Source organism: Trachypithecus francoisi, unplaced genomic scaffold (assembly GCF_009764315.1).
Source record: "Trachypithecus francoisi isolate TF-2019V2 unplaced genomic scaffold, Tfra_2.0 Lachesis_group12, whole genome shotgun sequence".
NCBI lineage: Eukaryota > Metazoa > Chordata > Mammalia > Primates > Cercopithecidae > Trachypithecus > Trachypithecus francoisi.
The window spans coordinates 86,384,598-86,640,850 of NW_022681457.1; the positions used below are offsets into that span (position 1 = coordinate 86,384,598).

The 256,253-nt window shown below is 49.0% G+C and overlaps 1 protein-coding gene and 3 long non-coding RNA genes across 4 annotated transcripts; 3 read left to right on the plus strand and 1 right to left on the minus strand.

The window, feature by feature from the left end:
• The first annotated feature begins 67,896 nt into the window (after positions 1 to 67,896).
• Positions 67,897 to 71,291, plus strand: LOC117093910. The gene is made up of 3 exons (XR_004441294.1): positions 67,897 to 68,253; positions 68,512 to 68,600; positions 69,506 to 71,291. It is a non-coding gene; the product is annotated as an uncharacterized LOC117093910 (long non-coding RNA).
• A 14,326-nt stretch (positions 71,292 to 85,617) lies between these two features.
• LOC117092838 lies at positions 85,618 to 233,929 on the minus strand. Its single transcript, XR_004440934.1, has 3 exons — positions 233,639 to 233,929; positions 87,015 to 87,092; positions 85,618 to 85,728 (listed from the first exon to the last, which is right to left on the minus strand). It is a non-coding gene; the product is annotated as an uncharacterized LOC117092838 (long non-coding RNA).
• Positions 137,620 to 142,590, plus strand: LOC117092839. The gene is made up of 3 exons (XR_004440935.1): positions 137,620 to 137,703; positions 141,630 to 141,762; positions 142,406 to 142,590. It is a non-coding gene; the product is annotated as an uncharacterized LOC117092839 (long non-coding RNA).
• A 534-nt stretch (positions 233,930 to 234,463) lies between the features above and the next one.
• On the plus strand, positions 234,464 to 236,657 carry POU3F1 (POU class 3 homeobox 1). The gene has a single exon (XM_033227040.1). The coding sequence runs from the start codon at positions 234,508 to 234,510 to the stop codon at positions 235,861 to 235,863; it is 1,356 nt and encodes a 451-aa protein (XP_033082931.1). The 5' UTR covers positions 234,464 to 234,507; the 3' UTR covers positions 235,864 to 236,657.
• The last annotated feature ends 19,596 nt before the right edge of the window (positions 236,658 to 256,253 follow it).

Genomic DNA, 256,253 nt, shown 5'->3' on the forward strand with positions numbered 1-256,253 from the left:
TGAGGTGTTAGATAATGGATTTCATGGGGAGACACTGGAGGCAGGGTGCGCAGCTAGGAGAATGAGGCACAGGGACGGACGGGAGATGGTGGAGGCCTGAATTGGATATGAAGGAGGAGAGGGGGTGGATTGAAACAGATCTGTGATATGAAAACTAGTAAGATAATAATGATAGGATGAGGGAGAGGGAAGACTCTGGACAATCCACAGGATTCTGGTTTGGATGAGCGGTGGCATGTCACTTACTGAGAGAAGTGACCAGGAGGAGAATTGGGTTTGCAGAGGAATATGGTGAGCCTGGTCTTGAATCTGTTGACTTGGAGTCAGGAAATGAAAAAGGCTGGAGGGTTGTTATATGAGTCTAGATCTCAAGGAGCAATCTGGACTAGAAAAAGGAATTTGAGCATCCACATTTCTACCCCCATCTTCTTGTAAAACCCAGAACTCCTGTGTGACCCTTGCCATCTGGTTATACGGCCCTCTCTTGTTCCAATTCTCTACTGACCACTCTTCCTCACTCACTGCAGCCCAGTTCGGCTTTGAGCAGCTCAGTTAAAAATACTGACTTCCTTACATGCCTTTTCACTTAGAGTGGCCAACTACCCCAGCTCCTTCTTGGTGTCCTGACTTAAGATAGGGAATCCCTCCACACACTGGCTTTTTAGTTCTTGGCCTCTCCATCTCCCCTTTCCCTCCTCTACATTTTTCACACCTTGTCACCCCCAGAAACTGTCCCACCTCTGAAATAATCATTAAAAATACCCACTCTCCAATCAAAATCTATTATCATTCTTGTTTCTTTCTTACAAGTTCCTGAGACTCCTCCAAGTCATTGGTCCTTCCACTTTCTATCCCTTTTTTTTTTTTGGAGACAGAGTCTCGCTCTGTCACCCAGGCTGGAGTACAGTGGAGTGATTTCTGCTCACTACAGCCTCTGCTTCCTGGGTTCAAGTGATTCTCGTGCCTCAGCCTCCCCAGTAGCTACGATTACAGGCTCATGCCACTACACCTGGCTAATTTTTTGCATTTTTAGTAGAGATGGGGTTTCGCCATGTTGCCCAGGCTGGTCTCAAATTCCTGAGGTCAAGCAATCCACCTGCCTTGGCCTCCCAAAGTGCTAGGATTACAGGCATGAGCCACCACACTCAGCCTCCACTTTCTATCCTTAAACTCCCTATGTAGCTTTGAAATTGTCTTTTACTGGAAATCCAACTATGGCAGCTTAACCAAAAAGGAGCCTATTGTTCCTCCCTGAACAAGATGTAGACAGACAACAGCTGCTTAAGGAAGTCATCAAACTCCACTGGCTTCCCGGTCTGCCATGTTTTGAGGGTGGCTTTCGTGCCCCTTGTAGTCCCTTGCATTACCAACCCCAGTGCTTGACCCCTCCCTGCGGCCCACGTGTTATCAGGTGACTCTGCAGTTCTTCCCACTAAAGGAGACAAATAAATGTCTCCACATCCTGGCTTTGGGTTTCACCATGCTTCGGCCAACAGGATGAGACAGAAAATGACTGCGTACCAGTTCTAAGCTTAGGCCTTAAGAGACTCTGCATTTCCACTTGTTCTCTTGGGCTTCTTCCATTGCCCACGAGAAGAACATACCCCAGAAGGAGGATGAGAGATGCCTGGAGCAGCGCCTCCCCAGCTGCCACAGTCTGAAGCAAAGCTGAACAACCCAGCCTGGCCTAGAGCAGTCAAATCACAGCCAACCAGGAGATTCATGGGAAGCTGAGTTTGGGGGTAGTTTGTTTGGCAGCATTATTGTGGCAAGAGTTAACAGATACATGCATGATCTCAAGATGGAAGGTTCTCCTCCAAGCCTTTCATCTCATTCTAGAATAAAGAAGGACAAAAAGAAGAAGGCACATCCCAGATGAGTTTTTCCACTTTAAATAGCCTTCATAGAAGTCTCACTCAGCAGCTTCTGCTGACATCTCATTGGAACTGTTTCTAATGGCCACTCTAAGTGGAAGGGCAAATAGGGAAGTGAGTATTTGTAACCGAGCTATCTCCAGCCAAGCAAACGTCTTTTTTTTTTTTTTTTTTTTTTTTTTTTTGCCTGTCACTCTCCCCCATGACTTAATTTTCCTCCTTATCTGGCTTAGATTTTAGAGTTTGTCATTATAGTCCCTCCTTTCAAATCTCCTCAATTCTCTTGCCCATCCTTCTGGCCATAACTGACATAATAAGAACCCAACTTTGAATAAAACCAACTATCTGTCTTCTCAGCAGCTTGACCCAAGAGACTGAATGTGTTGAAGAAATCACACCACTGGGCAACCTGAAGCCATCATGAATCGATGATCACCTACCTCCAAAAGAAAATCTTACTACATTTAAATTCACCCTACATGTTCCACACTCTATACATTTGCCTCTGTTTTCAAACCTCTAATGTCCCCTTCACCCCCTCATTCTCAGCACACAGTTCACAGAGAGACAGAAAGCATCAGATTGGGAATGTCCTCCACTTCTCGCCACCAGATCTTCTAATCTGCCAGTAGTCGCGCTGGACTTACCAACTCCTCCCATCCTCATGACTAAGCCTATATGTCTCTGTACTGAGATCTCCCGTCTCCCAACCGCAATTAGACTAGGTTTCCTAGCTTACACACACCTAGTACTACCCAGTACTTCCCCAATATAGCACTTATTATCATAATTATACATATTTGTATAGTTCTTGCTTATTGTCTCTTTATTCCATTTATGCACTGACAACACATATGTGTTGCATGTTTACCATTATTTTAGTTGCTGAGGAAGCAGTAATGAACAAAACAAAGTCTCCAGTCTCACGATGTTTACTAATCTGTGAGCTCCAAGAGGGCAAGTACTGTGCTTGTCTTTCTCATCTATATTTTCCCAGTACCCAGTTCAGGGTCTGGCATCTCCTGGGAGCCCCATAAATAGTTTTTGAATCAAGGGCTTTGCAGGAAGCTGAGAGGTTAGATGAGCAGATAGTGAGCCCATGCTATAACTCTAGGGAGCACTAACATTTAAGGATAGGAACAAGAAACAATACTCTACCAATGATAGTAAAAAGGAACAGTCAGAAAGATAGAAGAACTAGTAATATGCAATGTCCAGAAGCCAAGGGGGAAACGAGTTTATGAGAGAAGGAGTCTATTGCAGCAAAAGCAACAGCTATCTCCAGTAGTATAAAACTGGGCTTGTCATAAGGAGAACATTTATTACCTTTACCAAAGAAAAGTGATGGCAGCCAAAGGCAAATTGTAGTCAGGTAGGGAGTGCCTGGGAGTTCAAGAGGTAGACTCAACCTCTTAAACTCCCAGTTCAACTCCCACAGCATGGTGGTGCACACCTGTAATCCCAGCACTTTGGGAGGCTGCGGTGGGCAGATTACTTGAGCCCAGGAGTTTGAGACCAACCTGGGCAACATGGCGAAACCTTGTGTCTACAAAAAATACAAAAATTAGCTGGGCATGATGGCATGCACCTGTAGTCCCAGCTATTCAGGAGGCTGAGGTAGGGGGACTGCTTGAGCTCAGGAGGCGGAGGTTGCAATGAGCTGAGATTGCACCACTGCACTCCAGCCTGGGTGACAGAGCGAGACTGTATCTCTAAATAAATACATAAATAAACAAACAGGTATGAAACAAGAACTCTTTCAAGAAGCTCGTCTGGTTGTTCAGGGTTACTTTGGGAAGAGTATCTCACTCAGACTCATAGGATCATAGGGCTGGAAGAAGTTGGTCAGCAAACAATGAGAAACTACTACATACTAGACATTAATCTCGTACATAACGTAGATAGAACCCCTGCCTATTCGTGGGGGAGAGACAGAAAATAAATACGTAAGTAAAAAAGATAATTTTAGACACCCATAAGTGCTGTGAAGAAGATAAAATAGGAATAATAAGTTAGAGGGTAACTGGCAGGTCTGCATTAGCTCAGAGGGTCAGCGAAGGCCTCCATGACAGGGTGGCATATGAGGTAAAACTGGAACAAGACAAAGGAAGCAGACAGTCAGACAGAGGAAAAGCAAATGTAAAGGTCCCAAGGTAGGAATGCATTCAGCATGTTTGAGAAACAGCAGGAAGACTACCATGGCCGAGGTGCAGCAAGTGAGGGGAATGAGGTCAGAGAGGAGGGCAGGGGCCACTTCTTGTAGAAGACTGTGATTACCCCCAAGACTGTGATTAGATGTTTGGATTTTGTTCTAATTGAAATAGAAAGATGACTTCAGCTGCTCTGTGGAGGAGGGACCATAGGGACAAAAGCAGAATCAGGGACACCATTGAGGAGGTGGTGGTTGTATCCAGGCAAGAAAGCTGTGACAAACAAAGTTGTAGGAAGTGCTCATATTCTTGATATATTTTGTAGGTTTAATCACCAAGGTTGATAGATTAGACGGAGTTGGGGGCAAAAGAAAAAGATAGGAATCAAGAAATGATTTCTATTCAATATTGTATTGGAAATCCTAGCCAATGCAATTAGGCAAGAAAAAGAAATAAAAAGCACACAGTTAGAAACAAAGAAATATATCTGTCTCTACCTGTGGATGACATGATGGTCTACATAGAAAATCATACAAATTGTAGATTGTCTACACATAATCTCTACAAAAGTTATTAAAACAGATAAGATTAGCAAGGTCATAGTATACAGAGTCATATACAAAAATTAAATGGCACAATCAGTTAGCATGTGGTACTTATACAAAGTCATATATAAAAATCAATTCTTGTTCTAGATGTGAGCAATGAACAACTGGAAATTAGAAACTTAAAGGTATCACTTATAATAATACCAAAAAATTTAAAATGTTATTATAACTCTAGCAAAATATTTATGTAAAAATCTACCAAAACTGATTAAATAATTCAAATATAACTGAAAGAAATTGAGAGATATATTGTTTACATGAATTAGAAGAATACTTTTAAGATGTCAATCCTCCCCAAACTGATCTATTGATTCAGTTCAGTACCTATCAAAACCCCAGAAGAAACTTTTGTAGAAATCAACAAGCAGATTCTAAACTTTGTATGGAAAAACAAACAAATTATAGTACCCAAAAGAGCTTTGAAAAAGAAGAACAAAGTCAGAGAAATCACACTATCTGATGTTAAGACTTACTACAAAGCAAGAGTAATCAAGATGTGGTGTTGGCAAAAAGATAGAGAGATCAATACAATAGAATAGTGTCCAGCAATAGACTCCTATATACATGGTTAACTGATTTTTGACAAAGGTGAGAAGGCAATTCAATGACAAAAGAACAGTCTTTTAAACAATAGTTCTGGAACAATTGTACATAAATATGCAAAAAATAGAAAAGAAAATTTAAAAATAAAATTGACCCACACCATGTACCATATATAAAAAGTAACACAAAATGGCCAGGCACAGTGACTCATGCCTGTCATCCCAGCACTTTGGGAGGCCAAGGCGGGTGAATCACCTGAGGTCAGGAGTTCAAGACCAGCCTGACCAACATGGAGAAACGCTGTCTCTACTAAAAATACAAAATCAGCTGGGTGTGATGGCACATGCCTGTAATCCCAGCTACTCAGGAGGCTGAGGCAGGAGAATCACTTGAACCCAGGAGGTGGAGGTTGCGGTGAGCCGAGATGGTGCCATTGCACTCCAGCCTGGGTAACAAGAGTGAAACTCCATCCAGAAAAAAAAAAAAAAATTAACACAAAATGGATCATAGGCCTCATAAAACTTTTAGAAAATAAGAAGGGGGGTGGAGCTTTGGACTAGGAAAAGATTTCATAGATATGACACTAAAAATATGATCCATAAAAGAAAAAATTGATAACTGAACTTCAATAAAATTTGAAAGACACTGCTAAGAATGAAAAGGTAAACCATAGATGGAGGGGAAAATATTTGCAAAGCAGACATCTGATAAAGAATATGTCAAGAATTCTTAAAACTCAGTAATAAAAAAAGAAAACAATCCGACTTAAAAATGGGTAAAAGTTTTGAACAGACGCTTCTCCAAATAATACATAGATGCCAAAAACAACAACAGCAACATATAAAAAGATGTTCAACATTATTAATCATTAGGGAAATGTAAATTAAAACCACAAGGAAATACTATCACACACCCATTGGAATGGCTAAAAAGTTTTTTAAAATAGGCAGTACCAAGTGCTGACAAGAATACAGAGCAACTGGAACTCACATACATTGCTGATGGAATGCAAAATGGTATAGTTGGAAAACAGTTTGGGGCTTTCTTATAAATTTAAACATCATTTTCCTTATGAAGAGCAATCTCACTCAGGAAAAATGAAAACACATTCACTCAAAAACATCTCTACACAAATGTTTATAGCAGCTTTGGTCATAACTGCCAAAAAATGGAAACAATTCAGGTGTCCTTCAGTGAGTGAATGGATAAACAATGGTACATCCATAAGATGGGATACTATTTAGCGATAAAAAATAAACCTACTGCTGATACATGTAATCCCCAAGGGTGAATCTCCAGTGCATTAACCCCAGTGAAAGAAGCCAGATTCAAGAGGCTACATATTGTTTTTATTCAATTTATATTGCATTCTGGAGAAGGCAAAACTGTAAGGGAAAAACAGATCAGTAGCTACTAAGGGTCTGGGGATAAGGGAAGTGAGTGACTATAAAGAGGCTCAAGGGAAGTGGGGGAGATGCTGGAAATGTTCTGCCTCTTGTCTATAGTGGCCACATCGATACATACGGGATATGTATGAGACAGATACAATTCACCCAAATGTATCCCTTGGGTAAACTAAGCCAATAAACCTGACTTTTAAGAGATATTTCTAGGTTTCTAGATCATCTCAACCAAGTTCAAACATCCAACAGAAGTTAGTTTTATGAAGCATGGAGGAAGGAAAGGAGATGTGTACATACATGGGAGAATCGATAGGTGAGTCAACTAGATCTGACTAGCTAACCAGCTGGCTGGACAGACAGTTGGACCATCATCAGAGTGGACATATAGACTGGGCTGGACATGGCAGGAGGCTGCAGGGAACAAGCAGGCAGAGCAACAGCAAAAGCACTCACTGGTCTCAGGGCTATACTATCCCCAGGTGTGTGACCTGGACAAATTCCTTATTTTCTCTCTTGTAAATGGAATAAGAATCATCCCCTATCAGCTAACCACATTTATCCATTTAGCAAACATTCACTTGGCACCAGCTCTGTGCCAGGTATCCTTCTAAGTGCTTCACCTATGTGATCCACACAACAACACATCCATATTCCTGTTTTACAGAGGAGAAAATAGATGTACAAACAGGGTGAGTGACTAGCTCAAGGTCACCCAGAGAGTGAGTTGTGGAACTGGGACTGGGGCCAAACAGTATGACTCTAGAGCCTGAGCTCTCAATCCCACACCATAGCCCCAGCCCAATGCAGGGGTCATCATACCCATCAATATCAGGTTGGACCAGATGAAATTGCTGATATGTGATCACTTCTGACTTACAAAAATGGCATTTTTATCTGGTTCCGTCTAATAATAATACTATTAGTAAGCACTGTTTATTGAGTACTTCCTGTGGCCAACATTGTTTCTAGCACTTTGCATACATTATCTTATTTAATGTTCCCCAAAACATTCTGAGATAGGCATTAGCATTCCCATCTTATAGATGGGAGGGCACTGAGCCTCAGAGAAGCAAGCATCCTGGACACATTCAAACAGCAATTGGCAGAAGTAAGACTGAATTCCATCCGTGACTTCACAGCCTGGAGCACCTCTGTTCCCTGATGGGGAAAAGCCAGGTGCTGAGTCTTGACCCTTCCATTAAGCCCATTTCACTTCCTGGAAGCCCTGGAAACCACCCTTAGTCCTTCCAACCTTCCTCCACCACATCTCATTCCCCATAGGGCTCAGCAGATAAAGGAGAGAGACCAGCTGGCAGGGAGATGCTGTTGGGCTCCTCCTTTTCACAAATTTAGGAGTTTCTAAACTCTTTGGCACCACTAATATTTCGGGGCCTGCTCAGGTCATTTGTCTCCTTCCTTCCCACCGCTTCCTCCAGGGCTCCATAACCCCCTGCAAGGCTAGACTCCTGTGCCATCCAGGTTATGAAAGGTTTAAACATCTGGGCAGCCCTGCTTCAGCCACTGCGGTCCCAAGCCCTGGCCCAGTCCATAGCCCCTGGCTGGCCCCCAGCCCAGCTTTGAATGATGACAAGGAAGGCAGCCTTGGTGACTGCCAGCTTCTGTCCCTCTGTTGGTGCATTGCTGGGGCTTCAGTGACTCAGACCTCCCACATCCAAAGTTGACCTCTGCTCCTGGCCTCTCCGGGCCTGAGCCCAGGCCCAGCTGAGCTTCTGCCCTAGATCAGAGCTGAAGGAAATGGTTGTTGCTGCTATGGCAACGAGGCTTTGTACTGTCTGTCCAGACAAAGAGGGTTTTCTTGTCCCTCTTTGGGTCCCAGGGTGGGGGAGCAGCTGCTGTTGGGCAGAGGCCAGGAGGATGCTCTGTGGTAGCTGACAAACCCTGTGCCCAGCATTCTGTAAGCATCAACCAGCTAAGAAAAGCGCACTCCATCCTAGCCACTTTGGATGCTCAGGAGCCAGGAAAGACACATTTCCAGTCCTCTACTCTGTCCTATGGCAGATCTCTGAGTAGCATTTTCCATCCAGGACAGAGGGATGCCCCCCTTTCCTAAGGTAGATACATAAAAAAGAATGCGGAGGCTATAGAATGTGGCCTCTTTCCCCAGTTCAGAGAATCAAACATGTGTTTGCTTGAAAGTATCCCAGCCCCTTCCATTCACCATTCAGATAGACACCCTGAGACAGGCGGAGATCTAGGTCACATAGCCGATTTTCATCAGACTAGACCTGGCAACCAATTCTCCCAGCTCTCAGGGCAGCCCCCAGCCCCAGCTCCTCACCACCTCCTGCCGATACGGTTTGGCTGTGGCCCCACCCAAATCTCACCTTGAATTCCCATGTGTTGTGGGAGGGACCCAGTGGGAGGTAATTGAATCATGGGAGCAAGTCCTTCCCCTGCTATTCTCATGATAGTGAATAAGTCTCACGAGATGTGATGGTTTTAAAAAGAGGAGTCCCCCTGCACAAGTTCTCTCTTTGTCTGCTGCCATCCACGTAAGACATGACTTACTCCTCCTTCCTTGCCTTCCGCCATGATTGTGAGGCCTCCCCAGCGACATGGAACTGTAAGTCCAATTAAATCTCTTTCTTTTGTAAACTGCCCAGTCTCAGGTATGTCTTTATCAGCAGCGTGAAAACAGACTAATACACCTGCTATGCACAGAAGCCTGTGATTCAGGCTTGCATGCCCTTCCTTTAACTGTAACAGCAGCCAGGTGGCTCCTGGACTCCCATCCTGACACCAAGGGTCCCTGAGAGGCACACAGTCTGGATTTGTAGCTGGATGATGCTTGGCTGAGCTTTGGAAGATCATCAGAGTTAGGTAGTAGTGATCCCCAGAGCAGGATAGCCAAGAAGTTCTTAGGTACAAAACAGTCACTGAGGCAGAAGCATCAAAGATATGAGTCAAACTTAGAACGGAGGACGGATGGAGGGATAAGATCCACAGATGGAGTACAAGAGCAACAGGCTTGGCAGAACCAATTCTCCTGGCTCTCAGGGCAGCCCCCAGCCCAAGCTGTCAATCTGTACTGTTTGGCAGCCAGTAAATAACAGAATGTGACAATTAACATATGTTGAATATATGAATGAATGAATGAATGAATGAGGAAACTGTGAGGTGTGGGGTGCTTAGCTTCTAACTCTTGGCACCAGCAGCAGGCCAAGAGCATCGGGCCTGAGGAGGCTCCTGCCCTGCTCCAGGCCTTACCTGGTGGCACCAGCCACCCCCAGGCACTGACGGGTGATGCTGCTTCCACTGAGCCCCAGTGGAGAGCACTCTGCAGGGAACGCCTGTAAGTGTCTAATTTCAAATGCATGGTCAGGAATTGATCCTCTTCTATGATGTTTCTCTGTTGTTTTTAAGCAAATTGCACAGTCAGAAGTTTCCCCAAGCTCTCCTGAAAAGAGCAGACCGCTGTGAAGCAGGAGAACGTGGCTTCTGCAGAATCTTGTGTGCGCCTCATTGCGGCAGCACTTCCACTCCCTTGCTCCAGGACTTCGGACGATCCTCTGTACTTCCTTTTGCCATCTGTTAACTGCAGGGGTTAGCCAGGAGATCGCTTCACTTTCTCCCAACTCTGAAATTCCATGGGACCAGGATTCCAGCTGCTTTATTTGTCTTAAAATCTAAATGATTTGGGATTGGGGATCCTTAAATTGTTAGTATCAACTAAGCTTTGGGGGTTATAGGTAGATATGATTGATAGATAAAGGGTGGGGAGGGGATTCTCCATGCCTTTTCCCTTAGAGTCAACAGCCCACTGGATCTGAGATCATATCCTGACTCCACCACTCGGAATGACCTAAGGCAACTTATTTTTTGAACCTCTCTGTGCCTCAGTTTCCTCATCTTATAGAATGATGCTAATAAAAGTATCTGTGCCACTGGGAGGTTGTGTTTTCAAAGTAATAAAGTGTATAAAGTTCCCAGCACAGAGCACGAGGGTGCCCCCTTTTCCTAAGGTAGATACATGAAAAAGGATGTAGAGGCTACAGAATACAGCCGCTTTCTCCAATCCAGGGAATCAACAATGTGTTCGCCTGAGAGTATCCCAGCCCCTTCCATTCAACAGTCAGATAGACACCCTGAGACAGGCAGGAATTCTCCTAGGTCACACAACCGTCTTTCATCAGGTTAGATCTGGCAACAAATTCTCTCGGCTCTCAGGGCAGCCCCCAGCCCAAGCTATCTATCTGTACTGTTTGGCAGACAGTAAATAACAGAATGTGACAATTAACATATGTTGAATATATGAATGAATGAATGAATGAAGAAACTGCAAGATGGGGGGTGCTTTGCTTCTAACTCCCTGCACCTGCAGCTTGCCTCGGGTGTGATTCAGGGCCATGACTTCCACTCCAGACTCCCCTGCACGATCAGACTAAAGCTCCTCTCTGTGGATTTTGTCTGAAATCCCACTCTCGGTGGCTTTCTCTTCTTCCTTGCTCTGTGTCTGTCTTTTCCTTACTGGCTTCCCCGGGAGCACTCTGTCTCAGGGCCTGCTTTGGGATACCCTAAGACTTGTCTCGGCCAGGGGGATTGCCCACACCTGTAACCCCAGCACTTTGGGAGGCCAAGGTGGGAGGATCATGAGGTCAGGAGTTCAAGACTAGCCTGACCAACATGGTGAAACCTTATCTCTACTAAAAATACAAAAATTGGCCGGGCAAGGTGGCTCAAGCGTGTAATCCCAGCACTTTGGGAGGCCGAGACGGGCGGATCACGAGGTCAGGAGATCGAGACCATCCTGGCTAACATGGTGAAACCCCGTCTCTACTAAAAATACAAAAAAAAAAACTAGCCAGGCGAGGTGGCGGGTGCCTGTAGTCCCAGCTACTCGGGAGGCTGAGGCAGGAGAATGGCGGGAACCCGGGAGGCGGAGCTTGCAGTGAGCTGAGATCTAGCCACTGCACTCCAGCCGGGCGACAGAGCGAGACTCCGTCTCAAAAAAAAAAAAAAAAAAATACAAAAATTAGACTGGCGTGGTGGCACACACCTGTAATCCCAGCTGCTCAGAAGGCTGAGGTAGGAGAATCGCTTGAACCCGGGAGGCAGAGGTTGCAGTGAGCTGAGATGGCGCCACTGCAGACTGGGTGACAGAGCGAGACTCCATCTCAAAAAAAAAAGAAAAAAAAAAAGACTGTCTCAAGGAACTTAGTTGGGAAGGGCATCCTAATGCTATGGCAGAGCAGGGAGAGAGTAGCGCAGAAGCCAGCCCTGGGAAGGAGGAAGACGTTGGTGCGTGGGTAGAATGTGTGGGGTTGAAGTTACTGAAGTCCAAGTAGAAAAATGTAAGCCCTATACTCTGGCAGCTGTTCATCACCCCATGGGTGAGCCACACCCAGTGACCTTAAGGGCAGTCACATTACCCAAGCTCAGCCAATCATATTCTCTCTCCTGAGAATTGGGACCTGGAGGTAAAGGGCAACTAATTAGTCTCCTCACGTGTCTGTAACTATAACGTGGGCAAATAAACATCAGACAGGGCTACAGAGGTAGTCAGCCAGAGGCCAGAGCACTGGAGCAGGGGGTTCTCAGCAGAAAGCGGATGGAGGCTCAGGTGGCAGGTAAGGGCCTAAATATGTGGACAAGGGCATGTGGGCAGGATGCTGGGCCAGAGAGGGAGGGATGAGCAGCAGACAGGGAGGCCAGGGAGGACACCCCTGGGATAGGACTGGGAGAAATGCCCGCCTTGTTCAAGAGCCCAGTGACTTGGGTGGGGACACAGGAGCGCTTGGGCAGACCCACAGCCATGAGACCATGCAAAGGTCCTGGTGCCCAACCTCTGGATTCTTATAGGCCCCATCCTGGGGCAGAGCCAGGAGCAGAGCTGAGCCTGGGAGTGAGGGCAGAGCAGCCTGTGGGGATGGGGCTCTGGAGCCAGAGCAGGAGGGGAGACTGAGGACCGCCCCACCCCATCCGGGTGAGACAACCTGGCTCTCCAGGGTCCTCAGTCCAACAGCCTCGAATTATCCTGCCATTAGTGGTGATCCATCCCTTCTGAGCACTGTGCCATTTCATCACACCATCTCAGCATCCAACATTAGGAGATAAGTGCGCTCACAACATATGTCATTACTCATTAAGGGATTTTTTCTGGATTATGGCTGGGGCTTAATGACTTGTTAAAGATGTTTAACACTTACAATTTTGTTTTTAATTTAGGAAGCAGCATGATCAAACTGCGCCCTGAGACTCTCTCCTCGATTTGGTGAAATCTGGAGATGGGCCGGCTCAGAGGCTGTCTGTGCAGGGGAGGTGATCCTTAAATTGAATTGCAGCCCTCCAAGGGGTGTTTGCCCCGTCAGCGGCTGCCAGGATCTGACATGTTAATGGGGCTGAGGAAACAATGGGTTTCAGAGGTAATTGCTGAAGCAATGACTTCCAGGCAACATTTGACTTAAAAAAGGAGGGTTGCTGCTGCTATTGCTGCTGCTGCCGCCGCTGGGAAGGGGCGGGCGGGGGCTCTGCTCCAGGCCTGTCTCCAGAATCCCAGCCAGGATTGCCTACCTCCAGAGCTCAGGTGGGTCTGCGCTCCACAGCAGCCCCAGGTGCTGACAGACCACTTCCTTTCCTGCCTGCCCTTTGTTTTGCCCATTGTCTACACTGGGAGTTGTTTCTCAGGGGGACTGCCAGGCAGAGAGATTGGAATAGCAAGTTCCTGATTACGAGTTTCATAAGAAGATGGACATGAGTCAGAAGGGGCTGTTCACACTTGCCCCCACTGTGCAGGAGCCAACTCTGTGGGTTGGGGTAAGGCACATTGTCGTGAGGATTCCATGAGTTGCTCCCTTCAACTCTTTGAGATGGGAAATATGATGTCCATTTTACAGATGAGGAAATTGAGGCCCTGAGAACTGAAGTGCCAGAGCCAGAATCCAAATTTAGGCAACTGATTGCCACTTTCTCTTACCTCCACATTAGATCCATTGTTAGGCAGTCACTGCTTGCTGGTTATGTGGCTCGGGACAAGTCACTTCATCTTCATATTAGGACAAAGTTTATACCACAAGCTGGTTCTCCTCACTGTCGGGCTGCATTTGGGCTTCTTGGAGAGTCTCCAGCCTGCCAGGAATGCTGGACTCTCTGATACAGAAGGAGAATCTGAGATCTCTCAAGTGTCTTTGCTCAAGAAGGAAACATCGGGGAAATCACATAAGAAACTTTAGTAGGCTGGGCGCGGTGGCTCACACCTGTAATCCCAGCACTTTGGGAGGCTGAGGCGGGTGGATCATGAGGTCAGGAGATCAAGACCATCCTGGCTAACACAGTGAAACCCCATCTATACTAAAAATACAAAAAAATTAGCCAGGCGTGGTGGTGGGCACCTGTAGTCCCAGCTACTCAGGAGGCTGAGGCAGGAGAATGGCGTGAACCTGGGAGGCAGAGCTAGAAGTGAACAGAGATGGCGCCACTGCACTCCGGCCTGGGCGATAGAGCAAGACTTGGTCTCAAAAAAAAAAAAAAAGAAAAGAAAAAGAAACTTTAGTAAATGTGCAGCTGCCTGCATTAGGAAATAGGTCTGAGGCATGTTGTGGGCATGAGCGAGTTTAATATCAGCCTTGGATGAGGAGGTGAGAAAGAAGAATGGACCCTAAGCCTGGCTCCCTGGAAAGGACATACCAGATGCAGGTAAAGAGAAGCAATAACCAGATGGAGGTCCTGAGTGGAAACAGAGGCTCCTTGGAGGAGCTGGAGGAAAGGTTACTAGATCATCCACGCATACATTCATCCACTCAACAAATATTCACCCAAGTACCTGTCGTGCACGTGGCTCTGCACTGGGCAATGGTAAAAAGACAGAGGCCCTTGAACTTCTGCAGCTCACAGCCACCATCGACCAGTGCTTATTGAGTGTTAACCTCCACCTCAGTCTCCTTCCGGCCCTTGATCCTGAGCCTGCCGGATTCCTCAGCTCTTGTTGCCATGGCCATGAGTCTCACTGGTCACACATACCCTCTCCACCCAGCAAAGAAGAAAGTCACTCTCCATCATATGACTTCCAGGACTTTTAAGGGACTTGTTCTGGATTTTGGCTGGGGCCTCATGACTTTTTAAAGATATTTAACACTTACAGTTTTGAGCTACACTCTGTACCCTGGCAGCAACTTCCCAGGGCTCAAGACCAGGCCTCAGGAGAAGGGAGGTTGGCTGTTCAGGGCCCTTCACTACAGAGGAGTGCCTGGGAGTGTGCAAGTTTGGGAACCAGTTCCAGAAGCCTCTGAGCGTACTAGGTCTCTGCCCTGAGCCCTTCTGTGGATTGGGCTTGGAAGGAGGCCCTGGTGGGCAGACAAGCCTTTACCCACTGAGGATCAGGGTCTAATAAGATGGCCTAGCTCCCTCACTGTGGAAGCTGCCAGCCCAGCCAGTGTTTGATGAAGCCTTCGGATTTCTCAGGAGACTACTGCTAAAGGAGACTTTCTATGTCAAGAAGCCCAGACAGTGTTCTCATGTGGCCCGAAAGTCCTGAGCACCTAGCATGGGTATACAGCAGCCCCAAGGTAGGAAAATCCCAGCAGGGGGTGGGTAGTAGGGGGAAGCCCGGCTCACCCTTGTCTGGCTTAGGGACAGAAAAGGCCTTGGAGCCATGGCTACTGTCCTTCAAATCCTACACCAATGCCTGCAAAAAGGAGGGCTCCCTCCACCTCAATGGCTTCATGTGAGTCATAGAGAAGCCACCACAGGGAACCAAACAGACCAGAGCTTCCTGAGGCAAAGGCAGGGCTGTCCTCATCAGTATGTCACCTCTTCATGCTGATGAGGTGACTTGCTGACCCCGTCCCCAACAACACACAGAGCCACAGGCATGAGCTTAGCCCCCAGGCCAGTGTGCCTGCTTTGCTTTTTTCCTAGAAAGCTTCCCACACACCCCCAACCACTTATCCCTCCAAACTAGGATGCCGCCTCCTCCATGAAGCCTTCCCAGATGCCCTTTCCTCTGGGTTCTCATAGTACTTTGCCCAAACATCTATTATAGGATATAACTGTCAGTTCACACATATGTCCCATCTGCAAGACTAAAACTCTTTGACAGCAGAGCTCTCATGTTGCTCATCTTTTGTCCCAAGCATCAAGCACAAAGTAGTACATCACAAGCATTCAAACATATTTGAAGCAGAGAGAGGGAGGGAGGGAGGGAAGAAGAAAGAGAAGGAGGGAGGGAGGGAAGAGAGAAAGAAGGAGGGAGGGATGGAGAGAGGCAGAGAGGGGGAAGAAGGGAGGGAGGAAGGAAGGGAGGGAGCGAGAGAGGGAGGGAGGGAAGAGAGAAAGAAGGAGGGAGGGAGGAAGACAGAGAAGGAGGGAGGGATGGAGAGAGGCAGAGGGGGGAAGAAGGGATGGAGGGAGGAAGGGAGGGAGGGGGAAGCAGATAGATGGAAGGAGAGAGGAAGACAGAAGGATTGAGGGAGGGAGAGAGGCAGAGAGAGGGAAGGAGGGCGGGAAGGAAAGAATGAAATAGAAGGAGGAAGGGAGGGAGGAAGGAGGGAAGGAGGAAGAGAGAAGAGGAGGGAGGGAGGGAGAGAAGGAGGGAAGGAGGGAGGAAGGAAGGAAGGAGAGGAGAGGAGAGGAGAGGAGAGGAGAGGAGAGACAGGAAGGGAAGGGAAACACAAGCAGTGAATTGTAGCCATCTCCTGCTGTGGAGGTCTGCATTCCATCAGCTCAGGATATAGTCATAACTCGACTAAATTATTTTTTTCATAGAGAGGGAGGGAAAAGCCAGGCACATTTGTCACGTTCATGGTTTCTATTCTAGTTCATGGGTGACTCCCATTCAGCCACTGACAGTTTTGCCCAGTTTTTCTTTGTTTTTACTTTCCATCTTGATGGAAAAAGAGTAACATTTATACCTTCGTAGAGCAAATAGAACTATGACTTCTGTTTTGGTGGTTTTTTGCATGTGTTGCAATTTAGAGGGGAAAGGTTTATTTAAACTTGCTGTGTTACAACAATAAAGTACCCTCAGAGAAGAACACTGTCAGGATGCACGCCTTCATTAGGAAAACATCACATCAGCAGTGCCGTTGCAAGCTTTTGGATAAGAGTGATTGTGTGTGTTTATATATACACACACACACACACATAAAATTGCCCTTTCCTCATTCTTCCTTACTAACTGTTAAAATCATCTGTTTCACTGTTTATGAAGCAAGTTTCTTCTTTTAGTCTATGACTTTCTCTATCATCAGAGTTTTTCCTCTCCAGGAATCATCAGGGCAGGCATGGACCTGAGCTTCCTCACACCCCAGTCTAAAGCTATGTTTACGGCTAACGGGACGTAGGAAACAAATACTCCCTGGAGAGCCTTCCCACTGGGCGTATGATGGGCAAGAGTGAGGTTCCAGAGGAGGGACATGGAGGCCCCACATACTCTCTTCCTTCCCAACACCATCCCCTTTCCCACAGGGAGCCACAGGTGCTACAACATCAGCAGTGTCTGAAATGGGGCCAGGATCTCTAAAAGCCACTGCAGAAAGGGAGTAGACAGCATTGAAACCTACATGTGCTGGCACTAGAGTGGGATAACAAGACTCATTATTTAATCCTCAAAATAACCCAGTTTTACAGATGAAGACGCCAAGGTCATAGAGGTTAAGAAATAAGAACCATTCAGCAAATATGTGACGATATCCACTGTGGACAGGTAGTGCTGCAGGCCTTGGGGATGTCAAAGAAGGAAACAGACAGGCCTCTGCTCCTATTGAGCAGGCATCCTAGCTAGAGGTGAGGGACTACAAAACAATAAACATAATCAATACATAAAACAAAGCAAGTTGGAAGGTGATTCATACAGAGCGTGTACACACACAAGGGAAGGAGCCAGGAAGGGAATGCCTGTCATGGGGTGGGGGAGGGGCATTTGAAGTCCAGGGATCAGGGTGGATCTCACTGGAAAGGTGACATGGTGGAGGTAAGCATGCGGGCCCCATGGATAGCTGGGGAACAGCATCCTAGGCAATGGAGCATGGAGTGCAAAGGCCCTGGGACTGGGGCGGTGAATGATACCGAGAGTCTCTAGAGAGGTGGTGGGGAGATCAAGGGGGGATACCAATCCCGGGGTGGGTGGGGTGACCATGGAAGCCTCCACAGCCATTTCAGACTTTGTTACTCTGAGTGAAGCCCAGGAGCCACTGCAAGGTTTTGAGCACAGGAGAGTTATGGTGTGAGTCGCATTTTACAGGCTGTCTCTGGCTATTGGTTGAAATACTGTAGGGGGCAAGGGTGGAAGAAACACCATCAGTTAAGAATGCTGTTGCAATAACTAGGTGAGAGGTGACGGTGGCTTGGACCAAGGTGCAACTCGTGATATATAGGCGGAGGGTGTTCCAGGCAGCAGATATGGTGAGAAGTGGTCAGATCCTGAAGATATCAGGAAGGAGAAGCCACTAAGGCTTCCTGGTTGATTGGATGTGGCAGATGAGAGAAAGAGGGGGGTCAGGAGGTCCCCAAGCCTTCTTGGCCTGGGCAACTGGAAGGACATGTTCATTTTAGGTGGCTACAAGATATCTAAGTGGAGACGTTGAGGGGCAGTGAGATATATAAATTAGGGGTTAGGGGAGAGCACTAGGATGGAGATATACATTTGCAAGTCATAAACCCAAGGCCGTATGTAAAGCCACGAGACTGGATGCAATTATGAGCAGTGAGGTTAATCAGAGACTCAAGGAGGAGCTGGGACTGTGGCCACTCCACGGGTAAGAGGCTGGAGAGAATAAGATGAATCAGTAAAGAAGACCCAGAAGGTGTAGCCAGGGAGGTGGGAGAAAAGCCAGAAAACTACAGCGTCCAGGAAGCAAAGTGGAAGAAAATGTTTCTAGAAGGAAGAGAAAGTGGTTCACTATGTGCAGTGCTGTGGGTAAGACCTAGCAAGAGAGGAGCTGGCCATTGGATTTATGAGTCCTGGGTCCCAGCTGGTAGATGGCAGCTGGGATTCAAATCCAGGTCTCCCCCACAATCAAGCTGCAGGTTTTGCCTATTTCACAGCCTTCAGAAGGGAAACATGCAGAGGACCCTCCATTTTCACTTATTGGATACCCTCGCTGGTGTCTGGAGAGGAGTCTCCCACAGCTTAGCCAGAACCCCAGAAGGCAATTGAATATAAAGAGCAGGCTTTGGAATCAAGTGTGCTCCATCCACGTCCTGGCCCTACTACTCACTGGGGCGAGGCCTCAGGCAGGTCTCTGAGTGAAGGCCCCAGTCTCCTCACTGGGAAATAGGAGTGGGTGAGACAGTAGTGCAGAATACTTAATGCAGTGTCCAGGCACATGGTCAACATTTTTTTTAAAGTAGCCATTACAACGATGAGAGAATCAGAGCAAGAACAATGGAGGAGACACAGGCATCCCACATCATCACTAGGCCTGGGTGACCCCCTCCCTTCTCTCCCTCCCACTTGCTTCCTTCCTCAGCCACAAGTCACTCTTCAGAGCGTGTTGGTCGTGAGATGTTTCCTGAGGGCCTGTTCTGAACAAAGCATCTACCGCTGAGGCCAGTGGGCAGCAGCACACCAGACCCAGAGGCACACCAGGGCCGTAGGCAGCACTGCGAGAATTTCTGTTCATAACCATGCCCAGGCTGTTGCTTTAGGAAGGGTAGCAATGAGTGGCACTAGTGTGCATTTCTGGAGGGGATGAAGGCAAAGAGGGGCTTGGGCTCCTGCCCCGCAGAGGTATGACACATTGAGGTCTCCCCCCAGGATTACCTGGGGCTGTGGGTTAATGGTCTGTGTTTCTGGGGAATGACAACAAGTGGTATTTCCAGCCTCTGGAAATGGTGCTGTGGACAGGGGTGAATGAAGACGTATGTGTGAGTGCGTGTTCATGCATGCGTGTCTTTACATATACATGGTGGCGGGTATAGAGGTGAGTGGCCGCACACACATGTGGCTGTGTACACTCAGGGGTGAGCACACATGTGAGCTATGGCTGCACTATGCCAGGCTACTCCTTGCCCAGTGTGGAATCTCACAGAAGTGGTGGGCAAAGGCCCACAGTCTGAGGGTGCCCTTCCAGGGAGGGCAAACTGGAGCATTGGGGTGAAGTGGAGAACGTGCCCCAGGGATCCCACTGGCTGGGCTGTCTCTCCACGTCACACTCAGGCATGTGCTGCCACCTCCCCTGGCCTGGGCAGGATTGTCCCACTAGGACAGCCACAAATTGGTAGGAGAGTCCCACCGTGGTTTATATGGCCAAGTCCCTAGAAGCCTTTCCTGGGAAAAGTCTCTTAGACCTGGTGATGGCCTCTCAGTCTTCATACTGAGGACTCAGGGTTGGAGGATTGGGAAGTACTGGGCCACACTCTGATGTCAACTAAGGCCCCTGAGCAAGGACTCCACCCATCCTGACAAGGCTGGGGCTCTCTGCACTTCCCTATGCAATCGACCAAAGTCGCAGCTGCCCACCTTCTGCCCTTGAAATGAATCATTTAACATTCCCCTTTCATTCTGGAACCTCTCAAACAGCCTCATGAGCTGTGAGCATGTCTCCCTAGGTAGAATTTAAGGCAGCTGCAAAATGCCTCGATATTTTCAGAGGCCTTATTGTGCTTAAACTCGTTAGAGAGGCCATGGAGTTAATTAGTATATAGATTTTCCCATAGAAAGCTAATTTTCAGAATGATTTGCAGCCACCGGATCTGTAACAGACTGCAATCCATTTTCTTCTCAACTTTCTGTTTTTCAAAAGAAAAGTCCAAATTGTGGTGACCAGACGACTTCTTCCATGCCTCAGTCCCAGCTCACCCACCCCTTTAGTGGTCTGGAGCCCCTCCAAGGCTGGCTGCTTCCCCATCATCCTGCCCAACTCACTGGCTCTCAGCCGTTCATCTGCCTTTCCATAAGCACCAATGCAGGCTGCCTGAGACTGGCTTGAGCAAGGGGAGCAGAGTGAGTAAGCTGAGGGTGCACCTTTCAGTGGTGCAGGGTGCAAGGGTTAAGTGCACGAAACTGGGTCAAACAGGGACAAACCCAAGCGCTCCCTTTCTGGCAAGTTACTTCCCCTCTCTGTGCTTCATTTCACTCACCGGTAAGATCAGGAGAGTAGTGATGACCTCATAAGAAGTGTTATAAGAATCATTATTAATATTGTTTTTTTTAAATGGTAACAGGGGCTGGACACGATGGCTTACGCCTGTAATCCCAGCACTTTGGGAGGCTGAGGCAGGAGGATCACTTGAGCCCAGGCACTGGAGGCCAGCCTGGGCAACATGGTGAAAACCTCTCTGTACAAAAAATTAGCTGGTGTGGTGGTGTGCACCTATAGTCCCGGCTTTCTGGGAGGCTAAGGTGGGAGGATCACCTGAGCCTGGGGAAATCAAGGCTGCAGTGAGGTGTGATCATGCCACTGCACTCCAGCCTGGGCAACAGAGCAAGATTCTGTCTCAAAAAAAAAAAGGGGGGGGGGCAACATGTTTTGGTGCTCGCAGTTTTCTAACTGGACTTCCATTCCGCTGAAATTCCATTCAGCAAACACTTCCTGAGCACGCAAGAGCTTCCCTTCCCTGGGCAAGCTCCCACTGTGCGCCAAGCCCCATGAGTGCTTCCTTTGTGCCACGCCCTAGGCTGGGTGTCACCACATACACCAGCACCTATGCTAGGTAGACACCAACTGTGTGCCAGACCCCAGAATGGCAGGGCTTCTGCCTATTTCATGGGAGGAAACTGAAGCTCAGATAGGTTAGATAACCTGCCCAACATCACACAGCTGGTGGGTGACACAACAGGGCTTTGAATCCAGGTCTGCCTAATTCTAGAGCTCTAAAGAGATGAAGTAACTTATGGGAAGGGGTAGTTACTATTATTATTATTATGAATACAGCTACTACTGTTACATTTTCCCCAGAATTCTAAGCCTTCCCTTACATTTCATGGGATTCTGCCCTCCTGTGCTCCTAATGGTGGAAAAGTAAGAAAATCAGACTTTCAGCACTGGAAAGTCCCCTAGAGATCATGAAATCCATCTCTCCCCCTTGGACAGGTGGGAAAGTTGAGGCACAGAGAGGTTCATAGAGAGACCAAGGGCACGCAAGGAGAGCAGGCCGGGCGCAAGGACTATTGACCGCTGGCCAACCATCTTCCTCCGCAGGGAGCCCGCCGCTTTGCTGTATCAGGAATTCGAGCTCCTCAGAGGGCCTCTCAACATGCGAAGCCAGGGGAAGAGCTGACACCTGACAGCCTAGTGATGGTTTGGATGGTTTCTGAAGCCCTCTGCTGAGTGAAGGCAATATTAGTCATCAGAGATCTGCATGCGCCTGAGCATCCTTGTCAGAAAATGTGATGACTTAGTGGACTGAAAATGTATTTCCCTGCCTTATCACACATCTGGAGTTCCAGCAGAGCAGCCTCTGGGCTGGGGAGGCAGTCAGCCTCAAGAATTTGCACAGATATTGGTGTTTATCAGAAAAAGTCCAAATAGAGGCTGAGTCGGGAAGGTGACGGGAGTAATAGCTTGAGAACATGCTGATGGTGATAAGGAAACAGTATCTGCTCATTACCTCAGAGACCTCTCCCATCACCCCCCAACCTGCAGCCCTGTCTGCTCCTGGCTTTGAGAAGGGATCACATTTGCTTTTTCCACCAGGGGTGAAGGGAGGGAAAATACCGCCTACTCTGACTGGGGAGAAGCCAGCTGCTCTCCCAGAACTGGGCTTCCATTCCACTAAAATTCCATTCAGCAAACCATTTCCTGAGCACCCAAGGGCCAGGCCCTGCTCTGGGCAAGCTCTCACTGTGTGCCATGCCCTATGCTGGGTGTCACCTGCATACATCAGCACCTATGCTAGGTAGACACCGATTGTGTACCAGATCCCAGAATGGCAGGGCTTCCGAGGTGCACCAGGTCCTATGTCGTGTGGGCACCTCCCAGCAGGTGCTGTTAATGCTAAGTCCTGGGCATAAAGCTCAATCAGGTGCCCATAAGGCACTTGTAGTTTGTCCAGGAAGAAAGACATGTGACTCATTAGCTAAAATACCCTCTGAGCTATCTATTGCCAGTTGGTTAATAAAGTTCCGTAGGGGCCAAGATGGGTGAGAGATTGTTCTGCATAGGGCTCTCGGGTGAGACTTCCTAAGAAGTCAGCTTTAAGGTATAAGCTGGAGTCTTCCAGTCACAGAAAAAGGCAAGAGCATCCCAGGAAGAGGGCACAGCTTCAGCAAGGCAGAGAAGAGTGACAGGACTTGGCACAGTTGGGAAATGGCAGGTTGGCCAGTGTTAGGGAGGAGAACGGCAAGAGGACACAGCAGGAGATGAGACCTCAAAGGAAGGACAGAGCCACCTCATGAGGGGTCAGCCATGCTCTGAGGAGCCTTGTGGGTCTGTAGAGAAACCTTAGAGGGAAGCTGCGTGGGTAGACTCTGGGAACTCCACCACATTTCAAGCAGAAGAGCTCCATCTGTATTTCATATATTTGGCACCTGTGTAAGATGACTCTTGAAAATTGGGTTTGGAAGGTAGGAAGGAAGCGGGGAAGGAGGGAAAAAAAGACAAAGGAAAGAAAGAGCGGGAGGGAAAAGAGAGGAGGGGAAGAAGGGGAGAGAAAAGGAGTGGAGGGAAAGAAGGGAGAAGGAAAGGAAGAGAAAGGGACAGGAGGAGAGGGAGGAAGGAAAAGATAAACAAGGTTAAGTCCGAATTCCATAGGTTGCAAAGGTAAGGAAACTGAAGTCCCAAGAGATTAGTTGACCAAACTTGGAGTAGAACCCAGATCTGCCCAGGCACTGTTTCAGTGTTTGGCCCCAAGCCTGTTCACAAGTAGAGCCCAAGATAAAGTTCTGCTAAGCACAGATGCCCCACAACCTACTAGAGTGCAACAGTGGCTGCATCTCCCAAGCCACAGAAAGCACCAAACCAATAGACAGAATGTGTCTTATTTACAATATTTCACCAAAAAACTCTCCTAAGCCTTTGTCTTGGCTTTCATCTGCTCTTAGGTAGGCTTGAGGGAGAATACACCCTGCTGGTTTAAATTTTCCTGGTGTCTGAAGTAGTGACTTCCAGCTGCTCTGTCGTTTCCAGATAAGGAATCTGAGATGTAGAGGGAAGAGGCATTGTGTCCAAGGTCACATGGTGGGCAGTGGCAGGGACAAGGCTAGATGCCAGGTCTGTTGGCCTGGCACCAGGCTGCTCCACTGTGTCTGCCACTGCCAAAAAGCCCCAGGAGACACTGTTAAAACCTACTGGATGCTAGTCACTCAACGTGACTTAGTGTGAATTCTGTGTGGGTACCTTCTTGGTACAATCAGGCCTAGACCAGACACATGAGTGCTCCAGGAAGGTTCTATTTTGAACCACCTTCAATCTGATAGACTTAAAGGATTTGCTCATCATTTATTTTGAGGATAAATTGAACCCTGCCTGATGAAAGGTAGAGAAAGCAGACATGTGGCCTCTCCTAATTTGTGTCATGTTCATTATCCCAGCAATTACACTCCACCCCAAACTTGCATGCCCTCATGTAGCAAAGCAAAAGCCCTGGATTCAGCTAACCCACTCTCCTTAGAGGGCAATTTAGAAGCCACCTATTTTTCCTTTGGTTTCAGGCAGGGGGAGTGGCAGTGCAAGGAGATACCTTATCCCTGCCCCTCACTCCCAAGCAGCTCCTGTTCAGCCATACCCAGTGTCCTCCCTGAGACAAGTTCTAGAAAACATAACTGACCCCATATTATTACATTTCCAGCATTGTGGGTGCCCTAGCCTTGGTCAGTGGGAACTACCATGGTGAGGTGGATCAAGTCCCTGACCTCAGGAATGAACATTCATTGAGCACCTACTGTGTGCCAGGCACTGGCTAGTGGCTTTCATGTCGTTCATCTCATCAAACTCTCACCATGGCCCCAACATGTAGGAATTGTCATCCTCATTTCACAGATAAGAAACTGAGGCTCAGAGAGAGGCAGTCACTTGCCTGGGGTCCCACAGCACAGGACCAGGGTTTATTCCCAGTTCTGCATGTCTGTAGCCTACCCTATCTCAGGGCACAGGATTTCTTTCTCCCTCCTCATATGGGCCCCACTTCCTAGATGGTGCAAACAACTCCACAGGAATAAACTGTCTGAGCCTGGTTACTCAGGAAGCCAATCCTTTCTCCCATGGTCATTTGGAAACCCTGGGGTAGAGGGACAGTTCTCATGCTTACAGTCCAGGTGGGCTTTCTGTGACCTCTGCCCTGCAAACCCCAACTGCTTAAATAGTACCTTCATTCGCAGAGATTGGCCCCCTTACTCCCTGACTGCTATTTAGCACCAGTTCCCCAAAGGGTTAAAAATGGGAACCAAATAATTTATTTCAAGATCTTCAAAAACAGATTCAAATTTTTTTTAATTATGTCAAATTAAGGCCATTAAAAGTTAAGCTGTGTACCCAGAGCATTTTCCTGGGAAAGGTGCTGTAACATCATTATTTCTCCCCAAAACGCACTTACTGTACATTTCTCAAAGCCATCAGCCTTGATTGAAGGCTAATGAAAAAGCTGTCCTGCGTCAGTTTATTCCTTGTATCCATTAAGAATAATTACGGCTGAACAATTTTTGATGCCTGTAACCTTCGAAAGCGTTGCTAATGGCATTATAAATTGCTCCTTGTCCAATGACTATGGCAAGATGCTTAATTCAAAGGCGCTCTGTCAACAGGACTGATTTGTGTGGCTAATGAGTGCGTTTAAAACAACAGCCTCGGCTCATGCATCCGAATGTCAATAAGAGGACGAGGTTCAATAAGGAGGCTTGTCCGTAATAATTAGCAGAGACAAGCGCTCCAGATCAGGCCCATTGTGGCTTTCACAGCACTGTTCTCAAGACAGCGCTAGCATCCCTGAGGCCTGCCCGGACACAACTCTTCACTCTTAGACTGGAGTTGGAACCAGGACCCAGAAGACCAGGGCAAGGGACAATGACAGAGGAGGACATGGTGACCACGGTGTTCAAGATGATGATAAGAAGAAGCCTAGAAGCATTTATTAAGCACTTCATCATTAATTCTGCAGACATTTATGGAGCACCTACTGTGTGTAGGTGCTGGGGGAGACAGTGGTGGGATAAACACAGATCCTGGCCTCCCCATGTTCACCAACTAGTGGGGCCAATGAACTAAGCCATCACTGGTGAGGCTGGCAAGTGTCATGCTGGGAAAGCAGAAGATGCAGCGAAAACAACACGCAGGGTGCCCAGACAACCTAGTACCAGGGGAAGTGGTGTTTAAGATGAGACGGAAGCATCACTGGGAGCCAGCCAGGCAAGAGAGCTGCCATCGAGGGAACAAGACAGGATGAGGAAACTAAAGGAAGGCTCACCTGTTGGAATGGTGGGAGGTGACACTGCTGGGGTTGGCAGAGTTGGTGGGGGGATATGGAGCCGTGGCTGCCATGCACATGAGATGTGGGTGAGGAGATACCTAGGGGAGACTGAAGCACTTTAATGTACGCCTCTCTCCCCTGTCTCAGAATGCCCTCTCCTATCCCAGCCCTCTAAATCTCAGTGCCAATGCCATCTCCCCCAGGAAGTCTGCCCTGATTTCTCCTTGCTTTCTTGTTTGGCTACAACACCCGCTAGCATCAAGGCTGCGCTTGTCAGCACCTCCTTGTGTCCTGCGTGTCATGTAGACAGTCATCTCCTTAAGAATAGAGACTGATGCCTTAGTTTGCTGTTGCCCCATAGGGCCAACCACAAAGTCAGACACATAGCTGGCCCTCAGTTGGGGTTTGTGATCTGCCCTGTTTAACTTTTCCTGGTATTCCCACTGCTATTGCTGTTCCTGTGGTTAGCTTTTCATTGCACAAACATTCGTCACAAATTAGGATAGGGGAAGGAGCAGGAGTAGAAGAGGAGATGCAGGAGTTGGAGGAGGTGCTCAGAGATGAGAATGTGGGCCCTGGCCTCCAGGATCCCCCACCTTTGTCCTAGATGTGAACACACACAGCATGTTTGCTGAACAGTACAGCTGGCCAGGGGCTAGGGTCTGAGACCCGTTTGAGGGAGGATTACAAGTGAGGCCTCGAAGGTCCAGTGAAGGCATTTGGCTTTTGATGTACAGCTAAGGAAAGCCAATGCTTGCTTTAGGCTGGGGAGTAACATAGGCAGACATAGGCAATATAAGGAGATAACTCTGACTGTATGTGAGGACTGGATTAGAAAGAAAAAATCAGAGGGAAAGAAAGGGCTAAGAACTCAGGATCCAACTGCCTGGGTTCAAATCCCTGCTCTGCCATTTACAAGCCATGAGATTTTCAGCAAAAGTTACTTGCCCTCTGCAGACTCAGTTTCCCTCTATTTAAGACAGCAATAATAAGAGAACCTACCTTACAGAGTTATGGAGAAGGTAAGGTGAGAAAATGTGTGTAAAGGATTTTGCATAGTCCCTAGCACTTAGTAAGTACTGTTACTGCTATGGTCATTGTATATCAAGAACTCCAAAAAAAAAATGGAACCTTGTTTTACCAAATGAGGAAACAAAGATGCAAAGAGGTGAAGTAACTGGCACAAGGTCACTTAGCTGGTATGAAGCATGAGAGGTGGCTCCAACCCAGTACACTTTCCTCTACTCCAGGGGCCTCCCCAGCACAGTGAGTGATGGTTTACAGCAGTCGGGCTGTGTGTGCATGTGTATGCATATGTGTGTGTGTGTGTATGCATGTGACATGGGTATTTGCAGGAGGAACAGGGCATAGCATCAGAACTGTATACGGTGCAGTCACACAGCCCTGCTTCAGACTGGGGCTCTGTCCCAGGACAACCCTGGGCCTGCTAGGAGGGCTCCAGGTGTTTGCCTGCAGGAGCTGAGGGGAGCAGTCACGTGGGGGCCACTCCCCCGCCCACCCACTGGTGCCCCCTGCCTCCGGGGGTTCTCCAGGTGTGAAGGCAGCAGACAGGTTTCAGAGGATAAGCTGTCATGATCTGTCTCCCCTCTTTGGATGACAAGTCTCAGATTCCTATCTCAGCAGAGAGGTGCTAGTGAAATCCCGGAGGAAATGATAAACGGGGTGCTTGCTCCAATCAGTCTCCAAGGAGAGATTTTGTTTGAATGCTTTCCACTTCCACTCCTACCAAGAGAGTGAGGAAGCTGCTGTTGAGATCCTGTGCTTCAGTCTTTTGTTTTCTCCAGGACGGCGGGTGTTTGAGGCAGCCCAGTCTCTGCCTCAGTAAATGGAGCAGTTTTTAGTCCTTATCATAGAGGACCCGCCTGCAGCCTCTGATGCTTCTCACCTTCTGAAAGCATTCTCCTCCTCTGGCTTCCATGACAACTCTTCCGAGTTTCTTCCAAAATCTCTGGCTGGTCCCTCTTGGTTTCCTAGACAGATATTTCTTCCTTTGTCTTTCTTGGAACTATCCACATTCCTCTTATTTCCAACCTGTGTTCTCTTCCCACTCCAAGCCTTCTCCCTGAGTGAGTTCAGCTTCATTTGTCACCTAAAGGCTATGGCCCCTAATCTCTCACTCTGGCCAGTGCTCTGCTGACTTAGACCTAATGTTGCCAATTGCCCTTTGAACATCTCTATTCAGGTGACTTACAGCGATCGCAGCAAATGTCATCATTCACCATAGTCCTCCCCAGCCAGGTCTCTTCCTGTGTCCTTCAACTCATTAAAATAGTACCATCATCCATCTGATTGACAGATAGATGATGTCCGTCTCCTAGAAACTTGACCTAAAGAAGCTTCCCAAAATGCCCCTCCTCCCACAGAAAACTGGGGAGCAAGAATGTTTGGGTTAAGATCCAGGCTCTACCATTTACCGGTTGTGTGACCATAGCATGTCACTTAACTTCTCTGAGCCTGTTTCCTCATCTACAAAATGAAGCTAATAGGCCCCACCTCAGGAGATGTTGTGAACCATAACTGAGTTAATATGTGCAGAGTTAAAAGAGATACCCCTATATCTAATTAGTCACTAATTGGATCAGTTCTAACCCCTAAATGTTCCTAATCCTCTACTTCTTTCCACCATGTTGTAAATACTTATAGTAAGTTCAGGACTTACTGCAAAACCTGCCTAATGATCCTCCCCTCCATCTGTCTTGCTCCCTTCATGAACGGCCAGAGCGAGTCTAGAGGACATATCAGAGCATATCCCTTCTGAGGCTCCTCATCACCGTGTGACAAAGTTGAAGATTCTGACCCGGTTTTGTCAAATGGGGCCCTTCAGGGGTTTTTCCCCCTGTTTACTTACCCAGCCCCTTCTTTTGCCACCCTCCTCTGAGCTCTGGGCTTGAGCCACATTAAATTACTTGCTCTTTTCCCAAAACATAAGGCCTCTGAGCCTTGCATATGCTGTTCCCACTACCACCACCACCACCACGAACAACAATTTCATCAGAAGCAGTCTTGCTCCTTCTTCAAGCCTGGGTGGAGGCCTTGCCCTCTGGGAGGCCGTCTGTAGTGGATACTGTAGTGTGCTACCCAGGTCTCCTCTCAGGACCAAGGTGCTCATTCCCCAGCTGCTGGGAGCAGGAGCACTGGCTGCCTCCCTCATGGTTATGCCTCATCCCTGGGGCACCCACATCCAGTGACTGGTTGGTCTAGAGTATAGGCCTAGCCCCTTGCCTCAATTCTGGACAACTCTGTCCTTCCCAGCTCCAGGACTCCCTGTGAGACTGGCTGAGGCCTCTGGTGCAACTGCTTAGCAATTAAACCTCTCCCAGGCCAGGGTGCTTCCCTCATCTCCTTATGGGCGTGACTTCCGAGAACCCTCTCCTGTAAACTTCCCCCATACAAATCTTCATCTCAGAGTCTGTCTCCAGGAAACCTGACCTAAGATCCTTCTTAAAATGCCCCTCCTCCCTAGGCTGGACTGGGTTCTCTTACTTACTGTGGCTCCCCACAGAGCAGTCTCCCTCTGCTACCTTTATTAAACTCCTGCAACACTGGATAAAATCAGTGGTTTCCTTGTCATCCCCCTCATTAAGTGGAAGCTACCTGAGAGGAACCACACTCATTCCTCTCTGTGTCTGCAGTGCCTGGCTTGGTGTCTAGAATGGTTTCATGACACTTAGACTCAGAGGTTTGTTTTGTTTTGTTTTGACACGGGGTGTTGCTCTGTCACCCCGGCTGGAGTGCAGTGGCGAGATCTCAGCTCACTGCAACAGACTCAGAGATTTTTATGGAGCCATCTCCAGAAAGGATTTTTGATGTGGCTTATAAAACAAATCATTTAACATTTTGTTCTTGGTGGTTATCAAATAATAGGTATGATAGCCATCTCAGAGCATCATTCCATCCTTGGACCTGAAGGATGTAGGAGGCTTGAGGATGCTATAAGAGATGGTAAGAGGCTGGTGGCTCAGGCCTGTAATCCCAACACTTTGGGAGGCTGAGGTGGGCAGATCACCTGAGGTTGGGAGTTCGAGATCAGACTGGCCAACATGGTGAAACTCATCTTTACTAAAAATACAAAACATACATATATAGGACTCAAGGCTCAAGTTTCTTCATCTGTATATATATAAAAAGAGACTTGAGAAAAGATGGTAGAGACCAGAGAGAGTGAGGGACCAGGAAAGAGATGAGGATTAGTGGAGCATGCCTGACAGTCATGTGACTTGGTAATGGAAAACAGCATCTTTCACACTTTGATGCAGCCAGTAGGGTAGCAAAAGAGCCATATAAAATATGCCTCATGCCCTAGCGTGGCATATACTGGGTGCTCTCTAAAAGTCTATTCAATGGCTGCAGTTGCCCCCCTGATAACGCCTAGACTGCTTAGCAAGTCTCATCATGGCCCTACGTCAGCTAACCCTTGCCCACTTTTCTGGTCTCATTTCTTGCCCTGCCTCCTCACATAACCTCCTGTTCACATGCTCCTGCCTATGCACAGGCAGCTCCTGCCTTTCCCCATTTTTGCCACTCAGGGAATTCCTATGCAACTGAAGCCCTCCCTGATTGCTCCAGGAGGCCATTTCCTTTCCTTCTCTGATTGGTTTTGTATCACTCTGCATTGGGATCACCTATAATCTTGTCTGTCTCCCCAAGCAAACTGTGAGCTTCATGCAGGCAGGGAATATGACAAATCTGTCTCTATCTCTAGCACAGCGCTTAACCTAACCCAAAGCATAAGATCACACATTGTTGGCTAAGGAGACGGATGAAGTTTCTCTGCATCTGAGTTGGTTCAGGGCATGCCTTTGGGCATGCCAGCTCCCTGAGACATAGATTGAGAAGAAGCTTAGAGCACTCTGGCACCTCTGCAAAGCATGTAGTTAGAGACCCAGCCACAGTCTCCAGAGAAGGTGCCATGGGCTTGGTGAGTAGAGCCACAGGTTTCATCTAGATCTCACTTGGGGGCAGTGGGGGCCAACAGCCCTGACACTGCCTTTTAGAGCACCTGCCCCAGCACCATCCCAGCCCATAGTATCTCTACTCCACAGCAACCCTGCAGTCAGGTGTGATGCTAGCCCTATTTGACAGATGGTAACTAAGGCTCCTAAACTCCTTACAGCTCCACCATTCCTTGATTCAATGACTGTTCCCAGATCTTGTCCATCTGTGACTCTGGCCAAGGAGAGCCATGGAACCCAGTGCTGGCCCTAGCTCTAGAGCCCTTTGCTAAGAGCCAACTCCTGCCCAAAGAGCAGCAACAGGACTGGGGAACAGAGGAGGCATCTCTTTCCTTTAGAAGGGCTTACCCTGACCCTCCAAAGTTGGCTAGAATTTAAAGACCCTGCCAGCTTACCCTTCAGTTTGGGCAGGACTTAATCCACACTTGGTCTCATAAACTTCCCATGGATTCTGAGGCCAACCTTGAGATGCCATTTACAGGACAACTGATATAGCATGCATGATTGGGCTTTTGGAATTGCAGAGTGTCACAAGGAAGTTATTATTATTATTGCTGCATTGTTATTTTCATATATTTTATTTTGGGGGAAGAGGGTTCCTGGCATCCCTTTGTTCATAGAAATATATTCAAGAGCCATCCTGAATATGGAACATTTCAAATAAACCATTGAATAGAATCTGTGATTACTTTTTAAAATACAGTTTTTTATTCTAGAAATATCTCAGCTGGGTGCAGTAGCTCATGCCTATAGTCCCAGCACTTTGAGAGGCCAAGGAGAACAGATTCCTTGAGCCCAGGAGTTTGAGACCACCTAGGTGATATGGTGAGACCCCATCTCTAAAAACAAAGGAAAACGAAAAATCTCAAACTTGTTAGAGACTAAATAGAAAGATAAATGATCAGGATGATTTTGAAGGTTTTTTTTTTTTTAGTTTGCAAATGTATTTATATATTTTAACTCACAAATCATCTGTGGGGGCTGGGAGTATTGTATGTGTGTATATGTGCACACGTGCACACACAGCCATCTGAATACACATGTATGTAGATACACCTTGGCTGTAATGTCTAAATTTTGAGTTCCCCAAGGGCAGAGACTGTGTCTTCTTCCCTGTCCCTCACACAGAGCCTGGCACATGACTGATGCTCAATAATTACTTGTTGAGTGAAAGAAAGTGAAGACAGTCTGGTCAATAAGAAAGAGCTGATGTAGCAACCTTCCCCTGGGCAGCATCTTGATGGGCCGTGACCTTCTGTCAGTTACCAGCAGAGGAATGGGGCAGGAGAAAGGGACTGAATTGCTAATGCTATGAATCTGCAAAGTACCAGGAACTATTTCCCAAGGTTGTCACTGCGCCCACCCCTGCACCCTCATCAGAGGTTGGCTTTCTTCTTCATCTACCACACATCAACATGCGCACACACATGCATGCACACACACAAACAAACACACACTGTCTCCTCTAAGGGCCCAAATGGCCTCTACCATTCCTGATATTGTTGTCTTCAGTTCTCTGTGTCACCTCTCCTCCCTCTTTGAAGACCTTAGCACCTGGATCTCAGTCTACATCCTAGAGGACCTGTGTTGGGGCTGATGGTCTCTCCAATCCCCTGGACTCTTAGGTGGCCTTAACTGCAGTAGACTGGAAAATACCTCTTCCTTGTGGCTTCTCCCATAAAGATGAGGAGACTAGTTCTTGTCCCCTTGATTTTGGACAGGACTCCATGCTCCCTTTGGCCAATGGAAAGAGAGGCAGAAGTGATGTTGTGCACATTCTCAATCTGGGCCTAGGCTGCATGACGAGACAGACACACAATGCCTGGTCATCTCTAACACCCAGCCAATGGCCACTCAACCAACCCCTAGCCATGTGAGTGAGGCCATCTGAGACCAACCATGCCAGCTGACCTCAGACACATGAGCCAGCCCAGCCAAGATCAGCCAAGCCTGGCCAAGATCAGCAGGACCTCCCAGCTGACTCTAGACATGGGAGCAATAACAAATGGTTGTTTCCAACCACTAGGTCTCTGGGTGGTTTGTCCCCCTTTAGTGATATCCCTGCACGGTGTCTCAGCTGCCACTCCATGACCCTTTTACAGTCCCTTTTACCTAGAGCCACAATACCCCTGAAATGGATGACCTATCTACCTACTCTTGGACCTGAGCCCCTGGGCCCTCCAGCCCCTCCACCCTCTTATTTTCACTGCACCTGTCCTTTGATCTCCACAAAACCGCCAACTTTTTCTTCCCCTCTGAGTTTTCCCAATCTGCCCTTCCAGGCTTTCCTTTCTTCCCAATTCCACCGAGGTCCCATGGTCTATCCCATCATCCATGCTTTGCCAGTGGCTTTTGTTCCTTTGTCCGATGTCTCTCCATCACACCCTTAGAAAAATCCCACTCCTGGGTCAATCCACTGGTCCCCTTGTGTGCTGCAGCATCTGTGCTGCTGAAGGAACTCACCCACCCGCAAGTTCATGCTTATCAACAAGGGTCCTCTGCTGCCCACCAGGTCCTCAGAGTTTTCTTGTCACATGACCCTCTGAGACCTGTCCAGGCCCTCACCTCTCCTCCCTCCTTACTGAATGCCCTGCACATCCCACAAGCAGGCGACCTCCCTTCCTACTTCACAGAGACACAGGGCCATCGACATCCTGCAGCCACCTGTAAATGTGTCTGCCTCCCTATGCCCCCGTTTTCCTCCCACTTTCTACAATCAGAAAGTCATCCTTCTTTTTGCCCAAGACTTCATCCTACCTGGACTTCCTACTCCAGAACAGTCAGGCTGCCGTGGTGGTTAGAAGCACAGGATTCAGTGTCAGACGATCTGGGTAGGTAGAAAGTACCCTGCACACATGACCTGGCCTTGCCATGGAAGGGTGACCTGGAGAGCTGAGAGCTGAAGGACCCATTTCTCTTCTAGCATAAGATCTCCTCCTGTCTCTCTGTCTCTTTCTCTCCCTCTCTGTCTCACTTCTCTCTCTCCCTATCTCCCTTATCTATATGTCTCTGTATGTATCTCTCCCTCCAGATGCTCATCGTGTGTGTGTGTGTGTGTGTATATGTGTGTAGAGAAAGAGAAACACACACACACACACACAGTAGAGTGGAGCCCGGAGGATGAAGAGGGATGATCCTGGAGAGGTGGGGAGGAATCCCGCCAGGGTCTGGTGGGGAGCCTTGAAGGATTTTAAGCCAGGGAAAGACATGGTTCAATTTGCATTTTAGATAAATCGCTGTGAGAGGAGAGTAGAGAATGGGGTGAGCTGGAGACAAAGAAGCCAGCACAGAGCTGTCAGGGGAACCCGCCTGGCCGGAACCCAGGGAGCCTCACTGGAGAGGGGCAGGGGGAGGCAGAGAGAGACAGACATGGAGGGACGGGAAAGACCCACAAAAGAAAGAAAACAGAAAGAGATGGAGGTACAAACCAAGAGAGCATCTCAGAGACACGATGAGAACACAGAGAAGCAGAAACAGAAACAAAATGGGGAGGGGAAGAGAAAGACAGAAATTCCATCCATCCAAGGAAAGTGTGGCAGAGAAACCAGACAGGAGATGCAAGAAGGTGCTGGTGATCTGTGCAGGACCGGCCCTCATGGGACCCCCTCCCTCCATCCTCTCTGCCACCCCTACTGAGCCTGAGAGAGAGAGGCAGAGGAGAGAAAAATTTAAAACAGAAAATAGAGAAGAGGATGGGGTTGGATGGAGGAAGGGTGAGGGAGGGCGACCTCCATGCAGGCCAGGCCCAAGAAGCCCAGTGGCCATAGCCCCAGCCAAGCTCCTTAACAGGCTGGCCCCTGCAGTTCCAGCCTTTACACATCCTGAGACAGATTTATAACTGGAAGTCTATCTGAGTTTATCAAGCAGGGGAGCAAGGCAGAGTTGGATATTTCTCATTTTGGTGGTCCCCAGAGGCCCATGTCTGCATTAGCGAACTGGAGACATCATCGGCGATTCATTCCCCTGCCCTTCCTTATAAAGAAATGGGAAGAAAAAGCTAAAGGAGAGAAATGCTTGCCTCAAAGAACAACACAAAAAGCCAACTAGAATTGGGAGGCCCCATTCGGAACAGGGAGGCCATCTACTCCAGCTGGGGCCAGTGACACGGATACCTGCCCCCAACTCCCACATGTCCTCCCCAGCATGGCTTTACCTCCTCTGCTCTCCTCCTGCCCAAGAGAGGATAAAGACTCCAGTCTAGGCTCTCACAGACTCTCTTTGCTCCTCAGAGAGAAGCCATGGAACATTGGGACCTCTCCCAGATGTGCGGAAAATCTGTGCCTCAGAGTGAGGCCAAGTCTGCAGGCCCACCCCACCTTCCAATCACTGGGTGACCCGAGACAGATCACTTAGCCTCTCTGAGTTTACCTTTCTTCACCTCTAAGATTGAACCCCAACCAGGTGCCAGGTGCCAGACTTGAGTGGATCTGGTGAAATCATCTACGTGAAAAAGCCTTCTGTAAACTGAAGAGGGCAGTGCCCGTGTGATCTGTCCAGGCAACGGAGAAGACCATGTAGCACTTCCTCCAGCATAGTGCCTGTCTCCTCTCCAGAAATGTGCCAGGGCATCAGATCTCACACCCTGGCCCCTGGCTCACATCCCCCTTACTCTCTTTGTGCAAGTCTTATCTTTCCACACGGTCAGATTGATGGAGGCTCAAGGCTCAGGAGGCATGCCCAGGGCCAAGGGAGGAAACATCCACTCCAGCTGCCTCTCATGGAGCTGCTCAAAGAGCTGCCAGGCCAATGCCAGGGCTGGGTCAGGGCAGCTCTGGAGAGAACAGAAAGGGGCTCCTGGGAAGAAACCAAGGGATGGGTGGCTGCCCAGGGCAAGCCTGGGCCATTTCACAAAGGAGAACAAGGCTTGAGACCATCCGCATTTAACTGAGGGTCTCTGGCCAGACCCCAGGCAGAATAGTAGCCAAGGAGAAGAAGGCTGATGATTGGAGGCCCTAGGAGGGGACCCCCGTCAGCTGGAAAGACAGCCTACCCACTTCCAGGGCCGCACCCACCGCACCAGATTCAACAAAAGGAACCAACCAGCCACGCTTGGGTTGGTGGGGGCGGGGGTGGGACACAAGGCCTGAGACAAGTGTGAGGAGGAGCGGGATTCTGTCCATAAACATCTCAATAGCGTGATTAACTGAGCATCGCAAATTGTAACCCTTTCCTTTAATGCACTTTCCCTGAATTACCGCAGGAGCCTGTGGCCGAGGAGCCCGTACAAATTGCTGGAATGGGCAGTTAAGCGGGGAGGTCGGAGGTTAAATGAACACGGTTGTTTATGAAGACACAGCCCGAATCCATTTGCATTTTAATATTCTCTCAGTGAGACGGAAAGCCACTTTGAGGACAGCTTGTTTGGAAATCCCATTAACGGGTTATTTATGGGGCTCGTGGCTGCGTGACCCTTGCCCTTGTTTTGTTAAACATGAACCAGACATGAATCAGACGGGCAGCGGGCTAGCTGCTATTGTTTCCTGTAGCACAAAATGTCATCGGATTCAATTATTCTGAGGCTGACACTTTCTGAATTATCACCCTCATAATGCTCAATTTTCCCTTTTTTCCCCTTTGGTCAACCTGATTATTTCTGTCTTTGTAGAAAGCTGAAATCTTGAAGCAGCCATTTCACCACCACTGGCTGTCAAGGGGGCTGGAGGCGCCACCGTTTGGGGCTGGATGAGGCCCCCGAGAGGCTGCCAGCCTGGGGGGATGGATGGCGCAGGTGGTGTTGGGGAGAAATCCACCCCCTGAACAGCTGGCAGCCTCTCCACCCCACTTTTAGGTGTGGGGACAAGCTCCGGGGCCCTGTGTTTCCTTGAGAACTGAATTCGTGGGCTCTGTCACCTGGATCTCTGAAAAAGCCTTTTGATCAACACTGAAATTGACTTCTCTGAAAAAATGAACGGGAAACTTATCATAAAGAGGGAGGTGGGCGTGGAAAGTCCAGGGATATTCTGGCATGAAAAGTTCAGTGGATTAAAAAGTCTTATTTTAACTCAAATGATTAAACAGAGGCAGGGAATACTCCAAAGTGAGGAAACAGCCCAGAGTTTAGTCTCACGCTCAGATGTTTGCCATGTGGAGTCAATTCACTAGTTCTCAGATGGATTTGCCTTAAAATGGATGTCATTTTAAAAGTAAAAAAAAATACAAAAAAACTAGCCGGGCGAGGTGGCAGGCGCCTGTAGTCCCAGTTACTCGGGAGGCTGAGGCAGGAGGATGGCAAAAACCCGGGAGGCGGAGCTTGCAGTGAGCTGAGATCCGGCCACTACACTCCAGCCTGGGCGACAGAGCGAGACTCCATCTCAAAATAAATAAATAAATAAATAAAAGTAAAAAGGAATCCTGATGTCCTGGACCCCAAGTTTGGGCCATGGCCTGGGGCCATCTCTCCTCAGCACATTCTGGCTCCCAGCCTGGGCACATCCAGGGCTAGGAGGGCCAGTTCATGGGTGTGGTGTCCATGGCTCCTCTCTGGCTCAGGAGATCAGGAGGTGGTCAGTCTGTCTGGTCAGAGCTCGGCCCTGCAGCCCCACAGTCCAGCTCCATTCAGCAAAGTGTCACTGGCCTACTAGGCCCAAGAGCCAGATCTGGGTGCTGGGAGAGGTGACAGAATCAGACTGACATTATCACCTTCCCCCTGCCATATAAGCCATTATTTCAGAGCAAGGAAAAGCTTTGAAGGGCATCCCCAAATACCTGGGGATATTGTAACCCAGAGAGAGGGCAGGAGGAGCTCAGCTTGACAATTTGCCAGGCAAAGAACTGGGACTAGAACATAGGGCTTATCTCTTTGGCATGGCCCCTTCTGTGACACAGAAAGCTGACATGGCACCTGCCTGTCTGGAATAAAAGAAGAGCTTGATGGCCTGTAATCCCAGAATTTTGGGAGGCTAAGGTGGGGTGATCACTTGAGACCAGGAGTTCAAGACCAGCCTGGCCAACACGGCAAAACCCCCTCTCTACTAAAAATACAAAAACTAGCCAGTGGCACATGCCTGTAGCCCCAGCTACTCGGGAGGCTGAGGCAGGGAATCTCTTGAAACTGGGAGGGGGAGGTTGCAGTGAGCCGAGTTTGTACCACTGCGCTCCAGCCTGGGGAACAAAGCAAGGCTTTGTCTCAAAAAAAAAGATGTGCTAGAACCCAAGGAAGTGCCCTGGGATGGAGTTTGGGAATGAAAATACCAGTAGCCAGGTAGGACGCGCTAGATCCCGTCACACTGACCACTCCAGGCTGTACCTGCCTGGCTCCCTACAGCCTCGCAGAGGGCTATCTCTGGCTGCTGGAGCCCACGTTGCCACCTTCAGGGTAGAGATGAGAAAAGCCAAGAAATGAAAACCAGTACATTTATGGAGCAGCCCTCCATGATGCCTTTTAGGATTGGGCGTGATCAACAGCCCAGCTCCCCAGCCCTCGTGGAGGCTAACTCTAAGGAGCATGGTCTCCTCTGCCTCTGGTTGCCCACAGGGGTGGCTGACTGGATGCAGGACTCTTTACTGGCCCCCCTAGTCCCCCAGCCCTGACATCTCACTTCCCTGCTCCCCTCCCTCACTCCCAAATAAGCAATTTGTACTTAAATCACTGTCTAGGGGACATCTGACCTCAGCATTTACACCACTCAAGGCTGTACCCAAAGGGGGCCAACCTGGGGTGGGCATGAGAGGGTGCAGGCCTGAGCGCCCTGCTCCCCCTGCCCAGGTGCAGGGACTGCTGCGAGAGCACCTGCATCTTCTCAGGAACTCTCTTCCTAACACTTGCCGCAAAAGCCTTTCCACCAAGTTTAAAATAGATTTCTCCTTATGAATGGGCCGTCTGAGGAATTCTCCTCCAGTGGTTAATTCAATCTTAATAGAAGCTGATTTTTTTTTTTTTTCCCAGAAGAGAAGGGAACAATACATCTTTAGAACGGGGTTTATAAGTGTCATGATTTTTCTACTAATTTACGCTGCATTCTCTGCTTTAAAATGTGAAATTACCTCATTGTGTCTCTGAATATCCTCTGTGCTTGGGCCTGAAATTAAGCTTGCCGGAGAGAGGCCTAAATGACCACAATTTGCTGTGTGAAACGTCCTGATTGCAAGAGCAATCCCCAGCAATCCCCAGCTCCAGCGCAGCCCAGCTCACTCAGGCTGATTGGCCTTCCCCATGCACGAGGCTTTGCCAAATACACCTGGTGCTACCTGCTGCGTGGGGGAGGGGTGGTGGCGGGGAAGTCGCCCGCCTGGGCCGATCCTTCTCCAGTCCCCACACAAGCCACCTCCCAGGAACCAAAGAGGATATGCTCCCTGCTCAGCCACCAGGTAAACAGGGTGGCCCCACAGATAAACACGGCCCACGGCCCACCAGTCCTCCCCCGACCAACATCTCACCTCCAGCACAAGTGTTTCTAACCGTCCACAGCCTCTGGATTGCTCCTCATTCTTCATCAATTGCTCTGCGGTCCCCAGCTTTTTCCACTTCTCCCAGGGCTTAGCCTCTCATGAGAAGATTCTGTGTCGCTGGGTGCCAGGCCCAGCCTGGGGTGGGGGTGAGGAGGTCAGACTCCTTGAGTTCGAATCCAATCGCTTACTATGTGACTGTGAGTCACACATCACTTCCCCGTGTCTCAGTTTCCTCCTCTGTAAAATGGAGACAGTAATATGTGCAAAAATAGTGTTGTCAGTAGGATGAAGAGAACGCAGTGAAAGTGTCTGGCTGTGCTGGGTACTCAGTCAGTATTAATGGGTCTGTTTCAGGCCACAAACTCAGGTGTGCATAAATTTGAACTTTATTTTTCTATAACGCACACTAATGTCTCCTTTTTCTATAACACACACTAAGTGGATTCATTTCCATGCAATGAAAAACACTTTCATTTGGGAGAAAAGCAAGTTGACCTGGGAGAGTCTAGAAGCTGAAATTGGCTCAACACGTGCATCTTCTCTCATGTGCCCAGAGGCAGACGTCCCTGCTTTCTGCTCCGGGTTTCCAGGTGGGGGTTCAAGACCCCCCAAACCTGAGTAATGAGTGGCCCTCAACCCAGCACCAGAGCTCCGCCTGGGCTCATATACTTGGGACCAGCCCCCTCCTCCACCCAACTGTCCCCAAAGGACCAGCAGTTCCTCCTGGGCTCCTGGGCCTTTTTAACCATTGTGGTTTGGGAACAAAGACAGCCAGTGGCTTCAGCTCCAAGGTCGTACCTGCTTGGCTCCCACCCTCCAAGGTTTCCTGGAGCAGCGGAGAACAGATTCACTCATTCCAGCTGGTCCCTCAGGCTGAATTTTAGCTTCATAGACTCAGGGAGTGTCCGAGTGGGCGGGGCTCCAGCTAGCATATTCATTTCCTGGGAGTGCCTTAACAAAGCACCACAAACTGAGTGGCTTAAACAACAGAAACATAGGGTCTCACGGTTCTGCAGGCTGGAAACTTGAGATCAAGGCACTGCCAGCGTTGGTTCCTCCTGAGGGCTGTGAGGAAGACTCCGTTCCTTGCCCCTTTCCTAGCTTTAGGTGGTTTGCTGGCAATCTTTCGTAATCCTTGGCTTGTAGACACATCACCACAATCCCTGCCTTTATCTTCACGTAGGGTTCTCCATGTGGTGTGTGTCTACAGGGTGTGCGTGTCTATCTCCAAATTTCCCCTTTTTATAAGGATGCCAATTACACTGGATTAGGGCCCACCCTAATGACCTCATTTTAACTTGATCACCTCTGTAAGACCCTATTTACAAAAAAGGTCACATTCTGAGATGGGGAGAGAGGTTGGACTTCAACATATGAATTTTAGGGGGACACCATTTAACCCCTAACAGCTAGCCATTCCCTTATTTCATGGATGGGGATGCTGATAGCCAACAGGGAAAGGGTTTGCCCCCCTCCATCAGCAACCTAGTTTCAGAGATGGGATTCCAACTCAGGACTCTCTTAGCCATGACACATCTCTGACCTCTTGACATTATAGCCTGGGGGAGGTGGGAGAGGCCTGAAGGAAAAGACTTGGCTGTGACCCAATAGAGCTAACAGTGACAGCAGCTCTGACCGGTCCCGTCCAGGCCCAGAAGCTGGGCCCACGCACCCCGCTCCAAGCTGAGTGTTCCTAATGGTCAATCAGGCTGTACCAAAGAGCTTTTTAATAAACATCATTCATCTTATTCCGGTGCCAGCAATGGGACTGGCTCGCACACAGGGAACGCAAATCCTAAATGCAGCATTAAAATGATTTTAATGTTCACCATCAAGTGCCAAAGCTTGGGGCTCCCATCTCCACCATAGCCCATCTTGACGTGGAAGTTGGGATCCTGAAAGGCAATTTTGTTAATGCTACTGGGAGGAGCATTCAGGTCTGGAAACTCATCCATCATCTTAACACACTTCAGGATGGACTGGGATGATAAAGCTTTCATTTTCTCTGCCAGGCGAAGTCTCTTCAATTAGGCTCTGAGGGATGCAGGGGAGGGTGGGAGCAGGGATGGGCACCCTGAGGGTGGAGGGAAGGGGTGGAAATTCCTTGTGTACAGAACAGCCTGGGGTCAGGGGAGTGGCACAGACCCTTCCTCCTGTAAAATAAGGAAGCAGGCTGGGTGTAGTGGCTAATGCCTGTAATCCCAACACTTTGAAAGGTTGAAGTAGGAGAATTGCTTGAGGCTGGGAGTTTGTGATCAGCCTGGGCAACATGGCAAGACCCCATCTCTACAAAAAATTTGTTTTTAAAATTAGCCAGGCATGGTGGTATACATCTATAGTCCCAGGTACTCAGGAAGCTGAGGTGGGAGGATCGCTCGCGCCCAAGAGTTCAAGGTCACAGTGAGCTATGATCATGCCACTGCACTCCAGCCTAGGTAACAGAGTGAGACCCTGTGCCCTAAAAAAACAAAATAAGCACAGTATAGAAAATGAAGGGCAGGGTCTGCCCCAGCTCTGGTAGGGGAAGCTCAAGGTCTGAGTCTCAAAGCAGCCCCTGGGAGAGTGAGTAGAGGTGTCAGAAAATAGCAACCTCAGAAGGGGTCCCGGCTGACCCCTCCATCTGCAGCTAGGAGGGGAAAGGGGACAGCTCCAGGATATAGACAAGAGGCCATGGCTGTGCCACAAAGAGAAGTCACCAGATTCAGAGGCTAACATAAGTAGACTGCTGGTGGGCCTGGAGCAAGCCAGGAGGACTTCCCCAGAGGAGGGGCTAAGTAAAATGCAAAGTTTGCCTGAGTTTGGACTTGGGGTAGGGTATTTGCACTGCCACTTATATCTTCATCCTGATTTATTGTCACTTGCCACGGCTAGACTTTCCCAGAGTCAATTGATTATTGATCAGGCTGCCAATAAGTCAACTAGGAATTTACTGAGCAATATCCACTAGGTGCTTAATGGGCCTTGCCCTCTACCGATCAGCCAAGAAACATTTATTGAAACTCTGCAGTAACAACAACAACAATAATAATATGACAGCTGCAGCTTATTGAGCACTTACTATTCATTTTAACTGCTTTACGTGTACCATTCATTGCTTTTCTTGCCTGCTTCACTTTCCGTCTCTCCCTGCCTCCTGCTTTATGCCCCAGTAATACCTGTCTGCCCACATGGTGGTTCATATCTGACACCCATGCTATTTCCCTGTCCAGAGCACTTTGCCCATCCTTCTTCAACTGACCATCCTCTTACTCATTCTACAGATGTCTGCTTAGAGATCACCTCCCTAGGAAGCCCCCCTGAGCTCCAGCTGGAGCTCAGAGTCCTTCCTACATGTTCCGAACTGCTCCTAGCTGAGAAGGCAAATGGAATCATGATATTCCCATAGCTTCATCCATGACAGACATCACTAATAGATCAGAACTTCTCAGGGCTCGGCTAGAATTACCTGCCATGAATGCACAAAACGGGTGATTAAATCAGAGAGTTGACCTGCAGAGCTTAGCATAACACCTGGGTCATAGTGGCACATGTTCAGTGACACAATGTTGCATCATTGTGTCCCAACACTGCCCCCCACCCCACCAAGGACCCATATCTTGTCACCTTGGTGGGGTAGTGGAGGGGAGAGGAGGCCTAATAGACAAAGAACAGAACAAGAAGAGAAGGGCCCTTTCTAAGGAAGAATGTGAACTAATAAAAGCAGGGGAACAAATGGCCTGTGACTTCTGCCCACAGCTATAGGTGGGTATCTATCTGAGCCTGGGTCAGATCAAACGGTAGAGTCTCTTGGAAGGATGGGAGAGAAGGCCAGACTGGGGCATGTGGTTGAGTTTTTGCTTCCTAAACCTAAATAATAACTACCACTCGCAGATCCCTTACCTACCCAGCACTGCACAAAGCACTTTGCATACACACACTTCATCTCTTCATCCCCAAAACCACTCCACAGAGTTGATGTGATTATCCCTATTCTACTAGTAAGGGAAACTAAGGCCTCAATGGATTCCTTGTCAAATGTCAGTATGTCCTGCATCAGCAGCTCATGGAGGGTGGCGCTAGGATTCAATATGGGGCTTTTGACTCCAAAGCTCTTCTACAGCACACCTTACCTTTCTGTCCCATGACTGCTCACCTTTGAAATAAAAATTCTGCATGTGTGTGTGTCTGTGTGTGTGTGTGTGTGTGTGTGTGTGTGATGGGAGTAACAGGGCTGGCGAGGCTTCGCAGAATTTAAAAACAGACCCTAAAAGTTCACAAGGGCATATGTAAATAAGGAATAAAATTGCTCTAAGAACAAATACAGAAACTAAATAGCATGTGCCTGCCCAACACCTCATTTCTTCCCTTTGTTCAGCCTGCTTTCCTCCCCCAGCCACCTACTGGGTCTGATGGCCCCTTCAGAGTTGCCTAGAAAATGGTAGGAAGGGCAGGAGGCTCCCGCATGCCGGATCCACGCTGTTTCAAGTGACCAGTAACCAGGAGTCTCCTTTTTTCTGAAAATGGAGCCGTTTCCTTGTGTTCTATGTAAATCAGCTGTTTGTAAATGTGCATCATTAATGGAGGAGCTTTCAGGTTGGGCTGGAGGATGGCTGGGATGGAAGAGGACAATAGATTCCACGCTCTGGGGTCAGGCCTGTAGGGAGGGGACTGTGGGGCTCAGGAGGCTGGGAGAACAGGAGCCAGATGCAGGGGTCGGACAGCAGGAGTGACAAGGCTCAGGGCTGAGCCTTGCTGAGACCTGGAGCCTCAGGCATCAAGGTGGCAAGGAGCAGGGAGCCTGTAGTGACAGCTGGGCTGGGGGAGTGCCATGTGCTGGGGTGAGGAGGAGAGGCCTCAGGCTCTGGGGCAGCTGGGCCACCCCCTGGGTGCCAGGAAAAGGCCTCAGGGCAGCCTGAGAGCTCTTTCAGCCAGGGTTGTGTGCTAACGGAGGAACTGCAAGTGAGTGAGGGGCCCCATGTGGCCTGCACTGCAGGAAGTGACCTGCTTAGGTTCCACAAAGCAGGATAAGGCTCCACACAGCCCCTGATGGATACAGTGGCGCTCAGTAAATGGTAGTGTTGATATTTAAGACTTTAACTGCAAGTAAAAATAAGGCCATTCTCATTAGCTTAAACAGAAAGGAGGACTTTATCATAAGGTCCTGGGGTGTCTCCTGGATCCCAGGGGGAGGATGAAGCTGGGGCTGGCCTCTCTCCGTCCCCTGCAATGCCTCTCAAGTCTCCTCTCCCTGCAAACCAGCTCCTTCCACCTTAGCGTGGGGTGAAGTGCCACCCCACCACCCCTGAATTCACATGTCTGAATTTCTGCCCCTCCAGAACCTCATCAGCTCTCAAGCCCAGTTCCAAATTCCCTGGAGAGAAAATCTCGTTGGCCCAGCTTGGGCCAGGGGTCTAATCAGTCTAATCCCAGCTAGGGAAGCGGGCATTGCATTGCCGTCATTCATTTACTTAATCGTTTGTTCATTTAACAAAGATTGATGGAGAACCAGCAATGTGCCGTGTCTGCTACAGACACAGGCAGCCAACAGAAAAAGCCTCTGCCCTCAGGGAGCTTACGTTCTAGTTCAGAGAAGACAGAAAAGAAACAGCTGACAAAATGCACAGGATGTCAGGACAGCAATATGGCAGGGCAAAGAGAGAGCTGGGTGGGGACAGGGATGAAATTCCGTAAGGTGGACAAAGAAGGCCTCATAGACAAAGTGACATTTCACAAGAGGCCTGAAGGAAATGAAGGAGACAGGCAGTCCAGATTGTGAGGGAAGAGCCCTCTAGGCACAGAAAAGCAGGTGTCAAGGCCCTGGGGCAGGAGGCTTGAGAAGGGCCAAGGACAGGCAGGGCTTTCAGTGCTGCTGGAGTAAAGCTCACCATGAGGGAGAGGAAGGAGCAGAGCTCAGAGAGTGGCAGGGCCCAGATAGGGCAAGGTCTGTGGGACAGTATGGGGTGAGACATCATGAAAGTTCTGAATGGCAAAATCTGATTTTTGTTTCACAAGGCGTCTCAGAACCTCCTATGCACGGCCTCAAGTCCTCTGGGCCTCACTCACCATCACTAATGAGCTTGACCTCTTGTTGTGCCCCAGCTGCTGCTACAGGGACCAGCTCCCCAAGTGAGCCGCATCCCAGCCTCAGCTACAGGGACCCTACAATTCTGTAGCCTGGGGCCACCTTTAGGTCCGCAGGATCCTCCCTCCGCTTCTGCACCCAGAAAAATGTTACACCAAAAGGCATGTTTTCTGATTTCTTCAGGGTCACTGAAGGGGTGGGTGACACCACCCAGGAGTGCAGGAGAGTTGGTGCTCCATGGGGCAAACCTTTGTAGGAGATGGAAGGAAATCTGAAGATAAATTATCTTTACAACCCACTTCCATCACCACATTTTCAGGTCTGTTCACATACAGCATGGATGGCACAGTCCAGTTTCATGCTGCTGATAAAGACATACCTGAGACTGGGTAATTTACAAAGGAAAGAGGTTTAATTGACTCACAGTTCAGCATGGCTGGAGAGGCCTCAGGAAACTTACAATCATGGCAGGAGGGGAAGCAAACACATCCTTCTTCACATGGCAGCAGCGAGGAGAACTGCCGAGCAAAAAGGGGAAAAACCCTTATAAAACCATCAGATCTCATTAGAACTCACTCACTATCATGTGAACAGCAGCATGGGGGTAACAGCCCCCATGATTCAATTACCTCCCACCAGGTTCCTCCCATGACATGTGGGAATTATGGGAACTACAATTCAAAATGAGATTTTGGTGGGAACACAGCCAAACCATATCAGATGGTCCTGAAAGCAAGAAGATATACCTGGGACCAAGCGATCAGCTACACTTGTTACAAAACTGTGTATCAACAAAGCTCAGCATTACGGTTCCTTTGGTTCGCTCTCCTTCTCTCCCTGCCTCACTCCCCACTGCCCTCAATCTTGCAACCAAGAGTCTGCACTTCTCATTAATGTGATTACATGAGTTTCTGCCTCAGGCTCTGTCTTCTGGGAGAACTAAGGCGGTTGGTACTAGGCATGGCCCTCAGGATGGCATTTAGGAATCAGATTGCCCACCCATCTGAAGACAGTAGGGACTCCATTGTTGCTGGTAAATAGAGTGGTGACCTCTGGTATGCAGGGCTTCACCAATGTTAAACTTTCACCTATAGTTAGTGAGATGCGGTACAAGGAAGAAGGCGAGAAGCTTCGGTGCTTGATCAGTCTGGAGGAAATTATAAGGACTGTGGTGGGGGTTGGCTGTTTTTGACAGCCTCGAAAGCCTTGCAAAATAAAATGGTGGGTCCAGGGAGGCTAATTGCCAGCTGAAGGCGTGCCTTGGAAGGCAGAGGATCCCATGGCATCTTTAAAGGAGACTCATCTCCTCCTACCACAAAGCAGACTCTGCTGAAAATTGGGCTCAGGATTTGATTATTAAGGGAGAGACCTGCAAAGGAGATGAATGCATAGTCTCACCGGTGACCTTAAGGTCTGTAACAGGTAAGGCGTGGAACCCTGACAGAATGGAGGAGAATATTTGTATAGATAAGCCTGAAAATCTTGAACCGCAAATTCCCCTGGAGTCCTCTGTACCAGAAGAAGCAACCTCTCCCCTTTGCTGGTAGAAAACAGCCTGCTCTCACCTGGAGACCATGCAATGCCACCACCCACAGCAGAGTAAGCTGGAAAGGTAAGGTGGTGTTCCGAAAGTGGGATGCTTGAGATTGTGGAGGGGATACAGTTATTGTTAGTGATAAGCACTGGTGTGTGACCTTAAGAGTGACAAGTGGAACTAGGTGGAATGAAGGGGGCCAGGGAAGTGAGAAGCAAGGCTCGGAGAAGGATCGTCTCTATGTATGATCACCAAGAAAGATCGTCTCTATGCATGATCACCAAGAAGGATCGTCTCTATGGAAATCACCAAGAACTGAGACACGGCGGTGTTGCAGAAAGAGTGCTCAGCATTTAAATATCTTCAGGGAACAGTAGAAGGGAGTGAATAGGGCTCTATATATGACTGCAACAAGGAGTATCAAAGAGGTGTGGTCTGCTGGCACTACTTCAAAGCCACAGTTTCGCGGGGATGCGCAGCAACAAATGATCTGACAGTGGCAACAAGGAGCAGGGAGGACACCTCCTCCACCTGCCAGTGGTTCAGGGGCTGTGGGAATATGAACAGTCACCACTTGAGAGGGATTCAGGAAAGGCAGCATCCTTGAAGGGGAGCTAAGTTTTCTCTAGAGTAAGAAGGAGAAGGGGAACGTTCAGGGACAAGGATGAGGTTACAGGATAGTTTTCTGGTAACTAACCATAGGAAGCCCAGTGGAAGGATTTGGGGAGTAGGAAAACAAGAGAGTTAGGTCATGTTAGGGGATGTACAGAGCCAAATGAAGATCAGAGGGCAGGGGATGAGGAGTAAGCTAGGAGTGTGAGGATTTCACAATGACTAATTTCAAAAAGGGTAAAAGGCATAACGAGATTTGTCTGAGCAGCCTCCAAGGCGGATGGTGTGGTGAGGCTGTAAGTGTTGGGAAAAGAAAGAAGGGGACCTTGAGGAACATGGAGTTCTGGGGTCCCCCCATTTTTGAGACAGGGTCTTGCTCTGTCATTCAGGCGGGAGTGCAGTGGTACAGTCATGGCTCACTGCAGCCTCGGCCCCATGGTCTCCAGTGATCCTCCCGCCTTAGTCTCCCTGGTAGCTGGGACCACAGGTGTGCACCGCCACACTCAGCTACTTTTCTTTTTTTTGTAGAGATGGGGTCTCTCTATGTTGCCCAGGCTGGTCTCAAACTCCTGGGCTCAAGCGATCCTCCCACCTCGCCTCCCAAAGTGCTGGGATTACAGGTGTGAGCCACTGCACTTAGCCTGGGGGCCTCCTTTTTACTCTTGCCAAATGCATACAGACCTGACTGCTGGGGCCCAACCCTGAGGATCAGAAAGAAGAGAGGTCAGATTCTAGAGAAGGCATGGATAGTCATTGACTGGAGAGACACTCCAAAACGTTGAAATCTGAGTCCAATTCCTCACTCTGCCTTAGCTGAGTGATCTTGGGCAAGTCCCTGAGCCTCTCTGAGCCTGTTTCCTCATCTATAAAATGAAGAGGTAATACTTCCATCATGGGATTATTGGGAGGAGTCTATGAGATGGGCAGTGAAGAGTACTGAGCACAGAGCCTAGCTCATCCCAAGCCCTTAGGAGGAGGTCACTCTTTGTTTGAAGAGACTGTGCACTTAAACCATGCAATCTGGTGTGGAATCTTGACGGCAAATCTCAGAAGGTCTCCCCAGTTCTGATCCCTCTTTCCTCAGCAATGTCTCTTGGAGCTCTCTGGACTGAGTATTTATTTTTTAAATGGCTAGACTGGGAATGCATGAAACCATCATGGAATGAACCACATAGTTTTCTAAAATGTTAACTTTAGTATACACATAGACATGGCACACTCCAAATACCCTACAGAATGGGTCTGATGTCTATACCTGGGCTGCCACACTGAGGTTGTTGTAAACCTCCAAGATAGAAGTGACTGAGGTCCCTGCCCCAGCACCTTAGAGCGCTCCTTTTTGCTTAGCATGGATTCATTATAGACCCATCACTTCCTTCTATCAAGACATGTTTAATCATTTAATAATTTTTTGAGTGCCTATTGTGTGCCATGACTTGTATCAGACAGTTCATTCAAGAAATAGAAACTGGAATTCCTAGGAGACAAGTACTTAACAAAAGCTTTGAAAGGGCTGGAAGGACATACGTTAATGAAACTCACCGCTATATCTTAAGAAGTTGCATGAAATAAGGAAAATGGCCAAAATGGTTGTTCCTACTTCCAGGGCTAAGAAGGATACTTTCAGGGAAACCCCCAGAGCCCACTGCAAACGTCTCATATTTACCAAAACCCATGCATCAGTCCATTACCTCTGGAAGAACAGTAATATAGATTCTGTTTCTCTTCCACCTTCCAAATCTTATGTGTGCCATCAGCAGAATCAAAATAAGGATTCTGGAAAACGTAATTTCCAAGTGTCTAGCCCTTATGACACAAGAATGTGCAAAGAAGAGGGGAAATGGTGCTGAGCTGCTGCCTGACAGTCCAGCATAAGTCTATGCAAGGTGTGGGGCTATGATGGAAAACAGACAAAGCTCTCACCCTCTTAGAGCTTATATTCCATGAGGAAGCCAGATGAGAAAATGAATTTAGCACAAGTAATGTCATTAAATGAATGTTATGAAGACAAATCTGGGTAAGGAAAGAAAGGGACAGATCAGGATGTCCTTTTAGTCAGGGTGGTCAGAGACTTGAATAAAGTAAGGAAGTCATGTGGACATACAGGGGCATAATGTTCCCCTTCCGAGGGGACAGCAGGTTCAAAAGCACTGAGTCAGGAGGATGCTTGACCTGTTCAAGTAACAGCAAGACCACTGTGGACAGAGCAGAGGAAGAGAGGGGCACAGTGGTGAGAACTGAGATCAGAGAAGTGGGCAGAGTGGGATGGCACAGGGCCTTGTGGGCACTTTTCTCAAAGTGTGATATGAAAGCATTTGAGCAAAAGAGTAATATGATCTAAGTTTGTTTTTTGTTTTGGGGGTTTTTTTAAGGCAGAGTCTTGCTCTATTGCCAGGCTGGAGTGCAGTGGTGCAATCTCAGCCCATTGCAACCTCCACCTCCCGGGTTCAAGCGATTCTCCTGCCTCAGCCTCCCGAGTAGCTGGGACTACAGGAGCGCACCATCCCCAGCTAATGTTTGTATTTTCAGTAGAAACAGGGTCACCATGTTGGCCAGGATGGTCTGAATCTCTTGACCTCATGATCCACCTGCCTTGGCCTCCCAAAGTGCTGGGATTACAGACATGAGCCACCGCGCCCAGCCCTGACTTAAGTTTTAACAGAATCACTCTGCTGTGTGACAACTGGGGAGGGTGAAATGGGAGAATTGGAGCATGGGGCCCGACGAGAAGGCTACTGCAATAGTCCAGAAGAGAAATGTTGGGCACGGCTGGTGGGAGCGGGGTAGACCAAGGTGGTGGTAGAAGAAGTGGTGAGGAAAGGTCAGATTCAGAATCTATTTCAAAACAGAACTGGCAGGACTTGATGAATGGGAGGTGGACTGTGAAAGAATCATGGGAGTCAAGGATGACTCCAAAATTTTTGGCCTGAGCAACCAAGAGGTTGATGATACCATTGACTGAGGTGGGAAGAAACAATGGGGGACAAGGGAGACAAATTAAATATTTGACTCCTGACATGTTCAGTTTAATATCATTTTTATATATCCAAGTGGAGATATGAGGTAGAAAATTAGATATACAGGTACATAATTCAGGGAATAATTCAGATCCAAGGACAGACATTTGGAAACCATCAGCCAGCAAATGATGTCTAAAGCCATGGGACAGGAGGAAATCACCCAGGGAGAGAATGCCAACAGGAGAGAGTTCTGGAGGCCAGATGTCTGAAATGAGTTTTCCAGAGCTAAAATCCAGGTATCAGCAAGGTTCCCTCGGCAGACTCCAGAGGAAAAGCCACTCCCTGCCTTTTCCAGTCTCCAGTGGTTGCTGGCATCTCCTGCCATTCCTTGGCTTGTGGCTGCATCGTTACAATTTCTGCTGCTGTCATCACGTGGACTTCTCTTCCATAGTCAAATCTCCCTCTGCCTCCCTCTTATAAGGATGCTTGTGTTGATGTTGGGCCCTCCCAGATAATCTAGGATAATCTCCCCATCTCGAGACCCTTATCTGCAAAATCCCTTCCGCCTTATAAGGGAACATTCACAGTTTCCAAAGTGACGGAGGTTAGAGCCGGTAAGACCTTAGCCTTGGTCAGTGTTAACACTAGCTGCTGCATCACTAAGTCCTCCAAAATCACAGAGGCTTAACAGGGAATCTCTGCTCACTTCCCAGCTTAGAAACTCTCAGATCCTCTAGGCCTCAAAGTGCTTCGTGGGGTCTCTCATATTCATTTGACAAATAGAGGAAAGAAACAGCAGGGATCTCTCCAGAAATTTTAGGCCCCAGGCCTGGAAGGCTTGGACATCATTTCTATCTACTTTCCAGTACCCCGAGCTAGTCATACGCCCCCTCATAGATACAAGAACGAAAAGAAATATAGTCTTCCTTTGTGCCCATGAGAAAAATGACCTGGCTTGGTAAACCTATAGCCTTTTCTTTGCCATAGCCCTGTAGGACATTGTAAGAATTTCAACTTTTACTTAAGGGAAATGGGAACCCTCAGAAAATGTTGCGCAGAGGAGTGACACGCTTTGACTTAGTTTTTTGAAAAAACACACTGCCATGGAAATGTTCCCTATCTTGATTGTGGTGGTGTGAACTTGACGGTTTACATTTGTCAAAAGTCATTAAATTGTATACTTCAAACTGGTGAATTTTATTGTATGTAAATTACACCTCAATACAGCTGATTTTTTAAGAAAAGGACCACACAGACTGCTATTTTGAGAATAAATGGGGTTGGGGTGCAAGAATAAAATCAATGGGACTAGTTGGCAGGCTATCGCAATAATCTTGGCCCAAGGTGGTAGCCGTGGGGGTGGCAGGAAGTTGGGTTTGGAGTATGGTTTGCAGGTAGAAGCAAACAGGATTTGCTGACATACAGATATAGGGAAGAGGGTTAAGGCACAGGCTGTAGGCTCAGGCTTCCCAGGACTGAATTGTGGCTCCACCACTTATGATCTTGGGCAAATGGCTTAATATCACTAAGCCTATCTAGTACCCCAAGCTAGTCATATGCCCCGTCTAGATACATAGATACTGTGAAATAGGGATAATAGAAACAACTCCATAGCATTGTTGGGAGGTTAAAATGAGATAATGTATGAAAAATACTGAGCACAGGCTCCAGCATAAAATGAGGACTTGGTACATTTCAGTAGAGGCAATAGTGACCCTGGACTGAGTGATTACAACAAGCCAAGCCATGTGTACATTCTTTACATTTCTCTTCCCATGATGTGATGGCCAAAGAGCTGGTCTCCATGTTTTTCTGGTCCTGAACTGCAGTGACCACAGCTGGAGACTTTAGTGACCAGAACCTGTGGTCAGAGTTCCCAGCTCAGACCTCACAAGGTCCCTTTCAGAGAAAGCAGCCCCAGAGAGCAGACCTGCTAAAATGAGAGGCAGAATTCAGGCCTGCCACCCCGCAGTGAGGGCCAGAGCACTTCCTTGTAGGAAAAACACAAGTTTACAACAAACTCTTACAGATTTTCTTTTGTTTTGTTTTTGAGACAGAGTCTTGCTCTGTCGACCAGGTTGGAGTGCAATGGTGCGATCTCGGCTCACTGCAACCTCTGCCTCCCAAGTTCAAGTCATCCTCCTGCCTCAGCCTCCTGAGGTGCCACCAATCCAGCTAATTGTTGTATTTTTAGTAGAGACAGGGTTTCACCATGTTGGTCAGGCTGGTCTTGAACTCCTGACCTCGTGATCTGCTCACCTCGGCCTCCCAAAGTACTGGGATTATAGGGAGAGCCACCGCGCCTGGCCAATGTTCTTTTAAAAAAAGAAACAAACTACAGGAGGCAGTGGGAACTTGTCACTTCAATTGCTTGAACAAGACCCTCTCTCTCTCTGTTTCTTAGCAATTCTTAGATTCTCCGGAAATCGCTAAGGGAGAGGCAGGAATTAGCATTCTCTGAGCGCCAGCTAAGTTCCAGAACCTAAATAAGATGCTTTCACAAATCACAGGCAACCTCAGAAGAGCCCTACGTGATAAATAATCACAATTCCCATTGTCTGGCAAGGAAGCCAAAGTTCAGAGAGGGCAGGTGACTTGCCCAAGATCACACAGCTGGTAGGCTGCAAGGGTGGAATTTGCCATTTTACGGGGAGCCGTGATTTACTCAAAGTGATGCAATAAAGTGGCAAGTCAGGACAGGGGTTGGGAGCACAGACCCTGGAACCACATTGCCTAGGTTTGCAGCCCAGCTCCACCTCTGACTGATTGCAGGGACCTGTGCAAGTTACTTAACCCTCATGTGTCTCAGTTCCTTCATATGTAAAATGGGAATAATAATATTGGTTCCTAATTGTTATGGAGTAATTTTATGTGTCAGCTTGACTGGGTTAAGGAAGAACCGGACAGCTGGTAGAACCTTCTTTCTGGGTGTGTCTGTGAGGGTGTTGCTGGAACAGATTAGATTTGAATCAATGGTCTGAGTATAGAAGATCCACCCTCACCAATGTGGGTGGACAGCCCAATGAGGGCTGAATAGAACACAAATGGGCAGAGGAAGGGCAAATTTGCTCTCTCACTTTACATTCTCCTGCCTTTGGATGTCAGAACTGCAGTTTCTCAGGCCTTCAGGCTGCGGGACTTACACAAGCATGCGCATGAACACACACACACACACACATATACACATACACACACACAGACACAGACACACACATATACACACACACAGACATACACACACAGACACATACACACACACGTACACAGACACACAGACACGCACACATATACACACATACACACACACAGACACATACACACACGTATACACACACACATACACAGACACACGCATATATACACACACAGACACACACACATACACAGACACACACATACATATACATACACACACACAGACACACACACATACACAGCCCCACATACACACACACACATATACACACATACACACACACAGACATACACACCCACATACACACACCCACATACACACACACACATATACACACATACACACCCCCACATACACACACACACATATACACACATACACACACAGACATACACACACACATACACACCCCCACATACACACACACACATATACACACATACACACACAGACAGACACACACACATACACACCCCCACATACACACACACACACATATACACACATACACACACAGACAGACACACACACATACACACCCCCACATACACACACACACATATACACACATACACACACAGACAGACACACACACATACACACCCCCACATACACACACACACATATACACACATACACACACAGACAGACACACACATACACACCCCCACATACACACACACACACATACACATACACACACAGACATACACACACACATACACACCCCCACATACACACACACACATATACACATACACACACAGACATACACACACACACACCCACATACACACACACACATATACACACATACACACACACAGACATACATATACATACACATAAACACATACACACATACACACACACATATACACACATACACACACACAGACATACATATACATACACATAAACACATACACACATACACACACCCACATACACACACACACATATACACACATACACACACACAGACATACATATACATACACATAAACACATACACACATACACAGACACATACATACATACATATACATACATACACACACACATACACACATATACACACACACATACATACATATACATATACACACACACACACAAACACATACACACAGACACACACACACAGACACACACATACATACATATACATATATACACACAGACACACACACACACACATACACACAGACACACACATACATACATATACATATATACACACAGACACACACAGACATACACACACAGACACACATATACATATACATACACATACACACATACACACACATACATATACATACACACACATATACACACATATATATATACACACAGACACATACACACAGACACACACATATATATACACACACAGACACACACACATACACGCACAGACACATACACACACAGACACACACACATACACGCACAGACACATACACACACATCATACAAACACACACATACATATACACACACACAGACACATACACACACGGACACATACACACACACACACATCATATACACACACACATACACACACACACACACACTTGTGGTTCTCGGGCATTCAGCCTCAGACTGAGAATTATATTGAAACCGCCTTTGCAAAATTATGACCAAGACAGTGAAAGAGATCTGACCTAACCGACTTCATCTTGGTTCTAACCTTTAAGCTGTCCTTGTTCCTTCCTGGGCGTAGGCTGAACTAACTTTGGGAGGAACTTAGTTTATAATTTAAAACAAAGATGATAACAGCCCTTTTCCAAAACAAACCTCCTTGCCTGGGGACTAGACTGCCTTTGTAGGACTAACAAATTAGCCACAAGATTAGAAATTATGGTTTAGGAGTCATGCAGCTGGAGGCCAAGATTCTGACCCTCCCTAAACTGCTCCCAAGACCAGTGCTTGAGATATTTTGCAGACCCTGCACTTGATGGAGCAGCTGGCACCACCCAGATTGATAAGCTGGCTCATCTGCTCCTGTGGTCTACACCCAGGAACCAACTCAATGCAAGAGGACAGCTTCCATTCCCTATAATTTCATCTCCTACCTAACCAATCAGCACTCCTGGCTCACTGGCTTTCCCCCACCTACCAAGCTGTCCTTAAAAACTCTGATCCCTGAATGCACGAGGAGACTGATTTGAGTAATAATAAAACTCCAATCTCCTGCACAGCCAGCTCTGCGTGAATTAATCTATCTCTATTGCAATCCTGCCTTGGGAAATCGGCTGTGTCTAGGCAATGGGCAAGGTAAACCCACTGGGTGGTTACCACTGGCTCCCCTGTTTCTCAGGCCTTCCGACTTGGACTGAAGGCACCACCAGCTTTCCTGGTACTCCAGCTTGCAGACAGCAGATCATGGGATCTCTTGGCCTCCATAATCATGTGAGGCAACACCCATAATAAATCTCCTCTTATACACCTCTGTATATGGCCTATTGATCCTGTTTCTCTGGAGAACCCTAACTAGTACACTACTTGTATTAGATCGTTCTCACGCTCCTGATAAAGACATAGCAGAGACTGGGTAATTTATAAGGAAAAGGAGGTCTAATGGACTTACAGTTCCACATGGCTGGGGAGGCCTCACAATCATGGTGGAAGGTAAAAGGCACATCTCACATGGCAGCAGACAAGAGAAGAGAGCCTATGCAGGGAAACGTCCTTTTATAAAATCATCAGATGTCATGAAACTTATTCACTATCATAAGAACAGCATGGGAAAGACCCGCCCCTCCCCCTGGCCATGATTCAGTTACCTCCCACAGGGTCCCTCCCACAGGGTCCCTCCCACAACACGTGGGAATTCAAGATGAGATTTGGGTGGAGACACAGCCAAACCATATCATTACTTTTCAGCATCATTGTTAGGATTAAAGGAGTTAAAACATAAATAAAGAGCTAAGAAAGGCGTGTGGCATATAGTGAGATTTATGTAAGAGTTAACTCATTATTATTGATTATGGCAGGCCCTCGTGCCAGTGCTCAGCCCAGCACAATAACTTAAGGAACAAGAAGAGAATCATAAAATTTCTCATTGGAAGAGCCTAGAATACGGGTTAGTAAATTATGCCCCCTGCACCATATCTGGCCATTCATCTGCTTTTATAAATAAAGTTTTATTGAGACACTGCAACAGTCATTTGTTTGTGTATTGCCTGTGTCTGCTTTTGCCCTGTAACAGTAGAGTTGAGTAGCTGGGACTGAGACTGTGTGGTCTGCAAAGTCTAAAACACTTAATTTCTGGTCCTTTATAGAAGAAGTTTGCTGGTACCCCTAGGAGATAGCTAGTCCAATGCCTTATTATCTGTATCATTGCCACAGCTGGTCTTGATGGAATAACTCCAGGGATGGAGAGTGTTCTCCCTTCCAAGATAGCCCAGCCATGTTTCAGATAACTCTAACGTTTAGAAGATTCTTCTTTAAGTTGATATAATCTACCTCCCTGTAACTTAAAATCATAGGATATTACGAGATCCAACCTTTCACAACGGGAGCAGGGAAACTTGCCTAAGGCACTCAGTAACAGACTTCAGAGCTAGGATTTCAACCCACTCCTCACGGTTAGACTATAGATTCCTCACATCACAGAGGTAAGCCTGGAAGCCAATTCTCAGTCACTAAAGAAAAGTTACTCCATGTACTGCTTCCCAAGACAGAGAAGTATGTAATATATTTAAGAAAAACCTTTACCCTCCAAAACTATTTTAAGTTTACAGTTTCAGTCTTCATAGGAGTAAAACGTCTGCTATTGGTAATCTCTCAAGAATGACTCTTTTTTTTTTTTTTGTAAAATGAAAGACTTGTTTTTTAAAAGGATGGAGAGGGCAGATAATAGAGTAATTGACAGCCAGGGCTGAGAGGTCACACAGACCTGCTTTTCCATCCTGGCTCCACCACATAATAAACATGAGAAGGTAGATTCTCTGAGCCTCAGTTTTGTCATCTGCAAATGGGAGCCACAGTGGTACCGATCTTCACCGGACTATTGGGACGGTGTGACAATATAACACAGGTAACGCACCTAGCACAGTCCTGGCACTACACATCTGCTCAATAGGTATCTGCCCTTATTATAACTGAACGTGTACTACATGGCTTTCTCCTGCCTTCCTTCTCCCTTCCTTCCCTTCTCCCAAGCTGGCATAAAAATTATTTTCCGTTTCCTTGCCTCCAATTAGATATTGATTAGAGTATCTGATTGAGAATGAGCACTTAATAAAAGTAAATAAGTTCTGACATTTTATTTTTACTCTTGAATAAAAATGCTCACCATCCTCCTGAAAATGAGCCGTCACATTTTATTTAACAGCAGAAAAGATTTGTACATTTGGCCCTGCAGGAGCTGAGGAATCTATTTTCATTATAACAAACATTGATTTTGCATTAAAAAGTCTCATTATTTGAGATAATGACTGCTGGGCTCCTTAGTTATTCTTTTGGTTCCTAAATCATTAAAACTCTAACATTTAAAGAGCAAGTGGGACCACAGTGACTCCCAAATTATTGCCAACGAGTCGCTCCCTGTGTGACCTAGTCACGGACAAGATTCAGGAGCAGGGCAGGCCCCAAAGCACACGTGGTGAAGTCCAGTTCTTTCTCCTGCAGTTTCAGAATTCTGAATTCCAAATGGACTTGTTTTTTCTTTTATGACCATTTTACAAAATGAAAAGAGAAGGGAAAAAAACCTCTAGTCTCTGTGTTTACGTGCAATCAGTTCTTTGAACAAATTCTAATCTTAAAAGAACTGGAAAGGAAGAAAGCAGCGCTCATCCCCAGGACTGGGAGTTGGTGGCATATTGGGTGATCATGGCGGTGGCAGAGGTGCCTAGTAGGCCTACCTTCCACCAGCAGCAGATGAATTATTGACTTCAAGAATATTCCTCAGTGGATGGTTTTCCACTGTTACACTCTCTCTGATCCAGGGCATTTATGCTGCCTGAGACCCGCTGGACCCCTCATTGGCAAGCCATGTGTGACATAACTGAGTTTTGCAGAATTTCAACCACATGCACCAATTTGGATAATGTATTCTTTCAGATGCCAGGACTGAGCTTTAAACAAAACATAATCCTGCCTGCATATCAATTTCCCAGGACTGTGAGAAGGAAAAGCAAAAAAAATAAATAAACCCAGAACCACGATGCTTTCAGCCACAGCATTTCCATTTGGGGGTTAGCAGTGGGGACGTCCAAACAGTGTGCACGGTCTCCTGGTTCATTAGGAGGAACACAAGGAAGGAAGGGGAGAAAGGTGGGGAGTGAATCATAAAATATGAAAGGGCTTCCCTGGAAATTGGCATCAATGTGATTTATTCAATCCAGACCTATGCTCGACTATTTAAAAATAATTGAATAGTTGATACCCACTGCCACTTGCAAGTGATGGGAACACAGGCCGGGAGTGGAATGAAGGAAGGTGCTGGCAGGAATTTGAGATGTCCCATATTTCAGCCCTACCCAGCCTTCTGAAAGAGGAAAAAGAACTCTCCTCGGACCCCGCCCTAACCACCAGTCACTTCTTGTGGGATGCTCCTCATTCCATTCCTGTCCACGCAGACGCGAGTTTCTGTAGAGTTGTAACCACCATATGTAAGCAATTTTGCATCCTACCGTCTATATTTGGCATTGTGTTCGAAGCATTTTCTCTTTGTAAAAATCATTGGTTTTAAAAACATTACATAAGCAATATATGCTTATGGTAACAAATGCAAACTATGCAGAAATATATGATATAAAAAAGGGAACGTTGCCCCTCCCCAATAGACACCATTCCCTAAGATTGCCACTATTAACAGTTTAAGGCTCATCCTCCAGACATTTTTCCGTATCTATAAACACACACACACATACACATACATGTATACTTTAAGACATTTTTACAAAAAAGAAAAATTCTGTTTTGCAAGTCTTTTCTGTAAAAATGTTGTGAAAATATTTCATGTCAGTATATATAGAGACCCACTTCTACCTTTTGGTCTACTTTATACATTCCACTGCTTATTTTGCTTATACCTCCATTGCCAGGTGATTAGAATATTTCCAATGTTTATCACACCGTGCCACCACACATCCCTATACATACATCTGTGCAAATGTTTCTGTGGAATTGATTCCCAGAAGTGAGAGTGCAGATCTGAGCATGTGACCTACAAGTGTTTTCCATGTTGTTTCAGGCATCCCAATGATCACTTTTAATATCTGCAGAACCACCTTTTGAATCCAACTTAGCTGACTCGCATAGCGGAAGGGAAAACAAATATGTTTAAAGCTCTCCTCTCTGCAACTTCCTTCCTACAGAAAAAGGAAAATAACTTGGTGAGCCCTTGAGGGTGTGAAATGTAAAGTGTCCACCCCAGGACGTGGTCTGGAAAGAGATGGCACAACTAAGAGACAGTTGAATTGTGTGTAGAAGGTGGAGTTTCCCAAAAGATGTGGGAGAAATGGATGTGTGGGGAGTTTATGGAAAGAGAACACCAGCAATATGGCAGAAAACTTAGGGTCCTATGAAATAATTCCAACAGCAGGAACTTCCCCAGCACGGGTTTGGGCTGAGGGGTTTTTATATAGGCCTGGATATACAATCGTCACTTCAAAAGTGTCATTTGAACTGTGCATAATCAGTGGTATTCCGGTGGGGGATGAAGAACCAACTCTAGGGAAGGGCCTGAAAGACCTTGATGTGCAGCATTTGCTGATTTCCGTGATATAAGTACTCCTCCCGCGGCGCGAGTCTGCTGGAAGGTACAGAATGCCCCACCATTGTCCTGTAAACCATCGACAAAAGTCTACTCCACCCAACCTCCCTGGGCCAGTGGACTCCCTGAGCAGAGGAAATCAGGCAGGGTCCAGCTTGGAGTGAAGAGATCAGCAAGATCAGGAGTGAAGAGATCAGCAAGATCAGGTGCTACAGGATCCAGAGGGAGCTGGGCAGCCGGCTGCAGTGAAGACTGAGAAAAGGATGGGAAGCCTCCCTTGAGAATACTTAGGGGCTTCCACTGTGTGGAAAGGGCTTGAGTTCCTCTTTTAAACGTGAAGGAATGACCCCAAAGGCCTGGAAAATGTGGGGACCCGTGGTGCCCCGTTTGGGGTGACTCTAGTGTTACACACTTGAGCCTCTTGCACTAGTGGCTATTTCAGCTAACACTGGGATGAACTCTTTAGCATTCGTCCAAGACTCTGCAAGCTAATCCTCAGCTCCTTTTCCACCCTACCCTTCCTCTTCCCACCTGCACACTCTCTGTTCCATGACACCACAGTCCTTGCCAGTCCCCTAATACACGCTGCATGCACCCAACTGCAGTCTTTGCCCAGCCCTTCCCTCTTCCTAAACCTCCCTTTCCCTCCATTTCGGCTAACCACCACTATATCCATTCCTCAAGGCCCCATTCAAATACTCCCTCCCCTACAAGCCTTCTCAGGCAGAATCTGTCTCCCTCTCCCCTGAAGTCCCAGTCTTTTGTTTAAACGGTTTCCATACCATTAGCCCAGAGAGCTCCACTGAGGAGAAGACCCGGAATTCACTGTCTCCTGTCCTCAGACAGCACAGTGGTTTCCACAAAGCTGATCCTGAGTCACCATCTCAGAAGCTTGTTATGTACTCTGAGCCCTACCTCAGCATCTAACATCTATGTGATGGACCCCTGAAAGGTAAAAAGAATTGTTCTTATCACAGAGGGAAAGAAGCTGGGCTCAGAGAGGCTTGGCACCTTGCTTTGTCATCCAGCAGCAATGCTAGAGCTCAGGTCTTGCCCTTAAAGTTCAGCCTTGTATTCTGTCTGTCCGAAGGAGGAGGGATCTGCAAATGATCTATCCCAAGTGCTTCCCACCTGGGGCCTCAACCTCCTGGGGATTTGCAGGTTTATTTAGAGGAGACCTCGTGTTCATTCGCACACAAAGGACAGATGAGAAAATCCATGTCTCCTTGCCTCTTTTTTGTTTTGTTTTTGTAGTTTTGGGGTTTGGGGTTGTGTTGTTGTTGTTTGTTTGTTGTTTTTGTTTTTTACATTGAAAGAGGAACCACTGAGGAGTCCATCCCACATTTTGCTGATGACAAATCTGAGGCTCAGAGAGGGTCAAGGACTTGGTCCAAGTCACACAGTGAATGTGGAGGCTTTGTCCTGTGTCAACATGGCAAAGCTGGAGCTACATGTCCTAGAATTTCCTTCCCTGCACAGTTCCGGGTTAGGGGCCGCAAGAGAAATGTGTGTGAGATTTGGAAAGTGGAAGTGGAGCAGCAGCTTCGTTTGCACACAAGGTCTTTGTGGGTTTGGGCGATTCTCAGCTCATGCATGTGCAGCCCACCTGCTGGCTCACCTTATTGGCTTGGGATCTTGGGGTAGCAACCCCAGATCGATCTCCTCTTTCAGCTTCTCCAAACTCAGGGCCAGGCTTGTGTGCAGCTTTGTGGAAAAGCGGGCTAGTTCTTCTGCAGATCACCCATATAATCTGTTGGAGGCTTAGAGGCAGTGGGAGGCCACCCAGGTCCCAGTGAGAAGCAGATGCCATCCCAGCATGCCCTCGATTGGTGATGCTCCTCCTTTTGTGTTCAGGCCATTCTATTGGGTTCTGCCTTGTCCTTGCTCACCTCCTCTTCCTGTACATCTTCTCTTGCTGACCATCGGCCCTGCTGACTCCAAGTCTGGAGCAGACACGTGGATACAGGCTGACATCACTGCCTAGCAGCTCCCATGATCAGGAAAGGCCTTGCCCTGAGCATAAAGCCCTCGGATCACACACGTTCTGCTTCTCTGATAGAACTCTGATAGAACAGTGAGCTCATGCAGAATCAACAGCCTGGGGCTCCTGCCCCTGCTCCCAGACTCCTTGCCACTCTCAGGAGCTAGGATGATGGCCTGAGCCCGAGGCCCCAGGGCCCAGGCCCTCCCCAGTGAGACCACTGCCTCCATCAAAGGGCTGAGGCTCTCAGATCTCCCCCAACCCAGTGGCCAAGGGAGAGAGATGTCTGGCCTGTCCCCCAGCTCATCAACAGGGTCCTGCAGGCTCCAGGGATCCCAGTCCTTCCTCTCTTCATATAGCCCCCAGCAGACTGCGGGGCAGACATCTCATCCTGGCTCCACATCTTCCCCCACCAGACTGGGGTTTTTGAAGGCTATTTATTTCTCCTGGTCCCCAAGCCCATAACCTCAGAGCTGCCTTGGATGCCTGCTGTCCCAGGCACTCTATAAATAATCAGACAGTAAAGATGTCACACCACCAGCTTGGGCCACTGCCCAAGCAAGCCTGGGGCTGGCCCTTCCTCACGGGCACCTCCACCCGCACGCTGAGCTGGGACTTATTACCACTCACCCCATATAGGGTTCCTGCAGTCTGGGGCAGGACCATCTCTACCCTGCAGCACTGAGCAGGGATTTCAGGATCAACTGTTTTTTCCTGTCCTCACCAGGCCCTTCCTTCCTCTGGAAGGCCCCAGGTAGCCCAGGAGACTCTCCCTTTTTGGAAGCTACTTCGGAGGGAAAGGTGATGGTAACACTGTGGAAATAGATGGATCTGGATTCCAGTGTCTCGACTGCCACTTGCTAATTCTGGGACCTCGGAGAAGTCTCATAACCTCTCTGGGCTTTAGGTACCTCATTTATAAAATGCGGATATTAAGATGAACCTCATAGGAATGTTGTGAGGATTAAATAAGGTGCTAGATGAAAGCACATAGCCCAGGCTCTGGACATGTTATAATACACTTTACAAATGGGCACTATCTTGTTATTATTCTTGTTATTTGTTTTTTATCACTAGGCCACCAAATTGCATGCTCCATGAGGATGAGGACTGTGCCCGACTTGTTTTCTCACTCCCTAGAACAGTGCCTATCACATAATAGCACTCAATACCTATTTGTTAAGTGAATGAAGGACTATAATGATGCTGACTGATTAGGGCCAGTGTATGTTTAAAGTAGCCAGGACTGGAGAATATTTGGAGATTTCAGTAGGTGAGGTTGCTAGAACATTTTTTGTCAAGTGTGACCATCTGTGTTCTCTTAAAGTTTTTTTTTTTACCACCTGCCGACGACTACTCCACAGGCAGTGACTGCACTGGAATTCACCCATGGGGCAAGGACTTCCACACCCGCCAGCAGTGCAGAGCCAAGCAACATCTTGCTCCGGGTGCTGCACCTATAATTAGGGCAACTTTGACCCCCAGCCCAGCACTCCTTCACAGCAGAATGCAAACAGGGTCCAGTCCAATCAAAAGGTATGCCCTATTAATATCACCCATGTAACAGATGAGGAAACTGAGGCACAGAAGGGTTACATAAACTTGTCTAAGGTCACATGGCTAGTTAGCACTGGAAGTAGGATTCAAGCCCACCTTTTGCTTATCATATACAGATCATATGCAGACCTTATATACTCTGTAAGGTAGCTATTAATATCTTCATATACAGATAAGGAAGTTGAGGCTCAAGGAGGGTTAGTAACTTGCCCAAAGACACACAGCTACTACAGTAATCTTATATAGCATATGAGCATTTGATTCCAAAATTGGTACATCAGGCAAAAGTTGCATAGAGTTCGAATTGTTCTTCAATTCCCTGAAATTGGCTCCCTGGCTTTCTTTTTATATAGCCTAGTACAGTAATTTTTACCTAAACACACTTGCGTTTGAGAGCAGATGAGCTGAACTGAAAGAAGGACAAGAAGGAAAGTCTAGGCCAGGTGCAGTGGTTCATGCCTGTAATCCCAAGACTTTGGGAGACCGAAGCAGGCAGATCACCGAAGCAGGTCAGGAGTTCGAGACCAGTCTGACCAACGTGGAGAAACCCTGTCTCTACTAATAATACAAAATTAGCCTGGTGTGGTGCTGCATGCCTGTAATCCCAGCTACTCAGAAGGCTGAGGCAGGAGAATTGCTTGAACCCGGGAGGCGGAGGTTACGATGAGCCAAGATCATACCATTGCACTCCAGCCTGGTGACAGAGTGAGACTCCATCTCAAAAAAAAAAAAAAAGGAAAGCCTGGGAGAAGGCATCAGGATATCAGGACACATCATTCAGCTGCTTCACCCTTTCGATCGTGATTAGCCCCCTGGCACACATGAAGCAGGGGAGGAGATGTGAAGCATTCCTACCAGGCTCACTCAATTGAAATTTAATGTTAGTGCCCACTGGTCTTAATATATATGAATAGATGTCATTGTAAAGCCAATTAAATGTGTAACATATGTAAAAGCACCTGCACAGTGATGGGCCTAGAGTAGGTGCTTAATATATGTGTGCTAAATTTGAATCTACAATCATTCATTCATTCAGTATGTATCGAATTTCTACTAGGGGCCAGGCCCCAGGGGAACAGCAGAGAACAAGACGGGCAAGATACCTGTCCTTATGGAGCCAACATTCCAGTCGAGGAAACACACAATGAGCAAGGAAACTACTAGGTATACAATAAAATGTCAGGTAGTGATGGGAAGAAAAAGAAAATGGATGGGGGAAAGAGAGTAGTGGGGGCAGCTCTTAGGGCAGGGAGGGCCTCTCTGAGGAGGTGGCATCAGAGCCAAGAACTAGTCTGACCCGGACAAACCGCCCATACCATTGTCTGAAAAGTACAAAACCTGGTCACCTGCTCCCTGCCTTTCCAAATTCACATTTTATTTTGTGGCCTCCACTGAACAGCCATCACTGCCACACCCTTAGGCATTGGGCTCATGACCTCTTACAGTGGGATGGTAAGGGTAAGGAGGAGCTGCTAATGTGACTCCTCTGTAAAAGGCAAATCAAGCTCATGCCCATCCGCCTGACACCTGGGCCCCAGGTCTCTGTACCACAACACGGCTTCGGTGCTAGAAAAAAATCCAGCTGTAGCTGTGGAGACAAGACACAGCAATGACTTGAACCAGAATATTGACTCTAGAATCTCATGATGCCTCTGATCCTCAGGGTTCTGGACCCAGGAAGGGTCCTCAGACACACCTAGCACTTCACATTCACTAAGTCATGCATGATCATCACCTCATCTGATTAATTCCCTTACTCTACAGGTAGGCAGACTGAGGTCCAGAGGCCACGAGACACAAACCACAGGGCATCAGTGGTGACAGAGATAAGAACTCAGCTCTCCCAGCTCCCGGTCTGGTGCTCTTTATACCAAAAGTCCACCTTCCAGTTCACGGGTAATGCAAAACTTTTGTTTGGTCTGGGGTCGTTTCAACAGTAGATGCACTTGTCTCTGTGCAGGACCTGACTCCCAGGGGAATACGGTAGTGCGGAGAAGAGGGTGCGGACGGACCAAGGGCTGAAGATGTCCTGGGGATGGGGTGGCGATGGTGAGTGTGCCTGCCGAGCACAGGAGATGGACCACAGCACCGGGCACTCGGGTGGGGTCCAGAGGGGAGGAGCCACCTGCAGGGACAGCAAAGCTGAAGAGGGGACAACGTAAAGCCACTTCTGTCTTTACCTTGCATTGCCTTTGCACCACGTGCATTTGAGTGCGGTGCAAAGCTTCTCACGTTTTATTCCTAAGTCTGAAACTGCCTAGGGGGAGGAGGGAGAGGAGTGTTCTTTCATTCTCTAAGGGCCTCCCGTGTGCCCTATGCTGGGAACTTCTCCTTTCTCATTTTATTTCCTTCACGCAGCAACCTTGTAAGACGGCGATTCTCATGACTGTATTACAGATGGGGCCTGAAGCTCAGTGTGGGGGCAGCTTGCGTAGCAGCCCCATCCACCCTCTCGCCCCAGGCCACCACTCAGAGGTGCAAGGGAGATTCCAGCCAAGGTCTGCAGAGCGGAAGCCTGTGCTCTCTGAGGCCTGGTCTCCCACGTGGCCAGCAGGAGGGCTCCTCCGGAAGGGTTTCCAGGGAGGCCATGCGGGCTGTCTAGACTGAGAGCAAGCTCCCCATATCCTGTAACCCCCTCCCTGCCAGGCCTGTGCCCGTCGCTCTGGCTGCAGGCAGGGAGCAAGGCTGGGCGCTAATTTACACTTGTTTAACTACAGCTGCCGCCCTCCCGCCATGTGTCTATCCGCCATTTATTGCGCTTTCCAAAGCCCTGCCCGGCACTCAGGGGCATTTCCTGCCTGCGCTAATGGAGGAGAATAGACGCATTATATGTGAATAATGGATTATGATGATACAATTTGGGTCTCTTAGCTCTCACCGAGCCTAGGCTGGCCTTGCATTATTGATAACTTACACACACCTTCCCGAGCGTGTTTATGTAAATATTTAATAGGGAAAGCAAGTTAACCCATTGGTTTCAGCCATTTCCATAGCACTAGAAGTAAGGGCCATGAGGGGTGACTTGGGGGAGCCCCAGCAGGAGTTAGGTTTCTTTGGAAAAACCGGGAAGTTGCCAAGACGCTCGCTTGGTCACAAGGAGTGTATGGTCTTGAGGTTTGGGTTTTCCAAGAGCTGAAACAAAAGGGTAGGGCTGCCTCACTGTGGGAGATCACCTCCGGTCAAGAAGACGAGTTGCCCGACACAGGCAGAGCAGGGCGAGGATGCTGGGATGAGGGGTGCAGATTACTGGAACGCAGCTGTGGTGGGTGTCACCACTGAATAAATCGAACCGTTGCTTCCTATCTTACATGGCCGATTTCCTGCGCTTCCCCATGGCTTCCACATTTCACACTCCATTGCATGTTGGAAGGCAATGCTTTAGAGACTGCCTGGGTTTCACCCTGGGCTCCACCATATGCCCGCTGGATGGCAAGTTAGTTAATCTCTCTGTGCACTGGTTGTCATATCTGTAAAATGGGAAACTAATTTATTTGTCTCACAGGTACCCATTGTTGGTGCAAGAATTCAGTGAGATAATACATCTGAAGTCCTTTTACAGTGCTAGGCAATACTACCTATTACCATATAAGCTGCCACTGGAAAGATGCACACACTTTCACATGGGTCTTCATGCCACGGCACACATTAGCCGGCAGTGTTTCTGAGTGGTGTAGAAAATAGTTGTGCATCCCAAACACAGTGAAATATGGTTATTTTGCTAATATCCTGTTTCTGGCAATTAAACTACTATGTCTCCTTTGGGAAATCACGAGGGTGGGTGTGTGCCCCATCTGCTTATGCAGAGGGTGGAGGACCAGGCAGAATCGGGAGGTCTGAGCTGGCCTCCCTCTGCACCCTGCCCCAGGCACCTGCCTCCTCTCCGGCTTATCTCCCCCATCCCCTTCCCAGGTTGCCATTGACAACCTGCCATTCTCAGAGCATGCTTCCGAGCTACCAGGTCTTCACACCTGCTGGCTCCTCCACCTGAATGCCCTTCTCTTCATCCTCTTCCTGGAAACCCCAACTGATTCAGGATATGGTTCAGTCATCACCTCCTTCATCCAGCCTTCTCTACTTCTTTGTCTTAACATTGAAATGGCCAGCATGTTCTTCTACCTGCCCGCCAGACATGCAGGCCTAAGGTCCCGGGAGGCAGATGCCGACAGATGCATCTCAGTATGTCCGGCACCTCCACCACACAGGGGCTGTGCTGGTTGCTGTTGGAATGCTGCAGGGCACAAAACGGATAATGCTGGAGGGAGAAGACAGACAGCAAACACAAGGCTCAAGAAACTCTAGTATGTAAGAAGAGGACACACATGATGGAAGAGGGAAGCCGCCATGCAAAGTGCCTGGTGCACTTTTAAATGGGAGAGTCAAGGTAAGCCTCACTGCAAAGGTGACCTCTGAGCAGAGGTCTGAGGGAGGTGAGGAACGAGAAGAGTGAATAGCCAGTATGAAGATCCAAGGTGGGAGTGTACTCCCAGTGTGTTCAAGGGAAGCACCAAGATGGGCGTGGCTGGCACAGAGTAAGAGAGGGAGGTTCCGGTAGTGCAAGGCCTTGTGGCCTTGGCAAAGACTTTGCCTCTTGGAGGATTATAAGCAAGGTGTGACTGGGTCTAGTGTTTGTGTTTTAAAGGGATCATCCCGGCAGCTATGTAGAGCATTACTATAGGGGTCAAGTACCGCAGCAGGGACAGCAATTAGTAGGCTACTGCAAGAGTCCAGGTAAGACATGATGGTGCCTTATGCTAGGGTGGGAGTGGGGGAGGTGGTGGGAGATGGCCAGTTGCTGAGGTTCTAACAGAGGTGGAAGATGGAGCTGTTCGGGTTTCCTGATGGTTTAGGTATTTGAAGTGAAAGAAAGAGCAGAATCGAGGACGACTCCAAGGTGTCACCAGAAGGATGGAGCCGTCATTAACCAAGTGGGGAAGACTGTAGGGGTGGTGGGGAACAGGTTTGCAGAAGGGAAGATGAGGAATTCTGTTTGGGATGCATTATTTGACATATTAGATCTGAGATATCAAACATCCAAGGGGACAGTTCAAATGGGCAACTGCTTGTAGGAGTCTGGAATTCTGGGAAGAGGGTCGAGGCTAGCATTAGAAATGTGGAAGCCATCTGCATACAGATGGATGAGCTCAGAAGTGAGAGAGTGTAAGGAAGAAAGAGCCACTGAGGCCTGAGCCCAGTGCACTGCAAGGAGTAAGGTGGGGAGGGAGGAGAACCAGCAAAGGATGCAGGAAGAAGCGCCCATGGCAAAGGCGAAAACCCACTTGTTGAAACTTCAGTGCGTTGGCGCTGTAATAAACAATTGTAATAAAATAGCCGCCATTAGCTGATTACTTACTCTTCGTTAGACACTTTACATATAGTTTTCCCTTTGATCCTAAGATTTGGGAGTTCTCATTCCCATTTTACAGATAAGGAAACTGAGGCTCAGAAAGGTAAAGCTGCCTGACCAAGGTTTCACGGCTAGTTATGGCAGCGCAGCAAAAAACCCAAGCTTCAGGTCAGCCCAACTAACATTTTTTGACCATCTGCTGAGAGCTGAGTGCTCTTGGTAGACATTATCCTATTTAACACTCTCAATACCCTTGCAAAAATAGGTGTCATTTCTACCCATTTTACAGATGAGGAAACTGAGGCTTGGAGTCTCATTAAGCGACCTAACCAAAAGTTACCCAAAGAAAAATTGGCTGGCGGAGATTTGAATCCTGGTCTCCTGCCTTCCTTTAGACACTTGGGGTGCTCCTGAGTCTGCATTTGGAGAAGGGAATAGTATTAAGGTATCAGCTGAAGCTTCTCAGCTTGAAATTCTAGTCCTCTTCCAGAGGCCAGATGTTAGGCTGGTGTCATGGGGCTCTCCGCTGAGTCCTAGGCTGGAAACAGAGAGGGAGGGGACTCTGTTACCAAATCCCAGACCGGGCACTCCCAGGGAGTCCCTTCCTCCCCACCTGCCTGGCATCTGGCCTCCGCCAGCTCCTGCCTGGCTGCCAGATGTACCAGCTGTGGCTCCTCTCCACGGAGAGTCTCATTTATTAATTAACGTGGACGCCAAGGGGGCAACTTCTCAGACCCAGCCTCAGAGCAGATCTTGGCACATTTTTCAGACTTTGTTTAATAATTTATCATCTTTTAATCATAAAAATAATTAGCACAAGAGCGATAATCTGTGCTCTGCCGAGAGCAGACCAATGGAGGAATTTTCAGACAGTTCCAGAACCCAGAGAGCAGAGCTTTGGCAGCGAGGAGAGGAAGGTTGGCTCCAGGCCAGGTGTCCTCTCCAGGACTGGCCCCTGGGAGTCAGATGTCAAAGATGCCATCTGGCTTTTGGGGGAACTCAAGGACCACGCTGCTTTCCCAGGAATTTGTGGCTTCAGCTCCTAACTTTGACTTGGCTCACTGGATAGCTCTCTGGGAAGTTCCTTCTCTCTCTGGGTCTTAATTTTCCCACCTGTAAAATGGGAGTTCAATTAGACAATGAGCAAGGACACTTTTGTTAAAGGCGCCATGATCCAATGAGATAGCAAACGTAGAAGCAGTGGCTGTGGCAGTAAAGACAGTGAGCTGGAGTGCCCATGAGAGCCATGAAGCCTTCCACAGTCCCCGCCGCCTCCCACCCCCGTCGGCTTCTGCATCCCCAGGTGCTCAAAGAGCCCTGGGACAGACTCAGTTCTATCAGGTATAAGCCGTGTGGCCTAGGGCAAGTCCATCCCTTCTCTGAGCCTGAGTTTACTCAGCTGAAAAGAAAGAGTGATCGCTCACAGCTCTCCCAGAGAAGATCCAAGGGAGAAGATGACGGGGTTGCCCCTTGGAGACATTGATCTCATTCTGCCCCACATTTAACTGCCACTCCCTGTCCAGACTTTGGGTTCTAGAGGGTGGGGCAGGACTGCCTCATCCTCTGTGCCTAATAGCACTGGTAGTGACCAAATGAACTAAATGTTCTGCCAATTCCGGCAACCTGTCTTGAGATTGTTCAACCTGTACAGGAAGACACATCCTCCTCGCAGGGTGGCAGCAAGGTCCGGTGACTCTGGATAAAACCACAGCAGTTAAGAAAGCAACTCCTCCTCTTCTTGTGGGGTCTTGTGCAAGCTGGTTTGCCTCCAGCTGCCTCAGCCTCTTCATGTGAAATTGGGGATATCTGTCTTAGATTGGAGGTCCCCAGAAGCAGACCCAGAGACAAGAATCCAAGATCAAGTCATTTATTTAAGAAGAGATCCTAGAAGCTCCAATAGGGAGTGGAGAGGTGAGACTGGGAAGGGGAGGAGAACAATGAAAGGTGGGTGAATTAGCTGGTGACCACGCTGGACCCAGGCCCACTGGGGCTATCTCAAGGATTGGCAAACTACAGCCCACAGGCCAAATCAGGCCTGCCTCCTGATTTTGTAAATAAAGTTTTATTGGAACACAGCCATGCCCACTCATGTCTGTATTATCTATGGCTGCTTTTCTGCCGCAATGACAGAGTTAAATGCTTACAACAGACACCATATGGTCCTCCAAGCCTAAAATATTGACTCTCTGGCCCTTTGCCAACAAAATTCCTCAGTCCCTGGTCTACAACGTAGTGTAGAACTGACCTCAGAGCTGTCTCCTTTGAAGGACAGGAAGCTGGGCTCTTTATGCTTCCACCCCAGTCCATTGCTGACTGTTCCTAGGGGCCCTAACACCTACTCCCCTAAACATACACTTCCAGTGCCAAGGAAGCACACTCTGGCAGCCAGAGGAACCCCAAGGAAGAGTCATGGCAGGTACGGGGCAGTGAGTGCCCAGGAGAAGTTGGAGACCAGGGCCGCAGCTGCAAGATCTCACTAAACTGTTAGGAGGACTAGATCAGATCATGTTTGGAAGTACCAAGAACAGGGAGTGCTCCCTAATACTCCACACCTTCCATCATTACCACCAGCCCCTAACCAAAGTCATTCCTGGCTGGCTCATTCCCAAATGATCTGCGTTCCCCTTCTTGCTGGGCCTCTGCCTGCCTGTCTTTCTTAGGTGCTGCTGATTTGTGAGCTCCAGGTGACTCTGGTCCTGGGAAGAGGGTTCCTCTCCAGGCCCCAGCTCTGGTCACAACTGCACTCGCATTGTCCTCTCCCTGGCTCCGGCGGCCAGCCCTGCCTTTCCTGCTTCATTCTCAAGTGCCTCCTGCCTCCTGGGACTCCATAAGCCCACCCACCTGGGCTCTGTCCTCCTCGGCCTGAATTTTGGACCTGCTTGAGGTGGGCAGGGGACACTGCCCTCTGGTCTCCATCCCAGCAGGCAAGTCTTCTCTCCCTGGTCAGTTATGTCACCCCTCAACCCCACCATCACTCTTAGTCAATTCTGCTCTTGCTCTCCTGTGCCATCCAGAAGCTGTCAGCACCACCTGGGCCCGGCCCTCACCTTTTACCCACCCCTCCTGGTGAGTATTGCGGGCAGTGGGCTCTGGGCTGCTTTCAGAGAAGGACATAGGCAAATAGATTTGACCAGAAGGCAGTTAGCATGATCAGGGCTCAATCTGGGGTCATGGTCAGGGCTCAGTCTGTTCAGTCTAAGATCAAGGTCGGGGCTCAGTTGAGCAGAGGCCAGAGTCATGGCTCAGTCTGGGTTCCAGTTCAGGATTCAGATTGAGGCTGGAATCAAGGCAAAGCCTGAGGTCAAGGTCAGGGCTATACTTGGGCCAAGGCCCAGGGATCAGTCTAACCAAGAAGCGCAGCACACCCAACTGGTTTATCTAACCCTCAGCCCAGGCCATAGCTCCTGCCCCTTGGCTCGCCCCTCTGGCCCTCCCTGGGAACCTCCACCCCATCCCTCCCTACTGGGGTGCCTGCATTTCCATTCATGTGTGCACCCTCCTGGCCAGGCGGTGAGGATTCCCAGGTCCATCTGTCTGCTGAGCTGTCGTGGGAACCAAGCTCAGCGAATGGGCCCAAGCCTGTCTCCCTCCGGAGCCTGCCTCCAGACTGTTGGCGTTCACGGCTCTGCCTCGCAGCCTCCGAGCTGGGCTCGTGCTGCTGAGTCCAAACGCCGTCCACTGCTCAGTTCCAGCCAGCCACCAAGCACTCCCCAGATGGGCAGGGACCGCGCCATGCCTGCCTGCCTCCTGCCTCAGGCACTGCTCGCTCCCTGCCAGAGGCCCAGGGGAGGTGCCCAGTCCCCAGACTCACAGCCCCGGGGGCCATGCAGGGCTGGGGGAGGGCAGGGAACCCACCTCCACCAGCTCCAGGGCCCTGAACACCATCCAACCAATGATTGCCTCCAACCTGGCCACTGGCCCTGGTGAGGCCTGGCCTCCCTCCAAGTGCTTGTTGGCCTGTGTCCTCTAACCACAGAATTGCCCAGAGGTCTTGGGGAAGCCAAGGTGATCCATGCAATGTGAGCCCCAGGGACTCCGTCTGAGAAGCTCCAGGCAGCATAGAGTCCAGAATCAGGCAGCCCTGGGCTTGCATGCCGCTGCTGCCACTTCAAGCTGTGGGACCCTTGACGAGTTACTCTATGCCTCAGTTTCCTCATTTATAAATGGGAGCTTCTAGGTTGTAGTGAGGGCTATTAGAAGGTGTAAATCCCCTGCAGGGGCAGGACCTTACTGTCTCCATCTATTGTCTTTGTCTGCCTGGCACCCCTGCCCCCTTCTGGTTGTGACACCCCCTCCCTGTGCCAAGCTGGCCCTTCTCCACAACCTGTGGGTCTGGTGGGGCAGCCAGTCCTGGGAGCTGGCCCCCATGGCCATGGAACAGGCACAAGCTGGCTCACAGACGGAAGCAGAGCCGAGACAGAGAGAGGCTGCATGAATGGTTGGTCTATTGACATCACCTGGACCCCCAGAACCCTAGGGCTAGGCCCTCCCAAACCTCCCAAGAACAAAGCCAATACCTCCCTTTTAGCTGAAGCTGTTGGACATGGGCTCCTATCTCTGGTGACCTGGTGACAGGGCTCAGAAACAGACAGGAAGCCCATATTATGGTTAAGAGCCTAGACTGTAAGCCACAATATTGGGGTTCAAGTCCCAACTCTGCCACTTCTTAGCAGTATCACCTTAGACGAGTTACCCAAACTCATGGGATGGCAGTTTCCTCATCTGTAAAACGGGGATGACACTAGCACCCACTTCCCAGGGTGGCTATGAGGATTCTTTTAATTAATATATGGAAGACACTTAGAACAATACTTGGCTCGTAGTAAGTACAGTGTATAAGTAAGTATGGTGTTTAAGTATCTGCTAGTATTTTTATTTATTTTAATCATGCCCTGCTCAGTTGTCCAGCCTAGAGGATAAGATGGGATACTCAACAAATATTTATGGGGTCCCTACTGTGTGCTCCACTCTGTGATGCACTGGCCATAAGGCTGCTGTGGGCTCCATCCTCCAGGGGCTCACTGCTGGTGAGGCTGGGTGGCAGAGGAACTGCTGCTCCAGGGCCGCCAAGATGAAGCTGCACCCATGGCACCCACAGCACCCACTGCACAGTGAGCTACTTTCTAGTAAGCCTGTGGGGTGGCCAGCCAGGGTTTGGGCCAGGGCTCCCAGTGCTCATTTGGTCCCTGGAATCTTTATCTGATGCTGGGGAATTCTTTCTAAGTCACTGGGGCCCCCAAGACCCTGCTGACCAGTATCCTTGAGAAATCCCCTCATTTTCCCCAAAGCTGACATCCCCAGCTCTCACTCAGGACCATGGAGAACAGGGGATCGTGGACACATTGAGAAAGTCATGCAGAGATCTGGGAGAGAGGGTATGGGCTACAGCAACGAGTGGCCAGAAGAGTTTCACGGGGACCCCAAAGGACAGAAAATGACTTTGTTGTCCAAATAAGAACATTAAGAGAGGAGGAAAGAGGCAAACTAGGGCAGACTCTTAAGTTTGTGTAATTAAGCACCCCTACCCTAGGCCACATCAAGAGTGGGTTGTACCCTCTGATAGAGATTCGGCTGAACGGACAGAAAACCTGGGTCAGACAGTCAGCGGCTTCCTTGACAGCCAGATATCCCAACCTGAGCCATCTGGGAGGCAGAGGGGCTCAGACCAGTGGACAGAGAAAGGCAGGTTGAGCATGTCCAGGAAGTGTCAGGGTCTGCACGCTACTGCCAACTTAGTATGGGCACCAGTTCCAAGTTTTGGTTAATTAAACTTTGCAATATAATTTTTGCAAAATTATATGAAAATTGTGTCATAATAGTTATTAACAGTGACATTTGTATCACAGTGAGAGGCTATACGGCATGAGGGTTAAAAGTGGAGCTTCAAAATGCCTGGGTTTGATCAGTTTCACAACTTAATGGTTATTTCACCTTGAAAGAAAGCACTTCCCCTCTCTATGCAACAGTTTCCCCATCTGTCAAATGGAAATAATGAAATAACATAATAGTATTCACCTCACAGAGTTGTTAAGAGAATTACATTCTAAGACTTACATGGGAAGTCTTAGAAGAGAAACTGGCACATAGTAATAAATGTGTATTACTTGTTATTGAGCACTTACTATATATCAGGTACTGTGCTAAACACTTTATTTGCATCATTGAATTTAATCCTCACAACAATCTATGAGATCGGTGCTCTTTTAGCCCCCATTTCACTGATGAGAAAACCAAGGCACAGAGTAAGAGATTTCGCCTGGGCTCCCGTAGCTCTTAAATGGCTAACTAAAATTCAGGTTCAAGATTGTCTGAATCCAGTTTAAACTCTCAATCAGGGGTCAAATACAAAAATGGGGATGATAGAAATGAGATCCAGCAGAAAACAAAAAATCGAGCTAGTTGTGTACAGTAGAGACATGGGGGACGTGGTGAACTGAAACCCTCATGCCCTGTCTAAATGGTCTAAATGGAGCAGACCGCTCAGTGCTAGCTGACCAATGCCCGGAAGGGCTCCAAGGGCTGGCATTGTGGCTGGGCCCCAAGCTGAGTGAACCAAGTCCCCTGACCATAAAGCCTGGAGGCAATCATCTTCAAGAGACCATTGAAGCCAACCTCCCATGCCCATGACCCCACATCAATGCTCAGAGTGTGAGTCTGTGGGCCATTAGTCTTCCTCCACACCCACCAGCCTCATAATGCTGTTACATTATGCTCTTGTCCCGCTTCTCCAGTCCCTCCCTCAACCCCTAAACTCTACCTGGAGCTGGAAATCCAGAGAGCCTTCCCTAAGGGTTCCCTCCATCTCCTGCCTTAACTGGAACCAGGCTCTTCCTCGAAGACACCTCCTCCTCTGCAGTCCCCCAGAGATGTTGCTGTCTGCTCATTTACCCTGTAAGAATCAGAGGTGGGGTTGGTATCCATCTTACACTCCATTGCTCCTCTTTGGCCTAGAAAATAGTACACCTTTGAGGGTCATGCCATTTAGCTCTACCACCCTTTCCCGTTGCCTCACTGTGGTAGACGTTGTTGATATCATGATCAGCCCCCAGAAGCCTTTGGCACCTGGCTGAGGTCTTCTTTTCCACTTTAAGCTTTTATTTCATGTTTTTTGCTTTTTTACCCTGTGCCTTTATCTTGGGTGAATTTGACATCCACAGGAACTATCCATGCAGCACGCAGGCTTCTCAGGTCCTCAGTCTCATCTCCAATAATCCTCTCTCCCACATTCCCCAGTCACTCATTCCCTGTCTCATCACAAGCCTTGCCATGACCCCAAACTGTAGCCCCCAGCATAACTAACTCAAGCATCCTGCTCTCTGACTAGCCTACTCTACTTCTTTACAAGCTTGCATCATGGTCCTTCTTTAGCTTCCTCAAGACTTTCATCAACCTCTTCATCTTTCTCTCAGCCTGTCAGCTGTCTTCCTCTGCTTCTCCTTTTATCCTGGCATAGATTCTGTGGTCCATCATTTTACTAACACTCCTACAAATACTCCAAATTCTCCCCCACCACTTTCTCTTCTCTACCTGTTTATCAAAACCCCAATCTTCAATGACCCAAATCTTTGCTGTCTCATGCTGCACACAAACCTACAAAATTCATGATCACTGGCTTCCTGTGATTCTCCAACATTTTTTCATCAGCTTCCTCTTTTGCCTTCCATGACTTTCAAACATTCCCAGACTCTTCAAACCTCATATGCTTTACTCCTTCCCTCTCACTCTCATCAGGTGACCTCACCCCTTCCCAGAGAAAATGGAATTGATCAGAAAGGAACTCTCCTACAAAACTACCTACATCAGTACCTATTCTCTCTCCCACTGCTGCATGAGAAGAGGGGTCCTTCCTCCATGCTCCTCCTGTGTTTTGAACCCCATTGTTTCCCACCCCAAATTATTCATTATTTCTTCTCTCTCCTCTGTGTCCATCCACTTCATCTTAAAAGGATCTTTCTTGTTGACATTTAAACATTTATGTCTCTCCCATCTTAGGATAAACCCTCCTTGGCTACAGGTCTCTAGTTATAGGTCTCTCTCCTCTCCTCTCCCCCTCTTCTCTCCTCTCCTCTCCTTCACTGCCAAACTGCCTGAAAGAGTTGCCACTATGTAATCCCTTGGTATAAGTTATTGGCTGGGACTATGGGCCCTGGAGCCAGACTGTCTGCTTTTGAATTCCAGTTCCATTTCTCACCAGCTGTGTGACATCAGGCAAATCACCTAACCTCTCTGAGCCTCTGTTTCCTCTTGTCTATAAAATGGAAACACATGTACCTACCTCAAAGAATCATTGTGAGGGTTAAAGGAGTTAATACACATAGAGTACTTAGAACAGGACCTGCCCATAGTAAGTGTTCATTTCCTATTTGCCATTGTTTGCTATTATTATTATTGCTCTGATTGCTTCCTCTCCTCCCTGCTACTTCCTCCAACCAATAATCTGACTTCTGCCCTTTATTCTACCAAACAGCTCTGGCTAAAGGTACTAGTGTTCTTCTTATCTCTTAATCCAAAGGACACTTTCCAATCCTCTTCTTATTCGACATCTCAGCGAGTTGACCATTCTTTCCTACTTTAAACATTCTCTCCCTTCTACCTCTCTGAGAGTTCCTTTCCAGTTTCCTTTGAAGTTTCATCCTCCTGTCCCAGACATGGATTTGGGTGGCATTGCCATGAATAACTCCCTACCCTCCTTAAGACAGGGTCTCCCCAATTGATATTGACAACCCAAGGCTCTCCTCTGACCTCAAGTCAAAATCCTACTCAACACTTAGAGTTCCCAACCACCCTTGAAATCAAATACAACCAAAATGAACTCATGACCTCCCTCCCACTCCATTTTCCCAAAACAAACCTGGTCCCCTTTCAGATGTCACCACCATCTATCCAGTTTTGCAAGTCAGAAACCTAGAAGCCATCATTTTTCTCTCCTGCTTCTTCATCCCCTCCAATCATTCCCCAAGTAATTATTACCTCCTAAAGAGCCCTCACCATTTCTACTGCCTCCTCTCTAATTCAAGCCAATCTCATCTCTTCCCGCTACTTGCTGACTAACTGGTCTCAATGCCAGATCCCTCTACCAATACTAATTTCCACACAGCACCCAAACAGATCTTTTCAAAAGACAGACCCAGTTTATCTTCACCTCACAGCCCTGTTCTCTTCCAGGTTGACTTCTTGGGCTCCAGGTATTGGAAAAATGGCTGCCACAGCTCTGAGCCTCACATCCTTTGCCTTTGAGTCCAGCTGTCTCTTATCCAGAATTTCCTTCAAAGTCCCATAGCATCTCTATGGCTGTGATCAAACCATGTGCCTGTCCTCAAACCAATTATTGTGGCCCAGGGGATGCAAAGTTGTGAGTGACTTAGCATGGGTTATGTGCTCACTGCTGAAGTTGAGGAATAAACTCCCAACTACATCACATGTACTAAAAAATTGGGGAGGGCTGTTTCTGCAAGGAGAGCCAATGGCTGCCAAAAACAGATGGTGTCCACTACAGTTGCCAGTACAAACATGAGTCGTGGTATATCAGTATTTCTCTGACTGTGTTCTGCTGAATACTAAACTCTCAAAATCCTCTTGAGTGGGGACCAGAGGATAAAAAATATTTTTGGGTAAGTAAATTTGAGAAAACTTGAATTTTATTCCCCTGCCCTTACAGATACACAGTACATGTTAGCATATTAGGAGCACTGAAATCTCCTGCAGCTAAGAAACCTGTCTGGCTTTCTTTAACCCAGCATTTCCTAAACATATTTGAGTGTATATCCCTTCTATAGTTACTATGTGCCCCCCAAAGTTCATGTGTTGGAAACTTAATCTCTAATGCAACAGTGTTAGGAGGTGGGGCCTAATAAGACTTGATTAGATCATTATCATGAGAGTGGCTCTGTTATAAAAATGAGTCTGCCCCCTCTTGCTCTCTTGCTTTCAAACTCTCTGGCCCTTCCACCTTCTGCCATGGGATGACACAGCATAAAAGCCCATGCCAGATCCTGATGCCATGCTCTTGGATTTCCCAGCCTCCAGAACTGTGAGCCAAATAAACTTTTGTTGTTCATAAATAACCAGTCTCAGTCTGCTATTCTGATCCTAGTGCCATGTTCTTGGATTTCCCAGCCTCCAGAACTGTGAGCCAAATAAATTTTGTTGTTCGTAAATAACCAGTCTCAGTCTGCTATTCTGCAACACAAAGCAACCCCTTTCCCTTACATTCCCCTATAGGGATGTTTTTCAACAAACTTTGAAAAACCTCCCTGGATGAAGAGACTTCAAAAAGTTTGTGGAAACATGAAATTAAAAGATAGAAATAAAAACTATAAACTTTATTTCTCAACATAACCTTCATCAAGGTCAAGTTTCTTTTGTAAGCAATGATAGCAGTCATTTAGTCCATCTCTAAAGAACTACAGGTCCTGGGAATTTGACCATGTCAATAAAGTCTTTTTTACTTTTTTTTTTTTTTTTTTGAGACGGAGTCTGGCTCTGTCGCCCGGGCTGGAGTGCAGTGGCCGGATCTCAGCTCACTGCAAGCTCCGCCTCCCAGGTTTACAGCATTCTCCTGCCTCAGCCTCCCAAGTAGCTGGGACTACAGGCACCTGCCAACTCACCTAGCTAGATTTTTGTGTTTTTTAGTAGAGACGGGGTTTCACCATGTTAGCCAGGATGGTCTCGATCTCCTGACCTCGTGATCCGCCTGTCTCAGCCTCCCAAAGTGCTGGGATTACAGGCTTGAGCCACCATGCCCGGCCTCTTTTTTACATTATTAACTGAAGAAAAATGGGTACCCTTTATAGATTTTTTTAAGATTGGGAAACTAAAAGCAGCCAGAAGAAGCCAAATCCGGACTGTAAGGTGGAAGCCTAATGATTTCCCATTGAAACTCTTGCAAAATTGCCTCTGTTTGACAAAAGGAATGAGTAGGAATGTTCTTATGGTGGGGAAGGACTCTCTGGTGAACCTTTCCCAGGTGTTTTTCTGCTAAAGCTTTGACTGTCTTTCTCAAAACACTCTCATAATAAGCAGATGTTATCATTATTTGGCCCTTCAGAAAATCAACAAGCAAATTTGAGCATCACAAAAAAAAAGAAATGTTGCCATGACCTTACTCTTACTGGTCCACTTTTGCTTTGACTGGACCACTTCCACCTCTTGGTAGCCATTGCTTTGATTGTGCTTTGTCTTCAGGATTGTACTGATAAAGCCAAAGAAGTGCTTCAAGATCTTCATCTCATTTTTTAAAAATTCCCATTGAAAACTCTGCTCTTGTCTGCAGCTCATCTGGATACAATGGTTTTGGCACTCACCAAGTGGAATATTTGCTCAACTTAAATGTTTTAGTCAGAACTGTGTAAGCTGAACTAATTAAGATATCTATGGTGTTGGCTATTGTTTCTGCTGTTAATCACTGGTCCTCTTCAATTAGGGCATGAACAAGATTAATGTTTTCCTCACATATTGATGTGGATGGTCTGCAGCTGAGGGCTTCATCTTCAACATCATCTCATCCCTTCTTAAAACCAGTTACCCATTTGTAAGCTGTTGATTTCTCTGAGGCATTGTCTCCATAAACTTTTTGTAAAGCATTAATGATTTCACCGTTCTTCCACCCAAGCTTCACCATAAATTTGATGTTTGTTCTTGCTTCAATTTTAGCAAAATTCGTGTTGCTTTGATAGGGGCTCTTTTCAAACTGATGTCTTATCCTTCTTAGTGCCTCAAAATAGATCCTGTTCAGACATGTTATAACAAGTTAGTGCGGGTTTATTTTGGTGCAAAAAGATTTTGAAATCCATCTATAGTTTTTTCATTTTTATCCTTTTTCATTTTTTTTTTAAGATAAGGTCTCACTCTGTCACCAGACTAGAGTGTAGTGGCACAATCACGGCTCACTGCAGCCTCAACCTTCCAGACTCAGGTAATGCTCCCACCTCAGCCTCCCGAGTAACTGAAACTATAGGCTCCCGCCACCACGTTGAGCTAATTTTTCTATTTTTTGTAGAGACGGGGTTTTACCGTGTTACCCAGACTGGTCTTAAACTCCTGGGCTCAGGCGATCCACCCACCTTAGCCTCCCAAAGTGCTAGGATTAAAGGTGTGAGCTGCTGCACCTGGCCTAGTTTTTTCTTACTACATATTTTCATGAAGTTTTTGAAGACATCTCACATTGAGTTACTCTGTGTGCTTTCAGGGTTCTCTCTTCATTCACTTTCAGCTGCTGCTCTGGGTGTTTTTACTTCTAGAAGCCACTCTCCACCTCTTTTTTCTACTTCTAAATCCTCTGTAGGCTATACAAACAATAAAGAAGACTGTTAAAAACTATTCATAACGTAAGAGAAAGGGACTCTGAGCAAGGTTCTGGTGCATCCTCCTGTGAGTAAAGTGTGGAGATGCTACAGCATTTTGTCTCTGTGGTTCTAATTATTTTAGGTCTCAATCTTGGCTAGAGAGGAGTTGTCAGAGAGCTGAGTTTTGAGACATGCTATTCTATACTGACCCCTCTTTGTAAGAAAGTCTTGAGGGTCCAGGCAACAGGAGAGTGCTACAGAACAGGAGAAGGCAGGGGTAGTCTGTGTACCTCCAGGGAGTTCCTATTACGGAACACCACTAGAACAACAGCAGGACAGCCCAGGCAGGCTGAACTCTGAACTCTGAAAATGCATTTCAACAAGAGGGCCTTTAGTCACACTCAGGAGAGATTTTATATGGAAAAGTGGACACAGCAGCCAATATGAGGAACAATTGTAAAGCAGAGACCAAGCAGAGTGATTCTAGGATCGTGTGTGAGCTTGCTAGTATGCATGCGAATATATACATAGATGAAAGGTTGCCTTTCCGGAACATAGGGACACACAGAGACAGGGCTATGTGCACAAGAGAAAGGGAGAAAGAGACTTTGACCGGATCTGACCCAAGGAAAGATACTTAGATAAATCCAAGGTATAGAGCTGTAGTGATGACGTTCTCTGAAGGCTAAATCAGGAGCCGTGGACATCACTGTGGTCTGATATGTGGGTTTCTTCCCAATTTGTCTCACGAACCTCTGATACATAATCTGCCCCACGGGCTGGCCTGTGGTCTGACTTGTGGTCTGCCAGCGTGTTCTGTCACAGCTCTGCAGGGAGACTGAATGTCCAAAACTGGGCCAGGTACAGGGCACGCTATCCAGGCTGGAATGCTCAGCTCTCCTGCAGTCTGTCTAGGCCCCCTTTCAGGGGAGAGGCATTGGAGGGCCCTGTGAGTTATGACTTTTATTATGCAGAAAACAGGCACATTAACTTCAGGTCTTTGAAAAATGTGATCCTGTAATCAGAGTCTGTGTCTGTCCTGATGCACAGTGGCACCAGGCCAGAGAAGTGCAGGGATGAAATAAACATTTAGAAAGACAACTGCATTTGCAGATCTAAGAATTGAGTTATATTCATTTCTGACAGCTTCCTGAATCACAGCCCACGTCTCCGCTTGGCAAAACTGGGACCTGGCCCTTTAACTGGACTCCATTTCACATAATTAAAGACTCACAAAATTAAATGGCCTGAATGGAAAGTGGCTTTCAGTGGACTAAATGCCGGGAGCAATCTCCTCGCCAGAGTGGAGAAGTGACACTAGCTTGCAGATCAATATCATCTCTGTTATTAATATCAAAAGCACATTACTTTGTTTTTGCCTGGCTCTCCTCCAAGCCTCCGGCCCTGCCGCGGAGCAGCCATTTGCTTGGGCCATAATTTACTTTGGTGAGTTTTTAAGGTATTGTTTTGTCAGGACCAATCACCGTGACGTTATAAATGGCTGGGAGGACTTGCACTCTCCCTCAGTGACATATGCAGCGAAATTAATTTTTAAAAGTTTCACGTCAATTACTCCTGTCCTTGAGTTATGCAAGGGGACAAAGGAGCAGAGACGTAAGGACGTGAGTGATCTCAAACAGATGAGGTAACGACACACAGAAGCTGAGGCTGAAGACCAGAGCAGACATTACACTATCTTTAATTGATGCATTGAATTAAACAATGCTAAAGCCAAATAAATATTGGCCACTTAGCAAAAGAACCATTGATTTTTATGATGGACAACAATGCCATCCTCCACTTTGCTGGTGGAAGGTTTCAAGCCGGGGTCTTATCCGGTCCAAAACAGCCACTTCACTGGATTACACAGCAAGATGCCACCACTCCTTGGTGGGACTGTGCAAAGTGAGTCTAACTGTTTTCACTGTTTCTTGCTCGACCGAGCCCATGTTCCCTCTCTCATTCACTTTTTTTTTTTTTTTTTGAGACTGGGTCTCGCTCTGTCACCCAGGCTGGAGTGCCATGGCTCAATCTCAGCTCACTGCAACCTCCACCTACTGGGTTCAGGTGATTCTCCTGACTCAGTGTCCTGAGCAGCTGGGATTACAGGTGTGAGCCACAGTGCCTGGCTAATTTTTGTTTTTTTTGTTTTTTTTGTTTTTTAAGTAAAGATGAGGTTTCACCACGTTGGCCAGGCTGATCTCAAACTCCCAGTCTCAGGTAATCCGCCCGTCTCGGCCTCCCAAAGTGCTGGGATTACAGGCGTGAGCCACCGCGCCTGGTCTTTAAGGAGACCTCAGGCTGGGTCTTCCACTGGAATGCAGGTTCCATGAGGGCAGAACCTTATTTTGTTCTCCTATATTCCCAGTGCTAACGGGCACTTGCACGTGCTATGCTCTTAGTACCTATCCATGGAATGAACGGATATTACAAGAGAAGCCCTGAGATGTGAAGATTAACGTCATCAATGGAGAGGAGCAGGTTGCCATTTGGCACCTAATCACACAGAGGCACCTGCCAGGATGGCTTCAACCTGGAGGGGTAAAGGAAGGAACATGCCAAGCAGCCACTGTGCTCAGGCCAGGTACACACATTGACTATCTGTGCTGGGGTTTAAGAACAACAGAGTCCAGCATAGCCTTGAAACCTCCCATCACATCAGGCTCTGAGATGTTGGTGCAAAGCAATCATGGATTTAACCAGAGTTGGGACAAGGTCCTTTTTCTTGATTCTCTACTCTGATGTCAAAGGCCAAGATAGGATGAGGGCAGTGGGGAGTCAATAACACTTGCCTGCACTTCGGCAGTCAGATAGGGCCACTTGTCTTTGGAGAGCTTTCTTACAAAAAAATGTATTATGATACCCATTTTACAGGTGAAGAAACTGAGGCTCAAAGAAGCTAAACAACTTATCCAGGGTCTTAGTGTCTTTGCCAAACAGTCAAGTGAAAACTGCACATTTCAGTGATCCACTTGTTTCCCCTGTATCTCATCACTGGGCATCCCAGTGCCATGTTCATAGGACTGCCTGGTGTGAGGACATTCACAGCGCAGTACCCAGGCTGAGTGTGAAGTAGATCCCTCCCAGCACAGTGAAATCAACTGGCAGGCCTCAGGCCCAGCCATACACTCTCATGGTGAGAGGAGGCGCAATTGAGTTCGGTGGAGGGAATCCTGGCCTGTACATGCCAAGGTTCGCTCATGCCTCCATCAACAAGCATCTGCTGCTGCAGGCAGATCCCACGCTAGGGCAGCCTCAGCAAATGAGGATGCCATTACCCTCCTTGCCCTCACCAAGCTTACAGTTGGTAAAGAATGAGACCCCACCTTGTTTCAAAATTTTTTAATTTTTACTTGCATAGATCATGAACAAGGAAGACAGCTTTCAAATATTCCTAGCTTACTAAGAAGCTGCACAGTTCTTCTATATCGGTAGCTGAATTAGAAAAATATCAGAAAGCATACACAGCATCCTGCGACAAACACAGGTTTACAACTGCACGTGAACAAACACCAGGATTTACAGGGATACAGGAAGATTTTAACAAATGTATTGTTTCCAACATGAGTATTTATAAGAAGTATTATAACAAACGTATTCTGTTTTTCACAAGCATTCCTATTCTCAAAGTAGCAAGGGAACAGTCCTTGAGAAATAACTATTCAAATTTTGATGATCACAGGCTATTACCGCTTTTAGTAAACACTTGGAAACTCAGCATCCAGATGCCAAGATTTCTAGTAAGTATGAATTCAAACTAAATGCTATGGTAAGTAGTATGTTACCGTACTTCTAATCTTATTATTTGTTTACACAGAGGGTGCTTGCTAACCTCGTGCTTCTGTCAATGACTTGGGCACTCAGCGAGTTCGTGTCGACCTAGAAAGCATTTGTTCAGTTGGCAGGCACCCAAGCTGGGCCCAGCTGTGCGCAGGTCCTGGGCTGTCACAGCCAAGTCAACTGCAGTCCTGATGTCTGAGCAGCTCCTGGTCCAGTCGGGGCAGGGACCCAGAAACAGGCTGAGTCTGCTCACGCTGGAATTGGGTAATGGCAATGAGAACATGAACTTACCCTTACTGCGGGTGAGGGGGAGGGCCCATCAGGAAAGTGCCTGGGGGCTGGGTCCTGAAGAGTGAACAGGAATATTCTAGAAAGTAAGCAGAAAAGCATACCTGGCAGAGGGTTTTGCAGGTGCAAGGACCTAGAGGTACGGCAGGGTGCGGTGCATCTGGAGGAGAGTTTGGCATGGATTAGGATTTGTGGTTGTCAGAATTCTCGATAACCTGTTCTCAACATGGAAAGCAGAGTGATCCTTTACAGGGCAAACCAGACCACATTTCTCCCTGATCCAAGCCCCCCAGAGCTACGGTTGCACTTAGGGTAAAATCTAAAGTCTGACCATGGGCTCCAAGCCCCTGTGGGATCTGATCCCTACCCACCTCTGCCCCTGCTCTCCAAACTCCAGCCTTATTTCTCTTCCTTGAGTTGGTAAAGTCCATTCCAACCTTGAGACCTTGGAACTTATAGCTCCCTTGGTGTGGAATATTCTTCTTCTAGATCTTCCTCTGAGTGGCTTCTTCTCATTTAAATCTTGGTTCGAACATTCCCCTCTATGGAGTGGATTTCCTTACTTGCTAGCAAAACAGCCCCTCTCGCATCCCCCAGTCACTTCCAATCACACCCATTTGCTTTAGTAACATCAAAGCTCATGCCATTCCCTACAATCTTCTTGTTGATGCATTTGTCCATGATAACCTCCATGCAGACAACAACCTGCCCTGCTGTGTTCACAACCCCTACAACAAAACCCAGAACATACCAGATGCTCAGAAAGTATTTGTTGAATGAATGAGTGAAGAGCCTGGAGGTCTTTGGGCTTCTCCCAAGTCTTAGAACATTTGAGAAGTGGAGAAAGCAGAGGAGGAGGCTCCTTCACCTGCCATGCCCAGGCTGTGGAAGGAGGGAAAAAGGCCCTAACAAATGGACAGAGGGACAGAATCGAGTTTGAAAGCACTGGACCAAGTCCAAGAGGGTCAATTCATCCATCACAGGCCAGGAGCAGGCAGCACTGGGCTTCCCTGATACTCACAGGAGGTGAATGGGCCTGGGCCTGGAAAAAAGAGTGGGGAGTGAGGGCAGAGCTGATGAAAACTTAGGAAGCAGCCCAGCCCACAGCCTGTGGGTCCCTCTCCCACCTTGAGCATCTTTGCACCCCAGGGAGGTGGAGATTGAGACTAAGGCCAGAGGGAATCCAAGACTGCATCTGGCCAGGCTCAATAGTCACATCCTTCAATCAGCCTTGCTCTTTTTTTGCCTTCCTGCTGTTCCCTCTGCCTAGAACATGATCCCCTATCATTTATCTGACAAATCCCTACTCATCCTTCAAATGTCAGCTTAGAAGCCACTTTCTCTAGGAAGCCTGCCCTGACAGTTCTCCGCTCCTCGCTGCCTTTGCCAGGCTGGGTTTGGAGATCCTCCCTCATTATAGCAGTCACCACCCTTTATCATAATTACCTGTCTCTGGAATCACGTGAATCTGGGCTTAAGTTTCAGCTCATGGAATTGCTGCTCTTTGAGTCTCAGTCTCCACATCTATACAAGGGAGAAAATAATAAACATCACACAAGTACGTTGTGAGCGTGATTTGGGACAGTATGTGTAGCTGGTGAGTCATAGGTATTTAATCAATACTAGATATGGTAATGATGAAGAAGAAAAATTCCTGAATCTACCTCCAAATGCCTAACAGGTGGTCAGCTGGGCTGAGGTGGGAAAAAACCCATTGGACTTGGAATCCAAATCATGGCTCAGTCATTATAGCTGTGATTTTGGCAGACGTTATGCTCCCTCTCAGCTTCCTATTCCTCTTCCGTAAGATGGAATTCCCAAACCATCCTCACAGGATTGCTGTGAGGGTTGGATTTATTTAATCATCTTTCTTTTCTTTCCCTTTTTTTTTTTTTGAAATGGGATCTTGCTCTCTCACCCAGACTAGAGTGCAGTGGCACAATCACAGCTCACTCCAGCCTCGAACTCCTGCGCTCAAGCGATCCTCCTGCCTCAGCCTCCTGAGTAGCTGGGACTACAGGTGCACACCACCATCCCTGGGTCCAATCATTTTTCAAATATATATAGACTAATATGTGTCTAGTACTAGTTTAGACTTAAGGTGATTGAGGTCTGATTCTTGTACTCACAGGGGATGAGGGTCATAAGGCAGTGACAGCAGTGTCATTCTGGTATGCAGGCCTGCTTGCATTCAGCAGTTCCTGTTGAGTGCCTACTACGTGCCAGTGTGGAAGAAGAACAGAAAAGACTCCTGCCCTAATAATATTAATAGCAGCAGCTAATATTCACTGAACATTGACTGCATGGTTCAGTTCTTTAGGCTTCCTAAAACACAGACACAATTAACAGCTACCTCAGAGAGTGGCAGGCAAGATTATATGAATTAATGCATGTGACGCTCAGAGCAGAGGTCCTGGCACCTCGTAAGTGGTCAATAAATGGGAGCCCTAATTCTATTTATTAGCTCACTAGGTAGTAGCCTTGTGTTTAGAGCTTTACATGTTTTATCTCATTTAATCATTTAATCCAGGGTGATAAGTACTAAGATACGACACGTGAAATCGCCTATAAACTTAAAAGCCTTTCCGCATGTGAGTGCTCGTTAATGTTTCAGAGGGGACAGCAGAGGACCATAGAATGGGATGGAGCAGTCAGCATGCGGAGAGATCAGCCAGAAAAGCTTCTGGAAGGTGAGCCTGGGGATGAGGCAGGGATCTGGAGCCACCAGGGCTGAACAACAGAGGGCAGGAGGAACAGCCTCTCTCCTGCAAACCAGGGCGTTTCTGCTGCTGCAGAAGGCCAGATTCAAACAGGGCAATTTAAAAACATGTAAAAGGCATAAAGCGAGAGCAGCTGTGCACAGCTGCCGCCGAACGCTCCATCGCTGCCTCGCTGTGGACTCTAAATGACAATAAACCTTCCACCCCTTATAAATTAAGCAGACTTTCAAAAAAACCATATCTCCTCCTGCAACTTTTTATGGCTGTTTGGCAACTTTAATCATTTTGCAAAATGCAATTCCTGGCCATAAATTCTCTCCCAAGTACAGATTTAGGGAGATCTAGAGGACTGCGGCGGGTTGATAGGTAAGTTTTAATCTGACAAGGCCAAAAAGTCTATTAGATTTATGGGGAGGCAGCAGATACCTTGTAATTACACCAGGCTCGACCTCCGGGGAATCTTGAATTCAAGGCGGGTGGTGGGGAGAAAGTGGGAAGTGGCTGGGGTGGTGGCAAGGGCAGGCTGGAACCCCTCAGTCGGTCAGTCCCTGGCCCCAGCCTTTTGGTCACAGCCCACGGTGATTTCCTAGCAAAGGCTCAAAGACCTTGGGTTCCAAGTCACTGAAGCCTGTGACTGATACACATGCATACACACGCACACATCCACAGTGCCTGTCAAAAGAAGCTGAGCTCTTGTGAAGGAGGTCACATATCCCTGAGCAGGGTAAAGAGTGAGTGAGAAGGCAGTGGATTGTATTCAATTACACATCCAACAAGAATTGAGTCCACATGCATGCTGTGTCACACACTGTATGGGACACTAGGGACAGAGCCAGGGACAGTGCATGGGTTATACCCTGCACAGAGTACCCGACTAAGAGGGCATTTGGCATATGGCCCAGTACAAGCAACTTTAGCCTGGAGGCAGGAGAGCCTTTCCTGACCTGGCTGCCCAGGAATGCACCTCTGACTACCCTGCCCTAAGGTGCTAGCCTCTCTGCAACCCCAGCTTCAGCTCACAAGGTGGTCATAGTCTAACAGGATCCCGAGGAGCAAAGTGGCAGTCTGCAGGCTGAATTTGGCCAACATCATACTTTAAAATTTTTGAATGTGGAAGGGCTTTTCTTGTCACCATGCTACCACTACTTACTACCCTACACTCAGAGGATTAATTTGCATTTGCTCCTGGCCCCTAATGTGAGTTTGAAACCCCTGGAAGAGGGTTAAAGTAGTGATGGGATAAGTAAAGGATGTTGCAGAGCCCCAGACCCCCTGTGGAAGTGTGCTGGGTGGAAGAATGGCCCCTGAAGAGGTCCACATCCTAAACAGCAAAACTGAGAACATGTTATGTTATGTGGCAAATGAGAAATTAAGGTTGCAGACAGAATTAAGCATACTAATCAGCTGACTTTAAAATAGGGAGATTATCCTGGATGATCTGAGAGGTCCCAATGTAATCACATGGGTCCTTAAAAGTAGAATCAGAGGGCAGAAGAAGGGCCAGTGTCAAAGTGACGTGATGTGAGCAAGACTTGACTGGCCGTTGCTGACTGTGCAGAGGCAGGAAGGTGCCACAAGCTAAGGAATGCAGGCAGCCTCCAGAAAGTGGAGAGGCAAAAAAGGCACATTCTCCTCTCGACTTTTTTTTAATCGAAGCAGAGTCTCTCTCTGACGCCCAGGCTGAAGTACCATGGCATGATCTCAGCTCACTGCAACCTCTGCCTCCCAGGTTCAATCAATTCTCCTGCCTCAGCCTCCCAAGTAGCAGGGATTACAGGTGTGCACCACCACCCCAAGCTAATTTTCATATTTTTAGTAGAGACAGGGTTTCGCCATGTTGGACAGGCTGATCTCGAACTCCTGACCTCAGATGATCCAACACCTTGGCCTCCCAAAGTGTTGGGATTACAGGCCTGAGCTATTTTGCCTGGCAGTCCCCTAGATCTTCTAGAAGGAAACAGCCCTGCTGACACCTTGATTTTAGCCCACTGAGACCCATCTCAGACTTCTGCCTCCTGGGACTGTAAGATAATAAATTTGTACTGTCTTAAGCCACTAAATTTGTGGTGATTTGTTACAGTAGCAAGAAGAAAAAAGTGACATTTAAGTGGAGGCCAGAGAGGTGAATAGATTTGGGCTGGAGGTATTTCAGATGAGGGGAAGAACACACGACCTCATTCCTCCATGCTCCCTTTTTGCTCTCCAGTGCTCTGGGCTTGGCTTTGATGATCCTGGGGATGTGAATGGTTTGCAGATGTGGTCACAACAGGGGTACAGGGAGCGCACAGTGACTACCAAAGGAGGCCAAGTCACAAATGGGTTACTTTGGAGCAATATTTATTAGACCTTGTACCAAATCTGTACTCAGTATCTTACATGTTTTATTTTCACAAGCAGCCCTGGGAGACTGGATTGCATGGTGGCTAACAGTCTGGGCCCTGGTGCCAGAGCATCTGATTCAAGTCCAAACTCTACCTGCTACTAAGTATATGGCTGTTACTTAAGCTCTTGGGCTGCCATTTCTTCATCAGTACAGTGGCAATAATTATGGCACATCGTGGGGTTGTTTGGAAGATTAAATGAGGTAGGATGCAGCACCTAGAACACTGCCCAATGCTGAGTAGTTACAGGCTGTCATCTTCAGATATGGCAGACAGGCCTGAAGGTAAACACTATGACTCCAGCCCTCCTGGTGTTCATGCTTCTAACAGGATATGGCAAAGGTAATGGGCGGCCTCTCCCATTATTACATCCCATTCCTAAGACCATCTTAGCAGGCTGGAGATAGAGGCTCTCCCTGCTGGCTGGATGACATAAGCAGCAATGTTGGAGGAGCCCACATGGCAAGGAACTGTGGAACTAGGAGTTGCAGTCTACCTCCTGCAACCAGCAGGAGCCAGAGCCTTCAGTCCTACAACTGCAGGGAAGTGAATCCTGCCAACAATCTGAGTGAGCTTGGAAGCAGATCCTTCCCCAGTCAGTCCTCCAGATGAGAATGCATCTTGGTTGACACCTTTACTGTAGCTCTGTGAGATTGTCAGAAAAGGATCTAATCAAGCCTTGCCAAAACCCCTAACTCACAGAAACTATGAGCTGTGTGTTGTTTAAAGCCACTATGTTTGTGGCAATTTGTTCAAATTTATGTAAAAATGTACAATTAATACATCAGTTAAATACTATAATTTTTCCCATTTGACAAATGGGAACCTGGCATTTGGAAAAGGTAGGTTCCTTGCCCAAGGTCACAGAGCTAGTTAGAGGCACAGCTAAAACTCAAGTCCAGGACTGTCCAGTTCCAGGACCCTTGCTCTGAATTACCACACCAATCTGCCCTGCTCCCTCCAAGGTAGCCATCTCCTTTGGCACAAGCCCCTTCCGGCTCCTTCATCCCTTTCTTGCCTTTCTCTTCTTCCCTCTTCTTTCCATCCTCCTCCAGCCCCTTGTCCTTCTCCCTTAACTTCCTTTCTCCCCTCTCCCCTCCTCCTCCTCCCATGCCCACTTCACCACCATGGGGTAGTTGCTTTGTAACAGTCCCTACCTTCCCAAACCTCTCCCTGCAGGGTCACTAGGGCATCCCTTCCAGGCTCACCCCTGCAGACACAGTCGAGGAATTGACAGCAGCTTCAACCCAGCTGGCCAGGAACTAGGTGCCATGCTGCTCTCCCCTGACCCCTGAGCCTGAGTTCTTCTCCCAAGGAACCAGAGTCAGCATTCCCCAAGGCAGGGCTCCTAGGCTCAGGGACAGCCCACCAGCCTGGCCCCAACCCACACCTGCAGCTCAGCAGACAGACGATAAGAACCTCCAGGCCCTTCTACTCTAGCCCTTCTGCAGGTCTCTGGCCCCACCTCCCTTTGCATGAAAGAAAGAGAGGGTTCTTTAAAAATGGAACAGAATAAAATATAGATAAGCATTAGTCAAATGAAATTAATGCTTCCAATATTGTTTTAGGCTTCCACATATGCATCAAGCATTTATGAAATTGCAGTTTATCACATGAGAATATTGCAGTTATATATTAGCTTACTGTCTGGTGGCCACTCCACGGCTCTCTCTGGACCCTAGATCGCCCTTCACAGGCAAAGTCAGCCTTGCCGACGTCTACCGCCTTCCTCTGCCGACAAGTCCCCAGATGCTGATAAAAGGCCTTGCCCCCAACAACATATGAATATTTAAATGACAGTTAATTATTCAGCATATAATGATGTTATTAGCATCCACTTCATTGCTGGCTGTGGGCCCAGCCAATTCTTGTCCCACGCTGAGGGGTGCCAAGGAAAAGCCTAAATCAGGCAAGCCCTATGTCTGCTGCATCTGCAGGGACGCATTGTTATTTGGGGGAGATGTCAATTCACAAAAATGGTCACTGAGGATCTCCACTCCAGACCTGTTCCATGTCAAGCCATGTGGACACAGATCACATGAGGAGTGTTCTAAATCTTCCCCTCTGGAGAGGAGATTTAGTCAACATAGCTCCTGCACAAAGTGCTTACAGTCTCATGGGAGCTCCCATTCACCCTGCCAAGCACTTCATAGGAGCATCATTAGTTTCACAAAACAACCTTACAAAGTAAGGGCTTTTCTTGTCCCTCTTTTCTTAGATAGAAGAAAACTGAGGCCAGGTGCAGTGGCTCACACCTGTAACACAAGCACTTTGGGAGGCCGAGGTGGAGAGATCGCTTGAGCTCAGGAGTTCAAGACCAGCCTGGGCAACATGGCAAAACCCTATGTCTACAAAAAATACAAAAATGAGCCAGGTACGGTGGCACGCACCTACAGTCCCAGCTACTTGGGAGGCTGAGGAGGGAACATCGCTTGCGGCAGTGAGGCAGAGGTTACAGTGAGCCAAGATTGCCCCACTGCACTCCAGCATGGGTGACAGAGTGAGACCCTATCTCAAAAAAAAAGGAAAAGAAATAAGAAAACAGAAGCTTAGAAGTAAAGTGCTGTGCACAAGGTCATGAGGTACATGAGGGAAGTGGGATTCTAACACAGAGAGCCTTACTCAGAGCTCTTGCTCTACTAGCCACGAGCAAAGCTTGTGCTCCCAGACAATGGGAAAAAGTGCAGCAACACACATGCAAGCAAAAGGCTCTGAGATCCAGAAGTGAGGATGCATTCAGATGGAGATAAAGTGGAAAAGGCTTCTACAAAAGGTAGCATTGGAGTTGGACCTGGAAGAATAAATAAGTAAGCACAGGATGCAGGGGTGGAGAGGGCACCCCAGTCAAAGAGAACAGCTCACACAAAGGCACTGGAGAAGAACAGTGCTTTGAAAATGGTGAGATTCCAGATAAACTGCAGCACAAGTTCTGTGTGGGGTGCACAATGGGAAGATAGTTAGGGAACAGGTGACAGAGGGTATAGAGGGTACGACTGTATCCTGAGAGCACTATGGAGTCTGGAAAGATTGCGGTAGACTGCAAAATGGTTACAAATTTCCCCTTCCCATAAAGACATGGAATCTGTTTGCCCTCCCCAGTCTCCCCACTACATCTGGACATGAGCATGTCAGCCATGTGACTTGCTTTGCAGAAGGGGACATTCGCACATGCAGCACAAAGATTTGAAAAGTGTTCTTGCTGTTCTTGAAGTCTGAGACCACCGTGGAAACAAGCCTAAGAGGCCACATGGAGGAGAAATGAGGCGTCCCAGAGGAGCCCAGCCCAAATTACTGGCAACCTGCCAACAACCCAACATGTCAGTGAGTCCATCCTGGGTCATCCAGCCACCAGTGGTCCCCAGCTGAGCTGCCAGCAGACACATGATGGAGCCCAGCAGAGGTCAGTGGAGTTGGCCCAGCTGACCGAGTAGGATCGCAAGCTGAACAGAATAATGGTTGTTTTAAGGTATTCAATTTTGGAGTCATTTGTTACGTAGCAACAGCTAAGTGATACAAAGGTTTAAAGAGGAGTGGCCTGACCAGGGGTATTTTAGAAAGAGTGCTCTGGCCACGGGGTGGAAGATAGATTAGAAATGGTGAAACTGGAAGCTGGAGACCCTCGAGGAGGCTGATATCAGAGTCCCGAGTGAGAAGATAAAGGTGAAATCAAGGCGATAGGAATGGATGAAGTGAAGGTCCTCCCAGTGTCTCCCAGGGAGGCACTATGATGTCACTGAAGCAAGTCGTTGGGCCAAGACTGGTGGATCACTTGAGCCTAGGAGCTCGAGACTAGTGTGGCCAACATGGCAAAACTCCGTCTCTACCAAAATACAAAAATTAGGTGGGTGTGTTGGTGCATGCCTGTAATCCCAGCTACTTTAGTGGCTGAGGCAGGAGAATTGCTTGAACCCAGGAGGAAGAAATTGCAGAGATCGTGGCCACTACACTCCAACCTGGGCAATTGATACAGTGAGACTCTGTCTCAATGTAAAAAAAAAAAAAAGAAAGAAAGAAAGTCTTTGGGGAACTTCTACAGACCCACATGCACCCTACACCCCACGCCCTGTGTTACCTTGGGGGACCCCACACTTTGAAAGCCAGGGCCCTCCTGCCTGTGCTGTTCCCTCTCTGCCCACCTCCACCTCCATCAGCTCACTCCCGCACCCCTACACTGAGCACTCCTCTTCCAGCTTCCTTTCTACTCTGAAAAAAGATTGCCTTGTGCACAGTTTTCACTGCCTAAGGAGTCTAGGCTCTCACCTGTGTTCCACTCCCAGCTCTAACTCCACCTGTGACGTGAGGAAGGCCTCTGCTCCCTATCAGGCCCCAGTTTCCTCAGATGCCTTCTGCTTAAACACTGGGCTTGTGGCCTGGCCCTTTGGCTTCCCCAGATTAGAAGGCCTCCTCGGGTCTCACTGCCACACTGTGTTCCACCTACACTTGAATTCTTGGGAGAGGTAGAAGAGATACCCACTCACCCACTCTACTCTGGTCCTGGTGGTGTCATGGGGGACTAAAAGAGACAGCCACTCTAAAGCATCTTCTCAGATTCCAGCCCTTCAGAGTCACCACTCAGGGCCTACTGAGGACATGATCATGCCAGGCTGACCCAGCACGATGGAACCTTGGCTCCAGACTAGAGCATCCACTGGACATGCAGACCCAAAAAGGACATCCAGGGAGAGGGGCTGGCCTGGGAGAAAGATGATCTGAATACGAAGCTAGCTCTACCCCTCAACTGACCTTGGAAACTTAAGTGAGCCACCTAACTTCCCAGAGCTCCCTGTGTAATGAAAGCATCACAGCTTTCACACCTGCCCCGTCCCTGGACCCCAACAGTTACTTAACAAGTGTTCGTTTCCTTCCCTGTCCCTGCCACCTCTGTGCCTCAGCTCTTCATCTATAAACTAAGGAGGCCAATCTCCTCTTCTCCAAATTGTTTTGTAAGTCCAGATAAGAAGCTCTGCAAAGCACTTGGCATATGATAGGTGATCATCAAACCTTGTTTCATGCTTTCAAGTTGAACGCCAAGAAAAGTTCAAAGGAACTAGGATAGGTTCCTGATGTGTTACAATGTGATGTGCACAGCACTAGGGACATATTCTTGTAAACAGTTTAATTTGAATCTAATTAAGCATCTAGGATGAACACCCAGCTTACAGGAAAAAATGAAGATGGAGAAACAAGTTAAATGACATCACATAGAAACAATCAGACAAATACAGTGTGTAGAAATTTCTACTATACAAGGAAACTGGCCTAGACTCTTCAAAAAACTAATGTGATAAGAGAAAAAAAAAGTTAAAAGGGCTATTCTAGATTTTACTTACTTTTTTTTCCTCCTAGATACACAGTATCTTACTCAGTTGCCCAGTCTGGAGTGCAATGGCACAATCAGAGCTCATTGCAGCCTCTAACTCCTAGGCTCAAGCAATCCTCCTGCCTCAATCTCCTGAGTAGCTGGGACTACGAGTGTGTGCCACCACGCCTGACTTTAGAGATGGGGGTCTCACTATGTTGCCCAGGCTGGTCTCAGACTCCTGGCCTCAAGCAATCCTCCCACCTCAGCCTCCCAAAGTGCTGGGATTCTAGATTTTAAAAGACAAAATGCAAAGCATAAAAACATATGCCACAATTGAGTTCTAGTTCAATTAAAAAAAGAAAAAAGCTATAAAAAGCATTTTAGGACAATTGGGAAATATGGATACAAACTGGAAATTAACTGATATTATGGAATTACTGTTCATTTTCTCACATGCAATAATGGCATTGTGGATATGAAGAAGAATGTCTTTATTCTTAGGAGAAGCATGAGAATTATTTGGGGATAAGAATCATGATGCCTACAACCCATTTTCGAACATTATACCAAAAAAAGAGAGATAGCAAAGATGGCAAAATGTTAACAAATGCTGAATCTAGATGGAGAGCTCGTGGGTAATAATTAGACTATTCTTTCAGTTTGTCTGTAAATTTGAAAACTTCCAAAATAAAAAGTTGGGGGTCAGTGGAAAAAACCCAGGATTGAGAACTGCGGAAGCAAACTCAGCCAGCTGCAGAGACCCCGCCTGGCCCCATGCAGCCCGGCTGTCCAAGGACAAAGGCTGAGTCACTATTGGAAGTGGTCCTTCCGGCCCTGGCTCCAAGCTGGGGACGGCAGGGGGTCGGGGGCCCAGCTGCGGCCTCACCTCCCCCACCACCCTTTTCTTGGAAATGTCAGCTCCCCAGGCTTCAAGGAGGGCCCTGTCCTGGTGCAGGCTGGAGTAACGAGTGTTCTGTGAAGCTCACTGCTTCTTGGCCGGGAGGTGATCGTGGTCATCAGCCTCTGGGGACAAAAACGCTTTTGTTTGCACCAGTGTGAGCTTTTGGTCGGTGATGCAAGAGTTGACATTGGTTCCCATTTCCAAATACTCCTGTAGCAACTTCTCTCCATTTCCTTACTTCTGCTGGATGATGGGGGAACAGGTATCTGGGGTGGGGGATTGTTTGGGGCTCAGATCACTAGGATTCCCAGGCTGCATGGGCTGGGCCAGTCAGAGCAGAGCTAACTACTTGGGGACACAGCAGAGAGGGTGCCTCCAGAAGACAGAACTGGAGAGTGGCTCAGACACCCCCCACTCCCAATCCCCAAGAGTCCAGGTGGGGCCTAAATAAGCTTTGCAGGGGACAAGGGTTGTCATGGACTCTAACCTATGCAAGAGTCTCTGGGTCTTCCATGCAACCTAGATCCCTGAGATTTTGGCAAGATCTCAGAATCCACGGGAGGTAGCCGTGAAATTTACCGAGTCTGGTGGCAGGTTTCAGCCTGTTTTTTTGTTGTTGTTGTTGTTTGTTTGTTTTGAGACTGAGTCTCGCTCTGTCGCCCAGATTGGAGGGCAGTGGCACAATCTCGGCTCACTGCAACCTCTGTCTCCCGGGTTCAAGTGATTCTCCTGTCTCAACCTCCTGAATAGCTGGGACTACAGGCACGTGCCACTATGCCCAGCTAATTTTTTGCATTTTTAGTAGAGACAGGGTTTCACTGTGTTAGCCAGGATGGTCTCGATCTCCTGACCTTGTGATCTGCCCACCTCGGCCTCCCAAGGTTTTAGCCTATTTTTTAACTTGAGTGAGGATATATCGAGGGTCTGGAGCAGTGCAGGTAGAGCCCACAGCAGCCAGCATTTGTTTAATCCTTCCCAAGTGCCAAGCACTGGGCTAAGGGTGGTCTGTGGGTTACCCCATTCACTCCTACTAAAAGTCCTGTTTCAGCTCCTTAACTATAATCAGAGGATGTGGACACAGCTTTCTACTGTGGCTGAGAATGGACAAATAAACCCTAAGGAAATACTAAGGAAATAATGCCCAGCTTATGGAGCATGGTAAACCAGGACTTGAACCCAAATGTACAGTCACTCCTGTCCACAGAGAAGACAGTATTTTTCCTCTGAAAATAGCTCTAGCTTCAATCCAGTGCATAACCAAATGGGCCGTCAAAAATTCAAGTGTTTGGGAGGCCTAAGTGGGTGAATCACCTGAGATCAGGAGTTCGAGACCAACTGGCCAACATGGCGAAACCCCGTCTCTAATAAAAATACAAAAATTAGCTACAAGTGGTGGTGGGTGCCTGTAATCCCAGCTACTCAGGAGGCTGAGGCAGGAGAATCACTTGAACCCTGAGGCGGAGGTTGCAATGAACCAAGATCACACCACTGCACTCCAGCCTGGACAACAGAGCGAGACTATGTCTCAAAAAAAAAAAAAAAAAAAATCCAAGTGTAGGCCATAACGGTTTTCCAGTGGGTCTTAGTGGGCATATTTCCCATGAGATAGTCCATAAAAAGGAGGTTCTGGCCCATCATGGTGACTCACGCCTGTAATCCCAGTACTTTGGAAGGCCAAGGCTGGTGGATCACTTGAAGTCAGGAGTACAAGACCAGCCTGGCCAACATGGTGAAACCCTGTCTCTACTAAAAATACAAAAATTAGCTGGGCATGGTAGTGTGTGCCTGTAATTCCAGCTACTTGGGAGGCTGAGGCAAGAGAATCGCTTGAACCCGAGAGAAGGAGGTTGCGGTGAGCCTAGATCGTACCACTGCATCCAGCCTGGACAAAAAGAGTAAGACTCCATCTCAAAAAAAAGCGGGGAGGGGTGCAGCAGACAAGGTCAAAAGAGCCCTTCCATGACTGGATTCTAAGATGAAAGTGGGGGCAGGGCAGAGCAGGGGTGATCCAGGGTGATCTATTGGCAGTTCCGAGGAATGATTCAGTCATTAGACCGGTTGTTCTACAGACAGAGCTCAACAGATCATCCCCTGTTTAAATGAGACCTGAGCTCCACTAGAACAACAAAAATTCTCATGAGTCAGAGTTTAACCATGAAAACAGAAATCACCTTAAGAATTTACAATAGAAGGAATTTAATGCAGGGAATTGGTTACATAGGTCATAGAGAAACTGAACCCCCACCAGGTGACAGCGAGGTGACCAAAGATAAGCAGGAAGTCACTGTCACCTCTAGATTAAAGAGACAAAAGGAGGAGGTAATGTCATAGGCTAAGGCCACTCAACAGACTGGAGCCACAGAACCTAGAGGAGTTGGAGCCATGGAGGGGGATGCAGCCACACCTAGAGAAGCCACCAAGACAGAAAGGGAAAGAGACAAATATCCTAGGTTCTCCCTCTTCCTCCACCATCTCCCTCTTCCTCTACCATCAATGTTTCTTATTGGTCAAATCCAGGCAGCAGGCAGCGGACAGAGTGTATTAGCCCATTTTCATACTGCTGTGAAGAAATATCCAAGGCCAGGTAATTTATAGAGTAAAAGAGGTTTAATGGACTTCACAGTTCCATGTGGCTGGGGAGGCCTCACAATCATGGTGAAAGATGAAGGAGGAGCAAAGTCATGTCTTACATGGCAGCAGGCAAAGGAACGTGTGCAGGGGGACTGTTCTTTATAAAACCATCAGATCTCATGAGACTTATTCAGTCATAAGAACAGCACAGGAAAAACCTGCCCTCGTGATTCAATTACCTCTCACCAGGTCCCTCCCATGACACATGGAGATTATGAGAGCTATAATTCAAGATGAGATTTGGGTAGGGATACAGCCAAACCATATCACAGAGGATCCTGGACATGAAGTCAGCAGGATTAACTCCCCAAAAGGGATCTGAATGCAAACAGACTCAGGATATGCACAGTTCTCAGATCCACATTTCACATGAACTTTTGAGCTTCATGTTCTCCTTCTGAAGTCCCCCAAGGGAAGAGAAAGGGAGGAAGAAGTATTGGGGATCCTCCGGCTCCATTCTGACTGTCCCGGGTACAGGCAGGTCACTCCTTTGAGCGCAGGCAGGGATGCAGAAGTCAGACTTGCATGGGCATAAGCATGCCACTTGGCAAGCCCTGCCTACTCTGCAAAGCTTTAAGATCAGTGGAAGTCTTGGGTTGAATTTAAAATCCCACAAGCTTCAGGTAGAGAGCACCTGAGATCTTACCACATTTGACCCTGAATCCTGGCTACCCAGGACCAGCTATGGTCATGCCAGTCTTTCTCAGTGTAAAACATATGGTTTCACATGTATGCTAAAAGCATTAAGCATTGGAATGCTGCAAAGGTCCCAGGTGGCTGGTGCAAGTCAGATTCCCCAGGAAACACTCTGAGATGGAGATTTATGTAAATGGCGTTTATAAGAAACTCAATGCGTGTCAAGGGTGAAGGAAGCAGGATTGGACAGAGAGAGAAATTGAACTGTAATGCAGTCTAAATGAAGGCCTCAGCCACTCCCACAGGGAGCTCTGAGGCTTTGCTGGGACTTTAGAGAAGGTTCGATTTGAGGCCAGGGGCAGGGCCTTTGTGCCCTTGCACAGCCGGTCTTTGGATGTGGACTGCCCCCAGGGAGGAAACAGAACCTGGAGCTGGCCGGGTGTCTTCAGCCAAGAGCAGTTCCCAGAAAGGGACTCCACGGGGAGCAATGAATGCTCCAGAAGCCGGGGAATGAGTGCCTTCATCCCAAAGAAGGGATCCGGCAGTCACACACAGCATTCACTACCACTGCACAGAACCAAAGGCCCAACGCTGTGGGAGGTGTCTGGGGAGCTAACTGTGCTCTATGTTTTTATTGTTGTCGCTTTATTTATACATCCCAAGTAAACAGAAAGATGAGAGTCGGGGACACTACATGATGGCCAGTCATGAGGACTGCAGACCAGCATCTGCGCCATGGACTTTCCCACCCCCCCACGACATAGTGAGACCTGGAAGTTCATCTTGCTGGGTGAATAAATGAGGTGCCCTGATACTCGGGGTTTATAAGCCAGTTATGTGTCAGAAGTGTTAAGCCCAAAAAGGATGATGTAGGGTTTAGAGCTTTTAGCCAGAAACCCTTTTTTCTTTTCTTTTCTTTCTTTTTTTTTTTTTTTTTTGAGGCAGTATCTCACTCTGTCACCCAGGCTGGAGTGCAGTGGGGCAATTGCAGCCCACTTCAACCTCCACCTCCCAGGCTCAAGAGATCCTCCCACGTCAGCCTCCTGAGTAGCTGGGACTACAAGAGCATGCCACCATACCTGGCTAATTTTTGTACTTTTTATAGAGATGGATGACACGGGGTTTCATCATGTCACCCAGGCTGGTCTCAAACTACTGGACTCAAGAAATCTGCCTGCCTCTGTTTCCCAAAGTGCTGGGATTTACAGGTGTGAACCACCGCACCCAGCCCAGAAACCCTTCTTTTAAACAGTCATTGGCAAAACCAACTGTCTATTAAAGAAACTTATGGTTTGTTCCAATTAAACCATGCAGCATCCAGAAAACTGTATTAAATCTGCGGCATCCAGAAAACTGCAGTTCCTTCTTTTCTTTGGAGGTGAGGGGACAGGCATCTGGCCACCCAGAAGCTGGAGCAAGTGTTCTGATAGAAATTAGCATAATGAGTGGGTCAGGATTTGTCACTGCCCTAGCCCTGATCAGTCAAAAGACTACCAACCTCCCCTTCCGACTTAAAGTAAAACTGGTCAGGCATGACCCAGTGCCATTGCATATGAAGACTTCAGAGCATGGCTTTTAGAACATGCTGCTCCTGCCAAAAGAATATTTCCACATTGCCTTGTGAAAACCCAAACTGATGATGATTCCCCAAACCATCACCCACCCCACCCCCTGCAGCCCAGACAGGCCAGGAGTTCGAGACCAGCCTGGCCAACATGGTGAAACCCTGTCTCTATTAAAAATACAAAAATTAGCCAGGTGTGGTGGCAGGTGCCTGTAATCCCAGCTACTCAGGAGGCTGAGGCAGGAGAATCACTTGAATCCAGGTGGCAGAGGTTGCAGTGAGCCAAGATCGTGCCATTGCACTCCAACCTGGGCAACAAAAGCGAAATTCTGTCCCAAACAAAACAAAACAAAACAAAACAAAGAACAGGCTGCCAGCGGCACAAAGGAGAAAAAATCACCTCCTTAGAAATACAGTGAAGGCACTCATTCCCCGGCTTAGCACTGGTGTTGTATTTGAAATTTGCAGCTGGGTGTGGTGACTCACGCCTGTAATCCCAGCACTTTGGGAGGCTGAGGTCAGGAGATGGAGACCATCCTGGCTAAAACAGTGAAACCCCGTCTCTACTAAAAAATACAAAAAAATAGCCGGGCGTGGTGGCAGGCGCCTGTAGTCCCAGCTACTTGGGAGGCTGAGGCAGGAGAATGGCGTGAACCCAGGAGGTGGAGCTTGCAGTGAGCCGAGATTGTGCCACTGCACTCCAGCCTGGGTGACAGAGCGAGACTCCATCTCAAAAAAAAAAAAAAGAAAAAGAAAAAAGAAAGAAATTTGCACTTTTCGGACCAAGCCCTGGAATTCGATGCTGTTCGCATTAAAAGAAGTGACCCTCCTGGTGCCAATGTGTGCAATTGGATTGCCATGGGACACAGAAAGAAAACACAACAGAAGAAAGGGCCATGCCTTCATTCAGCCGCCTACGTACTGAGGACCTGCTGTGCGCTGGGCATTGAAATATAAAGGTAAGCAGAGAGATATGGCCCTACCCTTCTGGAGCTTACTGACCAGTGCAACACGGTGTGGAAGAGCCATTGTCACAGGTAGAGGTAGAATAACAACTGTCACAAGTGCTGTGAAGAAAAGAAACACCTGTGACTTCGCAACCTTAAAACAGCAGACCTGACCCAATCTGGGGAGCCAGGATACACGCAGCCCCACCAGTGAAAGGCCTTCATCACTCTGCAGGAGGAAGATCTAGAAGTTAGTGTGAGGTCCAATTGTGCAGCATGTGTATATTTTTGTACATTTTCTTTAACCATACATTTTTCTATTTCTATGTATACATACATGTTTGTATATGTATTTATATAACTATGCATATAGACACTATGCCTAGATGCTTGAGTTAACCATATAGTAAACTGTATGTCATTCTCGTTCCAGAGCAGATTGTGCTGGTCTCAATTAATTCTGTTGTTGACTTTCTGCATAGGAAGCCCCTTCACATGGTGTTTACAGTCATTGGTGTCCAGAGTGAGCGAAGCAGGGAAGAGCCCCCATCCAGAACCAGCCCTTAGCCAGGGAGCATCCTGTCCCCGTGGACCACATGTCTGAGTAGACTGGGGAGTGTGTATGAATCTGGACAAGGGTATGCCTACAGGCCTATGAGGGAGGCCATGAGGACACACGAGAGTCTCTGTGTGCCTGCATGTGTGGACACATGTGTCGGCACACGAAGTGAGGGCACACGTGTGTAAGTGCAAATGCTCTGTGTTCTGGCAAGAGGGGGGTGGAAGGGAGGGCCTCATTTTCCTGGGTTGGCAGTTTTGTGGCTCGATGCCTCTGGGAGTCGGGTACTTGCCGCACGTCCTGGTGTTCCTTACAGCCGTTTTGCCTGCAGCGGTCACACAGTTGAAAAATCTGGGTCCATGTGACTGCTCAGAGACTCTGCGAAGGCAAACAAGTAGGACTCGTGGCCATTTTGCAATTCCTGCTCATTAGACATGTCTGGGGCCTTGCGAGTCAGCTCTGAGGATAAATAAGTATAAATATTATATTTGCCTCCAGGTTATCTTTAAAAATGTATTTCCCTCTCCCTCTACCCTCCCCCAACCCCCACCAACAACTGTCAGTGCCTCCTGAATGCTCCTGGGTATCAGGAGTGCCGTGCTGAGAGTCTAGGGTCCTGAGCAAGTGGCCTGCTTCCCCTGGGCTGTCCCCCATCACCCAGGGCATGGGTAGCCAGAGGTGGCAGGGCACCCCAAGAGCCTCTTGATGCCCCCTAGGTGGGGAGGGGGACGCACATGACCCCTGTGGTGCAGACAGTCAGCCTCCAAACAACACCACACAAAGAGATGATGGGGGCTTCGTCCTCACCATTAGGTGTGCCTGGCATGGCCAGGGCCACAAAGTAACTGAGGTCAGAGCCAGGGGCTGGGTATATCAACTCTCAGCTGCCATGATGCCAGCTTAGGAGGGACTAAGGTCCCCATGTTGGGGCTAAGGGTGTCCAGACACCTCCAATTTGTGGGTCATTGGATTTTAAGAAAGCAAAACCTACTCAAATAACTCAAGGAAAAAGGGGGGTGGGGAAGGAGATGAGGATTTTGTGCCCCCATTAACACACACACCACTGCCGCTGTGATCTACTGAACTAGCCGTGTTTTCCTGGTGTTTGGGAACTGGCGTGTTTAGAGAGCGCCCCATGAGAGCCACCAGTGTGAAGTGAGAAGGGGATGGAGGGGTGCAGAGCCCTGCTGGGCAGGCTGTGAGCGACAGAGGCAGCACTGTCACAGGACACCTTCGGCACTTCCCTCCCTCCTCTCTGGGGCTACCGCCAGCATCTGCTCTCTGCCCATAACAGCCATTCAGTGTGTGAGGAAGAAAACAGACCCTGCATGCATCTCCAGGCTAAGCTGCCTCAGCTCTGCCTCATGGGACAATATTTGCAGTCCCCTCGCTGATCCCAGCTCCCAGCTACTGTCCTCCAAATGAGCCCCATCTGCCAGCGTTGCATAAAATACGGGTCACAGTGGGATCGGCTCAGTGTGGGACCAGAATCGCAGGTCATGGGCTGCCCCAACCATCCTGGGAGAGACTGCCTGTCCTCCCTCCCTCTCGCCTGCCCCAGACTCAGGCCAAGAGACCTTCTTGGGCTCTGTATCGGGAAAGGGGTGGCACCACCCCAACGACATGAAAAATGTCCCCAAATGGCATAACAATAATAGCTACCACATGTTTAATACTTCCTGTGTACCGGGCACTTGACTGATGACTTTGCACACATAATCTTATTTTGTCTTTACTACAATAAAGGTAGTGTTATTTTCATTTTGCAGATGAGGAAACTGAGGCCTAGAGGGGTTGGATAACCATCCTAAAGTCATATACACGGGAAGAAACAGAGACAGGCCTTGAACCTCGGTCTTTCTCAGCCCAAGGCTGTGATCTTAACCACAGCTCTACACTGCCCATAGGATTTTCATAAAGTGACAGAATCCAGCTGTCTATGTGTCACTGTCTCAGTGACACTAAGGGAATGGGAGCTCCAGAGTCACCACATGGAGACCAGATCTCCTCCAGAATCCTGTGAAGAGGTGAAGCATCCCTAATCACTGGAACATGACCAGTCTACATCTACTACCTACACCCAGGATCATGCCATTTCACTTTCTGGGCTCCCTGTGGTGTGAACAGAAACCATGGGCTATGTCAAGCCTGGAAAATGGAACTCAGGTTAGTAAGATGAGAAGAAATTCAGTGATGGAAAACCCCTAGAAGGCACCCAATCTAACCCCTTCATTACACAGAGAAACCCATAACTAGAGAAGGGAAGAGGCTTTTCGGTACCACCAAGCTACTTAGAGCTGCAAATGGAAAATGGATTTCATCTCATATACCAACTCTGACCAGTTGGCTGGCTTTGAGCATTGTATTAAGAATTCTAGGGCCATATCTGGGTTCAGTGGGAAGGAATGCTGTAGTTAACCAGCAATGTTCATCATGGTTTCTAGAAGTAACGGTAGCAAGCATGCAAACCCGAGATTAGGTCTCAGGTCTCCTGAATGCAAGTACAGTGCCACACAGGCACAAGCACTCTAGTCAATTATGAAACACTCTAGAAAAGCCTATTCAAGAAAATTATGAAACAAAAGCGTCAAGAAGTGTCTCAGTGGTTTTCTTAGGCACGACATATTTCGTTGCAAGGAACGGAAACCCACTCAAGTTAGCTTAAGTAAATGATAATTAATTGTCAGGATATCACAGGCAATTTCACAGACGCTCAAGGACAGGAAGCAGCACATCTAGCCCACAGGAGCCCAGAAGTGGAATTGAAACCTCAGGAACACGCCATTCTCTTTACCTCTTAAAGCTGCATGTGGCAGAAAATGTTGGCTAACTATTCAATAGCTATACCCCATCCTTCTTCCTTGCTAACAGAATGCAGAGTTTGCTCAGATATCAGGCTATAAAGAGATGACCCCAAGGGAGCATCATGAATCATCTAAACCAGCCTTGATAATCCTAGTCTCCTTTGTCAATGATTGGTGTATCCCAGTTCTGGGCAATGACATAGAAGGAAAAAGTCTGTATGGAGCTTAGTGGAAGAAGGAGACACATGGAGAAGCTTATCCTTCCCTCCCAGCCTTAAATGTGGCCACTTGAGGTTGTTTCCATGTGATCGGTCCAGATTGGTGGGTGCTTCCCCCTGCTCCGATCATCCATGAGTAGCTCTGAGATCACCTGCTACAGTTGGCTGACCAAGATGAGATCACTCACATTCTGAGGGTGGTAAAATGAAAAGCTGACAAGAAACTTGATGAGACTTGAACCACCAGCTACAGCTTTCCTGGATTTGCCCCATCGTCTCATGTCCCTCTTAAGTGAGAAAATAAATGGGCATATCATTGAAACCTTTTTTAGTAGCTCAGTGGTACTGAAAAGCCTCTTGCCTTCTCTAGGTATGGGTTTCCTTGCATAATGAAGGGGTTGGATTGGGCAAATTTCTAGGGGTTTTCCATCGCTGAGTTTCTTCTCATCTTACTAAACCTTTTTTAGTTTAGTCAGTTCTGCTTCTTTTTTTTTTTTTTTTTTTTTTTTTTTCTGAGACAGACTCTCACTCTGTCATCCAGGCTGGAGTACAGTGGCATAAACTCGACCCACTGCAACCTCTGCCTCCCAGGTTCAAGTGATTCTTATGCCTCAACCTCCCAAGTAGCTGTGACTACAGGCGCCTGCCACCATGCCTAGCTATTTTTTCTTTATTTTTAGTAAAGACGGGGTTTCACCATGTTGACCAGGCTGGTCTTGAACTCCTGACCTCAAGTGATCCACCTGCCTCGGCCTCCCAAAGTGCTGGGATCACAGGCGTGAGCCACCGTGCCCAGCCTAATTCGGCTCCTTGACACTACAATATCCTCCATATCTTATTTCATCCTCTCCATGCATCAAAGTCCTCAACTGTAAAATGTGTAATAATAAAATTGTTCTAAGGATTAAAGGAAATGGTGTATATAAAGCACTTAGAACAGTGCCTTGCACAATTGTTAACAAGCTTCACCAGTTACCGTTAGAAATCATTATTATTTATGCTAGCTTAGGTCCAAGACGGCCACCATTAATTCCTTCCCTGCCTGTACCACTGCCATTTTCCCCATCAAGAGGTGGAGTCTATTTTTCCCACCTCTTAAGTCTAGGGTAGACTATGACTGCTTGAACCAACAGAATAGGGTAGAACTGACATTATGTCAGTTCCAGGGCAGCCCTTAAGAAGACTGGCCATTTCTGCTCCCTTTCTCTTCAGACACTTGCTCTTAGGACACTTCCACTTAGAACCCAACTACCATGCAGTAAGAAGCCCAAGCTACATGGAGAGGCCATTTGTAGCTACTCTGGAAACAGCCCTAGCAGAGTTCCCTGTCTACAGACGGTGTCAATTGCTATGATTGGCATCCATCCCAGCTGGGCTTGCAGATGACACTAACCCCAGCCATAGTCTGATTGAAACAGTATGAGTGACCCCAAATGAGAAGGACCTAGCCAATTCTAGTCAACCCACAGAACATAAGAGATAATAATTAATTGTTGTTATAAGCCACTACGTTTTGGGCTGGTCTGTTATACAGAAAGAGACAACCAAAACATTATTAATATATTTACTATGTCTGTTTCTCTGCATTCCCCCATAACGGACTTTCGTGTGAAGGGGAGTGTGTCCCAGTAGCTGTGCATAAGCTGGAGCATCTACTTTGGCCCCAGCTCTACATGACTATTCCATTCTAGTGCCCAATACCATCTTACTGATTTAGTCCCTGTGTCTCAGTTCCAAATGTCAAAAGAATAAATCTGATTGGTCAAGTGGAGCTAGGTGCTCACCCCTGGTAAAATCATTTGTGATCAAGAAAGAAGGTCATGTGCTCCCTAGTACTGTATGGAGTGGGGGTGGGAGGGTTGTGGATACAGAAGAAATAGTATGTGTCTCTTGCAAGATATCTCTCAATTCATCTATTTTATGTTGGGTTTTTTCTCAAGCACAACCTAATTATCAAGGTGGCTTCAGGAGCTTCAGCCACTACATGCTCTCAGGTTCAAGTATATGAAAGACAACCACACTGTTTTCTGGTAGCTCCTCCCAAAGTCCTGGGATTCACCATGAACGAATTTGCAATCAAGGAGAAGAGATGCTCTGACTGGGGAGGCCTGGACTATAGACTCTACTTGTGGAATCTAGAGCTGTTTCCAGGCAAGGGTGAACGGATGTTGATATGTGCATGTTGCAGGGGAGGGTACAGGGAGCTAAATAACAAATCCCCACCCGCTCACCAAATACGAGTGAGAATTCCCAGAAACTTCAAGGGGAGGGGTGATGTTCTGAGCAATCAACACTATTCTGATCAATGGAAGGCATAGCTCATTGGTAAACAAGAGATAGCCATCTCCTTAACCTCTTAGTCTTAGGCAAGCATCACCAGTGTCTCTGAGTCTTCTCTTTTCCAGGCTAAACGGTTCTGGCTTCTTCTACCCTTCCTCATAGATCTTAACCACACAGGATCATGGTGGCCAGGCCAGTGGCCACCCCTACGAGGGGCCTTGCTGCCTGGACACCTCTTCAACACTAATTATAGCAAAATAATATCTCTAGAAATCCACACCATCACAGTCAGGCCCACTTGGGGTAAGTTGGAGGCAAGTCTCTATTTTCTTAAGCCATATCCTTAAGCCTTTGTACTTCTAGCTATTTCTCTTTACCTCGGAGTCCTGTTTCTATTAACATTTCTACTGGTTATAACTGCCCTCCAGTAAGGCCAGGTGGAAGGTTTGTCTCCTTCAGAATGACAATTATGTTGCATGAGGTGAAAAGGCATTCTCAGGCCCAGGATGGCTCTGTGTTTTTCTGCCTTGCCCGAAGCAGCCATTTGGGAGGGGGTAGGGAGAAGTGGGCATCAGAAACCCAAACTCTGGGCCTCCGAGTCATCCATCAGGGGCTGATCATCTCTTCATTGGTGGCCCACGGCCAGGGCAGTGAGTGGCTTATTTCTATTGCATTACAGTTTGAGCCCATATGCAAACCAGAGGACTCTGTCTATAAATAAGATATTATAGTTAAATCAATATTGATTATTAGGAGTTAGTGTTATTTTTAAAGCCATAAAACTGAATAAATATTATGGTGAAAGTGTCCTAAATCTCATGGGCAAAATCACTAAGCAAGAGAAAACCACAGGCCTTGGATGGATGGAGCAGTGACTCGGCCTCCCACACCCCAGAGGCGGTGTCAAGCAGACAGCTGTCCCTCGTAGGGTGGGGAGAGGGAAAGGCAATCTGGGGACAATGTAAATGTCTTTCAACCCATTTCTCAGCCACATTCTTGGTTTTGTTCAGGGTCTGTGTTACACATCACTTAGTATATGCTCAGCTGATTTTCATGACTGGTATTAAAAGACTGGTCTATTCAGACTGTCATGATGATTCTATTCATCAATGTAATGACAAATTCATTTTTCTAAGATAATCTTTTTTCTGATTGGAAAGTAACTCATGTTTATTATAGAAACTATAGAAAGGTGACCAGGTGTGGTGGCTCACGCCTGTAATCCCACCACTTTGGGAGGCCGAGGTGGTCAGATCACCTGAAGTCGGGAGTTTGAGACCAGCCTGACCAACATGGAGAAACCCCATCTCTACTAAAAATACAAAATTAGCCAGGTGTGGTGGTATATGCCTGTAATCCCAGCTACTCGGGAAGCTGAGGCAGGAGAACTGCTTGAACCCGGGAGGCAGAAGTTGCAGTGAGCCGAAATCGCTCCTTTGCACTCCAGCCTGGGCAATAAAAGCGAAACTCTGTCTCAAAAAAAAAGAACAGAAACTATAGAAAGATAAAATAAGTAAAGAGAAGAAAATAAAATTCACCCAGAATCCTACTACGCAGAGATAATCACCATTAGCATCTTGATGTACATCCTTCCAGTCATTTTTCTGAATGTGTGTGTGTGTGTGGGTGGGTGGGTGGGTGTGGTCTGTGTGTTTGATATAATTGTTTCATAGAGTTGAAATAGCCAAGCTGTTTTGCAACCTTGACAGATTAATTCTCTTATATGTACTGAAATTTATTTAATCAACCTCTTATTACTACGTATTTAGATTGTTTCCAAAACTAATTAAATTACTTTTCCGTTTTGTTCGTTCTTTTAATAAGTGGAACTAAAAGGTGCTTCTCTTTAATAAATAAGCCATTATTTCTTAGTAGTTGATAAGGAGGAATAAAACCTGAGACAGGAACAGGGTCCCTTGTCCAGTAAAACAAAGGAAGTCACTGTATTCCTGACTGTAGTGTATGCCTTAGTGTGGTTCAGAGGCAGAAGCATGCGGTGACAGGCTCCAGTGGAAACCCCAGGTCAGTAAAGCCTCCCCACTCAGCCTCTGCCACACATCTCCTCGCCTCACAGAACCTGGAGTCCTCTCGAGGCCCTGTGCTGTACCATCACAGCACTAACTGCTCCATCTGGAAAAGGAGGGGTGCCCTCCTCACTAGTGAGCACTGGTTGGGAATAACCACCGTTGCACAGAGCTTTGGCAAAAGGGTAATTCCTGTGTCTACTGCCCACTACTCTGCACCAACTATGCACATAAAGAGGGCTCTAGCCTTCACCTGTCTGCAGGGATTGGGGAAGACAGAACCTAAAGTCAGCCAGCCAGTCACTGTCTCCCGGGAAGCTGAATCCTGAGCAAAGGCGCAGAGATCACAGCCATTTGGAGGCTAACTTGAACGGTGGCAGAGCCTGATCCTGCTGAGAACCAGTTTCTCAGCTTCCTGCCTCCTGAATCCAGACTGCCAAGGCTTCCTCAATCCCAGCCTTTCACAGGTGTGAGTTCCTAGCCTCCTGTTAAGTACTGTATTAATCAGGGTTCTATGGAGGGTGAAAACCCCCCATGATCTGCCATCTGCAAACTGGAGACCCAGAAAAGCCAGCGATGTAAATTCCAGACTGAGTCCACAAGCCTGAGAACCAGGAGTGCCAATGCAAGTCCCAGTCCAACAGCATGAGAAGACTAATGTCTCCGCTCAAGCAGATGGGCAGAGAGAGCCAACTCAGCCTTCCTCTGCCTTTTCGTTCTACTCAGGCCCTCAACAGATGAGATGAGGCCCACCCACATTGGGAAGGGTGTTCTCCTCTACTCTGCCCACCAATGCAAATACTAATCTCCTCAGGAAATACTCCCTCAGACACACCCAGAAATAATGTTAACCAGATATCTGGGCATCCTGTGGCCAGTAGAGATGACACATCAAAATAACCATCACAATTGGTGGTGCTGGGTTAGTTCTGTTGCTTGCAGACAAGAATCCTAACAGAAATCTACTTCCTCCCCACTCTCCTCACTCATCTTTCAAAGCTCAAGTTAAATGTCATCTCCTCTCTGAAGCCATCCCCAAGTTCCCTAAAGGTAATCAATATTACCTTTCTGCCTCACTTCCACAGCCCTTTGCTTTATAACTCTTAGAGCACTTACTTTATCCTGCCTATCATTTCAAGTAATTTTTAACCTGACGCAGAGCCGAAGTTGTGTCTTACACTGTAATTATAGGAGCTTGTTGAAAGGAGCTTATGTGAATAAATGGATATGCATATATATATATATATATATATATGAGTAGGTATAACACACTTTGTGTTCAGCCATCAACTGATTAACCAGTGTTAACAAGGACACTGGTTATTGTTCAGTATTTAGTGAAAATGAAAAGTCACCAGCCTTTCCATCTTCTACAGATGTGAACAAAGTATTTCCGGTCAGGATACATGAACATGAAGCTGTCAATGTTTCCTAGTGCTTTATATTTGCATTCGCTGTGAGCTGGTGCACCTGGCTACTGTTAGACCCTAATTATTCCTCGGTGACTCTGTATCAGGCTTCACAAACTGGACCCTGTGGTCCAAATGCATCCTGGAACTCTTGTTTGTCCCACATTGGTATTTTTGTTTAATTTACTTAGCTGCCAACATTTAAAAATCAGGAGATCTCACATAAAATTGCAGATTTCTGACTTTTCTTGAAAACTCAGAAGACCTGGCAACACCAGGTTCAACTTCCCAAACGTCAACAATGGGCTGGAGCTAAGCAGTGGCTACTCTTCCTCCCCTGACTCCCTTGGGATGGAGCATGAACACTCATGCTGACCGCAGCCCCCACAAAGCCCACTTCACTCATGCCCTGCCTGGTCCCTGAACATATTACTACTCCTGATCTCCACTCGCAAAGGTTGATCATTAAGGGTGAAAAGACGGCTTCAGTGTTCCCAGAATATCATAATCAGGAAAAGGCATATCTAGAGAATCCTGGGAAACTGCCCTCCTCACTCCATTCCCACCTTCCCTCATGAAGGATTCACCTGCTTCTGCAAAACTAAAACAAAGTTCTTCTTTTCCCCTAAAGCCTCCAGAGACACAAATTCATCCTTCCTAACAGACCAGAGAGGAGAATTGTAGCACCCAAAGTCTCCAAAGCCCAAAATGGAGTCAGAAGTCAAGGCCAGACCTTTCCATCCTGCCATAACCCAGTGGGATAGAATTAATTTGCCCCAATATACAATGAAGAAAGTGAAGCCCAGAGAAGTGAAATGATTTACCCAAGGTCACATAGCTGAAAAGTAGCCCATGTGGGACTCGTGCCTGCTGCTCTAGCCACTGCCTGGAGGCATCTGGAGCTCGGCCAGACTAGGGAGGGGTGGAGCCTATAGGTGATCCTATGACTCTCAGCCTTCCAGGCAGTGTCAGGGAATCTGCGGCACCATGTGGGAGCATCTCCTGGCTAACACAGGGCAGCCAGGATGAGGGCTTTAGCTCTAAGGACAAAGAGCACTTGGGAGTGGGAGGATGACCCAACTGTCTCCCCAACGGCTCAGTTCATGATGCGGCCCACCCCGGGTTCAACCCCAGGCCAGGATGCCTCTGGGCAAGGCAAGTGTGGCGCCAGAACCTTTCTGTGCCAGGGTGTCAGAGCAGGAGAGGGCGAAAGAGATGGAATTCTTGTTCAGGGCTGGCTCTTTTTTCTTTTCATAGGGAGGGAGAAGGGTAAGGTCTTGAGGAGACATCCTTGCCTCCTGTTTCTCTCACACCCCACCATTCAGTCCATCCACAGACTGATGGCATCGCCTCCAAAACAAATCCCGACCCCACCACATCCCTTCCTGTCCTAGTTTCACAATTTCATTCTAGCCACACAACTACAGTGGCCCCTGTCTCCCTGCCTCCACCCTTGACCTCATGCAACCCACTCTCAGCACATAGTACAAGCTGTTTTTTGGTTTGTTTTCTTTTCTTTTTTTTTTAATTGAGATAGAGTCTCATTCTGTCACCCAAGCTGGAATGTAGTGGCAGGATCTCAGTTCACTGCAATCTCTGCCTCCTGGATTCTAGTGATTCTCCTCCCTTAGCCTCTGAGTAGCTGGCGCATGCCGCCCTCCCAGGCTAAATTTTTGTATTTTTAGTAGATACGGGATTTCACCATGTTGGCCAGCCTGGTCTCAAACTCCTGGCCTCAAGTGATCCACCCACCTTGGCCTTCCAAAGTGCTGGAATTACAGGTGTAAACCACTGTGCCCAGCCCAAGCCTTCTAAAATGTAAATCAGAACTCATCTGCTTAAAATCCTCTCAAAGGCTTCTCATTACCCTCAGAATACAATCTAAATTATCTACCATGGCTTACAGGGTCCAGTATGTTGTGGCCTTTACCTGCCTCTTGAAATGCACTTCCTGCTGGTCTTCTCCATACACACTACACCCCAGCTCCAACAGCCTTTTTCTGTTCCTTGAACCCAGCCAAGCTAATTCCCACCTCAAGTCCTCCTCACCAGCTGTTCCCTCTGCTTGGAATGCTCTTTCACCCATCTTTGCATGGGTGCTCCTTCTGGATCTCAGCTCAAACTTCACCTCTCCAGACAGCCCTTCCTGACCTTCAGTCTAGAGGAGTTTGCCTCCAGTCACTTTCACTCACATTATCCAATTTTACTTTCTTCACAGGACTAACATTATCTAACATTATCTTATTTAAGTGTTTTATCTATTAAAGCTCTCTCTGTACTAAGAATCTGAGCCCATGAGAGCTGAACCAATGTCTTGTCTTGTTCAATGCCATTTCCCCCAGAGAGTGGCACATAGTAATATGCAATAAATAGTTGTTAAATTAATTAACTATTTAATTAGCCAGGTGAGAGATGACAGGTACATAAAGTAAGGCAGTTGCATCAAGAGTGAAATGGAAAGAATAAATGTGAGAGGGATTTAAGAACCAGAATCAATAGGGCCAATTCTAAAGAGGAGCTGGGACAGCAGGAGCCTCAGGCTTGAACAGCTTGGTAGGTGATGAAATAAGTCATCAATATTGGTCACGTATGGGGAGGGGACAATAATGAATTCAGTTTTGAAAAGTTGATTTTCAAAGTACCTGAGTGACTTCCAGATGACGTCTGGTTGTACTTTGAGGAAAAGATTTAGGATGCTGGTTGAGATCTGAGGAAATCCTGGGGGAATAAGCGGTAAACGGCTGGAGCTATGGCTTGATCCTACGTGCGGTAAGAGGAGGGTCTAAGGTGCAACCCAAGACAACCCAAAATTGAACAAGACAGGTGGAGCAGAACCAGAAAAGGCTCCTGAGAAGGCATGCCTGGAGAGATGGAAGAGCAGAAGGAGTGTTGCTAGGGGGCAAACCTTTCAAGGAGAAGGGAGGGCTCAACAGTTTCAAAAGGCAGAAGAAAGTCTGAAGGTACAACTGGAAAGTACTGATCTTCCAATTTGGGGACCACTAGGGACCTCCTTGGAACAGTCTCCATGGTGGCCTCTGGATGGACACCAGATTGGAGTGGGTTGAGGAGTGAATAGGAGGGAAGGACATGGACACAGTCATGGAGTAGAAACTCATCTGGTCAGTCTGGCTGTCAATGGAAGGTCAAAGACATGGTGATAGGCAGTAAGGACAAGTGATCCAAGAGTGATTTTTTTTTAATTGGGAAAGACTGCCATCTATGTAGCCCAAACTTTTGATTGTATGCTAGTCTATAACGTGGTTTAACTTCTTTCCTAAAGGGCTGCTAATGACCATACAAATCACCATATATACTGTGTTCTAGGACCTCAGCAGCATTTATGGTATGAATGAATGTTGAAACTGCCCAAAAAAAGAAACCTTTGAGCCAGGTACCAAATTCCTCCACCAACCTAGGAGAGTAAAAGAAGAAATGACTGTGAGAAAGAGATGCATTGAGTGATGTAGTAGATAATATGTCTCTCAAATCTTTGGTGGGATGGGAGATGTGGGTGATATGGGCTCAGCTTTAACAGTCTTTGAATCCCCCTGCATGGCTCTAATAAAAAGAAGCTGAGTAAAGCAATGTAATAATAACAACAAAAAGATCTGGCCCTGGAACCTTTATCTGGATTCTACTTCCAGCTGTACCACCAGCTATGTGACCGCCCTTTGGGCCTCAGTTTCTTCCATCTGCTCTTTGGGGACACTGATTTAGACTTTCCCTGAGAACCTGCCACCTCTGACACCATCCCTGAAATCAGTCAGCCTGGATTTATATCCCAGCTCTGCTATTTTCTATCTGTGTGACCTTAGATGAGATACTTAACTTTTCTGTGCCTCAGTTTCCACATTTTTTAAATAGTGCTAATAATTGCCCTACCTCAAAGAGTTGTGAGCATAAAATGATAATTAATAAATGTAATAGTCTTCGGATAGTGCTGGGTACCTAGAAGGGCACTATGTAGACTTTGGCTACTGTTATTATAGTAGCCACTCAGTCCAGGGAGCCCCAGAGTTAGTAGATGAAGGATGCTGGCCTCATTTAAAAGGGCAAGAGAGAAGATACTCTAGAACAGAGGTGGGCAAATTTTCCTACACAGAACCAAGTAGTAGATATTTTGGCTTTGTGGACCCTATGGTTTCTGTTGCAACTACTCACTTCTGCCTTTGTACTGTAAAGTAGTTGGCCGGGTGCAGTGGCTGATGTCTGTAATCCCAGCACTTTGGGAGGCCAAGGCAGGGGATCTCCTGAGGTCAGGAGTTCAAGACCAGCCTGGTCAACATGGTGAAACCCCATCTCTACAAAAATACAAAAATTAGCTGTTCATGATGGAGGGTGCCTGTAATCCCAGATACTAGAGAGGCTAGGCAGGGAGAATTGCTTGAACCCAGGAGGCAGAGGTTTCAGTGAGCCAAGATCACACCATTGCACTCCAGCCTGGGTGACAGAGCAAGACTCCACCTCAAAAAAAAAAAGAAAAAGAAAAAGAAAAAGAAAAGAAAAGAAAAAGAAAGCAGTCACAGATGACATGCAAACGAATGGGTGTGGATGTTTTCCAATAAAACTTTATTTACAAAAATAGGCAGTGAGCTGGATTTGGTCCATAGGCCATAGTTTGCAGACCTTGTTCTAGAACAAATGTCCCTAGAAGGAGGGATAGTGAGTTTTCCTCTCTGGTGGGTAGAACTGAGAAATCCCATGCGTTCCCCATCCAAGCCAGAGCTCTGACCACTCTGGCTGCATATTCACTAAAAAGCAAAGCTCCCAACTCACAGAACAAGCAAATAATAAACGAGTTTTGAAAATAATTAAAATTGAAAATTGATTGTCTGGGCCAAAGCAGATTTATGCAAAGGGTCCCTGCTCCACTGGGAGTGGAAGGAGGGTTTCTAAGCTCTGTGTTGAACAAGCTAAGCATTTTTTCAGATTATTCCCAGCATAATATGCCAAAGGGAATAGGCCCCATTTATTATTTCCTTAAAAAAATCAATGAGCTGAAACATTCCCTCTAGACCTATAATATTTATTTCAATGTTCTGTCAATAAATATAACAAGGTTAGCTTTCTATCAGTTTAGTTGGAAGAATCATTTGAGGGAAGTTCTATTTGTTAAGCTCGATTACAGAAAGCAATCAATAGAGGAAAATTCCCTGGTCACTATAGGCAAGAATTATAGAGCTCAGAGGAGCCATCCCAGGAAGGAGATTGATGCCACTGTCCCATAATCCCTCCCTCCTTCCCCCAAAGGTAGGAGATGTGGGTGCAACCTTGAGTTATGGAGTGTCAGGCTGGAGCAGTCCCCATCTGGTGCTGACAGGGAAACTGAGGCCTGGGAGAGAAAGGGAATTATTCAGATCATAGAGTGGCAGAATCAGAACTAAAATCTAGATATTCTAATCTCAAATTTCTCCCAGGCCTTGAGCTATTCAGTTGGCTCAGGTTGGACACAGGATACAGAGACCCTTGGAAAAGGAATGCTTTTCTCTTTCATTTGAATTCAGCTTTGTTGGACAAGGCTTTTCAAAAGATGGACCTGGGTAAGATGGTCTCAGAAAGGTGTTCGAAAATATGCTCTTCTGTGAGTTGGGAATTTCTGAGGGCTTGGAGAGTTGGGGGAGATATTTCACTAATTTACCCTCACCCTCCTACACAACCACACATACCCACACATGGGACACACACTTTCCCGGCTAAGTTGGCAGGTGTGTCTGCTCTCGTAGAACTTGAATTTCACGTTTTGGCATTGCTATTGGACTTGGCTAGATAACCTACTCAATTATACCTCAGTCTTCCACAAGATGAGTCATGGGAAATACAGGATTTGGGGTCAGAAAGCTTGACTAGTTGGCTCAGCTCTGCCATATTCTTAGCTGGGTAAAGTCATTTCCTCTTCTCCAAGCTATTTTTTTTCCATCTGTAAAATGGGAATAATAATATTGACACTTTTTCATAGATCAGAAGTATAAAGAATGCATGATATTGCTGGAAAAATAAAAACAATTATTACTACGATTATTTAATGGTTAGTAGCATTATTGAATTTTTGGTAGCATTTATTGAATGCTTTCTATATGCCAACATTGAACTAAGCATCTTACTTGCTTTATCACATTTCATTCTCACAACAACATTATGAGGTGGATGATATAAATATCTTTATTTTACAAACATGGAAAATAAGGCCTGAAGCTTAAATAACTTGCCTAAGGTCACAAAGCTAGAAAATGGTGGATTGAAGACTGAACCCATGTTATCCAACTCCAAAGCTTATACTTATAACCTCTACAATCAGAAAGATTACAGTAGAATCCTGATCTGGAAGGAGGGAATTGCCTTTCCTCTCCACACCCATCTCCCAATCCACCTCACTCAAAAAAGCTAAGTCCCGGGATGCCTGTGGGTCTTCATCTTTCACCTCCTTGAATATCCAAAGGAGGTTTCAATGAGTCAAGAGCTGTATGGAGACTACCCCAAGACATGCTCATCAGCAAGAGGTCTTCAACTTTAACCAATTCACCCCTCACCTAGAGATACAATTATCCTAAACAAAAAGTTGTAACAACTCTCCTGATCTGTCACTGAGTTTGGATGTTGCTGGAGGAATTGGAAAGAAAAATTTAAGATGAACAATTATTCACTGAGTTCCTACCATGCCAGACATTATTCTAGACACTAGAAATAGAAATGCATTCCACAGCCTGATGAGCGTTACTCCCTGGATGTTCCTCAGTATATCCAAAACTAAATTCAATGTCCCACCACCCAGTCACCTAAGCTAGAATTCTGGGAATTATCAGGCTCTGCCCCACCTCTCATACCACCCAGCACACATCTACTGAGTCCCTACTAAGTCCCAAGTGGCCAATCACCAGGCCCCGGTCATTCTGAGACACCACTATCACCATCTTTAGATATTATATTCTACAGGCCATGGGGAATTCAGGCTCTAGGGAGACTGTCTGGGTAGCCAAAATCATTCCAGGAGATCCATGAAATAATAAACATTGTAATCCAAATGTATTGGGCTTGACTAGCCCCTGAACACCAAGGCAGTCTCTTTACCCTGAGAACTTGGAGCCCCCAACTAACTGATAACAAGAAATCCAGTCTTTTGAAGAGTCATCTTCAACTCTACTTCCTTGCACCTCCCCTACAAGCATATCTCTGAGAATCTCAAGGACCACCATCGTGTTTCCACAAACCAGTCCTTGACCCCCTTCATCACAGTGAAAATCAACTAAATGCCATAGCCTTGGGACTCAAAAGTTTTGCAGGGTTACCACTCTGGGTGGCTCAAACAGAACTGAAACGTGGAGTCTTTGCTATCCTAAAGAGAGAATCATCTCTCTCTGTTAGACTAAGCTAGAGAGGTCTCACTGCAAGGTTCTTGAGCATGATAGAGTTTCAACATTCAATGGTAAAATTATTTAATTCATACATATAGCCCTTCCTCCCAGGAAGCAGCTGCCAGTAAGAGACCTAAGCAGGACTTGCCCTAGAGCCACTGACTGGCCTTAGAGGGGACAAAGAGTGCTCAGACAAACGTCTGTCCATGCACTAAGGCAAAGTTCTGAACAAATTGATCCAAAACAGATCAAGGGAACTCTTGTCCTATTGATTCTGTTTGCTATAAAATATCCTGCGTCCACCAACTTCTCTCTCCATCTCTACCACAACCATCACACAAGTCCAAATCACCACCTTCTTATGTCTTAACTGCTATAACTGTCACCTAACTTCCTAAATCCATTCCAACCCTTCCAATTCACTCTCCACACAGCCACCAGGGTGATCTTTTTAAAATACAAATCTGATCATGTGCCACCCTTGCTTAAAACCCTTCAGTGAATTCTCTTGCACTTATAGTAAAAACTTAAATTTGACTGTCTTCTTATATTCTCTCAAAAGCATAGTTCTGGCCATATATTCACATGAACTTGGGTGCAAGAGATAGTTCCCAAGAGGCGCAAGTAAAGTAGGGAATGGGGAAAGTTTACAGGGAGGGTAGAAAAGTTCTAGACATATTCCTCATTGTCCCCATTATGTAACAGCAAACCTAGCTCCCCTCTCTATATGTTTGTCTACTGGCATAAAGAACCCAAAAGAACTTGGTGGGAATCTTTGTTTTAGGTTCAATATAATCCTTACTATTTCCCCTAGTGAAAGTGCCTCATCCCTTGGGACCAAGACCTCTAAATCCACAGAGCCTTAAGATTCTAGGATAAGAAGGACAAGTTCCCCCAAGTTGGTCCCTGGAAATGATGGTGAAAGGGCACAATCCTACTTTCACCCCTTGATCCCTAGATCCATATATTCTAGCCATTGTAACATGACACTACTCAATGGCCATTAGTGTAACATATACACTGCATCCTGGAGAATAGAATTCTAGACTTACAAGTACCATTCCTCAAACTGCCACCTTAACTGAGTTTTTAAGGGATGATTATAACATTCTATCAAGCCAGCAGCTTCCAAGTAATTTGGTATGTAATAGGACCAATGCATCCCAACATCATTTGTTCATTGTCATATCTCCTTTGCTGTAAAGTGGGGGGTCTCGATCTGAGAAGATGCTATGTAGAATTCCATGTCACTAATCACTCTGTAAGCCCCTGGGTAGTGGTGCTGGCATAGGTACCATGGGCAAGGAAGACAAACCCATGTCCAGAGTTTTGTCAATCTCAGTAAGGACAAATTGTTGCTTCTTCCAGAGGCAGTTGCCACTAAATTGTTGGTCATTCTCCATAAGGCTCAGTACCATGCTAAGGGTTTGATGTTGGGCCCTGCTGTTGACAAGTCACACATTTAGCAGCTGCATTGGCTAGATCTGTCTTGGTGAGAGGAAGTCCATGTTGTTGAACCTATGCAGAGCCTCCATCCCTGCCACCATACATGGGACAGCCGATGACAGAGGCTGGTTGACACTCAATGGACAAGTCTTGCCTTCTAGTTGTCTGATACCTTTTCTACATTGGATGCTTTCTGGTGAGCATTAATATCAGACACAAGAATACCAAAATTTTGTGTCTATTCCTATAGGGCCATCCATGTTCCTTTTCCCCAGATTCCTTAGCACTGATCATTTCATCTTGCTTCTTCCAGGCCCCTGACCAATTAGCCAAGCAATTCGCCATTGCCCGAAACTTTATGTATATATCCATGTCAGACCACTCCTTTCTCCACAAAAAGTTAATGATCTAACTGTACTGCCTAAAGGTCTCCTCTCAACGCTGCCCTTTAGGGTCACCACTATATTGAACTGACCCATGTTTGAATCAACCCAGGATTTTTTGTCCTCCATTAACTGGTCATGGGAATCTCCTGACAGGAGGGTATATGTGAACTGAGAGGAAGATGTTGGTTCAACAAAGATAGATGACATGGGAGTCTAACCCACCCGTTCATGCACTTACTTGAGCCTCTGAACCTGTTCAGATCTGATTCAAATGTACCATTTCCTTCATACGATGGATTGCTAATGTGTCTAGCCAACCTTGTGACTCAGATATGATAATACCTAGCTCATGATGGCCAGCTGTGGCCATACAATCACTTAATGGTCCATGGTCAGGTGCTCAGTCTCTGCTAGGGCCCAGTAACATCCCAGGAGCGGAGTTTTCAAGCATTGAGTAGTTCTCTACTGAAGAAGGCATAGCCTTGCTCTATAACTCTAAGGATTTCCCCTGTGAGTCTCCTAATAAAGCTTGTCAGACTACAGATACTTCTAACACTATTGGTTTACCAGGTCATATGACACAAGAAATAGGGAAGTTTACACTGCAGCCCAGGCTTGCTGCTGAGTCCTCTTTTGATCTAAGGCCCATTCAAAGCTGGCAGCCTCCTGGGCAACTCAATAAATGGGTTAGAACACTATTCCTAACTATAAGTATTAACTACCTCAAAACTCCAAATAGGCCTACCAAGAACTATGCCTCTTTCTTTATGGTGAGAGATTCAAGGTGCAATACCTCTAAACGCTTGATTAATGCTTCAAGCCCTGAATCTTTGTAAGCTTTGTGTCCTCTTGACATGCATGTCTCTTACTACAGCATCCAACTCCTTGCCACTTCCTTTTCGTTGGATTTGTTGAGAATGATGCCATCAGTATAGTGGACCAGCATGATGTTTTTGGAATGTCAACACAATCAAAGTCCTTTTAGACCATATTGTGACAAAGAGCAAGAAAATCAACATAGCCTTGAGGCAAGACAGTGAATATATATTGCTATCCTTCCCGTGTGAATACAAACTGCTTCTAATCCTTTTTTCTGATGTGAATTGAAAAGATCAAATACCGTGTATCAAATGCTGGAGGCTATGTTGATCTGTTCTAGTAAAGATACCATATCCAGCACAGCAACTACAATCAGAGCTACCCCTTGTTTTGGTGGTTCACTGATCGTTATCCTTGACCAATCTGGATTTTTAAGTCCCTGTCAATAAATTGAATGGGAATGTGGTGAGGAAAACCAACCCCTAAATCCTTTAAACCTTTGGTGGCAGTGCTAATTTCTACAATACCACCTAATGATACGGAATTGCTTTGGATTTAATATATTGGCCAAAGAGTTAAAGAGCATTTTTAAAGACCTCAACTTGGGCTTCAGAACCAATATGAAGGTTTTGTCAACAACTAAGTATATCCATGCTAATTACATACTCATAAATGAGGAAAATCAACAAAGCTTCAGTGTGGGCATCTACTGGACCCACTGTAAGACAAAGTTAAACCAGGGTTCCCTTATCACCTGCCCTCAATAGGCCCAATTCTAATATGGGGGCGATTGCGGCATTTGCATTCCCAGCTGACTCATACTCCACAGCTCTCAAAAAATCTTATTACTCCCTTTTTCCCTCATGTACAGGCACTCTGATAAATAGCTATAAGTCTCTTTGGAGAAGGACTGGGGAGACGTTTATTATAAACACTTGAAGTGGCTTTGCAGAGTCCTTCCTCAAGGGGACTTGGCCTCCTCCTCAATCAATGGACTCTGGGTCTGAAAAGGGACTCAGATCTGGAAAATGGCTAAAGATTCATTATTTTCTACTATGGAAGCTGCCATAGGCCTTGATCTTTTTTGCTCACCTGTTCTTGATCTTTTTTGGTTATATAAGGTAAGTAATACCTTGTGGGCTGCCCATATGTCCAGTTCCTACGAATATGGTCTGTTAGCTATCAGCACAGATACTTTGGGTGAAGACCTCTAGCTGCCACTTGACTCTACTGCCTGATGTGGCAAACAAGTCCACCTTTCCTCTATTACTCGCTGGCACCTGGCCTCTGCTATTCTAAAATTCCATCATTCCCATTGTCATTGAGGAGCCCAGTTCCAGTGCAGCATCTCTTACCATCAACCCTGCCTGAAGAAGATAGCCACTACTGAGCTCCTCAATAATATTGTGTATCCCTAACTAGTGCCTTTCTTATTGCTTTAGTGAGGGGAGTATCCTCTGGACTTTTCTAGAAAACATAGTCAGTGGGTATCATAGTCTCACATCACATCTCTAAGTCTTCTGATTCCTTCCTCAATACTCTACCAGCAATTCCAGCATCCTCCATCTAATTAACTGCAGGTCCAAGCTTCATGGAGACATCCTGGCAGCATCTTAGCAGTGATTCCAAGTGTCCTTGCCAGACATTAAATCCTTAATCCCAGGCAGGGGTTCCTAGATCAATAAACACTCCCTGATCTAGACTTATATTTTCACCCCCAACCCCGCCCCAGTCTGGGATCCACCTCTACATGGATCCCCCCTGGTTCCTCCTGGTACATGTTGGCAGCTCATTCGGCAATTTTGGTGAATGAGGTATTTCCTCCTGGAGCAGAGTCTGTACTTATCTGCTCAACCTATGCTGAGACCTGACCCCGGTTAGTTTTTCTGTTTCTAAGTGACTTTGCAACTCTCTCCATTAAGAATGGGAGAGCCACAAAATGGAAGGTGCCTGGGTCCCTGATTGCCACTTGGAAGAAAGCCACCACTTATCAGAAGATCTATTTTGGAGACAAAAAATGAACTTTTTTCTGTTAAGATACCAAGATGTTAAACATTTATCTGTTATAGCAGCTGGCCTTGCCTTAACTAATATAATGTTCTAGTTACCTCCAGGCCTCAGAATCCAGAACAAACTGAACCAAGACTCCAGAAAGAGGAGGAAAATGTCCCCTCTAGCTAAATTCCACCTCATACCTCCTCATTTTCTGCTCCAGGATTCACTTCCTCCCAGGATGACTGAAATTGGAAATGTCATTCCCTTCTAAGAGAAGTCTTACCCCCAACCCACATAAGTGCCATCAAACCCTAAAGCCTTAACAAGCAATAATCAGCATTAGCGCATTTCCTGAAGTCTGAGGTTTTCTGCCTTAATCCTACATACGGGTCCTCACCAGCCCCACAGGTGGGGCTAACTAGGCTAACTGTGCTCAATCTAGTTTCTTTGGGCTGACCACAGCCCAAACATTTCAAAAAGTCTCTCCCATGGTGATCTTATTTTACAAAATGATTTTTTAATCAAAGAAGAGGAAAAAGAAGAGAAAGATGAAAAGAAGAAAAAAGAGGAAGAGAGGCAGGAGGTCTGTTTGTAAATGATGCTACTTTGCTATCAGTACCCCACAAATCATCCACACTGGAGACCTTAGGAGGTATCTGTTTTGTCAGAGTACAGGCCAGAAAGTAGTATGGTGTCTGAGAAGGAATTCTACTCAGCACCTGGAGAGCAGATTCTGGATCTGACTCTGCCACTCACTGGCCCTGAGTCTTGTCTACTCTCTGGGTCTTGCTTTTTGCATCTGGAGATAATTCCTATTTCTCAGGCCATAGAAGCTAGAGGTGCGAATAAGAGTAAATAATAGCCCAAAACAGATGGAAATGGATCTACCATCACTGCTTCAGTGCCACAGTCACTATCACTGCCACTGAAACCACTATGGTACCATTCAATCATTCATGCAGCAAACATACATTGCATGTGCTAGGAATACAAGAATAACAAGGAAGCCGTGGCCCCTGCTCTCCTAGAGCTTACATTCTAGTGGAAGAAACAAGTGTTCATAACATAATCAAACAAATTAATATATAATTACAAACTGACATAAATATTCTGAAGGAAAGCAACACATTCTATGAGAGCAAATAAAGAATAAGTTGGCTTAAATGCTTATCCAAGGACGTAACATTTGAACTGACATCTGAAGCATACATAGGAGTTAACCAGGCAAAAATGAGAGGGTGGGGGAAGAACATTCTGAGCAGATGGTATAACAGGTGCCAAGGCTCTGCAGTGGGGGATAGGGACAGGAATGTGTCAGTGAAAGTAAAAGGCCAAAGGGGAGACTGCTGTGAAAGGAGGCTGGAGAGGCAGGCAAGGCTGAATCCTGTGGTCTTAAGAACACATTAAAGGTGTCGATCTTCTTGGTAAGCGCAATGGGAGGCCAGTGAAGAGATTCAGACAGGGGAAGGAACATGACCAGATTGGTGTTTGGAAAGGATCACGATGGCTCTGGTATGGACAATGAATTGGAGGGAAAAGGAATAGAAGCAAAAAGGCAGTTAGGAGCTCTTTACAGTAATCCAGGAAAGAGATGATGGAGGCTTAGACCATGGGTGTAAAATTAACAGGACTTGGGGGATGGGTGGATAATGGGCTGCGAGCAGCTGCTGCTGACATCTTGTGCCCTCCATGTCTCATAAAATTTGCAAGGTTCTTTTGGTTTTGAACAATGGAATCTCATCTTACACAGAGGTTATATTTTGAAGTCTGTGCATAGGACAAGAATTGCATATAGTCTAAAGTACCCTTGAAAAACTCAAACCACTCATAAAGTACAGTATACATGGGTTTGTTTATACAGCCATGAACAGAAATTTTTAGGCACACTAAAGTTAGAGAGCCACCGAACTAGAATAAAGAAAGCAACAGAAGGAAAGCCCATATGCAAATGTCTGGGCATTCAAATCACTCTGCCTTTAAGACAACTATTCAAATCCCTTGCAGTGAATGAGGGGATTTGGGGGAGGGGGAGGGGAAGGAAAGAAACATACATGTAGGAGGCAGGGGTAGGAATCTTTTTAATGGCCCCACTTTCCTGAATACTTATTCCATTCAGCGTTACTATGACGCCTTTACAACTCTAACACATGTTAATATATTAGTTGTTTATATTAGTTGGGCTGCTGATACAGTGTTGGATTCCTACCCCAGTATCTACTCCAATCTCTACTCCTTCTTCCCTGAAGGTGAGTTATTTCCCCAGAGCCCTGCCTCTATCCCACTCCAGATATATCTAAATGCTAAGATGGGCTCAAGATGAGTCAGGGCCCTTGGATCACACAGGATAGGCTCAGTCATGCCGCCATAACAAACAACCCCTTAATCTTAGCAGCTTCAAACAGCAAATACTATTTCTCACTCATGCCACTTGTGCATCATGGGTTGGTGGGGCTCTGCTCCATGTATTCTCACTCAAATGATGGAGCAGACACTACCTCGAACATTGCCAGTCTCCGAGGCAGAGGCAAAGAGCTCTGAAGGGCTTCACGCAGCAATTAAATGCCCATACATGGCACAAGTCACTTCCATTCACAACTCATTGGCCAGAATTAATCACTAGGCTTCACCCAACCACAAGAGGGCCAAGAAGTGCAATCTTTCCATGTGTTCAGCAGGTGCATCGCCAGAAATATTTGACAAACAACACTAATGACTTCCACATGCTCTAAATGTACAATGACAAGAGAGAGAAGAGACAAGCTTTAATTATTCAGCCTGTGTTTGGTTCTGGGGCCCTGGCCCTGGGTAACGATGTGGCTGAATAAAATGTGCCCCACTCATGCCCCAGGGGCAGAGTCTGTGCCCAGAAATAGACTCCAGACAGCATTTGAACTGCTATCTTGGAAATTAAAGCAATGTCCCCATAGAGGCAGCTGACAGCCTGTAGCTTGGCTTCACTACCTCTTTACCCCCTGCCCAGGATCTATGGGGACCAAACACAGAATGAGGAATATTAGGGCTGGAGCTCACTCTGTCACCAGAAATCTCTGACTGCTCCTGGAAGTGCGTGGGCTAGGGATAACACTATACAGATGAATCCCTGCCCTCAAGGAGCTCCCAGTATCACGGTGTTACATGCTGGGGTAGATAGTTTCCAATGGTCTTTAACTACTCCCTCTCATCCCTAGATGGAAGTGAGGCTCCTCCCATCAGCAGATGGAGCTTATCTCCCCCCCTTGAATCTGGCGGGCGTGTTACTTGCCTTGACCAAGAGAGTGTGACAGAAGTGAGGTTCTAAACCTTATAAGCCTAATCCCTAAGAGAAGTGGCCATTTCCACTTTCTCCCTCATGGAACCCAGCTACCATAACATAAGGAAGCCCAAGCCAAACTAGGGAATGATTAAAGGCCATGTGGACAGATGTCCTGGAGGATGAGCAGCCATCCTGGACATTCCAGCTACAGTGGAGCTCCCAGGTGAGTGCAGACACATGAGTGGCCTAAGCTACACCGGGTGATGCAGAACTGCCCGACTGAGGCCAGTCAACCCATAAAATCATGGGAAAAAAATGTAGCATTATTTTAAATCACTACATTTAGGGATGGTTTGTTACACAGCAACAGATAGCTGAAAAATACATAATATCAAATATATATGCATGATTCTGAGAGAGCCCAGAGAAAGAAAATCTACAAATGCTTAAAGAGGTATTTTCTCTGGAAATAGACTTTGAAACACAGGTGCATGAGGTTCACTGCAGCAGGAGGGTTGCTCTGGAGAGATCTGCCTATAAAGATGGAGGAAGCTAGGATTGGCCCAATAATATGGTTGCAACTTAAACCTCACCTATGAGAAGCTCTGAAGGTAGGAAGGAAATTCAAGGTTGTCCCAAACTGAGGGAAAGGAGGCAGGCGTTTGAATCCTTCTCAGCCACTGTTAGCTGTGGGCTGGTCCTGGAGGGGGCATAACCCTAGGGAAGGCAGCTTCTAAGCAGGGCAGAGATGTGGTGAGATATCTGAAAAGATCCCTGTAACAGCAACATGAAAAATAGAGCCGCAGGGTGGAAACCAGAGGTGGCAAGCCTGTCAATGATACAAGAAAGAAATGAAGTTAAACTCCCGGGTCCTGCTGGTATTCACTGGCTGCATCCTGCAGTGACTTCCTCCCTTAGCAGCCAAGTTATGTTGCAGCTTAACCCAAGTTATTGGTCTGGTTGCTGGAAGAGGAGGTGGGAGATCATATGCTGGGGCAGGAATTGGGGGAGGGTGCATGATGCATGGCATCTTGTAAGGTAGAGGCCTTTGCATCATCCTCAAGCCCGGGTGTATTAGGGTTTTCTAGAGGGACAGAACTCATAGGATAGATATAGATATAGATATAGATATAGATATAGATACAGATATAGATATATAAAGGAGAGTTTATTAAGTATTAACTTACATGATCACAAGGTCCCACAATAGGCTGTCTGCAAGCTGAGGAGCAAGGAGAACCAGTCCGAGTCCCAAACTGAACTTGGAGTCCAATGTTCTAGGGCAGAAAGCATCCAGCATGGGAGAAAGATGTAGGCTGGGAGGCTAGGCCAGTCTTTTTCATGTTTTTCTGCCTGCTTTATAATCACTGGCAGCTGATTAGATGGTGCCCACCCAATTAAAGGAGGGTCTACGTTTCCCAGCCCACTGACTCAAAAGTGAATCTCCTTTGGCAACACCCTCACAGATACACCCAGGATCAATACTTTCTAGCCTTCAATCAAGTTGACACTCAGTATTAACCATCACAAGTCCACCCCTTGTCAACTTGAACCCATACACATCTCCTGAGATCATACATAATCTTCAAATAAAGACAATAATAAGGTCATAATTATGCTTAATATAATACAACTATCCTTCTTACAACCAGAAACACAACAATCCCCAAATACTATTACATAAAGTTAACAATACTTAAATGCTGATATGAAGTCAATAAATCTTATGTCACATGATAAAGGAAAAAGGAAATAAAATGAAGATATTTTCTTAGTACAAGTGTACACATCCACAAACATGATTTTAACAAAAGAAGGAGGAAATACTCATGGCAATCACCATCCTCATTTCTGCAGCTGGTCACGTGGTTGTAGCTGGTATTGATGACTACCTTCCTCTACTACCAATTCTGTATTCCCTTTGCCTTCAGCAAGCACCTCAGCAGGTCGTGGGGGTTTTTTCCTGGTGGAGTGACCCAAACCTTCATTTCTGATGGGTCTGGGCCATTTGTAGTCCTGCCTGGATTGGGCTGTTATAGTTTTCCGTTGACCTTAATCACAGGGCATGGTAATACTAAGAGACACCCTAATGGTCTCCTGTGTTCCATGCATACTCTTCCTTACCTCCTTTGTAGAGTAGTAGACTGATTTCATCTTGATAGTCCGGGTAAATCACCCTGGCTAACACTGTAACTCCCTTCTTAGCCTGTTGACTTAAAGGTAGGAGGCGCCCAAAGTGTGCAGGTGGCGATCTTAACTTCCAGTTTAATGGGATCATTGCTATGTCTCCAGGTGGCAGCATTCCTCCCTATGGAACTAAGACCTCTAGGCTAGCAGAACATAATGTCACAGGAACAGGAAGCAAAACTTTTGCTCATGGATCTCTAGGGGTGATGGTGAGTCATGCCACTTCCACTTCCACCCCTTAATTCCTGGACCCTCCTGGCTATGGGAGAAACAGTAACATATATTGGACCCTGATTCAGAGCATACACTGCCTTCTGGAGAACTTTACTGCAGCCCTGCAAAGTATTGTCACCTAGTTGACATTGTAATTGTGACTTCAAAAGGCCATTCCACTGTTCTATTGATCCAGCTGCTTCAGGATGATGAGGAACATGGTAAGTCCAGTGAATTCCATGAGCATGAGCCCACTGCCACACTTCTTTAGCCACAAAGTGTGTGCCTTGGTCAGAGGCAATGCTATGTGGAATACCATGATAGTGGATAAGGCATTCCATGAGTCCATGGATGGTAGTCTTGGCAGAAGCATTGCATGCAGGATAGGCTAACCTATATCCTGAGTAAGTGTCTATGCCGGTGAGGACAAACCTATGCCCTTTCCATGATGGAAGAGGCCCAATATAGTCAACCTGCCACCAGGTAGCTGGCTGATCACCCTGAGGAATGGTGCTATATCGAGGGCTCAGTGTTGGTCTCTGTTGCTGGCAAATTGGGCACTCAGCAGTGGCTGTAGCCAGGTCAGCCTTGGTGAGTGGAAGTCCCTGTTGCTGAGCCCATGAATAACCTCCATCCCTGCCACCATAGCCACTTTGTTCATGGGTTCATTGGGCAATGATCGGGGTGGCTGGGGAAAGAAGCTGAGTGGTGTCCACAGAATGGGTCATCCTATCCACTTGATTATTAAAATCCTTCTCTACTGAGGTCACCCGTTGGTGAGCACTCACATGGGATACAAACATCTTCAGGGTTTTTCACCACTCAGAGAGGTCCATCCACATACCTCTTCCCCAGATTTATTTATCACCAATTTTCCAAGCATGCTTCTTCCAAGTCCCTGACCATCCAACCAAACCATTGTCTACAGTCTCCATGAATTAGCATATAATTGCACATCTGGTCATTTCTCCTTCCATGCAAAGTGTACAACCAGGTGCACTGCTCGAAGTTCTGCCCACTGAGAAGATTTCCCTTCAGCGCTGTCCTTCAGGGATGTCCTAGAAAGGGGCGAAATTGCTGCAGCTGTCCACTTTTGGGTGGTGCCTGCATATTGTGCAGAACCATCTGTTAACCAAATCCTAATCTTCTCTTCTTCTGTCAACTGATCATAGGAAACTCCCTATGAGGCCATCGGTGCAGCCTGGGGAAGAGAAGGCAGGGTGGCAGGAGTGGAGACCATGGGCATTTGAGTCACTTCCTCATGTAACTTACTTGTGCCTTCAGGAACTGCTCGAGACCGATCACATATACACCACTTCCATTTGATGATGGAATGCTGCTGTGCACGACCCATTTTATGGCTCCATGGGTCAGCACCCAGTTCATGATAGTCAGTTCAGGTCCCATGGTGACTTGATGTTCCATAGTCAAACGTTCAATTTCCATCAAAGCCCAGTAACAGGCCAAGAGCTGTCTGTCAAAAGGAGAGTAGTTATCTGAAGAAGATGGCAGGGCTTTGCTCCAAACTCCTAGAGGCTTCCTCTGTGATTCACCTATGGGGGTCTGCCAAAGGCTCCAAATAGCATCCCTATCTGCCACTGACACCTGGAGCACCATTGGATCTGCTGGGTCCTGTGGTCCGAGTGGCAGAGCAACTTGGACACCAGCCTGGAACTATTGCAGAGCCTTCTCCTGTTCTGGACCCCACTCAAAACTGGCAGCCTTTCAGGTCACTCAATAAATTGGCTGGAGTAACATACCCAAATGAGGAATGTGTTGCCTTCAAAATCCAAATAGGCCCACTAGGCATTGTGCCTCTTTCTTGGTTGTAGGAGGGGCCAAATGCAGTAACTTATCCTTCACCTTAGAAGGAATATCTCGACAGGCCCCACACTACTGGACCCCTAGAAATTTTCCTGAGGTAGAAGATCCCTGAATTTTAGTCGGATTTATTTCCCATCCTGGGGCACATAAATGTCTCACCAATAAGTCCAGTGTGTTTGCTACTTCTTGCTCACTGGATCCAATCAGCATAACGTCATCTGTGATATCTTGCAGAAGCAAAACAGCAATCAAGGTCTCTCCGAATAAGATTATGACACAAAGTGGGAACGTTGATATACCCTTGAGATAAGACAGTAAAGGCATATCCTGGCCTTGCCAGCTGAAGGCAAATTGCTTCTGTTAGGCCTTATGGACAGGAATGGAGAAAGGCGTTTGCCGAGTCAATGGCCGCATACCAGATGCCAGGAGGTGTGTTAATTTGCTCAACTGATGAAACCACATCTGGTACAAGCAGCTGCAACTGGAGTCACCACTTGGTTAAATTTAATCCACTGTCATTCTCCAAGATCCATCTGTCTTCTGCACACGTCAAATGGGAGAACTGAATGGGCATGTGTTGAAAGACACCCCTATGTCTTTCAAGTCCTTGGTGGTGGCACTAATCTCTGCAATCCCTCCAGGGATGTGATATTGTTTTCTCATTTACTATTTTTCTAGGTAGAGGCTGATCTAATGGCTTCCATTTGGCCTTTCCCACCATAATAGCCCTCACGCTACCAGACATGGAGCCAACGTGGGGATTCTGCTAGCTGCTAAGTATATCTATGCCAATTATGCATGCTGGCACTGAGGAAATGACCACAGGGTGAGTCCGGAAAACCACTGGACCCACTGTAAGTCAGACATGAGCTAAAACTCCATTAATTACCTGACCTCTACAAGCCCCTACTTGAACTGGAGGACCACAGTGATGTTTTGAGTCCCCTAGAATCAATGTCAGCTCAGAGCAGATGTCCAGTAGTTCCCAAAATGTCTGATCATTTCCCTTTCCCCAGTGCACAGTTACCCTGGTAAAAGGCTGGATATCTCCTTGGGGAAGGATGGGAAAAAGATTCACTGCATAAATTTTCAGTAATGTAGTGGGGTCCTTCCTCAAGGGGACCCTGCCTCTCCTTCATTCAACGGGTTCCGGGTCTGTAAACTGGCTCAAGTCTGGAAAATGATTGAGGGACCGTGATTCTCTGTTTTTATAATTCAAATTAGTCTTTTGTCCATTCAACAGGAAGTTTTCTGCTTGTATAAATTAAGTAGGAATGCAGTAGGCTAGTAGGCTTCCTATCAATTCCACTTATAGGAACACCATGATTAATTAGCCAATGCCAGAGCTCTACATGAGTCAGACTATTCTGATTGCCTCTTTGCCTCTGCTGCCCATTATGGTAGCTATGCCCACCTTGCCTTTGATGGCTGAGTGCTGCCACTTGGCCCATGCCACCTTGGGATCCAATTATTCCCATTGAATTTAAATTTTGTAGTTGAGTGACTGTGGTTCCCACTGTTAGATCTGACATACAGAGAAGAGAAATTACAGGGCTCTTCAAAGATGCAGGTGCTGCCCTCACAAATCTATTTCACAAGGTATTGGTCAAGGGTATATCTTCTGGACCCTCCCAGCTGGGATGAGTAGGTCTAAAGTGACTAATCCACTCCACCATCCCAATCTTCCTAAGCCTTTGGATCCCTTCCTCTACATTAAACCAAGGGAGATCAGACATTTCCAGTTCACTCACCGTGGTGAACTGGAAATCCATCTTTTAATCCATATTTCAGCTAACCAAGCAAATAAACTATTAAAACCTTTTTTAACTCCCCAAGCAGCAACATTAAAAGCAGAGTCCCTACTTAGTGGGCCCAAATCAATGAATTCAGCCTGATCCAACTCTATGTTCTTTCTGCCATTATCTCATACTCTTAATATCCATTCCCATGCCTGTTCTCCAGATTGCTGTTTATATAAATTAGAGAACTCCCCTTTTTGAGTGTAGCACACCTGCTCATGGATCATACTCTCAACTTCACCTTCAGGGGCCTTTTGGGACTTTATTCTAGTTACAGGTCTAGAAGCAAACAGGTGTGTTGGGGGTGGCTCCTGAGGAGAATCAACATTATTTTTCCTGGCAACTGCCTCAGGGGAGGCCATCACTGTTGCCTCAGGCAGTGTAGGGTTTATCTCCTCAGGCAAAGGTGGAAAGGCTGATGGCAGCAAGGGTCCAGGAGGGGATGTTGCCACTACTGGGGATGGCGAAGCTGTTCCTTCTGTCAAAAAAGGTTCATCAGAGTTTACAAACTCAGTGTCTCCAGCTTCATCAGGGAACTCCCACACATCCCCATTCCAAGTTTCAGGGTCCCATTCTTTTCCAGTCAATGCCCTCACTTTAACAGTAGATACCTGGTGAGGCTATGCATGTATCTTTGGTTGCAGGTCAGCCACTCACATGATAAGAGCTTGTGTCTCTTTTTCCACAATTTCAGCTCTTTCTCTACAGGAGATAAGACTCTCACTCAGGGCAGTCTTAGCATATTTGAGGCTCAATATCTGCTTCTGAAGTCAGGAGACAAAATTCTTGAGTTCATCATTTTCTTTCATCACTTTGTCCACTGAACTTAGGAGCAACCAACCAGCTTCATTATGTTCTTTGGTTCTCCACATATGGTCAAAGGTATTGTGTATAGAATCACTAAACTCCTTGCCTCTCATGAGCAGCAAATCAGGAGTGTCAAATGCATTTATTTGCATAACTCTCTAAACAGTTCACACCAAGGACTATCAGTGTTCTCCATACTATTATAAGTAGAGTCTTTAGCATTTTGAGGTCAAATCATATTAAGCAGCCAACTCCAGAAACCCCAAAACCAATGAAAGAACTCCATCCTTAATATTCTGTTCCTCTAGAACCCACTCCTGGTTCCAGAATCTGTATTAGTCAGTGTTCTCTAGAGGGACAGAATCAATAGTATACATACATACATGAATTTATTAAATATTAACTTACACGATCACAAGGTCCCACAATAGGCTGTCTGCAGGCTGAGGAGCAAGAAGAACCAGTCTGAGTCCCAAAACTGAAGACCTTGGAGCCTGATGTTTAAGGGCAGGAAGCATCCACCACAGGAGAAAGACACAGGCTGGGAGGCTAGGCCAGTCTCTCCTTTTCACATTTTTCTGCCCACTTTATATTTGCTAGCAGCTGATTAGATGGTGCCCACCCAATTAAGGATGGGTCTGCCTTTCCCAGCCCACTGACTCCAATGTTAATCTTCTTTGGCAACACCCTCACAGACACACCCAAGATCAATACTTTGTGTCCTTCAATCCAATCAAGTTGACACTCAGTATTAACCATCACACCGGGAAAGCGCTAACCTTTCACAGGAAGGCAAAGGACACTCTGGCCTCAAAGGGCTCAGGGTGACCTAGAGTTTCAAGGCATTCAAGGGAATCCATCCAGATGCCCCTGTCCTAAGTGTCAGAGCCCCCAGTCAAGCCCTGATTAATCAAACAGAGCTGACAGGCTATGTTGAGAATTCAGTTTTCTTTGGAAATCTGCTGATCTTACAATGCATTCCTGGGCCAAACCTCAGTTTATTCTGCCTTCCAGCTACAGGAGAAAGCCTCTTTATCTGATGGCAAGGAGGCCCTCTGGCTTTCACACTTCACCTTAAATTGGTGATTAATCACTCCCAGTATTTCATTGTCTTTTTCCAATGCCTTGCTGGCCCCCAGCAACAATCATTTAATTCCATAGATTTTATAATTATCACTCCTCTGAGCCTCTCGAATGTCTGAGAGAGTACACCAAATAGTACTTTCCCTTTCACAAGTATCCCATCCCACTTCCCCATCAGTGAAAGTTTTAACAATTGCACTGCTAGAACATGTCAGGGGCTATCAGTACCTCCACCCACCACCAGTGATGGGGTTCTTATTACCAACTGGCCGGTGGATGATCCAGCTCCAAAATCCCATTTTAGAGTCCGTTTCCTAGGAACCACTTCTAGCACCAACTGTAGTAGTAGGTCAGGTTCCCCAGAAATAGATCAAAGATGGAGATTTGCATGCAGAAGACTTATTGGAGAATGATCTTGGGCACGATACCAGCAAAGAGGAAGGGAAGCCAGGCTAGGCAGAGAGAGAAGTTGAACTCGGATGTATTGACAATGGAGGTAAATCTGGGCTGACCAAGGACTGGTAGAAAGTGCTAGAGCAACTATGACCCTTTAGAGATGTCCCAAAATGAAGCAAGAGTTATCAGTTATTGAATTTGAACTATCTCCAGGGAGGTGTTGTACCCTTTGGGAAGTGGTGTAACCCTTGGGAGGTGGCATAACACTTGGGAGAGGTAGTTCCATGTGGCCAAAGGCAGTTCTTGGGAAGAGACTCAGAATATTGTTGGCCACAGATGCTTTCATTGACTGGGAGAACAGAGTGCCTCAGTGAGTCTTTTTGCAGGAAAGCTAGGGAGACATACCATGGTATTCACTATACCCAAATCAGGGAAGTAAAGATGGAGAGTGGTGGTCAGTATTGTTGCTGAGGTCAAGTAAGCAACTACTGGACTTGACAACAAAGAAGTCACTGGATATTGGGAAGTGAGTTCATCCAGAGGAGCAATGGGGAAGAAGCCCATGCAAGAGGTAAAGAGTGAGCAGAAGATAGGAAGGAAAGATGGCTCTTTTGACCCTGCTAATGACTGGCTTCCTATATAGGCCTACTACCTAGGACCAGTTATCCTTTAGGAATGCACAGCTTTGAATTAGCTTGCATTAGCTCTATGCAATCATGTGTGCAGACACATGTACACACACAGGTACATGTTGAGCTGTCCCAAGGCAAGGATTCCAGTCAGAGGCTTGTAAGTAGACCTCTATCCTCATTAACCAATAATGACCTCTGCAGATCAGACTTCTGTACACCACCTATCCCTGTACACCTGGAAAGTCAAGATTTCCCAGCTGGAGTTTTGGCTTTGTCTTCAAGTCTGATAAGAATCCTGGCAGCAACCCAAAGCAAGGAGAGCCCAAGGTACTAACAACATTAACAACAAGTTAATATTCAGTGACTACCAGCTTTGTCCCAAGTACCTGCAAGGTGCTTTGCAAACATTAGTTCATTTCGTCCTCCTAAAACCCTGCGAGATGGGTACTTCTATTATTCCATTTTGCTGATGAAGAAGCAGAGGCTCCAAGAAGTTAGACAACTTGCCTATAGGTTGCACAACTGGTTGGTGGCCAAACTGAGATTGAGACTCCAGTGAAATTGATGACAGACACAAGCAGGACATTGAGAAATGAGCAGGTTCATTCATTCATTCAGCAAATATATATGGAAAGCCTACTATGGGCCAAAACTGGCCCATTCCAGGCACTTGAAAAACATCAGGGAGCTATAGCCACAGAGATTCCCTTCCCTCCTGGGACTTCTTTTCTAGAGGGAAAGATAGACAAACAGTACATTTTATTTTTTATTTTTATTTGTTTTGAGACAGTCTCACTGTGGCCTAGGCTAGAGTGCAGTGGCATGATCTCAGCTCACTGCAACCTCCGCCTCCCAGGTTTAAGCGACTCTCCTGCCTCAGCCTCCCATCCCAAGTACCTGAGATTATAGGCACATGCCACCATGCCTGGCTAATTTTTGTGTTTTTCCTAGAGACAGAGTTTCACCATGTTGGTCAGGCTGGTTTCTAACTCCTGACCTCAGTGATCCACCTGCTTCGGCCTCCCAAAGTGCTGGGATTACAGGCATGAGCCACTGCACCCAGCCAACAAACGATAAATTTTACATATTAATATTTACTCATTTATGTATAGTAAAAGGCAGAGTGGACGCTGTGGTGTGGCACCCAGTTCCCTACTTCTGCATGGACGCACTCACCCCCAATTGCTGGGAGCACTGGTGGCCAAAGCCATTCAGCTGAGTCCTTCCCCAAAACTGTGCTCAGAGAAGAGAGCTGCTTTACCCAAGGTCACTCCCCTTCCCTGGGGGCAGCCCACACCCAATAGTAGGTAGATGAGTGGCTATACAGGCCCCAGCCCCCTCACCTTAATGCAGAGCGACTCTGAAAGTCCCCCCAGCTCACAGCTCCCCATGGGGTCAGCTGAGGCCTTTGTTGTGACTACATCACAATTCAACTTTTCCCTCTGCCTGTTCTGCTTCCTCCACTCCCTGAAGGTCTTTCTGTTATGTGAGAGCCTTCCCCAGTAAACTTCCTGCAAGCCGAAGTCTCTATCAGGGTCTGTTTCCCAGTGCACCCAACTTGCAATAGAAGGTATATGTCCTGCTGAAAAAGAGAAAAAGAAAAAAAGGGAATAAAAGCAGAGTGAATGGGATTGGGAGGGCAGGAGCCGAAGAGGCAGCAGGTTGCAGGATTCAACAGGATATTTAAGGTGATCTCACTAAGAAGTGACATTGGAGCAGGCTTAAAGGAGGAGGAACAGGGTTATTCAAGTAGAGATCGGGTAGAAAAGCATTCTAACAGGCAAACAGCAAAGACTCTAAGGCAGGGGTGCAGCAAGGAGGTCATTGTGGCTAAAGAGGAGTGCAGGAGGGAAAATAGGGGAGAAGTCAGGAGCGGGTGGGGTTAAAGGAGCAGAACACATAGCGACTCGCAAGCCCCTGTAAGGTCCTCAACCATTTCTTCAAGAGGAGCAGAGAAGGACAGGATCTGGCTGCCACGTGGAGGGGAGGAGCAGGAGCAGGAAAGCCTGTCTGGAGGTTGCTACAGTAAACCAGGTCTTCGTGGGGTTGGTCGAGGTGGTGGCAGTGGGGGTGGTGAGAAGTGATCAGATTAGGAATATGTATTTAAAATACAGCCAGCATGATCTGCTGATGGACTAGAAGTAGGAAGTGAGAAAAAGAGAGGAGTCAAGAATGACTCCAGGGTTTTTTTGTCCTGAGCAATGGAAGCAAGGACTTGCCAAGAGCTGAGACGGGGGAGGACTGCAGGAGAAGCAGGTTTGGGGGAGACCAGAAGCTCTGCTTTGGAGTGTCGAGTTTCACATTTACAGAGTAGCATCCACAGGACTGAGCCAGCCCAAACTCTGTGACAAGGTACAATCCTACTGGGGCTCAGGAACCCAGTGGAAGTGAGTGACACTGGGAGCTCAATGGCACAGGGGTCTGAGTCTACGATCTCATCACCTGACATTCCAAGATCCACTCCAAGCTCCTCTGGCAGCCTAATTCTGTGAGCAAAAGACAAAAAGACAGACAGACAGACGGAAAAGTCTCCATTTGATGGTGGAGAAGGGTCCAACTCTGTGCGTGTTTGGGACTGAGCTGAGGGTGTGCTCACAGGTGAGAGTAGGGAGTCAGTCTATGCAAGTCAAGTGTGATTGTGCACACGGAGATGCTGATTGCGAGTGTGTGTGTGTGTGTGTGTGGCAGTGCAGGTCCAAGAGCTGGGCTCACCCTGGAGTGTACAAGTGTGTATAAGACTGATGCAGTGGCCCTAACTGCCAGGCACACTCCAGTGTGAGCGAGGAAATGAAGCCAGCCCAACGTGTGAACACACAGTAGCCTCCCATGGTAGTGGAATGTGTAGAATAAACACAGGGCTGCTATCAGCATTTGCAACAGAGCACTTGGGTCATCCGGTAGGTAGGGGCAGCATTGCCCTCTTGGCCACCCTGAGCCATACAGGTCCCCTGGGAGCCCTGCACAAATAGTCCCAGGACATGGAGGTCCCTGCAGCTCCCCCATTCCATGCCCTCCTGTTCCCCTGGGCTGCTTTCGGCTGGGCTGGGAAAAATGCCGACACAGCTCCGGGGAGGGAGGAGAGTTAACTCTCCATTTGCCATTAAACATAATCAGGGAGCAATCTGCGTGGAGCCCGCTGCTCTGGCCGATAAGTGATTCCCCAGAACAACAGATAAAAGCCTGGCACTAAAGTGCAGCCAGAAACGATGTGTAATTGGGATGAAAGAATCCTTAAATCTGCACGCTGCTTTTAACTTGGGAGGCTTAAATTACAATTAATAGTTCCCTTGAAGAAGGCAGTAGGGGAATAGAGGAATTCCAAGGCCTCGAGCTCAGAGCCCTGGGCTGCATTCTCAGCTCTCCAGTGCTGGGGGAGGACGGGGTTGCTGAGGAGTAAGGTGGAAGAAAGAAGCTGGGGGTGGGAGGGTATCCTTTTCAAGGTCTTGGGCACCCTGATGGGTTGCATTCGTTATGAGTTCCAAAGCCACCAGTTCCCAAATAAGCTCATCCATGCGCCTGGACTTATGCCCAGTTTCCCTCACAGTGTCCCTGGGATGTTGCCAACGGTAAAAACTCATCAGCCCCATTTTGCAGATGGGGAAACTAAGGAGACACACCTGCCCTGGAACCCTGAAGTGTGGCTAATCCACCTGCAGTTCCCAAACTAGGAGGAACCTGAGAGCTCATCCCTCCTTGTGATTCACTGGGGTACAGCGGTGAATCCTGAGACAGGCGAGTGTCTGCCCAACGTCGCAAAAGGCTGCAGTGTGCAGCTAGTCAGTGCTAGAACCCAGACCTCTTGACTCCAGCAGCCATTCCTTCCTCTGCACCCCATGCCAATGAGCCTGGAATTCTCTAAGGAGAGTACAGTTCTCTGGCACTAGCCATGCAGCCCCTCCCTTCCCCTACCTGCTCCCAGGGGTCCAGGCAGTGGCAGTAACATTGTCAGAGACAGAAGGTCAAGGAAAGATGGGAAAGGCTCCTCCCCAGCTTTCCCTCTGAAGACTTCTTACCCTCCCCCTCCCCTGCCAGCTCTCTCTCTCTGCCTCACCATGTGGGCCTCAGTGCCCAAGGCTTCCTGCTTTCTGCTCTAGGGTCACAACCTAGGCTCCTCCTCTGGGGTCCTGCCCTGAAGGCAAAGCTGTGGGCAGGTGTGGCAGCAAGGCACAAACCAGAATGGTGAAGTTGGCTGGCTTCAGATGACACCAAGAGACTGTCAGAGGAAGCTCTGAGAGTGGCTCGGCATTGCCAGTGCTGGCTGGATGGCTGCCCCTGCCACTCAGGCCAGAGCTAGGCTCCTGTGTTGGCGGGAATTCCAAAGCTCCCCACACATGAGCTCATGGATGGCCGGGTGCCCAGCCTTGCAGTTCATGGCTTTAGAATGCATTCTCTGAGCTGGCCTGCTTCAGTTCCCCCATCTCACCACAGCAAGTACTGCTGCCTGCTCTTGGCCCTTCAAAGACAGGCAAATCCCATAAAGGGCTTTTTTCTAAAACTGCCAAATTTTGCAAGCACATACATGCACATGCGTGTATGTGTGCAAGCAGCATGTGGACAAAGCATCCTGTGTGCATGGGTGAGTTCGTGTGCACCTGTCTCTAGCACGACCGGGCATACGTGTGCATATGTGTATGTTGTGTGTGTGTATTCTGTGCATGTGTAGTTTTAAAAGAACACAGTGGGATCCGCTTGGGGCCTTGTGTAGCTGAACCTTATTTATAGCTCTCCTCTGTCTGGTTCGTTTCCTCTAACTTCCCTGCAGAATGATATGAATGAAAATGACACTATTGACTATCTTGGTAACCATAAAAGACCTTATAGAAATAAGATTTTTATAGTTTGTGGACTGGGAAAATCAAAAGACTAAGAGTTATGGACTCGGAGGATAGGAGAGAACCAAGCCGAGCCGGTCGGAGAGGTCCCCGTGGTGGATCGTCTGTGGGTTTTTTAAACAAACTCATATAAATAAAGTGATTGTCTTGAAAGAGTTATGAGAGCCCTGAAGCTGGTGGGCAATATCTCTGTGGCCTCTGCAAAGGCGGGAGGGCGGGCGTGCTGTCTGCCTAAGAGGAAACCCACACTTTGTCTGAGTTCAGGCTCCCGGCCTCCCAAGGGAGGCTATGGAGGCAGCAGCAGAAGCAACGCTGCCCTTTGTTCTGGAGAGCCATCTATTTGGCAGCCCTGGGAGAAGAGCCCCAGGGCTCACCCCGCAACTAGCTAATGGGAATGTGAAGACCCAGTGCGGAGAGCCAGCCCCTGAGACTGAGCCTGCAGATTCTGGGGCTGCAGCTTCTCCATGCTTGAAAGGAAAGGACCCTCCCACCCAATGAAGAGTGAGCATTTGAACCCTGCACAGGGACTTGCCCAGACCCTTCATGGGAAGCCACAACAGCAACCCTGCCTAGAGGGTTCCTGACTGAACCGGTCCCTTTTAGCAAAATCCAGAACCAGTTCCACACATCTTTACCAGCTCCCACTTTGTATTTGTGCTTTCAGAGATGAAACAGAGCTCGCCCTGCCCTCAAGGAGCTCCTTGTCTGGTTTGGAGGGTGGAGAACGGAAGAGTGGGCAGAAAGACATTCCTGCAAAAGACTGATGCATGGAAACCAAGGCACACTGTCCCAGTCAGGTACACAGGTTCACAGGTAGACAGGTACACAGCTAGGCAGGTACAGACAGAGAGCGGTGTTGAAACTTGGTGATAAAACTTCTGATCCTGTTCATCCCAGTGGACTCAGTGCTGGGCCCTGGGCACATAAAGCTGAGTCAGACTCAGTCCCAACCCTAGAGGGGAGCTCTCACCCAGAGGGCAGATGGACAGATCCCCACAACATAGTATGTTAAGGGCTGAATTGCACGAGTTCCCCAGGGGCCATGGGTGACCTCAGCCTGGTCGGGTGAAGCTCCTCAGAAGAGGAGACATTTCTGCTGAGCCTGGAAGGACAGGTAGGAGCTTACCAGAAAAAGAAGGAAGAGAAGGCTTTCCTGGCAGGGAAAATGGCAAACACAAAGGCCTGGAGGTGGGAATGTACAAGGTGTATTTGGGAAACTGCTCAGGTGTCCTAAAGGTTTGCTGGCTGGCAGGAGGAGGGTATCTTTTGAAAAGGATTTTGGAAGCAGCTCTTGAGTCAGGAAGGAGGGACCATCTGGCCCAGGGGTCCAGGCAGTGGCAGTAACATTGTCAGAGACAGAAAGTCAAGGAAAGATGGGAAAAGCTCCTCCCCAGCTGTCCCGCTTAAGACTTCTTACCCTTGCTATTCCTGTTTTTACAGGTGAAGAATGGGACAGCTCCCTTAGCAGCTGACCAGCCACCAGCCCAGCTCCCCCAGTGCCTCTCCTTCACTCTCCCTTCTTATTCTAATATCCCCACCCTCCAGCCCCACCCTAGCCCACTGGGGCAACACCAGGTCCATGCCCTCTTCCACCTTCAAAGGAACAATTCTAAAAACCAGAGAGAAAGCCATCTGGTCAGGCTGCTCATCAGAAATAACTGCCAAGTCTGAGAGGTCATCCTGTCTCTGTCTCCTCTCTCCGGGTACCTGGGGACATGGTGTGAGGGCCAAGGAGTGCCCATGGCACCTGTCAATGCGTGGACTCCTTGTCTGCAGGCATTGATTTCTTTCCTTCCTGACCTTTCAGGAGAGGTGCCCTGAATTCCATGGCAGGTCATTACAGAGCCAGTGGCTGAAACTCTAGGAGACCCAGCCCCACTGGCTGCAGCCCCTTTGGATGCATCTGTGAGAGCAGCCTGGCCATCACCCGCCGGCCTGGCCTGTGCTGTCAGCCGGCCAGAGCGTGTCTGAATCGAGGAAAGCTGACTGGGGCTCAATTCACACTGACTCAAGCCGCAAGGCGAGTTTATGGTTCTTGATTACACCCAGCAGGGAGGCCTTCTTAGTGATGAGAGAGAAAATATTCAACAACCTGTCTTTGCAATGTGCTGATCTCTTGGAAAGAGAGAGAGAGAGTGTGTGTGTAGAGAAAGTGGAGGAGGGGTTTCAGAGGACAGTGATTTATGAGTGAAAAGAAGGTCTTCTAAAAAAAAAATCCAGGGCTCCCCCAAACTGCCTCAACATTTCCTCTTTCTCATCGTTGGGTTTTGCCTTGATATAACTTTGAGGCACAGTGATTGCAGCCCTGTGGGCCTCTGTAAGCTGGTGCAAAGCTCTAAAGGATGCAGGCCCGGAAGGCACTGTAGTCTGTCGAGCTTTCACTCAGCGTTGCCTTGCAGCTGGGAGAGGTCTTGGACAGCGTTGCCTGCAGAGGCCCTGTGCAGCCCAATCCCCAAGCCCCTTCTCTCCCTCACAGCCCTTTTCATGTTCTGCTTCATACTTAAACTGCATCTGCTTGCACTCGGCGCCCAAACACGGTGCCTGGCTCATGCTCGGTGTTAATAAAAGAACAAATGTGTGAACGGGTATGCATCTATTCTCCCTTCCCAGGCCATGCCTCCCAAAGCCCCCATCCAGTAACCAAAACAGCGTCAGCTCTGATGATGTGTTGGGATGAATGAGTGAGTAAGTAACACGATCCACACCCTGTAGAGCCTGGGCACTCTAACTGGGCTGCTTCACCCTGTGTGTTGTTTCTGAAGCTCACTCTGGTTTTAAACGACACATCCTAGGCTCCCAGAAAATGGGATGCTGGGGGAAGAGGGGGGACTTTTCTGAAGACAACATTTTCAGTTGCTTCTTAATAATTCATGGGAACTAGATTTTTAAACCATTGGATCTGAAAGCACCTCCCAGCAGTCACTGAGCATGTGGTGGGGGGAGGGAAAGAGGAGTCCAGGTTTCTCCGGGAACCCCAATCTCTTCCTTCCCAAAGCATCAGAAAGGAGTCTAGGGGCTGGCTGTGTTCCCTTTTCTTCTCTCCCTCACACCCTCTCTCTGCCCCCTTAGCTTCCCTGGGGCTCTCCTGTGGCCCAACTAAGTCTCCTGCCACTTCCCTTTCTGCCTCAGCCTCCCTACTTGAGGGATGGGGAAGGCATCTCAGAAGAAAGAAGGCACCCTTATCTTCATATAAACATCAGGATTCCAGCCTCCAGGATGCATCCTGGGTTCCTATCCCCAAGGCAGGAGGGAGCCAGTGAGTGGAGGGCGGTGATACCAGGCTTGCCACCACCAGCAGTAGTGAGACTAGTTTAGCCCAGATCAACCCCTGACGGGAACCTTGCAAAATCACCAAAGTGCTGCAAGCTCAGTGTCTCTGCCCCGGAGAGAAGCGTTGGCACCTGGTCCCCACCCAGGCAGGCTGGGTCAGCCAGCTGGGGGACTCTCCAGGCTGCCAGGGAGAACAGCCGCTGAACCCCCCGGCTGCTGAGAACTCAGCCAGCTCTCCTTGACTCTGGCTCTGTAAAGTTTGGTACCCACCGAAAGGGGAGGGGGCAGTGTCACGGGGACGGTGCTCGAGCTTCAAAACTTTACACTGAAAGTTAATCCACTGAAGCGGAGCCCAAAATAAGCGCACTGCCTAATGTGCCGGGAACTGCCGGTCGCAAGGCCAGGCTGCTAGCGGATGCCGGCGCATCTCCGCCCGCCCGGAGCCTGCATTTAGCGCCAGCGAGGGAGTCTGGGCTGGAGCGCTGCTTTCACACCGACTCGAGCCGCGAGTTTATGGATCTTGATTGCACCCAGCAGGAATCCTTTTTAGTGATGAGAGAAAAAATATTCAACAACCTGTCTTTGCATTGGGTGTGTTGGACACACTTCCCTGCTTCGGAATCAGACATATGTGAGTTGTGGGAGTAGAACTGCTGTCAGCAGGCCAGAACGCGCCTCTCCTCTCTTCTCCTCTCCTCTCCTCTCTTCTCTTCTCTCCTTTCCTCTCCTCTCTCCTCTCCTCTCCTATCTCCTCTCCTCTCCTATCTCCTCTCCTCTCCTCTCTCCACTCCTCCCCGCGTCCCCATGCAGGGGGGCAGGGGAGCCGTGAGGGGGTTCTGTGTGGCCGGCCCCAGCTGATCCGGGAGAAGACAGGCAGTCCCCCCAACCCCGCGAGTACCCCACCCGGGCCCTGGGCCCTCCGCCTGCTCCGCCGCCCCGGCCGCCGCCTCCCTCCTCGGCCTGCGCTGCGCGGCTGGGCCGTCCTCGGGGAGCCGGCTCCCGCGTGGGGCCCGCTGACAGCGCGCCCAGTAGAATATTGTATTAGTTGGTTGTGAGCTGTGTTCTCGTCAGGGTATCTGAGTTTCACAGAACAGACGGGGTGAGAGTTTTTGTGCTATATCCAGATTGGCTTAAAATAATGTCGTTTTTGTAGCTTATTAAACCACAGAAACTACACCAAAGTCATCCAGGCTGCTGCCAGCAAACTCTCTGAGTTGGGGTTGAGGTAACAGGCGAGTTCAGCCCAGGGGTCAGGTCCCTGGCTCCCGGAGCTGGAGCCAGGGGGAGAGGGGAGTGACCATCCTCTGCGCCTTCCTTATGGGCTCTGACTGTGGGCTCTGACCTTGGAAGGATGTAGATGGCTCTGTGGCAAGGCTGGGTCCTGCCCTGACCTCAGAATGCCCTCCGGGTCCTCTGAGAGCTGGAGGACCACTTGCCCTGGCTTCCGGTTGGGGCTTGCAGGCCGCTGGCAGCTGGAGTTGAGGCATTGCCCTGGCAGGAGAAGGTGGGCTGAGCTGGACACTGTCTGCAGCCAGGGGGAAAGGCTGAGGCGTGGCAGGTCCAGATCCTATCTGGAGAGGCCCATGTCTAGGTAGGGGAGATGCAGAGTTGGGGGGTTGCCATTTTTTTTCCAGGATTGTAAGAAAGAGGCAGGGCCTGGAATTGCCAGGCAGTAAAGACCTACAGGCACCCCTCCCCTTCTTCCGAATCCCCAGTCCCAAAAGAGTAGCCTTGTCCCCTCCCTGTGGATGGGGGGAAGCCTCCTAGGAGACACCTCATAGCAGCCCTGTTCCCTGTCACCCGGCACAGATCTGAGCATCATAACAAGTTGCCGTGGAGGTCCTTCACTACCTTAGACTTCACAACAAGCCTATGAGGTATGTGTTAGAATGAGCCCTAACTGCCAGATGAGGAAACTAAGGCTCAGAGAGGTAGAGTGGTTTGCCCAAGAACACCCAGCTACAAAGTGATAACTTTGGAATGTGAAGCCCAGCTAACCACAGAACGAGAGTTCTAACCACTGTAGCACAGGGCTTCTCTGGAATTTCAGACTTAAGAATGAATGATGAGGCCGGGTGCGGTGGCTCATGTCTATAATCCCAGCACTTTGGGAGGCCAAGGCAGGCCGATCACTTGAGGTCAGGAGTTCGAAACCAGTCAGGAGTTGAAATACCATGTCTAGAAAAATACAAAAATTAGCAAGGCATGGTGGCACATGCCTGTATTCCCAGCTATTCACGAGGCCAGGGCAAGGGGATCGCTTGAGCTCAGAATGCGGAGGTTGTAGTGAGATGAGACCGTGCCACTGCACTCCAGCCTGGATGACAGGGTGAGACTCCGTCTCAAAAAAAAAAAAAAAAAAAGAATGAATGATACAGAGTTTTCCTTCTCTGCCATCTCCTGTTCGAGTCTTTTAGAAACAGAGGAGTCAAAGGAAAGTGAAAATGATTCCAAAGGAAACCAATCCCTGCCCCCCATTTCCTGATTTGTCCTGATTTGTCCACTGCCATGCCTCTGACCTCCTGCCTCCCAGTCCTCTGGTGTCCCAGCAGGAAAGAATCCAGGGCTGATCCAAATCTCTCCAGGGTCATGTGATACCTGGCCTAGGGGAAGATGCCCTGGTCACTTTTCCTGGGCTCCTCCAGGTAGCTGAGCCTCAGCCACCAGGGCCACAGACTTCCCTGCTGCCTTGAGGGACCTACAGGACTAGCAGGAGCTGCTCTTCCTCGTACGACTCTACCCCCGCAGGTACCCAAAAACCTAGGTGTCCTTCTCAGCGACTCCCTTCCCCCACCCCATCGTGTCCAGTCTATCCCCAACACTGAGGCTTCTACCTCTTAAGAACGTCTCCCCATTTTCACCTCCTGACCCAGCCCTTATCACCTTTTGCCTGGGGGTTTTGGCATTACTCAGCTCATCAACTGCTCAGTCTCCAGTCTCTCCTGCTCCAGTCCACAGTGCACCAGAATGAGCCTTCTAGGATGACCATGCCACTCTCCTGTGTGAAACCCTTATCAAGGGCTCCTGCCCCCATGCCATAGGATAGAGGTGTCATGACTTAGTCTGGCCGACAAAGTCCCTTTACACATCACCCCTGCTCACTTCTCTGCCTCATCCCCCTACACCCCCTGCATCCTGCCATCCAGGATGAATGGCTCCCCCAAACCCAAGCTTCTTTGATACCTCCTTGTTTTGGCTCAGTTAGGACCTCCTGCCTGATACTTGAACTTTGTGGGAACAACTTCACATCTCCCCAAAACAGACCTGCTAGGGACAAAGAGTATGACACACAGAGAGAGCATCAAAGTAGCAGTCCAGAAGCCCTGGGCAGGAGGCAGGGTCCAGGACCATGCCCTCCAGGACAGGCTGGGGGCCGCAGTACTCCTCAGTGGTCAAGACTTGGGCCTGGGCCCAAATCCTAGCTCCAATATTGGGGCTCGTCATTGAACCCCTCTGTGTCTCAGTTTCCTCACCTATAAAATGGGGTAATAATAGTATCTACCTCCTGAATTGGTTGCAAGGATTTAAAATAGTTAATTATGTAAAGGGCCTGGAACAGGCTTGTCATACAGTGTTACATAAATGCTAGCTGCTTCTATTATTATCACCTTGCACAGTCCATCCAAGCCCTGCTTCCTTTGACCTTGACCCTTTGATCTCCAGTGACCTAACAATTCTCTTCCTCTTGCACACACATCCTCACACACATATGTGCTGATGTATACACACACACCCACGTATACAAGCATGTGCCTTGCCAGCCTCCCCACCCTCAGAACTCTTCTCACACTTCATGATCCTTCTGAGTCAGTTTCAGAGCCCACGTTTCTAACTCTCTACCCATTTGCCACATCAGAGTTCAAAGTCAAAAGCTTCCCAAGAACCCCACCCAGGTTCTTCCTGCCACCCAGAGGATTAAACACACGGATCCCCAGCCATTCCCCTGCTACACTGCTCAGTAGGTGGGGTGCTGGTGTCTGGTGGGGAGGGACTGAGGCTGGTGCGGTGTAACCAGCAGGCATGTGGGCAAATGGAGATGGTCCCTGGGAATATGGGGAGTGCCTTCCAAAATGATTCCAACTCAGGAATGATGCCTCCTTTTTCAGCTCCTGCTCCAGCAGATCCCAGACTCACCCCACTCTATAGCAGACCCCAAAACAGGAGGTCCCACCCGAATTAGACATTTTTGGTACCAAAGGCCTGCTGACATGCCACGGGCAGGAGGCAGGGCTTCCCTCATGGTCTCACAGAAGCTTCTAGGCAGGGCCCTTCCACACCCGGAGCCTTTGTAACACCCAGCTCAGACTAGCACTTTCATACACGCAAGGGTCTCATTGGGGGAAAAAAGGGGAGGGAAGTGGAGTAAAGCAGAATGGAATTCAACTCCATTACCTCCTCACTGTGTGATTTCAGGGACATCACTTGACCTCTCTGAGCCTGCTTCCTCCTGGAGATAAAAATGTATACTTAGGGCAATTGCGGGGAATGACAAGGAAAATGGATGAGAATGTGCTGGAGAAATGCTGAGGCATTAGACAGATGAAAGGTTGTTTACCATCACCTTGGAAGCTGTGCTTTCTCTGTCCCCAGATTCACTTTCTGCCCTGTTCTGGGCCCTCCAGGGGTCTTCCCTATGAAGTGTGTCTCCCAGACTCTCCCACCCTCTGGCTTCCAGTCCAGTCCAGCTAATATGTGGCACCAGCAGGGAATCAAGGGCAGGAAAAGAGAGAGGTTGGTAACATGTCTCCCATCTCCTCTGACTCACTGCATTCAGGCACTGGCTGAGTTATTCTATGGCCACAGCTCTGTCCAGCAGCCCCATCTCTGTCCTTCCTTCCCTTGCCCCTTCAGTACTAAGAGCTGCCACAGCTTCTTCCCCCGTTGCTAACGTCCAGATGCTTCAGCTTCTTGTATTCTTTCTCTTAGCCCTGCCTCTCCCTCTCAAATCAGAGCCTGTTTGTTGAAGACTTTTCGGTATGCCAACTGCCCCAAGCTGACCCAGTGCAGATCCTAACGGCCCTACCAGCATCTTCCATGCTTACCCAGCTGGCCCGTGTCTTGAAGATGCCCTGGGCTCCCAGCTTTGCCACCCCAGCTTTCTGAGTCTCCGTGGGTCGGGATCACTGGGGACCCAGCAGGAAGAAGTTGGAGAAGATAGGAAGGCAGGACAGGACTGGAATGATACTAGGATGACCACCCCACTGGCCCCTGCAGAAGGAGCCTCATCCTGGGCCCTCTCTCTGCCAACACCCCCTCTCCGCAGAATGGGCAGCCTATCTGGGGAAAGACCTGCCCAGATCCCACAGCCAAGGACAGCCCTCAGAGATTCAGGCCAGGAGCAGCCTTTGTTCCCCACACCTGGAGCTCAGAGCTTGCTTTGCCTACGGTGGAAACTCTGGTTTAATTAAGGATCTTAGGAGAGAATTCTCTCTTGTTATTTTCTGAATAAATTAAGGAAGTAACTTTGATGCAATATCATTTTCATCTAATCAGGAACATTCTGAAATTACCATATTGTTTTCCATTAGAAACCCCATCAGCCCCCAAATCAGATAACCAGGCTGGAGGCTGCCAGGGCCCCTCTGTCCTGGGGCGGGTGCGTGCTGTGCTGTGAGGACACAAAGGGACTCTCTGCTCCTGCCATGATCCCTTGTTAAGTTCAGGAGATTGCTCGTGGCTCTTAGCAGGGCTCCTGGGCCTTGGCCGTGGCTGGGGAGGGGTCCCCCAGGCAAAGGGCAAAGGAGGGGCCCAGGAGGCCTGCAGAGCAGGTTGGGATGGATCAGAACCTGCCCGGGAGCTTCTTGACAGTTCAGCTGGAAAGGAGGAGAGGTCAGGCTCCTTATCTTGAACCCCCAGTCCCACCCCCTCCTAGGCAGCCTCACAGGGACCAGAGGAAGGTCTGAGGTCACAGACAGGGACAAAGGAGGGCGACCCGAGATCCAGGATCTGAGGAAAGGCTGAAAGCCATCCATGTAAGGTACGGCCAGAGGCTGCTGAAAATGCACGAAATCCTCTACAAAGCTCATTTCCAATCTGTGAAGCTCCCTGAAGGCTTGAGCTGAGGGGTGTCAAGACCGCAACAAGGTGGGGGCCATGGAGGGGAAAACAAGAGCATCCCAGGGCCACAGTACCTCAAAGAAACGTCACTGCCACTCTCCAAGGTCTCCTCCTGGAGGGCACCCTCCAGCCCTCACAGCAGGGGTGGGCACTGTGGCCAAATGCAGCCGGAGTCCAGGACAGGACCCGAGCCCTTTCTGAGGCCATCCCGGGGCTGGGCATCACATACTGCATCTCTTCACGCACTGAGATAGATCCAAGTGCATGCCTAAGAAAGGTCAGTGATTTTTTTTTTTTTTTTTTTTGAGACAGGGTCTTACTCTGTAACCCAGGCTGGAGTGCAGTGGCACAGTCTTGGCTCACTACAACCCCCACCTCCTGGGCTCAAGCGATCATCTTGCCTCAACTTCTTGAGTAGCCTGGGACTACAGGCACGCATCACCATGCCTGGCCAATTTTTTGTATTTTGTAGAGACAGAGTCTCACTATGTTGCTCAGCCTGGTCCCGAACTCTTGAACTCAAGCAATCTGCCCACCTTGGCCTCCCATAGCGCTGGGATTACAGGTGTGAGCCACTTCCTGGCCAACAGTGATCTTTTACAAGTGCCTGGTAATAGAGTCAGAATCTCTGTCTGTTGGTCCGTTTGTCCCAATTCTATTTCTCGGTCTCTGTGGCTTTCTTTCCCTCTTGTTTCTATCTCCCATTCTCTCTTTCTCTTCCTTCCTCCCCCTCCTTCTCCTGCCTCCCCTCCCTGCCATGCTTCAGGCCCTCAAGAAGCCAAAACCCCTAACCAGAACCCAGCAGGGACAGCCTCCACCCACCCACATGGGTTCCACCTGGCTCTGCTCCTCCCAGCGCCAAAACAGGAGTGTCAGCTGCCAGAGAGGGGTCTGAGACCCTCCACAACACTCCCGCCACTGTCCCAGAACCAAGAGGACACAACCAGGCCACCAGGTGTTGTCATCCAGCCAAAGCAGAGTGAAGAAAGAAAAGGAGGGGTGGAGCAGAATGGCAAGGAGGAGGAGAGTGGTTGTCACATGGTACAGAAAAGTGTGTGAGTGTGAGGACAGAAGTGGGAGTGAAGGTGGGGAAGGGTCCAGGAAGGACATAATCCCAGAATGGAGGGGTGGCCAGCCTGAGGGTCTTGCCAAGCCCCAGAGTCACTGGGTGTCCTTTGGAAGGGATGAGCTAACTGTTCTCCTGGTCTCTGGGCCCCAGAGTTCAGTAGAAGGCCAGGTGCACAGAAAGCCGAGGAAACATTTGCTAAACAAAAAATGATTCAGAAAACGATAGGCAGAAATACAGCCAGGGGTCCCTTATAAGCACACGGGGAAAGGGAGCTCTGAACGGCAGCTCAGATCCACAAGGCGGAGAAGGCCACCACCAGGTGATGTTCTGGAGAGCGGGGTTATGGTCTTTAGCCCTGGGGCAAATGCTTTCTGCCCCCTCTTCCCTGCTGGGTTTGGGATTCTGAACCCACAGACAAGGAGCATGGCCAGAAAAGGTCACGGCTCAAAGATGGATCTGTTCACTCATTGTGCAAAGATGTCTCGAGGGCGCATTCTGTGCGAAGCTCCTGGGTGAGGCCTCCCTGTGCTTTCGGGTGTGGGATGTGCATGGAGGTGGTGGGCGCCAGTGTATGCAGGGGTGGCATGGGTGCGCTTGTAGACGAGTGGGATGGGGATAGGAGAGCATGTGTGGGGAGGGCCTGAGTGTGCTTTCAGGCATAAATGGGGACTGCTGAGTGATGACAGGGCAGCTGGGAGGGGCCCCTAGCCAGGAGGCTCGGGCCCATTCAGCAGATAGTCAAAGGTGGGAGCATTTTCTCCTAGAGCCCTCCCTGTACATTTTCAGGAGACTCACAGTTTCTAGGGGGCCACCCATACTCCACCAAGCCCGTGTCAACCACTTGACTTTGACAGCCCACCTTACCGCATGTGAATCTCTGGGGTCATCCAGAATCAGAAGTTACCAAGAGGCTTTAACGTATGTGGCTTGGTAAATACTCCCCACCGCCTCCTCCGGCTTTTCTGCCTGTGATTTCCAAGTTAATGCCAATGAGCACACCACTGGGCACACAGTGGCATTCTTCTACTGGCCCACACTGCTGGACCAACTTCTTCCTGACTTTCACCCCCTGTCCCAAGCTGAGACAGGTCTCCCAGTTCCCCTTGTTGTTTGAAAGTACTGACTTCCCTTGTTTCTGGACCACAAGTCTATGGCAAAATTCCAGTCCTAAATTGCTCTACCCAGTCCCAACTCTACTTCCCTGCTGCTCCCCAAAATGCACCAGCCCCCAGGAACCCCGCAGGGATAGGGGGGAGAAGATCCACTTTGGTTCTTCCAAATGGCTATTTCCAGATGAAGTATTGGGTAGCACTAGGCTACCCAGTTCCCTGCCTCAGCCTGGCTGGGACCCAGCCAGCGCGTTGGGACGCCCCTGCCACGGCTGGCTGAAGCTTGTTGTCTAACCCGGCCTAGGGGTACCTGGGAGCGGGTGGAGGGTGGCCTGGCAGGGCTCAGAGAGCAGGCACACCCTGGGTGAGGTCATGCCTGCCTCACACCTCTGGTATTCCCACTGATCCCTATCTCCTCCCCCAGCCCTCAGGTTCCTGGGGCGGAGATGCAGGCAAAAGAGGTACTGATACTACGGTCTGGCCCCAGGCAAGAGAGGGGCTGCAGCTGAGCCTGTACCTGCCCGTCCTCTGCTCCCACCGCCACCCCCACTCCACCTCCTGCCTCCACACTGGCGGATAGACAAGGCTGGCCGCCCCATAGGAGAGACCCCTCCCCTCAATTACTGACCCCTCCTGGAAAGACCTTCCCTACCATTCCTCCCCAAGGAAGCCAGGCAAGGCAGAGGGGCCCTGGAAGGCAAGTTTCCAGAGGGCTTCCCTTGGAAGACACCCAGTCCCCTCCCACACTGCACCCTCCCAGCCTCCTCCCCTCTACCTCAACCGAACTTTCATCATTTCGGTAACCATTATTAGTAGGGAGCCATATGGCTTATCATGCAAACTTTTGAGAATGAAAGGATGATTATCAGAAACTGTCACAGGCAAACTGGACACATGGGTGCCCTGATTATTGAGCCCCCTCTGAGCGCTAGACCCCCCAAGAAGGCATATAGGCATTTTGATGAGCTCAGGCTCCGGGAGGGCCCGCGTCCTTGGGCCTCTCAGGAGCCAGAGAAGTATCCAGCCCTGGATTCTTTTACTGAACAGAATGAGGGGTGGGAGAGGCTCTGCAGGGACTAGAAAGGAGAGGATAAATGCCAGCAGTTCTCGGGAGAGTTCTGTATGTTTCTTGTTCCCTTTACTAGCCCCATCCCTGGCCTGACCCAAGAGTCAGGAAAATCAAGACCCTATGACAATGACAGGGCAGACTCTCGAGGGACATGATCTTCCTAGGTGACTGAGCTGTCCTCTTCCCTTCCATTCCACCTTCCCTCCCCAACACCCCCGCCTCCACTCCCTTTCCCCCCGTCCCCCGTCTGCCTCCTTTATATGCTACAATCATACCAGTGGTTCTCAAAGTGTAGGCCCCAGGTTGGCTGCATCGGCATCACCTGGGAACTCGTTAGAAAAGCACATTCTTAGACACCACCCCAGACCTACTGAATCAGAAATTCTGCAACAGAATCACCCCAGAGGGTTTGTTAAAACACGTTCTGTTGCCTGCTCATGTGGAGAAGCACCGCTCTACTCTTCTCAAGCTTTAATGGATGTACAGATCACCTGGGGATCCTATTCAAATACAGATTGTGGGATGAAAATGCAGATTATGACTCAAGAGATCTGGCACAGGGCCTGGCATTCTGCATTTCTCTGAAACTCCCAGGTGGGCTGATGCTATGAGTCCTCAGACCACACTTAGAATAGCCAGGCTTGAGTACACCCCTGGTTCTCAACCCCAGTGGCACTTTACAATTGTCTGGGGAGGCTTTAAAAAATGCCAGTAGCTGGGCCCTGGCTCCAGAGGTCCTAAACATGCTTTATTACTAAAACACTTCTCTTAACCTCCTTATTCCTATGAATTCGAGCAACCTATCCTCGATTCCGCTACGATCATGATTTCATTGATTTGAGGGGAGACTGGAGCATGGGTAGATTTTACAACTTCCCCAGGTGATTCCAAAACACAGCCAATGTCCTCAGCCTAGCATGATGAGTGGACATGCTTGGCATCCCTACACCCCACGCACCCACTCACCCTCTGGGATCCCCCTTCTCCTTTCAATCCTCCTTATTCACTTCCACATCTCCTTCCCCACATCTGCAGACACTCTGACATGCTTAAACACAAGCACGTGGACATAGAGAGGGGTATCTAGACAGCTGTAGACTCAGACACACAAAAATGCAAGTGGTGGACAGTAGGCATACAGGCATGAGTGTGTATACACGGGCTGTACACACGTGGACCAACCCATTTGCCAGTGTGCTGCGGACACTCCTAGATTTATACAGCTAGATGGACACACGCAAGTGTACACACAAAACATGCAGGAGTACATGCCAGCCTCAAAGGAGCCAAAGACCTCCTCTATCTGTCTCCAGTGGGGTGACTCTTGGTCTCATTGCACCAGATGATGAGGTCCGTGGCCCCAGCAGTCCTGTCTGTCCCTCAAGAGACAGGTCAGCCCTCAGCAAACCAGAAGTCTGGGCTTGGGTCTCTTTTCTCATTTAGCACCATGGAGGTGAGGTACTCTAGGCTGGGTGCGGTCCTCCCAGGGAGGCATTAGCTTCCTATGGCAGCCAACTCAGCCTCAAGATCTCTGAGGGGTCTCGGAGCCATGCCTGTCCCCTAGTGTCCAGGTCAGCCATGGAGGGGCACTGCCACCAGGAGGCTGCCCCTTTCTGGGAGCTGTGGGTGTCTTCTGTCCCTCAGTTCATCACAGTGCTGCTGGGTTGGGGCCTCCTTTGAGTTTAATATCCGGCACCCCCACCCCACGTGCGGGCTGCGGCCCTCCACGAACGGGGCTGATTGATGACTCAGGGGGACTGCGGCTGCCGCAGGCCTATTTTATGATGTCATTAGGCAGCTTCGGCAGCAGGAAGGAATCCCTCCTGACATCATAAAGGACTTGATATTTCGCTAATGTTATCTTGGCGGCATGTCGCCCTGACATTTTCTCTTTGCAGCGCTCCCCGCAGGACCAGGAGTTGTCTAACTACAGCCCGGAAAAAATGCAAAACAGACAAATGCACCCTCGGGGGACAGCGGGAGAAAGCTAATAGACCAGTCCCCAGCTCCCCACCCACGGAGGTGGTTTAGGTGGGAAGCATGATGTGTTTGTCAAAGGAGACCCGGGGCTGCCTTCCCACTGCCAGCTCTCCCTACTCCAGACGCAGCAGGATGAGTCAGTGCTGAGGTTCCACAACCCGCCCTGCTACCCTGAGGCTATGTGACTTAGGCAAAGTCCTTGCCCTCTCTAGGCCTCAGTGACCCCATCCATGCTCCCACACAGGGGATTTGGACTGGACAATTTCAAAGACTGTCAGGTGATGTTGAAGACCTTGAAGCTGCCAGGGAGGGTGACGGTGCCACAGAGGAAAGAAGGAGGGACCCCATCCCAGGTTCAGAACTGAAACCCTGCACAGCTATTGGGGGAGGATGGGTGATACGGTTTACAATCCATCCCCTTCCCCAGGAATGGTTTTGGAAGACAGACAGAGGAGCAGGGTGTTTCCCTAGCCTGAAGCCATTATCTTCCAAAGAACAAGATCAATTACTGGTTCTGAGGCAAATTGGAAATGGCACTGGGGTAAATTTGTTGCTATGGGCCTGGCGGGCAGAAGCCAGCACAAAGTAACCATTCTCAGATTCCCAGGGCTGCCGGGGTGACTCAGGGCTTGGCAAAAGAGAAAGATCCTACAGCCCTGGGTACCTCCTAGATTCACCACCAAAAGTAGCTCAGGAAAAATCAAAATCCTCTCCCACCTGGGCAGAAATCACCCACCCCAGCCTGACCCCAGAATCCTTGACAGATGGGCCTCCAGCTCACCACCTCCAGAAATGGGGTGCTCACCCCTTCCCCCAGGCAGCCCAGCCATCTGCCTCCAAGTGGCATCCCCCTAGGGTTCCAAACTCTGCCTCTCAGACATTTATCTCCACCCCCAGGACAGCCCTGCAAAAATATGCACAAACACCTCCCCCAACCCCACCCTCCAGTGTGCAGGAGGAGAAGCCAAGGTTTGTGCTCTGTTTTCAGAGACTGGAATATTTGTCCTCGAAAAGAGCGTAACTGGCCATTTTAACTTGGGATCTATGGTTAGAACCATAACCATTCCTTTGTAATCCTATGTATCTCATTTTATGCATTTAAAAACACTGTTTCGATCTGGGCATGGTGACTCACACCTGTAATCCCAGCACTTTGGGAGGCCGAGGCAGGAGGATCACTTGAGGCCAACAGTTCAAGACCAGTGTGGCAACATGGCGAGACCCCGCCTCTACAAAAAAAAAAAAAAGTTTTAATTAGCTGAAAGCGATGGCACGCACCTGTAGCCTTAGCTACTTGGAAGGCTGAGGTGGAAGGATTCCTTGAGCCCAGAAGTTAGAGGCTGTAGTGAGCTATGATCATGCCACTGCACTCCAGCCTGAGCAAAAGAGCTCTGTCTCTACAAAGTAATGTCTCTAAAAACCCTGTCTCTAAAAAATAATAATAACAAAGAATAAAAACACTACTTTAGAAGACTGCTAAAGAAGTTCATGGCATTAAAAAAAAGAAAAAAAGTAAAGAACACTGTTCTAAAATCCAGACAAAGCCATATTTAGCCATGAATGTGTCCAGATTAGGGAGATCATTCTGACCTGAGTTCATCTCTAGCTCTGGAGAAACCCTTGTGCCCATCTTGGAAGAAACTACTTTTAAAATAAAGGTAGATTACAAAACATTGTTTACAAAAAATAAAATAAAATAAAGGTATTAGGCTGGTGCAAAAGTAATTGCAGTTTTACCAAAGTTAACGGCAAGACTGCAATTATTTTTGCAACAACCAAACAGATTAGACCATCCTCCCAGCCAAAACCCCCACCCCGTCTTCTCCAAGGCCTGTTCTGAGGTCTGATCTGCACCATCAGAGATGCCTAGACCACCCAATTCCTAGACTCCTGGCCTGAGCTGAACAGGCCACACAGTGGACGTCAATGGCACTTTTCAGGGCCGGGCACCATTGTAAGCACTACAGGGGCAGGCAAAGATGGAGCAGACCCAATCCTGGCTTCAGGAGGTTCTCACAGGTAAGTAGACACGTTCCAGCCACACCTCGCTGCCTGTCCCTCCCCAACCAGTGCACCAAGAGCCTCCTACCTGCTCAGCTCTGCCCACACTGCTCCCTGGGCCTGCAGTGCCCCGCCCGTGCTCTTCCGGTAGCTAATCCTCCCCTAACTTTCCAGCACCGACTAAAATACCTACCTTAGTCCGAGTTTATTCCGGGTTCTGGTGCCCTTACCATGGAGAGGCCTGGCTGAGTGCGAGCCTCCTAGAAGGCCCGCCTTAGACTTGGCTATGCTTGCAGCCATGGGGCAGGGAGCTCACAGAGAGGCTTCCAGGGAGCAGGATCCCTGATGCCTGGCTGCCCCGTGAGAACACACTGTCGACTCTCCCGCTGAGTCGGGAACCAGCACCTGGTACTTTCTCCTGAGCTGGCTGCCCCAAGCGGAAGGACCCTGGGGTTTCCTCCCAAGGGACCCCACCGCCTCCCTAACGAAGTAATACTGAAATAATGCCGTTTCAGAATTGCAGAACGCTGACCTCCGATTGCCCAAGTTGGAAGATAGCTGCTCCTATGTTTTGGCACCCTCCAAAATGATGAGCAATTCATTCATTCAACAAATATTTATTGAGCACCCATGACTTGCCAGGCACTGTTCCAGATGGTGAAAACAAAGACAAAACATCCCTGCTCTCAAGGAGCTCACATTCTCTCGGGGAGAGACAAGAAACATAGACAATCAGTCAGCAAAAAAATATATATATACTGGATGGTGACAAGTGCCACAGATAAAAATAAGTCAGAAAGAACAGGATCTTCCTTATGGAGAAGGGGACACTTGGGTAAAGACCTGAAGGGAGGGAGGCACAAGGATATCTGGGGGAGGAGCATTCCAGCAAAGGGCATGGTGTGTGCAAAGGCCCTGAGGCAGGAGAGTGCCTCACATGTTCAGGAACAGCCAGGAGAGCAGGAGGGCAGTGGGGCTAGAGGGACATGCAATGGGGGAGAAGAGTAGAGACAGGGATGGGGGCCCTGGGGTGAGGGATGATTGACCATGTGAGGCCTTGAGCTTGCTATGATGACCTTGGTTTTTACTCCCAATGAGATAGGCATCACTGCAGGCTCTGAGCAGACAAGTGATGTGCTATGACTTAAATGTTAATTAACAGGATCACTGTGGCTGCTGCATAGAGAATGGACCACTGAGCGTGAACCCCTACTATGGCAGTGGCTGTGGAAGGAGTGGTTGGATTCTGGCTGTATTCTAAAGGTGAAATGATAGACACGAGGCACTGCTTCCGGCCCTGTGCACCATTTTCTTTCTTTCTTTCTTTTTTCTTTTTTTTTGGAGACAGAGTCTTGCCCTGTCACCCAGGCTGGAGTGCAATGGTGCAATCTCAGCTCACTGCAACCTCCACCTCCTGGGTTCAAGCGATTCTCCTCCCTCAGCCTCCCGAGTAGCTGGGATTATAGACACCTGCCACTACGCCCGGCTAATTTTTGTATTTTTAGTAGCGGCGGGGTTTCGCCTGTAATCCCAGCACTTTGGGAGGCTGAGGCAGGCAGATCACCTGAGGTCAGGAGTTCGAGACCAGCCTGATTTTTTTTTTTTTTAAGATGGAGTCTTACTCTGTTGGCCAGGCTGGAATGCAGTCGTGCAATCTTGGCTCACTACAACCTCTGCTTCCCGTGCTCAAGCAATTCTCGCACCTTGGCCTCCCGAGTAGCTGCGACTACAAGCACCCACCACTATGACCAGTTAATTTTTGTATTTTTAGTAGAGACAGGGTTTCACCATGTCGGACAGACTGGTCTTGAACTCCTCCTGCCTCGCCTCCCAAAGTGCTGGGATTGCAGGCGTGAGCCACTGCACCTGGCCCCTGTGTGCCCTTTTCTATCAGCCCCACAATCACCCCATGAAGTAGGGCCTTTCTCCCCTTTACACAGATAAGGAAACTGAGCTTCAGAAAGCCCGTAAGTGAGAGATTCAACCCAGCTTATCAAGACCAAAGCCAAGTTCCTCCCACTCTACTGCACTACCTGCCTGGTCAGGATTCTACAGACCCCAAGAGAGGGAAACAAAGTCAAGATACTTACCAGCTGAGAACTTCATGCTAATTTGGAATCGTCCACAAATTGTCATCTTCACGTTTTCTCTTTATGTTAAAGCTCAAATGACACATTGATGTTAAGTGTTTTTATTTTTATTTATATAGTTTCCATTTTTAATCAATATTTTTATTTTAAATTGCATCCAAAATCATCAGTGAAGGGAGAGAACTACAGGGAGAAGGGAGGGTGGGGGAGACATAATCATTGCAAGATGTGAGCTGGGGTATCTTGTTTTTTACCAGAATCATCCTCCAGCACTGCAGTGGGCCAGGCCCTGGGCTAGGGAACTGTGGGGCAGGCAGGGATGAATCTGCCCGCGTCCCTGCCCAGAAGGACCTCTCAGCAGGTGAGAAGAGAGGAGACATTTCCAGGCAGCACATGAGAGGAGCCATATCCAGGGTGCAGCTGTCTGGGAATGATCTGGGTGACTAAGCAAGGAGGACCAGCCAGGGAAGGCAGGACTCAGGACGCATACAGGAGGAAGCGTTGCCCTAAATCAAATCCCAGGAAAGGTCCCACGATGACAGAAGGGATCGTCGTGGAGCTGAGGCAGAAGTACTCTGAAGCCCAAGCTGGCAGGTCTTCCAGCAGGCAGTGCGGCTGCCTTTTACCAGCAGTATAGGAGCGGTGGGAGAGGGCTTCTCAAAAGGGAAGGAGAAAAGGTCATGGGTTCTCACTCGGAGCTACTGCTGGGGGCTGATGATTAAAATGCAGTGGGGCATGCAATGGCTTTAATTCACAGAGCCCCCGGAGCCTGGGTGGTTCTGGAGCTGCATCTGCATGGGGGCGGGAGTGGGGACCCCGCTCCAGAGGTTGAAGTGTGGCTTCTGAAATGTCATTTGTCACTCCCGCAGCAGCCCAAGACCCAGTCTCTTCAAGCAAGTTGCAAAGAGAGAAGGAAGGAGAGAAGGAAAGAAAGGGGGAGAGAAAAAAGGGACAAGGATGAGGAATAGAAAGAAGAAAAGAATTTGGAAAGGAGATGAGATGAGGAAAGAGTGAAAGGAGGGATAAATAAGTCCAAAGGGCAAAGTGCGTCCTCCTTCAGGGACACCAGGGTCCAGTCCTGTCAGAGGCAGCCCCCTGGGAACCCCTGAGCAAAGCTTCCCTTCAAGCAGAGGAAAGGAACACGAGAGTCCAGGAGACCTCAGCCACAGCGCAAAGACGGAAGTGATGGCCTGGAGCCACTGCAGACACAGGGAAGATTCCATCCTGCTCAACCTGAGACAGCCACGCCTGCATCCTGAAGTGGATACCAATACCCTCACTAGATGTACACACTGCAAAATACACCAATCTACAGGCACAGCTGCAGAGACACTCACGACATGCATGGGTAGATTTACACACAGGTACAAGACACAAAGAGGCACTGGAAAGAACAAACATGCTCATAGATGTAGATGACACTTGCACAGATGCTAACAGAAAGCATGGACTCATGTCTGCAGATACTGACAGAGGTCATCACACACCAGTGTGGACCTACCTGCGTGGACAGTATACAAGCAGACATGTGCAGATACAGGCAGAAATGCACAGACACACACAGATACTGACAGATGTATGCATACAAGAAGTTCGCTTATACACAGATGTGTAGGCTCACACTGACACAGACACACCTTGATATACAGATGTGCACAACTACTCTGGGTGCACCTGCTCTTGCACTAATAGACATGCACACACATTTATAAGAACACACGCATCCAGCATACCCTCAGACACATACACACACACAAAGACAAGCTCGGAGACACCGGCCGACATGCTCAGGCATGCCAGCAACCAGGCAGACACTCATGCTGTGGGCTCTATTTTGAGCTTAGGCCCTGGGTCTCAGCTTCCCTGAGTAGCTGTCCTCAAGCCAGGCCCTCTCCTGCCCCACTCCTGCCAGCTGTCCAGTTTTGGCAAGTTCCCTGGCCAGGCCCACCAGGCCCACCCACCAACTCTTGGTCAGATCTGCCCACCAACACTTGGTCTGCCCATTGGCCCTGTCCCAGGCCCCAGGCTCCAGGATAGCAATTGCTCCATTCTACCAGGTGCCAACTCAGCCAAATTTCACACCCAGAAGTGGAGCCAGGCCAACAGGGCTTGTTGCAGCCCGCATGGGGCATCAGTACGGGGGTGGTGTGAGGGAGCCAGGATCCTGTAGTGGCACAGAGAGAAGCAGCCCCAGCTGCCGTGCAGGCCTGCCTGGCAACGCTGCCAGCTTCTTCTCCAGGTCATCCACCCTCTCCAAGCCTCAAGCTCCTCACCTGTGAAATGGGACAATGTACCTGCCCTACTGACATGCCAATTAAATGGACATTCCCTCCCAGATGACAAGGAGATTTTGCCTAAGTTTCCCTTGCCTAATCTTTGCAATAACTCTAAGACATAGGTTTTATTTTCTCTGCTTTATACTAGGAAGCTGAGCTAAGGAAGGATAAGTAACTTAATCAAGGGAGCAGACACGACTGGAACCCAGGTTCCTGCTCCAAATTCCGTATCTTTCATGATAGGTAAGTATGCAGCACATGACCTCCCAGAATCCAAACACTTGCCCGTGGGAAATGTCACTAAGAGCTCACAGTCTCTTTTTTGGTCAATTTAGACTTGGCGTCTGAATCCTTCTCAACACACCACTCCAAGCACCATTCATAAATGGCCAGAGTTGGCATGTGGAATGAAACCTACTGCCATCCTGTCCCTACACTGAATTCATCTAATTCAGAGGGTTGATGGGATGATTAAATGAGATCAAGGGCAGAAAGGACTTTGTAAGATTACAAGTGATGTGCCTATCAGACAAACTGTAGTACAGTTTTCTTTTCTTTTTTTTTCCAAGACGGAGTTTTGCTCTTTTGCCCAGGTTGGAGTGAAGTGGTGTGATCTCGGCTCACTGCCGCCTCCACCCCCCGGTTCAAATGATTCTCCTGCCTCAGCCTCCTGTGTAGCTAGGATTATACGTGCCCACCACCATGCCCAGCTAATTTTTGTATTTTTAGTAGAGACAGTGTTATGCCATTTTGGCCAGGCTGGTCTCGAACTCCTGACCTCCAGTGATCCACCTGCCTCCCTCAGCCTCCCAGAATGCTAGGATTACAGGTGTGAGCCACCGTGCCCAGCCTGTAATACAGTTTTCAAAGGCTATTTACATCCAAGTTCTCCCAAGTCTCCCTATGCTGGGGTGGATGGTTAGGGACAAGATAGTCACTGTCATTGCTCCATTTCACAGAGGAACAGACTGAGACTCAGGCAAGTGAGTCCAGGGTCACATGGCTAAGTCAGAGTTAAGACTGAGGCCCATGCACTGACTTCTGTTTCAATGTTCTTCATAGTCAGGGCCCCAGCCAGACAGGACGCCAGAGTATGTGGGCATTTGGGAATCAGTGCTGGGAAGGGAGCAGGAAGGCCCAGTCTTCTCCCAGGAGAAAGGGACAGACCCTACAACTAATTGGTTCAGAGTGCTTCTTTTGACCCTAATTAGTTATTTGTCATGTCTCCATTTGCATACCAGAAAAGATGCAAATTTGCATATTTGTAAATGAGGCTGGGCCTAGATGTGGGTTCTGGAAGAGCTTGGCAGTTGCTGGCAGGCAGGGAGGCAGCTGGCTCTTGCCACTGAAGCATGGGCCGCCGAGGAAAGAGGAGATTTGGGAGACAGCTCCTTGGCTCAGGCCTGCAAGGTGCTCTCAAAGGGGGTCAGGCAAGATGGCCCGCCTCGCTCCCTCCCCCAGGGCTGAGGGGTGGGCAGGGAGAATGGGTGAGCCTAATGCTGCTATTTTGATTAGATGAAACAAGGAGGGGGGAATATAAAGTAATTTCAGGACGCTCTGTGCTGGGAAACCTTCTGTTCACGTCCTTGGATAGAATCTGTAACACTTGCAAAGGGGGAAACGTCCCCCTCCACCTTCCTGGAGAGGAAAAGGTTTGGGAGGAAATGGAGGTCAGGGAAACACACCCTAATACACACACACACACACACACACGCACACACACACACACACACGCACGCACATTCTCCTCTCTCCTCCAGACCATCATTTTACACACACCTACAATTCACTTAATATACATACACACTCGCACACACACGTCTGGGCCCCCCAGAAACACCCTTATTTACACACGATACCCCCAGCCCCCCCAGAGGTACACACGCAACGCTAACTGGAGAGGCACATTCGCACATATGCAAGCATTCCCAGACTTCCCGCGACACACACATTCACGCCCTTACACATACAGACACACACTCAGACACTTGAACATAGATGTAGGCACACAGACTCACTTAAGCTGTGCGTAAATATTTACATACACACACACAAGACGTGCTCACGCAAGCACATCCTCGCTAAGACTACATTTCCTGGCAAATTCTGGTAATTCTGACCCCTCTGCCAGAGTTCTTGGTGCCTCTTTGGGAAGAGACAAAGGAAGCTAGGGACCTGTCCTTCCTAGAAAGGGAGTAATGTGTCCCCAAGGAATTGGACCCCAAATAAGGACTGCTTCTTTCCCTGGAAAGCCAACGACTAGCAAATGCTCCGGTGCCTTCTGGGCTTCCACCTAGAGCTTGGAGCAGGCTCTGGGTGGGCCTTGACAAAGGAGAGAGCAGAGGGGGAGAAGCAGTAACAGATGTATGGGTGGGTCCTGGGTCATGAATTGGGCAGGAAAGCATCATTGCCTGAGAATTTCCATGTTGACCTCAGAGGCCAGTGTGGAATGGGGTGGCATGAGCTGCTGTACCTGCAGCCCTGAGGGCCCCAAGAGGCCAAGCTCAAAGAAGCTCCAGACTCCCAAAACTTCCCAGGATCTAGGGCCCAGGGGCTGGACCCCGGAGCTTAGAGGCACAGGGTCAGGACCAAACTCCTCAACCACTGTTCCCATTCCCCAGCACCTCCTCCCCAGTGCCTGCATCTCAAAAGGCAAGCTAAATGGCTCTGTATTTGTAAATTAAATATAGCTGCACTTCAGCTTTCCAAAGAGCTGGGAAGGAGAGAAGGAGAAAGAAAAAGAGAGAGAGGAAGAGAAGAAAAGCTGCCGCCCTCAGGAAAGTCTGGCTGGTACAGATTGCCTGAGTCATGAATATTCATCTGGCGAATGAGGAGAGCGGGAGTTTGCATAACAGCTCCACCCACCCAACTGAAAGAAATGTCACCGCCTTTGCCAATAAAGTGCCAAAGGAAGCCGGTGGAGGCTGCCAGCCAGACGGTGCCAAACTGCTGACTTCCACTCTAAGGCGTGGAGAAAGCACATTGTTTCCGGCCCAAGGAGCCGCCACTTGGGGCTGGGGGAATGAAGCTGGCTTCTGGGAGAGAACCAAGAGGAAAAGTTTCACTTGCCACCCACAGGAAGCCTGGTGGGCAGAGCGCCTAGGCCACAGCCCTCCCTAGGGCCCCTCTGAAGACAGGCTCAAAGCTGACTCTTCCAGGGCACCCACCCTGGCCAACCACCAAGGACCCAGGTTCCAGGCTGGCTCCAGCTGCAAAGCAACCGCAAGAGGATCCTCATGATTTCCAGGTGGTTACTAGGGACCAAGAAGGAAGGGGACAAACCAGATGTCACTTTGGGCCCTGAAAGTTTACCTTGGCCCCATTTTGCAGAAGAGATCACCAACTGCAGGGTCATACACACTTCCAAGGCCCAATCCTACTATGTCTTATTCCAAGACATCTTCCCAGATCCGCTGTCACCAAGACAGAGTCTCTGTGTCCTCTGTACACCCCAGGCCGATAGCTTCTTTTGATCCCAGCCCTTTCTGGTCCGTGACTGCTTCCTCCCCTGGCCTGTGAGCTTAGAGAGTAGGTTCTTCCTGATTGATCGGCCTCAGTGCCCCAGCCCAGCATGAGATTCAGAGAAAGCATCTTGAGCAATTTGTTGAGCAGAGTCGATTCTTCCATGCGTTCCCTTCCCCATGCCTGTACCTGGCTCTGGATCTGTCCTTTCTTGGAATCCTGCTTGTCAAGTCCCTGGGAGGAGAGGCATTCCATCCCGGCAGCTCAGTTTGCGCCCATTGAAATCAGGACTGAAGCCGAGCAGCTGGCCTCCCATCCTCAGCACCCTACTCCCCATGAAGAGCACAGACAGGCTCCAGCTCCCGTGGCACCCCATCCTCATGGCGGCACCCATTAGTTGGTGTTACAAATGCGCCTGCCTGCCCGCCAGCCTCCCGCAGCTGGCTCCCTCCAGTAATTACCTAAATGAATGGGAGAAGCAGAGCTGAAGAGAAGACGTTCTCTTAGTACAGAAAAGCAATTAGGGCTGTGGGCGTCTCCAGCTGCTGCTCCTGTTATGTAAAGTTTGGGATGTGTATTTGGGACTTAATGAGGATATTCGTGTGTTCACATCTTACCTTCGCAGACTGCTCATTTCAAGCATCTCAAGTTCGCCTGGGTGCCGTACACAGCAATACAAGCTAGGCCCCAGGCTCTGAGGGAGGAGTACCACTGCAGGGCAGCCAAGGAGCCCCTCTCCCAGGATTCATGGAACCACAGAAATCTATAATGACAACCCCCTAGAACCTGGCTTCCTTCTGCAGGATTCCTGCTAAGTCCACATTCTGCTTGAGGCCTCTGGGAACTCGAATTCCTTTACCACCTCCTTCATGGGTTAAACATCTGCAATTGCTTTCAAAGTTCTTCCTTGAACTGAGCCAAAATTTGCCTCTTTGTAACTTTCCTACATTTGCCCAAACAATTCCATATGTCTGCCCCAGGTCAGTCACTAGTCCTGCAGGAGGTAAATCGATATGGAACTGAAAAAGCTTCTGTAGTTGAATAAGCTTGAGAAAGTTCTACATTAAACAAGTTTCTTTGCTGCAGGACTTCTCAGAGCCTTTACTGTACTCATGTGCACTGAGCTGTGGGTACTGTATTTCATGAACACATCTGCTCATAGAGCCCTTTTCTGTGAAACAACCTCAAGAAACTAAGATTCCAAGGAGAACGTTTTTGAAAGCACTGCTTCGGCAGGTTAAAAGCAAACATCTAATTCCTTGGCCTGAGCGCCTTCGAGCATTTCTCCTAGATGGGCATGATGCCCAGCCTCCCTTGATCCTGGCTATTTTCTGTGGGTGAGCTCTGCCCATGTGTCTGCCTCTCTCCACTGCTCCAGAGAAGCTCTGACCACTGAGAGTCCAAAAGAGCATTTATCTCCACTATCCAGAACCCCATGCTCCCACTGATGCAATCAAAACACCATTGGAGGCCCAGCAGCCGAATCACACTGAATATGTTCCTTAAAAGTCTTCCCAACAAGCCACTACTGAGCCACAACTCCTTGTTCTGCTCCCGGGCACCCACAGGCAGACCCCTCCATGCTCAGTGTTCCAGACAACAGAGTGCCCATGATGCCTTCTCTGGACAGCCAGACGGTGGGCCGTGGTGAGTCCTCAAATATCTGCACACCAACTGGTAGTTCACACACAGCCAACTGTGAACCATGAGCCATGCTTTTTCACAGCATCACAAAAAGGACGAACTTGTTCTCTTGTTCTCGTGCTTGGTCAACTCAGACTCACTGGCAGAGTGCTCCACTCATCCAGGCTCTGGCCCGGAAGTCTCCCCAGACTGAGCTCACCATCCATGCCTGCATGGATGGGATGCGCTGGCTCCAACAGGCCTCAGCTTTCCTGCTCCTTCCATCGCCCCTTCCATGTGTTTATTCTCATCATCCTGCAAGTATGTGTTCAAGCCCAGGCATGGAAAATAGGTTCATCTCAGCAGCCAACTCCAAGAACCTGGTAGTGGCTCCCTGAACTGGCTGTTGGGAGGAAGATTTTATGGCTTCATCTGGGCTCGGCAGAATGACTAGTGATGCCTGCCAGGGCTGGGGAGTGAGCAGGGAGGCACATGAGCCAGTTATTGACATCTCTAATCAAGGCTCAGTCCCTTTCCCTTAAATCAGCTCCCCCAAGCTAAAATCCGCCTTTCTCCCACAACAAACTCCCTAACTCCCACACACGACAATGCACAGCCTCATTCCTCCACTGAAACTGCTCTGTCCAAGGTCATCAACAAGCTCCTATTTGTCATGTCCTGTGCCCTTTCCCCAGCCTCCATGCCTTTGCATCATTAGATATGGTTGACCTTTCCCTAGAAATTCGCCCCCACACCCATGGAATCCTGAGACACTCCATGCTCCTGTAGCTCCCCGCCTTCCTGACCACGCATCCTATTTCTTCACCCATCTTGTCACCATGGCTGTGTTCCAGGCTCAGTTTCCAGCTCTCTCCTGCTCCTGCCAATGCACTCTCTCCCTCTGAGATTTCATCCCTAGCTCTGTCCTTGGGGAAAAGCCCACCCTAGCCCTCCCGTTCTAAGAGGCAGCCGTACTGCCCACTAGCCACTGACACTGAACAAAGCCCTGAAAACCCAGGTCCTCCTTCTTCCTCCGGCATCAACTCCTGCTCTGAGTTTGCCATAATGCATGAGCCTTCTGGGCACCAAGGGGCAAATTTTTGGCTTATGTCTTGACTCCTTATTCACATCCGTTAAATGACCACGTGCTGACTCCTCCTATTTGGTATCTACCTTATTTCCAAAATGCTACAAATAGAATTATTATTTGTTCTAATTAAAAAACATGATATATCTTCATTATAAAAAAACAAATCTAACCAATACTTAAAAGTACAAAAAAGAAAGTAAAAATCCTACCTCCCAGATATAACCACTCCAAGCATTTTGGTGAACAGCCTTCCAGACATATCTCTATGCATATATACACATAGAGATCTATGTATATAATTTTATAGACGAGGAATTGTATTATACATACTGTTCTCGCTGACACCTGCTTTTCTCTCTCAACAATATGTCCTAGACATCTTTCTATGTCAATAAATAGAGCTCTACAAAATTATTTTAATTACTTCATAGTATTCCATTATATGTATGTATCATACTTTATTTAACTGGGTCTCTACCGATGATCATTTAGGATGTTGTGAGAATTTTGTTCTCATAAACAATGTTGTGATAAATATCCTTGTGCATATTCTCTTTGCTCATTTTTGCAACAACTGCCTTAGAATAAAATCCAATAAATGAGATGGCTGCAATTAAGGGTATGCTATTTCTAATTTTGCCACTCTGTCCTTCAGAAAGCTTACAACAACAAAATTCTCATCAACTGTGCCCACATATCAGTTCAGACCCTCATCAAGCCTGGGTTTTGTCAGCGTTAATGTTTGGCCAGATCAACAGAAGGCAAATGATGCTTGTTTCTATTGGCATTGCTAAGATTATAGGGAGGGGAAAATAAATGTCTTTTTGTTTTTTCAGGCATTTGTAGTTATTTTCTTTGTGAATTGCCTGTTCATGTCCTTTGCCCATTTTTCGAATGAGATATTTATATTTTTCTTAGTGATTTGTAAGAGCTCTTTGTACAACAGAAATAAGATTAAACTTTTGTCATACACACACACACACACATACACACATACCGCTCTTCTAAAATTTTCTTGCAGTGTTCTTTAAGGTACTTAAATGTTTAATTTTCATATAGCCAAATTTATCAGTCTTTTCTTTTATGATTTCAAATATCATGTCAGACTTAGAAGAACCTTCCCTATCTTAAGATGATCAAAATATGCACTCATATTTATGCCACATGGTCTTCATTGCTTGAGCTTATTAGATCAAGTCAGAGAGTTCTTACCCCAATAAGGAGTGTTGCTATGGCTAGCCCATTATCCCAACACCATTTATAAAATAGCCCATATTTTCCCAACTCAATTAAAATGCTGTTTTATCATATAAAAATACCTTAAGGTTGGGTGCAATAGCTCATGCCTATAATCCCAGCACACTGGGAGGCCAAGGTGGCAGATAACTTGAGCCCAGGAGTTCAAGACCAACCTGGACAACATGGTAAAACCCCATCTCTACAAAAAAATCCAAAAAATTAGCTGGGTGTGGTAGCGTGCGCCTGTAGTCCCAGCTAATCAGGAGGCTGAGGTGGGAGGATCACTTGAGCCTGAAAAGTCGAGGATGCAGTGAACCAAGATCACACTCCTGACTCCAGCCTAGGCGACAAAGTGATACTCTGTTCCAAAAACAAACAAAAATTCCCTTAAATATCTGGGCCCATTTCTAGACTCTATTCTGTCCCAGTGATCTGTCTGTCTATTCCTACACAAGAATTTTAATTATATTATGCCTTCATAAAACATTTTAATATCTGATAGAGTAAATATTCATCATTTTTCTTTTTTGGAATTTTCCTTATTCTCATTTGGTATTCTTCCAGATTAGCTTCATAATTTTTTTGTCAAAACAAATTCTAATCCTGTTGGGATCTTGACTGGATTATCTTAATTTGATACATTTGTTTTGGAGAATTGACATCCTTAAAGTATTAAATCTTTCTCCTCAAGAGCTAGGTATATACCATATTTATTAAAACTCAGAAGAGTTTTCTTCATGTAATTCACATTTTTTTGTAAAGTTTATTTCTGGGTATTTTGTGTTTGTGTTTTACAGTATGGATGGAGCTTTTATTTTACCCTCTAGATAGTCATTTTATAAATAGAAAAGCTGTTAGTTTGTGTAAATTTTTTTGTTACTGGCCGTTTTACTAAACTCTATTTTTTCTGATTGTTTTGCAGAATATTGTCTTGAGTTTTCCAGATAAATAATCATCTTATCTGCAAACTATGATTATTTGCTCCTGTCTCCCAACATTTATACTTTCTGTTTCATCTTCTTATCTAACTGCAATGCCTAGCCCTTTTGGAAAAGTGTTTTTTAAATGTTGATAACAATGGTTATCCTGATCTGGTTTCTGACTTTAATGACAAAAAAATCTAGAACTTCACCAACCTAGTATCTCTTGTTTCATGCTCTCCATCTCCGTAGCCACTATCTTATCTAGCCCATCCTAATTTGTCAACTGTGTTACCATAAAGGTGGTGAATAAAGATACAGGGTTTGAAGTCAGATGACCCGTGTTCAAGTCCTGCCTCCATCATTTGCTAATTATATGATCTAGTCAAGTTACCCAAGGTTTTGGAAACTCAACTTTAAAAAAAAAAAAAAAAGGGGGGGTGGGGGAGGCTCTTTTAAGGATTAAGTGAGATAATACATGAACTATGTGTAGCATCCATAAATGATAATTTTTAAAGTCTCAGCCCCCAATTTCTCTTTCCAATCCTACATATACACATATACATATATATATATATATATCCCACTCTTACGTTGATCTTCCCAAAATATCACTGTGTTCACATCACTTATCCTTTCCTTTCCTCTGCTCACAAATCTGAAACTACACCCCATTGCCTACAAAATCAAGCCCAAATTCTTAACCTTGCATTTGAGTCCTTCCATTATTCAACCCCAAACTTCCTTCTAGTCTCATTTCCTATAGGCCTCAGCCACCCTCACCCCACAACGCACCCCGACCCACCCTTTACTCCCGCCTACAGGGTCTCCTCATCGGCTGCCTAACACCAAGTAGGCTCTCGGCTCCCTACTCAGATCGCTCCATCACCCCTTGTATCAGTTTTTATGTTGCAAGTAACACAAAAATGAAATCCAAACTGGCTTAATAAAGCAGATTGATTACTTCATGCAATACTCCAGATGCAACAGACATCAGGCACAGTTTGACTGGGGCTGGGACTCCATTTTTCTGTGATTTTCCAGGTTCTTCCCACCTCCATATGTTGGCTACATTCTCAGGTTAGTGTTCCTAGTCACCAGATGCCTGCCAGAAACTAGGCCCACGTGTTTCCTCATTCAAATCCAGATACAAAGAGATCAGATGTGTTTCCCCAGTCATCTCACCAAAACTCTGAGTTTCTGTCTGATGGGGCCAATCTGAATCAATCTCAGTGACCAGGAGAATGTATGTATGATTGGTTTGGAACCAGCCAATGTGCCAAGGTCAGAGAAGGGGGCATTGTCTGAATTGGCTAAACCAATCAGGACCCACCTCAGAGACACACACACAGAGACAGACGTGGTGTCGACAACCTCACTTGTACTACAACCTCTTCCACTTCTCTTCCCTGAGACTTAGGCTTCCTTTAAGGCCCAAGTCAAGCCCCAGACCTCTGGCAATATGCCCTCCATTTGGCTCTTACTCTGCTTGACACACGGTAACCACTGCCATATATAATTTATTTATGTAGTCATTTGTCTCATCTTTCCAATTAGTAATCACAGAACTGATTGAAGCCTACAAAGCACTTCCCACAAGCTAGCCCTTTTGACCTTCACCACAGTCCTGTGAGACTCAGAGGGGTTAAGTGACTTGCCCTATGTCACACAGCCAGAAACAACATTGTCCCAGAGGCCTCTGCAGCAATTTCATACACACACACACACACACACATACACATACACATACACACACACACACCACAATCCCTCCTCTAACCTGCAACATTGGTCTGACCTGAAGATGCAGAAACCCCCCTGGAACCACCTCCTTTTTCTACTTCACCTCAATTTCTAGAGCTCTTAGTCTTCCTCCAAAAAGTACAGGGAAAGTTTTCTTGCCAGACAGCAGTTTCTAAGATTTGTGTGACAAGGCCAGGTAAAATTCAAATGACTCTGGGTGATTTAATCTGCTTGGGGCTGGGGTGGTAAATCAGGGCAGCCCAGGCTGCTACAGCCGCCCCAGAAACGCACGAGCCAAGCTGATGATAGGAGTCGATCTGCAGATCTGCAGGTGGGGGCCCTGGAAGCATGAACTGTGGCCAGGGGAGTTCCCCTCCACTGCACTCGGAATACATTTGGAAGGTCCTATGGCCCACAGCCTCTCTCGACCTACATGTTCAACCAGGAACCACTCTTCCCAAGGCTGCAGCCCCAGTTCCTCCCTCTCCCACCCCCAACCCTGTCGTCAGAGCTGTTTCCCAAGTCCACACTGGACTTTTCAGGGGAAGGAAGCCAGCATGGGTCAAGCTCTCACTGAAACTGCCACCTCAATGCCAGGCCCTCGTGTACCCATTACCTCATTTTATCTTTACAACAACTTAATGAGGGAGGCATGCCCATCCCCAGTTTACAGGTGACTTAATTGAGGTTCAGAGTGATTAAATTTCTCACCCAGGGTCATTATGCAGCTAGTAGGAGGCAAAGCCAAGATTCAAATTTAGTCTCATGAGACTCCAAAATCCCCATCCTTTTGACTCTACCCCACTATGGTGGCCAAGAGGAGTAAGAAAATGGCAGCTTCACTTGGGACCATGTTGTTTGAGAAAAGAGAGGAGCAGGCCCTTGTGGAAGGGAAGTTGTTATGGTGAGCAGATGAGGCAACAGTTTTCCCATAGAGAGGAAACATCAAAGGAAAAGGTAGTCACACTTATTAGGTACCCACTGTGTGCTAAGGAATGTGTGTATATCTGGGTACCATGTGCCAGGTGCTCTATGTCCATCATCCAAACCATAACTCTATATGCAATAAATATTTACTGTTAGCTGGTAAATATTAACCAACCAGCTTTCTGAAAGAAAAAAGGAGTCCTGATTTGTAGCATTTGCCAATTTCTATGGTGTAAATACTCCCACGATGGTCAATTTCAAACTACCAATGGGATGTCAATGCATGCAGAATTGGGAAAAGATGCCCTCGTTTGGTTCTGTTAGCCAGTAGGAACCCCCTCCAGCACTCTACTGTCTGTAAAAGAGGTGTTGTTAGGCTGGGTGTGGTGGCTCATGCCTGTAATCCCAGCACTTTGGGAGGCTGAGGTGGGCAGATCACTTGAGGCCAGGAGTTTGACACCAGCCTGGCCAACATGATGAAATCCTGTCTCTATTAAAAAAAAAAAAAAAAAGCTGGGTGTGGTGGCACATGCCTGTAATCCCAGCTACTCGAGAGGCTGAGGAAGGAGAATCACTTGAACCCGGAGGTGGAGGTTGCAGTGAGCCGAGATGGCACCACGGCACTCCAGCCTGGGGACAGAGCGAAACTCCATCTCAAAAAAACAAAAACAAAAACAAAAGGTGTCGGTAAACCCACCTAACAAATGAGATCATACAAAGGTACTTGGGCTGAAATCCAGGCCTTTATAATTTTCTAAAGTCCACATTCCTTCCACAGCTCCATGTTCCCAGAAACAAAGATGATGCAGGGAACCACAATCACTGATGTCTAATCTCTGAAGGAGAGTAGACGCCAGTGAAGTCCTGAAGGGCAGAAGAAGGCCAATGGGTAAAAGCTCAGCAGCTCAATATTCAATGTACAGAAGAACTTTCTGAATGCCCCTGTAGGTTGACAGCTACGGAAAAGCAGTATCCAGGCATGGCTGGCACATAGTAAGTGCTCAGTAAATAATTAATGAATGAATGAGACATTACAAACTGTTCCATTGATACCTCAGACTCACCAAATCTAAAACTCAGCTCACCTTTGTTCCCAAAAAATCCCTCTCTCCTCCTGTGTGTCCCGTCTCAGTGAATGTCACCGAGCCAGAACCTGAGACTCCTCGTCTCTTCGCTCTTCCCCACTCCCCATATCCAATCAATCAACAAGTCCTATCTATTCCACTTCCCAAATACCTTGTGAACAGGTGCTATCCTCAGCGTCCCCAGTCTGCCACCCTGACGGACCACCACCATCTCCTGCTGAATTGACACACAGCTTCCTGACCTGTCTTGTCAGCACATATCCTTGGCCTGTATCTGCTCCCAGCCCCTGTCGAATCCAAGATCCACAAAGCTGCCAAAGTGATCTTTCAAAATTGTACCTCTGAGCATGTCACTCCCACAGCTTCAGTGAGTCCCCGTTACCCAAAGGATGGAATCAAACTCCCGTGGCCCTCCCAAGGTCTGATCCCATCTCCCTCTCCTAACTGATGACTTGCCTCCTCCCGCACCCCACAGGGGTCTTTTGTGGGTTGTTTTTGTTTTTGTTTTTGAGACAGGGTCTCACTCTGTCACCCAGACTGGAGTGCAGTGGTGCCATCTTGGCTCACTGCAACCTCTGCCTCCCAGGTTCAAGTGATTCTTGTGCCTCAGCCTCCCAAGTAGCTGGAATTACAGGTGTGCGCCACTACACCCAGCTAAATTTTGTATTTTTACAAAATACGTGTTGGCCAGGCTGATCTCGAACTCCTGATCTCAGGTGATCCACCCACTTCAGCCTCCCAAAGTGCTGGGATTACAGAAGTGAGCCACTGCACCCGGCCACATTGGTCTTTAATCTTCAACATCAACCTGCTTAATGTTCACTGCACCGTGCCTCCACCCATGCCTTTGTTCATGCTGTGCCTCCTGCCTGGAATGCCCACTTTTCCCTCTTCCATCTTTTGCTTTCCTTTGCCTGATAACTCCCACTCATCCTTTAGGATGTAAAGGAAGACAGTTTAAGTGCACGATTCCTGGAGATCCTTTTAGTCCTAACATTTCATGATTCTAATGCCAAGTCTTGATATTCAAGGCCCTCTGGATACTATAGTCATCTTCTTTCTCCTTAGGACCCTGCAAAGGTCTTTAGGGATCCTGTAGTCCAATTCTACCATTTTACAGACAGAAAATTGGATGCCCAGAGAGGGAAGAGGACTAGCCCAAGTTCACACAGCAAGTCAATGGCAGAGCCAGGGCAAGAACTGGGCACCTGCTTCCCGGCTCAGGGCTCTTTTTTGCACTACATCTTCCAACCTGATCCTCCTCTGCCAACATGGATATTCTCACCACAACCATCACTACTCCACTCAGACTTCCCTGCTCTCACCAGAGCCATACTCACACCTTGCCTGCCTTTGCCCAAGATGTTGTCAGGCTGTTCCCTCAACTCCACTCAACTTCCAGGGTCCTCTATCTCCAAGAAGCCTACCTTCATTATCAGGCCAAAACCCTCCACACCTACTCTTACACACCCTTCCCCAAACCACCCATGTTTGTCGGAGCCCAGCAACTAGGGCTTGTTTCACTCACATGTGGTCAGCGTCTTGTTCAGTTTCACCAGGCAGGATGTCCACTCAAGGTTGGCTGGTGTCTCTTCATCTTCTTTCATCTCCTCCCTTTACATCCCCCAGCTCGATACACAACTGCTCAGGGTAGCAAAGTATAGCCAAAAACAGCACTATGTCAGAGGTCAGACAGATGGAGGTTCAAATCCCAGCTCTGCATGCCCTGCAGGGTTGACCTTCAGTCATCTGAGCCTCAACCTTCCTTACCTGTAAAATAGGTCCTACCACCCAGGGTTGCTATGAGGACTGAATGAGCTCACCCATATTACAGGCGTAGCATTTGGTGGGCCCTTAATAAATGAGAGAGCCCTTCTCCACTGCCTTTCTCACTGAAGCCCAGGACACTTGGAGAAATTGACTCCTCTGGGCTGGAAGAGGGGCAGCCTCATGAATACTTTCTCTCACTCTCATCCTCAACAGGCTATGAGCAGCCTGCATGCAGAAATGTGGGGTGTTTCCAACCCCCTTTCCCACCCCCAACAATCTGCTTTAACCTTCCCATCACAAACGCCTTGTTTATTTCAATATCACCCGTTTTACTTTTCCGTTCACGCAAGAAAAAAAAAATTACAAAAACAGATTTAAGAGGAAAAGAAGTATTTAATGAGTAAAACTGTCTGTAGCTCTGTTTCTTTCTCAGGAAAAAGTGGCTGTGATTCTGGCATAAGAGAGGGAAGCTCAACAGCTTCACTTCATTGCAGCTGCCAGGAGAAGCACATTTCAGAGTGGAACAGAATCTCCAAATTAAACAGCGCGTCTTCCAGCCAGGAGCTTCCTGTGCCGAATTCAGCTTGGCAGGTGACATCCCAGCTCAAGCAGAGATCCAGCCCCAATGTGAGCAGCTGCAAGGCTCCCTCCTCTTGCCCCGCCTCCAGCATAGGAGAACCAGCCTGGCCAGGCCCTGGCGAGCCACTGACCACCAGGAAAAGGGCTCTCAAGAAGGGAAGGAGACAGCTGGAAAAGGAGTGGATACACCTGGCCAGTGGGAACTAGGGAACCAGGAGCTCTCCCTGTTCCAGAACATTCAGAGACCAGCACTTTCTGCTCCCTTGACTGAGGGTAACTGGGCATAAATAACAAATCCAAGAAAGACTTCAAACAAAAACCCAGAGAATCTGCAGTGTCTTTCCCACCTTCAAAGGTGTCATTTTGGAGGCTGCTCTGGATGGAACCCAAGGGTCAAACTCCGGAAGGACTCTGCCTCCCCTAAGAACTTGAAAAGGAAGGGAAGGAACTGGAAAAACAGAAAATAGCACATGACCTTCAAATACGTACAGTAGAAACTGCCCCAGGGCAGAGTGTGAACTGAGGCTAGAGAGAGGCCCCCTCCCTGGTCCCAAACACCATATTTCTATCAGTGTAGCCTACCGACGCCTACTGAACTTACTGGCACTTGAGCTTCTAAATCCTTCTCTTGAGCTGCCCATCCTTCCACAATTTTTCCTGTAGTCAAGATGGGCCTCAGCAATTTTCCCTGTGATATTTCTTCATGCTAAATTCACCTTGCCACGCCAGCCTGTCAAGATCTTTCTAAATCCTGATTCTGCTGAGATTTTCTCTGTCCCTTGGAGCTTTCTACCACCTCCAACTTTTATAGGCCTGCACCCTCCATGTCTTCTTATAGGTCTTTGGCATAGACTGATCAAAGCAGGGTGGACAGTCCCATGGCAGTGTCTAGAGGCCTTCTGTAGACTGACCTGGTTACACTTACGTGAACATTTCATGGCTGTTGTTTGGCCTAGTGGGAGCCCCCTTTGTGCCCTCTCAGACGTCCTTCATGTCCTCAAGAGTCACAAGAGACTCTACCCAGCGTCTTAGGAGACAGTATGATATGGCAGAAAGGGTTAGACAGATCCAGATTTGAATCCTAGCTCCAACCACCTTGGGCAGGTCACTTCCCGGAGACTCAGTTTCTCATCAGTAAAATGGAGATTGTCACATCTTGTTTAATCCACAGCTTGTGAGGATTAAATAAAACCATGTGTGTGAAGTGTCCAGCACACAATTGGTGCTCAATAAATCAGATTCCTCTCCACCCATGCTGGCTCATTTTCTTTACCCATGAGTCATTAAGCTGTCAAGAACCTAAGAGCTGTGCCCAGTCTTGGTGAACCCATGTTGGCTCCAGGGATCACTGCCTTCTTTTATATGTCACAGATCTCACCATCCATATTAGACCTTCATACTAATTTGAGATGGGCCAAAACCCTGGATCCTTTTTGTCTGAATTCCTGTCAAGACAGTCCTTCCTTCCTGGACCTGTACAGCTTTTTAAATAACAAGAATAACAGTAGTAATGACAACTTGATCCTTCCAATCTCACTATGAGATTTTTTTTTTTTTAAGTATCCGCATTGTGCCTAGGAGGAAACTGAGGTTCAGAGAGGTTACATAACCCTCCCAAGGTCACACAGCTGGAGAGTTGAAAGCTGAGTGCAGCTGTCTGACCCTGACCACCACACTCACGCATTAGAGAATATTTCCTAAATGCTGGCCTAAGGGGGCATGTCATCTCTGGCCTTGCTGCATGTGTCTTTCAGCCTCTGCCCAAAGTTTCACTTGGTTGAGTGCCTTCCGGGTCCTGACACTGTCATCCACAGGGTGGCCTCCCCTCACCCCACCTCCCAGCTGCTCTGTGCCCACCACCTTCACATTAAACGGGACTGGACTGAGGCGCAGACCCCACCACTCCCTGGAGACTGAAACAGTGGGCTTTTCATGTTGGCCCCCAAGCCCACATCACACCCTAAACTCTTTGATGCCTGGGCCCCTGACGCCCCCACAGCCGAAGCACAGAGCCAGCCTGGACCCTCTTTTCCAGCCCCTCATCAGGGCTTGGTCACCTGCCACCAAACCCTGATGCCTCTGAACTGACCACTGCCTCCGAATCCCTGGTGCCAGGATTACCCCCTGCCCAAGTGGCACCCCAAGACCACTCTTCCCAGACTGTCCAGGTGCTGAGGCCAGCTGCTGCCCACGTGGCTGTCCCCCAGCACTGACTACAGCCTTTACCCTTCTCCTGATGCCTCCCAGCCCAGGGCTCAGACTGTGCTGCAGGGTGAGGGAGTTCTCTAAGCATGAGGCCCAGATGTGCCCATGGGAAAAGGAAGGGGTGGACCCAGGAGGCTGCCAGGGACGGGGCTCAGGTTTGTAGCCACCAGGTTTGCAGCCCATCAAGGAAAAGATTCCTAGAGATTCCTAGGGAAGCCATTCATGGGTCTGTTGGCAAACCTTTGACCAATACCCAAGCAGGATACCCCAAACCTGACAGGCTCTATCAGAGACTTGCCCTTGGGCCTCAAAGGACACAATTACCCACATCATCAAACACAGTCACCCACATCATTAAAAATGCAGTCCTGACTGGGCATGATGGTTCGCGCCTATAATCCCAGCACTTTGGGAGGCCAAGGTGGGTGGATCACTTGAGTTCATCAGGAGCTCAAGACCAGACTGGGCAATATGGCAAAACCCCATCTCTACCAAAAAATACAAAAAAATGAGCCAGGTGTGGTGACTCACACCTATAATTCCAGCTACTAGGGAGACTGGGGTGGGAGAATGACTTGAGCCCAGGGAGGTGGAGGTTGCAGTAAGCAGAGATTGTGCCATTGCACTCCAGCCTGGGTGACAGAGTGAGATCCCATCTCAAAAAAAAAAAAAAGAAAAAAACATGCAGTCCTTGACCCTTGACTATGACACACCCACAAACACACTTTATAAACACATTCACACAAAACACTTCAGAAGCCCACTCATGCCCTCATGACACACAGAATCCCATCCATCCACTCAGTAAATATCGATTACGCACCTGCCAGTTACCAGGCACTGTTCCAGGTACCTGGAAGACATCAGTGGACAAACCGAACAAACGTTCCACTCTTTGCTTGGGCTTTCATTCTAACAGGGATACTAACAACTTTAAAAACTTAGGATAGTACATAACAAATAAACAAAGCTAGGAGTGCTGGCTCACGCCTGTAATCCCAGCACTTTGGGAGGCTAAGGCGGGTGGACCAACTGAGGTCAGGAGCTCAAGACCAGCCTGGCCAACATGGTAAACCCCGTCTCTACTAAAATAGAAAAATTAGCTGGGCTTGGTGGTGCGTGTCTGTAATCCCAGCTACTCGGGAGGCTGAGGCAAGAGAATTGCTTGAACCCAGGAGGCGGAGGTTGCAGTGAGCTGAGATCGCACCACTGCACTCCAGTCTGAGTGACACAGCGCAACTCCCACTCAAAAAATAAAAATAAAAAGTAAATGACAATTAGTAAATCACTTGGTATACTGGAAGGTAATTTAAAAAAGAAAAATGAGAACAACATAAGAACTGGAGAGCTGTGGGGAGGGGCGGGCAGAAATTTTTTTTTTTTTTTTTTTTGAGACGGAGTCTCACTCTGTCGCCCAGGCTGGAGTGCAGTGGCACAATCTCTGCTCACTGCAACCTCCACTTCCCGGGTTCACGCCATTCTCCTGCCTCAGCCTCCTGAGTAGCTGGGACTACAGGCACCCGCCACCACGCCTGGCTAATTTTCTTTTTGTATTTTTAGTAGAAACAGGGTATCACCATGTTAGCCAGGATGGTCTCAATCTCCTAACCTCGTGATCTGCCAGGGCGGGCAGAAATTTTAAGTGGAGTGATCAACACTGATTAAGAGTGACACTTAAGGGAACTCTTGAAGGAGATGATTAAGTTATTCATTCATTCATTCAATGAATGTTCTTGGACATCTGCTACACCACCATGTGCCAGGGACTGTTCTAATCATGGGAATACAGCCATGAACAAAACAGGTAAAACTCCTGCCTTCATGGGGTTTACATTCTAGCTTTCAGGAGAGAAACCATAAACAAAGAAGTAACTATTAATACACAGTGTGACCAATGGTGATCAATGTTACGGAGAAGATGAAAGCAGAGGAGTAAGAACGGGGAGCCTCCCGTATCCACCCTCATAAACCCTCCCACTAGGCAAACACACACCCGCAGGTCACCTCCCAAGCTCACTGTCACACACGCTCACGCCAGACTCTACACGGACTCACAGTACAAACACAGGTGCATGGCATCCTCGCTGCTCTAAGTACACTCACCTGAACACACAAATACACCCACATGCAGACAAAAACACATGCACAAACATACCTACAACACATCGACACATGAACATGCACACAAACATACCCAGCATAAACACGCAAATGCTCGCCAAACACACACGCACACCCCAAGCCCGGCTCACTCAAGCCTTGGAGAAACACACCCTCAAGGTCACACAGAGAAACTAGACAGTCAGAACTGGCAGAAGCCTGGGGAACCAGCAGAAGCTGGAGCCCAGAGAAAAGCGACAGCTTGGCCGAGGCCCACAGCATGACAGTGGTGCTGTGGACACCAGTCTGGTCCTGAGTCCGGGCATGGCGGTAGCACTGTGGACACCAGTCCCGTCCTGAGTCCAGTCCCAAGGCCAGCACGATGCAGCACATATGACCCTGTCCATAGACTATCAACCTCAGCATTCAACAAAGACACTCACACTTGCAAAACACTCACAGATACACACACACACGCTTGCACACAGGGACACACACAGAAGCACACACATTCATGCAACAGCACGAACCTCATTCCTCTCCCATGTAACAAGGCGGGGTGAGGTCTAGAGAGTTCCTTGCAATTTCCGCATCCCTTGTCCACTTCACCATCTTCCACCCACCCCGTACATCACAGCCGTTCTAGCCACTGACAAATTTTCCTCCTGGCCTTACCTGTGGCCGTGAGCTGTCTGCACATGCAGACGCATCGTGCGTGATTGCGTACATGTGTGGTGTGGAAATGGGGGGACATGTTGGTAAGTAGTTAAGTTTGCAGTGTGTGAACACCTTTATGTGTGTATGCAAGTGTGTGTGCACCTATGTGTATGTGCATGTTCTCAGGAAGGAAGAGATTTACAATCGAAATCCTGTTTCTCCAGGGGATGAAAGAAAGCAAAGCAAAGTTCAGGTTTAAATCACACCACCGTGGGCAGGAGAGGTTCCCCTGCCCTACTTGATTATCTGCCGGTGTGCAGCGGGACTGGCTGGCAGGCAGGAGGCGGCGAGCAGCCCATCAGCAGGGAGCCATTTGTTGTCTTCAGGCCCCTGGGACCTGTTGTGGCTGCTCCAGGAGTGGGAGACGAGAGCACGGCGACAGCAACAAGCACACGCCCATCCCAGGTGCTGGGGGATGGAGGAGGAAGGGCTCTGGCATCCAGCTCTGGCCTCCTTGTGCTGTAAGGAAAGCAAAGGGAGAAGAGGCAGGAATTCCCAGGCCAGAGAGAAGCCCAGGCACTTCTTGGCCTGGAAGGAGGGAAAGGGTCCAGGCAAGAGGTGGCACGGGCCCCAGGGTGGGCCCTGCCCTGCCCTGCCAACCTCTTCACTGGGCAGAAAGCCATCCACAGGACTCCAGGCAGTCGGAGCCTTAAGCAGCTTGACCTTGCCTCTGACTTCTTTCTCCTGGAACGCAGTATCTTCCTCACACCACCCCCAGCTCGCGCTCGCGCTCTCTCTCTCTCTCTCTCTCTCTTTCTCTCTCTCTCTGTTTCTGTGGGTTTGCTCTTTGTCTCTCCCTATCTCTCTGTCTCTATGATTCTTTCACCTCTCTGTGTCTGATTGTCTGGCCTTATCTCTCTCTCTGTCCATTTCACTCTCCTCTTTTCAAGTTCCTCTCTCAGCCTGGAGCTCAGCACCTCCCTCTGCCAACCCTGTCACCTGTGGCCTTGCTTTTGACACACCAGACACCTTCCAAGTATTTTATCCCATTGGAGCCTCTTACCACTCCTTTGGGACAGTCTAGGAGGGTTGAGATTAGAAATCCCATTTTACAGATGAGGAAACTGAGTGTCCAAAGCTTACCCAGGGTCACATAGCTGACACAGGATTAAAAATCCAGGCAGTGGCTCACGCCTATAATCCCAGCACTTTGGGAGGCTGAGGTGGGCAGCTCATTTGAGGCCAGGAGTTTGAGACCAGCCTGGCCAACATGGTGAAACCGCATCTATACTAAAAATGCAAAAATTAGCCAGGCATGGTGGTGCACGCCTGTATTCCCAGCTACTCAGGAGGCAGAGGCAGGAGAATCACTTGAACTGGGAGGCAGAGGTTGCAGTGACCGGAGATGGCATCACTGCACTCCAGCCTGGGCGACAGAGCGAGACTCCATCTCAAAAATAAATAAATAAATAAAAATCCAGGTCTTTTTACTGCACAACCAGCTCCCCATAACTCCATATCACCTGGAAACATGAGCAGTTCTCCCCAGTACCCCACACCTCGAGAGATTTAAGAACCCAGTGGCATAAATCAGCACATTCCATGCCAGCCCAACCACTAAAACTGCCATCAGTTAAGGAAAGGTCCCGGAAAACAGTAAGGGCTGAGATGAGAGGCATGGAGACTCTGTTTCTCCGTGTGTCCCAAAGATGCTCCGTACCAGCCCCCTCACCCCCAACGTCTGAAGTGCATGTACCTCCCGCAGTCCCCAGGCCCACCTGGGATGAACAGACTTCCCGCCTCTTGAGTAAGTGCCTCCTGAGGCCTCCATCTTCCCATCTGTACAATGGGGTGATGGGTCTGGCTCACACTGCTGAGTTGGGTTCCTGCTCTAAAACTCACGACAGCTTCTCCCCCTCTGCAGGGCTCCCCCTAATCCCTAAAAGGCCTTAGACTTTGGCCACCAAGAGCCCTCGGACACCTCTGGAGGACTGCTGTGGTTCTCTGGGCCCGAACTCACTTTGGCCACACAGGCAGCTGGGTGGCAACCATGAAGCCACAGGCCCAGAGGCAGAGTCCCATCTGCAGCAACATCCAGCCACCTCCAGAAGCCTCCACCACCACTGCCTCCAGCCCCCACCCGAGAGGCGTCAGCACCAACGACCCGCCAGGGCCTGCCCATTTTCCTTTCTTTTCATTGCCGGCTCTGCGCACAGTTATAGAACCAGGTCTCCACAGAGTAATTTACTGGCAGAATCTCTCCCAGAATCCAGCTTGAAACCAAGCTGTAAAAACAGCTTCGAGTGTAAATAATTCATGCAGACAATATGACTTTTTTATGTAAATTCGGTGCATTAACCCTCTATTATAATGATGGACGACAGATAGGGGCGACGTTGCCTTGGTAAGAGCTAATGGATGGCCGCCATAAATTCACTGCACATTTTATTGTGTTGCTGGAAATTGTGCCTTCAGGCAATGCTGTTTACTTTTATGTAAAACTCTAGGTTCCCTAAATATTACAAATATTTTACATCCAGCTCCTCAGCATTTGGGCTCTGCCCACAAATCAAGCTTTCTCCATGTGAGTTGTAATTAAAGGTTTGTTGTTTTTTTTTTCCTGGGACAATTATCTTCAACTATAAAGAGAAATATTTTTCCCCTTTAGATGTTCCGTCATTGACTTATTAACAAATCCTTTGAAGAAGGAGGCTGGAAGTGACTTGTGGTGGAACTTGGCAGGAGGTGGGTCCACAGGAGAAGGGGCTCTGTGGGTGCAAGAGCTTGGTGGCTGGCTTTCATGTCTGGCCGCCACTCCGTTTTATTTACACATATGATATTCTGGGCCTTCCTCCCCCCTCTTCCTTTCTATAATTCATGACCACTTTAGCAGGGTAATTCCTCTCACCACCTTTGCAAGAGATCAGTCCCTTGCAAACCCCCTCCTGGCCCAGCCTCCTCTGGGGATGCAGACGGCTGGGGCCTCAGGCCTGCGAGGGAAGGAAGTAGGGTCCTCACAGCTGGCTCCCATACACAAGCCGATTCATCCCTCCTTTGCCCCATGCCTACTCACATGGCCCAGGCCTCCTTGGACGGAAACTCAGGGTTTCCTGCACTGATTCTCCTTCCATCCAAAATGTTGGAAAAGTGCTCTTTCGGCTCACCCCTACGCAGACAGAGGTCGTGAGGATGCCACTGAGTCTTGCCAGAGGTCTGGGGAAAGGATGGCTGAGAATCTCAGCAGCTTATTAATGAAAGGAGGCAACAGCTGGAGCAGCAGCCCCTCTTTAAAAATAATCCTCACACTTGTTTATTATTGTCATTAATATTAATGGCCGTGCTATTAATATTCATATAGATGCATTAATATCATCCAGGAGCACCTGGGATCTCCAAGCACTCCTAATGGCATGGGACTCTGCCTCCAGGGCCCCCACCTCTCTGCCTGCCCCTCTCCACAGGGACAACCGCCCCACACAGGTTCCAAACCATTCTCCCATCTCCTCTCCACCTTCTCTGATTGGCGCTTGCCTTTGGAAGCCCAGAGCCGCGTGGGACTTGGAGTCATTTCTAAGTCCCAGGGGCTTTGCTGTGAGGATGGGACTGCAGGCCAGGGATCCTGGACATTTCCTGCCTCCCCAAGGGGCACAGGAAGGTTCCTGACAAAGGTGGCTTAAGAAAGAAAGATGGTTCATTTCCCCCTCAAGGGCTCAATTTCCTGTGGAGTCGAAAAAAAGACACATTGGTTAAAAACAAAGATGAGATATCATTTTTCACCGATTAGATTGGCAAAGATCATTATAATAATAATGGCAACAGCAGTGGTCAGCTCACCGCCTATGTGAGAGCGCTGTGCTTAACCCTCCACGCTCACTCTCTTACTGAACCTTCACAACAGCCTCGTGGCATATCCTTTACGGGATGGAACATTTGTAAAACCTCGGTGGGAAGCAATTTACAATATGTGACAAAATGCAAATTTTGTCTGACCCAGCAATTTCATTTTTAGGAATTTCCCGTGTGATAATAATTAAAAATACTGTTCCCTCTGAGTGAAACCCTCTTGCTGTTTCCCTCCCATGCTCACCAGTGCTTTCCTCTTCATCCTGACTCTGCCTTTTACCCACTCATCTTTCAAGCTGAATGTCACCTCCTCAGAGAAGCCCTCCCTGACTCCCAAGCCCAGGTTACCTTCTCTTGTTTCATTCTCTCACAGCCTGTACGTTTCCTTTGTACTATGTGTACTTTTCCTTCATACTACAGATCAACTGCTAATTGGATAATTATCTGTGTAACTGCTTAATACATATGCTCATTGCAAAAAACTACTGTCTTCCCTGATGGCAGGGGCCAGACACCCTGTCTCCCCGCTATATCATAAACTCCACCAGAGCAAGGACTGCTGACCATGTCTGTTTTATTCACGATTTCTAAGCCTGGCATTGGGCTGGTACATTTCATACATACCTGGCATTGGGCTGGTACATAGAACACACTCGAAAAACATCTGTAGCATGAGTGAATCAACAAAACACACAAAGATATACGCACCTAGATGTTCATTGCAGGGATGTTCATAAGACCAAGACAATTGGAAAAACATATATCTCCATCAGCTGGGGACTAAGTAAGTAAAGTAAGGTATATCCAGATACTGGTATATCCATACACATAATACAGGCATTAAAACCGTGAGGTGGATCTATATGAATTGACATGAAGGATGTCCATGACATATTGCTGAGTGGGGAGGAAAAAAAACAGGTGACAGAACAGCATGTGTCGTCTGATTTCACTCGGGGTGGAACTGCATACGTGAAATCCATTTGTGTATATTTATGCAAGGAGAGAAATCTGGAAGGACGTTCACCAAAATGTTATGTGGTTATCTCTGGCTGGTGAAATCTGAGGTGGTTTTTACATTTTTCTTTGAACTTTCCCATATTGTCTGAATTTTTTGCAATGAGCATATGTATCCTTTTTTACAAAATGATAAAGCTGCTTTCAAAAGAAAAAAAGTATAGGTGCATTGGAAAAGGTTGGGGATGCTTTGTGAGGGGCTCAAATGTAGGAAACCAGGTAAGCTGGAAAGAAGCTGGGGCCAAGAGGTCTCCCCTCCTAGCTGTGCTGGGCACCCTCCCAGGCTACACGGAAGGGGCATCTAGGCCATACCCCTCCCCTACCCAGTCCTTCCTCCGGGCGCACCTTGCCTGTCCAGAGTGGGGTTTCTAAATAGGGATTTCCGCATTTGATTTTTCTGACATGCTTTACCGCCTCAGAGCTGTTTTGCAAAATTCATAGCGGTTTTCACAAGCTCCAAGCTTCCTGGGACCAATTCCATTTTGAACAATAGCAGAGTGCCTGCTTGCGGGAGGGGTCAGCCCACCCAGAGCAGCCTCCCAGCCTCTGTGAGCTGGGACTAAGGGCTGAGTGTGGAGGCCACGGCATGAAAATACATGAGCTCGTCCTTGTCCTCACCCTCCTCCTCCTCTTCCTGTCAAGGAGAAGGAAGAAGGAAGGCAGCTGCCCCCCACCACGGCAGGCATGCTCCTGTGCCCTGAGGGGACCCTATATCCCAGGAAGCAACACAAAGCCCTTCCCAATATCCTTCCCTTTTCTAACTGTGTCTCCTCACCCAAGGACCACCTAAAGCCCTGAGAAGCTAAGTGGCCAACCAAGGTCACAGAGCCAGGGAACAGCAGAGTAAGGTGTAGAAGCCAGGGTTCCCACTGCCTGGTCTATGGATGCTTCAATCTATGTTTTAAAACAGTTTTTTTTTTTTTTTTTTTTGAGACGGAGTCTCGCTCTGTTGCCCAGGATGGAGTGCAGTGGCCGGATCTCAGCTCACTGCAAGCTCCGCCTCCTGGGTTTATGCCATTCTCCTGCCTCAGCTCCCGTGTAGCTGGGACTACAGGCGCCCGCCATCTCGCCCGGCTAATTTTTGTATTTTTTTAGTAGAGACGGGGTTTCACGGTGTTAGCCAGGATGGTCTCGATCTCCTGACCTCGTGATCCGCCCGTCTCGGCCTCCCAAAGTGCTGGGATTACAGGCTTGAGCCACCGCGCCTGGCCTAAAACAGTTTTAAAAAGTGGCTCGTGCCTGTAATCCCAACACTTTGGGAGGCTGAGGCAGGAGAATCACTTGTGGCCAGGAGTTCAAGACCAGTCTGGGCAACATAGCAAGACCTAGTCTCTACCAAAACAAAAAAAATACAAAAATTTGCTGGGGTCGGGGGCGTCGGTGGGGGCAATGTGCACCTGTAGTCCCAGCTACTCCAGAGGACAAGGTCAGAGGATCCCCTGAGCCCAGGAGTTCAAGACTGCTGTGAGCTGATTGCACTACTGCATTCCAGCTTGAGCAACAGAGCAGGACCCCATCTCAAATAAATTTAAAAAAAATAAGAAGAAGAAGAAAAAGTTTGGTGCCCTATCGCTTAAGATAAATCCAAGATGTACGGCAGCATGATCATTACCCCAACTAAGCCACAAAAGACTCCATCACCGACCTCCCTGCCAGGAGGCCAGAGTGCTTTCTAGAAAACACAAAACTAACCAGCCACTCCTCTGTTTAAAAGCCTTCAGTGGCTCCATGTTCTTTATTGGGGGGGTGGGGGACTTAAGTTCCTTGGCTTGGCACTCAAGATCTTTTGTGATATGGCCTCTGTCATATCCCACTGCACCCCTCCACTCCTCACTGTGCAGCTCCTGCTCCAGCCACACTAAATGATGTCCTATCGCACCTCCACCACCTCCAGTCTTTGTGCTGCTCCCTCCCCTCTTCCCCTGACTAATTCCTACTCATCCTTTAGGACCCAGCTTATGCAGCACCTCACCAAGGAAGTCTTTTTTAATCCCTCTACCCTTTGGTGAGTGAGAGGCCTCCTTCAGCTCCTACAGATCCTTGTGCTGTTATCCATTCAATCAATTATTTATTTAACAAATATTTATTGAGCACCTGCTATGTGCTGGCCACATCACAGCATCTACCACATTGTAGTGTCTGTTTCTGTGCTTGCTTCTACACTGGACAGTAAGCTCCTTGAGGGCAGGGACACATTACCAGGACCCAGCATTAATCTACTTCACAATTGTGCAACTGTGTAGCAACGGCCCAGATCATCAGCTCCATTTTACAGATCAGAAAACCAGGGACTCCTTGACAATGGACATGGGCAAGAAGAGGAAAGGTTTTCTAAAGCACACAGCTGACATGGCAGCCCCCACACTTGCACAATCCTTCCATGCCTTCCCACTGTCTTCCCTAAAAGGTTAACCTATTTACCCCACCCACAGGCCTCTGCATGACAGGTCTCTGCTATCTCCCTTCTCCTACAGTGGTCCCACCTTCTGGAGCCTTTGTAATTCTTTCTAAACTCCACTGTCTCTCTGTCTCGTTCATCTTGGTTTCTCAAATGCCTGATAACATGGTATATGTATGAGTGAATGAAGAATGAATGAACAAATTACATTTCATAGGTATCTGAAACTCAAGATGTCTAAAACTCATCACCCTCCCTCCAAAGAAAACTCTTCCCTTCCCTGTTCTGTATTCACTGTCTCCGTGAACATCCTCATCAACCATCCTCTCTCTACAGCCACAAACTGGATGTCCCCCAACTCCTGCTCCTCCCTCTTCCTCCCCTCACTTTGTTGTCTAATCAGTCTCTGGATACTATTCCTCGGGAATACCCTCTGCTTCCATCCCCTTTCCATCCCCTTTCCTTTCCCCCTGCTACCGTGGCTCCAATCTCTGTCTCCTGGCATATCCCTCTGAGTCCTTCCTCACTGTGAAAGCAAAGTGATGTTTCTACCCTGACCATGACCCTGTCCTTCTTGAAGGCCTCCCGTGAGTCCCGCTTCCCTCAGGATACGCACCCCGGGTGGTCTAGTCCAGCTATCCCGACTCCTGACAGTGAACTCCTGGTCTCCGGCCTCTCTGAACAGGTCAGGTGCTGTTACAGTGCCACATCCGTGCTCGCTTCACTTCTCATCTGGCTAACTCCTAGTCAAGCTCCAGGATCCCACTCAACAGCCACTGCCTAAGAGACTATCCCCAATCCCACCTCACCCCGACTCCTACTCAAGCAACTGAGGTTCCAAGGAGCACCGTGCGCTGGCCTCTGCCATCACCCAGTCACCTGGGTGCTCACTGCCCACTGATGGGCTCATTTCTCCCACTGCCCTGTGAGCCCCTCAGCAGCAGGGTGCCCAGGGTCCAGAGAATATGCATGTCACTGTCTCCAGTGAGTTGTTCTTTCCACTGTACTGAAACTTCATTTCACAATCACTCTAGCAAGCATTTCACATGCGCACACACACACACACACACACACAAATTGAGACACGCATAGGAATGCGCATACAGAGACACACACAGTCATACTGACACACAGATGCAGACACAACTAGCAGATCCCACAGACATGCCTAATGACCCACACAGAAGCATTCACTTGTGAGCAGCCACTGATACACACATATGAACATGAACGTCCATATTCATGCACATATGCACATGCATGCACAGCCCACATGGATGCACAGAAACACACAGACACACCCAGTCACAAATACATAGACCAGCAGACAAGCACAACAGGCACACAGAAATGTACATACACGGGCGGGGTAGGCGTGGTGGCTCATGCCTGTAATCCCAACACTTTGGGAGGCCAAGGTGGGCGGATCATTTGAGGTCAGGAGTTCGAGACCAGCCTGGCCAACATGGTGAAACCCTGTCTCTACTAAAAATAAAAAAAATTAGCCAGGCTTGGTGGCAGGTGCTTGTAATCCCAGCTACTGGGGAGACTGAGGCAGGAGAATTGCTTCAACCTGGAAGAAAAAAAAAAAAGAAATGTATACATACACACATTCTGAGATGTACACATATAAAACCATAGACTCATATGCACTCATGCCCAGACCAAAACAGGCACACACACAGACACAAGGGTGCCCTCGTAGACAACACTCGTGTCTATACAAGCAGCACGTGTGTTGTGTACAAGGGCATCTTTGTATCTGCTTGTAGAGACACAAGCAGCACATGTGCATCCACACACAAGGACACATATGCATACCACAGACACTCACAAGCAGCAGCATTTACATTGGCCAACACACACAGATGTGTGCATGTAGACAGGCTCCCCGAGACAGCTTAGTGAATGATGCAGGTCAAACGGAACTGTCTGCTAGGGGCGGAGGCCTGTCTGTGGTACCTTGGGGCGCTCACATTTTTGCAGCTCAGGAAGGCAGCTGACATACCAGCCCGGCTGTGATGGTATTTTGCATAAATGCTAATGTATTAATTACCATGTACAGTACACAGAGCTGCCATTTAAAAGAAAAAGTTAAGACTTTTTAATTCAAAAGCCCCATGAGGGGTGGGGGTGGGCGTGGGGGACCTGCCCTGCATGGAGGGTGGAAGCAGGCAGGGCACCCACACCCATGCCCACTGTACCTGCACTTGGGTTGCCAAGCCTTCCCCAGGCCAGCCAGTCAGTCCTCTGCTTCTAGATTCTTGGTGCTTTCTGGGGACTCTGGCACAACCTGGAGCTCCTGGCCCAGAAGAGGGCTAGGGAGAGTGTGAAAGGCAAGTAAGGCCTAAGCAGACAGAGTGGGGCATCCTCACAGCAGGGCTGGGGCAGGCATCACAGTTAGAGGTCGCCAAGCATCACAGTCCCTGCCACCATTCAATCCATTCTCTGCACAGCAGCCGGAGTCATTCAGACAGTGGATCAGACTACATCACGCCCTGCTTCAAACCTTTCAAAGGCTTCCCATTGCTCTCAGAACACAGTTTACATTCCTTAGAAGTGCCTGCAAAGCCTGGCATGACCACGTTCTCTCCTGCCTCACCTGACCTAGCTTCTCTCTCACCTCTCCATGCCTCTCCTGTCACACTCCTCCTTCCTCACTAGTCACCTGAGCTTGCCCGCTCTTCCCCTAAACTTCTCATCAGCCAGGCCTCAGCTCACCTGTCACCACCCTGGGAGACCTCCCCTGACTGCCCCTGACCACCCTGTCTGAAGGAGCCCTTCTCCCCCTCGCCCTCTTACATCACTGGGGTTTGGATTTTGGCTTTTGTGTCTTCATAGAACATTTTGTTGTTTCAATCCTCCTTGTTAATTTTTTTACTATCTGTTGCCCCCACTGTACAATGAGCTTTAGAAAGCCAGAACCTGAATGGCCTTGTTTTACCACTGTATCGCAGCCCCTAGGACAGGGCCTGACACTGTGCAGGTGTTCAGTGATACATTTGTTAAAGGAGTGAGTGAACTTGGAATGAATGAGGGATGCTCTTTCTGGCCAGCTCTGTCTCAGTGCCTAACTCTTGCAATAGCACTCTCTCCACTGGCCTGGCAGGACCACCTTAGCTGTTCTGCCTCCCATCGGGGGTTCACACCCCAGATCGGGAAACCGAAGCCCATCACGGGATGATGTCCACCATCCCGTGACCTCTTAGAGGCTGGCGTCCAGACCTTCTGAGCCTCCCACCAGCCCACCTCCCCCGCCACGCAGGAAAGGAGCCTCAAATGATGCAATTGAACAGCAAAAACAAAGAGCTCCTCCACCCTCACCTTCAAGGTCCACTTCCATTTCATTGTCATATGTAGGCCCAGTGAGGCAGGCATCATTTCCCAAATTTCAGAAGAAATTAAGGTCCAGAGATATACTTGACTCCCCTAATGTCTCACAGCCCATCAGAGTCGTCAGGATTTAAATCTGTGTGTGAAGCCAAGTTCGGGACTTCCTCCGTTTACCACTGACCTACTCTCCCTGAACCCTGACAGATGCTCCAGGAAGCCGGGGCTCAGCAGACATGGAAATCCTCCCACATGCCCCCCAGGCCACCTCTTCCCCCAGGAGGCAGGAGAGTCGAGGTGGGCTTGCCGGGCAGATGGAGAGAGCACCTGAGACACAGCTGGTTGGCTCAGTTCCCAAACACAGGGTGGAGTCCTCAACCCCACCTTAAGGCTCCCTCCCACACCCCCTTAGTCACCAGGTGCCGCCATTCTAGGCCCTACATCTCCCCAAACCTGCTCTCTTCTCCCCATGCCCACTGCCCCTGCCCTAATCCAGGCTGCATCTCCGTCATCTCTCACCAGTTCTCTTCTGACAGCCTGCAGTCTGGATCCCCATCTGCCCTCCACCCAGAAGCCAGAGTAATCTTCTCAGAGCTTGAATCCCATTGCCCTCCCCAGTGGCTTCCCTACTCCCCATCCAAGCTCCTCCTGAGACTGTCCTCATGGTGGTTTGCAAATGTGCATCATTAAGAATACATGTTTCCGTGCCCAGGGGCGGTGGCTCATACCTGTAATCCCAGCACTTTGGGAGGCCGAAGTGGGTGGATCATTTGAGGTCAGGAGTCTGAGACCAGTCTGACCAACATGGTGAAATCCCGACTCTACTAAAAACACAGAAAAATTGGCTGGGTGTGGTAGTACACACCTGTAATCCCAGCTACTCGGGAGGCTGAGGAAGAATTGCTTGAACCTAGGAGGCGAAGGTTGCAGTGAGCTGAGATTGCACCACTGCACTACAGCTTGGGCAACAGAGCAAGACTCCGTCTCAAAAAAAAAAAAAGAATGCCTATCTCCTAATTTCAGATCCTAGCTCTGCCACTTACTAGCTGTGGAAGCCTGAGTAAGTCACCTAATTTCTCTGTGTCTCAACTGCCTGGTGTGTAAAATGGGAATAATAATAGTATCTCCCTATTATAGGGTTGTTGTAAGGACAAAATTAGTTAAAATATGTAAAGCACCAAGCCAGTGCCTAAAACCTGAAGGACACTACATAAAAAGTCTGTTGTTATTCACAATTGTGTGTGTGTGCATGCGATTATCTGAGTTGTGTTTTTCTCCTCCATGAAATTAAAAGCTCCAAGAGTATGGGGATTAGACTGGGATGGCTGCTCAGATGCTTCTTTGCCTGCAGCTTGAGTTTCTTTCTGCCTGCAGCCTTTGTTCTATTTTCCCCAGTTCTGGCTGGGTGCAGGCCCTCGAGGGAGGGAAAGGGCATGCCCTCAGCAGGAAATGCTGTCAGAGGCAGAGTTCCAGTTATGATGAAAATGACAGGCGGCAGCCAGAGAGGACTGCCCCCCGTGGAGGGCTGGGTAGAGGCTATACCCTCCAGAGCACCAAGTTCCCGGGAGCCCCCACAGGGCCAAAGCTCCCTTTGTCCAGAAGGTCAGGAGCAGCTGGCCAGCTGTGGGGGAGTTCCGCCACCCTGCTCCAGCCAACAGCCCAGATGTGCATGTTTGCACAGCCGAGTCCGGCCTCTGAAGGAGCCTTGTTGAGCATCATGAAAGGGGGCTTGTGATGGGACAGACGGCCTCCACACCCTGGCCTTCCTGCCTCCAAGACAGCAACCAGGAATGCAGCCTCCAGGAAGCCCTTCCTACCAGGCCTGCCAAGTGCCCTTCTCCCTGAGAAGTCAGGGCCACTGGCACGAACAGGTTTAGTGTACCAATTGCAGACCAGATGCCTGGGATCTGGTCCTTCCTCAGCTTCCTCTTCTGTAAGATGCTGGGAGGCCCCTGCCTCTCCCTCCACTCAGAAAGACCCACGTGCAGTGTGGAAATAGGCAGACCTCACTACGGGTAAGAGCTCTGGAGTCACAAAGACCAGGAAAGAACTTTCATCACTGTGAACCTCAGTTTTTCCATCTGTAAATGAAGATGCTAACTGCTGCCTCATGGGGTAGTCCCGGGGATAAAATGACATATGGGGAAGAAAAGACCAGGCATGTGCTGACACATGACAGGACAGGTGCTCAATAGCTCTGTGTGCTTCTTTTTTTTTTATTTTTATTTTTTGAGACAGATTCTTATTCTGTCACCCACACTGGAGTGCAGTGGTGCAATCTCGGCTCACTGCAATCTCCATCCCCGGATAAAAGAGATTCTTGTGCCTCAGCCTCCTGAGTAGCTGGGATTACAGGCATGTGCCACCACACCTGACTAATTTTTGTATTTTTTGTAGAGATGAGGTTTCACCACGTTGGCCAGGCTGGTTTCAAACTCCTGGCCTCAAGTGATCCACGCACCTCAGCCTCCCAAAATGCTGGGATTACAGGCCTGAGCCTCGGTGCCCAGCCCTCTGTGTGCTCTTTCTCCTTCCCTATTCACTAGGTGCCAAAATGCGTAGGGAGTCTGAGAGTACCTGCACAAAGGGCAAGGGGCCCTCCTCCCACTGTCCCAGAATAAGAGCTGCTGCCAGAGGCACTCACATCAGGCGTGTGGCACGCAGCTGGGCAGCCTGTATGCCAGGCACACAACTCTATGTCCACATGGGAGAGTCTCTGTCCCCAACTTCCCCCTATCCAAAGTCCCTGGGCACAGCTTGTTTCCTGACACAGCTGGTCCCTGGGCACAGCAGGCCTGGATCCAGGGTCCCTCAGGTCCCTGGATAGAATCTATCCTTGGGCCTCATCCAGCCCTCGGCAGGGCCAGTGCCTGGGCTCAGCTGTTTGCCAGGTACAGCTGTCCTTGAACATAGTTGATTGTTGGAAAATGCTAGTCCCGGGACACAGTTGGTCCCTGGAAACAGTGTTTAAGCAAAGTCGGTCCTGTGTACAGTCTGTCTCCTGGCACACAGACACTCTCTGGGCATAATCCATTCTTGGGCACAGGTAGAGTCTGGATCCAGTTGGTTCTCAGGTATGGTGACAGTGGGCAAAGTCAGTCCTAGGTGCAGATGAGCACCAGACACAGTGAACCCCCAAAGGGTCTCTGAGAACAGGTTCCTGGGCATAGTCATTCCATGGACACAGTTAGTGACTGGATATAGCTGATTGCTGGGCATCGTCGGACCCCCAGGGCACAGTCGGCAGTCAGTCCCTGGGCACAGTTGTTTCCAGACTCAGCTGGTCCCCAAGGCGGTCAGTCCCTGGGGAAGAGTTCATCCTTGACCTCAGGGCACAGTCCACCAAGACTACCCCCGGTTGATTAACAGGCATAGGCCCATCGCCCACTCCCTTGTGGCCCCAGTCCCTCCACAGGACCTGGAGAGCTGGGACCCACAGAGGCGATGAGAAGCATCCTCTGAAGTGCTGGGAGCCCTGGCATGGCCTGCTTCACAGCAGGTAGAAGGGGCAGGCATTCTGCTCCAGAACTAGAAGGGAGAGAACTAGGCCTGGCCCCCACCAGGTGTCCTCTGGAGCAGTCTGCCTTCCACAGCGGGGGGAGCTGTAAACCACACTAGAAAGGATCACTCTCTCTCTGCACTACCCTCTGTCTATGCAGCATGTATCCACAGGCATTTCAAAGGAGCATAGGCTGGCCAGCTACTGATCTCCCTGTGGCCGTGGGTAAGTGCATTAGACAGGTTTCTTCCAACTGGGTGGCCATCCCCAGTCCTCTAACCAACATCCTCATAACCTTAGGCATGGCACGAACGAGAAAGGAGGAGGTAGCCAGTCCCAGGGGATTTTCAGCCTCCAGGAGACAGCTGGTGCTGGGTTTCTAACGCTTCCTGAGTCTGATCAGTCCCACAGCTCCCTGCAACCCAGTCCAGCTGGGAATGGAGCAGCAAGCCCCAGGGTGGGAGTCCAGTCCGCACAGCAGGGCAGGGGGCATTCCTCAGGCCTGTGTGGCACTCATTACCTCCAGCCCTTGTTATCCTCTGCATGGGGCATGGTTCCTGCAGGATGATAATGTGATGTGGCATCCCATTAGCCAGCACCTGCCCTTTCTGCCCACCTTCCTCTTCCAGCCCCCATGCACATCAATGCTTCATTACATTGTCAGTGTAGTAGTACAAGTCACATCTTTGTCGGGGTCTAGAAATGAAGTGAGCAACACCAACCCGTCACCCAACACAGGGGGCACCACCCACACATCAGCCCTGACATCCCAGACAAGCCACGCTGCTCAGGGATAACTCTAGGTCTGCTCACTTGGACTCCCTGTGTTTGCACCTTCAAAAAGAAAACGAAGGAAAAATCTACTTCTGGGACTGGACAGGGTGCGGGGAAGGCAAGCAGCCAGGGGATTCCACAGGGACCGTTGGAAGGGGAATTTGAGTAGGATGGACTTTGCAGAGTTAGCCAAGCCAGGGCTCACTGGCTGGGGTCTTTCAGCTGTTACACTCCCAAGGGTCCAAGGGCTGGATCCTGTCAGGTTAATAATTTACTTACACTCTCCCCCTCACTAGTGTCCCAAGCAAAGCCATCCAGCCAGGAGTCCAAGAGAAGAGTTTCCACAGGGAGCCCCAAAACTCTAAGACTGAAAGGCAAGTCAGCCTGAAGACACAAAAGGACTTACACTAGGTCAATCCAGTTCAGGCTGGTCCCAACTGGCTGCAACTAGATCTAACTGATTCAAGCTGGCACCAATCAAACCAGACCTGTTGGCACCAGCTCACAATGTGTGGGGCTGGCCAAGACTGGATCAAGCTGAATCAAACTGGTTATGGCCTGCTCAGGTCACCTGGAGCCATTGGAAGGCCACCAATTTTGACCTCTATTTCTTTAGTGTTAGCCTTCACCTAGTATATCTTTATGTGTCCCTTTCTCTTACAACATCGTGAGTCCTTTTGTTTTCAATATGTATTGCATAAACAATGGTTTAATCCAAGCTCTACATCACATTCAAATTATATATAATATACACATCTTCCCTGCTCTGAAGGTGATATAGTACAGTGGTCCCATCCATGTCAACAGCCTGGGTTCCCATCCCCACACTGCATTTCCCTAGCTTGAGATCTTGGGTAAGTTACCTAGCCCTGCTTACTCTCCGTCTCATGTGTTAAAAATTCACCTAATTGGCCAGGTGTGGTGGCTCATGCCTGTAATCCCAGCACTTTGGGAGGCCAAGGCAGTTGGATCACCTGAGGTCAGGAGTTCGAGACAAGCCTGGCCAACATGGTGAAACCCCGTCTCTACTAAAAATACAAAAAATTAGCAAGGTATGGTGGCGCACACCTATAATCCCAGCTACTCTGGAGGCTGAGGCAGGAGAATTGCTTGAACCCAGGAGGCAGAGGTTACAGTGAGCCAAGATCGCACCACTGCACTCCAGCCTGGGTGACTGAGTTTAACTCTGTCTCAGAAAAAAAAAAAAAAAAATTCAATTACAGAATCTGCCTCAGAGAGGACAGTTTTAAAAACTGAGGCATAGATATAAATACAGGTATAGATAAGAGCTGTGCCTTCACACATAATAACTGCTCAATATATGGAAGTGATTATTCTAGATTATTATATTATTATTATTAGTTATTGGTTCTGAGCAGTCACAGCACAGCCTCTAGAGTCAGATGATCAGAATTTAGATTCCTACACTGCCTTTTCCTTACTTTGTGAACTTGAGTAATTCACTTAACTTTTCTCAATCTCTCTATTTTTATTTTTATTTTTATTATTTTGTAGAGATGGGATCTGACTATGTTTCCCAGGCTGGTCTTGAACTCCTGAGTTCCAGTGATCCTCCCACCTCAGCCTCCCAAAGTACTGGAATCACAGGCACCAGCCACCTCCCCTAGCCTACTTAACTTCTCTTAAGCCTCAATCTCCCCAATTGAAAACGAGGGTACTAACACCTGCTGCAAGGATTGTTTTGAGCATTTAGATGTCCTGCATAAAGCACTTAGCACCATGGAATTTGATAAACACCGTACTCAATATATATTGGCCATTATTATATTAATAACAAACACTCAATGCTAGTTCTGTGCCAGGCAGTGTGCTAAGTATTCTGTGGATATTAATCAATCCTCACAACAGTCCCAAGAGATAGGTACTGTTTTCAGGGGAGAAAACGAAGGCTAAGAACATACTACAATGCCTGGTGACTATAAAATATCAGGCCGGGTATGGTGGCTAACGCCTGTAATCCCAGCACTTTGGGAGGCCAAGGCAGGCAGATCACTTGAGGCAAGGAGTTCAACCAGCCTGGCCAACGTGGTGAAATACTGTCTCTACTAAAAATACAGAAATTGGCCAGGCATGGTGGTGGGTGTCTGTGATGCCAGCTACTTGGGAGGCTGAGGCAGGAGAATTGTTTGAACCCGGGAGGTGGAGATTGTGGTGAGCCGGGATGGTGCCACTGCACTCCAGCCTGGGCGACAGAGCGAGACTCCCTCTCAAAAATATATATATACATATATATACACATATATGTATACATATATACGTATATATGTGTATGTGTGTGTGTATATATATGTATTGTAGGGAGGACAGGAAAGTGTACGTTTGTCAAGTTGGAGAGCAGTGGAAGATCAGGCCAGAGAACAAGTCTTGGGAGTAGGTGGTGTATTAAAAAGAAGACAGGAGGAAGCAGCAGGGGCAGATGGCGGCGGCCATTCCACAGTGGATATGGGCCGTGGAGCAGCTGCACAGTGAGTTGCTGCCCAAGAAGGATATTTTCAAGTTTCTGCAGGACCATGGCTCAGATTTGTTTCTTGCAGAAACAGGAATTATTAGAAAACATTAAAAATGTGGCCAAGGGCGGGGCGCGGTGACTCACGCCTGTAATCCCAGCACTTTGGGAGGCCGAGGCTGGTGGATCACAAGGTCAGGAGATCAAGACCATCCTGGCCAACACAGCGAAACCCCATATCTACCAAAAATACAAAAAATTAGCCGGGCGTGGTGGCGGGCGCCTGTAGTCCCAGCTACTCGGGAGGCTGAGGCAGGAGAATGGTGTGAACCCAGGAGGCAGAACTTGCAGTGAGCTGAGATTGCGTCACTGCACTCCAGCCTGGGCGACAGAGCAAGACTCCGTCTCAAAAAAATAAAATAAAATAAAATAAAAATAAAAATGTGGCCAAGGCAGCTAATTAGGATCATTTGGTTACAGCCTATAACCATTGTTTTGAAAGAAAGACTTATACCGAAAGTATAAGTATTTGAACAAGTGAGAAGTGTGAAGCTTAATGAAGAGAAACCCAAAAAGACAAGTCTGAAGAGATTCTGGATGAGGGTCCTCCAAAATACATAAAACCTACCTGGGCACAGTGGCTCACACCTGTAATCCCAGGAGGGGATTTGGGAGGCCAAAACAGGTAGATCGATCACCTGAGGTCAGGAGTTCAAGACCAGCCTGGCCAATATGGTGAAACCCTGTCTCTACTAAAAATACAAAAATTAGCCAGGCATGGTGGTGGGTGCCTGTAGGCCCAGCTACTCAGAAGGCTGAGGCAAGAGAATCACTTGAACCTGGGAAGCAGAGGTTGCAGTGAGCCGAGTTTGCACCATTGCATTCCAGCCTGGGTGACAAAACGAGACTCCATCTCAAAAAAAAAAAAAAAAAAAAAATTATCCACTGTCTGGAAAAAGAAATAATAAACAAATAAAAGGGGGCAGGGGCGGGCGCGGTGGCTCAGCCTGTAATCCCAGCACTTTGGGGGCCGAGGCGGCGGATCACGAGGTCAGGAGATCGAGACCATCCTGGCGAACACTGTGAAACCCCGTCTCTACTAAAAATACAAAAAACTAGCCGGGCGAGGTGGCGGGCGTCTGTAGTCCAGCTACTCGGGGCTGAGGCAGGAAATGGTGAACCCGGGAGGCGGAGCTTGCAGTGAGAGATCGGCCACTGCACTCCAGCCCGGCGACAGAGCAAGACTCCGTCTCAAAAAAAAAAAAAAAAAAACAAAAAAAAAAAGGGGCAGGGCTAGGCGCGGTGGCTGATGCCTGTAATCCCGCACTTGGGGGGCCGAGGTGGGAAGATCACGAGGTCAGGAGATCGAGACCATCCTGGCTAACATGGAAAACCCGTCTCTACTAAAAATACAAAAATTAGCTGGGTGTGGTGGCGGCGCCTGTAGTCCAGCTACTCAAGAAGCTGAGGCAGGAAAATGGCATGAACCTGGGAGGCGGAGCTTGCAGTGAGCCGAGATCGTGCTACTGCACTCCAGCCTAGGTGACAGAGCGAGACTCCATCTCAAAAAATATGTATATGTACAAAAATTAGCCGGGCGTGGTGGCACGTGCCTGTAATCCCAGCTACTCGGGAGGCTGAGGCAGGAGAATCGCTTGAACCCGGGAGGCGGAGCTTGCAGTGAGCCAAGATCATGCCACTGCACTCCAGCCTGGGCAATAGTGCATCTCTGTCTAATTAAATAAATAAATAAACAAACAAACACATAAATAAATAAATAAAAGGGGGCAGGCTTTGAAGTCAGGCAAACCTGGATTCAAGTCCCCAGTTCAAACGCTGTCTAGGCCTCAGTTTTCTCACTTCTCAAATGGGAGTAATAAACTCCACCTCATGGAATTGTGAGGATTAATTTTGCTATTAGTTATAGCTTACCCATAATAGGTGCTCAAAAAATGTAGGCTCCCTCTCTTCCACAATGACATTGGGCATCCAAAATGGTGTGCACTTGCATAGTGACATGTGTCTACGGTGGACTGTGTATGGTACACAAACAAAAATTTTTCAAAATCTTCAGATGACATGTGCCCATGTGTGCTGTCCACCTCGAAGAGGCCACCCTCCCTCCTCTACACACTGAATGTCTGTTAGCAGAGAGACATGACTCCCAAATATCCCATTGTCTTATCCAGGTTTCTGCCAGAAGCAAGCAGAGTTGTCCTGGTGGAATCAGCCAGACACATGTGACAAGCTGCACCTCAAGATAAACACGTGTGTTGAGTGAAAGTCCAGTGAGGAATGGGAAGGAGGCCTAGGTAGGTGTGCACCCTCTGGAGGACAGTGCTGCAGGGCTGGGCCCAGGATATCTGACCAGGAACCAGAGAGGATCTATTTGATCTTGCATCTGCCGAGTCCTCCACCTGGGACTGCCTTGGGGCTGAGACCCTTCCTGGATGACTCTCTTCTCTGCTTCCCTCCTAGATGTAATGGGCAACAATATCCCCTGATACTGCTGATGATGATAGTGATCACAACGATGGTGATGGTAATGACAACATCTGACATTTTTTTACAACACAATGTGCCAGCCAGGCTTTATAAAATATATGATTACATCCTCAACTTCTGAGAAACTGGGACTGTTACCACTATTTGACAGAAACGCAGAGAGAATAAGTAACTGGCTAAGGGACTTGCAGCTGTTCAGTGATGGAACTAGAGATTTGAGTCCATATTGCCTCATTCCAGAGAAATATCCTAGGGAATGTTTTCTGCTTCTATCTTGATGGGACTCAGAAGTTCCTTTTCTTACTCCCTTCCTCTACAAATATTAACATCCTCTGTGCAGCAGACTAGGCCCTGGGAGAGATACAAAGATACATGGTCACTAACCTTATGGAGCTGAATGCCATAAATAAGAATCACTGCAAAGTCTAGTTGGGGAGGGACAGGGCTTAACATGGGGCACTACACAGGTGATTAAATAGAATCAATGCCCAGTGTGAGTGAGGAGTGTGTTGGGCCTATCAGTTAGGTTTGGCAAGGCTGTGCTACAGTAACAGCAACTACTACAACAAAAAGTTCAGTGACTTAATACATAAAAGTTTATTTCTGCTCACACAAAGTTCACTGTGGGCCAGGTGCAGTGGCTCATACCTGTAATCCCAGCACTTTGGGAGACCAAGGTGGGTGGTTCACCTGAGGTCAGGAGTTCAAGACCAGCCTGGCCAACACTGTAAAACCCTGTCTCTACTAAACACAAAAAATTAGCAGGGTATGGTGGTGGGCACCTGTAATCCCAGCTACTTGGGAGGTTGAGGCAGGAGAATTGCTTGAACCTGGAAGGTGGAGGTTGCAGTGAGCCTGCAACCTGGTACAAGACTGCACCACTGTACTCCAGCCTGGACAAGAGTGAAACTCTGTCTCAAAAAAAAAAAAAGGAAGTAAAAAAGTTCACTGTGGGTCCAGCAACTCTTCAGGGTGTCTCCCTTTCCAGTGGTGATTCAGAAATCCAGGTTGCTTGTGTCTTATAGCAATGCCATATGGAATACTTGGCTTCCAGGTCGCCACAGCAAGGAAGAGAAGCCTGGAACATCACTCAGCAGCTCTTAAATGTTTCATCCTAGAGTGTCCACATATCACTTCAGCTCACAGGCCACTGGCCAGACTAGTCACATGGCCCCATCTGGCCACAAGGAAGCTGGGAAACATAGGAGCACATGAATTCACTAAATAGTATGTGTTTCTGCCATAGAACAAACTATTCATCCCAGTCAGGCTGCATCATTAAAGGTCTAATACCCAATCTGAAGAAGGTGATGGGTCTGTTCAGCTCTATCACTCCCAGGCCATACCTGGAGTGTTAGATCTAGTTCTAGGTATTGTATTTCCAGAGGCTCCCAGATACACTGGATTCCCAATACAAGAAGAGACCAAGTTAGGGAGGAGACCTGAAATTTAGTCTTGTGAAGAGTTGAAATGTTTCCTGGAAGAGAAGAGGCCTTGGATATCTAATTTCAGATTCTTTTTTTTTTTTTTTCCAGATTCTTATAAGGCTGTCATGGGAACAAAAAAAAACCAAAAAAAAATGACTCTGTGTGGCTCCATGGGACAGAGCCCAAACCAGTGGAAGTTACATGGATGATGCCAAGGGGACGGTGGGTGCTGAGCACTTTTACTGCCTCAGGACAGCATGTACTCTTGTCCCAGGAATATGCAAGCAGAGTTGAGAACACCATTTGGTTTGGATGTTGTGGAAGAATCCCTGTATCTGAAGGAGTTGCAGTAGGCATCGAGTAAGCATCCTTACAGATAGAGTTTGAATGGCAGGGGCAGGGAGCACAGCCACATTCAAACCCTATAAGCTTGGCATCATGGGTATCAGAAAGGACCTGGCCTCCGGAGTCCCTGTTAGTCAGATTAGGCTAAGCTTTGCTACGGTAACAGCAGCAAAAATGCAAAACAAAAGCTCCGTGGCCTAACAAATAACAGATGTATTTCTCTGAGTCAGGATGGACTGTCCAGACCTGTCCTCCCTGGACTTAACCTTCTCTCCTCTGCTCTTCTGGTGCAAAGCTCTGCATCTGGGTGCCTCCCACTCTCAGGGACACTTATGAAGGACACCCAACGTGAAAACAAATAAAAGGAAATCACCCCATCAGAGCTATAAGTAATAATCAATAATTCAAAGCCTTGATAAAGTCTTGCTGGAGAGCGCTTCAGAGAGAAGGCACGGGCTGAGTTTCATGGTTAATTCAATGTCAATTAGCTGATTGCTAACTTCCCTCCAGCGAAATCGCATGCAGTGCAGGGGAGAGAAATCAAACGTGCTCTCGCTTTAACAAGCCTGGTGCTTCAATCATTCATCTCTGGCCGCAGGCTCAGAATCAATGTCAACAGACGTTCCCTCACAGTTTTATCAACCATTTCTACATGTCACTGTTTTCTCAGCTGCCCTTAATTGTCCCAGGACCATCTCTGGGAACCAGGGCTACTTGAAATCCTAAGTAAGTCAGAACAGCCTTCTGCTTCCTGGAAGGTGTAGGACCCACAGTCCTGAAACAGTTTCCCATGATAATCTCTTCCTCCAAGAGACACTGTAATCAGTCAACGTGATACATGCAAAGTGAACAGCACTGGGCTTGGTACACGGTAAATCCTTAATTAGGGTAGTTTTCCTCTGCCCTCACAAGTCCTGAGGTGGGTACTCTGCTCACCTCCAGTCTTCCAAGACCCTGCAGAGGCCATGGCCACCTTCAGCACCATGGCCAGAGCCTCTGCCCGGAAGTTGGAGGTGGGAGGGGAGGAACAGGCTGAAGAGAAGCTTCAGGGCTCAGAGCTGGAGAGTCAGTGGGAAAATTCGTGTGAAGGAATCCCAGAGATCACTGAAACCAGCCAGCTCCCTTTGCATAGGAGGAAAGGAGACCAGAGAGGCCAAGGGATTTGCCCCGAATCACAAAGAAGATGCCATGTCTCTGGCTCCCAGGCACAGCATCTCCACACCTCATGATCCGCAGATTGTAAGGTCAGGATCCAGGGTCCCCTCTTCCTTCCTGGGAACCTTTAGGGATGGGACACAAGAGGAGAGTTATTGATGTACAGGGAGAACCAGGAAGGGTCTGCTTGGGGGAATAGATGGCAGCAAGAAAACTGGGCTCTCCCTGGGGGCACAGCCCTAGCCAGACCTTCCTGGAAGAAGGTCTGCCTATCTCCTCTCCCCATAGTTCTGAGCCGGGGCTTTGGTTGATCTCTCACAGGCCTAGCACTGCACAGCACTGGGAAGATAGGGAGAAGTTCCCTACATGCATCCAGCAGCTTCTTTTCGCAGGCAGACAGACATCTCTCACAAGTGTGGAGCATGCCCACACCTTGTGGACCGTACCTATGTATAGAATGAGTACAGATGCTGTGTCCTGTGCAAGACCGAAGATATTCCTTCCATGGCCCACAGATCCTTTGGATCTCCTCTCCTTCTCCTGGGCCACGGTGAGGAAGGCCAAACTCTTTGATCTCCTCTATCACAGCCTGGCTAGGCCTTGCCCAGGTGTGGCCCAGGCCAGGGCTGGAAGACCTGGGAGTTGTGCCTATCAAGGCCACTTGTGGCTCCTCCTGGTTAGGGATATGTAAGATGTTTGCTTTTTTTTTTTTTTTTTTTTTTTTGGCAAAGGGGGAAAAGTCTCACTCTGTCACCCACGTTGCAATGCAGAGGCACAATCTCGGCTCACTGCAACTTCCACCTCCCAGGTTCAAGAGATTCTCCTGCCTCAGCCTCCCAAGTAGCTGGGATTACAGGTGTGCACCACCACACCCAGCTAATTTTTGTATTTTTAGTAAAGACATGATTCACTATGTTGGCCAGGCTGGTCTCGAACTCCTGACCTCATGATCCACCCACCTCTGCCTCCCAAAGTGCTGGAATTATAGGCATGAGCCACTGCACCTGGATGGTTGCTTTTAGGAGAAGAAGAAAAACTACAATTTCTGGTCCCTGTTAGGCAGTGAAGCATAACAGTGAAATCCTACAGAGGCATCGAGACCTGAGTTTGAATCCCAGCTCCACTATGTACTAGCTGTGAGATACTGAAAAGGTTACTCCCAGAGCCCCAGTTTCTTCATTTGTAAAACGAGGATAATGATAGTTTCAAACCTATAAATTGTTCAGAGAATTAAATGAGATAATTCATGCAAAGTGCTTAGCATGGTACCCAGCACAGAATAACTATTTCATAAATAAAGATGATCTTTCTTCAGTAAAAGTTTCCTTTGGAAAATTTCCAAGCCTCGGGGGTATTCCAGGCATCTGTCCATAGCAGAATTAGTATGAAAGTATTCGGGCACCTGTAGTCCCAGCTACTCGGGAGGCTGAGGCAGGAGAATGGCATAAACCCGGGAGGCAGAGCTTGCAGTGAGCTGAGATCCGGCCACTGCACTCCAGCCCGGGTGACAGAGCGAGACTCCGTCTCAAAAAAAAAAAAAAAAAAAAAAAAAGTATTCAGGGAGTATCCCAGGCCTCTCCAACCTCCTGGTCCAGATGCTTTTGGGGCAAAAACTGAGCCATGTTCAGGGACCATGTTCAGGGGCTGGGGTTGGGGCTCAGTGTGAGGTCAGGTTTCAGGCTCAGTCTGGGCCCAAATTCAAAGCTCTGCAACTAACTCATAATATAGCCTTGGGAAAGTCCCTTCCCAATGAGCCTGTTTCCTCATCTCTAAAATGGGAACAACATCCTCACCCAGCTTGCCTCCCGGAGGCACTGGGTGAGGGCTGTCGAATCATGTGTGTGCAGGCTTGTGCGAACCCCGGGTATCAGCCTCACTCTTCAGTGTTCCTTATGTTCCTCTGGCCCTCAGGCCTGCTGGATGAAAGATTCTTCTCCCTGTTTCCATGAGTCCACAGTGGAGGCCATTCCCCAGGGTTAGAGCAGCCAGGCAGGGGACCCAATGGAGACGGGGCAGGACACCCCAAGGCACTGCTGCCCCTCCCAGGAGCTGGGAACAGAAGGCTTGGAATTCACTACGCACATATTTGCTGACTTCTCTGTGCTCTGCCTGCTTCGGGCATTCACTTCCCAGAAGTTTATTTGAGGAGATGCAGATGAGCCGGATTTGAGTTCTGCAGACCTGCCCAGACAAATGGCTGAGCCCTTTCTCACTCCCTCTCTCACACACTCTCCACCTCCCTCGCTTTTTCTTTGTCTGTCTGTCTCTCCTGGAAGACCTGCCCCTTTGCTCTCGCTTTCTCCCCATGCTGTTTATTCTCCATTTGATCCCGGGGCCCAGATTCATGCCCTGCCCTTCTCAGCCCTGCGCTGTGCCCCAGGAGAGTGACCCCAGAGAACTGCCTGGCCTGCGTGCCCCTGGTTGGGTTCAGCTGGTGGGAGGCACCGGCAGAGGTTGGAGGGAAGGGGAAGAGGGAGGTCAGGGATTCCCTCCTCACTCCCTCCCTCCTGGGCAACATTTTTAGCAGTGGCTGTGTTTCTCCATGACTACGGCGTGCACCAGGCATTCCTTCCTCCACAACACCATTCCCTCCCCTCGTCCCATCAGCCCTTGAGGTGGTAAGGGCTTCTGACTGGTGCTAGTCCCTGGAGCCCCACCTCTCTTGCTGCTTCCTAAAATCTCCACCCAGGCTCTGTAGGTAGCCCATTCATCACAGTCTCTGCATAGAAACCATTAGGAGTGGATTCTGTTTGCTGCCAGGCCCCTAACCAGACACTCCTCAATCCCACCACACACTTCACCGGTCCTGTATCACTCACCTCCCTCTGATACAAGCTCTCCTGAGCTCAGGGTGGGAAACATGGAGAATGTTTCTGTCACATCCCTTAGTGGAGACCACCCAAGGGTGCTGAGGGCTGGGGGCAAGGGGTTCCTGCTGTTACACCCACACACACAGAACCAAGAGCCCCTCTCCTCTTCTGCCCAGGTCAGGGAGACTAGGGACAGCATGAAACTTAGAAAAGCTGGCTTAGAGCACCCCCTTTACCACAAACCAGCCAAAGCATTTAATAACCTCCATTTCTGCTGGTGTAACATAAAGAAATGCAGACCTCTCCCTGAGCGGTTAGGATCTATCCGGTGGGCTGATGGACGTGGGTGTGGTTTGTGAACTGTAACCATGAGACAGATGTGAAAAATTATTATGAGTTCTCACAAGAGGCCAGCAGGACTCCTCCCGTCTCCAAGCTGTAAGGCACGGGGCGGGGGTGGGGGAAGAATGACAGGCCTCTGGGACAGTCAACATCTGAGGACCATAGTTGCTCCCTGCCCACAGGTGAGGAGGAGCCACAGCTTTTGACTAGTGATGCTGGGGGTGAGGTCTGGAATGGGGGCTAAGGTGGAAGTTGGATCTGTATTTAAGTTGGGGCTGAGACAGAAGCTGATTTTGAGATGGAAATAGGGGTGGGGCTATGGCTGTGATTAGGTTGGAGCTGAGGTGGGGTCAGGTGTTGAGTTTGGACTGGAGGCTGAGATCAGAGTTAGAAATGGATTAGGGGTTGAGGCTAAGTTTGGAGTTTGAGTTGGGTCAAGGGCTAAAAGTTGACGTTGAGGTGAAAGCTAAGATTGGCACTGAGTTGGGGCCTCGGCATGAGGTTCCAGAATCCTCCCTACCCACTCAGACCTCCACTGGGCTTTGGGAATGTAACTGAACTGCACAGAGGAGGCGTGGCCATATTGACATCTCCTCCTTCCCCTCCCTGGTGTGACTACATTCATTCATTCATTCATTATTCCATCCAGTCACTCGATACAAAATTTATTCATCACCTTTATGTGCTGTATACTATACTAGATCCTGGAAATAAACTGGCTTGTCAAGCAGGTGTAGCCACTACCCTCACGGAGCTTATGCTTTAGAAAAGAAGAAAGACAAGAACTCAATAGTCCTGGAACTAGATGCATAATTATGAGTGTACAAAGGCCCAAGGAGCCATGTGTCAGAAAACACAGTAGGTAGAGAGAGTCATGGGAGGCCACTGGATGTGAGCAAAGCCTCCTAAGTGGGTCAAAGTCAGTACAGGAGAACAGACAACAGAGGGGATGACTCTAGCTAGTAACCGAGGAATGCTTGTGGAAGGGGTGGCACTGAAGTTCTCTAGTCTCTTCTAACTATGACACTAGGAGGCAGTAGATGCAGTAGATTTGGAGCCAGATAAACCTAAGCTCAAAGCCAGACTGTGTGAGGTACAAACCAGCTGAGCTGTGTAACTTCGGGCAAACGACCTCCCCTCTTCAAGCCTCAGTTCCATTCTTTAAGATGGTATAGTAATTCCTAGTTTGTGGGGCTGGTGTGAGGATTCAAGATGATGTATATAAAGTTCCTGGCACTCGTTAGGTGCTCAGTTAATGATAGTTCCTTCCCCATCCAGGGCAAGGAGAATAGGAGGAGCTCAGTGCAAGCAGCGACTCCCCACAGGGTCCAGCTGTTCAGGCTTGAGCTGTCACCCCTGCAGGCCCAGGCGTGATTTCTCCCTGCAGTTCACGCTCCCCAGGGTGCAGGCATGATTTACACAGCCATCGGGACAACTCTGAATTGGACTAAAACCTAATGACTGGAAACAAGACAAGTAATGAAATTCTACGCAGAAAATTTACAGGGGAGATTTATTAGGTGAGTTTTATTTATGATGCTGAGCACTTAGGGCTCTGGGGTGGGGTGTGGCATTGGACAAATAAATCCAGTCCCCATGCTCCCAGCCCAGACATCACCTGCCCTGGCACCACCTCCACTCCACAGTCCTAGACTCCTGCTGGGCAGGAGACCTCTGCCCAGGCTCCCTGTGCCCACTGAACTCACAACCTTCCCAATCTCTTTCCTTTTTGCCACCTCATCCCTACATTGCCAGCCTCTCCAGGCCCTGGGTCTCTCCTGCATTCTTCTTCTTGGGGCAGATTGTGCCTGGAGGCTGGACCTCAGGAACATGAAGGGAAGGGGCTGGAAAGCAGGAGCTCCAGGAGTGGCCAGTCCACTGTTAGCACTTCACAAGCCTGACCATGGAGTCAGTATTCCCTAAGGTGTGAGGAGCAGGCAGAGAGGGCAGCAGAAACCCAAGGACAAGGAAGATGCCATTTCAGACCAGCAGTGCCCTTAGGGCAGGACTTTCTTGTGGCCAGGACAGAGGAGCAGCTGACAGAGGAGTCTAGAGGGGAAATTGAGGCAATTCTGCATTGCAACTGGGTCTACAAAGGGCCAAAGACCCAGTCAAGAGCTGCAGGACTGTTTTTGGCTACAGAAAGCAGAGCCCTCTCTTGCTCCCTCCTCTCGAAGCTGTCCCTCTCCTGCTTCTCATAGGGCAGAAGGAAAAGCTGTTGCCTCTTCATAACCCTCTCCATGCCCACCCTACACCACCACTCCACTAGCCCCTTCTTTCCCTCACTTGCCTCTCTTGACTCCAGTAACTCCTTGACCAATTTTCTCCTCTGTTCTGCCCGCTCCAACCACACTGGCCCCCTTGATGTTGCTCAAATATGTCTAGCAAGTTCCTACCCCAGGATCTTCACTCGGCCTAGAATGTTCTTCCCCCAGTAAACGGTACAGCTCACTCCCTCACTTCCTTAACTGTCACCTTCTCAGTGAAGTCCGACAGGCTCCTGACCAACCCATCAAAATCTCAACCGCCCCTGGACACTTTCTCGCCTCTTCCCTGCTTTATTTTTCCCCTGAGCACATATCCCTAAATGCCTTATATTTTCATTCTTTATCTTGTTTATTAGATGTCTCCCCCACCAGAACATAAGCTTTGTCCAAGAGAACAAAGTTTTCGTCGGTTTTATTTACCACGATAAACCCCAGCTCCTGGAACAGGGACTGGCATATGAAAGGCACTCATCAAAATGTGCTGGAAAATGGAGCCCAGGCTCTAATAAGCACAGCTGCCCCTTACTGGGCATTGTGCACAGGCATGTGTGCCAGGTGCCAGGTGCTGTGCCACATGGTTACCCCCACTAGCGGTTCATTCAGCAAGCACCCTCTGCACTCGTTCCTGGGCCAGGTACTGAAGGCACCAGAAGAATCACACCCAGATACTGTGCTCAAGCAGCTCCCAGTCTGGGGGGGTCAGGAGAGACCTGGGCCCAGTAAGGACAATTCCAAGTGCATAGCTCTGGGGAGACAACAAAGGAAGTCACAGAGGCCCAAGTACCAGGACAGCCACAGAGACTTGTAGGAGGCACCCACATGCAGCCCTTGCAGGGAGGCAAGGACAACATAGTATCTGTCAGCACCAGCCATGGAGCCAGATAGGGGTCCCAGCTGGGTCCCAGCTCTGCCATTTACCAGCTGTGTGACCTCCAGTATTCCTTAACCTCTCTGTGCCTCAGTTACCTCATCTGTAAACTGGAAATAATACTCACTGGATGTGAAGTATGAAGTGAATCTTGTAAAGCTCTTCCAACAGACCCAGAAAATAATTAACATGCATGTAAGAAATGTTAGCCAATATCATGACTCCTCTTATTATCGCTATTGAAAATTAATAGGCAAGGCCAGGCGTGGTGGCTCACACCTGTATTCCCAGCACTTTGGGAGGCCGAGGCTGGCGGATCATGAGGTCAGGAGATTGAGACCATCCTGGCTAACACGGTGAAACCCCACATCTACTAAAAATACGAAAAATTAGCCAGGCGAGGTGGCGGGTGCCTGTAGTCCCAGCTACTTGGGAGGCTGAGGCGGGAGAATGGCATGAACCTGGAAGGGGGAGCTTTCAGTGAGCTGAGACCACACCACTGCACTCCAGCCTGGGCAGCAGAGTGAGACTCCGTCTCAAAAAAAGAAAAGAAAAGAAGCAAGAGGGAAGAGAGGAAAGACTTCACAGGAGCAGTCAGGGAAGAGATAAAAGATAGAAAAAGCATAGGCGTGGCCGAGCACAGTGGCTCATGCCTGCAATCCCAGTATTTTGGGAGTCCAAGATGGGTGGATCACTTGAGCCCAGGAGTTCAAGACCAGCCTGGGCAACATGGCGAAATCCCACCTCTACAAAAAATACAAAAATTAGCTGGGTGTGGTGGTGCACACCTGTAGTCCTAGCCTCTCAGGAGGCTGAGGTGGGAAGATTGATTGAGCCCAGGAGGCGGAGGTTGCAGTGAGCCAAGATCGCACCACTGCATTCCTCCACCCTGGGTGATAGAGCCAGACCTTGACTCAAAAAAAAAAAAAAAACTGTATAGGCATGTTCTAGATGAGATGCAGCAGAGCCTTCCATTACTGGTCCAAGAGCTGTGCTACTAAATGTTAACAACTGGCACTAGGGGTGCAGAACCCTGATTTGTAGCATTTGCTGATTTATGTAATATAAATCCTCCCACCATGACCAATTTCAAACAACCAACATGACGTCACTGAACAAGAAGTTGGAAAGAGATGCACACCTGGCACCTGTTGTCCCCTAGAGCCATCTCTAGCCTATGGGCCGGAGGGAAGGGGCTCACCCCACCCCACCCAACCATAGTCCCTGACAGGGTGGCTCCATCTGTAACCTGCCTTTGGCACCCATGTTGGGCTCTAGAAAGCAAAAAGATTAGGCGTGGGATGGGGGGCAGGGAGAGGCCAGCTCAGATATGGCCTGAAGTCCATGTGTGGCTGGATCTCAGAGACCTCTTATCATAGCAGACCTTGGGAGCCAAGTGCTCACTCTCTCGTGCTCTCTCTCTCTCTTTCTCTCTCAAATACACACACACACCACACACACACACACATGTACATTCACACGTGCATACATGAACACACACACAAACACACACACCCCTGGATCCTCAGCTCTGAGCCCCATGTACCCTAGACATGGGCACATCTGCCTCTGGGGAGGGCCAAGGTGATTTGAGCCGTTGGTATCCCAGATGGATTGAGTGGCAGGGCCCTTCCCAGACCCCACGTTCCAACCTCCCATGTGATTTCCCTTTAGGAGGCCCTGGTCCCTTCCCATGGGCTTGGATGGGGGAGGTTCTAGAAACCAACTTCAGAGACTTGGGGCCAACCCCCGCAGAGCTGCTCTACTGACAGGGGAGGGACCCTAGAAACTCCAGGGTTTACCACCTTGCTCCCTCCCTCCCATCAGCCCTCCCCTGCAGGTTATCAGCGTGAAAACAGGAAGGCTGGCAGTGCTATTAATAATACATGAAGCCGAGCTCTGCCCTGATCAGGCGGGCAGAGGCGGAGAAGCAGCTCCAGCCCCCAAGGGAGGGAGACAGCCAGGCTGCTGGGGGCCTGCCTTGCTGGGCCTTGGGGCAGGAGTAAGGGAGCCCCTGTCCTCCTTCTCCCATTTGTTTTGTGTGCACCCAACACTGAGGCCAGACACTTGTGCTTCCTCTATTTGCTGTCGTTTCCCTTCTCATCCACTGCCTGCATCCCACAGGAGATGCAGCCAATATAGAAAATCTTCTGGCCTGAGACGCAGGAACTGGGTCCTGGAATGTGGGAACCCACAGAGGCCAGAGGAACAACCACCTTTGGTATCGAACAGGTCTGGGTCCGAATCCCAGTCTATGCCCTCCTGCTATGTGACTTCAGACAAATCACCTAACCTCTCTGAGCCTCAGCTTCTTCAACTGCAAAATCAGAGACTACTAAGAAAATAATGGGAATAAACAAAAGAATGGATGTGAAATCCCTAGCATAGAGTAGATGTTCAATAAATGGTAGCTGGCTATTATTATTTCCATGCCTATGAACTTGGGCAAGATTCTTCCTTCCCTAGACCTCGATCTCCTCCTCCATAAAATGAGGGGATTGAACTAGTTATCTCTAAGAGCTTCCCAAGTGCCAACGGGATTTTCATGACTACAGGATGAGAAACTCCAGGCCATGTATGTAATGTTACATGAGAGTTGACGTTCTGCCCAAGGGACTGGAGAATACAGAGGCATTTGTTTTGGCTATGATGGACAGAAAAGGCCTCCCTGAGGAAGGGACATGTGAGCAGAAATCAGAATCAAGTGAGAGAGTGAACACATAGAGAGCTGGCAAATCACTCCCTGCAAAGGGAACAGCAAGCAAAGGCCCTGGGGTGGAAATAAGCTTAGCAAGTTTAAGGAGTTACAGTGTGGCTAGAACAAAGGAGCATGTGCTAGCCACGCACGGTAGGAGGGAAGATCTGCAAGGAAGCAAGAGGGTGAATCACCCTCAAAGGGCCTTGAAGGCCATGGTAAGTAATTTGCTTTTATCTTGTGTGACAGGAGCTTGTAAAGGGTTGTGAGCAGATGGGCATGGCGGTGCACACCTGAGTACCAGGCACTCAGAAGGCTGAGACAGGAGGATCACTTGAGCCCAGGAGTTCAGGGCTATAGTGTGCTATAATCATGCCTGTGAATAGCCACTGCATGCCAGCCTGGGCCACACAATGAGACCTCCATCTCTTAAAAATAAGAAAAGTAGGCCGGACGCAGTGGCTCAAGCCTGTAATCCCAGCACTTTGGGAGGCCGAGACGGGCGGATCACGAGGTCAGGAGATCGAGACCATCCTGGCTAACACGGTGAAACCCCGTCTCTACTAAAAATACAAAAAACTAGCCGGCGAGGTGGCGGGCGCCTGTAGTCCCAGCTACTCAGGAGGCTGAGGCAGGAGAATGGCGTAAACCCGGGAGGCGGAGCTTGCAGTGAGCTGAGATCCGGCCACTTCACTCCAGCCTGGGTGACAGAGCGAGACTCCGTCTCAAAAAAAAATAAAATAAAATAAGAAAAGTAGCCAGGAGCAGTGGCTCACGCCTGTAATTCCAGCACTTTGGGAGGCTGAGGAGGGCAGATCACCTGAGGTCAGGAGTTGGAGACCAGCCTGACCAACATGGTAAAACTCCATCTCTACTAAAAATACAAAAAATTTTAAAAATTAGCCAGGTGTGGTGGCACGCGCCTATAATCCCAGCTACTTGAGAGGCTGAGACACGAGAATTGCTTGAACCTGGGAGGCAGAGGTTGCAGTGAGCTGAGATTGTGCCACTGCACTCCAGTCTGGGTGACAGAGTGAGACTCTGTCTCAAAAAAAAAGAAAAAGAAAAGTAATAATAATAAAGAGTTGTGATCAGAGAAGGAACATAATCACCAAGATCTTAAAGGATAACACTGGTTGCTGTGTGAATAACAGACTTTAGAGCAGCACTGTCCAACAGAAATATGTTTCAAGGCACATGCATAATTTAAAAATTTCTAGTGGCCAAATGAAAAACAGTAAGGAATCAGGTGAAATTAACTTCAATAATATATTTTGTTTCACCCAAAATACTATCATCTCAACATGTCATCTATATAAAAAAAAGTATTAGCGATGTTTTACATTGGTTTCTTTATACCACGTCTTCAAAAGCCAGTACATATTTGTATTTACAGCACATCTCAAGTTGGCCTAGTCATGTTTCATGCGCCCACTGGCTACATGTGGGGATTGTACTAGACAGCACAGCTCGAGTGGGGCAGGAGTGAGACAGCAGGAAGACCAGGTAAGAGGCGGTTCCCAGTTGCTGAGGGGCAGGGCTTAGAGTCCCACCCCTGCTGGCAGCAGCAGAAGGGGCAAGTCCTACTTCGTGGGATCATTGTTGGGGTAAATGAGGTAGGAAGGGAACGAGAGTGCTGGATGAACGTTATGGTTTGGTGTTATTATTTACAGTTACCTGACCACTGCAATCTCTGTGCAGCAAGCACAGTACCAGAGACTAACCCTCAGAACTTCAGTGGCCTCTCATCTGATCCCTTAGACACTCAAGAAGGCCAAACCCTGGCCCCAACAACAGAACTGGGTATAGAGAGGGAGATATGAGCCTGGAGCAGTGGTCACCTCTGAGACAATCCATCCCTGAGCAAGCAGAGGCTCCCTGCCCAGAGATGCCACGTCCTGTCCCCTAGCCACGGACCCCAAGGGTGGGGGAGAGAAGAGGCTATGGGGCTGAGAATTGAGGCTTGAGCCCAGCTTGGGAACTGGACACCAGGGCCTGGGTCTTCCTCAGCCCAGAGCATTGTATGACCTTGGCCCAGCTCTCTCTGCCTTATCTGCAGAGTTGCCAAGTGAGGAGCTTGCACTGCATGAGGTTATAGGGAGACAGGGCAACACATGGGACTCCTTGTTCACTAAAGAAATAATTCCTTATGTGTGTGTATATCTCTTAGACATGGGATCTACAGTCCCACCAACCTGGAGGATCAGGTGTTACCTTACAACTAAAAAAATAATAATAATGATAATAGCTAACGTGAGCCATTTTGTATTCTAAGTACTTTGATACAGATTAACTCATTTTGCCCTTATTACCCAAGGTCACCCAGCTTCTGACTGGCAGGGCTGGCATGTGAACCAGGCAGTCTGGCTCCAGCCCCCGAACCACCACATCTCCTGCCTCTCTGGTGGAGCAGAAAGGTGCCAGTCGTCATCACTCAAAACCATCAAGCACCTTTCATGTGCCAGACAGCACAGGGCCCTGCCCCTTCTGAGCTTACCCGCTAGGGGATGAGTTCTCTATGATTTTTCTTCTGGGAATGCACAGGGGGGTTTTGCCCAGGGTGGAGAGGTCTGGATGAACATTCCCTCCTCCTACGACTTCTCCCTGATACACACAGATACCTGTCTGATGTCGATGAGAATTAGAAAGAAAACAAGGATGGGAGGGAAGGGAGCTGAACTGAGTCCAGTGGTTAGCGTTAGTGTCATAGGTCAGAATCCCTGGAAATACTCTGAGACTGTGAGATTGGTATTGGCAAGGCAGAGAGGGCTGGCCCATGGTCAGGCAAGGCTTCTGGGCTGAGAAAGACCCAGGCTTTGGTGTCCCAATTCCCAAGCTGGGCTTAAGGATCCTCAGCCCCATGGGGCAAGCCTCTTCTCTCCCCCGTCCTTGGGGTCCATGGCTAGGGGACCGGACATGGCATCTGTGGGCAGGGAGGCTCTGCTCACTCAAGGATGGATTGTCTCAGAGGTAACAGCTGTTCCAAGTTCACATCTCTTCACCGGTTCTGTTGTTAGGGGCCAGAGTTTGCCTTCTTGGGTGTCTAATCTCACAACCTCACCGTCTCTGGGGGAGTTTACTGGGGGGTAATCCCAAGAACAACAGGAAGCGAGGGAAGCAGATGGAGAAATTGATCTGCCACGCAGTCATACCAAAGGCCTCAGCCAATCTCCCAAGGACCTCTGGAACTGGCATGGCCCTTCAGTAGTGTCACAAGTTGATGCAAGGGGACTTGGTCTTTGTACAACCCCCCCCACCCCCAAAATCAATAGGCTATTGGATACAAGCTGCCCCTGGGGAGGAGGAATAACCTTGGGCAAGGTTCTCCCCCCACTTCCATCAAAGGCAATTCCCTGAGACAGATTCAGCTGTGAGTCATCCACAGCCCACACACCCAGAAGCTGGGGAGCGAGTGCCTCAGACCTGAAGGGGAATCTGAGCAAGCACCACAGCATCCACTACAGTCAGCAGCCGGGACTTGAGAGCGACGCACCTCCTCCCGGGAAACAAAGCAGCACTGTCATGGTGGCAGGAATGGTGAGCACAAGCCTGGCCCGGGAACACAGCTGGGGAAGACTCGGTCACGGCAGGGACTCGGGCCCAGCTGGGGGCTCTGTCTCTAAGCCACTCACCACCCCCACCCTGTGTTACCCACTCCAGCCAGTCCCAGTTCCAGTTCCAGCTCCCATCCTGCATCATGGAGGATCTCCAACGCCATCTCAGCCCAGCTATCAGGAGGCCTGAATGAGTTTTGGCAAGTGGGAAAGTTTGTTCGCTGTAGGGTGCTGTCCATACAGGAGGGGGCTTTTATTAAGTATCATTACTCTCTGCATCCCTTGCCTTTGGAAGACCTTGCTCTCCTGAGCCCACCACACCCAGCTTTGTTCCCTTGCCCCAGACTCCCCTCCCCTGATCCTTCTCTTCTCAGTCCTTCGAATCTTCCCCCTCTCACTGACTCTGTCTTGCCTTTCTGAGTCTCTCTCTCTCTTTCTTTCTCCACCCTCCCCACCCCACCCCAACCCCCTCAATCTCCATATCCCTCTGCTCTATCTGCATCTCTATCTCCGTCTGATTTGGGTCTTTGCCTCTGGGCCCTCTGCAGTTTCACTTCCAGCCAACACACCTCAGTGCCTAGGCTGTGTGCTGCCCCACATCTGCTGTCCAAGCCAGGTCTGGGTGGGGCCAGGAGGACTGGCCTCAACTCTCAGACCCACAGCAGCTGCTGGGTTCAAAGCTCATCTACCCACTCACCCTTCCGAGAACAGAGATGGCAACCACCCCAACCCTTCCTGGTTCCCAGGCCCCAGAGTCCCAGACTTTTTTTTTTTTTTTTGAGACAGTTTCGCTCTTGTTGCCCAGGCTGGAGTACAATGGCGCGATCTCAGCTCACTGTAACCTCCACCCTCCGGGTTCAAGTGACTCCTGCCTCATCCTCTCAAGTAGCTGGGATTACAGGCATGTGTCACCATGCCCAGCTAATTTCTTGTATTTTTAGTAGCAATGGGGTTTCACCATGTTGGTCAGGCCGGTCTCGAACTCCTGACCTCAGGTGATCCACCTGCCTCAGCCTCACAAAGTGCTGGGATTACAGGCATGAGCCACCATGCCTGGCCCCAGACTGTTTTCTACAGTAGTGTGGAGAGGCTCTGCAGCAATACAACTGTATCATTCTAAAAGCTTGGTGCTGGCTGGAGGCCAACAGCCCCTCAGCATCATGGGCAGGCTGCCAGGCAACAAGACCCCACCCCTGGAGCAGCGCAAAGCCCTGCCCTGCTCACTTGGTGACCACATTGGCATCCTCCACAGCTGGGACTAAGAGTCATAGGCCTGGTGCAGCAGGGGTGGCAGCAGCATGCAAGATTCCCACTAACCAGGGTGCCCAAGCCAGGCAGCTGCTGCCAACCCCACAGCCAACACAGAGCCCCTCCTCTTGGCTCTACAGAGATAGAGGGACTTCACTTCACAAGGAGCTCTGTACAAACCAGGTGAGGAGAGGAAATGCGCAAACAGAGGGGTCATAAAAGCATAAACACTGACTAGCTCCCAGCACACTCACTCAATAAGCATAACTGAGCTGGTGGCTGCATCAGGCAAGCAGTCAGTGGGTGGGTGGGTAGATGGATGGATAGATGGATGGATGGATGGATGGAGAGAAAGAAGGAAGGAAGGAAGGAAGGAAGGAAGGAAGGAAGGAAGAAGGAAGGAAGGAAGGAAGGAAGGAATTATGGATGGTTGGATAGATGGATAGACGGATGAATGGAATGACAGATGGAGTCATGGTTTCCAGGTTAGCATAGCCCACCATACAAGACCTTCCTTTTCCTTCACCCCACCCAGAAAACCCCCTCTGCCAGGTTTATTTATTCACCGAAGATTACTGGAACTGCCAGATCTGTTCCATGGCCTCTGAATTTTGAGCAATTTTCTATTTAATCTTTTCTGCCCCTTTTCCTCCAGAAAAGGGTAAGGAGCCCTGATCATGGGCACAAGCTGGGTGCACAGGCACAGGTGGGCAGTCAGGAACTAAAAAGCCTGCCCTGGCTGAGGCCCTGTGAGCTGATCATCGTAAAGAAAGGACAGAGTTAGTCAGGCAAAGTGCGAACCACCCTGCTGCCCCAGGCAGAGTTAGTGAAGCCACAGGGAGTGTTCGGGGACTGCCCCATCAGAAAATGGATTTTTTTCTTTTCTCCCTGCCAGCAGTCTCAGCCCTGAACTGGAACGTGGCTCCCTAGGTAGAGTTCAAAAACAGGGCTTAAGCTACACAAAGGGGTTGGACGGAGGCCAGGAGCTGCGTGGTAGAGAAGGGACAGAGAAGGTATAACTGGAAGGCCCCTGGGAGGGGATGTTCTGAGGCAGGCCTGACCGGAGAGCACCCTTTCTAGCCTGTCTACTGGGTGGCTCCCAGGAGGCTCACAGCCTGAGCCTAGGCAGGGCCCAGTCAGGATGGGAAAGACCCTGCAGCAGTCATGTTCTCAGAACTGCCCCACCTCACCCACTGTGGAGATCCTAGTCTTCCTGGGTGGCACACACTGGGTGCCTGAGGTGGCTGGGAGATGGGAAGAGGGTAGAGGAATCAGAGGAAGACCAACTGTCTCCCCAGACTTCCCCAACTCAATGTGGTGCTGTGAAGACTAAATGAGATAATATACATAAAGTGCTTAGAAGCAGTGAGCACCAAATAAGTGTTAGCCATTGGCACCTAGGATAGTGCCTGGCACAAAGCGAGCACTAAATGTTTGTTTAAGGAATAAATGAATCCTGCCCCCGCTTAGCTCCTCTACTTCAAATACTGGATAATTGGAGTCAATACTGTCTCTACAGCTACTGTGGAAGGTGGATGTACACATTAAGTTCATTCCCACCCCCAGGGCCTTTGCACTTGCTGTTCCCTCTGCCAGGAGTGATTTCCCACACATTTTCACATAGTTCAGTCTCTCACCTGATTTAGATGTCTGCAGCTGGAAATAAGAAAGTGCTCTGACCACTGCCTGCTGGGAGAGCTCCCCACTTCCCAAAGTTGTCTCTCCTTCTCCAGGCCAGGACCCTCACCAAGTCCACACATACACATACACACACACACACACACACACACACACACACAAACACACATCCAGGCAATCCTGACTAGACAGCCTCAGTGTCCCTACCCTATCCAGGGCTGGGGCCTTGAGCCAACAGAGGATCTGGCCTGGCAGGTGGTCCCACCCATCTGCTGATGACTATCAGTGTCCCTGCATGACAAGGGCTCACTCAACCCATAGCAGAGGTCATGCTCTGTTCCCAACCATCTGCCCTCCTAATTGGCCTTGGCAAAAACCACAGTATCATGCAAACAGGAGGGTGCAATGAACCAGGATTTAAGAATCCTTGCTGTACCACTTAAGAAAAAAACACTTTTACTGAGCACTTACTCTGTGCCAGTCACCATGCTAAGCTGTCCACACACTTGAGCCCATTTAACTCACAAAAACTAAATGATGTTGGTTTTATCCTTATTTTACACCTAACTGAGGCAGAATAAACTGGTCAAGTACTTGGGCTCTGGAATGAAACAGAGCTGGGTTCAAATCTAGACTCCTCCACTCACTTGCTGTGTGACCTTGGGCAAGTTACTGCAGCTCTCTGATCCCTGCTTCTCCCCTATAATGAGGAGATATGATATTAACTGCCTGTCTGGGCCTTTGTGAGGATTAAAGGAGATAATGGATGTAAGTACTGCATGGTGCCAGGTACGGAGCCTCCACCAAGGTCGGGGCCTGCCCTTCCCTCCTTATCTCACCAGTTCTCCTGCCAAAGTTTACAGGCTAGGACTGATCTTCTCTACAGTTCCAGTCACAGGGCTGGGCATTGCCAGCACACAGAATATTCTTGCTGATTGGCAGATTTTCTCAATTCCTGTCCCAGGTCTTGATTGCAGAGAGCATTCCCCTTCTCAGAGCATCTAAGCAGAGGATTCCTGCCCTGGGCACCACCGGGGTTCTGGCACTCTGGAGAGACAGCCTCTGAGCTCTGCCTTGTTTGGAAGCCTTTCCCACCACCATGAGTCCTAGAACCTGAGCTTGTCCTGGCTCCCTGGGTCTGAGTTCCCACCCAGAAAATGTGGCTACCACCTAGGCTCCTCCAAGACCATGGCTAACTATGGGCCCACAGTCACTCACCCCAGTGCCTGAAGTCCTGACCTGCGCCCAGCCCCTTGGCTGGACCCTGCCACACGCTAACAGACATCCCCCACTCACACCAGCTGCCCAAATCACCCGAGAATACCAGGCTCCAGGCTGCTCACTATGCACTCTATGACTGCCAGCCACTACCCATGGCTGTCACTTTCAGTCCACCCGAGAACCACCACATGCTCACATAGAGCCTGCAGCCATATCCATGCCAGCCATGCCCTTGCAGGGCCCAGAAGCCTGGCAGAAAAATCACACAGGCACTCTGACATTAATCAAAGACACTCATAAATAAATATGTGTAAATTGTATGCAAACCAAGGTAGGAATTTACATCTTTCTCTGCTGAGTCAGCATCTCAAGGCACCAGGGAGGCTGCCTGTAGCTTAGGAGGTTTGGGACAAGAACCCTCAGCATCTAGGGGTCCATCGAACAGTCCCAAATTCATCACCTGAAGTTCTAGAACTTCCAAGTTTGAAGAATCAACCACCATTTACTGACTGCCTGCTACACACCATGCATTATCCTACATACTGGCTACTACAGGTATGAAATGAGATAGCCTGTAAAGTGCTTAGAAGCACTTACTGCTGGCACCTATAAAGACCTAATATGGCCGGGCACAGTGGTTCACGACTGTAATCCCAGCACTTTGGGAGGCTGAGGCGGGCGGATCATGAGGTCAGGAGATTGGGACCACACAGTGAAACCCTGTCTCTACTAAAAATACAAAAAATTAGCTGTGTGTGGTGGCGGGCACCTGTAGTCCCAGCTACTCGGGAGGCTGAGGGAGGAGAATGGCGTGAACCCCAGAGGCGGAGCTTGCAGTGAGCTGAGATCGTGCCACTGCACTCCAGCCTGGGTGACAGAGTGAGACTCTGTCTAAAAAAAAATAAGACCCAATAAATGTGAGCTATGATTAATATCCTCCAATTCAACCCTCACAATGACAATAATCATTAGTAAAACTACCATTAGTATTATCAGTAATAATTACTGTCATCGATCGGGTGCTTCCCATGCCACAAGCTCTCCATGAGCAGCAGATAGTGCTGGCGCTCCACCCCCATTCCTCCAGGCCCTACCCTTTCAGTGTACTCCAGCCTGACTTCCAAATGCCTGCAGCTGCATCTGTGCCTGAGGGCTTCTTCTGGTCTCCAGGAGGCTGCTCTGCCCTCCCAAGGCAGGCCCAGAGTGCTGGAGAATTAACCTCCACTCCAACCCCAGAATGACTGACATGACAGTACACAAATGGCCTGGCTCCCTCATCTAGCAAGTGGGGTAACTCTCAGAAGTGTGTTCAACACAGGCACCCAGTGATCCTCAGTGGCACAGTTACCCATACTGTAACTCGCAACTTGCTCCAAGAGGCTCCCTCTGTGGGCTTCCTCCCCTCCCAGTCTCACAGGCCCATTCCTTACCAGCATTTCCTAGAATCACTTTCCTGCATGCATTCAAATCCTTATCTCAGGATCTGCTTCTGGGGAAACCCAAACATGCATACCTCGTTGAACCCTCATGAGAACCCTAAGAGATAGAAATTCACCCTTAGCAGGATGTCAGACTCCTGACCACCTTCTGCAAGGGCCCGCTAGATCTGCATCACCTCCCTCTTGGATCTCAGCTCCAGCTGCTCTCTCCTCTGCCACTCAGCTCCAGCAACACCAGCGGCCTTTTGTTCCTGGGACACATGAGGACACCTTGGCACCTCACAGTCTTCCCTGCCAGGACACTCCATGGCTCTCGGTGTGACCGACCCTTCTCATCCCCAAGCCTCAGCTCCCACGTCACATCCTCAGAGAGGGTTTTCTCAACCACTGCATCTAGTCCCCTCCAGCAACTCTATCATAGCATCCGATACAGTCCCTTCAAAACTCTTAGTACAATCTGTAGTCATCTTCTGTGAAACTGTTTACTTCTTTCCTGTCTGATTCTCTTCCCTCCTCTTCTAGAATGTACATTCTCTGAGGACAGTGACTTTGTCTATCTTTTTCATGGCTATATCCCCACTGCTTGGCCCAAAACAGGTGATAAAAAATATTAGTTGAGGCCAGGCATGATGGCTGATGCCTGTAATCCCAGGACTTTGGGAGGCCAAGGCAGGTGGATCACCTGAGGTCAGGAATTCCAGACCAGACTGGCCAACATGGTGAAATCCTGTCTCTACTAAAAATAAAAATAAATTAGCTGGACGTTGTGGTGGGCGCCTGTAATCCCAGTGACTTGGGAGGCTGAGGTAGGAGAATTGTTTGAACCCAGGAGGCAGAGGTTGCAGTGAGCCCAGATCACACCACTGCACTCCAGCCTGGGCAACAGAGCGAGACTCCATCTCAAAAATAAAAAACAAAAATTAGTTGAAATGTAAAGACAAACTATTTGTAGGCTGGTGTGGTGGCTCATGCCTATATTCCCAAAACTTTGGGAGGCCCAGGTGAGAAGATCGCTTGAGCCCAGGAGTCTAAGACCAGCCTGGGCAACAAAATGAGGTCCTGTCTCTACAAAACATATTTTTTTTAAATAGCTGGGTGTGGTAGCATGCACCTGTAGTCCCCAGCTACTCAGGAGGCTCAGGTGGGAGGATCGCTTGAGCCCAGGAGGCCGAGGCTGCAGTGAACTGTGATCATATCACTTCACTCCAGCCTGGGCAACAGAGCAAGAACCTGACTCAAAACACACACACACACACACACACACACACACACACAACACACACACACACACCCCTATTTGTATTGTATTCCTGGGTTAAAGTTAAGTATGGCTAAGACAGTTTAAGCAAATTTCCCATGGTCACACAGCTGGTAAGAGGCAGCACCTACACTCAGAATCAGGTCTGCCTTGCTCCAAGCCCATGATCTGAACTACTGTGGTATTCTATTTTCATTTTACAGATGGGGAAAACTGAAGCACTGGGAGGAGCCGGAACAGGGACTTGAGCAGGTCTCCAAGCTGTAAAACCAGCACTCCCTTCCCTATACCTCAGGCCCCACCCAAGCTCCCCCCAAACCACAGCCTGATACAGAAATCCTCCTGCGGCATTCCTGAGAGCAGCTACTCTGCCTTTACTCAACGCCTCCAGAGTCAGGGAGCTCAGTCTGTGACAAGGTGGTCCTTAGAATGGGGAACCCGAACGCTGGCTCCCTAAAATATCCATGGCTTGATCTGAACTCTGCTCCTTCAGGTTACAAAGAGTTTATCTACTCCCTGGGGCCCAGGACAGCCCTGCAGACTAGAAGCAGAAGCTGCAATCTCAATGTCCATTAGTAGATTTTAAATAAATGACAGTGCATCAACACAATGAATACTGTACAGACATTTCAAAAGGGTAAGGTAGATGAGATGTATAAAAAAATAGACACACATCCAAAAACACCGTGAATTTAAAAAAACAAGTTACAGGCCGGGCGCGGTGTCTCACACCTGTAATCCCAGCACTTTGGGAGGCCAAAGCAGGCAGATCGCCTGAGGTCAGGTGTTCGAGATTAGCCTGGCCAACATGGTAAAATCCCATCTCTACTAAAAATGCAAAAATTAGCCAGGCGTGGTGGCATGCACCTGTAATCCCAGCTACTCAGGAGGCTGAGGCAGGAGAATTGCTTGAACCTGGGAGGCGGAGGTTGCAGTGAGCCAAGATTGCGCCACTACACTCCAGCCTGGGCGGCAGAGCAACACTCCATCTCGACAATAACAATAACAACAACAACAACAAAACAAGTTACAAAACACTATATGCACCGTGGTTCCATCTTCTGCCAAAAGAATTCATATCTCTATCTATCTATATATCTGTACATAATAGATCCATAGATACCGATACAGATTACTACCTGGATAACCTTGGCAAGTTTGAGTTCAACTCTCTGAGTCTCAGTTTCTTCATTTGTAAAATGGGAATAATAGTTGCAGCTAACCCATAGTGTTTTTGTGAGGATGCAATGCGTAAACTCAGGTAGAAGCATTTAGCACAGTACCTGCACATCATAAACCCTCAATTAACCTAAGCTATTAAGTTATTAAGTACTGTGTGTCCACACAAAAAAGATTCTGGAAAGATATAGCCACCAGGAGCAGTTATGAGGAGTGAGGCAGAGAGGCTGATGGAGGACTTCCATTTTCTATTCTGTATACTACTTTTCTAGTGTTTACAAATGAGCTTGTATTGTTTTTATCATCAGCAAAAAACATGAAGATATTCCTATTTGGTGGAATAAAAGTCACAAAAGCAGAGACCATGTCCTCGGAACATTCACTTCTCAGCCACCTCTTCACGGTTCCACATGGCCCCCTACTCTGGCCTCTGTCCCCATACACATTCCTAGGGATCCATGTCCCTCTGAAGCTGGTCAGGTGCAAGGGTGTCCTGACCAGTGAAAGCAGCTTGCTCTGGACACAACATTGATATTGATAACACTTTTTGTGACTTTCCTCTCTGGCAAAACGAGCATACCTAGGAACCCTGTAACTTCTCCATTCGCGCTGAGCCAGGCCTCTATTCTCCCACCTGCCCCCGAGGAGTTGGGTTTGGACCCAGGTCAAGGTCCTGACATTTGCCCGACACAGTCTTCCTTATTAGACTTAGTCCCATTCCTGCAGCCCACAGAGAGGCTATTATGTCTGGATTCATTGCTGCCCCCGACCTTCACTGCACTTTCCCACTCCTGTCAGCAGCTAATGTATCAAATCTTACCAGCCTATATATCTTCATCTTGGTCAAAGATAAAGAACCTTGGGGAGGACAGGGCTCCACCAGGCTCTTGTCCAGGGCACTCTGGGTCCATTACCCAGTGCTTTTGGCTACAGTCAACCATTCAGGTATGAAAAAGACATGCCATCTTCTCTGAAGCCCACTTCTTCTTCTGAGACTGAAAACCAGTGTCTATAGTATCCGTCTTACCCCCATTTTAAAAAAAGAAGGAAATGAGATCACAGGGGCACAACCTGTGGTCATTCAACAGGCATTCTTTATTGGTGCCTACTATAGACCGGAAATTGAGTTGGGTGCTGGGGGACAGAGGTGAAGCAGATCCAGTCCCAGAGCCCCAGAGCTCACAGTCCCATAGGAGAGACAGGCACACAAAGAATTAATGACAACACAGGCCTGTAAAGGCTAATGCACAAATGGACTGTGGAAGCAGGACAGTCTGTGGCTTAGTCTAGAGGGGAAAACTTCCCAGGGCTGGTGACCCTTGTGCTGGGATTTGAAGGATATAAAGCAGAGACGGTGGACGTTCCAAGGAGAGGGAACCATGTGTGCGGAGGAGATAAGGGGTCTCGGAGGGCCACGTGTGTTTGCAGGAACAGAGTTCAGTGTTGCTGGATTCAGAGGGTCAGCAGAGGCAGGATTACCAGGGACTTTGGGCCTGATGATGTACGTAACAGGGAGCAATAGAAGTGTTCGCAGGAAAATTAGCCGGGTGTGGTGGCACGCACCTGTAGTCCCAGCTACCCAGGAGGCCGAGGCAGGAGAATAGCTTGAACCTGGGAGGCAGAGGTTGCAGTGAGCCCAGATTACACCACTGCACTCCAGCATGGGCAACAGAGCAAGACTCTGTCTCAAAAAAATAAATAAATAAACAAATAAATAAATAGAAGGGTTCTCAGGAGCCAAGTGCCAAGTTGTATCTTAGTGGGAACACTGTGACCTGACTCAAGTACCTAGATGAGGGATTGGAGGAAGGGAGAATCATCCTAGACCGGTTGCTGGATTTTATAACCTATCAATCTCCCCATACGTTCTTTTGACTTTGGTTTCCCAGAGCCACTGGGGTTGTAGGCTTTGGCCAGTGCTCGAGGTACCCAGAGCAACCAGGTCAATGAGCCAACAACTGAAGGTAAACTGAGGCATTCCACCTAAGATCCCTTTCCTCGGTGGAAAGGAGAACAGGGACATGAGCCCTGCACACACTCTGTGTTCAGCCACAAACCAAAGCTGAGGCTCAGGGGTGATTTTATCTGCAATGACAAGTCCATCCCCAGGCTCAGACAGGTATTGTTCCAGGCCCAGCAGATGTCCCCAAGTTAAACACACATCCAGGGCTCAAACAGACATTGCCCCCAGGCCAGGAAGATGATGTACCAGGCCCAGACAGATGTTATGCCAGGTTCAAACACATGTCCTGAGCCCAGACAGAAGCTGTCCCAGGGCCAGATAATGTGCTGGGCTCAGCCAGGTGTCCCAGCCTCAAACAGATGTTATCTCTAGCCTAGGCAGATGCTACCCTAAGCTCAGACAGATGTCTGCCACCAGAGATACAGAAAGATGCTGAGAGGTCCCTGGCAAAATATAATTCCTAAATCCTCCTTCACCACTTCCACCCTCCACCTGCTACCCCCCAAGAAAGCTGAAAAAAGATCAGCAATAAGCCCAGCCAACTTTCCTCAGACCTTCCCACCTTGCAAAAGCCAAGTCGTTGGATCATTCCATTCTTCCCCCTGACTACAGGCTAGACTACTACATTAGAGGTGTGGGGAGACATACAGTGGGATGAGGAACGAGGCACATGTACAGGAATACAGGGCACCTGTGCCATCTAGGGAGTAGTGAACGGTGATGCCCAGGCTAGCCAAGCTGACCCTATATTGGGACAGGGAGGTGGGGGTGGTTAGAGGAAAATGTGGATTGATGTAAGGACCAGGCCCATTAAATCCCACCTCAAACCTCACACTCTGTGACTAGAGGGGAAGGGAAAGTCCTGACCTCATCCCCGTACACACACGCTCTGCTCAACACCCAGGGAATATGATTACTGGGTCATGTGAAGGTAATTACTACTCCAAAGCTGGGCTACATTAAGCTAGGGAGAAAGAGAGGGAATGAGAAGGTTGATCCAGTGTGAACAGAGAATGGGGAGGTGGTCCCATTTATCAGTTTAATCCTGGCTGGAAGAATAACCTTCCTTCCCCAAGATCCCTGACAGGAGTGTCCAGAAACTGACAGCTTCCTGATCGAGTGGCCACATTACTCTTACCCTACTGGAAGCTAGAGTTATGTGTACTGTGGCTATGCAGAGGTCAGGTTTCAGGAATTGTAAGTGTTGGAGGTTCCTGAGCCATGGGGTGGAGGCAGCCCCTACACCTGAGATTGGGGAATAAGAGGTGTTAACAGTGACAGCCTGACCTCCCCATCTGCCCTAAGAGGTCTCCCATTTGGGCTCAGGCTGAGTCTCTTCAAGAGAGCTCCCCAAGCCACCAGGCAGCTAGCTCATGAATATGTAAATCAACCTTGAGCCACACCCCCCAGCAGGTGCTGGTTGGGACTGCCCTCCTGTTCTACCTTCTTCCCCTAGGGAGCTTCCCTGAGGCTGAGGAGGGTGAGATGTGGTCTCCCACCAGAGGGGATGTACTCACACACACAATAACACAGTATCCCAAAAACCCTGTCAAACGGAAGCACTGTCTGACGCAATTACAAACCAAGTGTCTGACACTAATACAAACCAAGCGCCCTAACACAAGCACACGAATGGGCATCTATAAAGTAGAAACATATGAATTAATGCAAGCATGCTAACATAAAGTCACCATATATACAAGCACACCAAGCCACCTACGCACTATTATAAACATCATAACACACATAATCACAAGGGAGCTGCCCCCCCTTCCTCCCACCCCACCCAAACTGCCTACTCTCACCCTTCAGTTGGACTACATAGTCAACCCCAGGCCCAGGAAGGCATCTCACTTTTCTAATGATGGTGACAAGGACTTAAATTATCGTCCGCTGCTCCCACCCTATCCTGTCGTGGTGAATTTTGCAGCCATCTGGATAAAAAGTATGTTTTAAAAAAAGAAAGAAAGAAAGAAAGAAAGAAACTAAAGCCTGGTCCCAGACTTTCAGAGTGATTAATCCCCGCTAATGATTTACCGATTTGCAGAGAGCGTGTTCTGCATAACCGGATTGTGGGCATTAACACCGGCTCAAAGGCTGACATTCTGCTAAAAATGAAAGTAAATTTCAAGAGCAATTGACCACCCCTAATTTGAATATTCTACTGACACTCTGGGAGGACCCCTACCCACACCCATTGCCTAGGGGCTGAGGCAGGAAAACAAAAATACAAGGAAAGATTCTTCCCCAAGAGATATTTCAGCTTCCATCCCTCCTTCCCTTCACTAAGATCTGAGATTAAACAAGTTAGATCGCTCCTTTCTCTTCTGCCAAAGGCAGCAACAGCCCTGCTATTACTCCTGTCCTCTGCCTTGGGCTCTAAAGACCACAAGGAGGACAGAAGAACTGGACACCTGGAGGGGCTGAGCTTTGAGGGAAAGAGGTAGGGGCTTTGAGGGCTCAGAAGGGTGAGCTCATCCTATGTGAGGAAACTTTAGGACGGTGGCAAGCACTACGAATCTGTCTAGACGGCACCCACCCTCACCATGATAATGGATCAATAAGATGACCCTGGCACCCTCCTAAGACTGGGAATTTATGACAGCTAGGACCTGCCAGACTCTTCCAGTCAAAACCACAGTCAAATCCAGTCAAAAACTCAGAATGAACGGGCAGCAAGCCCCAGTGGGCGTGGTCCCTCCTGACACTCTTTAACAAGAACTGGTTAGGGGAGCAGGCAGGTTCCACGCCTGCTTACACAGCCTCTTACTCACCCCAGATGGCCGGCCAGGGAGGGAAATTAAGCCACACTTTCCCTTTCCAAGTTTTCTTCAAGCAGTGATCTCACCCCCCATCTTCTCAAGCAGCCAACAGAGACCGTATTGCCCAATTTTTAGATGAGGACACAGAGGGTTAGGAGGCTGACACTGGCCCAAAATGAGGCCTGAGTCAGGGCCAAGATGGAACCCAGGACCCTTGACTGCCAAGCCAGGCCACTCTGAAAAGGCAAGATCCAGGGCATAAGGAGACTGCCAGCAGGGAAAGGAAGTGGCTCGCAGGTGCTGTCCCGGTCCAGCCAGCCTCAAAAACTCAAAGTCCCTGCATGCAGGAGGCATCCTGAGATACACAGCCCGTCCGGCAGCACTTCCCATGGGCCCCATCTCTCCTCTTTGTATCTTCTCAGCATTCCTGACTTATAAGGAATCCAGGTGGAGCATCCTGGAGCCTGTCTTCCCCAGCACTGAAGAGGCCTGAGGTCTGAAACTGCATCTGCTCTCAGCCCATCCTGGACTCCTAACCAACTGACCAACTCGCAGAAGAGAGGTCAGGAGCTCAGAGACCAAAGGCGGAAAGCAGCCAGACCCAGCTGCCTCCAGGAGACACTGAGCAAGGCTCTTCCTCTGTCTCCTTCCCAAAGCTGTGCTCGGCGCACCATTGTTAGGTCCCCTGTCATCTGGGATGTGTGTCTGGAATACTGCCCTGTGTATGTGGCCGCCAGGGTGCTGATGGTGACTGACTCGTGAGTATAGTTGTATTCTAGGGCCCACGTCTGTAACCCGGGGCTTTGCAGAAAGAGTATAAGGAGCTGGAGCTTGTGTAGCCTGTCCTTCATCCCTGCAGAGCCTCCCTCCCACTCCCAGCCCTCCACAGCCCCCAGCTCAGAGACCCCCCACAGCGAGGGCCCCATCTGCTGGAGGCTCGGTGACCTGTGTCAAATGAGCAGGCGCTCGGTCACACTCCAGAGCCTGGAGCAGGCCGCTGTGCTCTGGGAAAGCCCAAGCAGCTCCTGCCTGGGGGCGGGCTGGGCAGAGGCCCCGCTGGGGAGGGAGGCCCAGGAGCCTCTGAAACTGGCGGCGGCCTGGCTGGGAGCTGCCCTCCACAGACAAGGAGAGTGGGAAAAAATACGAAAAGAAAAGCCTTCCCTGTTTCCTTGGACCTAGCGCTGCAACCAAACCATGTGGACCAAACTCTGGGCTGGATGCAGCCCCTTCCTCTGCTTTCTGATCCCCTGAGCAGACCTGCTATTTCTTACAGGGTGTGGGTAGATATGTCTGTGTGTCTCTGTGATGTGTGGGGTAAGCCTCTTTGTGCATCTGGGTGAGAGGGTGTGCATGGCTGGCTCCACGTGCTCATGTGTGTGAGTATGACGGTGTGCCTCTGTGTGTGACTTGGCACACCAGCTGAGAGTTTCCATGTTTGTGGCCCCAAGAGCCTGTAGGTTTCAGGTATCTCTGTGTCAGCAAAGCAGTGCCTACTTGAGTCTATTTCAGCCTATGTGCAGGTTCTGTGTATCTCCCCGTTTAGACACATGCCTGTATTTACCACTGGGTGTTGCTTTGTGTGACTACGAATATTCAGCCTAATGGTGCAAGTTTGTGTGTTCCTATTGTGAATCTGTACATTCGGTCCTGTGCTAAATTGCATGGTTGTATCTGTATGTGTGTGTGCGTGTGCACACCTGTTCTCATGCCCAAACCACTCTGTGTCTGCATGGGCCAGGTAGGGTGTCTGACCTCTCTGTGTACACCTTGCCTATGTGTTGTGGGTCTGAGGATGAGTTCTCCCCAGGGCCTGAGCAGGTGGTGCTCCAGGACAAAGGGGTTGCTCAGCTGCAGATGTTTCTACCAGTGGCCATGTCTCAGCCCTAGTGTCCCACACAGAATCTTGAGAGCAATGTCAAGACTTCCTGGGGGAAACTTAACTCAAACACAAGAAAATTCTGACTCAAGACCAAACCCATATTCTTGTGCAAGGTCTAAAATTTCCAAAGCAGAGAAAGGAATTATATCTTTTGTACTTCAAACTTCTTCCCACCCCAGGCCAGCATCTAACATTTAAAGGGCACCTAAATTGCATGCCTTATTTCATCTGTGGAGCCTCAGAGCAATTCTGAAAAGCAGGCATTATTGTTCTCATTGTAAGATGCACAAACTCAGGCTCCAAGAGGCAATGTGGCTCACACAAAGTCACAGGGCTGCTAAAGGGCGTGGTGGGATTGGGACTTTGATTTGCTGGGTGACAAGCTGATAACCTAGAAGCCTGGCTACTGCTCTACTGCTGATGCCTCTCAATTCAGCACAGACCTGGGAAGATGGTTTCAGGAGCCCCAGCAGGCCCTGGCCTGTGCTTGAGAACTACCAGAAACAGGGCTGTGGGCTCTCTTTGTTGTGCCAGCCAAAGCCGCTGCCTCCATAGGCTCCCATCCCACGGTAATGGGAAGAATGATGAGTGGAAACTCACAGGTCCTTGTGCCCTTGGACAAATCTTTGGTCCCTCATCTAGGCAATGAAGATAATAATCTCAGTGCTCTCTCGGGGCTGAGAGGTACAGGTAAAACGATACATGTAAAAGTACTTGTTAAAACACCGTGCCTGTGTGTATATCTATGTAACAAACCTGCACATTCTGTTCATGTATCCCAGAACTTAAAGTATAATTAAAAAAACAAAAAAACAAAAAAAAAACAAACAAAAAAACACCTTGCCTGTTGGTCATTGTTCTTCTAGCCTCAGTGGAAATCGAAACACCTGCCCACTGTCCAGACTTCCTCCAACAGGAACTGAGACAGATTCACAGAATCACAGACCATGAGAGTGAGAAGTGCCAGAGAGGTCGACTGGTCCAAACCTCTGCAATCCCATGCTACAGGTGGAGAAACTGAGATTTAGTTAGGGAGGGAGAATGCCTTGCCTCTCACTGAACAGCAACAATGGAAACGACCAGAGTAAACACCTATCTGAGAGCTTTACGCCCCCTTTGTCTCACACTACTATCTGACCTACCTTAGTGAGAGAGGTGGGCCGCCTATAGTACTGTTATTCCCAACATACAGGAAGGAAAACCAAGAGCTAGGCAGGCTGGACCAGAGTTACTCCTGCCCAGGGAGATGATGGCAGCTCCAGGTTGAAAGCCCAAGCTTCAATATCACACAGGCCTGGTTAGGGCTGGCACAAGCAGAGACTTCACTGCGGGATTACCAGCCTTCCTCCTACCTCCCAGGCCTGGGAAAGGTGAAAGACCTGGGCTGCCTCAAGGTGACCATTCCCTAGGCCAGAATCCAGGAAAGCCCAGTATCTCTAGCCGGGTTCTAACACAGAGCTCCATCGCAGCTCTTACAGCCAGGGTGGGACCACGGAGCCTGCTCAGGACAGTGGCCAATGGCCGGACAAGGGCCCTGCTCTGTCCCACTCCTTCCCTGGCTGGTCCTAGGGCATTCAGGGCCCACATGATCAAAGTCTGTGCCCAGGGTGACCCCTGTCACTATCAACTCTGTCCCAGCACCCTGGATCATTCCAATAGCAGCTACCACCTGAGCCCCCAGCACCTTTTTTCACACTAAGGCTTTATTCCACAGACCTGACTTGCCCAGTGGGGCCTTAGCTGGGCCCCCAGCTCAGTTCTGTGATCTGGGACCCCAGGGCCCTGTAAGCTATAAATCCACTTGAGACAAGATCCAGGAGAGAAAAGAGGGAGGACTAGCAGCTGAAGACTCCTTGGGACCCAAGCCTCAGTGTGGGGAAGAGGAAAGAACACAGTTCAGTCCTCTCAGCCTGGTCGGGTAAGAAGGCACAGAGGAACTGCAGTGAGGTCCGACTCCACTCAGGATCCTTCAGGGAGTCATCAAGGGCTGGGGCGTGAGGAGGTAACTGAATTCCACTGCCCACCTTTCCAACAAGGCCTCCTCTATTTCAATTCCCTTTTCAGCAGCTCCAGGCAAGTCCGGGCAAACTCCAGCCCAGGGCTCTTCGCGAGGCTGGACAGCTCCCGGCCTGCACGTCAGATTTCTGGGGTGCCCGCAGCCCTTCCCTGAACCCATCCTTCTCCTCTCCTCTCTCGGGACGTGATCCCACCACGACCACAGCCGATGAGCCGTTCAAGCTGGGAGAAGGATCGAGAAGGCTGCAGCGGCGCAGGTCAGATACCCCTGGGCCCAACATCCACCCCCTGCTAGCGCCTTTGCCAGCAGCGTTTTCCCCGGAGCCACAGTCTCCACTTCCAGATCCTCTCCTTCTGGAACCCCGGAGCGCGGCCGGGTACCAGGGGCTCGCGTAGGACTGTAGAACCGCTGCCGCCTGCCGTCCCGGCCCCAGCTGCCCGCGCGGTACTCACCTGGGCCTCAGTGCCCGGGAGAAGAGGTGCCCGCGCCAGGCGTGAAGCCCGAGTCCGTCCGACTCCGCCCGCGCTGGATGCGCTCTCAGGGCAGCGGAGGTCGGCGGAGTTGTGACGCTGGGACTAGAGGGAGGAGAAGGAAAGCCGAGACGGGCTGGGCAGACGCGCCGAAGAGCGCCCAGTGCACGGGGCAGCTGCGGGAGGCGAGGCGAGCGCGGTGAGCAGTCGCGCCGGAACCGAGCCGCGAATCCGCGCCGCCTCGCGCTCGCAGCCGCCAGGACCCGCGGGAATCCTGGTCCGCCGGCAGCGGTACTGCGGAGGGAGGGGCGCGGGGCTGAGCCGCTTCTCGGAGCCCGAGCGCCTCCCGGAGCCGCAATTCCTGCTGCCCGGGCGAGATGCGGGCGGGAATTCAGCTCGCGTGGAATGTGGGACCGGCCGGGCTCGGAGTCTCCAGCGCTGGGGGAAAGCGGGGCCCACACAGCCAGGACGAGAGGGGGTGCGGTCCGAGGGCCACCCCCGCGCCACTCCCCACGTGGCGGCCGCGCCCCCGGGGCGTGAGTGTGTACGCGGACGGTAGGGGGGCCGTGAATGAAGCCCCAGCGGCCAATCAGCACGGCCGGCGCGCGGGACCCCGGGAGCGACGCCCAATGGAGAGCTCTGGGCGGCCGAGCAGGGTGGCGGGCGGGCGCGGGGGGCGGGGGCCGGGCCGGGGAGGCGGGAGGTGGCTCCGCGGGCAGCCAATGGGCGGCGGGCGGGGTGGGGCTCCGGAGCGCCGAGCGGGTCGGGTCTTTAAGCCGGCGGAGCGAGGCGGCGGGGCCCGCAGACGGAGCGGAGCGGCGGCGGCGGCGCGGCGCAGGGCGCGGGGCGGCATGGCCACCACCGCGCAATACCTGCCGCGGGGCCCCGGTGGCGGAGCCGGGGGCACCGGGCCGCTCATGCACCCGGACGCCGCGGCGGCAGCGGCGGCGGCTGCGGCCGCCGAGCGACTGCACGCAGGGGCCGCGTACCGCGAAGTGCAGAAGCTGATGCACCACGAGTGGCTGGGCGCGGGCGCGGGCCACCCCGTGGGCCTAGCGCACCCCCAGTGGCTACCCACGGGAGGAGGCGGCGGCGGCGACTGGGCTGGGGGCCCGCACCTAGAACACGGCAAGGCGGGCGGCGGCGGCACCGGCCGAGCCGACGACGGCGGTGGCGGCGGAGGTTTCCACGCGCGCCTGGTGCACCAGGGGGCGGCCCACGCGGGCGCGGCATGGGCGCAGGGCAGCACGGCGCACCACTTGGGCCCGGCCATGTCGCCGTCGCCCGGGGCCGGCGGAGGCCACCAGCCCCAGCCGCTCGGGCTGTACGCGCAGGCGGCCTACCCGGGGGGCGGCGGCGGCGGCCTGGCCGGGATGCTGGCAGCGGGCGGTGGCGGCGCGGGGCCGGGCCTGCACCACGCGCTGCACGAGGACGGCCACGAGGCGCAGCTGGAGCCGTCGCCGCCGCCGCATCTGGGCGCCCACGGACACGCACACGGACATGCACACGCGGGCGGCCTGCACGCGGCGGCGGCGCACCTGCACCCGGGCGCGGGCGGCGGCGGCTCATCGGTGGGCGAGCACTCGGACGAGGATGCTCCCAGCTCGGACGACCTGGAGCAGTTCGCCAAGCAGTTCAAGCAGCGGCGCATCAAGCTGGGCTTCACGCAGGCCGACGTGGGGCTGGCGCTGGGCACGCTCTACGGTAACGTGTTCTCGCAGACCACCATCTGCCGCTTCGAGGCCCTGCAGCTGAGCTTCAAGAACATGTGCAAGCTCAAGCCGCTGCTCAACAAGTGGCTGGAGGAGACCGACTCGTCCAGCGGCAGCCCCACCAACCTGGACAAGATCGCGGCGCAGGGCCGCAAGCGCAAGAAGCGCACGTCCATCGAGGTAGGGGTCAAAGGCGCGCTCGAGAGCCACTTTCTCAAGTGCCCCAAGCCCTCGGCGCACGAGATCACAGGCTTGGCAGACAGCCTGCAGCTGGAGAAGGAGGTGGTGCGCGTCTGGTTCTGCAATCGGCGGCAGAAGGAGAAGCGCATGACCCCTGCGGCCGGCGCGGGCCACCCGCCCATGGACGATGTATACGCGCCTGGGGAGCTAGGGCCCGGCGGGGGCGGCGCATCGCCACCCTCCGCGCCCCCGCCGCCCCCGCCGGCGGCGCTGCACCACCACCACCACCACACACTGCCCGGCTCCGTGCAGTGACCCCGCGGGCCGGGTCCCCGCTGGCGCGCTGCAGGGCGCGGGCGCGCAGCCCGCCCGCGCGGCCTGGACTCTTTTTGTTCGGTTGCTTTGGATTTTACAAAAAAAAAAAAAAGCCCAGAAACTTTCGAACAAAACCAAACACCCGGACGACCCTCTCCGGTGAGCGGCGAAGACGGCCCGGTAGGCTGCGTCGCCCGAGCCCCGGGAGAGAGGAGCGAAGATCCGGAACTCGCCAACTCACCCCGGGCATCCTGTCCGCCGCCTGCTCTCTGCCCCCATCCCCTCGACGACCCCCGCCCCTGCCCCCCGGGCTGTTCGGGGCCGGATCCCGGCAGCGGCCTCCCCAAAGCGACAGGTAACGCGGTGCGGGGTTAGGGATTCCCCGGGAGAGAGGACCAAGCGAGGAGAGTTCTCCATCCCCTCTCCCCGCGTGGACTCCTGAGCCTGCGGGTCCAGGGTGGGGGGCTGTCACTTTATTCGCTACACACCTCTTCTCTCCTATAAGGATACGCCCCACCCCCTTTTCCCCTTTCTCCGGGCTTGGTTTTTTTACGGTTTTTATTTATTCGTGGAGCCTCTTGGCTCCTGGGGTCCTTCTAACTCCGCCCGCGCCCTTAATTTAAATCGCTGTATACTGTATTTATCGGGGTCCCGGAGGGGAGGTCGCGAGAGCCGCGTCTGTGTATAAAAGCAGGAAATAGCCAAAGCTTTAATCTAGCCTAATTTATTTTCCCCTTATCTTTCCCTACCCTACCCCCCCAAAAAAAGCAAAAAAAAAACAAAAAAAAAAAAAAATTCGAGTGTTCATTTTTCGTTTCGTTTCATCCGAGCCCCAGCTTGGTTCCCGGCCACGCCGGAGGGGTCTGCGCTCCCACATACCCAGATGGGAAGGGGCTTCTGCCCTGCTGCAGACCGACGGCCGCACAGCGGGGCCCCTGCTCCCCGCGGGGCCCTGCCCTCCTGGCCACACCAAACGAAACTTGGAAAAGTTAGAGAGATTTTTTTTAACCAGCTGTAGAAATAAGCCGTTCCCTGAGAACCCTCCGCCTGATTCCCTGCAGCTTCCCTCTGCTCCCTTTCCAGCCCGCCGGGATTGCGGGATGCCAGGGGAGGCCGGGAGAGAAATTCCCCAAGTTTGGGGTGAGGTGGGAACCATGTAAATATGTGAGATATGTACACACTGGCGGGGAGAAGAAACATTTTGTGCTTGGTTTTTATTTTTAGTTTTCCGGGTTACCCGTCCTTCCTACCCTAAAGGATTTTGTATACTGACTAATCCGAAAAAGATATTTTAATATGATTTCCGAATTTCTGACCCATCTCTATTTATTTTCTGGATGTGTTTGGAGCTTCCCCCTTCTCCATTTCTTCTTCTGTTTGTTAAGGTTTGAATTTAAATTTTGTTATTTTATTTTTATTATTTTTTGAAACAATGTTTCGGTGCATTCTCTTTGTATCTTTATTGCAAAAAAAAAAAATGTAGACTGGGAAGTTCCCTTTATATTTATGTTATAGTAAATATTTTATTACTCACATAAACATGTACCCCAGGGCTGTGTCCTGTCCTCTTTACTGCTAGGGCTGGGTGGGTTTTGGGGTGAAGCGATGGGATCCCCTGCTTCACCTCCCTAAAGTTCTGATCTCACTAAGAGATCTTGGAGGAAGATGACCTTGCAGACCTTCCAGATGGATATCAGGACATGGGCAACAGTTGGGCCCCTGCCTCAGGTGCATCAGTTTAGGGAAGATGAAGCTGCCTCGTGTCCCCCTGCCATAGACAGACTCTCCTAGACCAAACCAGGGCCTGGGACAGTGAGCGAAAGACACCACATGGAATTTCGGATCAGCCATCGCCCATCCACAACTCGACTGCTCTTCTCGGCCAAGAAAGAAGCCCGCCTCGGCCTAGGTCACCAGCCTAGAATCTATAATCCCCCACCTGACACCTCAACCCACAACTTTCATTTCACCTTGCACTCTATATGAGGGGTCTGAGCCAATTTTACCATTCCCAGTCCTAGGGCACCTGCAAGCCTAGTCAGGCCCCACCATCCTACTCCAGCAGGCTCTCCACCCAATCCCCCCTGGATGCACTGTGAGTTCTAACAGCCTAGACAGAGGTGGGTTTCGTGGTCCTATGTGAGCTGGGTCAGCCTAGGGAGGGAGCCCTGCCAATTTGCTTGGACAAAGCCAGTCCTACGTCTCTGCAAACAAACCACTACCCCAGCTTCTCTTGGGAAGAAGTGGAGGCATGGGCAACTGTGCCTGATATCTCCTCTCCAAGGGTGGGTACCCAAGACCCTCACCACCACCACCACCACCACCACTGCAGGGAGTGATGGGAAGGAGAGCACAGACCTTCTCAGATGCTGTCTTCTGGAGTGAGTCAGGATATCTGGGGGCAGATCTGGTTCCCAGTGCAGAGCCCCAGACTACCTGGGTTCCAGTCAAGATCTTATTTTCTCCTTTAAAGCAACCCTTCTTAAAAATACTGATAAAAGAGCTCTTCCTACTTCCTCCGTAGAGGCGGTTCTTTTCCACCCTCAGGAGAAGCCATGTGCGGTTTCTCTCTTTGTGAAGTCAAAGCTTGAAGGCACAATCTCTTAGCTGGGGAGAAAGTTGACCCTAGTGAGGGGGTGTGGGGGGCCCCTCCTGCCAGGGAAGCGGCCTAAGTCCAGGCCTGTGAGAGGCCTGGGATCCAGCTGACAGCGTCAGGGATGTCCAGAGAGGTGTCCCCAGGGCCCCAAGTTGGTGCTCCCTGGTGGAGCAGGGGCCTTGGGATGGCTGTGCCATGCTGAGAGTTCTGGTGACTTTCTGCGCTCGGCCATCACTCTTGGGGGGAATTGTCTCTGCAAGTATAAAGGCTGCCTTGGTTTCCAGAGGCCCAGCCCCTCACTCCCTGCTCCATTTTTGTTTCCCTCCTCAGTCCAGCCAGGTGAGCGAATAGCCCTGTAATTGGCACCTGTGTCTCAGCTGTTCCCCACACTGGTGGGCCAGGTAGCCTTCCCTCCCGTGTTTCCTAAAGAGGAAGATGGGAACGTACAGGCTAGCTGGGCAATGGCACAGCCAGGAGCCACTGACCACCCTGCCTCAGCCTCTCATTTCCTACTCCACCAAGTACAAAACTTTGAAGGCGCCACACACTCCTCCCTGCTCCCTCATTTCTCCATTCCTGGATTTGTCCCAGCCTCAAGGTTCTGAAATGGAAGGAAATGAAGCTGAGAGCTCCCGCTGCCCGCGCGGCCCAGAGCCTCAGCAGGTTTTGAGGTTGGAAAGGTCCACCGGGAAGATGAGGCCTTTCACCGGCCTCTGCCTGCAGCTGACACCAATTGATTGATTGATTTCCTAATTGTCTGCTTAATCCTCTACAAGAGGGTGGGTTTATTATTTAAGCAAGTCAACTCAAAAACAGCAAAACAAAGCAGGCTCCCAAGAACCAGCAGCAGCTGAGGAGTAGAACAAAAAAATGAAAAAAAAAAAAAAAAAGTGGAAAAAGGGATGGAAGAAAATCTTTTACTTTGCAAGGATTTGGCTTAATGAGACACCAGCGTGGGATAGCTACCTGGTGATCAACCCCTCGGTCGCAGAAGGCCCCTAGATGGTAGGAATCTCAGTACTTCACAGGAAAGAGAAATATTTTTCCCTGGATAGAATAGAGTTAGGACAAGCACAGCCAACTGTGGGCTTGATGCAGTCTCTCTGTCCAAGGGTATGTATATCTACCTGCTTATGCCTGAGAGCCTCAGACTTCCTTTTGTTCAAGACAAGTATGTGTCCCTAGCATCGACCTCCAAGGAAGTTCAAGCTTTCCCTCGCATATTGGGAATTTTCTGATCCCATCTCCCTCCGCATCTCACTTGAACAAAATTATTGTTTATGTTGACGTGACCACAGATTCTGGTAGTTAGAACTCTCTCCCCATGTGAACCTCTGCAAGTTGGTGTAAGAATTTGTGTGTATGCTGTTGTGTGTGCAGAACCACAGCCAATCCCAGAGGTAGGAGAGGGAAATGAAAACCCAGGCTATACTGCTAACGCTTTGAGCTAGAAGAACTTTTGTAGAATGGAGGTTGGCCAATACCAAAGGGAAGGAAAATGGTCGTCTTAGTCACCTGTGGTCATCAAGGCAAACCCAGAAGGTAGTCTGCCCTGAGGCGTGAGGACATTATATTCTCCCCCACCTACTGCCCAGAAGGTTGCACTAGTTTATGTTGCCTGCCTTAGGTCCTATGCAATCATCCCTTGACCCTAGGACTTGACTTGACATCCATAGGACTAACTGATCCCCAATCACAGCTGCCCACTTAGAGCTGTTTAGAACTCAGCCTCCCCTGAAGAGGCTCTGGGCCTGCAATGACACACCCAGAGCCAGGTTGCCTCCCTCCCTGGAACTTCCCCTAGCAGGGCTTCAGCTCCAAAAAGGAGACCCACCTAAGCAGAGGGTGGAGTGAGAGGAGATTGGTTATCTGGCCTAGTTGCTTTCCTAAGCTCAACCGAGATGATCTACCCAAGGCCTCTGGCTCGGAGACTGAGACCAGAGGTAGCTGGAGGAGCCATCCGTTTTGTCCCTGCTTGTCATATTTGAAGGCTCTGGAGTTGAAATGGTGTTTGGCCATTCAGGGCTCCCCTTGCTGCCTCTTGAGGCCTCCGTGTGGGAGGACTGCCCTCTATTGGTCCCTGAACTGGGACCTGGCAGCAGTTACCAGAGCCACCTTGAAGCTAAGCATCTCCTCAAAAAGTCAGCTTCAAGTGGACTCTTCGAGGAGGACTGCCAGTTAGAGCAGAGGCAACTTTAGCCTCTAAAAGAAGCAAGCCTGTCTCTCTCTCTCTCTCTCTCTCTCTCTCTCTCTCTCTCTCTCTCTCTCTCTCTCTCTCTCTCTCCCTCTCTCTCTCATACACACACATGCTTATCCATGACCCTTCCCTCTCATCTTCCACACCGCCCATTCACACAACCACTCTCAGAAACCCACGATCATATACACCTCCTCTCTCCACTCATCCCCATCCCCATCACTCCTTCCCTCAGCCAGTTAAAACCCTGATCCAGGCTCTCACCACCTTGCTCACTCACACGCATGCTAAGACACCTGTGGTCACACCCACACCACAGTTTGGGCGGTCTAAGACCAGCTTTCTGGTCATTGGCACTGAGCTCTTGAGAGTCACTGAGTACCTGGCACATGTAGTATTTGATTAAGCACACACGGCCATCCTTTGCAACATTTGACCCGGTCTCCTTTCTCTCAGGATTTCCAAGCACTTGCCCCTAAACTGCTTTCCAAACACATTCCTGTCCATCATTGTCCCAGCTCCTCCCAGATCTCTTCCTGCTCCTTTCAGATAATTAAAGTTAGGCTGTGTGTTTGTATGTATGTGTGATCTTATTTTTTAAACACACACCCCCACACATACATATGCGTGTATATATACAAACACACACAGCAATTAGATCTATCCATTCCTGCCGTAGTCCTTCTTGTGCAGTAAAACCTCAGCTGTGCATATGCCCCCACATTGCTATGCAATGAACCCAGCATCACCTAGTCACGGGCTCCTGATGTCACACACACACACACACACACACACACAGTGGCACATTCACATGGTTACACTGGACTTTCTCTAAGGGCATGACCCACCTCCCACTACCCACCCCGCTCCTGGGCATCTGAGCGGGCTCTCCTCAGATGACCTAAGGACCAGGAGAGTTTTGCTCCAATCTCTCCCCGCAACACACACACGCCAGTGGACATGTCTCCCACTGAGCCTGACCAGGGTGGGTCTGGGTATTATTAGGCTGCAGAGACAGCACGGAGGCATATGGTCTCGTACACAAGAAATAATGTTCATGTTAAATCAGACCTCATGCATAATGCATGGTGCCTGATCTCACATTATTTTGGGTGTTCGTCAAAATCAGTGTTCTTTCTTATGAGGGCTCCTGAAAAGAAGTGAAAAGGCATTTGCTAATTACACCCACAGCCTGGACCCAGAGAGCTGGGAGTGCCCCCGGGAGCCTCGCTCTGGCCCCACTTCACCCACCGGTGGGTCCCATCTCTCTGCCCCACTCTGTCTTCCCACTTGGAAGGAGGGGCTGCCTGGGGTTTGTGGCAGGCGTAAGGCCCCGTGTTATTTTTATTTCTTTTCTCTCGGCTCTCTGTCCCTGGAGGGTTCTGGGGAATAGCAGTGGCTCTGTCGCTCTCACACCCGATTCATTTGCCATTTTATGAACTCCCCGTTGATTCATCGCCTCCCTAAGTCAATGATTCACTCCTGATGGCTTTTCAGAAATCCTTCTTCAAAGGCTCCAGATTATTCAGCTCTGAGCAAGAGCAAGAGCAAGAGCTGGAGCAGACCTGGACCCTGCGTTGCCACTGCTCCTGTGGCCTGCAATGGGATATTGTCCCCATCCTTGGGCCTTCGCTGGAGCTGGGCTGGCCTGGGGAGGAGGGAGTGCTCCATCCACACAGAAGCTGGTAGAGCTGACCCAAGCAGCTTATGGACAGACCTAGTCCATGGTCAGGCACCCTCCAGCCTCTGTGGGTCACCTGCCTTCTTCCCTTGTCATCACAGTCCCTCCAGAAACTATCCACGCCTCCGAGGAGGTAAAGAGCAGAATGGTGAAAGACAGGAGCTTTGGGACCAGACACCTGGGCACAAATCCTGTCTCCACCTCTTAGTTTCGTGACTTGAGGCCAACTACTTACATTTCTGTGCCCCCGTTTCTTGGTATGGTAACAAAGGCAGTTCCCTGATCATAGAGTTGTTTTGAGAATTAAGTGGGATAATATGCATATAGAGTTTACATAACTGATGAATAAATGAAAGTTGTTTTTTTGTTTTGTTTTGTTTTGTTTTTTTGGAGATGGAGTCTCTCTCTGTGGCCCAGGCTGGAGTGCAGTGGAGCAATCTCGGCTCACTGCAACCTCCACCTCCCGGGTTCATGCCATTCTCCTGCCTCAGCCTCCCGTGTAGCTGGGATTACAGGTGCCTGCCACCACACCCGGCTAATTTTTGTATTTTTTAGTACAAAATTACAGTGCTGGCCAGGCTGGTCTCCAACTCCTGACCTCAGATGATCCACCCACCCTGGCCTCCCAAAGTGCTGGGATTACAGGTGTGAGCCACCACGCCCGGCCTGAGAGCCGTTTTATTGTGAGGCCTGAACAGGGCATTGTGCAGAAACAAGTGAACAGGGAAGAAAACCATAAGGTAATGAACTTTTGCCATGGACCCCACTCTGTCCAAGGCATTCTGAGATACTTTCCCATCACTCCTTTGTGTTTTATTTTCACTACTTCACATTAATTATTTGTATTTTATAGATGAGGAAAGTGGTACCCAGAGTGACTTGTCCAAGGCAGCAAGATTTGTTAATGACAGAAGTTGGCATAAAGCCCATTTTCTCTGACTCCCAGAGCCCACTCAGATGCCCTGGATATGGACCTGGGACATGGACTCCCAGGTCCATGGCACCCCCTGCTGGGGCAAACAGTGTGTTCAGTGCTTGGGTATTTGCCCAAGGAAGGGGAGGTTCCAGGACTCAGGACTGGGCCAGGGAGAGAAGCTGGGGACCAAGGGTGATGGGATTCATTGGCTAGCAGCTGCTCCTCTCTCCACTACCCCACTATCAGGGTGGGTTTTGAAAACACAGGGACTCGTTTTATCTATCGCTGCGTTCAACATAGGGCTCTTATCTTTCTCTGTGCTCAACGTAAATCTCATGAGGCTCAAGGAAGTTGTGTAACTTGCCTGAGATCATCAAGACCATCAGGTAGCCCTTCTGATTGATCCACTCCAAGCCGCCATGTACTGAACAGTTACATGTAGCGCCTAAGAACATGGGCCCTGGCAGCTGCCCATTCATTCATCCTGGCTGCAGCACCTATTACCCATGAGACTTTTGGCAAGCTACTTAAGCCCTCCAAACTTCAGTTTCCTCATCGGTAAATGAAGGTAATAATAGTGCCTTCTTTGTAGAATTGCTGTGAGGAGTAGATGAGAGATTATATATGTAAACACTTAGAAGACAGCCTGGCACATTGCAAGTGCACATTAAATGTTGGCTATAAAAATAATTTTTTATGTACAATATATATTATTATATTATTGCTGAGCTTAAGCAGTGCAGAAAAATAATGCCTAGTTCTTCCTCGGCCTAGAATTATTTCTCTTCATTCTCAAAACCACTCCGGAAAGAAAAGCTCAAGATCCCCATCCCCAGCCTACAGGTGAGGAAACTGAGGCCCAAGTATATTGAGGGCCTTACCTGAGATAACCCAGAAAATTAGCAACAGATACAGTCTCTCAACCTATTCTCTACTTCTGCCACTTTGTAGCATCCCCATGACCTCAGTCATGTGCACTGGTCCCCTTCTATGGACTAAGGTTCTGTCCTGGGTTCTGGGGAGATAGCACCCAGAGGGTCAGGGAAGGCCTCATACAGGGTGGTACCATTAAGCTGGGTCATGAAGAATAAGTGAGTGTTTGCCTGGGGGAAGGATGCAGGGGGGTCCTGGCTCTGGGCCTAATCCCAAAGAGCCAAAGTCACTCAGCCTGAACCCTTAGACTCCACTCATTTACTTTCTTGCCCCACCCAGAACTCTTCCATCAGTGGCCCCCTGCCCCCTCCTTTAACTCCAGCACAGAAAATTCAACTCAGGGTCAAAGACCCTGTAGAGTCACACACCATGAGACTAAGTCTGTCTATAGATTCCTTTAGGTCTCAATTCTTGCTTCTACTGACTCCCTGCCCAGAGGTTGACCACCAAACCATGCCACAGGACAACCAAGCCTCAAAGGTGGTGCCCAGGTACCTGCATCAAGGCCTCACTCCACTGTTCATCCCAAGTTGGGTCATTTGTCATCCCTGGACCTCAGTGTATGAAATGGGCATTCTCCCATTCATTCATGCATCCATCTCTTCTACATCCATCCACTCACCCATTCATCAACCCACCTACCCATCCATTCATCCATCTACCCACTCATCCACTCACCCATTCATCCATCCACACTTCAACTACCTATTCAACCACTTACCCATCCATCTACCATCCGCTCATCCAATTATCCAATTTAACAACCAGGCCCTATGTTGAGTACAGAGATAGATAAGACCAGTCCCTCTGTTCTCAAAACACTCCTAGATTAGTCCCTTCCCTAACTCTGAAGTCATATAGGGTAGGTATATGAAGACCTACGTGAAAACATTGGGAGGAAACAGTGAAGTTGATTGTTGCATCTATGCATCCTGTGTGTCAGAGACTGGGAACCTCCATGCCCCACTCATTTCTTGAGGGCCCACAGAAAGTGTAGTCCGTATAGACTCTGCATGGCCCTAGGGCTCCCCTTAGCTCTATTATTTTTTCTCTGTTGTCAAGGCTGGAGTGCAGTGGTGTGATTATAGCTCACTGTGACTTCAAACTCCTAGGCTCAAGCAATCCTCCCACCTCAGCCTCCCAAGTAGCTAGGGCTACAGAGTACAGGCATGTGCCACCACGGCTGGCTAATTTTGTTTTCTTTCTGTAGAGACAGGGTCTCTCACTAGGTTGCCCAGGCTAGTCTCAGTCTCCTGGCCTCAAGCAATCCTCCCACCTTGGCCTCTCAAAGTGTTGGATTACAGGTGTAAGCCACCGTGCCCAGCCTCCAATTCCTTACTTCAGGGACGCAAGTGCTAACCTAAACTAGAGGGATTTCAAAGGAAGTGGGGAAGAGGAAGGAGTTCATGAACATAACTTCTACCAAAACTGAAGTCACCAATGGGACTCAGTTTCTGTCAGAAATGGCAGCAGCTTCTCCAGGAAGATATAGGAAGACATCATCACCAGCTGGGGCCTGTCACCACCTAGCTGTGTGGCTTTGAGCAAGACCCTGCCATTCTCTGGATCTCAGTTTCCCCAGCAGTGCAGACTGTGGGGTCTGTGGGTTTTTCCAGTTTGAGGTGGTTCTCTTCAGTTCTTGCTTCCCTTCCAGCCTGGGTGGGCCCACTCCCCTGACAATGGGCCCTCTCTGGCCGTCCCACACACGAGGCGGGGTAGGAGATGACGTGGTTGGCGTCCAGGGCCTGGAGTCCTCTGGCTATTCAACCCCCTCCCCTGACACAAACAACCCTCAGTTGCCTCCCCCTCCCAACCCCAGAATCTGGGCACAGCTGGGGCCTGCTCTGCCCTGGCCACCCCATGAATCACCCCTCTATGGTCCCCGGGGGAGTGGTCCAGGGAGCATCCTACGCCCCACACGGGGTGAGGGCCAGAATCTCGGCCCTCAAACAGGCAGTGTCCACAGGAACAATGGGGGCCTGTGGCTAACAGCCGGAATGCAGCCATTGTCCAGCCCTGGCCCCCAACCCCAAGGCCTCAGGTCCCCAGGCTGGGCAAGCTGGCGTGGGTCGGTGCGTCAGGCACTCGTGTGCCAGGGCTGGGGACACATGGCCTTCTACTTCCCTTCACTGGGGAGGCAGGCGGGTAGGCTGATGGGCCAGACCCACCTCCACACCCAGCCTCACAAAGAGTCCCATGCACAAAGAGTCCCATGCACAGGGTGAAGAAAGGCAAGATGGGGTGCGTGGAGCAGACTCTCAGAAAAGGGGTCTAGCAGCTCTAAGACCCCAGCTATACATCACAGTGGGGAGGGGGACCACATTAGAATAATGCAGGATTAGAGTGGGGTTGCTATAGCGACGTATGAGGGCAATACATCTAGGGAGCCCAGCCCCTTGGTGATGTATGACTCTGCCTGGCTGTGGGGAGCAGGGGGAGGGGATGTGTCCCACCCCAGCCTCCAAGGGGAGAGCAGACACCAAACATTCTCTTCACCTAGGGGAGAACATCTGCCTTGAACTCCAAATAGAGGCATCTCAGAATCCTGTCAAGAATGAAGGAGACACCCTTCCAACCCAACCTCCAACATCTCACTTTAGTCCATGTTCGACTCGGCTCCAACTTCAAATCCCAGCTCTAGCCTCAGCCCTGGCCTCTGTCCATTCTCAAACTCAGCCCCATGGGGTTATACAAAGCCTCCATCCCAGCCCCTTCAGGCCCTGTCCTTTCCACTCCACTGCTAAGGACCATTCCCATACTGTCTTCCCTAGTACCTGAGGAGATTCAGAGGACTATGCAGGGTGGCAGCCAAAGGACACAAAAGGGAGGAGGTAGGATCACCCAGAAACATTTCTTGGCCACACCACCTGAAGTTGTTAATTTGAGAGAAGGCTGCAGAGTTTGAGGGCACATGTGCTGTCCCCTCTCACCCAGATGCTTCCTCATGCCCATGCCTGGGTGCCCCACCCCTCATCTCATCCCAGGCAGGAGCTTAGCTTCCTGCCCCAAACTCTCAGGGCCACCAGAAAGGTTTAGGGGTGGACCAGCCCTAGTGAGAAAATTGGATGGTGCCCCCAGCAAAGGAGTATTCATTGGAAAAGCTTCACACAATATATGTAATGTTATATGACAAAGTCGGGCCTTGGGCTTCCTTTTAGCTGCTGTGTCATTCACACCGGTTTGCCCCTTCTCTGAGGCCCTGGACCTCAACCCCTGGGGACTTCAGGGGAACAGTCTCTTCAGATAACCCCCTTTACTACATCCACCTTAGCATCTTGGCGAGGGAAGAGGTGGGGCAGATAAACCCTTTCAATAATCGTAAGTGTGGGCTGGGTGCGGTGACTCACGCCTGTAATCCCAGCACTTTGGGAGGCTGAGGTGGGTGGATCACCTGAGGTCAGGCGTTGGAGACCAGCCTGGTTTCACATGGTGAAACCTCATCTCTACTAAAACTACAAAAAAAATTAGTTGGGCGTGGTGGCAGGCGCCTGTAATCCCAGCTACACGGGAGGCTGAGGCAGGAGAATTGCTTGAATGCAGGAGGCGGAGATTGCAGTGAGTTGAGACTGCACCATTGCACTCCAGCCTGGGCAACAAGAGCAAAACTCTGTCTCAAAAAAAAAAAAAAAAATTTAAAAAGTAAATAAAAATAATAATCCTAAGTGTGGCCCAGGCACAGTGGCTCACACCTGTAATCCCAGCATTTGGGAAGGCTGAGGTGGAAAGATCACTTGAGCCCAGGAGTTTGAGACCAGCCTGGACAACATAGCAAGAGCCCATCTTTACAAAATATTTTTAAAATTAGCTAGGTGTGGCCGGGCGCAGTGGCTCACGCCTGTAATCCCAGCACTTTGGGAGGCCGAGACGGGCGGATCACGAGGTCAGGAGATCGAGACCATCTTGACTAACACGGTGAAACTCCGTCTCTAATAAAAATACAAAAATTAGCCGGGCACGGTGGCGGGCGCCTGTAGTCCCAGCTACTCGGCAGGCTGAGGCAGGAGAATGGCGTGAACCCGGGAGGCGGAGCTTGCAGTGAGTGGAGATCGCGCCACTGCACTCCAGCCTGGGAGAGAGAGCAAGACTCCGTCTCAAAAAAAAAAAAAAAAAAAAAAAATTAGCTAGGTGTGGTGGCATGCACCTGTAGTCCCAGCTATTTGGGAGGCTGAGGTGGAGGATCATTTGAGCCCAGGAGGTCAGGGCTGCAGTGAGCCACAATCGCATCACTGCACTCCAGCCTGGGCAACAAAGTGAGACCCTATCTAAAAAAGATTAAAAAAAAAAAAAAAGTGACACTCTGGCTCTGTCACAGCTCTGGTTCCAACCTGAGCTGGAAGATGCTGACCATAGGAGTCACCCCTCCCACCAGAGGAGGACACAGGTCAAAGGACAAAGCAGAGCAGGGGGCACTGCCCTCCACATGAGCAGGTGCATCCACTCCCATGCACACACATGCAGAGGCACTCGCACATACATCTTGGCCCCATCCGTAGTGTTGTCCCCACAGTGGAAGAAACTCAGCCTTTTTTTTTCCTGTCACCCAGGCTGGAGTACAGTGGCCTGATCTCTGTTCACTGCAACCTCCACCTCCTGGGTTCAAGCAATTCTCCTGCCTCAGCCTCCCAAGTAGCTGGGACTACAGGTGCCGGTCACTATGCTCAGATAATTTTTTTTTTTTTCTTTTGAGACGGAATCTTGCCCTGTCGCCCAGGCTGGAATGCAGTGGCGCGATCTCGGCTCACTGTGATTCTCCTGCCTTAGCCTCCTGAGTAGCTAGGACTACAGGTGTGAACCACCACATCCAGCTATTTTTTTGCATTTTTAATAGAGATGGTGTTTCACCATATTGGCCAGGCTGGTCTCGAACTCCTGACCTCAATCAATTTGCCCACCTTGGCCTCCCAAAGTGCTGGGATTACAGGCATGAGTCACTGCACCCAGCCTCGCCCAGCTAATTTTTGTATTTTTAGTAGAGATAGGTTTTCACCATGTTGACCAAGCTGGTCTCGACTCCTGATCTTAAGTGATCCACGTGCCTCAGCCTCCCAAAGTGCTGGGATTACAGGCATGAGCCACTATGCCTGGCCTTTTTTTTTTTTTTTTTTTTTTCTTGACACAGAGTTTTGCTCTGTCACCCAGGCTGGAGTGCAGTGGCCCCATCTCTGTTCACTGCAACCTCTGCCTCCCAGGTTCAAGGGATTCTCCTGTCTCAGCCTCCAGAGTGGCTGGGATTACAGGCACGCACCACCATGCCCAGCTAATTTTTTGTATTTTTAGTAGAGACAGGGTTTTCCCATATTGCCCAGGATGGTCTAAAATTCCTGAGCTCAGGCAATCCACCCACCTCAGCCTCCCAAAGTGCTAGGATTACAGGCGTGAGCCACTGCGCCTAGCTGAAACTGTCTTTATTCCTGATGGGAAAGAACCCAGAAAGAGGGTCTCTTCTCTCCCTTTCATCCTATGCCTCATTTCTCACATTCACACAGACATACACTCTCACAAATACACACACATTGTACACATGCTCCCACACGTGGCAGAGCAAAGAGAAAGACTAAAGAAGAAGGTAGGTGGAAGGCAGAGTGTGTGCCCAGAGGGCAGTTCCTGGGGTGGGGGTGTCAGAGTGCCCAGGGCATGGAGTGGGCAGGAGCCTTCATGGCTTCCTCTCTTCCCTAGCCAGCGACCAAAGGTCAGCCCAGGCAGCTCATCCACGTGCGGTCCACCCACCCTGCCTGGTCAGGTCATGTGAGACCAGGACCGAAGCCTCATCAACACTCCATTGTCTTCCAGAGCCCAGCCTTATGCTAAACCTAACAAAAGCCCCTTCCAGCCCAGGACTGGTTGGTGGCCCTCCAGAACCTTTGGTTCCCTCCTGAGGGACCCTCTGCAGGGGTCTCACAGCCCCTGCCTTGAGGAAAAGCTGGGTGATGTTCAGCCAGATCCCAACCTTCTCTGGGACTTTACATCTTCCGAGAAATGGGGAGGAGCTGGCCTTCCATTTGCACAGAGAAAGCCTAGGGTGAGGAGTGGGGAGCAGGGGAAGAAGGGCCCTCTTTCTCATGTTCCCTTTGGGGGCATATACCCCATCCCATGCCACCTCCTTGCCCATTCTCCAGATGCTCAGCAGGGAAGGAGAGAACAGCAGAGGGCCAAAGCGTGGCCCTGAAGGTCATCTTGCACGTCAGCAATGGGGCGGCCCCAGAACCCCTTGCGCCCTGGCTCCCCGCCTGGTCCACAACACAGGCTCCATTGACTCCTGTGCGCCCTCCTTCCCAAGATGCACACAAAGCCGTGGGCTCGTGGTTACTGCCCACGGGCCCCTGAGCCCCACAGGACCCACCCAGGGAAGGAGGCCAGAGCTGGCTGGCTGGCCGCAGCTCCCAAGGGGCTGGCAGGAGGGAAGGATCGTGTACCTACGCAAGAATCTCCTGGTTCTGGGCAGAAAGCCCTCATGGCCGACCTCTAGGCCCTGTTCTACCCAGGCTGGAATGGAGTCAAAGACCTTGGGGACCCAGCTGGGACAGATTCTCTGCCAGTGCCACCTCTACCCACCCTTCATCCTGTTTACATCTTGCAAAAACAAGGACACCCACCCTTGCCACTGAGACTAAACCTGGAGCAAAGCTGCCCTGGCCCACCCTCGGTCTCCCACAGGGGAAGTCAGGTGGGGAAAGATGCTTGTGTCTGGGGGAGGGGGACTGAGGAAAGCCAGGGCTGAGAAGCTCCAGCCCCTCTGGGGGCTTCAGTTAGGGGAGGGCTGCCCCAGCAGGATGACAGAGAGATGATTAAACCCACAGAGAAGATTGATAAGGGAGCTAAACAGCTGCAACTCTGCAAGGTAGGCTGGGACAAATCTCATCTTGTCCTGGCGGCACTCAAAGCACTGGGGGGCTGGGCTAGCCTGGCTGAGCTCATGACCTACACACGCTCCAGAGCAGGAATGGGGGCAGGGGTGGTAGGCTGCTCCCACCTTCTTCCTCAGGGCCCAGCCCCCATTCCTGCCGCCTCAGAGCTCCCTCCCTGCACAACACCCATTGGCACCTAGGCAGCGTGCCCCTCCTCCCCGGTGCCCCTTCACCCACAGCACCTCCGTCTCAGCTCTCACTCTCGGTATTATTAGATGTGATTTACAGCGGAAACGCTGAGTCAGACAAAGCAAGACTTCCCCAGACAGAGGCAGTGGGAGAAGAGAGGAAGAGTCCAGGGCAGCTGGCCTTCCTGGGCAGGGTCCTCAAAGGGAGTGAGGAGATGGGGACAGGAGTCCCCAGCTTTCAGGATGAGTGGGAAGTTTGCCCCTCCTGTTTCTCCTTTCTGTCCTGGGCCCAGGATCCTCATCTGGGACTCCTGGATATTTAGACCCCTTTTCTGACTCCCAAGCAGCCTCTCAGCCTCAGTCCTGCCAGCCCCTGTCTCTTCCTTGGCAAGTTTGAGAAAAACAGCCCAAGGATCCTGGAGCCTGGAAACAAGGTGGTTGTGCTGGACCCTGTTTCCTCACACCAAGGCCCCGGTTCAGAAGGCAGCCGCTGACTCCCAGAGATGAGAGACAGGAAAAGTGCATGGCTGGGGTCCCAGTCCCTTACTCTACAAACAGAAACACGGGCAGTGTGTGCTCCTGGGGCGTCCAAGGGCCCTAGAACTGGTGGAGAGCACACATTTCTGCTTCTACCGTGTGCGGAAGAGCACAGCGGGCAGGTCCGTCTCTGCTCCCTGGGTCTCTGACTCCCTGGCAGGGAGGAACTGGGCATTGTTGCCAAAAATAAACGTTCCCTCTCCCGCTCCCTGGCTCCCGGCTCCCGCTCATTAGGATGCGTGGCGTTTGGCTGCGGTCCCACACCTTGCAGCTCATTATAAATATGCAGTCGCTGCTGGCGCTACCCCAATCATCTCTGCAATCAGAGCTTTTAATTAGGTTAATTAAATTGTATCAAATCTCGCAGGGACGCAGTTCACTGATGCTGATGAGGCAGCCAAAACAGACCCCAGCTCCTCCGCTAATGAAGGCCGCTGCCTGCCTGAGCCATGAGGGAGCAGGAGCGCATAATAAACGGGCGCGTCCTCTGGGAGGAGCTGCTGCCCAGGCCCTGAGCTCTGGGGACCTGGCAGAGGATCTGAATCAATCGGTCCAGGCTCCAGCTGCAGCAGAGGCTCCCACCCCAGGAGCCGGCCCCTTCACACGAGAACTAACCAGGGCAGCTTCAGGAGCCCAGGCGCTGACAGTCTGCCATCCTTACATGGCAAATTTGAGGGGGCCCCCAAGATCCACTGACTCTGGGGCTCCTCTTTACTTCTCCCCCAGAATGGCCCAATAAGGCCAGGGCTCCCTCTCCTACACACCTACACACACACACACACCGGCAGTTAGCCCTGTCACTGCCCCCAGATTGTCTTATTAGCCAGAGTGGTCAGGCTGAGACTAGAAAGCCCATCCTGCCACTGCCGGCCTAGTCTCCATCTGCTATGGAGACCATCTGCCCCTGGCAGGGAGCGGAGGTGGTCTACAATGCTACCAGCCAGCTAGAGGAGGGGGTGCTGCCCCCTAGGCTCCATGTGCCAGATGGACCTTCTATATTTCACCTACCACTCCACCTCAAGAGCCCTCTGCTAGGGTGGGACACCTGTCCCAGACCTCCTGGGATCAAATTAGCTAGGGAGGGGAGATGGACCCTTCCTTCCCTGGTCCCTCGCCACCCTGAGCTCACTGTCCCCTGCCCTGGCAATCTGTCTCTGAGCACGGCAGACCACAGGCTTCACAGCTGGAGGGCCCTGCAAAGGTCCTCCCCCGTCCGTAAGCAGGAAGGCAGGTGCTGCCACCTCCAAAGGGGCTGTCCCCAACACTCCACTCAGCCTGGCTCCACCCCCTCCCCTTAACCCCTCCGTCACTGGTCTCAGTGTCTCTGAGCAGATGAGGAGAGGGATGGGGAAATTTTCAGTGCTCTCGGGACAAGTTGTTTCTGCTACAGAAGCTGGTTTTTTTTTGGTTTGGAAAGGTGTTTTTTTTTTTCTTTTTTCCACCCAGTAATGTGAAAACATGAAACCCGAAACCAACCCTCTACATTTGTCACCTCTGAGAGAAGCCTTTGGGGTAACTGGGAGAAAGCTGTAAATGAGTCAGGCTGATTCAGGGCAGGGGGGGCTGCCCAGCTGCCTGGGGCACCAGTTTCATTAACCCGATCTGAGCATGGCCGTCAGGTGACAGATGTGGGGAGGGGAAAGGGCTTCCTTTCCATCCTCTGCTTACCCCCAAACACAACAGTTCCCTTGATACATTCCTCTTGCCTAGAAAAAGCTGGGTCCTTAGCTCCATTCTGGACGAGCCTTTCCTACCACCACGGAGGAGCACAGGGCTGGACTGTGCAACCACCCCAGCCCCAAGCATTTTGTTCCCTTTGTATCAAGCGAAGCAGACAAGACGAACAGGGAGAGCTAGGTGTACGCTTCACCTAGGAGAAGTAGATTGGACAAGACTTCCTAAATGTGATGATGATGGATCCAGGAACAGGGAGCTGGGAGATTCTTACAGGGAGCCTGAGAAGCAGCGGAGACGGTCTTCCCTCTGGCCAGAGCAGTTTAGGAAAGAACAGGCAGAAGCATGAACTAGACAGCCTCCTCTACACTCCAACCTCTCAGCAGTAGGCTTGGGAAGGGAAGCTCTGCCTCCCTTTGTTTCACAGTTTCTCTCTGATCCTTCCCTGCACTTTTTGCTGAGACAGATCTATGGAGCCCTAGTTGGGTACAGAGAGCGCACCCTCTGACCCAGGGAGGCAGCTGCACAAGCCCAGGAGGCCTGCCAGCTCCGCCTCAAGACAGTACTTCAGGTCCGCCCCCAATTCCTCCACTCACCTGCAGCTTTGAGCCAAGACTCCCACCCACGGTTCAGCCCGCCCTTCCCCAACACCCTGCACATAAGGCTCCAGGAACTGGCACGCTGGGAGAACTTGAGAGAGGAGCCCAGCACCACACACCCACTTGCCTCACTGTTTCAAGTCCCAACAGGCCCTGGCCTCACCGGCCTCCACAGGTAGGCAGAGCGAGTCTGCATCTGTTGGCTGTCTTCCCCGCTGGAGGACGTGCAGCTCTAACTGCTCAGTGTCCCACAGTCAGGAGCATGGGGGAAGAGGACAGTGAGCAATGAACAGATGATTAAAGCTGCACAGAGGGAGACCCCTCCCAGGTCTGGGTGGAACCACCCTATGGGAAACTTGGGGCTCTGTGACGGAGACCTCCCTACATGGTCCTCACTAGGAACAGGAAGGAAAAGTACCTTCCTGCCCAGTCTTCCTCCCGGGGCCACACTCATCTCAAACTCAGGGTGAGAAAAATCCCATTTCTTCATGGGCACTCGCCCCCCGGCATTAAATTCAATAAGCAAACACATTCAAGTACCTCCGTATAAGGACACTTCTGAAAGAAGCCAAGTGTGCTGGGTGGGTGGACACCAAGTCCCTGAGAAGGAATCCCTGCAAAGAGGCAGCAGCTCCACCTGCTGGGCCCTTTTCCACCCTGACACCAGGAAGCAGTTAGAAATCAGAAAAAGATTGGCTGGGAGCAGTGGCTCATGCCTGTAATCCCAGAACTTTGAGAGGCCAAGGAGGGGTGGATCACCTGAGATCAGGATTCTGAGACCAGCCTGGCCAACATTGCGAAACCCCATCTCTGCGCCTGTAATCCCAGCTACTAGAGAGGCTGAGGCAAGAGAATCGCTTCAACTCAGGGGGCAGAGGTTGCAGTGAACCAAGATCGCACCACTGCACTCCAGCCTAGGTGACAGAGCGAGACTCCGTCTCAAAGAAAAAGATGAACATATTCAAGAATAAAGCTAGGGCTTGACACTCTCCCACTTTGGTGGGAAGGGCCCAAGAATGTGGCAACAGACTAAGACTGAGCCAGGCTCACTGAACTCTCTGTTGGACAGACCTGAAGGGTCCACATCACCATAGAGCTGCTGTTTGGAGACTTGGTTTGTACAAGAGACCTGAGCCAAACAAGTCCTGACTCAGAAAAGCCCTCCAGCTCCACAGGCTGCCCACAGCCCCCTTGGCACAGCTAGAGCAGTATGCCACCAACAGCCCAAATCACCCCTAGGCCAAGAAGGATGGATCCTAAGCAAACAATACTCTTCCCTCCCCAACAAGTCTGGGGTCCCACTGAGCACGAAAGCAGCAAAGCCCTGGCCAATTCTCAGAATCCATGGGGCTGGGGCCTGTCTTTGCTTAGTCACAGGGACAGCCAATCTCTTTGCTTAAAATCCTTGAGCCTTGGAGACAGCACTCAGTACAACAGCAATTCAGAACACCCAGCTCCCCTTACAACACTCCGATTACCTTCAGCCTGGAACTCACAGTACACCAAAAGGATGGACTTTCCTGCTCCGTTTGGCCTGGGACCACACCTCTTCAAGTGTCAGTTTGTGCTCCTGTGCCGGAGGCTGTGTAGGTATGCCTGTACCTGTTTATGAGGCCTGAGTTATATGTGCCTTGTGCATTTGTGAACATGAGATTCCATGAGGCGAGCCTACCTTCATGTGGGTGTATGGTTTGTGAGAAGGCATTTAGGTCTATTCCCTATCCTCTCCCCCACTTTCCCACCCAGCAGGGGCAAAAGACAGAGTAGCAGCATCCAGCTGCTTGACCCCCGGATCAGACTGCTGCTTAGTCTGCTCACTCCCCTGTCCAGTATCACTATGATGAGCCCCTTCCCTGGTTTCATCCTCAAGTCTCTAAAACTGTCAGCACTGACTAAGCTCAGCACCTCCCCAGAAGGGAGTGCATACACACAATGGGAAGGATTTCCTTCCTGAAGGCAAAACCTACTGGCTTCTGTTTCCTGGCCCTTTCTGTTTTCTAAGGCCCCTGATTTAAATTCCAGTGGGTACACCCTGAGGAAACAGGCTTCCAGTCTAGGCTTGTACAGGAACCTCACAATCATGGGCACTTACTAAGTATTAACAAATTTCTTTTAAAGCCTTGAAATCCACACATGGCTGTTCTCCCTCCATGGGGTAAGGGCTGACCAAGCCCCCCAGAACCCCGCTCCCTGTTCTCCCATGTTTGCTCTAAGCATGTTCAGA

What these genes read in the sequence shown, in the direction of transcription:
- POU3F1 (XM_033227040.1), top strand. Translation starts at nt 234,508, where the DNA reads ATGGCCACCACCGCGCAATACCTGCCGCGGGGCCCCGGTGGCGGAGCC.